The following is a 288,358-nucleotide window of genomic DNA, read 5'->3' on the forward strand; positions in this document are numbered from 1 at the left end:
GTGTTCCTCTCATCTCTTTTTCCAATCCCCCTAAGATAAACCCCCCCATGTGCACTAGTCTGTGTAAATACCTCATTGTCTGGCTTATTGCAGGACCAAATAACATTATACAGGACTTACATATATGTAGATACAAGAACTATGCAACAGTGTAACCATGTATACTGTATGTGCTTATATCCAAACTGGGCCTTTAGGAGAATTCTCCAGGTAAGAAGAAGCAGTACCATCAATGTCAAGAGATCAAAAATCATGAGTCAGACCAAGAGACCAATCAAGAAATTGGCCCAAAAATATCATGTTTTAGTCTGACTTTTGACTTTTTAACTCCTATCTACTGCTCTGCCAATTTGTGTGTGTGATAATTTCAGGTTTAAAGTTAGCGTGCACAAAAACATGCAAGCCTCTCACTTGCTGCTCAGAGGGAGACTCCTCACTGCTAAGAGAGGAGGTTTCCTATTATGGGTCTTGACCGAGGACGACAGGGTTGTCACCTCTAAGATAAAAAACCCTGGAACATCCAAGATGATCCTGAGCTCATAGAACTGAATGGCTGGCAGTATGTATTGAGCCCCCTTACAAATTTTCCCAGGACAGCTATCTTAAAGGGACAATCCAGGAAACATCTGGAGAGGGGGTGTCATGCTGTCTGGATAGCGGGGACCCCTGAGGTGTATTCAGGAGCTCCGATTACTCCTTTCTACTCCAGTCTCGCGTTGGGGATGTCATGAGGGTTGGCTTGAGTGAGGAGGCATTTAGTATATTGTGTGACATCAGCATGGCAGAATCATAATAATCCATGTGGGATATGCCATGTCAGGTACTGTTCGGATGGTTATAATATGCTAAGTAAGATGATAATACTTATGTTCATGTGTAATATGTGACATGGAAGTTATAGATGTATTTGAGATATCTGTGTCTCAAATTGTGCTGCCTGGGCAACACCCCAGATAGGATGGCCGCAGAACAATGGCCTGCATAATGGCCCATTAAGGCATTCCCAGGTGCAAGGGGCCCAGAGGGAGAAGCCAGCATCACCAATGAGTCACCAGAACCTGCTTACATGACTCTGGACTCCATTTTAGCTCCTGTAAGTTTCACAGGCCACATGGCCAAAAGACAGAGGGTGATGTCTTGCCCATGGGGGAAGTTACCCTGGTCCCCAAAAGTTTGTCTGGGAACAGCCATGTGGGCTGGGACAAAGGGGAAGTAATCCCCAGAGTACTGTCTGTGGAGGAGGCAGAAAGTACTGTTCAGCTTATGCCGGTGCAGGATTTAGCCATTGATATACCAGAAGTGGTATATGTATGTGTTTGTGTACTGGCTTCTGTGGGGATTCAGAAGTGCAGTTTGTGGCTGGTTGGGAAGCCGGGCCTCAGTGTCACCCACCAGTGTGGGGAGAATCTGCTCTCCTTTTGCAGCCTGCCCTGACCTTGGCATTATCAGTTGGCTACCCTGGGCACGGAAGGGTAACAGAGGGCAACCTTAGCCCAACTGGCGGGTTCGCCATTATATCCCCTCCATCTACCACTCCTAACACTGTGCTCTGCATCCCCCTGAGCCTCCCTCCTGCCCCCACATTCCCCTGCCCCACATTCTGTTCAACTCCTAAATCTGCCTCCTTGACCTTTCATCCCTCTGCTCCTCCTCATTTTCCACATCCACCTTTCACAGGGTTTCTGCTGCTCTTCACAGTCCCTGTATCCCATCTAGCCTCCTGAACCATAGAGAGGCAGCCATTTAGCCTGTGGGCATGGCTTCAGTCTCACTAAAAACAGGGAGAGGTGGCAGCCAACTTTTTAATGGCAGCATTACTTCCACTTGTAGATAGTGATCATTTCCTTACAGTCTATCTTCTTGGCTTCAGTCCCATTGACAGTAATAGAAGATGGTGGCTATTTTGAATAAGAGAAAATTCCTGAGTTGGCTCCTTTCATCATGTTAAAAAACACCCCAGAATCACTAGAGTTATGATAAAATCACAAGAGTTGGCAATATTGAAGAAGATAGATTTTTTTCCCCCATTGATGAACTCATATTTAAACACATTTTTGAAACGCAAGCCATTATCCCTTAGAAAGGGTTATTTAGTATATATTTATATTTTGATAATTAATTATAAATATATTTGAAATGTGCACAAATTTTACTGAATTGGCTGAGATTGTTTTCCCAACAGACCAAAAGAAATTAAGCTTTTTAAATAAAAAAATCTTGCTTTGAGTTAACTGCTGCCTTTTAGCCAGTTTTGAATAGTGTGCACACATGAATAGTACGTCAGTCTTTGAAGTACAGATCCTGCATAAATTCAGATGCTCTTAATTAATTAAAACCATTTTTTTCTCCTAATACATGGAAGATCCCATTCTGTGGTGAGGACTATGTCCCTGCAGTTTCCAGTTTAAAATGCCAGTAACTTTTGTTGTCACTCTTTTCAAAAAAGTGTGGTTAGATCTTGCCCTCCAATGGCTAAAATCTATTTTTTATTTATTTATTTGTTTTTTTTTACTTTCTTGACAGGGTTTTGTTCACACTTTCAAAAAACAACAATTATATGCATGAAAACAAAAGGTTAACTTTTTTAATGTACTCTTTAGACAAAATTTTTTATGCTTAGTCTCTTCCTAAATTATTGTAAATTATTGTTTGTATATATATTCTCTTTAGAAAGAGACCAAGCATAGTAAGTTTTGGCTTCCAGGATACATTTAAAAAGAATTATAACCTTTTGTTTTCATGCATTTAGAATAAGTTTCACAGTGTTAATTGTAATGGGCACTATAGGACCTCAGAATAAAAAGTGCTATCCCCATGTCAAATAAATAAATGACGGTACAATACTTCTGCAGTATCTTTCATCTGAGGATCTCAATGCATTACAAACCTTATTTAATTCTCTCACACACTCAATGAGCTAGATAAAATATTTATCTAATGTAATCTCCTGTAATTTAATTCTGCTCTCTCTCTATATGGTGGACATCAACAGGTAGGGTTGGATCAAGGAAATCCCAGGCCCTTTTTTACGTGCATAATTTTGTAATAATTTGGCATCAAGATTCCTGTAAAATTGTCCTGTGCAGTTACCAGTAAATATCTCTATAATTTTAAATGCAGCACACAATATCTAATGTAATATCTCTCCCTTGCTTTTCTTTTTCTCTCTCCTCCTGTTTTTCCTTCTTCCTTTTCATGTTTTTTTTTCTTTTATTATATATCTTGGTTTATCTTTTCCTTTGACTCTTTTCCTTCAGTCTAATACAGCTAATTGTGTGATTAGATTGTTCAGTTCATTTGTTCTTGAATACCATTCTTTCTTCAGTGCTCCTCAAAGAAGAAAGGCAGTGGAGTATAGCAGGTGTGAGTAGGGATGTAGTTGGTGAATCTGTAACCCAGTTCAAGGAAGTGTGACCCACACACCCTCACCTGCAATGGGAAATGAGTTTTGGAAGTCACTTCAGCCCTGAAGCATGAAGCAGCTCTCTTTTCTCCAAGGGTGAAAGGAGGATCCCTTGTTTGCTGTCTGAGTACCTGGGCTTTGAACAGTGACTGGGATTTCTCCCAGAAGGAGAGAAGTCTAATTGTGTTTATTTGGGAAGATTCAGGGAGAAAATGAAACAAGCAAAATGTGTCAATTTGATAGAGTATTTCCTTTTTAACTTGCACTCTAATAATTAACTACCACATTGCATTTCTTGCTACAGTTGGTTTGTAGGTCAGCAGATGCCATCTGTGACACAGTACTTTCAAAAGAAAACAATGAATTTTTCTTTTTATGTTAGTTTTTTAAATAATAATAATACTCTCTAGTACTTTGTAGTATATCCACAAATACAGCTTTTGAGATAGATTAAATGCTGAAACTTCACTTTGTTTAATAATTTTCTGCAGCCATTTATTGCTTTATACACTACAAAGCGATAGAAATTGTCACTTAAACAGTACTGGAAAGCCTAGAAAATAACCACCAGCCTCCTATAAAGTACTTAATAGGGATGTTACTATATCTTGCCATACAAACTTTATTGCTTTAAAAAAAAGGTAAATTACAAATGTAGTGGATGAAGAGGAATGCATTAGTTGTAACCTATTTGTATTTGATGCAGCATCTCTCATACTCCTAGACTAAAAAATCAGTGAAACTAGCTTGCCTATGAACAGTGTCACATGGTCAGAAAACTGGCTGAGTGCCATAAATAAAAGGTAATGGGAAAAAAGCAACATATTGGACTAGGACAAGTATCTAGTGGGGTATTGCAGGGGCTGTATTATTCAATATCTTCATAATGATCTGAAAAGAGGGGTAAACAGCAAATTTATAGAGGATACTAAATAGGAAAATGTGGGGAACACCAGTAAGGACAGAAGAATAATGTGGGAAATGAAGAGGTTAGAATTATGGGTAGAAAACCAAAAACATAGATTTAACTTGGCAAAATGAGGAAAAGTTATCCATAACAAAGATATTCAGTGAGAGGGAGAACCCTAGTAAGGAGTGATGTGGAAAACAATCTAGTAGTGATAGTAGAGGGCAAACTAGATGTGAGCTTGAAATACTATATTACTGGATATATCACTGGAATTTTGAACTGCATACACCATATAGAAGCATCATATCTTGGAATGGAAAGTAATAGAGTTCTGGTGAGACACATCAAAACTACTGAATTCGGTTCTGAACACCTCATGGTTGAAAAGATAGTGGGCCTTTGGAGGGAGTTCAGACAGGAGCTACAAAAATAATGAAGGGTCTGGAGGAAGTGACTTATAAGAGGATGGAGAACTATTTAAACATATATGGCTTTGCTAGGTGAGGATTAAGTGGGGGCCTGTAATGGGGTGAACCCCCATTGCCTGTTACAATTAGAAACAATTAGAGAGATGCTCCATCTGTGGGATGATTGACTGATTGCATCTCAGACAGAGTGGGTGGAGCTAACTGGTGAGTCATTAGACATCTGGGGCTTGTAAGGTGTCTGAGTGAGTTTAGTTGGGGAGAGAATGCAGACAGCAGGACTTTCCTGCAAGGAGAGAATTGTAAGAAATAAGCTATGCCCTTGTGAAGGAAGTCCTGAGAGAGGATGGCAAAGAAGGTGGGCGATTTTTAACATCGCTCTGTGGAGAGGCAGAAGGACCTTTTGCTTGCAGTTGATTATAACTTGTGATGTTGGACTTTTGATACTGTGGAAGGGGACAAGACTGGAGAAGCATCCTGGCTGGAGGATTAAGCCACAGAGCACAAAGGTAAAGGACAAGCTAGTGTGGCACAGCGTAAACAGTCAAAGGGGGCACTAGAGGCACAGATAAGTGCAACACTGACTTCTGGCACAAGGAGGCATTATGGCCATGAGTAGAGATGGCTACAGGGACACATGATGATAGTTTACCAATACTTGAATACCAAAAACCAGACTGTGAATAAAGAGATTTTTAAAGGTTTGTTTTAAAGCTAAGGACCAAAAATAATATTTTGGTCTTAGGAGATTGCTTACTCAGGGTATAAGATATGTGATATGAAGCCTTCTATTTCTAGGCCACCAGTTGAAATCTGTCCCAATAGGCATTGAGTTTGCAGTCCAAAGGCTGTCTGGTGACCTACTTGAAAAAATTGGTAATCTCAGTTCTATTCCTATGGACATGTGTCTTCATCACAAAATCTATCACTGCAGTTGGCACTCATTTATTGTATGTCTTAGCAGAGAAGCTAAAGCACAGTGACTGATTTATTCTCTCACCTCTAGTACCTGGGTAGTGCAGGGAACCTTGCACCACCACTGCATAAAACATGTCAGTCTCCTCAACCGTCAGTATTCTACCTGGCAGACAAGGTGGGTGAGGTAATATCTTTTATTTGACCAACTTTTATTGATGAGAGATTTCAGGAAGAGCTCTGTGTAGCTCAAAAGCTTTTCTCTCACCAACAGAAGTTGGTCCAATAAAAGATATGACCTCACTTACCTTGTCTCTCTAATATTCTGGGACTGACACAGCTACAACTCCACTGCATACAATAGTCTAATGTAATACATGGTGCAGATAGTAGTGAAAGAGAAAAGTTATGTTAAAAAAAGCTGTAACATTGGGCTAAATTTTGCAAACATAACATACATTAATGTCAATGAGACTAATTGTATGAAAATGGTTTGCAGAAATAAATTTACACTTAACACATCTACATACAGCACTGTGGACGTGAAGCATCAAAACCAGTTGGGTAAACTTTCTCATATCCCTCTTTAACATGAATGTCAGGATTCCGTGGGCCATCCCACACCCAAACCATCACTGGGATTTATCAAAGACTGTTGATGATTGAATACGTAGCTTCCCTTTGTACAGATTAATGCCATTGGGGTGAAATCCCACAAAGATGAGATGGCACCTTTTACCAAAATTGAACTTATTTTATTAAGTTATAATTGTATTTACTACATACCAAGAATATTTAAAAATATATATAATACATAATAAATACATCCAGGAAAAAGGAGAAAAAGGAAAAATTACAAATTCATGAACAAACAGTATTTAAATAGGATACCAAAGAGAGTATGTATGTCAACCTATAAACAGCAACTTCTCTATGCTTTCCAAATATTCACAAACATCATAAGTGAATTAAAATACTCTAGTGTGGCAGAGTGGTAAACACTCCCAATAGCAGCAATAAAAGCTGCAATTTAAGCTGCCTACTCTCTTGCAAAGGTAGAGTGCTCTCTGCACCCAGGCTATACCAGTGATGAAAACATGATAGACTGTAGTCAAAGAAACATTATAAATCAATTTTATTTGTAAAGGGGAAACAAAATATCTCATCTGCCAAATCTTGAAGATGCTTGCAGCTTTTCCTTCTGTTGCACACTAACATAAATTAAATCCATTAAAAAAATTGCAACTATATATTATTTTACTATGAAAGATAACCTAAAGTTTCACAGGAAACAGCTTTGAGGATAATTAAATACATCCAGTAGGAATAAGTTCATCTAGTGTAAAAAAAGATATATAGCCTTTTATCTATTTATTCAAAAGCCATATCCTATGGTTTTCAATTGAGGGCTATAACATACATGCTATTTCAAAGGAGAATTCTCCATTGAAGGTCAGGTTTTCTCAATCTTTGTTATATTTCTGCAGCCAGGAGAGAAGCAGGTAGACAGTTGCAGAGTGAGCTGATGGACACTCGGCTGTGGTGGTGGTGGCTTTATTGTGTTAGCTGTAAAACTGAAACTAACATGAAACTGAGGCTTTGCATTGGTGGGGAGGAGCTCAGATACTTAAAAGGACAAGACAGCACATTCCTTCACCCTACTTTAAAAAACTTTCCTACACATTATCATTCACATGGCTCACAATAAGCACTATATAAACCTAACTAAGAGTTGTGGGTGGACTACCCCAAACTCTTAAATTGCAGGGAATTATTCTGCCCTGAAATAGCAATTCACTAATTAAACAATTTATACATTCAAGTGCACAACTGGTTTTCACACTCTTGGGATAATGTGGTGATAGTGGTGTGGTAGTGTCCTGATCAACAGGAACAGTCATTGTTAAGGAATCAACTGGATCTGATATGGAATCTGGTACCTAAGTTTCTTCTACCAAGTAATCAAAATTAGGAGTTGTAATGGAAGGAGGTTCAATTGGAGAAACAGAAAGTCCTACTGGAACATCCCTGGACTCTAGTATTAGTTGAGGCTGCAACTGTTCCACATGTTTCCATAAAATACCATTGGACAGTTTCATCACAAATGAAAGAGGCCAGTGCATTTTACAAGTTCTCAGGATACCCATTTAATTCCATAACCATAGCTGCAAATCCACACTAAATCTCTGACTTGAAAAGAAAAGAATGATCACAAATCTCACTTTGTCAATCAGCTTGCATAGCTTGGGATTTGGCTATATCTGAGGCAATATCAGGATATAGCAGCTCCCAACAGGTATGCAAGGATCACTTCATGGAAAGAGTTGCAGAGAACTCCTGGGTAGCAGCAGGTAGTGTGTTCATGTAGACAAGCGAGAAATTGTCCATGTTCTGCTGATGACTCGGAATAGATTTGTTGGATTTTAAGGCACGCTTAAGTGTTTGTACAAAATGTTCTTTTAGTCCATTTATAGCAGGATGGTAAGGAGATGAGGATAGGTGCTGAATTCCATTTGAAGCTAGGAACCCCCTGAAATTCTTCAAAACAGAATTGAGGTCCATTGTCACTCACCACCAGTAACAGTAAACCAAACTGGTTAAACTGTCTGTGCTGGTATCTTATTCATCAAATTGAGCTAGAACACTTGGTCTGAAGTTTCTTGGGGCTGTTGAGAACTTGGGCATGACAGGTGTGACAGCCTATCAGCATTGTCATGCTGAGACCCTTTATAGAATTGAATAGTATCGGAATGAGCTGAAAGTAGCAATGCCCATCATTGCAAATGAGCAGCATCTAATGACAGAATTTCATGCTTCCATCCAAAAATTGAAAGTAATGGGTGAGAATCCATTAGCAAGTAAAATATCTACCATACAGATAGGTATGGAACTTTTGAATTCCAAAGAGAATGCTGAGAGCCTCTCATTCTATTTGGACATAGTTCTTCTCAAGAGTAGTAAGTGTTTGTGATACAAAGGCAACTGGCATTAGGAAAAACAAGGGAAATAGTTGCATCCAATCCATATGGTGAAGCATCACAAGCCAATTGCAATGGTAGTGATGCATCAAAGGGCGAAAGAACTTTGGCTTATGTCAACAGTTTCTTTGCTTCCTTAAATGCACACTCACACTCTTTAGTTTATTTCCACTTTTTCTTTGTTTGTAACTTTTCATATAAAGGTACTGTCACCAGATTAGGCAGTAATCTATCATATTGTTAAGCAGTCCTAAGAATGAACATAACTGTGTACCTTCTCTGGCAGTGGAGCTTGAAGGAACTGCCTTCTCTTTTCCTGGCAATTTCCTTAAGACCATGACATCAATTAAATTGCAATGTATTCAACTGAAGGTTTAAAAAATTCACATTTGACTCAACATGCCCTCAGTCCATGGTCTTCCAAACACTGCAAGACAGAGTCCATATTTCAAAAACGATCATCTTGATCCGTTCCTGTAACAAGGATTGTCATCTGAACTCTGTTCAGTCCTTTCAGAATCTCATACATGGCTTTTTGGAAAGAGCAGGTGCTGGTGTGATACAGAAAGGTAACCTGTTGTAAAAAAATAAGACTTTTTGTGTTGATCGTGGGAGATTTGTGAGATACTGGATCAATCTCCATTTGTAGGTATGCATTGAGCAAATCCAGTTTCCTGAAACACTGTCTACCACTAAGAATAGCAAACAAATCTTCAATACAAAGTAGTAGATACTAGACTGCACATAAAACTGGATTCAGTGCACTTTTAAATCCTCCCAAATTCCGACTGAACCAACTTTCTCGAAGGATGGTATGATGGTGAGCCCACTCACTGTGTGAAATGACTCTGATATTCACTAAACAATCCAAATCAGCTTCCACCAGAGGCTGCAGAGCAAAAGGCACCACTCTGGGCTTGCAATATTTCGGCAGACCATCAGACTTCAGAGTAAGCTTCATTGACACATTGCTCATCTGTCCAAGCTCTTGTTCAAAAACTTTGGAATGTCTGTCCAGTATTTCTTGAAGATTTTTTAGGAGCTTTTGTGATCATCCTGATCTCAGTGCAACTAGCTTCCCAAGCCAAGATCTACCAAATAATGGTGGATATTTCCCTACAATAACATACAAGGGTAAAACAGCTGATTGTCTGTCTAGCTGAACTTTCATCTGGTTTATCCATTTTGGGGCTAACTTTTCTCTAGTATAAGTCTTCAAACCATGGTAGTGGTTCCTTCTAGCAGAACTTGTGACCAACTCTGGTGATAGGTAGATGCAGAAATAAATGAAACAGCCACTCCAATATCAAGCTCTATTCTTGTAGGAACTCCTTCAATCAAGGTTGTTCTCTGTCTCCAGCTTTCAATAACATGTGTAGTACTAGGTCTTGGTCAGTATCACTAGAGCTTGTCTTTTTCCACATTATGAATTCCTGACTTCGATCCTTTCTAAAGTTCAGTCTCCATAGGTGTCTTATTTTGGATGTACCATTATTCTGTGGTGCTGGTCATTGAATTGTTTGACATGTCATGGCAATGTGTTCTTACTTCTGGCACTTTCTGCAAATAACTTGGCATGCCCAGCAATTCTTCTCAGCATGCGTAGTTTGTACACAACAGCCATATGGCAATTCTTTATTTTCCTGAGGTCTTCTGTCTCACCAATGCAGGAGGTGAATTTCTCAATTCACACTAACTCCCAGAGAAACCTTCTCTGCAGTCTCCATTGCAACTGCCACGTCAACAGCCTTTATGAATGTAAGTGCTTATACAGTCAATAACTTCTTCCGGACCTGGTCATTGTGTAATCCAGAGTCTAAGTGGTCACACAGGGCATCACTTAATGTTTGTCCAAACTGACAATTCTCTAACAATTTGCTTAAAGCAGCAATAAACTGTGGTACCAACTCTCCACTTCCCTGATGTCTCTGATGGAACCATTAACATTCTACTATCATTGGTGGGGCAGGAGAAATATGTTCCTGCATTGCTGCAGTAATTGTGGCATACATGTCTCCAGTTGTGCCTGGAACTGCCAATAGATCACACAGCAGTCTATATGCCTTTAGACCCATTATTGTCAGCGAGGTTGAAACTCATTGTCCATCTGGAATGGTGCTACAAGTTATAAATTGCTCAAAACATTTGAGGTACACTGCCTAGGTTTCATGGTTGTTGTCAAATTCACCAACGTTGCCCAAAAAGGTGCCATTTCTTTGCTCTCCTGATGAATATCATGCTGCCTGGATGCCTTCTGTTCCACAGGGAAATTCTTTGTTGTTGTTGTTATTGCACAATCTGTGTTCAATCATCCTCTGCTGGCTGTGTGCTTATATGCTCCTTCGGCTGTAACTTAGGCTTTCTCTGCTGGCTACAGAGCCTCTATGCCTGCCTGCTTGCATGTGGTCAACAAGATGGCTGCTTGTTTCCATTTCACTTCTTTGTTTTCAGAAGCTCCAGGCAGCAGTCTATTCCTTTGGTCTATCTTTATTCACTTACTTCCCACTCTCTAACCAGTTGGTTCATGCTGTTCCAGCAGCAAAAACAGCAGTCTGTCACCCTGAGCCTTTAGGTGGACTTTTCTCTCCTTTTTATACTATTATTTGCTTACTTTTTCTTGTTCGGGCAATGGGAGCACTGGACATTCATGGGATAGAAATCTTGTATTGCCAATGTTATATTTCTGGAGCCAGCAGAGAAGGAGACAGACAGACAGATGCAGAGGGAGCTGATGGACACATAGTGGTGGCTTTATTATTCTAGCTGTAAAAGTGAAATCAAAACAAAGATGAGGCTTTGCATTGGGGACGGGGAAGAGCTCAAATATTTAAAAGGACAGGACATCACATTTTAATCAAGCAAATTCCCACGGCCATTAACTAACCCAGCAATTAGCTTAGTGTAACAAAAAGTGTATATTGTAACTTAATGTACAAAGCATAATTGATTAGGTATATCATTTTCTTTAGGTACAAAACCTCCCTCTTCTTCTGATCTGAATAGCATGGTTCAGGACAGGAAAGATCAGGGTTTTCTCATCAGTATGAACAAAGTCTTTCTAGTATGAAATGCAATCTCTGCTTGTAGAGTCAGATAAAGTCAATACAATTTTTCTTCCACCATCCCACTTACATGTTAAGATATTGTAACTATTCTTAATGTACAACAGTCTATGCCATATTTAATCATAAAGGATTAAAAAGCTAAAACTGAATAATTCACATGGGTCTTGGAATTTCCTTGCTCGTAGGAATGTGCAGTGTGGATGAGCCCATGCTTGATTTTCTGGAATTTCCACTAAATGCTCAAAAAATAAAATTGCTTTTCAAAAGACTGTACTTTATTTTAAAATTATTTCTTATTCTAAGTGCTTTACTGAAATTCATTCCTGTCTCCTGGTCATTTTAAGTTGTTCATATGGGGTGATATTGATTCATGTTTCTTTTTCAGGGAAGTCATTGGGGCTTGGAGGCTGTCACTGCTTGCCAGATGGATTTAAAATATCTCTTTTACTAGTAGTTTTTTCTCAGAGGATGATGGCACTAAACATATAGGGCCAGATGCCCTGCTGAGGTAAATTGGCATAGCTCCATTGCCTTCAAAGGAGCAACACTGACTTACACCAACTGAGGATTTGCTTATCTGCCTCTCAAAGACTGACAGGTTGGTCTGAATGGCTGATACCAACAGGAAAAATAAATGCCTTTTCCCATTATACTTTTGATTCAGATGTCAGAGCATTCCCCTATGTGTCTCCTGTGTTTTGGAGCTAACTCTTGTAATCTCTTAAATAAATAATATTTATTTTATTTTATAAATAAATAAAAAATGAAGATCTGAATTCTGTTAATTGTTGCTTTAAAAAACAACCCATTAAGAGCAGATGCAAAAGGTATCTTGAGACATATTCATGGAAGATTAAATAAAATTTTTAAGACCATTAATGCTCTGGAGAGATAAATGGGATAAAATACATTTAATCAGAAAGGGTGAAAATGGTGTGTATAATGGTTTGAACTGTTCAGATTTTTTATGGTACAGATATAACTACGGCCAACTTAAGTAAATGTTTTAAATTGGAAAATTCAGAACAATTTAAAATCCACTTTAAGCTTACTGTGCAATCATTTCTCAATGAGGACAAATGTCTCTGATGACAAGATATCTGGTTTAGGAATAGCAAAGTTATAAGTACTGAAAAAGCACAGATGGTGATATGTACAGTATATGTAAGCAGGGTCTGAATGAGCTCTTCCTTGACATCTAGGGATGAACTGGGGAAAAGACTTTAGGAGCACACCATCTTTGCATAGACATACCTACCTTGCTTAGGTATTCAGCAGATGGAGCTGCTTTGCCAAAGTGATCAATTTTGGCTGGTTTGAGGTTACAAACACTTCAGTATTCAATGCAGGGGTAATGAAATGTTATCCTTATTGTATGAGTAATGGGCAGCGGAACTGTATGTAGCATGCCCTGATTGAGAAGGTCACCCTAAACTAAATCTTACTTGCTAAGCAGAGTGTAGGAATGCCAAATCCCAGTGAAATGAGAGATGAGGACAGGTGTTCCTATGAGGTGCTATGAACACTGCCTTAAGTGCTTTAAACATCATTTGAGTTGATTAGGCTCTCTTAAGAGTCTTTGTTTCTGTTCAGTGCTTACTAGAGTTGACATTATTGATGAACAGGTCTAGAGGCTTAGCCTCAGATCTGCAGTGGGGACAGTGTTACAGTGAAAGACAATGCAGAGACTGCACTAACAGTGTGGTTCCCCACTAGCTGCTTAAATCACTGCAAACAGGTTTAAGTAGTGGAACCTCAGAATGTGGCATTGCACAAGTGGTAGTAAATAGAAGCAGCAGTAATGATAATAGTGGCAGAAAAAACAATGGCAACAAAGTTAACAACAGCAGCCATGAGCCAGGATAGCGGCAGCCAGAGGCATTCCTCAGTGCCCTCCCTTTGGGGGGGAGGTGAACTCCTGTGAATGCATCTCTGAACTCTTGGTTTTCACTAATCAAGGGCTGCCAACTGTGAGTGGGGTGCGGGAGAGGGGAGTGATGTGTTAAAGGAACATTAGTTCATCAGACTTTCACACTGTCGGGTGGGAAACTGAGGCAAAGGACACTGCCCAATGGACTGTGGGGTGGGTGTTTGCTTATGGTCACATGCTTTTGAATCATGGTGGTGGTGGTTGCCCAAATTAATGCTGCATTCCCTTTTAATAAAAGTGTTCTTTTGTTATACACAGACTCATTGCTTGTGAATGGGAAGCATTGCCTCTTAGAGGTGCTTGAGGTGGTGTTTAATTTTCCCAGATTACTTGGGGATTGTGCTGGTTCTGTTTTGTATTGTTAAGTGGAATCCCTAGATATTGAATCTGGCCCTTATTGCTGCAGACTTCACCTGGCGGAAGGGTTACAGGTGACTTTCCATGACATTGTTAACAATATTCTGAGTTGAAGATATATTAGAAATCTTGTGAGAAATAAAAGCTTTGTAGAGTTCTATACCAGAGACTTCATCTGGAAAAACACCAACACCTCTGAATCTTTTGAGGTTCACCTATAACTATTGTACATGTAGACACTCTTAGGACATGATCCAAAGTCCACTAAAGCTAATGGAAGGAGTCCCCCTGACTTCAAAATATGCTTTGGATCAGGCCCTTAATACCTGGTCTGGGTTGCTGAACAGAAATGATTTTGGTCCTCATGTTGAATTTATTATTTAGAAAGATAAAGCAAGAAAAAAGAATCCCTACCTATGAATTCTTCCTTCAGAAAAGAATTGTCTCCTCCTAACCCATTTAGAGTAGTTGATACCTAAAAGCAAAGAAATCTTGTAGTAGTAGATTCTAATGATTTTTTCCTGTGAATAACTTGCATCTCTTCATTTGTTTGTTTGTTATTTGTTTTTGTTGGAAGTATAAGCCATGCTGTAGCTTTGCTTAGAACCTGTGATGCTGTTCAAGACCAGGCTCCTAATCACTTCAGCACCTGAAGTCATCTTAGGTAGGAATGTGATTCACCTTTTCAGTACAACCCAGTAAACAATTATTTAGAATCCAACAGTGTTTAACGCCTCTACAAACACTTCAGTGTAATTCCCTCTATCCTTACTGGAAGACTTTATATATGGTGTCACAAACTTTGTCATAGTCACCAACTATCTCCTGTTGGCACTAGCTATGTCTATCTTCTTGTCTAGCTGCCTAACTTCCCTGGACACTTATCCTGTACCTCTTTGTTTAAAGTAAAGATTTTGGATTGCAGAGTTTGAAATAATGGTACTCTGAGTCTGTTTCCCTTCAGAGACCTACAGAGCAATTTTTTTCATCATGATTCTGTTAGGGAACATTTCTCTGGTTTAGGTATACTTAGAGTGGTCCTTCAAAATAGACCTAGGTGTTGTATAATAAAATTATAATAGCATTTATTCTCAGCCATCTACACAAAAAAGGTTTAAATCAGATAATAGAGAAACAAATCTGCAAAAATAAACTGATTATACACTTAGTACACTGCATACTTGAAATTTGGATCTACACGTAGAAAAAGGATGTTGGTAGTAATAAAGATAAGGAATAGATATTGTCCTTACCACTCTAGGAATAAAAATATCCATATAATAGCTAATTATTTCAGTTACATTTAAAACAGTTTGGGAATATTTTCTGAATCCTCCCTGCAGCTATACTTGTGCTGTGATCTGTCATATACTAGTGGTGGATTAAAACTAAATGGGGCCCAGATCCAGCTCAACCAAAATGCTCCCCAAAATAAATGAAAGTGCTCATAGCACTCCTGGCTATTACCTGGCTATTGGTAACACCTCCTAGCTGGTCTCCACGGCACATCAAACTAAAGTCTTGTGCTGGGCTCCCACCCATAAACATTGGAGGTAATTGGGTCCCTTCCCAGCCTAGAGTCAGGATCCATAAATCCATGGATTTTGCATTATTCCTCTCTTGTATTATGATGATAATTAACAGGAACATAATCTAAGCATATAATGCAAATAATGCCATTAACATAACTGTATTATTAAGGGGACTGTTCCTTCGAAAAAGGTTTGCAGGAGCAGTTCCTAAATAACTTTCTGCCATAAGTATTATTAGCTTTAGGGACTGCAAATTTTAAAACCAATATGAAATTTAAAAAAAAGGTGACTAAGCGATAGAGACAATAACAATGTAAATAGCTCGGTAATTTAAATAGTTGGTTTATAAATAAAACAGAGTCAATATATATGTCTGCTGGTCTCTAAAGAAATTAGACCAGTAAATTAATGTGTCTCACAATAAGAAACATATTTTGTGCATTTAAAATAAGTCTCAAAGATGCATGATAAAGTACATTTAATTACTGTAGAGTGTTACATGCAGCAGCTTTATATATTATATCTCCCAAATCAATAACAAAAGGAGAAGTGTTTTGCAGGTACTGATTCTGTACTTATGCAAATATAAGTTGAACTTAAAAACTTCTACTTTGCCCTCAATTTCTCTTTCCTAGACACTTTATTTGATATACATCTTAAAATTCACAAGCATGAACAGTGCCTTAAATGAAATATATGTTTGCTGGTGGTGGTAGCTTTTTAATAATAACTTCAGAGAAAAAAAATCATAAAAATGCTTTTCTTTGGCTTTGTAAGTAACTTAACTATTTATGAAAGCAGATAGAATTTTATTAAAGAGCTTTTGCAAGTAGGATTCATGGGATTTTTTTTTAAGAGGCAACCAAAGAAATTACTCTCAGTAGGCTAAAACCAGAATCTGGGCACATCCTACATCCTTGGAGCAGAGCTTTCCATCTGTTGCAACATGTGGGTATGAACTTGTTGGTGTAAAATAAACAACAAAAGCCCAACAATGGATATGTGGAGAACATCTTTGTACATTTATAAATAGGATTTAAAAGAATTTGGATCTGCTTGTATACTGCATTCTTTCAGATGTGTCCTTTGATAAACTAACCTAATAAACTACCTTAGGAAACTAAGACCAGTGGCCCAAATTTACCTTTTGAAGGCTCTGCATGTAAAATATCTGCCATGTCTAAGGTAATCATAATTGTCTTGGTCTAATGCACTTCTTTTCAGGATCTCCACACTGAGTGATCTGGTTGTTTTGTTCTTGGCATCAAATAATCAGATCAAATATGATCATGTTTTAACATGTCTTTATCTGCATTTTTTTTTTGTTTCTCCAGTATGAATTTTTCCGACTTTCTAGTAGTACAGTACATGCTTCTTGGTCATTTCTTTACCCTCAATAGAAGTGATAATCACCCTATGTACAAGGAATAGTGTCATCTGAAGAATAATCAATATTCTATTTCAAAATCCAGGAACCCTAGAGCTAAACTTTTAGCCATTATTAATACAAATATGGACAGCACACATCCCTGAAAGTATGTCTGTTTTGTTTTGCGCTGATAGAATTTGGCCCAAGTACAGAGGATGATGGATAGTCTCAAGAAGTGGAAGCTGTGAAGCATCAGAAATAGTTGCTAATTTGCATTCACTTTCATTCTCCTGGGTTCCTAAGGAAATTATCACAGTGGAATTGGGTAGGTTTTTTGAGGGGAGACTTAAGTGACATGCTGACCTTTCCCTTTAATAGATCTGCTTACCAATATACCAGCATTCACAGTTTTTTAAGACTTGCGCAACTCCATTATGGATAGGTATTTTGTTCTGGAAACAACCATTGTTTTATACTTTGTGTCTCTCCCAACCTATAACTGGCACTGTAGGTTTACTCAAAAGTATCAGAAATAGACATCAGCTCAAGACAGCTTCAAAGACATTTCATGAATATAAACATAAAATATTTCAAAAGCTATTTTACCTTTTTTGTCATGGTTAGCACAACTGCAAAGCATAATTTTAATAGGTGCTATGTAGATGTCAGCTATTATCTGCCAAAGAATCCAAAGTGCTCAGCAAAATTTACAATGAATAGGTAGCTGCTCCTGAGGTAGAAGTCATCATCAGCCTCTAAACAGCACATGGTAATACTACGTAACAGCTCAGGACAGAATGTAGAGTGTATCTCATCCAGTTGTAGATATGGAGAAATTTTAGGGATGCAGAATGAAATTACCTATTTTAAATTGACACCAGACCTAGTCCCACTCTTGTGGAAAGTGCTTTATGATTTTTAATGACCACAAGCATTCAGGAAAAATCTCTACTTTATATCTCATGCAAAGGCAGCATCACCTGTAGCATCACTTGCAACATACTACAGTAATAATTCAATACTGACCCAAAAGGAAAAGAGGGTATTTTCTGAATTATTAACAATACTTTCTGCAGCACCTGGGTTTTCCTATGAGATCTCCCATCCAAGCCCTTAACAGGCCCAACTCAGCTTAATTTACAAGAAATGTCATGATCACAGTCCAAGGCAACATGTTTGCAGCTTGGAGACAGCTGTGGGTTAAAGTACAATTGACCTTCAAAACTCACAGCATACACAGAGTTCTACTGAAATTAAGCACAAGGCTAATTTATGAATGGGATGACTGATCATTAGAATGTTAGTGAATAAAAGGCGCCCATTCATTATTTTTTTACTTCCAAGTATTAATAAACAGCTCCCGTGATAATTAACTGAATTTCTACATTTATAGAAAAGTGGCACTTCATAAATATCAAATTGTGCTATTACCACACATTTGCTGGTTTGGCATGAATATATAAATTTGGTAATTACCAGTAGAACTCTTTGTTACAATGTGAAAAGCAGATAAATACGGAAGGGGAATGTCATGTAATCAATAAAATTCTAGGAACAAAACAAAATACTCTCTCCTGGATGGTTCCTTTCAAGAATTCTGCCCATGGTAAACAGGGCTGTGTAATTCAAGGAAGCCCACCCCAATCAACAAAGGTGATTTTTCACTTAATATGAGAATCATTTAAATGACAAATAATTAAACCTGTTTTCAGTCAGTTTGGTAAATCTTGGGCAGGACTAGATTAAGGCACAGATTTAAGATCCTTGAATCATATGGTTACATCATAATCTCAGGTTTCATTTAAAAAAAAAATTAGGGGATGTCAACACTTAAAACGCTACAGCGGCACAGCTGCAACTGCTCTTCAATGGGAGGGACTCTCCCGATGGCGTAGGTAATCCACCTCCCCCAGAGGCAGAACCTAGGTCTACAGAAGAATTTGTCCATTGACCTAGCACTATCTACACAGGCACTTAGGTCAGTTTAACTACGCTGCTCAGGGCTCTGCATTTTTCATACCTCTGACCAACGTAGTTAAACCATTCTAGTTTTCTAGTGTAGAGCACGCTTAAATACATTCCTAGCCCTCATGGTCGCAAAGAAACCATGAACTGACCATAACCAAAGCTTGGGTTTGCAGATAGCCTGAAACAATAGTTTTCAGAGATGTGAATTACCTCATTCATGTCAAGAAGGTGTTAACTCTAAAACCCACTGTGCTGGGTGGGGGGAGAGGGTCCTGCCAATACCAAAGGACTGTGTGTGGCAAAAGGGGAAGAGGGCAATGGGGCCCTGCCCGCACACTCAAATGCAAACATGCCAGCTAGAGGGCTAAGTACCGGGGGATCCCTGCTGTTCCTGAGGGAAAGGCAGCACTACTGCCACCTTAGTAGGACTATGAAAAATGAACTAACTATGATTCTCATGCAGAATAATGTAGGAATTGTCCTGCCTGTGGACTTTGAAACTGGAAAAACAGCAGAGAACTGGACTAGGTGGAAGGAGTTAATGAAACAGATCATGGCAGGACCTCAAACAGATAAGTGGTTGGCGGGCCAGAAAGTTACTCGTTTTCTAATATGTGTCAGGCAAAAAGGCAGGGATATCTGCTAAAGCATGGGTCTCTAGTGGCAAGGTCACTAAAGCAGGTATCAAAAATCCAAAAAGGCTGTTTGAGCTATTTGAGTCCTATTGTTTCCCAAAGACAAACACCTCCAAATAGAGAAACATTTTCTGACAGAGAAATCAGGGACCAATTGAAACAATTGATGAGAGGGTAACCCAGCTACAGTTCATAATAAAAGACTGTGCTGTCACAGATGGGGCTGGTGTGCTGAAGTATAGTATGTTAAAGGGATCAAATCTAAAAGAAATGCAAGAAAAATGACTAATGGAGGACAATCTAATGGTAGAAAAAGCCATTAGGATAGCCAGAACACATGAGATACCCAAAGAGGAAATTATAGTTGTCACTGACACCATTCACAACATGCATGTGATAAAACAGAGAGGTATGACCAACGATCAGCCGTGCACACGACAAAGTAATACAGGGTCACCAGCTTTATGCATCATTAAAAGAGAAATGTGTAGCAAGAGCAGAGACCAAGCAGGTTTGCAACAGATGTGGATTGCATCATGCAAAGGAAGAGGAATGTTCAGCCCTAAGGAAGATATGTGCCACAAACAAACTATTTTGCACGAGCATATTGCAGAAGGAAACAGAACAGTACAGGACATACAATGCATGCAAGTGGAGAACACTTCCAAGGAGAGGAATTTCACAAAAAGGACACAGCATTCTTTGTGGCTATGATATAGAATTAGGAATTTCCCTCCTTAAAACAGACTATAGGAAAAATCTAGCGCACACTATGACACTAACATCACATGTGTCACTGATGGAAGCAGGAGATGGAGGGCATCCACTCTGAATAGTGGGAAAATGCAGTCTTCAGTGTTGGTACAAAGAAAAATGTCAATCAGCAAAACTAGTATTGGGACAGATAGCTTTAAAACTTGATAAAAAAAATCTGATGGAAGTAGAATCTGTAAAAGAACATATCACAGCAGAGGAAATTAAGAAATGATTTTCTGATGTGTTTGAAGGCATGGGATGTCTTCCAGGATATTGCAAAATCAAGCTAGCTACAAGTGCAATCCCAATAGTGCATGCGTTGTGATGACTGCCCTTAACTGTAAATCCAAAGTGGAGCAGGAAATGCAGCATATGAAATAATTGAAAAGGTGGAGGAGCCATTGGAACAGGTTAGCTTGATGGTTGCAGCACAAAAGAAAAACACTGATGCAATATAGATATGCGCAGACCCTCAAGACTTAAACAAGCAACAATGTCAGAACACTGCAGCCTATCCACCTTCGATGACATCAGTCACAAGTGATCTGTGGCAAGTGTATTCAGTGTACTAGATGCTCAATCTGGATTCTGGCAGATCAGATTAGAAGAAGACAACAGCCAGTTAATCACTTTCCACACTCCATTTAGAAGTTGACACTTCAAAATAATGCCTTTTGGTACGTCATCTGCACAAGAGATATTCCAGAAAAAGATCCATGAAATATTGACAGGAGTCAAAGTCTTCATTGGGCCAGTGTTTTCCGGCAATGAAAACAGAGAAATTTTGGATTTTCAAAGCTGTATATTTTTAAAGTTTTGGAAAAATGTCAATCTAGATTTCTATGTAATGAACACATCAGCAAAACTAGTATTGAGACAGATAGCTTTATGCATAATATTAATACAAAAAAAATACATGTATCAACAAACATGAGCAATATGTAATCCTTACACCACGAAAATGCTGGGCACTGAGGGCTAGAGTCAGCTGTGTGCAGGGGAGGTGAGCAGGGGAGAACTGCTGTGGACACTGCTAAGAGCAGGTGCAAGTACCAGCTGCTCTGCTGCATGGCAAGGGATCCCCACCCCCACTGCCAAGTGCCCTGCCTGCTCCGGGGAAGCTATGCAGTGGTTTTGCCAGGCCCAGGCCTGTGTGAAGAGGGGAGAAGTTGGCAGCGAGTCTCAACAGCAGCCAGCCCCTAGTATCTGTCCTGCATACTGGGGATGAGTCAGCTGCATCCGAGCAGAAATCTGGGGAGCACATGATCCCCCATGTGCCCTGCCCACTCTCTGCACTGTGATTCTGGAAATGAAGAGTCATTTCAGAAAAAAACCACGGTAATGGTGGCAATTTCCAGAAAACACTGGTCCTACTCATCATTTATGACATACTAATGCATGACAGCACTGGACAGGAGAACAACCACCACCTAATAGCATTATTTAAAAGATGCAGAGAGTGCAACCTAAAACTGAATCACAGCATAATGCAAATCACTGAAGAGAAAGTGAATGACTTTGGTCACATCGTAGAAAAAGGAGACATCAGACCCAACCCAAATAAAGCGAAAGTAATAAAGCAGTTAAATGCACCAACCTCCCCCAAGGAACTGGAAACCAATTGTGACCTACCTATCAAGATTTATATTAAGATTTGCAGAAATGACCATGCTTCTATGAGAACTGGGGAAAACACACAGCAAGTGGTACTGGGATAGCAAACTGAACAAGACCTTCCAAAACATGAAGAACGCCATCAGCCTCAAATGTTACAAGGAAAACAAAGAAATAACACTACAAGTAAATGCTTCGCAAACAACAGCTGGAGCAGTATTGTTGCAGGAAGGTACTCCAATGGTGTACAGATCGAGATCACTGACACCAGTGCAGCAAAACTGTGCTCAGATAGAAAAAGAATTATTTGCCGTTATTACTGGATGTCAGCAATTTCATTAATACATAAATGGCTGCACAGTAACAGTTGAAACAGATCACAGACTCCTGGAGAACATTCTTGACAAGACTTGTCTTCTGCACCACCAATACTTCAGCACATGATCTTAAAGCTACAAACTGAAAGTGGAATGCAAGCCAGGAAAAGAAATTCATGTAGCAGATCTTCTCTCACCCAATTTCATAGAAGGACAAGATGCAAAAGAGGAGGAAGACTTGGAGAAAAAGATGCACATGATACTACAGCACTTACCAGCGCCCACAAATAGTGAAACAGACAGTGATGATGCAATCAATGAACCTTTTGAAAGAAACAATAAGGTCAGAGTGGCCTGCACAAAACTAGCAAGTTCCCTTTACTATTAGAAACTTTTGAAATGAAAAAGCAGAGTTGAATATGGAGAAGGTGCCGAAAATGGGAGTAAATAGTAATTCCAAAGAAAATGCATCCAGTTTCTCAGAAAGATTAATGAGGGACAACTCTATATATGACTTTGCAAGAGATGGGCAAGAGACACACTTTACTGGCTCAACATGAATGCACAAATAGAAGAAATGGTCAAACTATTGCATCTGTGCACTGTACCAGAGGCTGAACTGCAAGGAGCCTCTGGCAATTCATGATACACCTAGCAGAGCCTGGCAGCAATTGGCAGTTGATCTATTTAAACACAGAGGAAATCATTATCTGCTGATGGCTGATTAATACAGTCATTTTTTCAGTCACTCAAATAAGGGACACACTAGACAGCACCATAGTGAATCACGCCAAGGCAATACTTGCCAGACATGGTATTTGCAGTGAGCTCATTTCAGGTAATGAACCACAATATGTATCTGAGAAATTTCAAAGATTTGCAAAGGATTGGGGTTTCAGACATATCACTGGCAGTCCATATTACCCACAGTCCAATGGACTAGCCAAAAAATGTGTACATATAGCCAAACAGATACTTACCAAGGTATATGAAGGCAGCCAAGACCCTTATCTTGGTTTACTGAACTCCAGAAACACACCCCTGGAATCAGCAGGTCCACCCACACAGATGTTAATGAGCAGAAGACTTAAATCAGTAACACATGCGAAAGAGTCTCTTCTAATATCCAGATTTGTAAATTACAACACAATAAAACAGAGCGGGATGGATAGAAGACAGCAGTCCGACTATGATAAAAATGCCGGAACATGAAAACTCTCACAAGAAACTCCAGCATAAGGAGGCAAAGCTCACGTGGTCAGTGCCACCCTAGCACAGTAATTGAACCAGTGAAAACAACCCAGAATATAGGTAATAGAGACAGAGCATGGACTGTGATTTCACCTAAATACCTGACACCTGAGGCCTGCTCCTCTTAGGTCATGTTTTCCTCATCAGGTGTGCTTGCACTGGGATGCTGAAATGGCAAGTGAAGAGAACACTAACTGTGATATAAACAAACCCTTAGGATCACCAGCTAGGCAGAGAGAAGTAACAGCACAGTTACAACCAAAACAAGTACAATCACCTGATGACATTATTATTGTGCCCAAAAATACAATAAACAACACTCATTCCAGACATGGGAGAAGATTTAAAGCCAAAGAGATTTAGAGCCAACGACTATGAAATGTCCTAATGCTGTTATTAAGCAGGAACATTTGTAATGTTCATCTCCAAACTTCTTTTGTTGATGGCGGGATGTACTGTATCCTGCACAGTTGGATAACTTGTGCACTGTTCCTTTAGGAGAGGCACAGGCAGTGACTTTGATATATTGGCTCTGTGTGCGTGCTGTGGTGGGCTGCTGAGAGCAGAGCATACATTTGAAAGCCTCGCAAATAAAATCCAGTTTAGTTTACCCTGTCCTGTGTAGCACCTGTGAGCAGTCAACACAAAGACAGTACAGTTCCTATCACCTGTTTTCATTGGGAGAGTGGATGAGTAATTGGGGGAGGTGCGCTAGCCCGCCCCCTGTAGTTTGAGTTCTAGATGGCTGCTCTAAGCCATAGAGACTGCTAGAAGTCCTCTGGGACTCCTTATAGACACTGCCTAGGGCATCAGTCCAAGATACACTAAGTGATAGAGGTATAGCATTGGGCAATGTGATGGTCAGAGTGGTGCTACATAGGCAGTCACTCTAGCCATGTCTCTCATGCCGTTGCTGGGCTGAGGACTGAGATTCCTGATAAACTCATAGCAGATAATGGCTCACAATTCACAAGTGACTCCTTTCATCAATTCTTTTCAATATATTTAGTTCAAACACATTACATCAAGCCTTTACTACGTGCAGTCAAATAAATTAGTACAAAATTCAGTACAAATAACAAAGAACTAGATTTAGAGAGAGAGAGAGTGAAAGAGATGGCAGATTTAAAGGATTTACCCATTGTTAGAACATTGCAACACTTTAAAATGCTTTAATTCAATAGGATCACCAAATTAGAAAGCACAGACTCACAGACACAATATTAAACACCATTGTGTCAATCTCTAACAAATTTCTTGAGCCAAAGACAATCAACCCTGAAATAGTTACAAAAGAGCTATGCGTGAAGAAAACAACTCAGAAGAAATACTATGATAAGAATGCCAAACAGACAGGTACCCTATTATAAATGGGAGAGAATATAAGATTGTAAACAGAAAGTTGCTGGCAACTTGCCAAGTTAACAGCTATACCAGCCGCCCCAAGGTCGTGTGTCCTCTCCACTTCTGAAGGTCCATCCAACAGAGGAACTGAAGACATCTAAACAAAACCTAGGAGGACATAGCCTCTCTCCTTGAGAATATCCAGAATTCTTCTTACAGAAGTAATACATCTTCAACCAGTCACTGACAATGAAAAACACCAGGAGCACAAACACAGACTCCAGATTTCTAAATCTACCTCAATAACCAAGCTGTCCACTGCAGAAGGTAGATTTGAGAACAAGAAGTGGCTGTGTGATCAGGAATCCATTAAAGTTCAGCTAGGGTGGTTACTTACAGATATCAGATAAGAGAGAGAAAAATCCCTTAAAGACATTAATTCAATCTATCTTGACCTTCACGTAAGATTCAACAGCCGCTAGAGTCAGCGGATGCTGAGCCCCATCATGCAACACAGGCCATTTAATATCTGATAAGATTCAACAAGGACAAGTGCAGAGTCCTGCACTTAGGATGGAAAAATCTCATGCATTGCTACAGATTGGGGACTGACCGGCTAGGCAGCAGTTCTACAGAAAAGGACCTGGGGGTTACAGTGGATAAGAAGCTGGATCTGAGTCAACAGTGTGCCCTTATTGCCAAGAAGGCTAACAGCATATTGGGCTGTATTAGTAGGAACATTGCCAGCAGATTAAGGAAAGTGATTATTCCCCGCTATTCAGCACTGGTGAGGCCACACTTGGAGTATTGTGTCCAGTTTTGGGCCCCCCACTACAAAAAGGATGTGGACAAATTGAAGAGAATCCAGTAGAGGGCAACAAAAATGATTAGGGGCTGGAGCACATGACTTACGAGGAGATGCTGAGGGAAGTAGGCTTGTTTAGTTAGCAGATGAGAAGAATGAGGGGGGATTTGATAGCAGCCTTTAACTGAAAGGGGGTTCCAGGGAGGATGGAGTTAAGCTGTTCTCAATGGTAGTAGATGACAGAACTAGGAGTAATGGTCTCAAGTTGCAGTGGGGGAGGTCTAGGTTGAATATTAGAAAAAACTTTTTCACTAGGAGGGTGGTGAAGCACTGGAATGGGTTACCTAGAGAGGTGGTGGAATCTCCATCTTTAGAGGTTCTTAAGGTGCAGCTTGACAAAGCCCTGGCTGGAATGATTTAGTTGGATTTGGTCCTGGTTTGAGCTGGGGGGTTGTACTAGATTCCTTCCAACCCTAATTTTCTATGATACTATGATCTCCTTCATTTTGTGTAGATGTGGATGGGAGTGATCAGCTCCCTGTGTGTAACTGTCCTCAAAGAGCTTCTTCCCTGGGTCCTTACGAGGTTTAAAAATATATACTTAATATATACAAAATTCATGTCATATATATACCAGCAAAGTTCAGTTACATATGTAAAGATCAAACACTCTACCAGTCATTTTGTATTGTTCAGTACCTGAAGAAAACTTGCTATACATCCTAATAAAAGGATGACATGGTTCTGGATAGCTATGGAAAGGAAATTAATTTCCCTGTGGAAATTAGTATTACTAATTAAATGCCTAATCTTGCACTGTTGAATGATAGAAGCGTAGGACCATAAGGGATCTCAGTAGGTCATTTAATCCAATCCCCTGCACTCAAATCAGGACTACGTAATAACTAGACCACTCCTGACAGGTGTTTGTGTAAACTGTTTTTAAAAACCTCCAATGACAGAGAGTCCACAACTGCCCTAGGCAATTTGTTCCAGTGTGTAACTACCCCGACAGTTAGGAAGTTTTTCCTAATGTCCAGCCTAAACCTCCCTTGCTGCAATTTAAGCCCATTGCTTCTTGTCCTATCTTCAGAGGTTAACAAGAACAATTCTTATCCCTCCTCTTTGTAACAACCTTTTATGTACTTGAACATTGTTATTGTGTCCCCCTTCAGTTTTCTCTTCTCCAGACTAAACAAACCCAATTTTTTCATAGGTCATATTTTCTGGACCTTTAATAATTTTTGTTGCTCTCCTCTGGATTTTTTCCAGTTTGTTCACACCTTTCCTGAAATATGGCACCCAGAACTGGACACAATATGCCAGCTGAGGCCTTATCTGTGTGGAGTAGAAGAATGACTTCTTGTGTCTTCTTACAATACTCTTGATCAAACATATCAGAATGATGTTCGCTTTTTTAGCAACAGTGTTACACTGTTGACTCATATTTAGCTTGTGATCCACTATGACCCCCAGATCCCTTTTCACGGTACTGCTTCCTAGGCATTTTGTATGTGTGCAACTGATTGTTCCTTCCTAAGTGGAGTACTTTGCCTTTGCCCTTATTGAATTTCATCCTATTTACTTCAGACCATTTCTCCAGTTTGTCCAGATCATTTTGATCCTATCCTCCAAAGCAATTGCAACCCTTCCCAGCTTGGTATTTCTGCAAACTTTATACATGTGCTCTCTCTGCCATTATCTAAGTCAATGGAGCTTTACCATCGATTCTGATGGGTCAAGGCTCAAGTTCAATATCACTGCAAAAAGATTATTATGTATTTACACCCCTTTCTAGCCCTCAAACAATTCATAGCAGAAACCATCAAGTGCAGTTTGGTCTTCTAAGAATTTGTGACACTGAGAGTTCAGCAAAGAGCTCTTCCACTATGTTAGACAACTGGATTCTCTATCTTCTATATTACAGATGGGCAGAGGTGATTTAGAGGCTTGGAAAAGAATTATGATGGGGAGAGGGTGAAAGTTAATCTATTTGCTTTTGGATACTCCACTTGTCCCTCCTCTCACCATTCAGTTCCAAAAAAAAAAAAAGACTGAAAAGGGTATTGAGACTTAAGAAACTGCTTTTTCTACTTCTTCACTACACACACAAATCAGACAACACTGTACTACACTTAGTCACCCTCTTCTTAATATTTACCTACATGCAGCAATTTACCACAGGCCAGGATGACAGGAAGATTGTCTTCCCCACAGCAAGTTGATTCATGGATCAGCCAGCCATAGTCACTCAACTATGTGGCTGCCACCACCCTGCTTCCCATGGCTCTATGTAGTTCTCAAAACTAAGACAACTCCAGCAAGGAAGTGTGTTAGGCCCAAAAAGGCCTAGGTGAGGACCTTTCAAACCTCTTTGACCTGACCTCACTGACAAAAGAACCCTTCAAAGAGGTGAACCGTTTCATGTGGCAGCACTTTCTCATGTCAGTCAAAGATTTCTTTTTTTTAAACAGCAACTCTGCTTCCTTTCCCCATAAAATTGTTCATGCTCTCTACAAAGAACACCTTCAGGTAGCATCTTCCAGTGTCTCAGACATACTTTTCAATTCATATTTCCATATTTTAATTTAAAAAAAACCAGGAGAAAACTAAACGAGGTATGCTTTTATTCAGTTTCTTTTTTTTATTTGCATTTTAAAAACTCAGATCTTTCAGACAGCTGGGCACTACATGTGCGCTTGTCTTCTGAACATGTTTTAAGATCACGTAACTTAATTTTTCCAGTGATGATCTGTTAGGCCTGTTGGCCTCAATTTTTAAATCAGTCTTCCAATTTTCAAATTATGGCCACTACAGCATTATGATTATCCATGACATGGTATGATACCTATCAGATAAATATTTTTGCTGCTGAAGTAACCACTCAACTGCAAATTATGTGGGTACATAACCCTGATGCACATTTTAGTCAAGAAGTAAACAAGACAGTTACAGGGCTTAGAAGCAGCCATAAAAACCTATTAAAATGGCCTAAAATAGATTTTTCTATACAGAGAATTGCCATAGCTTTAAAATCTGTTTTCTTTGCTCACTCCATGGCTAGGTGTATATTGTGGATTCCATGGGGAAGTTAGGAATTTTTCCTTCCAGTGATATAAAGATCCTGATTTTAGCTCTGCAAAAGAGTGAGTTATCAGATTTTTAAGCTGTGACATTTTTATATATAGAAAAGTGTCACTGGTGTTTGACTGAATCACAGCTGGGAAATATGGAGAGAGAAAGAAAATATTTCTCTGGCAGGTAGATTAAAAAAATGGTTGTCTGAATTTGTTCAAGGGTTTTTGAATATCAGATTTAATCCCAAGGGAGCCGGATTAATGGTCAAAGAGCAGGTGAAGTAGTCAGAGTGCATGATAAATTCCTTAATCACATGGTTCCATAGTTTTTTCTCAGGCCCCACATTTTATCATATGGCTGTCAGTACCACATATGTGTGATGTATATGTGTGAAGCATGTGCATAAATACTACTATACATGACACCTATATTTAAGATTACACAACCATGTCCATTTTAATGGATCATTTTCATCTGCTTGTAATTTTGTCATTCTTTTAATTTTTGTGCTGAAATTAGCCAAATTTGTTCTTAGCTCAAGATAAATGTTTTTGGTGAAAGTTTTTGGGGGAAATGAGTCAGGCATTTTGAAGAATAAAGAGAATGAAAAGTATTTCCCATTATAAGAAAGAAAAAGATTACTTTTATGAACAGTTCTAGTGATGCAATTGTAAAAACTTGAAATGTGAAATTTTGGAGAGAGAGAGTCCCTACTAATCAGATGCGTCTTTCAGTGATCTGTTGGAAATTGGCTGTGATTTGTCAAAGATATAAGGGTTTTTGCAAGCTCACTGGATTTAGTAATGTGAACTTTTCTCAGTCTGCAAATGTTTTATTGATTCTGTGTGCATGTCTTTATCTATGATTACTGAAGCTGAATGGAGAAGGAGACAGGACTTCTTCCATATAGCAGGAGAGGCAGCATCTGGAAAGAATCAGGGTGGTACAGGAGTCTTGCCTTTTTCCATATAAGACAGGAAAGTGAATGTAAAATGAAGTCCTGTTGCAGGGGTAATCAATAGGCGATCCACAGGCCAAATCTGGGCTGCCAGTCGCCTTTTAATGGACCTCAAAATCTTTTTATTTACTTATTATTATCATTACTGTTATTTTTTATATTATTTTCTCTGGAGTCTGGACCTTGATTATATTTGGCCAAGTAATTTGGACCTTGACAAAAAATAATTGACTACCCCTGTATGACTGCATTGATTGTATGTATTGAGCTGCACCAGAACATTCTGCTGCTGTCTAACAAATAGTTGGAACATAGTGAACTTCACAGTTTCTTCTTTATTCTTTTTTTTTTAAATTGCAGAATTAAGCATTCAGAAGTCAGAAAAAGAGTAAGTTAAGGGTCCTATGGAACCTTAACTCTGCATTAACCTTGTGACTATGAATTATGCTATTATCTTTAATTACATCTTTGCATACTATTTTTTCCACAAGAATCCTGGCAACCATAAAGAGGACATTGTGATGATTTAGGCAGCCAAACATTCTTTCATAATAGGAAAATATAAAAAGACTTTGTACCTGCTGGTGATCTTGGAGATACACCCTTGATTGTGCAGATCACAGTCAAAATACAGCGCACAGATGATAGTCTATGGCTAAAAAGCATTACTATCTGCAGCCAGTGTTTTCAAAGGGGACATTAGTTTTTCCATTGCATGTGTAGGGCCATGGAAAAATGGGGTCATGTTTTTGGACTGGTGCTTATTTGTGTAGAGTACTGTGATAACTGTGTATTTAAACCAGTGTTAAACTGAGTGTTTTGTTAAAAAGAGAAAGTTAAAAACAAAGCGATGGTTCCAACTTGGATCTTTGGGCAGAGCTGTTTGTTGTAGCTCTTGGCTGGTAACGCAGCCGCACTACTCTGGGAAGGCAGAGAGGGTGGGGGAAGGAATGTTGTAAAGAACAAGAGTATTTACACTAGCCTTCACACACTTAAGCACCTCAATCACTTAACTTGAATTAAAACAGTCTAGTGAAGACAAGTCCAATTAGAGTAAGAGTCCTCCTGACTTCTGATAGTTTTGTTAATTAATTTTAACTCAGGCGCTGAATAATGCCTTAGATAGTCTATTACTTTATGCTGTTCTCCACTTACAAAGAGTCTGTCAGGTTGTTGCCTTTTTTTTTTCTCCTTAGACGATTTTCTTATTGTAGTTCTTTTTCTCAGTGGTATCCCATGCTGTAATTTTGATTCTCTGCTCCCAGAATCTCAGTTAATTCACTGCCTCTTTTATTTTGAAATGCATAAGTCTCAGGATTATTATGAAAAATATTTTGGTGAATAATTGTATACGGTTATTGACCAAATAATCAGTAATGTAGAATTTGTGGCACCTTTGTTCCTTATTATAGCAAATAATTAACCAGGACAATGAAAAACTAAAAGTACATACTTATAAGTGATGGCTTTTTGTGGTCCTAAGAATTTTTTTTCTGTTAAAAGAAAAACTGTGTTACGTGTTTTCCAAGTAATATACAAAATGTCAGATCTGAGTAATTTCATCCTATCCTTTATGGGCACATCACAAATTAACCTGTAGAGTAAGGATAGTGACTTGCTGAGTTACTTCGGATATCACAACGGACTAGGACAGGGGTGGCCAACCATGCGGCTCTTTGGGGCTCTCTGCTCTGAAATTGACAAGCAGCAGCAGAAGGGAAAGTGAAATTGACAAGCTGCCTCCAAAATTGACCAATCAGTGCCAATTGTCTGCAGAGGATAAGACTGGAGGGGAAAGTGAAATTTACGAGCTGTCGCCAACATTGAGGGATCAGGGGGAATTGTCGGGGAAGGGTAAGGAAAATGTGGCTCTTTGCATTATCAATAGCTATTTTTTGTCTCTTAGTCTCTGACTGGTTGGCCACCCCTGGACTAGGACTTTTGGCAAGGCATAGACTCATAGACTCTAAGGTCAGAAGGAACCAATATGATCATCTAGTCTGACCTCCTGAACAACGCAAGCCACAGAACCTCACCCATCCACTCCTGTAATAGACCGCTGACTTATAACTGAGTTATTGAAGTCCTCAAATCATGGCTTAAAGACTTTAAGGTATAGAGAATCCACCAGCAAGTGAGCACTTCCTTGTCTCTACTGGAAATATCTCGTCTGATGCATCCAAGGACCGCATTAGCTTTTTTCATGGCCACATCACATAGGCGGCTCATAGTCATCCTCTGATCAACGAATACATCCAGGTCCTTCTCCTCCTCTGTCACTTCCAACTGACGCATCTCCAGTTTATAGCGAAATTCTTGTTATTAGTCCCTAAACGCATGACCTTTCACTTTGCACTCTTAAATTTCATCCTATTTCTATTTCTATTACTCTGGTTTACAAGGTCATCCAGATCTTACTGTATGATATCCTGATCGTTCTCTGTATCGGCAATACCTCCCAACTTTGTGTCATCTGCAAACTTTATTAGCACATTCCCACTTTTTGTGCCAAGGTCAGTAATAAAAAGGTTAAATAAGATCGGTCCTAAGGCTGATCCCTGAGGAACTCCACTAGTAACCTCCCTCCAGCCTGGCAATTCACCTTTCAGTATGACCTGTTGTAATCTCCCCTTTAACCAGTTCCTTATCCACCTTTCAATTTTCATCTTAATTTCCATCTTTTCCAATTTAACTAATAGTTCACCATGTGGAACCGTATTAAATGCCTTACTGAAATCTAAGTAAATTAGATCCCCTCTATTCCCTTTGTCTAAAAAGTCTGTTATCTTCTCAAAAAAGATCAGGTTGGTCTGGCATGATCTACCTTTTGCAAAGCCATGTTGTATTTTATCCCAATTACCATTAACCTCGATGTCCTTAACTACTTTCTCTTTCAAAATTTTTCCCAAGATCTTGAATACTACTGAGGTCAAACTAACAGGCTTGTTACCTGGATCACTTTTCTTCTCTTTCTTAAAAATAGGAACTATGTTAGCAATTCTCCAGTCATACAGTACATACCTTGAGTTTAGAGATTAATTAAAAAACCTTGCTCATGGGCTTGCAATTCCATGTGCTAGTTCCTTTAATATTCTTGGATGGAGAATACAGCCCTCCCCGATTTAGTCCGATTAAGCTGTTCGAGTCTGGCTTCTATCTTGGATGTGTTAATTTCTACCTCCATATCCTCATTCCCATTAGCCACCCTACCACTATCCCCAAGCTCATCATTAGTCTCATTAAAAACAGAGGCAAAGTTCTTGTTTAGATATTAGACCATGCCTAGATTATCCTTAACCTCCACCCTGTCCTCAGCGCTTAGTGGTCCCACTTCTTCTTTCTTTGTTTTCTTCCTATTTATATGGCAATAGAACCTTTTATTATTGGTTTTAATTCCCTTTGCAAGGCCCAACTCTACTTGCTTTTGGCCTTTTTCACTTTATCTTTACATGTTCTTACCTGCAAGAGGTAGCTTTCCTTGCTGATCCCTCCCATCTTCCACTCCTTGTAGGCCTTCTGCTTTCTCTTAATCACCTATCTGAGATGCTTATGTCATGCTGTCTGAATGAGGGGGGCCCCTGAGGTGTATTCAGGAGTGCCGATTACTCCTTCCTACACCACTCTTGCATTGGGGGTGTGATGCTAGTTAGATTGGGGGGAGCTCTGATTACTCCTACCTATACCGCTCTCGCGTTGGGGGTATGACACTGGTTGGATTGGGGACGAGGGAGGGCACTTGTCATATTGGTTAACATCAGTGTGTCAAAATCATAATAATTCCTGCGAGATATGCCATGTCAGGTACTGTTAGAAAGGTCATAATGTGCTAAGTCAGATGACAATACTTTTGTTCACGCGTTCTATCTGTAATGGAAGTTATGGACATATTTGATGTCCCTGTATTTCAAATTGTGCTGGCTGTGATACAGCCCAGACAGAGAGGTGGCAGGACAATAGCCTGCTTAATGGTCCATCCAAACCTTTACAGAAGCAAAGGGCCCAGGAAGACACTCAAGGCATACCTGAAGAGTCACCAGGATTGGCCCATGTGACTCTGGATTCCATTTTAGCTCCTGTAAGTTTCCACAGACCGCATGGCCAGAGACAGAGGGTATATAAGATCAAAGGACAGAAACCATTTTGCCTTTGTTCCTGTTCAGTTACTGACATATACCTGCCTGTGGATCGATTCACTTGCAACTGAACCGAAGGACTAAGACCCATCCAGGTGTTGGATGTATACCAGAGGAACTGTACGAGCCTGCAACTCCACAATTCTCCTAGAAACCTGATGTATATGGACTTTTGATCATTTGTATGTTTCTTATTTGCTTTGACCCTCTGACATTTCTCTTATGGTTTCTTTCTTTCTTTTTACAATAAACCGTTAGTTTTAGTTGATAAAGGATTGGCTGGCAGCGTGGTGTTTTAGGTAAGATCCAAACTTATATTGAACTGGTACTGTGGCTGACCCTTTGGGGTCAGAGGGAACCTTTTTAGTAAAGAGCATAGAGTTTAAATAACTGGTCTGTTTACCGGACCCAGTGCTGATTTGAGAGCCAGGAGCTGAAATGCAGTAAAGGGAGCTGTGTGCATTTGTATACTGGCTTCTGTGGGGATGCAGAAGTGCAGTTTGTGGCTGGTTGGGAAGTGTGGCTTCAGTGCCACCAGCAGTGCTGGGAAAATCTGGTCTACGTTTGCAGCCTGCCTTGACTTTGGCATTTTCAGGGGGTGATCCTGGGCATGGGTTGGGTCACAGCTTACTCATCCAGCTTGGTCTACAACTCTTGCCTATGACTTTTTTCCCCTTCCTTGGGATGCAGGCTTCAGATAGTTCCTGCAACTTTGACTTGAAGTAATTCCAAGCCTCCTCCACCTTTAGATCCATGAGTTCTTCAGTCCAGTCTACTTCCCCAACTAATTTCCTTAATTTTTTAAAGTTAGCCCTTTTGAAGTCAAAGACCCTAGTCACAGATCAATTTTTGTTTATCCTTCCATTTAGTTGGAACTGAATTAGCTCATGGTCACTTGAACCAAGGTTGACCCCTACAACCAGTTCTTCTATGAGGTCTTCACTACTCACCAATACAAAATCTAAAATGGCATTCCCTCTTGTTGATTCAGTAACTATTTGGTGAAGGTATCCATCAGCTATCACAATCAGGAAAATCTGGGCCCTATTATATTACTACTAGCACTTGTCCTCCAGTCTATATCTGAGAAGTTAGACTTCCATAATCACACAGTTTGCACTAGTATTTACTTCATTAAAAGCAATAAAGAGGTGTCTATCCATGTCCAAATCAGATTCTGGTGTTCTGTGGCAGACTCCAAGCACTATCCCAGGGGAAGCTCTAGTAGTTTTCTTCCCCAATGTGATGTTCACCCAGATAGATTCTGTCTTATCAATTCCATCACTTCTAATTCCTTTACAGTCTACGTCATCATTGTTATACAATGCTACTCCACCACCTTTGCCTTTATATCTGTCTTTCCTAAACAGCACATACCCTTCAATACTTGTACACCATTCATGATTACTGTGATGCTGGCTGAATTAGGGGGACCATTTATGATGTTATTTAACATCAATATTTCAAAATTGCAATATTCATATGAGGTATGCCATATCAGGTACTGTTAGAAAGGCTATAATTTGCTAAATAAGATGATAGTGTTTATGTTCATGTGTTATATGTGTATTGAAAGTTATGGATATGTTTGATATATCTTTATTTCAATTTGTGCTGTTTCTGGGTGACACCCCAGACAGGATGGCTGCAGCACTAGCCTGCTTAAGGAAACTCACAGGTACAATGTGCCCAGCGGGAGAAGCCAGGGCTACATCTTATGAGTCATCAGGACTTACTTATGTGACCCTGGACTTCATCTTATTCCTGTAAATTTCCACAAGCAGCATGGAAAAGGCCAAGGGACATAAAAGGCAGCTGCACCACATCCATTTTGTCTTCAGTACTCAGTCTCCAGTCTTCACCTACCTACCTACCTCTGGATCAACTACTCATCTACAACTGGAGCTGTAAAACAAGGAACTGAGACCCATCCAGGTACTGGATGTACACCAGAGGGACTATAGGAGGCTGCAAACTCCACAATTTTACTAGAAACCTGATATATATGGACTTTCCAATCAATTGTATGTGTCTGATTGCTTTAATCATTTAACATTTATCTTATAGTTTGTTTCTTTCCTTTTATAATAAACTTTTCCTTTTATAATAAACAGAACATTACTAAAGGATTGGCTAGCAGCGTGGTATTTTGGGTAAGATCCAAACTTATATTGATCTGGTACTGTGGCTGACCCTTTGGGGTCAGGTAAAACCTTTTTGGTAAAGAGCATAAAGTTTTATATAGCTTATCTCTTTACTGGACCTAGTGGCTGATTGGGAGCCAGAGACTGAAATCCAGTAAAGGGGGCTGTGTATATTTTTGTTTTAGCTTCTTGATAACCACTGTGGGGAATCAGAAGCATTGTTTGTGACTGGTTGGGAAGTCTGACTTCAGTGTTACCCACCAGTGTTGGGAGAATCTGCTTTCCTTTTGCAGCTTGCTCTGACCTTGGCATTTTCAGGTGGCTACCCTAGGCACGGGTCACAACTACTATTCCCAGAAACCAAAGAGCCCAAAGTCACTAGTCACTTTTGAAAATCTTTGCTCCGATTCCTATCTATCTTATCTGTCTTATCAATGTTCTTATATGATGGCATCACTGAAGAATGTGAGAATTTCCCACACTTGTGGTCTGGGAGCCTGCTTCTGATCTTTTTTATGCCAGTTTAAATGAGACCGTCCACTGAAGTTGATGGAGTCACACTAGTGTCCAATTGTGAAACTGATCTAAGAAAGCACAGAAGCAGATACCCAGAATACAAGAGAGTATTGACATTATAGAATCACCAGCAGTACAAGACTTCCCAAAGGGAGTCCACACTAGTTGTCAAACTGAAGATGGTGCAGAGATACACTTCACCATTTAAAGGATGAATCAATTACCTTGGGGAAATGCACTTCCCCAGAGTATCTGGACGAAACCACAGTGCTTCTGGGATCCATTATTTGTATGGAGCGCCTTAGGAAGGACTGGGTCTTTAAAAGCCACATTAGGGTCTGTTGAGTAAAAACAGAACATTCTTTAATTCTTGTCTCATTCTTTAGTTCTTTTTTTTAATAGGGAACAAAGTTTATCTTTGTAAAGTAACCCATGAGACAAGAGTGGAGTGCAGAGTTTGAATCAAGATCTGAACATTCCCAAAGTGTGAGGACATTTGTTCAGACCGTCAGACAGATAGAGCTGGCTAAGAAATTCACATACCTACCTCAACTTCCGCAAAAATCAGGTGTTCAGGGGCTGCAATAAAGTGAGTTCATCTTCTCAGTCAGATTCTGAGTAGACAGATGACACTGTCACAAATGGCCATAACAACTGAGAGTCTTATTAGAAATGCTCAGGACTGAATAGACATGAAGACTGAACTATCCTCTCACCCCAGGTTTGAGGCATATTTGTTGGGACATTACTGTTGATCTCCATGATAAACTTGTGCTGTGAATAGAGGTCTTCAGTTTCCAGCACTATCAAATTTTCCATGAAAACTATGTTCATTTTATTAAGAAAAATTCCTTGATTGTTTCAAGCCCTTATTAATTAGTATGAATTATACATAAGTATTTCTCTATTTTGTTAGTAAGTCCCTCTGAAGTATGCTATGGACTTAGTATCACGCTGGGTAGATTGGGGGGAGAGCATTTGTTATATTGTTTGACATCAATATGTCAAAATCATATTAATTCATGTGGGATATGACATGTCAGGTACTGTTAGAAAGGTTATAATGTGCTAAGTAAAATGATGATGTTTATGTTCAGGTGTGATATGTCAAATGGAAGTTATAGATATATTTGATGTATCTGTATTTCAAATGGTGCTGTCTGGGTAACGACTCAGATAGGATGGCTGCAGAACAATAGCCTGCTTAATGGCCCATTAAGACATTCTCAGGTGCAAGGGGCCCAGAGGGAGAAACCAGAGGTGTACCTGATGAGGCACCAGGACTTGCCCATGTGACTCTGAACTCCATTTTGGTTCCTGTAAAATTCCACAAGCAGCATGCCTGATAAGGCACCAGGACTGGCCCATGTGGCTTTGGATTTCATTTTAGTTCCTGTAAAACTCTACAAACCGCATGGCCAGGGGGTATATAAGGCAGAGGCCTTGGGAATCCATTTTGTCTTCAGTCACCAGTCTTTCAGTCAGGACTCAACTTCAAACACCTATCTACCTCTGAATCAAGTCATCTGGAACTGAAGCTGTGAGCAAAGGACTGAGGCACATCCAATTACTGGATGTATATCAGAGGAACTATGCAAGCCTGCAACTCCACAATTCTTCTAGAAACCTGATGTATATGGACTTTTAATCATTTGTATGTATCTGATTGCTTGAATCCTTTAACATTTCTCTTATGGTTTCTTTCTTTCTTTTTACAATAAACCGTTAGTTTTAGTTACCAAAAGATTGGCTGGCAGCGTGGTATTTTGGGTAAGATCCAAACTTATATTGAACTGGTGCTGTGGTTGACCCCTTGGGGTCAGAGGGAACCTTTTTAGTAAAGAGCATAGAGTTTAAATAACTGGTCTCTTTACTGGACCCAGTGCTGATTTGGGAGCCAGAGGCTGAAATGCAGTAAAGGGGCATGTGGTATTTTTGTACTGGCGTCTTGATAACCGGTTTGGGGGAATCAGAAGCACAGTCTGAAGCTGGTTGGGAAGTCTGACTTCAGTGTCACCCACCAGTGCTGGGAGAATCTGCTCCCCATTTGCAGCCTGTCCTGATCGTGGCATTATCAGGTGGCTACCCTGGGCACGGGACGGGTCACGCTTAGTTTTAGAAATGTTTAGTAAAAGGGTTTCTCTACAAGCCATTTACAGAACTTGTTAGTGTTACTGCAGCATCTGCTTGCAGTGTTATATGCATATATGTAAGTTTGTTGTCCCATCCATATTCATGAGATAGGTTATTTATATTTGAAATAAACAATAAGAGACCAAAGACTCTGTCTGCTGGACTTCAACAAAACTAGGCTGAAAAGAAGAGTTAGTGCCTCTAGTAATAATATTTTGCTGGCAATTTGACAGCTTTGACCTAAGCCAAGTGACAGCTTTAGGTTATACATAGTACACTGACAACCTATTACATAAACAATCACGGATGCCTGTCAGAAGCTTTCTTGGAATCTAGAAATATATCCCTGGCCAATGTTTATGGTAGTGGAAATGTGTTCAGTAATTTCGAGCAAGGCAGTGAGTGGTGAGGCTGAAAGCCAGGACTGATGGAGAGTTATTTGATAACAAAAAGTTGTTAGTGGGCAGGTTTATCCATATGCTTTTATACCCCTGGCAGTGACTCAACATTATGACATAGCATGGACAATTCTCAGTCTGCCTCTCAGGGGAAAAACAAGATAATTTTAATCCCAGGCGGCAAAAACACACTACCTTTTTTCTTTGGAATCTAAACATTTACAAGCATGATGTAAAGAAATAATAGGACAAGTTCTCAATCCTCAAGCTCAGGCATGCAGTTGCTTTTCCTACTGTCCCTGTCACTGATAGCTTCAGAGACCAGCACAGGTAAGTTTCTCTGAAACACCATGTAGGATTTAAATAGAAAGGTACATACCAAGGAGGCTACATTTGAACAAAAATTTCCAAATATTTTTAAATGCAAATCAGATTTAGCAAGTAAGATATTTGGTGGAACATGTATTTGCGATCCCTTAAAATGGCTGTAGCAACAGCAGCAATTGTGAAGGAGAGTAACATTAGTGAATTATTTTTAGCTTCTTTTAAAGCAATTTACTAAGGTGAAAGAAGAAGGTGGATTCAGCACACCATGACTAGCTATCTCTCCATATGCTAACAGCAAATACTCCCCAAACCAGTTTCGTTACTCTTTATTGTCAACTATAGTTTTTATAGAACACAGCAATATACTCCCTAAAGATTTATTTGAGAACTGGTGCCACACATTCTCCACCAACTGTATTGGCTGCCTATTGCTTAGCAAGAGCAATTTAAGGCATCAGTATTTATGGACTTCAATAACCACTGTGGTTGCAATAGTTGAGGACTCAGATCAACAGCACATTGGTGGCTCATGAATAGAGCTCTTGCATGCCATGTGGGGACCTTCATTAAATTCCCAAAGAGTGTTGTTTGCTTTACTAGCACCTTGAAGAGTACAGTGAGGATTCCTTTGCTTGAAAGAAGTGAAATGGAACTTTAACAATGGGGCATGCTTCATTGCGGGTGGGAGCACACACCACAAATCAGAAAGATGTTAAACTTCCAATCCCCTAACCAGTAATCAGACATGTTATGTGTAAAGATACTACCACTGGTGCGCTTGTTTTTTCCCATAGAATTTCCAAAAGAAGTGAGGCGGAAAGGCAGAGTGAGGGGAAACCTAGGGAAGGGGTCAGCAGTTTCTTTTAGTGGCCCTTTGAAAACTGCCTGAGCTTTCTTGTCTTTGAAAGAGGTCAAAGGGGAGTGCAAAAGCTGAGCTGTCGCTCAAAGAGGATGACAGGCACTACGAGTCAGACAGAAGGGAAACATGGGAACTCCTGAGCTGAAGTCAGACGTGTTATCCATTGCACCACTGACCATTGTGGGCATATGATTTCCCTGGGACTACAGTATCTGCTAAATGAGGTGGACCAGTAAAATGAGGAAAGACCTCCTCTCTCTAATACCCGGTTTACATTCTGTAGGACAGAATGCAATAAGAAAGGCAGGGTGGGCAAAGACAAGGAAAGTGAAAGACACTGGGGATTTTCAACGTGGGAGGAAAACGTGATAACCGTTACACTACAGAAACATGCCGATTGCGGTCTCTTGGTAGCCTGCAGGGGAGGCCCCTTTGGCTGTCACGACGGCCGCGGCAGACACCAGAAACAGGCCAAAGGACCTGACTAAGGCTGGTTGAAGCCGTTGGCGGGAGCTCACGGTCCGGTTCCAATATGGAAAAACCAAACAGGCAGAGCATAGATGGTTCAGTGGTAGAATTCTCTCCAGCCACATAGAAGACCTGTGTTCAATTCCCAGAGGTTGCAATGGTGCTTCTGTTTGGAGCTACGGCTGTTGTGTTTGAGTGCGACGGGCTCATAAACTGCTCCCTGGCCTTTGAGTGCCACCATGTGCTTTAGTTGCTGAGGCCATGAGTTGAGGTAGGGCTCTGGGCTCTGGTGCTGCTGCTGCTCTTTGGCCATTTCTTCCTTTTTGAGCTGCAGTGGCGAGGGCCAGGCGCAGCTCGCCTCCAGGCGCGCTCTTCTGGGTGGAGTATTAAGCCCCTTCCCGCTCTTAATCCGGGGCCGCAGGATATGCCAGCACGGGCTGGGAACACTCTGGCCACCAGGTCAACCCGCGTACGCTCAGGAGCCTGCTTTGCTGTGAGTAAGGAGTCCGAATTGTGGTTCTCTGGCCCTTTGGCGCAGTCCCATCCCCGCGTCTTGTTTGCTCCCCAGCAGGGCATCTTGCTCCTGCCTTGACCTTGAGATCCCCCAGCAGGGCTCGGCTAAAGGCTTGCCCTTTCGAGTGGGATGGCTGCGGATCAGAAGTCCGCCCGAGTGGGATGGTCTCGCTTTCGTCCTCGGGGGTCTCTGTGACGGGAGGCTCGCCTCCACAGGCTCTGCTGCCGTCCCCTTCAGCGGCCCTTTGAAAAGGGCCCTGAGCTTGCTTCTCTTTCAAGGAGGTCAAAGGGATGCTGAAAAGCAAAGATGCCACTCCAAGAGCACGGCCAGAGGCCACGAGCCAGACAGGAGTCGAACCTGCACTCTCCTGATCCGTAGTCAGACGCGTTATCCGTTGCGCCACTGGCCCTGGCGGCTGCGGGCTTTCCCTTGCACGGTTATGTCTCTGAAATGAGGCCACCCGGTAAGATTAGGAGACACCTGCTGTCTCAGCCCAGCTTTGCATTCTCCGGAAGAGCAGGAGAGAATGCAAGAAGAAAGGCAGCGGCAGAGAAAGATGAGGAAAACACCTCGTCACGGCCGGCCAGGGAGCGAGCGCTCGTGCCCCTTCTCCAAGCCTGCCTTCCTCATCCGCGTGGGAACCGAGAGCGGAAGCCCTGCTGTTTCTGCCCGGCTTCGATCCGGGGACCTTTCGCGTGTCAGGCGAACGTGATAACCGCTACACTACAGAAACAGGCCCCTGGCCCCCTGCTGGGCTGCCTGCAGAGGCGGCCCCTTTGGCTCTCACGAAGGCCGCAGCAGGCCCTGGAAACAGGCCAAAGGACCTGGCTGGCGCTGGCCGAAGCCCTTGGCGGAAAGCTCACAGTCCGCTTCCCGGGAGGCCAGGGGCAGGCGGGAAGGGCGTTGGTGGTTCAGTGGTAGAATTCTCGCCTGCCACGCGGGAGGCCTGGGTTCGATTCCCAGCCAACGCAACGCTGCTCCTTTTTGGGGCTACGGCCGTGTGACCCCTCCGTGCCCAGGGCAGCCACCTGAAAACGCCAAGGTGCGGGCAGGCTGTAAACGGAGAGCAGATTCTCCCAGCGCTGCTGGGTGGCACTGAAGCCGGACTTCCCAACCAGCCGCAAACTGCGCTCCTGGATCCCCACAGAAGCCAGTATACAAATGCAGCACACAGCCCCCTTTACTGCATTTCAGCTCCTGGCTCCCAGATCAGCACTGGGTCCGGTAAAGAGACCAGTTATTTAAACCCGATGCTCTTTACTAAAACGCTTCCCTCTGACGCCAAGGGGTCAGCCGCAGCACCACTTCAGTATACGTTTGGATCTTACCTAAAACACCACGCTGCCCGCCAATCCTTTAGCAACTAAAACTAACCGTCTATTGAAAAAAGAAAGAAAGAAACCATAAGAGAAATGTCAAAGGGTCAAAGCAAATCAGATACGTACAAATGATCGAAAGTCCATATGCATCAGGTTTCCAGGAGAATTGTGGAGCTGCAGGCTCGTACAGTTCCTCCGCTACACAGCCGACACCTGGATGGGTCTTAGTCCTTCGGTTCAGTCGCAAGTGAATCGAGCCACAGGCAGGTATATGTCAGTAACTGAACAGGAACAAAGGCAAAATGGTTTCTGTCCTTTCATCTTATATACCCTCTGTCTCTGGCCATGCGGCCTGTGGAAACTTACAGGGGCGAAAATGGAGTCCAGAGTCACATGGGCCAATCCTGGTGACTCCTCAGGTATGCCTTGGGTGTCTTCCTGGGCCCTTTGCTTCTGTAAAGGTTTGGACGGGCCATTAAGCGGGCTATTGTCCTGCCGCCTCTCCGTCTGGGCTGTATCCCAGCCAGCACAATTGGAAAGACAGGGACATCAAATATGTCCATAACTTCCATTACAGATAGACCACGTGAACAAAAGTATTGTCCTCTGACTTAGCACATTATGACCTTTCTAACAGTACCTGACCTGGCATATCTCGCAGGAATTATTATGATTTCGACACACTGATGGTAACCAATATGCCGAGTGCCCCCAATCCAACCAGCGTCACACCCCCAACGCGAGAGCGGTGCAGGAAGGAGTAATCAGAATACACCCGAATACACCTCAGGAGCCGCCCCCCCCCCCCATTCAGACAGCATGACAGGTTGTCGTGTTGTTTGAGTGCGATGGGCTCGCAAGCCGCTCCCCGGCCTCTGGGCGCCACCATGTGCTTTACCTGCTGAGGCCATGAGTTGAGGTAGGGCTCTGGGCTCTGGTGCTGCTGCTGCTCTTTGGCCATTTCTTCCTTTTTGAGCTGCAGTGGCGAGGGCCAGGCGCAGCTCGCCTCCAGGCGCGCTCTTCTGGGTGGAGTATTAAGCCCCTTCCCGCTCTTAATCCGGGGCCGCAGGATATGCCAGCACGGGCTGGGAACACTCTGGCCACCAGGTCAACCCGCGTACGCTCAGGAGCCTGCTTTGCTGTGAGTAAGGAGTCCGAATTGTGGTTCTCTGGCCCTTTGGCGCAGTCCCATCCCCGCGTCTTGTTTGCTCCCCAGCAGGGCTGAACGGGCCTCCTTGGAGCTCCTGCCTTGACCTTGAGATCCGGTGCGGCGGGGATCGTGAGCAAGAGGAAGGAACGTCGTTCTGCCCTTCCACCCCTTCGGCTAAAGGCTTGCCCTTTCGACGGCGTGGTGCGACGGTAGCGCATCTGGCTGCGGATCAGAAGTCCGCCCGAGTGGGATGGTCTCGCTTTCGTCCTCGGGGGTCTCTGTGACGGGAGGCTCGCCTCCACAGGCTCTGCTGCCGTCCCCTTCAGCGGCCCTTTGAAAAGGGCCCTGAGCTTGCTTCTCTTTCAAGGAGGTCAAAGGGATGCTGAAAAGCAAAGATGCCACTCCAAGAGCACGGCCAGAGGCCACGAGCCAGACAGGAGTCGAACCTGCACTCTCCTGATCCGTAGTCAGACGCGTTATCCGTTGCGCCACTGGCCCTGGCGGCTGCGGGCTTTCCCTTGCACGGTTATGTCTCTGAAATGAGGCCACCCGGTAAGATTAGGAGACACCTGCTGTCTCAGCCCAGCTTTGCATTCTCCGGAAGAGCAGGAGAGAATGCAAGAAGAAAGGCAGCGGCAGAGAAAGATGAGGAAAACACCTCGTCACGGCCGGCCAGGGAGCGAGCGCTCGTGCCCCTTCTCCAAGCCTGCCTTCCTCATCCGCGTGGGAACCGAGAGCGGAAGCCCTGCTGTTTCTGCCCGGCTTCGATCCGGGGACCTTTCGCGTGTCAGGCGAACGTGATAACCGCTACACTACAGAAACAGGCCCCTGGCGGCCCCTTTGGCTCTCACGAAGGCCGCAGCAGGCCCTGGAAACAGGCCAAAGGACCTGGCTGGCGCTGGCCGAAGCCCTTGGCGGAAAGCTCACAGTCCGCTTCCCGGGAGGCCAGGGGCAGGCGGGAAGGGCGTTGGTGGTTCAGTGGTAGAATTCTCGCCTGCCACGCGGGAGGCCTGGGTTCGATTCCCAGCCAACGCAACGCTGCTCCTTTTTGGGGCTACGGCCGTGTGACCCCTCCGTGCCCAGGGCAGCCACCTGAAAACGCCAAGGTGCGGGCAGGCTGTAAACGGAGAGCAGATTCTCCCAGCGCTGCTGGGTGGCACTGAAGCCGGACTTCCCAACCAGCCGCAAACTGCGCTCCTGGATCCCCACAGAAGCCAGTATACAAATGCAGCACACAGCCCCCTTTACTGCATTTCAGCTCCTGGCTCCCAGATCAGCACTGGGTCCGGTAAAGAGACCAGTTATTTAAACCCGATGCTCTTTACTAAAACGCTTCCCTCTGACGCCAAGGGGTCAGCCGCAGCACCACTTCAGTATACGTTTGGATCTTACCTAAAACACCACGCTGCCCGCCAATCCTTTAGCAACTAAAACTAACCGTCTATTGAAAAAAGAAAGAAAGAAACCATAAGAGAAATGTCAAAGGGTCAAAGCAAATCAGATACGTACAAATGATCGAAAGTCCATATGCATCAGGTTTCCAGGAGAATTGTGGAGCTGCAGGCTCGTACAGTTCCTCCGCTACACAGCCGACACCTGGATGGGTCTTAGTCCTTCGGTTCAGTCGCAAGTGAATCGAGCCACAGGCAGGTATATGTCAGTAACTGAACAGGAACAAAGGCAAAATGGTTTCTGTCCTTTCATCTTATATACCCTCTGTCTCTGGCCATGCGGCCTGTGGAAACTTACAGGGGCGAAAATGGAGTCCAGAGTCACATGGGCCAATCCTGGTGACTCCTCAGGTATGCCTTGGGTGTCTTCCTGGGCCCTTTGCTTCTGTAAAGGTTTGGACGGGCCATTAAGCGGGCTATTGTCCTGCCGCCTCTCCGTCTGGGCTGTATCCCAGCCAGCACAATTGGAAAGACAGGGACATCAAATATGTCCATAACTTCCATTACAGATAGACCACGTGAACAAAAGTATTGTCCTCTGACTTAGCACATTATGACCTTTCTAACAGTACCTGACCTGGCATATCTCGCAGGAATTATTATGATTTCGACACACTGATGGTAACCAATATGCCGAGTGCCCCCAATCCAACCAGCGTCACACCCCCAACGCGAGAGCGGTGCAGGAAGGAGTAATCAGAATACACCCGAATACACCTCAGGAGCCGCCCCCCCCCCCCCCCATTCAGACAGCATGACAGGTTGTCGTGTTGTTTGAGTGCGATGGGCTCGCAAGCCGCTCCCCGGCCTCTGGGCGCCACCATGTGCTTTACCTGCTGAGGCCATGAGTTGAGGTAGGGCTCTGGGCTCTGGTGCTGCTGCTGCTCTTTGGCCATTTCTTCCTTTTTGAGCTGCAGTGGCGAGGGCCAGGCGCAGCTCGCCTCCAGGCGCGCTCTTCTGGGTGGAGTATTAAGCCCCTTCCCGCTCTTAATCCGGGGCCGCAGGATATGCCAGCACGGGCTGGGAACACTCTGGCCACCAGGTCAACCCGCGTACGCTCAGGAGCCTGCTTTGCTGTGAGTAAGGAGTCCGAATTGTGGTTCTCTGGCCCTTTGGCGCAGTCCCATCCCCGCGTCTTGTTTGCTCCCCAGCAGGGCTGAACGGGCCTCCTTGGAGCTCCTGCCTTGACCTTGAGATCCGGTGCGGCGGGGATCGTGAGCAAGAGGAAGGAACGTCGTTCTGCCCTTCCACCCCTTCGGCTAAAGGCTTGCCCTTTCGACGGCGTCTTGCGTGGTGCGACGGTAGCGCATCTGGCTGCGGATCAGAAGTCCGCCCGAGTGGGATGGTCTCGCTTTCGTCCTCGGGGGTCTCTGTGACGGGAGGCTCGCCTCCACAGGCTCTGCTGCCGTCCCCTTCAGCGGCCCTTTGAAAAGGGCCCTGAGCTTGCTTCTCTTTCAAGGAGGTCAAAGGGATGCTGAAAAGCAAAGATGCCACTCCAAGAGCACGGCCAGAGGCCACGAGCCAGACAGGAGTCGAACCTGCACTCTCCTGATCCGTAGTCAGACGCGTTATCCGTTGCGCCACTGGCCCTGGCGGCTGCGGGCTTTCCCTTGCACGGTTATGTCTCTGAAATGAGGCCACCCGGTAAGATTAGGAGACACCTGCTGTCTCAGCCCAGCTTTGCATTCTCCGGAAGAGCAGGAGAGAATGCAAGAAGAAAGGCAGCGGCAGAGAAAGATGAGGAAAACACCTCGTCACGGCCGGCCAGGGAGCGAGCGCTCGTGCCCCTTCTCCAAGCCTGCCTTCCTCATCCGCGTGGGAACCGAGAGCGGAAGCCCTGCTGTTTCTGCCCGGCTTCGATCCGGGGACCTTTCGCGTGTCAGGCGAACGTGATAACCGCTACACTACAGAAACAGGCCCCTGGCGGCCCCTTTGGCTCTCACGAAGGCCGCAGCAGGCCCTGGAAACAGGCCAAAGGACCTGGCTGGCGCTGGCCGAAGCCCTTGGCGGAAAGCTCACAGTCCGCTTCCCGGGAGGCCAGGGGCAGGCGGGAAGGGCGTTGGTGGTTCAGTGGTAGAATTCTCGCCTGCCACGCGGGAGGCCTGGGTTCGATTCCCAGCCAACGCAACGCTGCTCCTTTTTGGGGCTACGGCCGTGTGACCCCTCCGTGCCCAGGGCAGCCACCTGAAAACGCCAAGGTGCGGGCAGGCTGTAAACGGAGAGCAGATTCTCCCAGCGCTGCTGGGTGGCACTGAAGCCGGACTTCCCAACCAGCCGCAAACTGCGCTCCTGGATCCCCACAGAAGCCAGTCTACAAATGCAGCACACAGCCCCCTTTACTGCATTTCAGCTCCTGGCTCCCAGATCAGCACTGGGTCCGGTAAAGAGACCAGTTATTTAAACCCGATGCTCTTTACTAAAACGCTTCCCTCTGACGCCAAGGGGTCAGCCGCAGCACCACTTCAGTATACGTTTGGATCTTACCTAAAACACCACGCTGCCCGCCAATCCTTTAGCAACTAAAACTAACCGTCTATTGAAAAAAGAAAGAAAGAAACCATAAGAGAAATGTCAAAGGGTCAAAGCAAATCAGATACGTACAAATGATCGAAAGTCCATATGCATCAGGTTTCCAGGAGAATTGTGGAGCTGCAGGCTCGTACAGTTCCTCCGCTACACAGCCGACACCTGGATGGGTCTTAGTCCTTCGGTTCAGTCGCAAGTGAATCGAGCCACAGGCAGGTATATGTCAGTAACTGAACAGGAACAAAGGCAAAATGGTTTCTGTCCTTTCATCTTATATACCCTCTGTCTCTGGCCATGCGGCCTGTGGAAACTTACAGGGGCGAAAATGGAGTCCAGAGTCACATGGGCCAATCCTGGTGACTCCTCAGGTATGCCTTGGGTGTCTTCCTGGGCCCTTTGCTTCTGTAAAGGTTTGGACGGGCCATTAAGCGGGCTATTGTCCTGCCGCCTCTCCGTCTGGGCTGTATCCCAGCCAGCACAATTGGAAAGACAGGGACATCAAATATGTCCATAACTTCCATTACAGATAGACCACGTGAACAAAAGTATTGTCCTCTGACTTAGCACATTATGACCTTTCTAACAGTACCTGACCTGGCATATCTCGCAGGAATTATTATGATTTCGACACACTGATGGTAACCAATATGCCGAGTGCCCCCAATCCAACCAGCGTCACACCCCCAACGCGAGAGCGGTGCAGGAAGGAGTAATCAGAATACACCCGAATACACCTCAGGAGCCGCCCCCCGCCCCATTCAGACAGCATGACAGGTTGTCGTGTTGTTTGAGTGCGATGGGCTCGCAAGCCGCTCCCCGGCCTCTGGGCGCCACCATGTGCTTTACCTGCTGAGGCCATGAGTTGAGGTAGGGCTCTGGGCTCTGGTGCTGCTGCTGCTCTTTGGCCATTTCTTCCTTTTTGAGCTGCAGTGGCGAGGGCCAGGCGCAGCTCGCCTCCAGGCGCGCTCTTCTGGGTGGAGTATTAAGCCCCTTCCCGCTCTTAATCCGGGGCCGCAGGATATGCCAGCACGGGCTGGGAACACTCTGGCCACCAGGTCAACCCGCGTACGCTCAGGAGCCTGCTTTGCTGTGAGTAAGGAGTCCGAATTGTGGTTCTCTGGCCCTTTGGCGCAGTCCCATCCCCGCGTCTTGTTTGCTCCCCAGCAGGGCTGAACGGGCCTCCTTGGAGCTCCTGCCTTGACCTTGAGATCCGGTGCGGCGGGGATCGTGAGCAAGAGGAAGGAACGTCGTTCTGCCCTTCCACCCCTTCGGCTAAAGGCTTGCCCTTTCGACGGCGTCTTGCGACGGTAGCGCATCTGGCTGCGGATCAGAAGTCCGCCCGAGTGGGATGGTCTCGCTAGTGGGATTCGCTTTCGTCCTCGGGGGTCTCTGTGACGGGAGGCTCGCCTCCACAGGCTCTGCTGCCGTCCCCTTCAGCGGCCCTTTGAAAAGGGCCCTGAGCTTGCTTCTCTTTCAAGGAGGTCAAAGGGATGCTGAAAAGCAAAGATGCCACTCCAAGAGCACGGCCAGAGGCCACGAGCCAGACAGGAGTCGAACCTGCACTCTCCTGATCCGTAGTCAGACGCGTTATCCGTTGCGCCACTGGCCCTGGCGGCTGCGGGCTTTCCCTTGCACGGTTATGTCTCTGAAATGAGGCCACCCGGTAAGATTAGGAGACACCTGCTGTCTCAGCCCAGCTTTGCATTCTCCGGAAGAGCAGGAGAGAATGCAAGAAGAAAGGCAGCGGCAGAGAAAGATGAGGAAAACACCTCGTCACGGCCGGCCAGGGAGCGAGCGCTCGTGCCCCTTCTCCAAGCCTGCCTTCCTCATCCGCGTGGGAACCGAGAGCGGAAGCCCTGCTGTTTCTGCCCGGCTTCGATCCGGGGACCTTTCGCGTGTCAGGCGAACGTGATAACCGCTACACTACAGAAACAGGCCCCTGGCGGCCCCTTTGGCTCTCACGAAGGCCGCAGCAGGCCCTGGAAACAGGCCAAAGGACCTGGCTGGCGCTGGCCGAAGCCCTTGGCGGAAAGCTCACAGTCCGCTTCCCGGGAGGCCAGGGGCAGGCGGGAAGGGCGTTGGTGGTTCAGTGGTAGAATTCTCGCCTGCCACGCGGGAGGCCTGGGTTCGATTCCCAGCCAACGCAACGCTGCTCCTTTTTGGGGCTACGGCCGTGTGACCCCTCCGTGCCCAGGGCAGCCACCTGAAAACGCCAAGGTGCGGGCAGGCTGTAAACGGAGAGCAGATTCTCCCAGCGCTGCTGGGTGGCACTGAAGCCGGACTTCCCAACCAGCCGCAAACTGCGCTCCTGGATCCCCACAGAAGCCAGTATACAAATGCAGCACACAGCCCCTTTACTGCATTTCAGCTCCTGGCTCCCAGATCAGCACTGGGTCCGGTAAAGAGACCAGTTATTTAAACCCGATGCTCTTTACTAAAACGCTTCCCTCTGACGCCAAGGGGTCAGCCGCAGCACCACTTCAGTATACGTTTGGATCTTACCTAAAACACCACGCTGCCCGCCAATCCTTTAGCAACTAAAACTAACCGTCTATTGAAAAAAGAAAGAAAGAAACCATAAGAGAAATGTCAAAGGGTCAAAGCAAATCAGATACGTACAAATGATCGAAAGTCCATATGCATCAGGTTTCCAGGAGAATTGTGGAGCTGCAGGCTCGTACAGTTCCTCCGCTACACAGCCGACACCTGGATGGGTCTTAGTCCTTCGGTTCAGTCGCAAGTGAATCGAGCCACAGGCAGGTATATGTCAGTAACTGAACAGGAACAAAGGCAAAATGGTTTCTGTCCTTTCATCTTATATACCCTCTGTCTCTGGCCATGCGGCCTGTGGAAACTTACAGGGGCGAAAATGGAGTCCAGAGTCACATGGGCCAATCCTGGTGACTCCTCAGGTATGCCTTGGGTGTCTTCCTGGGCCCTTTGCTTCTGTAAAGGTTTGGACGGGCCATTAAGCGGGCTATTGTCCTGCCGCCTCTCCGTCTGGGCTGTATCCCAGCCAGCACAATTGGAAAGACAGGGACATCAAATATGTCCATAACTTCCATTACAGATAGACCACGTGAACAAAAGTATTGTCCTCTGACTTAGCACATTATGACCTTTCTAACAGTACCTGACCTGGCATATCTCGCAGGAATTATTATGATTTCGACACACTGATGGTAACCAATATGCCGAGTGCCCCCAATCCAACCAGCGTCACACCCCCAACGCGAGAGCGGTGCAGGAAGGAGTAATCAGAATACACCCGAATACACCTCAGGAGCCGCCCCCCCCCCCCATTCAGACAGCATGACAGGTTGTCGTGTTGTTTGAGTGCGATGGGCTCGCAAGCCGCTCCCCGGCCTCTGGGCGCCACCATGTGCTTTACCTGCTGAGGCCATGAGTTGAGGTAGGGCTCTGGGCTCTGGTGCTGCTGCTGCTCTTTGGCCATTTCTTCCTTTTTGAGCTGCAGTGGCGAGGGCCAGGCGCAGCTCGCCTCCAGGCGCGCTCTTCTGGGTGGAGTATTAAGCCCCTTCCCGCTCTTAATCCGGGGCCGCAGGATATGCCAGCACGGGCTGGGAACACTCTGGCCACCAGGTCAACCCGCGTACGCTCAGGAGCCTGCTTTGCTGTGAGTAAGGAGTCCGAATTGTGGTTCTCTGGCCCTTTGGCGCAGTCCCATCCCCGCGTCTTGTTTGCTCCCCAGCAGGGCTGAACGGGCCTCCTTGGAGCTCCTGCCTTGACCTTGAGATCCGGTGCGGCGGGGATCGTGAGCAAGAGGAAGGAACGTCGTTCTGCCCTTCCACCCCTTCGGCTAAAGGCTTGCCCTTTCGACGGCGTCTTGCGTGCGGTAGCGCATCTGGCTGCGGATCAGAAGTCCGCCCGAGTGGGATGGTCTCGCTTTCGTCCTCGGGGGTCTCTGTGACGGGAGGCTCGCCTCCACAGGCTCTGCTGCCGTCCCCTTCAGCGGCCCTTTGAAAAGGGCCCTGAGCTTGCTTCTCTTTCAAGGAGGTCAAAGGGATGCTGAAAAGCAAAGATGCCACTCCAAGAGCACGGCCAGAGGCCACGAGCCAGACAGGAGTCGAACCTGCACTCTCCTGATCCGTAGTCAGACGCGTTATCCGTTGCGCCACTGGCCCTGGCGGCTGCGGGCTTTCCCTTGCACGGTTATGTCTCTGAAATGAGGCCACCCGGTAAGATTAGGAGACACCTGCTGTCTCAGCCCAGCTTTGCATTCTCCGGAAGAGCAGGAGAGAATGCAAGAAGAAAGGCAGCGGCAGAGAAAGATGAGGAAAACACCTCGTCACGGCCGGCCAGGGAGCGAGCGCTCGTGCCCCTTCTCCAAGCTGCCTTCCTCATCCGCGTGGGAACCGAGAGCGGAAGCCCTGCTGTTTCTGCCCGGCTTCGATCCGGGGACCTTTCGCGTGTCAGGCGAACGTGATAACCGCTACACTACAGAAACAGGCCCCTGGCGGCCCCTTTGGCTCTCACGAAGGCCGCAGCAGGCCCTGGAAACAGGCCAAAGGACCTGGCTGGCGCTGGCCGAAGCCCTTGGCGGAAAGCTCACAGTCCGCTTCCCGGGAGGCCAGGGGCAGGCGGGAAGGGCGTTGGTGGTTCAGTGGTAGAATTCTCGCCTGCCACGCGGGAGGCCTGGGTTCGATTCCCAGCCAACGCAACGCTGCTCCTTTTTGGGGCTACGGCCGTGTGACCCCTCCGTGCCCAGGGCAGCCACCTGAAAACGCCAAGGTGCGGGCAGGCTGTAAACGGAGAGCAGATTCTCCCAGCGCTGCTGGGTGGCACTGAAGCCGGACTTCCCAACCAGCCGCAAACTGCGCTCCTGGATCCCACAGAAGCCAGTCTACAAATGCAGCACACAGCCCCCTTTACTGCATTTCAGCTCCTGGCTCCCAGATCAGCACTGGGTCCGGTAAAGAGACCAGTTATTTAAACCCGATGCTCTTTACTAAAACGCTTCCCTCTGACGCCAAGGGGTCAGCCGCAGCACCACTTCAGTATACGTTTGGATCTTACCTAAAACACCACGCTGCCCGCCAATCCTTTAGCAACTAAAACTAACCGTCTATTGAAAAAAGAAAGAAAGAAACCATAAGAGAAATGTCAAAGGGTCAAAGCAAATCAGATACGTACAAATGATCGAAAGTCCATATGCATCAGGTTTCCAGGAGAATTGTGGAGCTGCAGGCTCGTACAGTTCCTCCGCTACACAGCCGACACCTGGATGGGTCTTAGTCCTTCGGTTCAGTCGCAAGTGAATCGAGCCACAGGCAGGTATATGTCAGTAACTGAACAGGAACAAAGGCAAAATGGTTTCTGTCCTTTCATCTTATATACCCTCTGTCTCTGGCCATGCGGCCTGTGGAAACTTACAGGGGCGAAAATGGAGTCCAGAGTCACATGGGCCAATCCTGGTGACTCCTCAGGTATGCCTTGGGTGTCTTCCTGGGCCCTTTGCTTCTGTAAAGGTTTGGACGGGCCATTAAGCGGGCTATTGTCCTGCCGCCTCTCCGTCTGGGCTGTATCCCAGCCAGCACAATTGGAAAGACAGGGACATCAAATATGTCCATAACTTCCATTACAGATAGACCACGTGAACAAAAGTATTGTCCTCTGACTTAGCACATTATGACCTTTCTAACAGTACCTGACCTGGCATATCTCGCAGGAATTATTATGATTTCGACACACTGATGGTAACCAATATGCCGAGTGCCCCCAATCCAACCAGCGTCACACCCCCAACGCGAGAGCGGTGCAGGAAGGAGTAATCAGAATACACCCGAATACACCTCAGGAGCCGCCCCCCGCCCCATTCAGACAGCATGACAGGTTGTCGTGTTGTTTGAGTGCGATGGGCTCGCAAGCCGCTCCCCGGCCTCTGGGCGCCACCATGTGCTTTACCTGCTGAGGCCATGAGTTGAGGTAGGGCTCTGGGCTCTGGTGCTGCTGCTGCTCTTTGGCCATTTCTTCCTTTTTGAGCTGCAGTGGCGAGGGCCAGGCGCAGCTCGCCTCCAGGCGCGCTCTTCTGGGTGGAGTATTAAGCCCCTTCCCGCTCTTAATCCGGGGCCGCAGGATATGCCAGCACGGGCTGGGAACACTCTGGCCACCAGGTCAACCCGCGTACGCTCAGGAGCCTGCTTTGCTGTGAGTAAGGAGTCCGAATTGTGGTTCTCTGGCCCTTTGGCGCAGTCCCATCCCCGCGTCTTGTTTGCTCCCCAGCAGGGCTGAACGGGCCTCCTTGGAGCTCCTGCCTTGACCTTGAGATCCGGTGCGGCGGGGATCGTGAGCAAGAGGAAGGAACGTCGTTCTGCCCTTCCACCCCTTCGGCTAAAGGCTTGCCCTTTCGACGGCGTCTTGCGACGGTAGCGCATCTGGCTGCGGATCAGAAGTCCGCCCGAGTGGGATGGTCTCGCTTTCGTCCTCGGGGGTCTCTGTGACGGGAGGCTCGCCTCCACAGGCTCTGCTGCCGTCCCCTTCAGCGGCCCTTTGAAAAGGGCCCTGAGCTTGCTTCTCTTTCAAGGAGGTCAAAGGGATGCTGAAAAGCAAAGATGCCACTCCAAGAGCACGGCCAGAGGCCACGAGCCAGACAGGAGTCGAACCTGCACTCTCCTGATCCGTAGTCAGACGCGTTATCCGTTGCGCCACTGGCCCTGGCGGCTGCGGGCTTTCCCTTGCACGGTTATGTCTCTGAAATGAGGCCACCCGGTAAGATTAGGAGACACCTGCTGTCTCAGCCCAGCTTTGCATTCTCCGGAAGAGCAGGAGAGAATGCAAGAAGAAAGGCAGCGGCAGAGAAAGATGAGGAAAACACCTCGTCACGGCCGGCCAGGGAGCGAGCGCTCGTGCCCCTTCTCCAAGCCTGCCTTCCTCATCCGCGTGGGAACCGAGAGCGGAAGCCCTGCTGTTTCTGCCCGGCTTCGATCCGGGGACCTTTCGCGTGTCAGGCGAACGTGATAACCGCTACACTACAGAAACAGGCCCCTGGCGGCCCCTTTGGCTCTCACGAAGGCCGCAGCAGGCCCTGGAAACAGGCCAAAGGACCTGGCTGGCGCTGGCCGAAGCCCTTGGCGGAAAGCTCACAGTCCGCTTCCCGGGAGGCCAGGGGCAGGCGGGAAGGGCGTTGGTGGTTCAGTGGTAGAATTCTCGCCTGCCACGCGGGAGGCCTGGGTTCGATTCCCAGCCAACGCAACGCTGCTCCTTTTTGGGGCTACGGCCGTGTGACCCCTCCGTGCCCAGGGCAGCCACCTGAAAACGCCAAGGTGCGGGCAGGCTGTAAACGGAGAGCAGATTCTCCCAGCGCTGCTGGGTGGCACTGAAGCGGACTTCCCAACCAGCCGCAAACTGCGCTCCTGGATCCCCACAGAAGCCAGTCTACAAATGCAGCACACAGCCCCCTTTACTGCATTTCAGCTCCTGGCTCCCAGATCAGCACTGGGTCCGGTAAAGAGACCAGTTATTTAAACCCGATGCTCTTTACTAAAACGCTTCCCTCTGACGCCAAGGGGTCAGCCGCAGCACCACTTCAGTATACGTTTGGATCTTACCTAAAACACCACGCTGCCCGCCAATCCTTTAGCAACTAAAACTAACCGTCTATTGAAAAAAGAAAGAAAGAAACCATAAGAGAAATGTCAAAGGGTCAAAGCAAATCAGATACGTACAAATGATCGAAAGTCCATATGCATCAGGTTTCCAGGAGAATTGTGGAGCTGCAGGCTCGTACAGTTCCTCCGCTACACAGCCGACACCTGGATGGGTCTTAGTCCTTCGGTTCAGTCGCAAGTGAATCGAGCCACAGGCAGGTATATGTCAGTAACTGAACAGGAACAAAGGCAAAATGGTTTCTGTCCTTTCATCTTATATACCCTCTGTCTCTGGCCATGCGGCCTGTGGAAACTTACAGGGGCGAAAATGGAGTCCAGAGTCACATGGGCCAATCCTGGTGACTCCTCAGGTATGCCTTGGGTGTCTTCCTGGGCCCTTTGCTTCTGTAAAGGTTTGGACGGGCCATTAAGCGGGCTATTGTCCTGCCGCCTCTCCGTCTGGGCTGTATCCCAGCCAGCACAATTGGAAAGACAGGGACATCAAATATGTCCATAACTTCCATTAGCGATGGGCTCGCAAGCCGCTCCCCGGCCTCTGGGCGCCACCATGTGCTTTACCTGCTGAGGCCATGAGTTGAGGTAGGGCTCTGGGCTCTGGTGCTGCTGCTGCTCTTTGGCCATTTCTTCCTTTTTGAGCTGCAGTGGCGAGGGCCAGGCGCAAGGCGCGCTCTTCTGGGTGGAGTATTAAGCCCCTTCCCGCTCTTAACACTTCTTGAATTTTTGATCATGAAGAAGCCAGACTTCTTAATCTGGTAACACCTTTTTTTGATCCTACAGTGGCCATGATGCTAACCTTATCAAATTTGATCCAGAGGGAGCATTGTTTACTGTCGTCAAAATCAGTTACAGCTTTTGGACGTTACCATTGTCCTTCATTTCCCAGTACCGATTTGCATTTCATTTCAAAGGGGTCCAACACTCCTTGAATTTTTGATCTCACGGATACAAAAATTCTCTTGCCTTATTTCATGCTCAAATGACACGGGTATTCTCACCATTTTCTAAATCGTTTTTTTTTTTCCAGTACATAGATGACCTCTTTTTAGTTACTGGTATTAGGAAGGTGTAGCTGGAAAGGCTTGAAGAACTCCTTCAGATTGTAAAGAATTAGGCTTGAAGTGTAATCCTGCCAAGGCACTGTTAATGACTACTCGTGTCTCTTTGTTGGATCTCACTTTGAGAAAATGTGGTTGGACCCTAATGCCACAGAAAGTGGACATGATAGAAAAGGTGCCCATACTACAGGACTCAACAGCTTTAAGATCCTTTTTGGGTTTAACTGCCTATCACAGAGATGTCATTCCCAGTTTTGCTTCAATTGCAGGTCCCTTGTACCAACTGTTGAAGAAGAATTTTCAATGGGAATGGACAGAGCAACACATGAAAGCAGTATCCCAGTTGAAACAGGCCATTGTCAAGGCTCCTGTATTGATCACTCCAAATCCAGAGATTCCTTATCATCTGGAGGTGATGGTGAATGTTAGTGCATTAGGGGCTGTGGCTTCACAAGAGAGTCATGGAAAAATCAGACTTGTGGCTTATGCCTCATGTTTGATATCACCAATTGAGCTTAAATACGACAATTGTGAAAAGTACTTGTTGGCAAGTAGCTAGGCCATTTAACATTTTTCTTTTTTGATTGGCCTCAGCCCAATCATATTACATTCATCGCACACACTCATTCAGTTCTTGTTGTCCAATAGGGTAAAAGATGGGTAAGTCTCAAATGCTCGCTTAGCCCACTGGGCATTGCTGTTGCAAGGGAAAGATATTGCAGTGAAACCTGTTAGGACACCATCTCTGTTAGCAGCTGCTTAACTGTACAAAGGGGAACCACATGTGTGTCCAGATACTGATCAACTGGATCAAAGGGCGGAGGCGAGGAGAAAGCTTTATCTACCCTTGATACAGGAAAGAGATTTCTTCAAGGGGTACCATTTCTTTGTATACGGCTCAAGTTACTACCATGAAGGGAAACTTTATACTGGGTTCGGAATCTATGCAGTTCCACCAGGAGAAAAAGGAGAACTTTGGGAGAAAGCATATCTATGCACCTCACATTTGGCCCAATATGCTGAATTAGCAGCAGTGGTTTGTGTATTGTGTGCAGTTCTCCATCGCCACTGCAAATCAAAACATCTGTCTGTTTTCAGACTCAGCATGGGTATGCAATTCTCTTATAGAGTTTCTATCATGCTGGGAAACTTATGGATTCACATTTTTAGACAGGTCACCTATTAAGTATGCACCACTGTTAAAATACATCCATTGGCTAGCAGCAAAACTCACTACTCCAGGAAGGCCAATTACAATGAAAAGATAAGGACCCATTGTAAATTAGAACTCTATGCTATGGAAAACGGGAAGGCCGACAAATTGGCCCGAGAAGAAGCCCGATCAGGAAAATCCTGGAGTGAAAAAGACCAAGAGTATTCTTCTTCCAAGAGTACTATCTCTAGTCTAGTCTGCCCAATTGCCACAACTAGGGTTGAAAAGACTAACATACCTGAATTAAGAGAGATGCAGAAATTAGATAAAGACATAGCAAGAGTAACCCAAGAGCTTTCCAAAGCAGAAGGAGAGTGGTCACTCACCGATCCCTTATACAGAAGATATGGACAGTATTTGCAGGTAGTGGACCAAGTTCTGATGTATAAAGGAGGTCCTTTCCCTGTGTGGGTAGTTCCAGCTTAGCTACGGAGGAAAATGATGTATATGGTTCATGACATTCCAACAGGAGGACATCAGGAAGTAGACAAAACTGTCCAACATCTTGAATCTGTGGGATGGTGACCACTTCTTAGGATGGATGTGCAACACTACTGTGACAACCTTTTGACATGTCCTCAAGCCAATCCTACTCCATCCAAAAGAAATGTTCCATTAAAATCTCAGGTATATGAAGGCCCATGGATGGCTTTGCAGATTGACTTCATAGGTCTTTTGCCAAGGACCCAGAGAGGTAACCAATATCTGTTGGTGGTTGTCAATCCTTTTTCAAAGTGGGTAGAGGCATTTCCTCTAAAAGCAAATACTGCAAAAGCCACATCCTGGGTCCTGGTAGAACAAGTCTTCTCTCGATGGGGGATCCCTGCAAAGGTGGAATCAGATCAGGGCTCATACTTCACCAGACAGTTCTTTAAGGACTGCCTTAAATTGATAGGAGTTCCACTACACATCCCATATAGACCACAGTCATCTGGGATGGTGGAACAAACCAGTTGGACTATAAAGATAATGTTGAAGAAAATGGTTGATGCCAATGGGTGTAACTGGGACACCTTCGTGCCTCTAATTCTAATGGCACTGAGGGCAACACCTGCTGCATCTACTGATAAAACATCCTTTGAGGTGATGACAGGCCGAAATATGTGATTACCAGAACATTTGATCTGGCACACCAGTGGCACTCAACTGGAGGGAATACAAATGGATACATACGTGCAAAATCTGCGAAACCATTTGAATCAGGTCCACATGCAAGTAGCTGTTAAATTGGGAAAGTCCAGATGAAAGGCAAAGGCCTACTTCTACAAAAACCAGAGAGAAAATACTTGGGAGGTTGGCGATCAAGTAATGCTGTTAACTTACAAAACACCAGAGCATGGGCTGTGTAACTGATGGATTGGACCCTTCCGAATCATCAATAAACTCAGTTCAGCAGTATATAAAATTGGGGTAACAGGAGGCAAGCGTAAAAGAAAAAAAATTTACTACACTAATCAGTTAAAGCTGTATCGATCATCCAGGTCTCAAGAGCAGCTTCTTCCTCAGGAGCTAGGTGTACAGCATTCGGTGGAATCATTGCCACTAAAGCCCAGCAGATTAAAACCATGAAATGAGCATTGATATTCCTGATTTACTACACCCTTATTGTCGCTTTAAGGTGAGACTGAGCCAAAATCAAGAAGTTGGGCCTAAAATATTGCAAAAGATACAACAAATTGCTCAAGACCATGAAACACAGCAAAATATACATGCTCAATTGATTGGACATTTGACGCAAAATGCACCTAAGGAAGAAGTAGAACAGACCCTTACGATCAATCCAGGACACGAGACTACCTTAGAATTGCACACCAAACAATTGGAAAATGTTCCTATGGACTCATTTGTTTACTTTGTAAACGTTTTAAGTGCTAATGCAGTGGTAAACATTGTTTGGAGTTGGAAGGGAGAGACAGGACTCTCTCACATCAAACCCACACCCTCACCTGATTTAAAGTTCGAAGGATCTGAGGTAATTTTGGGTTGGAAATATACACGGAAACAGGAAAAATTGATAGTGACTATACAGAAAGAAAACAAATTATCTGCATGGACTAATGGGACAGCACTAACCATACATGACATTTCCCCATGCATGTCTGGTAAATATAGAGAAGGCATTTGTACAGCAACTCATGCCCTCAAATTTCCTGATAATTGTGTTTGGTGGAAGTACATCAATCTAATAGTTCAATCATCACATTTAAATGATCTCTTTGATATTGTGGATTTAGGCTCTAATCCAGACCTTGTCCACAGCCTTATTCAACAAGTTAAGGGAATTAGAGGGGAAGATATCACCTTTGAATATAAATTAGTCAGAGTAGTCGCATTACCATCCAGTGGCTGGAAAAAGATCTTGCCCCTGGATGGTGATTCAAAGGGAGAGGATGTAAAACTTATACCTCCTCACCAACAAATTCAACTTTCCTCATACGTGTTTGTCATTAGGAATAATGAGACAGATGGGATCTGTGACACCTCAACCCAACTGAAACAGTTGTTCTTTTTCCAAAAATTGTATGATGGCACAGTCCTTGTATGTCTCATTCACTATCTCTTTACCAGTGTTTGACCCAGATAGGGATGTGTACAAGCAATTGGCAACTGTCCAGTCCATAGGTCACCTGGAAGACGGTATCTACGGAGAACGTGTCAATGTGTCTCCCTTGGTGGTCTATTACACTCCAACTCAGACCTGGAAAGCTCCACAGACGGAAAAAGGGCCTCGGTACATCTGTAGATGTAATGTGTTTGAGACAGATACTGTTGTGTGTGGATTATAGGGAGTCTTACAAAACAAATGGTCATTGTCATGCATGGTGAGGCTGACTAAGTGGAGGACTCCAATGCAGAGAGTGTCCTATGCTGGAAATGCCCAATTTTGCATGGTAACCAATCAAAAGAGGTACCACTATAGTCCCTTGGAGTGTCAGGTCACAGACCCAAATTTTTGTTTTACTCCAAAACAATCTACTGAATAGGAAATTAAGTTATTTCCTCTATTCCCACCCTTGAGAACATCACTGTCATCCTATCCTACCCATCCTATCATGATTTAACTATCCAAAGTACACTGACATTCCTTGTCTACATTCCCCCTAGGGTTACCATTGAAAGCATTATTGTCTCATAAAGAGACCCATCTCATACAAATTACTAATGATATGGACAAGGCCAAACAGGCTATTTCCGGATTAATGGATGAAGATCAAGAATCTTCAGCAAAACCCTGGATAGAAATCAGATTACAGGGATGGATTATTGTCCAGGGAATTGCCATAGGAATTATTTTCATTCTGCTAGGAAGCATGCAGTGTAAAATTAACAAGTATAAGCCAAGACCCAGATGAGTACCAGGTAATGATGTTGGTGAATATGTATCCATGGTACCCATGACTGCAAGGTACCAGGACATGGAGGACCATCATTATGATACCTTTCCTCCACCACAAGCTGCAGAAGGTGGTGATGAAACAATCCCCACAGGTGATTAACCATCTATGTCCATACTTATGTGATGGGGTTCATTTGCAACCACAACATCAAAGAGGGGATTGTAGTTTATGGGACTAGCCTGCTTGCTTGAACATATATACTTTTCTTTATAAATCTAAGTATTTGGTTTTTTATAATAGGGTCATAGATTCATGTTAAAGTATTATAGCTGTAACACAAGATACTTAAAGGCCACATACTGTATGAAGAGCTAAGGCTGTTAGCATGCATATGTTCGGGACCTTTGGCCCAGATAAATAATGATGACTTAAAGGATAAGGTACATATGTGGTTATAACTTTCACCCTAGATAAGACAGGAGGCATCAAAACAAGTGGGGGATGCTTCAGTTTATGCCCCAAGTAAACTTCACAGGTACACCACAAAAAACACAGAAATGGCCAGAAATAACAAAGGTGAGATGAGCAAAATGTCTGGAAAGAATACGGATATGTCATTAATACGCACAAACCTGCCAACATATAGAATAAGTGTACCCTAATAATTTGTGGATGAAGAAGCCAAGTTTGGACTTAAAAGGAGGACCCATATTGTTTGGGGTATAAGAGGTACTTATGCTTGTGCCCTGCGGTGCTTCATCAGTGGTTGGGGTTTGTGCTTTCTTCTAATAAGAATAGAACTAATAGAATATTTACCATAGAATAGATATCTTTCCTTTGTTAACATCCTTTGTTCTTAGCTGATACTTAGTACTTATTTGTAGTATTAATTTTAGCCTTATAGCCCTTAGATCTCCAGCACTGTCTAGCTCTCCACCTCTCACTCGAGAACTGAGGATCCTGGACACCTGTCTGCCAGGTCACCAAGGAAGAGTGTGAGTATATTAATCCAAAGCATACAGCATATATATATATAACAAGCTTCTTTAGGACAAGACCGTAATTTTAATCATTATCCATTTGATTATTCATTTGTCTATCATTCTATGCTATCTCTATAAAAGTCTATAAAACTATACATATTCGGCTATCTGTGTGAGCATTCCTGTTGTGGACCCCGAGAGTTCCTTGTTGAACTCTGTGTAGCCTGATTATGGGACTAGAACCTCATTATCTTCTGATCAGATCCATTGGTGAGTCTATAACCCACTCAATTACTAAACACCCCAAATCAGTCAATATTGGGCTGCGGGAGAGGCCACTTTGGCTGCCACAAAGATTGCAGCAGGCCCTGGAAAAAGGCCAAAGGACCTGGCTGGTGTTGGCTGAAGCCATTGGCAGAAAGCACACAGTCTGGTTCCAGTCATGGAGAACCTGAGCGGGAAGGGCATTGGTGGTTCAGTGGTAGAACTCTCACTTCCTGTGTGGCAGCCCCTCCCCTCCCCACATACACTCCCCCTCACACACACAGAGGCCCTCCATTTGCCGCTAGGGCTGTTGTGTTGTTTGAGTACGGTGGGCTTGCAAGCTGCTCCCTCGCCACTGTATGCTATACTTGCTGAAGGCATGAGTTGAGGGAACCACTGGGAAGGGCTGCTGCTGCTCTTTGCCCCTTTCTTCTTTTTTGAGAAGCAGTGGAGAGGGCCAGATGTAGGTTGCTGAGAGGCGTGCTCTTTTGGCTGGAGTATTAAGCCCTTTCCCACTCTTTATCAAGGGCCACAGGATACGCCAGCATGGGGTGGGAAAACTCTGGCCACCAGGTCAACCTGCCTAAGCTCAAGAGTCTGCTTTGCCATGAATAAGAAGCCCAAAGGGTTGCTACTCTGGCCCATTGGCACGGTTCCCATCCCTGCAGCTTGGTTGCTCCCCAGCAGGGATGAAAGGGCCTCCTTCAAGCTCCTGGCTTGACGGTGAGATGTGGTTGGGTGGGGATCGTTAGCCTTCGCTCTCCCAAGAGGAAGGAAAGTCATTTTGCCCTTCCACCCCTTTAGCCAAAGGCTTGCCCTTTTGACAGCATATTCTGTGGTGCAACGATAGTGCATCTGACTCTAGCTCTGAAGTCCATGACTTTTAAAGACGTCGGAATCCAATTCTCTTGCTTTCTGCCTTGGGTGTCTCGTTGACAGTAGGTTCACCTCTAAAGGCTATGCTGCAGTCTCATTTAGTGGCCCTTTGAAAAGTGCCCTGAGCTCAAAGGAGGCCCTTTCAGCCCTGTTGGGGAGCAAACAAGATGCGGGGATGGGAACTGCGCCAAAGGGCCAGAGAATTCGGACTCCTTACACACAACAAAGCAGGCTCCTGAGCTTACGCGGGTTTACCTGGTGACTGCCTCTTCTCTGATCACTAGGCAAGTTCCTGGTTTGTGACACACTGATATCGATATATTTAATTCAGTGGAGTTACCCCTGGGATGATTTCTGGCTCCCTATAACTTTAAATAATAATAATTAATAATACTTAGGTCTTATATAGTGGTTTTTGACAGTAACCTTTTTGTAATGTATTTATATTCAGAACTCAACTTCATATTTATATTGACTGCTTCCTTTTTGCATTTCTCTTATCCTGGGCAATGAAAACAATAAGTTAGTTTCACTTTTGTTTACAATGTTTCACTTCCAGGATCCCAGAGTTGCAGTGCGTGGGTTACAAACACTACAAGGGAATCATTTAAAAACATTTTTAAAAATCATTGAAACATTTTTTGGTTTAGATTCTGTAAAGGCTTGCTTTTTAGGAAATGTAAATGTTGTGACAAATTTAACTTGACAGCATGCCCACATATGAGTTGACTTTGAAAAGAGAATAATATAAAACACTTTTTAAAACAATTTTTGGTATATGTCCTGCTGGTTGTACAGCTATGTAGGCTTTTTCTTCTCTTTCCTAATACAGCTTTTCTGTGATTGTGCAGGGAAGTACTTGTTAGCCTATAATTCTGATAGCAGTGTAGTCTGCTGTAACAAATGATTGTGATGTTATTAATTCAGGATAATGTTGCAAAATGAGGGAAACAAAGAGAATGTTTAGTGGGGGCACATCTTAAAAATGCCCAGGTTAGTATGACATGTCAAATGTGGGACTTGATTGCACATATAAAAAGAAATTCTAAAAAAATGTGTGATTCTAGAGAAAGTTACTTTGCCGATGGCATAATAAGCACTAAGGGCCTGATCCAAAGCCCACTGAAGTCAATAGAAGGACTTCCATTGATTCTAATGGGAGTACTGAACTAGGTACTAATAGTCTAGGGCAACTTGAAATCCAGCCATATGAGGCATAAATCAGTCCACCAAATCAATGCAAATCAATGGGAACTTATTTTTCCAAGGATGTACCCGTACTGCATAATCTTCCACTTCTGATAGTCCAGAAGGAGGAGCTATGTCATGACATAATATAAATTTGCTAACATGGAATGTTTCATAAAAATTATAGATGGAAAAGACCATCTAGTGTTCCCTACAGTATATTCAATGAAAACAAATCAAGAGAAAACACATCTTTTGACAACTAAAATAATAAGACGTGTTAATTCAAATACCTGAAATCAAACTGGGTATATGTTCTGTAAATCTGATGTGTTGGAAATTTTCCCTCAGTGGGCAAGTTCCCCTTTGGCTTAGAATATTCACATGGACAATTAAAACTTCCATGCTTGGAATTCTTTTTAGGTGGCTTAAGATAGTTTTGGTTTCCTGTTTAAAATAATGGTGTTTACTCTGATCTGTTGCATAATTAGGGAGTGATTAGTGAGTTCCTCCAGCTCCTTCTCTTTGATTAATTTGGGCAAATGGACCTGATTGTCATAAATTGTGCTTTTAATTATATCTATTCTTATTGGCCTTCAGACCAATGCTGTTTTGATGCATAGGGCCACGAGGGCTTGAACATTTGAGGTGAGGATAGGGACAAAAAAGGAAATAAGTTATTTTGCTCCATATTTTAAATCATGCAACAATACATTAACTTCAAATAAATTAGGAACTATGCTCATGATCACTTCCATATAATTGTAGGGACAGTGGCACCAGATCATAGTCTTTCCTTTGTTCTGTGATGCAAATCAGTGCATGTATACTACTTTGGCAGGCACTATATAACAACCATAGACAAACCATTTAAAATTGTCTTTAGCTGATCAGACATACAGAGCCGTTTTTCTGCCATGTCCTGACCCTAATTATGAAATGTAGGAATGAGAGATGAAAACAAAGTATCACATTTATATAATATGAGAATCTATATATTATGATAGTCAGCACTAATCATATCTTTATTGCATCCAAGTTCAAAATAAATACTGATTACAAAATAGGCAATATTTACGCTCTTCTTTTCGCAGTGAACAGAGCTTTGGATGAATTAGAATATAAATTGTATTGTGAGTTAGTATCTTTTTTGTTTAAGGAGTCAGGGTTTCCTTAGAAACAGGAAACAAGTAGTCTAGCAGCAGACATTTATGAGGACGAATATGTACACCATCAATTAACACCTTCTTTTTTTCACAAGTTCAGTTATATTTACAACACTGCTATGCATCAGTGAAAGCAGACAGTTTTGTATGTACATCAAGGCTGTGAGAGATGCATTCTCTGTGATACCAGACAAACAAGGATTCACACCATATGTCTAGTTCAAGAGTTTTACTGATTTAGAGCAAATCCATAGTAATTTCCCACTGGGCTGGGCTAGAGTAAATATGGTCAATGACCAGAAATAACAAAGGGAAAATTGGGCAAAATTTGCCTCTAAGTTAGATAACCTCAAGCCCACAATAGTTTTCAAAGCTGTTTTTCTGGCTTGGTTGGCTGCTTGCACCTGAATTCTATGGTGCTTATTTAAGCAGGTTTTAGTAAATCCTGCCAAATGTTTCCAATTCCAAGTGGCAGATTATCTACTTGAATTCTAATATCTGATGCCCAAAAGATTTCATAGCTTGAACATGTTTAAAATTCACCACCAGCAACAAGAAAGCAAAAGCTCAAAGTCTAACAACATCATGTCTACACAAGGCCTTGTATTAGGGATGTGCCTTTGACCATCCCTTTGAAAATCCACCAAAATTTGGCCAGATTAGAAGCTTTAAAAAAATTGCACATGCTCAGTAGAGACTTCCTAAATCTTCACATCTTAATTCCCCAAAGATTCCATCCACACTGAGCATGCTCTCTCCAGTCCAGGGCTGCGGGGTCTGAGCAGAATTTACTCTGTAACTGCAGTTTCTAGCTGCTTTGGGCTGTGCCAGATCTGTGTCCAGCCACCAGAAATGACAGCAGGGAGCCTGTCTTTTTGTGCTTTCAGTGTTCCCTTGCTGATGCCCAGGCACTGTGGAGGAGAAAGCTGATTCATTCAAATGTAGAGGGGACAAGAGCCAGACCTGAGGGGGAGGGAACAGATTGAGACAAAGAGCCTGGTGGGGGAAGATGATGAGTTGGGGAGACTGGGACTGGTTGGAAAAGGAAACAAGGAATGGGACCCACATGTGGGGAGACTAGGATTGGCTGGGTAAGGATACCAGAACTGGAAGCCAGAGATTGAAATATGGGAGTGGCTGGGTCTGGGATACTGCGGGAGACTAAAATGAGGAATAGACTGGGATTAGCTGGACAAAGGAACCAGTAGGATGGGAAGAAGAAAGTTGCGGGGAGGGGAAAGGAGACAGAGCTGACAAGGAGCCAGGAAGAGGGAGGAGAAATGGGATTGGCAAGGCAAAGATTGGGACATAGAGGTTGGAGGGACCGGGGGAGATCTTTGCAGGCATAAAGATCTGCCTATGCTAGTCCTATTTCGGGAACAGGTCCTTATATACTTTTATTTTTTATATGACAATTTTTCAGTAGCTCTGGAAAAGTTAAATATTCTCTACTTTCCACGTGTATCAAAAATAACACTTTCTATGCTGTCCTCCATTTTGAGATCATCTAGACTAAACCAATAAGTACTTTCACACTGGAGGGGATCAGTGCCAGTCAAAATGTACGTTGTCTTTATTTGGTGATGCAGGGCTTCTGCCCTGTTTGATTTTCTTTTTAATTTGGTTTTTACTTTAAACTTGCCACTGAGCTATTGAAATTGTCACATAAAAACAGAAGCTAATAAGGGCCTGATCCTGAAATAAAATCTGCATGGGAGGATGCTTACGCATGCAAATATCCCTTTGAAGGATTGGGTCCTCTGTTTATAATACAGTTTCAGTCCAGCTAAAAAATAATTCAGAGATGTAAAGAATCTGTTTATTGACTGGAATCATAGTTGCTCACATTCTGAACATTTCTAATACGTTGGGAGGGTTTATTGTTGATATGCACACATAAATTCCAGTACATTTATCTGTACTCTAGCTTCCATATTTGTTTGGATATATACTATAGTATCAAGACAAAGAGAAATGTAAGTGATATCATAAAGCCTTGAACAGCTTTTAAACATTTTGGAGAATGAAAATTTAAGGATTTGTTGATACACGACACTACACATTTCAACAGGTGGCACACCTGGGTAGAGCAGTAATGCAACATATGTGATTCTTCATCTGGTTTATTCCACTCCTATGAGTATAATTGATGAGCGTTTAGTGTTGCATTTAAATGGCTTCAAATTGTAAAAGGACTGGCTTTCTTATTTTTAAAAGTAATAGAGATACTGGATAGTGTTTGAATATCTGAAAAAATGGAAAGTACTATGGATGAAACACTGGCTCTAATGAAGATTTGCCATGAAGGGAATGATACAGTAAATAAGCAAAACCTAGATCAAATAATAAAATAATCTTTCATTGTAAAATAACAATGTATGAGCCACATTCTTGGCATACTCTTGCAGGCAAACAAGGAATGCAGGACATAGGAGCAATCAAAGTCTTGGTGCTACTACTTCCTGAGCACACGTGGCGAGGGAGTGTTAATTCTGCCAGCATTTCTGCATATGTTTTAAATAGGCAGGGAAGAGGTGAATCTTGTGCCAAGAGAAAACAATCAGTTAAAGGGTGCATTAATTGTTGCTTCTCTATATGCTGCCCCAGCAGATTAGGTGTCATTCCATCTGTCAATGTTCTCTGCAAGTTGAATGTCTGTGGGAACTGTCAGAGTAGTTGATGTTTTTTCTTAAAAAGCTCTTTCTTACAGTAGTAAAAGAGTTCAACAAAAATTTTTAAAAATATTAAAATACCTTAGCCAAATCTTTTATTAACAATGTAAAATTGTGAGTTAAAACTACTGAACGAGTAAAACAAAATTCAGCATGAAATATTTCACATCAGTTTTTACATTTCAAAAGTCTTGTCTGTAGAATGACCCATCCAACATTCTTTAGGCTTTAATTAAGAGCAGGGAGAGAGCTAGGGTTTTGGCTCAGGATAAATATTCCTGACTTGAGCAGAAGATGTTGCTTTAATGGTCTGGACAGTATCCAGGAAGTATGCAAAGGCTAGCAGGCAACTCTGACAGCTACTATATCTGATAGGAAAGAGTATTCTGGCCAATTAAAGAACTGGGACAGAAATAATGGTTTGTCACTGAATGTGTAACTGAGGCCAATTGGTTCAGATTAACCAATGGATGATCCTTTGTAAGTGAATTTAAAGGTCACAATGAGCAGCCTTTAATGGGTAATAGATAAAAATGTTAAATTAATATGGAGGCAAAAGATTTTCAAATGCTAGACAGAGAGATAAAAATTAGCTTGGCAAATCATACAAAATCACATATAGTGCCTAAGCAAATTGCTCTGATGGCAGAATGTCATAACTAATAAGTATGTGGATAAAGATATGAATTTCTAGCCATTGTGAGAAGCAGGACAGATGATAAAGTGCACACAGGCAAATTGTTCTCCTGAAGGGTTTTATTATTAACTAACGATTGGAAGCATATAGGCATATGGCCGACTCACCACTGTGTACCAGGGAATTTGGGGCTTTGTTAGGTGGTTCTGACTTCCACCTCCTACAGTAAAACAACTGTTAGTGCAGTTAATGATTTACCAGTGGCGACATTGAATGACCCACAAAGAGATTATTTCAGAATGGGTGGTTATAATTTAGATGAGCCAATCAAGTTTCCATGAGGGAATACCAGTTTATGGATCCCTCAAGGTGTTTTCTCTTCATTTCTTTCTTTGGGCAGAGAAATGGTTTGCTTTTTTCATGAATGGTACACAGCTACTAAGTCCATGATCCTTGAAGTCCTCCTGGAAACAGAGGGCTATTTATGTGGAGGCCTTGTGGCTCTGTGTTGGCTCAGGGAGCCCTGACTCTGTGTTGACTCTTCTTGGCAGTGCTGATCCACTGACACAGTGTTGTCCAGGTCTCTCTGGCTGGAATCCAAAAAGTCTGGCTAGTTGTTTGAAGCATATCCAAACCTCACCTCACCTACTGTTATTGACACTTTCTTCCTAATGTAACATGGCTTTTAGTTCACCCACACCACTCACGTAGAGGTTCTGGATCCTTTCTTTACTGATTTGTTGCTTGGGTGTGTATGCTGTGGGCGGCCAGTTTGGTAGTCTGTTCCCACCCACTGGCAGCAGTTGCTCCTGAGGGTTGCAATGCTATGGCAACTTAATTCAAATGACTTTTTATGCTATTACTTGAGATAAGGTTCATAATGGATTTGCATATAAGCAGGGCTTAAATTCAGCTGGAGCTGTCTGGAGCAGAGCTCTGATAAATATTGCCAAACTTGTGGGGCATTAGCTCCAAACCCCCATGACTCCTGCAGGGCTGAAGACCCGAGCCCCAGCATCTTCCCCACAAGGCTAAAGCCCCAAGCTCCATTGCCCCTCCCCGCCTCTGGGGCTAAAGTCCCAAGATCTTCCTCCCCGCAGGACAGAAGCCCCAAGCTTCCTCCCCCGTCCCCCGCAGCCCAGCGGCTGGAGCCCTGAGCTACCCCTGCTGGGCCCTGGAGTTTTATGGGATGTTGGGAGGGTGGGGAGCCTTTGGGAAATACTCTATGAGAATTTAAACCCTGCATATAATAATAATTAATAATAATAATAAGCCCTGCAATAAATGCCCATAGCAGATGTTGTTTCTTTCTCTTTACACAACATACATATTACAGGTGTGGTGGTCAAATAATTACATGTAACATGCAAGGTCTAGCTATATACATACGTGCTGCTCTGGCAGGATTCTGATGGGTTTTGAAACATTAAGGACTGAGCCTCCATTTTGTACATTTAAGAAAAATAGTTCTATTTTTATTTAAATTTCTCTCCACTAATCTAGATCCACAACTGGATTGCAGTAAATTGTAGAAAATAAATTTTGGAAAAGAACAGTATAACCAAGAACACATTTAACCTTTTTGCATATAGAAATGAAGGACAAGTTTCAGACTCTTGCAGCCAAAGACATCATTAAAAGATACGGCTACACTGACTTGATAGAGTTTAATGGAGACACTCACATTGTGGCCTTAATGTACTGTTCGCCTGTGCCTAAGAGCTGCCAAAAATCAACATCAATGGGGAAAATACCCTCTTGGAGGTGTCCTGTTGATGTTGGAATAAACTGGTTTGCCTACAGATTTTAGCCTCATTTTCTTTCTTGTAACCAATGTGTAAACAAAGAGAGCATTTTAATTCTGGAAGCAGACTTTTCTTATCTGTTAATTCATAATTCTCCATTGTTGTTTGCAGTGTTGTTGTAACTGTGCTGGTTCCAGGATGTTAGAGAGACAAGGTAGGTGAGGTAATATCTTTTATTGGACCAACTTCGGTCTCTTTCACCAACAAAAGTTGGTCCAATAAAATATATTATCTCACCTTGCTTGTCTGTCTGATTTATAATCCCACTTTTTACACTTTGGGGAGTGTATTTGGAACTCATTGGGTAGGCATAGTTAGGGCAGAAAATGGAAGGGTAATGTCTTGATTTTCCAAAGAAAGATGAGCCACCATTTTAGGAACAAATTCTAGGGAAGCACTGTAATTATGGGGTCTGCTCATTACACCGAATCACTAAGGTGCCATTAGCATGCCAAATGTACTGCAACTCTGAGACAGGCACTCTAGGTGTTTTAGCAGCTAGGCCTTATAGGCACTAGCCCTGGTGAGTCGCAGTAGCCACTCAGACACATGGCTAGGTGAAAGGGTATTTTACTGGGGCTGGCAGGTGAGGAATAGGTTGTAAATACCTTAGGTACAGAGCCTTTAACAGTTACAGTTCAAAGTGAGCAACAGTGGTTCTTGTTTGGGCCCCTGGGTCAGTTCAATTGAGAGTCAGAGCTCTTCAGGCCTAGTGTCTGAGTTGCCATTCCCAGTCCAGTCTCTACTCAAGCAAATAGGTGCTAGAGGTTTCCAAGCCAGACTCAGTTAGTGTCTCTTATTGGTGCTCCTCTACACTGGCTCCCTGCCCAACTGCTCTTGTTCCTCCATAAGTCCCACACAGTCCTGCATCCAGCTGTGATGTCCAGCAACCACAGCCTGTTCCACATTTAGTTCTGTGTACGGGTCCTGGGGCTTCTCTCCAGCTCTCTCTTCCCATGTAGATGCCGCTTCAGCTTCCCTACACTCCTGGCTTGTCATGCAGCCACTCTTCCTAAAAAGAACTCTGCCACTTGCTGGTTCAGGGCCTTTCCACTTACCTGGCCAGGGGCAAGGGAAGATCAGTGGGGGTGATGGGAATTTAGTTCCCTGCTTTGCAGAGCCATCACAGTACTGTAACTTTGCTTTAACAAACGTAGAAAGGATTTTTTCTACATACAGCCTCAAGCTCACGCACCATTCTGGTAAAAGGAATTACAATGAGAAATGCACTGTAACACTGAATGTAAATAATAAGTGGTTTCCTGCAGGGGGTTAAAGGGAGGCTTAATAAGGCCTTCGAGAGCCAGGTTAAGGTTCAGCGTGGTGAATGGGATTCCTTATTATGAGTTCCTGGGTAACATTTTCAAAAGTGTCTAAGGGTACATCTACACTGCACTTACAAACCTGCAGGTGGCCCCTGCCAGCTGACTCAGGCTCCCGGGGCTTGGACTAAAGAGCTGTTTTAATTGTGGGGCAGACGTTCAGGCTGTAGGACTCTGTGAGGTCAGAGGGTCCCAGAACTCAAGCTGGAAAGTCTACACCACAATTTATCGGCCCCTTAGCCTGAGCCCCGCAAATCTGAGTCAGCTGGCACAGGCCAGCCGTGGGTGTCTAACTGCAGTACAGACATACCCTAAATCCCACCTTCAAAGATCCGTAGGTGGCTCTCTGCCTCTTTGAGCATGTAAGTCTGCCATTTAGGTGCCACTAACACTTCCAAAGTCACTTCTCAGCTGCTCCCTAGCCTTGTAGGTGCCTAAATTCCTGCTGGTCGGCATTCACTAAGGTGCCTAAGACCTGATACTGCCTCACTGATGATTAACTTCTCAGAGCCCTACCACAAACTGAAGCCCTGAATGCCCCAGAGTGGGATTCTCAAACAAGGTCTGCCTTGCCAGTGGGTCTTGATTCTGGAAGTGTGCTCTGAGCATGTCTAAGACTTGGTAACTATCAGCCGACTGCAGCAGGAGAGCCAAATGCAGTCCACCGATAGGTAGGGTTCCCACCTCTGAGGGCCAAAAAACCAGGATATCCAGGATTATCCTGAGCCCATAAAACTGGATAGCTGATAGTGCGTACTAGATTCCTAGGACAGCTTCCTCAAAAAAGGGATGCTCCTAGGAAAACCTGGCCAGATGACAACACTACTGATGGGGGGAAGGAGGAGGAGGGCTTGGGGGAGCAGTACAGCACCTGCACAAACAACAGCTGGGTGCACATGGAAACATAGGGCAAGCGTGAAACAGATATCAAGACTAAGCAGGAGAAAGAGAGGGGTTTTGGCTGCTAGGGCATGGGCTACCTATGCAGCTGACCTGGTTTAGGTGCCTAACTCCAAGAGAGGGTTGACAGATGAGGATCCTGAGCAGATGGAGGTGACTATCTTTGGCCCATCAACCAGGTGCACCTGGTCAAGCACAGAACTGAGTCTAGGGGCAGGCAAGCAGGGGAGTTGCCCTGGTGCTGCTGGACTTCCACCCCCCTCCCCCCCGCTCTGATTGGCCAGCAGTTTTTGCTCTGCTCTGATTTGATTTCCCCCCTCTCCCAGCCACAGGGAGGGGGTGGGGACACAACGTCTTTCATCTTAGCTAGCAAAATGGCCACTCCTGGTCAGCCGCTTAGGTACCTAAGTCCCTCTCCTATCCCCATTCCTTTCCTTTTCATTTTATTCCTTTGCAAGCTTTGGTGGCTCCCCACTCAGTTTTCTGGCTTCTGAAAATTCCTTCCTTAGGCAGCTAACTCCCCTCATGCATTGTATGAAGAACCTGGGCACCTGGCTTGGGGCTGAAAATTAAACTGGGCATCAGGCTCCCTAGGGGTTAAGCATTTCAACACTGAACGGAGCAACACCTATGTACTTCTAAGGATCTAGGCCTAAGTGCATAAGTCCCTTTTGAAAATGGGGAAAATTTCCCCTAAGTTTCTTTGTTGCTGCTCAGAGGGGTTTGTGTGAGTGATAGGTATATGAAAATACATAAAAATATATGTATTTAACCACTGCAGTTTTACACAGAGCAATCGTTCTGTTTACAAATGATATTGCTGATTTGAATGCTGGGTGCACCACACTTAAGGCATCTTGTCTTAAATGTATGGATTTTACAAAATTTTATCTGCATTAGCAATCACAGAAATCTTTCATGGGACACAAAAACAGGAAAATAAAGCCCAATCAAAAAAATTGATACTTGTTTAAGGAGAAATATATAAAAGGGGAATAATATTAAAAAAAACAAGTAGCACCTTCTCGACCCAGCTGTCCTTATAAGTTGGTGCCTTGTTGTTTTTTCCCTTTCCTGAACTGTCATTGTATCACTGCTTCTGTAAGCTACTCAGTCTGATTAAAATCAATGTGGTGAAACTAGCCACCTCATTACACTCACTTAGACTGAATTCTGATAGCCAGCACTTACTGTTCTTAATAACTGCCACTTAGGATTTGTGAACCTTTATTGGCACCTTGGTATTTTTTTTTGTCTTACTTTGAAATTTACATGTCTTCAGAACAACTAAAATTCACAAGAACAAACTAATTAATGGATTCCAGTTTTGACAGCTACAAGAAGACAGATGAGAAAGTAACATGCTTCTGGCAGCGTGTTATCAATTGGGAGGCAACAGTGCATTCCCTCTATGTGGTACAGTGATCTGGAACAGACACTGACAGATGACACAGCTCTTGACAGTGAAGCCTGTACAAGCTGACAGCGCCGCTTGCAGTCAGTCAAGTCCACATTTTGCACTGGAACTGAACCAACTTGATTTGCAGAATATGCTTTTCTTGATCTGCTTTCTGAATGTACAGTAGGTGGGAGGAAATATTTTCAGGTATTTACACTGAGCAATGGATCCCAGAATCTACTGTACAACACTAAAATAAATAAATACAAACAAATATGAGTAATAAGGAATTAAATGAATTAAAAAAAAATTCAAGAGCCTAAGAGTGCTTTGCTTTCTTTTTTTAACTTTGTGTTTTGGGGGGAATAAAAAAAGTTCCTGTTTTCATAATACGCTGTCATTTTGTTAATTCATAAGGCAGATCTATAACCTGAGGGTGAAATTCAGTCCCAGTGCAGAGGGCCTGACAACTTCTCCAGCTGCACTTAATCCTTATACTGAAGGCATAAGTGGGGCAGACATTCGTATGGGACCTTTTCCTCGGGGTGAATTACACCCTTAAAGCAAACTTGCCCTCACAGATCTGCATGGTGGATCTTCTCTCCAGTACTTTGCTCCTTCCAATTGCACATACACAGAACTCATAAGGAGAGAGGCTACTTCTAAAGAGAAAAAAACAATGAAGTCAACATCCACCTTATTGATTAGAGAGAATTTTGTGCTAATGAGGAAACAACCTAGATCAGGAAAGACTGAGAGTTCTATTAAGGGAGAATTCAAAAGTTTTATAGGTCTGGTGACACAATACTATGATATGCTATGACACCTCCTTTTTTTCATGTACAGAAGATCATCCACACTAAAACAAACTGATTACCAAGTGAGGGAACAATGAAGAAGGAATATAAAAAAAAGCTGAAGGATTCTGAATGATCAGACAGTTGCTCCATGCACTTATGAAAGTGTTTATGTTTGCCCAAGTTTTGGGAGATGGTAATTCCAATGTGCAGTTTAAATTTATTCTATGTACTGCTATACCCCGTATGTTCACCTACACATAATCGCCCATACACCATTAAGGCATGGCTGAATGTTAGCACTGCAGACATAATCAGCATGCTCGGGGTGTGATTTTTTTTTTTGAGGTGTGATTTTTTTTCTTTTACCCCAAATAAAATAGCAACAAGTAGTTTCTGGGATAAAATGGATTTTATTTACCTTTATCCTTCAGAGTAGGCCCTGATCCCTCAAGCGCTTAAGCACATGAGCAATTCCATTAGCTTCAGTGGGACTACTCATGTGGTTAATATTATGCACATGCTTAATTATTTTGCTGGATCAGGGCCTAAGTGCAAAAGGCTTCTTCATCTTGATTCCTTTCTGCTTAAGCCACCTCTTAGTGCCATTCTTTCATGTGGATTTGCATTCAGTGTATCTGCATGCAGTACTGTTATGTAACATACCGTATGTTTTAAACACACAATATGTTTTCCTCTGTTTAAAGTCTGAAAAGAGGGAAAAGTTCATAGACAATTATACCTGTAGAAAACCAACTGTTTTTTTCAAATATATTCTTATTTTTCTTAAAGTAGAACTATAATAATTATGCATGTCTCTATTGTAAATGATGGGATTATAGCTTGTTTTTCCCCCTTCAGATAGTGGTGCCTTCATTTGTGGTTGCACTTTCAGATAGCATATAAATAAGAGATCTTCTGAAAGACTGCAGAAAAAAGTTGTTTAATATTTTAATAGGGCTTCCCATTAATCTAACTAGAACACTATATTCAATTTTCCAATTAGCCCTTGGATGCCACAAAATATTCCCCTCTCCTAGAAACTACTCGTATAGCTTTTTCAAGTGGAATTTATCACTGGGAAAACAAAAAAGGATTTGAAAATTATTATTTGTATTATGGTATTGCTCAGGTAGTATTATCCCCATTTTACAGTGAGGAAAGCGAGGCAGAGGGAACTGATTGCCTAATGAACCAACAATGCATTTGGAACTACAGTTTAGAATAAGGCAGCAGCAGCATCACCCTGCCAATTTTCCTGAGACCTGACCTGGAAGACTGAACTCTCATACCCATTTGATCCTTTACCTCTCTGCTGAGGCAATCAATATAGGTCACAACAGTCACATGGACCAGCTTTCCAGGCAGAGACTGGACCATGACATACAGTTCATTTAATGTAATGTAATGTAATGTACCAACCAGTCAACAGATTTCAAGTCACTGCCAAACTGAGCTAGATTTGAACTGGTGACCTAGAGATAAAAGGCTCTATTTTAGCATTGAATTAGTAATGCTATATTTATGTTTGACCAGACACATTCATTCTAAGTTATTGTTTTCAGTTGCTTATTGAACTTTAAATGTCTGATTTTAGTTTAACAATAAACTAGTTTGAAACTAGCTGAACATAGAAAAAAAGCAATTTTTACCTTTTTTCCCCCCCACTGACAGGAACATAGGATTTACTGTGCTGAATCAGATCCTTGAACATCTATCCTGCACCTGGGTGTTATCTAAAGGAGATAACAGATAGAAAACACAGGTTATGCATGTATGACTGGGTTGTTCTTTTTCTCTAAAGTCATATTAATGAAAAACCCTTTTGAATATACAAATAGAAAATCACTGTGGAGTGCAGCAATGACATTCTTAATTTGTAGGTGTTGACAAAATCTGAAGATGGGGTCGTTTAAAATAGTGCAATTGGTTTATAAGTTTAACAAAAATGTCTATGGCTATGTACAATCATTCTTTAGGAACTGGAAAGGAGGCTTTATAAGGAAATGCCCAGGTGTTTTTGGCTTTTTTCAGGACGGTATCCTGGAACTGGTTATAGAAATGGCTCTGTACGATAAATTCCTCATTTTTATTCCCACACATGTGGAATTCAACATCTAATTGACTATAATTTAAAATGAATCTTTCAGGAAGAATTCAATGAGAAGTTGGAATGTTCAGAGTCTTACTCAGAAAATTTCAATATAGTCATGTAGTGATTTTTTAAAAAGAGAAGTTTGTTTCTCTATTGACCGTGAGAGTCACATAACTACACACACAAAATAGAGCAAGATCACTAAGCAAGCAATTTGTGAACTGTGCATATGTAGGTAAGAGCTGCATCCAAATTCAAACTAGAGCCAAATGAAATATTTATGAGAATGAGTACACAGATATTTACACAGAGACATGGATATAGACAAATTCAGATATCTGGGAGTTTTTTCTATGATCAGAATCTTCCTGGATTTCTCACTTTAGATATATTTTAAATGGTTTATATTTATATTCATGGTTTTATACTGATGTTCTTGCTGGTTTAGATAGATTTTAAAATATCATCTTGAAATTTCACATAGCCTGATAAAGTCAAATTGCAAATTCACCCCAATAAAATGACACATTGTATAACATTGTAAAAGGCTACAGAGCATAGTTTATTAACTTCTTTAACTTCATAATTGTGGGCACAGTGTTATTTTCTTTGATTCTTAGAAGCAGGTTCTCTTAAAGACACCCCCACCATTCCTGTTAGAATCATAAAATATATTTAATAATTATTTATAACCTAGTTACCAAGAGAATTTCAATGAGATGAAGACACCTTGTGCCAAATTCTCTGGTGGTGTTTTAAAGGGGTGCAGCTCTAGTGATTTCAATTGAGCTGTGCCAATTTATAAAATCAGAGAATTTGGCCTCTTTTCTCTTTGAGCATCCAGATTACAGAGATTAACCAAATCTATACTACAAATTTTAGCATGGAAAGGAGAAAAGGAGAGTGAAAACAGTGAAAGGAAAGTCAGCATTAACCCCCTTTAACACTGTACCCTTACTTTTTAAAAAAAGTAATGTTTTTTTAATTGGTTTTTTTTTCAGTAGTAAACAAAGAAACCAAGCACATTACAGAACACGGCCAGTATACAAGAAAAATAAATATAGATATATTTCTACATATTTTTAAAGGAAAGAGAGCATTTAAATTAAGATTAGATGTTCTAAAAGACATGCTGTGGTTCAAACGGATTCAATTCAGGAAAGACCTAAGGCCTTTGTTATATAGGAGGTCAAACTAGAAGATGATCACAATAGTCCCTTCAAGCCTTATCATCTATGAATCTATTAATTCTTCTTTGAGTGGTTCAGATATGTATTACACTTAGGTGCATGCATGCCCAGCACACCAAAGCCAGAGAATTTGCCTGGTATTACCTGTAGAGGCAGTGCTGATGCCCTTTCATTCAGAGCTCCTCCCATGGCTGTATAAATGGTGGGGCCACCCCACACCCACCACTGATTCTCGCTGCCCATGGTTAGAATCAGAGTGTTCAGTATGATTCTACCTCACACTTGCCTTCACACTTTGTGTATAATTATAGTTAGTAGTACCTGTTAGTCATAATAGTTAGTAGGTAGTTTAGTTTCTGGTGGTGGGATGCCATCACTGGGTTTAAATATTCTCTTTCATGTGGGGTAGATATCACTAATAGCAACCTAGACCATTTTTATTTTGACTGGGAGAAGAGCATGTTAGAGAAAGGTGCTCCATCTTTAAGTTCTTTAAAAAGGCTTGTAGAGACTTAAGATTAAAGCAGCACCTTCACATCCTGCTTCAGCACTAGGGACCACTGTGGAGCTTCAGGGCCCTCAAAGGGTTCCTGAGTCAGTACAGACTAGGACTCCTTGCCCGAACTAGGGTTCCTTGCCCAGAAGGAAAAGAGATCACTCTCCTTCATCAGGTCTCCCAATAAAACCCCACGAAATGAAGCAGGGCCATTCCAAAGCTTGGGGGAATTTGTCTTTTCCCTTGAGGGGAAATACTGACCAGCAATGTCTTTGGGTACGTGAGATAGACCTGGGTCATCTTCCCACTTTCTGGTAACAACTCCGGCAGTACCTTGGAGGCATCTGGTGAGTTCATTACTGACAACCGAGACTGTGGCACCATCGGTTTCCACTCCGACTGCATATCAGGTAGCAGTGGATTTGCTCTGTCTATCAGTCTCTGACTTGCCGCTTATTCAGGCAGGGGCTTCTTCCTCAGTGTCCTCAGCTCCCCTAGTGGCATGCTTATCATTGTAGCTGGCACCACTGTCCACACCACAGTTTACGCAGGATGCAGGTATGCAGTCAACTGCCTGCTCAGGGCTGAGGGGGTCACTAATGCAGATGGAACCTTTGGTAGTGAAGCCAGTTATGATGCAGTCAGCGTCTGTGGGGCCGATGCCTGATTTTTTTTCAGCACTGATGCTTGTTCCAGGATCGAGTATGAGTTCAATGTTGATATCAGTATTCAAAGGGCCAGAGACTGTTCCTTTGTTGGTACTGATGAAACTGTTGGCTTGGACCATGGAAGATGCAGGGCAGCTAGTGCATCAGGAGCGGCTCCCCTGCCACCATCAGAGTACTTGGAGGGTTCTTCACAAATGAGCTCCGATGTATCTCCTTCACCTGGCCCCTCTCATTATCAGTCTCAAAGCTTGCCAAGGCACAGCGGCAGTCATAGTCAGGACCAGGACTGTTCCCACACTAAGGACAAGGGCTCTTGACCTAGGTCCTTCCAGCCAGTGATGCCATATCATTACCAACAGTGGCCTCCTTGGAATCCTTGGGAAGTCCCTCATTTGACTAAATCCAGATTTCTGCTTTCCTGTTTCTCCAGTAGTCTCTCTGTGAGAACCAGCAGATTTGCAGCTACAAGCAATGGGTGCTTCCTCTGTGTTAAGAGTATCCTGAGCCCTTGGGCCTGTTGAAGGTGATACCACAAAAAATTCCTTTGGTTCAACCTCCACTGTTCTCCTCCTCCACAGACAATGCTGTGGTGTCAGATTCCTCCTATACGGTACCAGAGGATTTCAAATCATATCCAGACCTTCTAAGACACATGCCTCAGCCTTGGGGATCCAGGGCAAATTTGTTCAGAAGAGCATTTGTAAGTTAGTGGATATCCTTCAACTGTCACCTCCCAGGAGAGTTTCTTTCTCTAAAAACAAGGCAATATTAGAGCTGGCTAAATCTCTATGGAATTTGACCTCGATAATGCCCTCGACAAAATGCATAGACAAAAGACACTATGTGCCTATGCAGAATTTCAAATGCTTTTTCTCTCATCCACCTCTCAATTCCCTGCTTGTCAAGACAGCAGATTGTAAAGTGAGTCAGGGAAAATATAAATCTACACCTAAGGACAAAGAGTTGAAAAGGCTACATCTGATGGGGAGGAAAGACTCCAACTCTCCTTTGTAGATGCACATTGCCAACAAGCAAGCACTATTGGCTAAATATGGCTCTAACTGAAATGGGACACTACGTCCAAATTTGTGGAATCCAGAATTTTCCAGGGAGCAGGAAATTGATTGCATGCCTGCATACCAGGGAGGAGTTCAAGGTTTTTGTTCAGTGGTTGTTGTTTAGTGGCCAAGACATCATTGCAGCCAGCCATGAATATAGAAAATGCTTCGTCCAGGCTTATGATCTAAGCCATTATGATGAGAAGGCTCTTATGGTATAGTTCCTGAGATCCAGCAGAGCATAGAAGACTTGCCATTTGAGGTTGCCTCTTGTTTGCTGAGAAAAATGACAAGACATTGCATTCCTTTATTAACTCCTGAGCCACCCTGTGCTCCTTGGGGATTTATGTCCAGGCCACAAGGAGATATCACTTTGGGAGCCAACAACAACAGCAGCAGAAATATTGCTCTCAGAGATATTTCCATCTGTCCCCCTACCCCATAAGGCAACAAGATTTCCACAGAAAGGCACAAATCACAGAGAAGAAGACCATCTGGGTCTATTTTAGCCATGCAGCCTGCCCTCTGCCATCTTCAATTAGACAGCCTTTTTTACTTGAGTTTTAAGAACAAGCACTCTAGTTGGGTACATGACATCCCCATCCCTTCTATTTTGGGACAGGCTGTCCTTGTCACCAGCCAACACTGCCAATATGCGATTCTTCCCTATGGCCTAACTTCGGCTCCACGTGCCTGTACCAAAGCATGATGGTGAGTGGCCTTTTCCAAAAAGAGAGGGGTTCATGTCTTCCCATAATTGGATGATTGGCTGGTGATGGGCATGTCCAGGGAACAGGTCCTCAGTCATGTCTGATTCACCTTGCACCTTTTTGATCTGCTTCGTCTGATCCTAAAGAAAGGAAAATCAACTCTGATTCCAACTAAAAAAATCAAATTCATTGAGGCCATACTAGTCTCTACAAAGTTGAGGACCTTTCTCCCATATGAACAATTCTTGACAATTTAATGCTTTTGTCTGGTTCTCCAATCACATCTTTTGACCAAGGTCTGTGTATGCCTGAGGTTAGTGGGCTATATGACCACATTCTCTTATGTGGTACAGCATGCGAGGTTGCGTCTTCACGTTCTTCAGTTGCGGTTGTGGTGGTCCATCACCCAAGTTGACAATCATTAGACACCCTTATCCAAGTGCCCCCAGAGATACGAAACTCACTACAATAGTGGACAGAGCACAGCTACATGTGTCACAGGAAGGGGAGGGGCTTTTTATCCCTCCACCAATCAGAGCATTAATCACAGATGCCTTCACAATAGGTTGGAAACCGCATTTGGAATTGTTAAAGATTCAGAATTTGTGGATAGAGCAGGAGGCCTCTTCTCATATCTACGTACTGGAACTTTGAGCAATATACAATGCCTGTTGGGCCTTTCAGAATCTGCTCCAGGAAGCCACATACTCATGGACAATTTATTGTGTGAACAAACAGGGAGGATCCAGCTTCACCCAGCTTTGTGAGGAAGCAGTAAAGTTCTGGTACTTTTGCATTGAGGTAAACATCATACCCATGTTGGCTCACTTTCCAGGCTTTCATAACCAGCTGGCCAACCAACTCAGCAGGACTTTCTTGGACAATCACAAGTGGTGCCTAAAGAACAGTGTCCATTTTCAGAGAATGGGGCATCCCTTCAGTCAACCTATGTGCAAAGGACAACAGGAAATGTCAGTTCTGTTCCTGGCAGGGCTCAGCCCAGGATCTCTAACCAATGCCTTCCATCTGAATTGGGGAGAAGACCTGATATATGCCTTCCCTTCTATCCTTCTGATCCATCACATTGTCCTCAAGCTCAAATTGGACCATACCAAGCTGATTCTGACGGCACCAGTTTGGCCAAGGCAGTATTGGTTTTCCAACCTCCTCACCCTATCAGCTTGACCTCCCAATCTCTCTCTGTTCTTCCGAACCTAATAACTCAACATCACAGCCAGGCTGTTTATTCATCATTGGACAGTCTGCACTTACTTCATGGATTTTGCATAGCTAGATGAGGAGAAGAGGCAATGCTCGGAAGCAGTTAGTTTTTTATACTACTAAGCAAAATTTCCCTAAGTGCAGATGTTTTTCGATTTGGACAATGTTGAAGCAAATTCGACCCAGGTGAGCTTGGATTCAAGACACTGTGGACTATTTGTTTCAGTTAAAATCTTCAGGCCTACTCTTAGCTCTCTGAAGGTTCACTTGGCCACAGTCTCAGTTTTTTATCTTCCCAGCCAAGGAAAGTTGGTTATCTCAAATTGCTTTCTGAAGGGTATTGTCTGTCTTTTTCCACCAGTGAAGGAAATGGTGCTGTCACAGGATCTTAATATGGTGTTGGTGGCATTCAGTGGTCTGACTTTTGAATCAATATCAACATTTTCGTGTTCTCTTTTCTCCCAGAAAACAGGCTTCTTGGTAACTGTAACACCTACAAGATGAGTCAACAAATTGCAAGCCTTAATTGCAGAGCCTTCATATACTCAGTTTATCAAAGACCAGATGTCATTGAGACCACACTGGAAATTTTTGTTTAAGGTGATGTCTCATTTTCACCTTACATAGGTTATTTACTTACCTATATTTTTCCCCAAGCTACACTCAAGTGTGGAGGAGCAGTATCTATGTATATTAGATGTAAGACTATGCTTAGTGTTCTATTTAGAAAGGATTTAACCCTTTTGGTCTTTACCTTGGCTCTTTTTGTCTCCTATGCTGATTGGATGAAGGTCAGCCAGTCTTTACACAGACCATTTCCAGGTGGATACTTCCTGTATTACCATTGTTTATGAAGAATCTCAGATGATTTCTCCACACTCGTTATGGGTTCATTCAACAAGGGGCCAAGCGGAACTGATTGCATTTCTTAGTGATGTCTCATTATTTTGACATTTGCAGGGCTGTGACATGGTCTTCTGCTTATTTTCACTGGGCATTCTGCTATCACTATGGCATCAAGATTGGATGCAGACTTTGGGAAGGCATTTCTGTAATTGCTGTTTAGATAAACTCCAAGCCCCACCTCCTACAGAAATTGATTGTGAGTCCCCTGAGTGGAGTACGTCTGCAACCACTTGATGAAAAAAAGACAGTTTCGTTCCTATATTGTAACTGTTGTTCTTTGAGATGTGGTGCAGACATGTATTCCATGACTTACACTCTCTCCCCTCTGCAATGAGTTTTGGTGTGAAGGAACTGAGAAGGGTCAGGGAGGTACAGCCCTTATATAGCCGGGGAAGCAGCTATGAGGGAAAGGGCATGAGTTCCTTTACATGTACTGCTAGGCAAAATTCTCTGGCTTTGCTGTGCTGGGAGCACCCACACGAGTGGAATGCTGTCTGCAACCACATTTTGAAGAAAAATAGTTAGGATACAGGTAAATCACATTCTTTTTCATTTTTTCCACTTTTTTAGCCCCACTGGATATGCTGCATTATAGCAATGAAGTTACAGATACATTTGGGGTCTGGGATTTCAGAGACTGGGTCCTTTTATGGAGCCCAGTCATCTAAGAAGACAGGGGTATGTAGTTCTCTATCAGTCTTGGCTAGAGAAAGTTGAGAAGAATAGTTTGTTACAATAGTGAGAAAACTTCCAAAGTTGTCATGAGAGCCAAAGGGTTCAGAAGTACTTCATATATATTAATTGTATGTCTGAATGCATTTATATTATGGTTTTAATTTTCTCTATACACATTGATTTTAAGTATTTTTAAACACATCTATGTATTAAAGTTATACATCAGTAAGTATAACTTAGAGGGGCCAGGAGTGGGTGTAATTTACCCTAATTCAGATTCCCTGATGAATTTATCTGATTATGTGTTGTAGGTAGAAATATTTACTATAGTCAAACTGCATTAAGAAACATGTAAAAGCAGCTTTTCAATAAAGATGGAAGGACATGTCTCTTATACATAGCACTCTATTTTCTTATGCAGAAGGGTAAATGGCAAAGTTTCCTTCTCAGCATTTAAGATCTGCAACAAGACAAAGAGGTGCTAAAAATACAAAATCCACTTGAACCCCTACAAAGGAATGAGGTGGAATATTACATGTTGTGGTGTCTAGGCTGTATGTTGATCCTCTGCAGAGAGATTAATTTTACTCTAGAAGAGAATTCAGTACTAATGAAGAAATCAAGAAACTCATTTTCTTTAAAATGTCTATCATTCAAAGTAATATATTTTAGACCACTTGTGAGAGGATATATCTTGTGGTTATAGCACTGGATTGACACTCCAGAGATCCAGGTTAAATTTTTGTCTGTCACAGTGACTTTGGGCAAGTGATATATGTCTCTGTATTTCAGTTTCCAGTCTTTAAAAATGGGTTAATATTTCCTTTCTCACACCTTTTGTCTATCTTGTCTAGTTACATTGTAAACTCTGTTAGAAAGTCTTTTACTATGTGCATATACACCACCTAGAATAATGAGGCCCTAATCTCACTTGGAGATTAGGCACTATTGTAATACTAGTAAATAATAATATAGCAGGCTCCGGCTATACCCGTTCTCATGCCTTTTAGGAGCACTATGGTATGTTCATTCTAAAATATATAAGAGAGGTCTGTTTCAAGAAGTTTTCCACAATTTGCTTAAATACAGATCTTTATTTATTGTACTTTATAATATGCACAGTGTTGGAACTGCTATCTGTAATCTCTTTGTTGATTTTGATTCTCCTGAAAAGAATTTTTCTTATAATGAAAAATGACCAATAGGGCTTTCATTCAAGAAAATATGTGAGGCATTTAAAGTTTGGTATACGTAGGAGTAATATCCTTTTGAACTGCTGGTGTTTAGAACAAATTGCATTTAACTCTTTCCTTGCTGATTCAGACATTAATACTTTTGAATTAAATGTGATAGATATAACAGGTCAAATTACAGATGCAGCAGTGTAGCTGCACTGAGGGAAAAAGGTGCCTATGCAACCCTCTGGTGCTCCCATGATGAGGCAGCCATTATAGAGCTGCCTGCTTTCCCAGTGTGTAGGGGATGGGACAATAATAATGCCAGCAGTACTCAGTGTCCCAGAAGAGACATGGCTGGATGGAACAAGAACCTCTTCTCTACACAATAGCTTGTGCTGTTGGGATCACATAGTACCCAACTTTTCCAAAGGCAGAGCAAGGACAGCTTGTGAGCACTCTCCTCTGTGAACCTGGGAGGCCTTTGCAGACATAGGGGGTCAGCTCCTCAACTGCTATGTATCAGTGTAGCTCCATTGATGCCACCTCAGGATCTAGCTCAATGTCTGTAGTAACTCTCATAACACACCAGTTCCCCATCCTTTCCAGCACAGTCCTAACTTTAAGAGCTCAACCGGAGTCCTAAATCTAAACATTTTAGAAGGAATGGGATACTGGACAATTAAAGAAGATAAATAGGGAGACTCTATGCCATCTTTACACCTTCTTGATTCTGGCTGCTCTGTGGGCCAACGTGCTCCCCAGTGTAATTTAGAGCCATCTCAGGGAAAGTTCTAATTTATGACAGCCATGCATTCTGCTTATAGTCTGCAGCCCAGGATAGCCAGAGCACTATGAATATTAGCCCACATTCTCCCTGCCCTGGTCCACTATGTCCTGCCTCTGCTTCACCCCTTGCATGCCCCTACACTGGGGGCTGCATAAAAGGATTTCATAGGACTATCTATGTCAACCCTAATCATCCCTGTGTTTGAGGAGTTCCCCAGAGCTCACTGCAGCCGCTTTACACTGCTAGAGTGATGCCAACTGGCAACAGTAGGGACCAGAATCTGGCCCATTGTCAGCAAGAGTCCAGGCCAGGCTACTCGACTAAGGGATTTACCATGAAGGAGTCACACAAAGTTTTTCACATATAGGGACTCTTTACAATAGAATTCAGTACTTTGTTCCAAAAATAGGGGTATCTTAGTATTTATTTATTAAAACCACATTTCAAATATTTTTACATCCAAAATCATGAATCCCTTCCTGGATCTCAGCAAGGATGAGTACTGTAGGCTGGTCCGGAGACCTTCAGATTCTCATGAGGGCAGATTTCCCATTTCCGATCAGATCCCCAAGAACAAAACACTTATGGCTTCCTTAAATGAAGAGGAGGTAGGTTTTTTAAATTGTCAATGTGAGTCAATCTCCTCCTGTTTTCCCAGATCCTGTGTGTAAACCTCACCAAACAGGTCATTTGTAGAGCATGAGGGTCTATAAAACTTAGAGTTAATCAATACACTCACTGTATTCAGTACTCTGAGTGCTTTCTGGAGAAACTAAATGTGTTGCTACAGGAGAACCAGAGTGTTCAAGAAAAGGCTATACTGAAAAAAATAAGCTTTATTTTAAAATGTGAGTATCAGACAAATAGCTGGAAGCACAGTAAGTTGTTAAGTGATAGACCAATTTGAGCTTTATAAATTCTCTAGCACCATTGCAAACTCTGACCTTCCTCCATTTAAGATCAAACAGACTACAACAGCAAATACATTGCTCTGGAGAGTAGAAAAATAAAAGGAAGCTACTCATTTTATAGTTTCAGAGAGAGCTGCTTTCTAAATCAAGATCAGATTATTGACCTAAAAATTGACTCACCTTAACATTTATGTCACAGCATGCAGTAGCTCATGTTTTAAGGCCTCAACCAGTTCCTGCAGCACACAATATATGTGTGTGTGTGTGTGTGTGTATATATATATATATATATATATATATATAATAAAAACAAACTCAGAACTTGCTGTGGCATGCATTGCAAATATACTAATGTATGTGTCCTATATTATAATAGGAGTATCAAAAGGTCTTAGGTGGCCTAGTGGTTAGCTCACTGGTCTTTCAGTTTGTAAATCCAGAGCGGTGGGTAGGGGGACTTGGCCCCTCCCTCTCTAGCAGGTCCCAGCCCAGGACCCTGTGTAGTTCAATCCCTAAATAAGGGCAATGGATCTCCCTCCCAGCAGAGCATGAGGGCCGTTCTTCAGGGCTACTTCCTACTAGTCTCTTCAGTTTGGGGTGTGACCTCACCAGTCCAGTTGCCCCAAATACTGGGACTTATTTACTGCCTCCTTTTGGCGGGGGAGCCCTTACTCCTGTAAGCAAGGTCTGAGTGGCACTCCCCCTGCTCAGCAGCTGAAAGGGGGGGGGCACTTTATTTGCATGGGCTTTGTATTTGCATGAGTACAATTAAGTAATCAGCATGATCACACTGTATCTGCATAAGCACACGTAGGTGCTGAGCATGATGGGAAATGGTCAGTATACCTAGTATTAGGACACAATTCCCTTTTGTGTTAACTGCAGGGGTAATGAAATGTTGTCTTCTGATTGTCTGAACAAATGGCAGCAGAACTGTGTTTAGACTGTTCTGATAAAAAAATCAGTCTCATCTAACAGAACTCAACAAGGGTGGTGTACGGATGCTCAAGCATTGTCACAGCAGGCAGGGAAGAATTGAGAAATCTTCTGCTGAGACTGTACTAGTTTTGGCAAAGGGCTACTCTCAAGCATGGGTTGACCATCTTCTTCCACCATTAAAAGGTAGAATTAATTATTTCTTTTGGAGTCTTTTGTTTTGTTAAAAGCAGGGACATTGCTCATGTGTCAGTAGAAAGTTGTTTTTTCCATAAGCTGAAATCACAAAAGGAACAGGGAAACCTTAAGTGACAACCAGCAGAGAGGACCCAGTAGAGCCTCCAGTGGGAGGGAGCTAGCAGCAGGGACTTGGCAAGGCCTGGAGATGGTGGGAGTCAGTAGCGGAAGGGGCTCTAGGCAGCAGGAAATAGCAGCAGAGGGGACTGGTCACGCCTACATGCAGCAGGCGCCTGCAGAAGGGGAATAGCTGAGCCCCCAACCGAGAGGTGGACACTGCAACTATGACAGTCGGTACAGGGAAAAGCAAGAAGGGAGAGGTGAAGGACACGCCCCATGTACTATGGGGTGGGTTTGGCTCATTGAGTTCATGAATTCTGTTTGCATTGTTTCCCAAATCTAATGCTGTTACTTCCTTCCTGTTATTAAAAGGTTTACTTTCTACCCTCAGACTCTGTGCTTCCAAGAGGGGAAGTATTGCCTTTTGGGGCACACAGGGGATAGTGTGTGATTTCCCAGGTGACTGGGTGGGGGCTCGAGCCGGTTTGGTGCTTGCTGCTGCTGACTGCTTCTGGCAGAGGAGTTACATTTGCCTCAAGTGGCTGCACTGGCTGGCAAGCAGACAGAGAGCTCCAGCTTCCTCATTGGTCAGCCCCCCACTGAGCCTGGCTCCCTTCTTTTCTCCCCCTCCTCCCTAGACCTGGCATTGGCTGCGGATATGGTGGGGCGGGGCTAAATTCTCTTTATCACTTTGGGAAAAGATTGCATGTTAGATATTGTGATTTAGTTTGTAAAAACTAAAGGTGAAATGTAACATCTTGACCATATGACATATACTGTTTTGAACACACCTTGAGTGAAGTTCTGACCCCACTGGACCCAATGTGTTGTGCAAGCTGGCAATAAGGTTTCCTGTGAAATCTGTTACACTGGGCAACATTCTGCCTGTGTCTACAGGTTCTAGATGTGTCACTTTCTGGAAATACATCTAACATCTATAAGACACTGAAAAGATAATAGGCCATATTTTGCCATCAGTTTTTGAAAAACTTTCCCAGTGAAATCAATGGAATGGAGAATGCTGCTTAAAAATTAATGATAAATATAGCACATTTCACCTAAAATGAAATGTATGTCAGACTTGTTTAATAGTTTGTACTATATCATATTACAGATCCCAAACAACCATCTTTAAATGGGATAAAAGATTTTTGGATATCAGTATATGATAAAAATTACATGCTGGATATCATTACAGCTTCATTAAAATGCAGCTTGAAAGAGTTTGAATTAAATTCTTTAAAACTGGCAGTTCTGATCTGGCAGTTTTGGGGTACTTTGCAAATCTAGTTTTAATTAACTGATTTCACTACAAATATTATAACTGCAAGTAAAACACGTTTGCAAAAAGCTGTTGTCTTTAGAATTTTAAATCTACTGCTAAAGCCTTGCCAGAACTTTCGATAAATAAAAAGTTGCATCTTCTTATATGCTATGAGTGTTAGTTGGAATTTTCTTGTCATAGTTAAGCATAATAGCAGAAGCTGATCTAAAACAACTCCTTACAATGCATCTTACTGGTACATTGATAAGGCACTTTCACTACTACTTCTGGCCTGATTTACTCTTTTCACTAAGTTTGCATAGTACTGCTACGTTTATCTGTTGGGGAAACAAAGACCAATGATAAATAATGCAGGAAGTGTTCTAATTATAAGGAAAAAATACTGACAGAATTTTAAATATTATTTTTACCAATGGACTGTAGTCATGTTAAAGTGAGGAGACGTAATTGTTTGATTACTTAAATTATGTAGTCTAAGCAGAACATAGTGAGCTGGATGAATAACATGCAGGTTCTCTGAATAAATAAATATTGTACCATGACTAAAACTCCAGAGGTTAATGGCAGATAGAAACAATGATTATTTTATTTAAAATGTATTACAAATACCTGGCTTTTAGTATCAACCAAACAGAATGATATGTAACAAACTGCTATACAAATTAGTTTAAATAGCTACATATTTAAAGCTGGAAAACTGAATTCAGTCATGGAAAATGAGTTTGATGGTCTCATCCTAGTCATTTAAAGTTCTTTGCTGGTAGATGTAAGAAATCACAGGCCTTGAATCGGGGCCCGTGGGTCCCCAGGCTATGCCCGCCATCCAGCAGCTCATCTGAGTAACCAGGGAAGGGTCCAGTGAACGGTCAGCTCACTGAGGGCCCACCCCCAAAGCTCTCTACTTGGGGAAAAATCTAACCCCTTCACTGGCTGTGGGACTCTATATAAACCAGGAAGTAACAACAGGAAGTCGTCTGAGCAATAAAAGGAATCTTTGGGTGGTGGCTACTATGAACCCCTCCTACTTACCTGACTCCTGAGTCTTGCACTCCTGTCTGCTCCCAGTTCCTGCTTCCCTGCTTGCTCCTGATTCCTGTCCTCCTGTTCTCAGACTCCCATCTACTCCCAGTTCCTGCTATCCTGCCCTTCTCCACGTCTCAGCTCCTCTGCCTTACCTCTGATATGGTCTCTGGCTCTGACCCTTGGCTTGGCACCTAGCTCTGTCTCTGGTCTGACTTTCAGCTTGGTACCTGATGCTGTCTTCGGTTTTGACCCTTGGCTCTTACCACTGGGCCCAATTCTGGCTCTGACCAGTAGGCCTGACTGCCCATGCCCTGGTCATCACAGTAGCACTCACCTACACACTATGGCAGAACTGTCTATGTTTGCCAAGGAGAATCCTAGGAATGGAGCAGATTGACAGTGCATAGTATGCCAGTGAAGTTGTGCACTGGCAAAACTTGTGAGTAATCCAGTCCTGGAGGGGATGTTAACTGCATATTTGGATCCCAAAGCACTAGTTCTAAACTTCAGCTGAATGGAAATCACAGATGGTGAGACCATCGTGCATTTCTCCCACTTCAGCAGAATGTCTGACTCTCAGTGGATAAACACACAGTTGCTTCAGTACAGTGTGAACTTAGAATATGTACTGTACAAAATACAAGCAGCAACTTTCAGTGGAGAGAAGCTTAGCATGGCTTCTATTAGAATGGCTAGGAAGAAGCTCTCTCTTGGTTCACTTGTCTTCGAACAATTCTGGTACTTCTTGGTGTCCAAATTGTGGTAATCTCTAGGATGTACAGCCATGGATGAAGTACTCTCCTAATTGATTAAGTCATCTCTAATGTCTGCCCTCGAGGTGACAAGCAACATTTATAGTTGCATCAGGCAAGTACTAAGTAACTATGGGGTAAGCTCATCACAAGGATGTTCAAAATTCATACCATGAACTGAACACTAGTGTCCAGGGTCTGTCCCTGAAGGCATTTAAACAGACACAATAGAAACAATTATTATTTTATTTAAAATGTATTACAAATACCTGGCTTTTAGTATCTACCAAACAGAATGGTATGTAACAAACTGCTATACAAATTAGTTTAAATAGCTACATTTTTAAAGCTGGAAAACTGAATTCAGTCATGGAAAATGAGTTTGATGGTCTCATCCTAGTCATTTAAAGTTCTTTGCTGGTAGATGTAAGAAATCACAGGCCTTGAATCGGGGCAGTAGCTCTCCTATTTGATCTAAAGTAGATTCTCTGTAAGATGTTCATAGTTGCAACATGTCCATCTTGTTTCAGGACACTAGAAAGTGAGACTACCACAGGATGCGGGAAATGTGCACAGCACAGCACTTGGTCAGCCAGGTCTATTTGTCCCTTAGTTCTATAAACACAAAAATACATATCTGCCAAACTTGAGCTGTTAATAGGATTTCTTCATCTCATGTTGGCCCTGACAAGCCAAAGAATTAAATGAAAAATCATCTCTGTAGTCTTGGTGCTGATATAGATTTGAAAAGACAGCAGAATTTTTTAAAAAATGAACAAGGTTTAACTTGAATGGTCTTAACTGTGTGGGAAATAGTGATGAAAAAGCTAAAAGCTAACCTTTTAAAGTTAAGTGATTTACACAGCTGGGCCCAGTTTTCAAATAGAGACAACAAAAATATACAATCTCTTTGGATGTTTTAATTGACAATTATCTGTGGATACGTAAATCTGATGCACAATTTGGGCCTGCTATTAAGGCACCTAAAGTGCGCTCTGAGTATTTTCATTGTCTCTTGATAATTAATAGATTTTTACATTTTTAGAAATATCCTTTTTGGATTACAAGTAACACCTATTCTTTAGCACTTCTTTACTGAGTCTGATTCTCACATACGCTAAGGGCTCTTTACACTATGGCAGTGTAAGTAATTTATGCTCACTTTAAGGCCCCTTTATACTGCCAGATTGGTGTAGCGGGACCATAGTACAAATGAGAATCAGGACTACATTGTTTTATTTCTGCATGAACATCAGGGTACCAAGATTTTTTGGTCAGTTTGAGATTGTTGCTGCTTTTGCCTCTTTTACTCAACTGTATATAACACTGTTAAATTCAAAGTGAAGCAATGTAAGAAATGGTTACTAACCTGTTCTGTAACTGTTGTTCTTAGAGATGTGTTGCACATGTCCATTCCACTGTAGGTGTGTGCGCACCCAGTGCACAGTTGTCAGATATTTTTCCCTCAGCAGTACCTGTAGGGGCAGCGTGAGCATCCTTTGCTGCCTCGCACCACTGTGCGCCCCTGACTCCCCCTCAGTTCCTTCTTCTGGAATAGACTCCGATATAGAGTGGAAGGAGGGTGGGCTGTGAAATGGACATGTGCAACACATCTCAAAGAGCAATAGTTACAGAACAGGTTAGTAACCATTTCTTCTTCTTCAAATGATTGCACATGTCCATTCCTCTGTAGGTGACTCACAAGCAGTTTAAACTGGAGGCAGGCTCATGGTCTATTTGAATAAGGATTGGAGGCCCACATGACCAAATCTGGCATCATCTCTGGATAGCTGAGAGATGGCATAGTGGAAGGCAAAGATATGGACTCATGATCAAGTTGCTGCCTGCCCTACTAACATCCAAGATGGGCAGGTGAATCAGAAAGGGCGTAGAAGCCGCATGAGATCTGGTTGCATGCGCTAATATCCTACTTGGAGGTGTTACTTTAGTCAGCTGGTAAAACAAACATATACAGACATTGATGAAGATATTATTTGGGAGGACACATAACTGCTCTTCATTCTGTCTGCAATCACAATGAACAGCTGTGAGATTGACCTAAACAGCTCAGTCTGATCCAGGTAAAAAACCAAAGCCCTTCTAATATCCAGAGGGTGGAGCTTTTCCTCATCTTTATGTGTATGAGGCTCTGGAAAGAAAGTCAGTAAGTAAATTGTTTGATTTTAATATGAACATTGGAAACCACTTTCACAAGTAATTTTGGGTGAGGGTGAAGGTAAACTTTGTCCTTATAGAAAACTGTAGGGAAGTTCTGTGCCAAAGCCTGTAACTTCCCCACTCTGCTAGTTGAGGTAATGGCTACCAAAAAGGCTACCTTCATTGAAAGGTGTAGCAACAAACAGGATACCAGTGGCTCAAGAGTGGACCTATCAGCTTTCTTAGCACTAGATTCAAGTCTTATGGAGAAATAGTCTCCTTCATCTGTGGGTAAAACCTGTCCAACCCCTTTAAAAATCCAATAGATACTGGAGTGGAAAACAGAAAGTGGTTATCCACTGAAGGGTGGAAATTGGTTCCTGGTGAATCCTGATGGAACTAATGGCCAACCCCTATTGTTTCAGAATTAATACATAGTCCAAAACATGATGGCTAGGAGCCTGGGCCAGGGAAATACCTTTCTGACGAGACCAGATGGAGAATCTTTTCCATTTTGCCAGGTAAATGCTCCTAATAGAAGGCTTTTTTTTATTTAGAAATATTTCCTGCACGTCCCTCGAACAACCCCTTTCCAAAAGGGTTAACCATGAACCACCCAGGCTATCAGCTAGAGGTTGGAGTAGAGGGAGGTGCCCATGCTCCTGGGAGATCACATTTGAATCCAGGGGGAGAGATATTGGAGGTTTGACCAATAGGGCCATCAATGCTGAAAATCAGTGTTGTTGAGACCATGCTGGGGCTATAAGTATAAGATGAGCCTCTAGTTAGGAGAGGAATCAGAGGGAGGGCATACAGTAGGTTCTTCAAACAGAGAAGGAAGGCATCTATCAATGAACCCAGCCTGTGACCCACTTAGGAAAAAAACTAATGGCATTTTCTGTTGACTCTTGTTGCAAACAGATCCACCTGGGGAGTCCCCCAGGGCTGTCAGATGGATCTGGCCACATTCAGACAAAGAGACTGCTCGTGGTGGTCGATGCATGACCTGATCTGCTAGGATAATCTGCACCCCTAGAAGTAATGCAGCTCTCAGGTGAATGGAGTTGGTTATGCAGAAACCGAACAGGAGAATTGTCTCTTGGCATATTCAAGAGGATGTGGCTCATCCCTGTCTGTACACATAGAACATCGCTACTGTGTTATCCATGATATGGAAGGAAGGCCAGACAAGCTTGATGGATAGCTTGCAATTCCGTGATGATTATATGTGTTTTCAAATCCTGAGCAGACCAAATCTGTAGGAATTCTGTAATTCCAATGCATCTGTAATTAAATAAGTTCTGGCTGTGGGAAAGCAAAGGGGATCCCCATGAAAACATTCACAAGGTCTGTCCATAAGTCCAGGGAGGACAAAACTTGCATTGATACTTGAACCACCATATCTAGATGGTGATAGCTCCGGGAATACACTGAAGCTACCCATCCTTGAAGTTTTCTGAGGTGCAGTCTGGCATGCTGCACTACATATGTGCATGCTGACACGTCCCCTGGTAGTCTGAGACAGTTGCACACTGTGGTGACCTTTTGGTACAGAGCAATGAAATCTCAGTTGTGGCAAAAAGGCCTTGGTCTTTGTGAAGTCTAGAACCTTTCTGATGAATTCTATTTTCTGCACAGGCATCAAAATTGATTTGTCCATGCTGATTAGAAGTCCTAGAGTACTGAAGGTTTACTGGCCAGATAAAGGCCATAGTGGACCATATTTGAGACCTGGAACAGCCCCTGACCAACCAGTTGTCCAGGTAAGGGAAAGCGTGGACTCCTGATTTTCTCAGCAATGCTGCTATCACTGCCATGCATTTTGTAAATATGCAAAGTGCTGCTGACAGCCCAAATAGTAGCATTGTGAATTGGTAATGGGACCCATTTACTACAAACCTGAGGAACTCTGACTCTGATGGATCACCATATGAAAATAGGTGTCTTCTAAGTCGAGGGCAGCATACCAGTCCCCTGGGTCCAGAGAAGGAATAATGGAAGCTAGAGTTACCATCCAAAATTTTACTTTTTTCAGGAATTTGTTTAACTCGCTTAGATCTAAAATGGGTCTGAGATTCTCTTTCGCTTTTGGGATGAGACAGTAGCAGAAATAAAACCCTTTCACCTTAGACACCAGAGAACTTCTTCTATGCCCCCACATGAAGGAGAGATTGAACTTCCTGCAACAGAACTACCTTGTGAGAGTGATCCTTGAAGAGAGATGGGGAACCAGCATGAGAATGGGAAATAGAAACAAACTGAAGGGGGTACCCCAGTTCTACTGTGCTTAAGACCCACTAATCCAAAGTGATGTGGACCAAGCACTTAGAAAATGGGATAAAGTTGGCAAATAAAAGGGAAGGAGAAGTTGGTACTTTCAGGACTGATAGTCCGTCCTTGAACAACATATCAAAATGTTTGCTTAGACACACTAGCTTGTCTGGCTGAACGGGTAGCTACAGATAAGGAGGGTGCAGGGTGATGGTTGTCGCTCCTGTAATCTCTGCTTTTTTTCTTGGATAGGTCTTGGGAATGAGGAATAAACCCTGGATACTATTGTGACTGTTGCAATCAATACAGTTTCCTCTTTGTCTCCAGCGTATAGATCCCCAAAGATTTAAGCACCACCCTGGAATCTTTAAGACTATGAAGTCTATTGTCCATCTTCTCTGAAAACAGTGATGGACCCTCAAATGGGAGGTCCTGGATGGTCTGTTGGACCTCAGCAGGGACACCGGATGACTGCAGCCAGGAAACCTGCTGCATAGTAATGGCCAATGGCATGGCACGGGCTGCAGAGACAGTCACATGTAAACTGGCCTGGCAAGCTGTTCCAGCCACTAGTCTGTCATCTCATACGACTGCAGCAAATTCCTGCCTCAACTCATCTGATAGCCTTGAATTTAAAAACATTATCTCATGAGGTAAAGTTGTACCAACCCAGCAGAGTCTGCTAGTTTGCAATTGTAAGTAGTAATCCTCCTGTGGAATAAAGCTTCCTTCCAAATAAGTCCAGCTTTGTTGATTCTTTCCCCTTTGGTGTAGATGTCTGGTGACCCTGTCTCTCTCTCTCTCTCGTTAACCATGGAGACCACCAAGGAGCCCCCGAGAGGGATGAGTATATAAGTGCTCAAATCCCTGAGAGGGATGTAGTACCTCTGTTTTACTGTCTTTGTGGTAGGCGGAATGGAAAACAGGGTCTGCCACAATACCTTGATGGACTCAAGGATAGCCTCATTGATTGGGAGACCGACTCTGCAGGGTCCCGCTGAGGCTAATATATCCACCAGCCTATGTAACTTCTCACAGACCTGTTTCACTTGAATATCAAGCACCACAGCCATCCTTTTCAACCACTTCTCACAAGCCTTATAGTCACGGGGTGGGGGAGAAGTACTCTTCACTATCACCCTGTTATCTGGTGAGGAGGAAGAGGAAGCCAAAGTCTGTTGAGAAGTAGCTTCCTCTAATTCCTTGATGGGTGGACCTCTTGGGTGAACTTCCTCGGAACTAGTATTGGTCTTGGTCCCCAGAGCAGGCGTCTGCTGACTCTGGCTTGGATGCTTCTGATCCCTATCCCAAGAGGCAGATTGTGAGGGTTTTGGAGATGACCTGCATGCTGGTGGGAATCCCTAATCCAGAAAGGCCACTGGTATGATACTGGGATCTAATCATGCCGATCACTCTAGTCTTTGTGCAACTGCCAATTTGTGGCTCCAGTGGGTACCAGGATGGTGGGTGAGCCCGAAAGGGGGACTGCTGAATGTGTCTAGGCTAAGACACATAAGCCTATCTCAGAATCTGACAAGGAGTCTGCTTCTTCTGACCGTGGGGGGAGCTGAACCCATCGGTACCATGGAGAGATGCTGAGATCCTGGAGATGGGGGTACCAGGGAAATCAGGGCTGGTTTCCCCCAGATGGTACCAGGTCTCACAGGCACTGGGCCTGAAGGCACTGTCGTTACCTCATTGTGTATCAGAGCCGGAATATTAGGCATTGATACAGTAGACGCCAGTACCAGGCATGAAGCACCCTGAATGGCTGGGGGAACCAGTACCAAAAGGTTTAGAAGTTCTCATGCCGCCTCATACTACTCCAGCATAAACGGTACTGGGATCAAGTTCTACACCAGGGGTTGGACATTTAACACTGCTGCAGTCCCTTCAGGGATCGGTCTCAATGGTCCCAGGTGAGGCCCTAGATCAATGTCCCTCCCTTGATCCAAGACCTGTCTCAAGGAGTGCTTCCTCTTTGAGTGCACTCCAGTGCCCTTGTCTCTATTGGATCTTGGTGCCAAAGATTTTGAAGCTTCTGGTACCTAGTCTCTGGAGGACTTGTTGTGCCTTTGCAGCATCACTGGGGACACAGAATAGCCTCTTGGCTCTGTTAAAACAGGAGGAGCACTCCTAACCAACTCAGATGTACTTGAAGCTCTGTCTGAACAAGAAGGCTCTGGAGGTGGATGAAGAGTCACTTCCATGAAAAGAAATTTGAGCCTGGCTGCTCTGTCTTTTTTAGAACAGGGCTTAAACCCCCTACAGATGTGACACCTGTCAGTCACATGAGATTTACCCCAGGCATTTGAGAAAGCTGGGGTAGGGGTCACTCACAGGCATAGACTTAGTGCAAAAGTGGCAAGACTTGAAACCCAAAGACCTATGCATGATCCCAATACTGGCACCAGAGAAGTCACAACCTTAAAAACTAACCAATCTTATTTATTACACTACTCTAAAAGAGACAAAACAACAAACGGGTAATATATACAAAGACAATTAGGTAAAGGCTTGCAAAGGCAAGAATCCATGCTCCAATAATTGTCAGACACGGTAAGAAGGAACTGAGGGGAGTCACGGGTGACTCCACACTTTATACCTGTGCACCATGGCACGAGGCAGCAGAGGGCGCTCACGCTGCCCCAATGGAAACCACTGAAGGAAAACCCAACAACTGTGCGCTAGGTGTGCACACACCTAGAATGTATGGACATGTGCAATCACTCAAAGAAGAAATTTCTTAACGTGAGAAAAATATCCCCCTTTCTGTTGATTATTTCTTTGCAGCTAAGATATGCTTACAACGTGCAATTTAATTCTGTTTAATCAATCTTTGTTACAATTAAGGTATTTGTTACATTTAAGATATTTTCAGACACATACATACACAAACAATTTCACAGTGAAAAGGAAACATGTTCCTACATAGTATGATATCCATAGTACATGTGCATACATTGAACCAGCTCAAGTTTATTGAAACTTTTTAAACTATGCATGACGGAATGGATGTAAAAGGATAACAGTAACTGCTGCTTGCCTAGAGCTATGCATTTGGCCATGCACTGACATCATGCCTATTGCCATGCACTATAGAAGATTAAAGCAGGGTATAATTGTTGCTTGCTCATACGACTAAACTCCAAAATTATATCAAATAGCACTTAATTATACATATAAATACCATTACAGAAGAGAACTCACACTTGAACAACTCATTGTAAGCAAGGGTATTTAATAATTATACTTCTGCTGTAGGTGCAAACAGATAAGTACTGCTGTTAATTAGTCTGGAGTTTTATGCTTGTGATATCAGAAGTAGATCTGACACAAATTTGTTTGGAGTTTGAATATGTAGTTTTACTATAGCTTCATCTAGTCCATGCCCTCTGATTACCCAGAACATTGGCTGGCAGTTTGAGAAACACATTTGGTAGCTAGCCAAGTTTAAAGGTCTATTGGAGGTAAAACAATGCCCACCCTTTTACAAGAGGATCATTGTTGCTTAACAAAAAAAGCTCTCTGGCTTATTTGAATGTCAACAATTCAGAAAAGTTGATGTTTGGAGCCATCAAATAAAATGTTTTTGTGAAACAGTTTATTATTTCAGTGGTAATTATTTGAATCATTCATGGTAAAGGATGTTTGCTAATGAGAGCTTGGCTGCTGTAAATTCCAGGGAGACTGAATGCTCTTTATGCTGACAAAAAGGCCCAAATCACTGGAGAGCAACTGACTGGACAAATCATTCATCTATGCAAATGCCAGCTGAAATGGTCAGATGCATTTATTACCCTGCTCATTATAGTAAACAAGGCAGGAATCGTGACTGGCAGTTATCAACTTGCCCTGAAGTATGATTTGTTCTCCTACCACTATTTAAATGAGAGGAAAAAAGGCATGCCACCAGGGACTTTGTCAGTTTATAAAAGAGTAAATGTCACATAGCCCAGTGCTTAAAGACTTTTGATTGACAAATGTTTTATTTGACATATCAAACAATGATGGTTTTCATATCTAATAGTCCATATTTGTTAGCAAAAACTTAACCCTTTGAAGAATGACAACTGACTTCTCACAGTGCCCCAAAACTGGAATCCAGATAAAATGTTAGAGTCAAGTAAAATTAAATAACTCTGCACCTAATGTGTAAACAACTAAAAATACTCTGCAGCTGGTACAGGAATGACTCAATGTTTTATCACAACACATATACACTACTGTAAAAAGTTGTTCTTAACAGAGGCACCAAATAAACTGTTGACCTACTTTAGTAAGTATACTGCTGTTTAATGCCAGAAAAGCTAACTAGCATAAGTCATGGTATAATGTAAAACAGCTGATTTTTTTTCTTAAGAAAAAAGAAGTATAAAAGCAGTATTTGTTCAATAGTATATAGTTAGATGATGAATAAACGATCAATAATTTGCTCTCCTAACCAATAGCTTCAATAGTTAAATTCAAAGGGGTCTTGAGTGTTCTAAACAGGCCCTATTCTGTTTTCAAACTGCATAAGAAAGTCTACTGATACCACTGGGAATTTGTATGCATTTACCAACGGCAGTATGGACCAATGTGTGTGTAGGAAATTTATGTTTCTTCAGTGACTACTTATACATGTTACTGTAAAAAAAAAAAAATAATGAATGGAACAATAGAAGTCTAGCAGTATACAAATCACTAAACAAAAGAGGTCATGAACTGTCAGTATTAGAATCATTTGTTGATTACTACATGTTGTGCACTCAAGCCTCTGCAGTGAGAGGATCACATAGTAATAGCAGTGCATGAGCCAACACACTACATGCTATTGTGTTTGTGATTTGTCATTATTGCATTTTGGCCCTTTTATTACATGAGTGGTTTGAAGACAATTTTTATGCTTCTAAGACCTCATTTCAAAGTTTCCAAACTGGTATGTCCCCTCTTATTACATGGGGATGAAATTTTTCTTCGGCTGTCTGTCGTACTTTACGACTGTGCAGGAGGGAAATTTAGCGCTTGTTAGCTCGGCGATGAGCAGTGAATCCAGCATTTGAAATAAAGCCTCTGTGACAGTTTGAGCAGGAGAAATTGGAAAGCTGCTTGATATTATGCTGTTGAAGATGGTGCTGTTGATACACTGCCTCTCTGTGCTCATCGACTGCCTGGATAGAATCATACACTACAGATCTCCATTTACGTCTATCTCTGGCAACTTCTTCCCAGTTCTCTATGTTAATATTTGCTTTCTTCAAGTTCCTTTTCAAAATGTCCTTGTAGAGCAGCTTTTGCCCTCCTCTATCGCATTTCCCTACCTTGAGTTCACCATAGAGGAGAATCTTTTGGGAGCCGACGATCCGGCATGCGGACAACATGACTTGTCTATCTCAGCTACACAGCTGCTATAAGTGCCTCAGCACTGGGCATGCCAGCTCTTCTCAATACCTCAGTGTTTAGAACTCTATCTTGCCATTTAATTCTTAGAAGCTGCCACAGATATCTCAGTTGCAGGCTTGTAAACTTTTTGATGTGTCACCTGTATAGGATTATTGTTTCTATAGAATACAGAAGTTCATTCAGCACCACAGCACAACAGACCTTCATCTTAGTTGCTGCAGTGATGCTGTGCTGATACCAGAGATGTTTCAATAGTCTTCCAAGTGCTTTGGATGCTGACTGAATGTAATATGCAACTTCTGTAATGGGGTGTTACCACTAGCAGCTGTGCTTCCTAAATATATAAAGGTTTTGACACATTCAAGGGTTTCCCCATTGACAAGAACTTCAGGTATGGCATCACTGCCTACATTTTGTCTATTGGATGATTGGTAAAGAAGTTTCGTTTTACTGGTATTTATCTTTAATCTGAATTGTTTTGCTGCTGACACAAAGCAAGTGGTTATCTCTTGGATGTCTCTGAATGAATAAGCTGACACGTAATCTAGCCTTGAATAGCTTTCCGTCGGTTCTAGTGCAAATATAGATTCCCAAACTAAGGTTTTCTGACATTGTAGTGAGGATGCCAGCTAAGAACATAGTAAAAAGTGTGGGAGCAAGGACACAGGCTTGTCTCACATCATGACATATATCAAATGAGTCAGTAATATTTCCTGCCAGAGAGACTCTACCAGTCATTTCATCATGAAATTATCGTATTATTTGAACAAATTGTTCTGGACAGACGTATAGTTTAAGCAGCCTCCATAGGGTTTTTCTATCCACTATGAAGAAGGCCTTGGAAAAATTGACAAATACTACAATGAGGTTTTGATGTTGTTCAAAGGCCTTGTTTTGTAATTACCTCATGGAGAAAATCATGTCATCATTGGTAGATCTTTTCACATGAAAACTGCATTGACTTTCAGGAAGAACAACCTGTTATTAAATGAGGATGAAATAACATGTAACTAAATGATGTTCAGCAAATCATTTAGGTATGTTATGTTCACCCCTAGTATATGGAACAATGATCATGTGGCAGAATATTCTGTACCTTTGTATTGCCGTTCAGGAAACTGGTGCTCACTTCCATGCTGAGGGTGTGGAAAAGTCTGCATGCTACATCCCGAAGAAGAAAGGAGTTTTATCTGATGGTGACCCCTTTTGTCAATTCAGAAGTGGTATGACAGACTCCAAAGAGAGACTCTGCAAGTGATATACATGCCCAAAGTCAAACAGGATGACTGTGGCAGAACCAGGAATTAACACTCAGATCTTCTGATTCCCAGTTACAGGCTCAGTCCACTAGAGCATGCTAGGACCATTCTGTCCTCTACTTACAAAGAATTTGCTCCATACTGATAATGGCTCATCATAGCATCTAGTTGTTACTATTTATCTATTATGGGACCAACTTCTGTTGGTGAGAGAAAAAAGCTTTTGCACTTACAGAGAGCTCTTCCTTAGGCCTGTGAAATGCATTGAGAGGATATGTCTACACTACTATTAAAAACCCTTGGCTTGCCTGTGCACACTGGTTTGGGCTCCTGGGGATTGAGCTCGGTGGGCTGTTTAATTGTGGTTAGACATTCAGGCTTGAGCTAGTGCCTGGGCTCTAGGAGCCTGCAAGGTGAGAGGGTCCCAGAGCTCTGGTTGCAGCCCCAGCCTGAATGTCTACCCTGCAGTTAAACAGCCCCTTAGTTGCAAGCCCAAATCAGCTAGCATGGGCTAGCTGCAGGTGTCTAATTGCAGTGTAGACATACCCAAAGTGTGATGGCTAAACACAAGGTGGAAGAGATTGTTTAGCGTAAGTAATTAACACATATTTCAAGGGATCATTCAAGGTGAAGTGGCCCATTAACAATCCTCCAGTCAGAGGGAAGAAAAGAAAAAAATATTTATCTATGATAGTAAAGTACTGGAACAAGTTACATCTGTCAGGGATGATCTAAGTATACTTGGTCCTGCCTCAGTGGAGGGACAGGGGATGGACTAGATGATCTCTTGAGATCCCTTCCAGCCCTACATTTCTATGGTTCTATGCAATTATCATTTGCAAGCCCCTGACTATTACCATAACATAAAAGTTTTTTGTTTTGGTTTGGTTTTTTTGTTTGTTTGTTTTTTTACCATGTTAGCTATCATCAGTTTGGAATATAGGATTTGCTATACTAGGCTGAACCAGTGTTCCATCAAATCTAGTATTGTCTTTTCAGAGATTGCTAGTCCTGATGCTTCAGAGGACAACTCTAGTAACTCACTTGGCCGGTCAAGCAGTGCTGCATTGTACGTGGAAGGAAAAATTCCCTCCTGAACACTGCAGCAATCAGCACACATGCTGAAGCATGACATCTGATTATACCTATCTTAGTATACAGAACTACAAATGTTGTCATTGGTCATAAAAAAACCCAGCTGCAGTATTTGTCTTTCTAACCTCCTGAAGTAGTGAATTTCAGAGGCTGACTACTATCAGTATGAAAAAATATTTCCTTGCATTGGTTTTTAATGTAGCTCCCATTTACTTCTAGTGACTTCTTGTTGTGCTATGGGATCCCTTGATCTCTTATCATCATCTCTTGTTCATTAGTGTACATAGAATATCCCTTTAACTTATCAACAATCCCATTTACATTTACAGGAGTTCTTTCATCCCCTTCATTATTCCCCTGTTGCCATCTTCCTGTACTCCTTTTTCCTCAATCTTTCAAAACCAGGCAGAGTTTAAATGTTTCCATCTGTTCATCTTGCTGGATGCCCTCAACCTGCTTCAGACCTGCCACATCATTCTAGAGCTGCAGTTTCTACAAGTCTTGAGGTGCTATCACAGGTTGCTGATTTAATAGAGTGAGAAAGGCAGAGAAATGGTGGTTAGTAGCAGAGGTAGGACAAAGCAACAGTCCCTTTTAAAAACTATAAATCATATTCTTGGCATCAAGGGTTTTAAAAGGGAAAGGAAAAGTACTAATGAGCCTGCTCTTCAGTGACATTGCTGGCCTCTACTGTCTTCTCTGGAAAAAAAGTTAAAGGAGCTGGTTATTATAGTACAAGAAAGTTTCAGAATATATTTTCAGGAATGTGAAGTAATCAACATTTTCTCAAGCAGTTAGTATGTCCATTAAATGACAATGCCACCTTCAAGACTAACTATGTGCCCTGAAAAAGTGATAAGCAACAAGTCAGGGACAGAACAGCCACCCTTAAAAGGATTATAATATGGGCTGGGTGGGGAAACCTCAAATACAGACCAGTGATGAATACCTTTTAACAATGAGTTTTGCAGCTAACAGCAGACAGTAAAGAATCAGTGCTTCTGTTGGTTAAGTGGAATATCTTGGTGGCCATTTTATGAAGGAGCAAACCCCTGAGTTCAGATACAGGTAGGCAAGCAATTTTTTTTGGATCCTGAGTCACTTCTGCTTGTGCAGGGACTGCAGAAGCTATTGCATCTCTAGGCTGCAGTCATTCCTAAGTATGTCCTCCTAATTAAAAGAAAATGTCTTTGTTTAGGAAACACTACTATAGAACAACCCCTTGAGGCACCAAAAAACCATTCTTTCAGTCTTTTGGTAAATTAATGGTTAAAAACCTAAAAACTAGACCTCTAAAAATAAATTGTAATAATCTTAGACTGGAAAATTCTTTGGCTTGGTTCCTTATTTTGTGTATGAAAATAAATAATCATAGCAACAGTACCTGACTGGTGCGTCTCAGATAGTAACATGTTTAGCAAGATGGGGAAAATAACAGGCAGAACAAACTTGACTATGCTCTTGCTTACCCAAATTTTACACTGCTGTAATTCCCGTCACTTCAAAGGAGTTACTTCTGATTTAGATGGGTATTAGTGAGATCAAAATCAGTTCCAATATTTTCTCTGTGTGTTGGGGAACCAAGTTCTGACACTATCAGGAATATGAGTAACCATTTATAATATTAACCAATATGACAAATTTGCAATGATTCTTGCCAGATATACCATATCAGGTACCATTGGAAAGGTTATAATTTGCTAAGCATGATAATATTGTTTATGTATATGTGTCATCTTTGTATTATAAGTTATGGATATGTGTGTTATAGCTGTATGCAAAAATTTGTGTTGTGCTATTGGGTTACACCCCACCAGGTAGATTAGTGTCAGTACTGATGACTCACCAAAGGCAATCCAGTGAAAGAACCCAGGGGCTACACTTTGAGTCATCAGAACATTTAGGAACATCCACGCCACGTGCTGTGTGGCTGTGTTTGGGACAAGCCACATGGCAAAGGGATTTAAAAGGCAGCTGCACCAACTCCATGTTGTCTTCATTCCAGCTTCCTACCTACCTCTGGATCAACTACTCTACAACTGAAGAAGCTCTGAAAAAAAGGACTGAGACCCATCCGGGTACTGAATGTACTCCAGAGGAACTGTATAAGCCTGCAAACTCCAATACTGCTGAGAATCTGATATATATGGACTTCAAAGTCATTTGTATCTATCTGATTGCTTTGACCGTTTAACATCTCTCTCCTTGTTTGTTTCTTTCCTTTTATAGTAAACTTTAGTTTTAGTTACGGTTAGCTGGCAGCATGGTATTTTGGGTAAGATCCAAACTTATATTGATATGGTAATGGGGCTGACCCTTTGAGAATCAGAACATTTTGGAAAAGGGAATAGAGTTTTAAATAACTTATCTCTTTACTGGACCTAGTGGCTGATTGGAAGCCAAAGACTGAAATGCAATAAAGGGGGCTATGTATTTCTTGTTGTAGCTTCTTTATAACCAGTGTGGGAAATCAGGAGAATCCTTTTGTGATTGGTCGTGGACTCTAACTTTAGTATTATCCACTTGTTCTAGGAGAATCTGCTTTCCTTTTGCAGCCTACCCTGACTTCGGCTTTTTCAGGTGGGCTACCCTAGGCATGGACGGGTCACACAAGTAAAATGTTATAGTCATAATTATGTGAAATCCATGACAAAAGTGTTGAATAGCCTATAACTCATGGTTTAGGACTTGTTACTTTGAGCACAGGATATGAAATCACAGGATATGCAGATTCATAGGTGCATAACTCTATCATAGTTAATTCATTCTGAACACATCAGTATTTTTAAAGTTTCACAAGAATGGTACTTTTATTGATATGACACAAGCACCATCCACTAAACTATAAATCCCCCTTCCAAAATGATGATGTATTCTAAGATTAGATGGAAATACAATATTCAGATGTATAACCAAAGTAGAAAGTTCCAGTATAATTAATAGTGCTAGATTCTAACAACAAGATACACCACAGTTCTTTAAAATGGTATGGTTTCTTGGCATTTATAGTCAAGTTGCTCAAATGTACATGCCTAAGTTGCACCCATACATGCTACACAGGTATGTACAAGAAGTAACTGTCCATTGTTATTCAATGTACATATGAAGCCTTGTAACAAAATAATTTCTAAACACAGAATATTGATGATACACAACAGTGAGCCAGATCCTTGGATGTGTGGTGCCCTCTGCACCACACCATTGGTAAGTATACTTAGGGAGCAAAAGCTTATTAAATAGCTCAGGGAGGCTTATCCTGCCACAGGTATGATACTGCATGGCACACATCTGATGTAAGCACCTATACACCATATGCTTTTAATGCTGTTGCCAAAGCAGCAAAGTGGGCATGGGCCCAAAAAGGGATCATAAGGTCGCAAAAAGTAAGAATGTGCGTGCAAAGTTTCAACTAACTCTTTGGCACTTTTTGGCAATTACAAGCACATGTAATTTAGAGCGGTGCCTGCTCTAATACACAGTACATGATAATGGAAACCAGAATCAGGGCAGCACAGATCGGAGTATCATGACAGTTTTTCAAATCACCCTTAAAGTATATCCTTGGATATACCCCTGTATTTTTGCCCTATAGATCCTGCAAACTGGGTCTCTGCTCTACAGGACTACTTGAATGACATTGTCAATTGAATGAACTGAAACTATTTTATCCTCAACTGGAAAGGCCAAACTCATGCTGTTAGATAGAGCTTATCTCCTTTGTGTTCCTGCTTGTTAAAGAGATTTGTTCAGAGGAAACAAGTCATGTTATTGGGTTGTTAGATACCTATGGAGCGGTAGGATTTCCATGATTGTCTCTGACATCATAGGTAATCACCATTTTGCTGTGGCTGGACATACAGTGTGGAACTTGATCATCTCCCTGAAATATCCCTCATTTTATCCCTGCCTTTTTAAAAATCTAAACAAACCAAACAAAAAACCCTCATGAATTTTTTTGGCCTCTGGAAAAGTTCTTATGGCATATATATCTACAACATTGACTTGTCTGCTGAAATATAAATAGAAAAATAGCAGTAGCCCAAGGGCTAGGGAATTTGCTGCTTATTTTTGCAATCACTCCTCTGGTTTCTATGCTATAACACACCTATCTTTTCACTACTACTAAACTGTCATATTGATTTTTTTTTAGCTTCACTCAAATTTTATTTGAATAATATATTAACAAACTCTGCAGTATGTTTGGGGTTATTGTGTATGTGGATTGTGTTGTGCTGGGAGAGTTGTGTGGATTTGTGTGGGTGGCGAATGAGGGATCTGTGCTGCAGTAAGGAACTCTATGTGTTTTGTACATACTTATTGTGGTGTTGTGTGGGTGGCTGTATTGCAGTTGTGTCTGGGGGGCTGTGCTGGGAGATTTGTGCAGTTGCCTGTTGGGCCAGGCAATCCACCCTTATACAGTCTTCCTCATACAACTAATGAAATGATGGCATGCATATTAGCTGTTTAGTAAGGGTTGTGATTGAGTTACTTTAGATATCACAATAGTCTAAAAGGCTTGGCATCCCATAGATATATGCCTTACTTTATTATACGGGTGTAATTTTGTAAAATCAAAATGGTTGAGAATTTAAAAATGGGATGGTAACAGACTGGGAAACCCAGTGATGATCCAACCTGGTGATATTCTGAACAAAAAGAGCCCTCAACCATGGTTGTAGCTATTTCCATCACTTCACACTGATTCTACAGCTATAATTGGCTCCAGTTTGACGCACAGTGACAATCCTGGAATCTTATTATATAGATATCCAAATACTTGCTTGACGATTCACAGTGCTTGTCTATATGAAGTTAGCTTGCCACGCGCTAACTGACCACATTCCTGGGGCTCCACACTAAATGTTCCCTAGTACACTTTGATCTACCCCATTTTGAAATGGGAGCAGATCAAACTTTTAGTCCACACTGACATTTAGTGCACCGCAGCTAGTGTGAGGTAGATTTACTCTCCAGCTTGCCATGAACTGTTTGTATAGACAGGCCTACAGAAGCCAGACCAATACATGGTCACTGCCCCAATGAGTTTATAATCTCAATTTTATGTGACAGAATGAGTAAGGGTGACAAGCAATGTGGAGGTGGTAGGAAAGACTAGCATCCAGCAATACAATCAGACACTCAGTTTAGGCACGTGCCCATTTTGGTAGTTCTGTTGATTTCTTTATTTTTAAAATTAAAATACAAAATAAAAGATAATATGAATATTACTGATGGCAAAATATAAAATAATTGAGTTTTTATAGGAGAGTAGCAGCTTGACAGACCAGAGTAGCAAGAGAATTCCATGCAAAAGGAGTGGCATGAAAAAAATCAGACACATCTCTGGAGAAATAGATGAATAGAGATGAATACTTCTGTTTCTCCACCTGCAGATTGTCATAGAAAACCAATGACTTTTTAGACCCATATCATTAACAACACTTACAGATATGCTTAACTTCACTCTGTGAGTAGTCCCATTGATTTAGTATATTATCTCTCTACCCCCCCCCCCAAAAGAAAATAAGCCTAATTTCAGATAATAAACCTAATTTAACCTGGACATGTTGGTGCAAGAGGCAGTGAGATGCTAGGTTGATATCCCTCTTTACAACCTGTCACATATTTGAACACTTATATCCCCTCTCAGCCTTCTCTTCTGTAAATATGCTCTTTCTTTCAACTTTTCCTCCTAAATTATGTTTTCTAAACCTCTTTTAATTTTTATTGCTCTTCTCTGGATTCTCTCCAATTTGTCCACATTCTTCTTAAAGCATGGATCCTAAAAGTGGACATAGTACTCCAAATGAGGCCTCACCAGTGCCTAGCCGAGTGGGACAATTACTTTACATAGGACACTCCTATTAATACATCCCAGAATGACATTTGCCTTTTTCACAATTGCATCACCTTGTTGACTCATATTCAATTTCTGATCCACTATATCCCCAGATCCCTTTCTTCAGTACTATTGCCTAGGTAGTTATTTTCCCATTTTGTATTTGTACGTTTGATTTTTCCTTCCTAAGTTCAATACATGTCTTCATTGAATTTCATTGTATTGATTTCAGCCTAATTCTCCAATTTAATCAAGACCATTTTGAGTTGTAATCCTGTCCTCCAAAGTGCATGCAAACTCCCTCTGAGTTCACTGTTATTCATTCCTTTCCATTGTGGTAGTTTACTGTTGGGCATTTAATGTTTGTACCTTTGCTGTTGTGCCTAATAATATTTATGTATTTACAACATATACATAAATCCTGTTTCATTGAACAGGGTGGTAAAAAATGGCAACATAGGGCAGTGGCTGTCAACCTTTCTAGACTACTGTACCCCTTTCAGCAGTTTGATTTTTCTTGCATACCCCCAAGTTTCACCTCATTTAAAAACGACTTGTTTACAAAATAAGACCTACAAATACAATAGTGTCATAACACACTATTACGGAAAACTTGTTTACTTTTTACCATATAATTATAAAATAAATCAATTGGAATATAAATATTGTACTTACATTTCAGTGTATAGTAAAGCAGTATAAACAAGTAATTGTTTGTATGAAACTTTAGTTTGTACTGACTTCACCAGTGCTTTTTATGTAGCCTGTTGTAAAACTAGGCAAATATCTGGATGAGTTGATGTATCCCCCGGAAGACCTATACGTACCCCCAGGGGTACGTGTTCCCCTGGTTAAGAACCACTGAAATAGGCCACGCCTTTTTGAAGAAACTTTAGATAAGGCAACTCTGCCCTGTCCCCAGAAACCCTGTACTTCTCTTTCTTCTGGGCCTCACACAAGTCTCACTGCTTCACAAGCAGTTTTCTCTTTCTACTCCAGTCCCTGAATTTTATATCAACTGATTTTATGTAGACTACAGAACAGTCATCTGATGATGAAGAAAGGAAATTTTGGTTTTCTACTATCATTGGTTGAATCTGAGACAGAAAGCTGGACATGACAGTTCCGTAACCCATTAGCAATCTCCTGATCCAGCCAATACTCTTTTAAAAAAAATACTAGTTATGCATCTTAATTTTAAAATCATACCTATAGATTGACAACCACCATGGATACTGGTTCTATACCTGAATGACTTGCATCTTTCAATCTTTTATTCAGAAACTGGTGTTTGAACAAGTCCACATATTACAGAAATCATAGATATCAATGGAAATATCTTTGTTGCTTAACAGATTATTCAAGAACTACAGTGAGTTACTGTGATTCTTACAGTCCATGCTCTTTTCTGCCACTACCTTTAGAGTTCTTTTTTTCTTCAGGCTATTAAAGACGAAGGACCCAGTTCAGAAGCGAATCTAAGGTGATGTAATTAATACTTTCTTCCAGCATGTAACTAACATCAATTTAGACTCTTACTCCCTTAGATTTATCTCTGATTTGGCCCAAATATTCTGACATTCTCTAAAGGCAATTTAACTTTGAACACAACTACCAGGCTTTCTTCTGTCCAAACAGAGAAACAAGAAAAGCAGTAGGCTAAGAGTCAGTGGCAATACATATACCAAATTCAATTCAGTTGCAGCATCTGCAAAAGATTAAAGAGATGGTAAATATTTTGTTTTTTCTGTCAAGAGTTTAACTTGTTTTGCAAGATAGCATAATTTGGCACAACATAATATCTATATGATATGACAGTATAATAAATATAAAGTGATATGTTATGCAAATAGAACCCAAATTTTGTATAGTGTTTATATGTAGTAAATCTCCTGGTATATTGGCAACTGAAATTCAAGGATGCTTTTAATACATTTCAAAACCCTTTGGTACAATCTTTATCTTTTTACATAAGTATGGTATTGAAAACTGTTTCAAAATGTAAGTACTAATGTTTTCTCATCATGAGATCCTGGTTTCATTCGTTAGCCAGACAATAAAAATATCAAATTAAATTATGCCAAAAATAATTTTAAAATATAAGTTTAGGGTTTCATTTTTACTCCCAAGTTATATGCACAATCTTATTTCAACCTCAGATATATGTCCTCTCTCTCTGTTAGTTCCTTGTAGTTGTATTTGGGAGTTCTATAATTGACTTCAGTGGGAGCTTGGCTCTGCTCTGCAGCCCACCAGACTATTTCAAATCCTGTGTGTGCAATGTCCCCTCCCTCTATTTATGGTCATGTAGTCAACTTCATACGAAGTACAGCTTTGCTGGACAATGCAGGGGAAGCTGGGCTGTGTCTCTGCCCTCTCCACACCCAACCTTCTTTGGACAGTCTAACAAAACTATCTGCCCTAGACTGCCCCACTCCTTATGAGCGACCTGTACAGGGGATGAAAAGATCAGGGGAAAGGCTCCTCTCTTGTGCATCAATTCACATGGGGCTAGGCACAAACTAGATCTTAATATGTAGATGCTTTTTTAAGTAAGAGAAAAAACATCGCTATCCCCAATAACCTCAAAACTTCATCAAGGAGAAATCAATTCCTCATTATAGGTTCTGTGGAATCACTAGTAGTAAATTAATAAGCTGCCAAACTGTAAAGATAAGAACCCCATAAGGGGTTCTTGATATCTCTTCTCTAGTATGTTCATTCTGCCACATCAGAGGGAAGCACAAAGTTAACTAATAAAACTTATTCTTAGAATTATGAAAGTTTTGATGACAGTTAATTGTAGTTTCCCTAGTCTGAAAAAAAAAGAAAAACAAAACTTGTCACTCATGTTGGCTCGTTTCCCCATAAGACTAAGAGGAGGACTTTTGCCAAATGGAAAAAGATACCAGTAGGGAAATAAATATTTTTAAAGCTCCCAAGAAGGTATTACAAATACTACAATAACCACACCCCAAAAAAGTACAATGCAATGCCCTGTTCCTGCAATTTGTTACATCAATGGGCTCTCTGCTAAAGAACCGGTCTGCCCATACACAATAAATTTCAGGATTGGGATTTATAAAAATCCTTAGTGTTCTTTTATGGAGATATTCCAATTTATCTGGTAAAATAATAACACATTAAAATACATTGGCCATTCTTTTTTTCATTGTAACCTTTATTTGGAGAAACCACTCTATTATGTTAAGAGACAGACAATTCATGCTACATTTATGTACAACTGCACCTTTGTTCTTTTTATCTGCCTTGTATTAGATATAGGCTTGAATACCTTACATCTCCAGACTCGGCAATTGTCCCTAGAGAGCTAGTGGAACTCTTCTGTTAACATAATTTTGAACCTTAGGAAAAACTTTCCACTATCTTGCATGTGAAATGGGTCTAAAATGTGATTTAATAAGAATTCTCCACTCACACTGATGGTAGTGTTTTATGCCCACTTTGCACAGATGTAAATAACTATAAAAACTGCAAGGCATAAAAAAATCAGACCCCTTATCTTTGCACAATTTTTGCCAGAAATTTACAGAGCTGCTGGGATACTTGAAATGCGCAGTGAACATAACATATAAAAGGAGGTATGAAGATTCAGCACTTATTAGGAACACGTGAGGATGTTGTTGGCAATGATTTACTTCTAAGCATTTTTAACAGTATTCTAGAGCCACACGTGTAAGGACCTGGGAACTGGAACCCAGGTCTGCAGAGCCTTGGGCAGTTGATAACTGTGCCACTGGGGGACTACACACAGGCACAGTGCCGATGGGGGTATACACAGAGGCACAGCCAGGAAGCACCGCCCAAGAGACCCAGAGTGACAGTACCCTACAGCCCTCTGATTGGCCAAGTGCCCCTACTTAGGCCCAGGAAGTTGTATGGGCAACAACTCAGAGTTCAGTCTACTGCAACACCAGACTTCGCCTCATATCCTGATCTTTGGTCTCTGACTCCAGCCTGACTTTGACTTGATTCTTGCCTTCCGATTCTAACCTGGTATTATCTTTGATCTCCGACCCTGGCCTGACTCTGACTCTTGTTTATGGATCTGGCCTTGCGATTCCTCCAGCACCTGGCTGCCGACTCCTGTCCTCGATGGGCACATATCAGCCCATCTGCGACTGCTAGGCCAGACTGTTTACATGCCATGGTCCCTTAGAACACTGCTGCAAACTAAATTGAAAACAGCTTACTCAATTTATTTAGATTTTTAAAAAATCTTCAAAATGGCTGTAGCAAGGACCTAAATGTGGTTCTGTGAGTTTGTTGTAGAGTTCTTATAAAAAATTTAAAAAAACATTCAAAGTGTGCCAAAACAGTACTCAACATATCTGGAAAAAAGAGGGGGACATATGTGGCCTTCCACCATTCTTCTTTGACCTCCACATGAAAGCTGGAGCAACCTAAGGAAGGCAGACCATGGAGGAAAGTAGTATGATCTGGAGGAATGATCAGAAATTAGACAGTAAGAAGATCTTGGCCCTGTGCAAGTTGCTTCACCTTCTCAGAGTCTCAGTAGATGTTGTGGGTATTAAGTAGTTAATTCCTATACAGAGCTTTGAATATATTGTGTTTGAAATACGCTCTCCTGTATTTAAAGGAACAGAATGGTAGATTAACAGGCAGGTAATTAATAGATTTAATACTGAACAAATTTTCATTAAGGGTGTCTCTCGCCCTATCCTCCCAACCTTTAATCTTCAGGTTGTTTTTACCTATTCAAAAATCACCCTCTAGCTTCCTCAAAAAGTTATCCAATGGTCCTTTTTATGATTGACAGGATGCAATGCTGTCCCATAGGTGGAGTATGCATAGGTGTGACAGAGGCAGAATGTATATCTATAAGTTTGCTGGGGAACTGTTGGAAAGATGGCACAGATAGTTCATAGTAGGGGGTCTCAACCTTCCACTTTTCTCAGACCCTCTTTCTCCAACCGCTATGGAATAACCTTATACTTTCCTTTTTGCAACCCCCAAACCAATCACTTTCTTTTCCCTTGCCCCAAAATCCTTTCATATTTTAAAAATACATTAAATAAAATGAATGTGCTATTGAAAATGTCATGAATTACACATTTCCTAGAATTATATATGGCAACTATTTATATTCAGGTTTCCTTAAGTAGAAAGCCTTATGGTCTGGGCCTTATATGTGTATAAATTGAACCGTTTTGTTCATAATGTGCAGATGTTCCAGCAAGTGCTAATAGATGGCTGCTCGTTTCTTGCTAGGTCCCACTAAATGGCGTTTGCTCCAAATGTTTTCAGTTTTTACATGTTACCAATCCAGAGCATGGTAATAGATATTGGCTCAGAAATCATTTTTAGAGCATAAATGCTCTACTTTCACTTCATAAACTATACTCTATTATAATTTCTTAAACCCCAATCCTGTAAACTGCTGTGCCTGCACAGACCCCAGGAAAGTCAGTGCTGTACCTTCCCCTCTGAAAAGGATTTCAGGGGTCTCAAAATTTGCCTCACAAAAATCCAGATTTACCTAGGAATTAACTAAAGATCAATCTCAGCAAGATTAAAATTATGTTGATTAGTTTGTGTAAAAAATGAGAGAGCAGAATTTCACTGGGCCTCTCATAGTGTCACTTCAGCGGGCTCATGGAGGTCATAGTCTAGATAGACACTGATCAGAGCAGACATTACACAGAAGTTGCAGGCAGCCATAGCTGCTTACCATTAGCACATTAAACTCTCTTTATTAAGAGAAACTCTGTTTCTCTTATGCTAATGCAATGACTGTGGTGTGTGTGCTTTTGTAATATCTGTATTGAACTACTATAGTATACTGTAGGCTACAAAAGTAGGTTGATTAGGTACTACAGCAGAATGTGGCAACTTGAAAGGACAGGACAAAGTAAAAGGAGAGTCTGGGTTCAAATAGGCAAGTGCTGTGAATGCAGGTTCTTGACACAATGTGTTCAAATGTTGGTTTTATATTTTAATAAGGGATTTGGACCCAGCTGTCTCACAAAGGTTTTGGCTCCCAGCATATCATTTCAACATCTAAACTGCAAGGGGATGGGGTGGACGGATGGGTTTCTCCATGCAGGAGGGCATTTTGTATTTTTGCTATTGCAACCCCCACATTATAGAATATCTTTGTGTTCCACCTAGATATGCAGAACCACGGCAGTAGCTCCTTTTAATTCAGATTTAAAAATTTTACATGGTGCTTTATCCTTTTAATGTGTACAAGCTCCATAAAGTGCTGCTGCACATGCAGACAAGCAATAAATAAAAATTAATAAAAACTTGCTTTCTAAATTATTAGGTTTCTTTTGATCACTTGTTCAAAACAGAAGAAGTTATCTGTCTTACCTCTAACTAGGGATGTAAAATGTTAACCAGTAAGTATTAGCCATGGCAGAGGCGGCCGTGCTGCTGCTGCCCGCGAAGGCCGAGGCCCTGGTGCAGGTGCTATGGAGTGCCCTGCTGCGGAACACCAGGGACCGCGGGTCTGAAACGGGGGGGGGGGTCCCCCAAAGAACTGGGCAGGGGGTGCTACCCGGGGCTGAGTGGAGGGGAGGGTTGTGCGGGACACAAGAGTATATCAGTTGAACAGTTACCCGATATAATTAACAGTTTAAACTGTTACCTTTTTAAACGAAATTTACATGCCCATTGTGCAACCACTTGCCTGCTCCCAGGAGCTTCTAGCTCACCCCGGGGTAGAGAAACCCATGAACTCGCGACCCCGCGCCAACGGCAAATAACGGCCGGAGCGGGTCGCTGAGTGCTCCGAGGAGTGGGGACAAAACCCTCCCCGCCCCCAGCTCAGCCAGAGGCCTAGAGCCGTTGGAAAACCAAGCGAGCAACCGCCCTACCCGTCAAAATATTTAGAGTCTGCCCGCCCACAGCCTGAGCGGCCTTACGTCACCACCTGAGTAACCCGATCAGCCAATCAGCGAGTAGCCCGGCCCTACAGGCCTGACGCAGCCTGCCCCCCGGGGCCAATAGGAGAACTAGGTTAGGAGCCCTCCCCCCCTTTCGCATGGCCTGGCGCGGGGCCGGGGCTGTTCCTCCTCGGTCGGCTTCCGTCCACAGTATCACAGTCACGATAGCGCCCGTGGGACGGTCGGACCAGTCCCTATCTCTACCTGCAGCGGCAACTGAGCAGGACTCATCGTGAGAGCGGGTGGGGAGTGCCCGGCCTGAGAGCCGCGCGTCGTTATGCGCTGCTCTCCTCTCCCCCCCCCAAACAACAGCAACGTGCCGACCCAGCGCGCTAGCCACGCTCCGCGGACTGCCTCCGCCCCCCTTCCTCACGCACGCGCAGAACGTAGAATCCGCATTTCGTGGCCCCGCCCCCCCTTCTCTCCCTTCTCCCGTCCTCGCTCCTCCTCACGCTGCCACGGACCCTGGTCACTCAAGGCCCGCGCTGGCTTCTTCCCGCTTGGAGCCCCGCCTTCATCCGCCCTGGGGCGGGGCTGCGCCCCTCCCCCCTCCTCGGGCGGTGGTTGTTGACTAGAGACTCGCGTGGCTGGGGTCAGCGCGCGGCGCAGGCCAGACGGCTCCGCCGCCCTGCGGACGGGTACGGTGACTTCTATTTTCGGGCAGGGGCTGAGGGCTCGGGCGCGGCCCCCTCGGCTGCCGTCCCCGGGTGTGTGTCGGGGGCCCTCCCCTCCCTGTGCCCAGAGTAGGTGGGGCCAGGGCGGATCCCGTGGTCAGTGCCACGCTTGGCCCCTGTCAGCCTCACCCACCCTACTCTGCCCCCCGGAACCCTCCGCCCCGGCCCGGCCCTGACCCGCCCCGAGCGGCCCCCTGGCAGCATGTCACCGTCCCACGGCTGCCTGCGATGGACCCGCCCTGGCCCTGCGCTTTGCCAGCGATGAGCCCCGTGTGCCGTGTCTTCAGCCTGGCTGTGCCCCCTGCCGCGGGACAGGCCCTGCCACGCAGACCTCTGCCCGAGGTTCAGCAGTGAGGACTCCGTCACGCCGCCTGCAGCCCACGGCCAGGGCTGTCTTAGCTGCCATCGAAAGCCCACCTGCCCCTCCTAGTGCCGAACTACTACCCTGCCGGCCCGTCTTCTTCTAGCTGCCACACCCCCGCTCCTTCCTGCTGCCAAACCCACCTGCCCCTTTCTCCCCCCCCCCCCCCCGCTTCTTCCTGCTGCCAGACCCACCTGATCCTTCCAGTACTGAACCACTACCTTCTCCAGGATCCTTCCAGCTGCCAATCCCTCCTGCCCTTCCCAGTGTTGATCACAAACCCACCCAAGTTCCTTTTAGCCGATACACCCATCTGCATCTAACAGTGCTGAATACCTACCTACCCAACCCACTTGCATCTCCCAGTGCAGAGCACCTACCTGTCCACCCACCCTCTTTCCACCAAATCCATCTGCACCTACCATTGCCGAACCCCTACCTATACCAATGACAAGTGCTCATCTCAGATACCCTATCTTTTCCTCATGGAAAGCTAATCCTTCCATTAGCAATACAATGCATAATCAAACCTAATGCGCTTTTTTCTTCTGATGTGATGCATCAACAGGCATACTTTTAATGAAAGTAAACCACCTTTCTGTAACAGACTTCTACGAGGATTAACATATGGTAAAATGCACATTGTGCTACTAGCGTTCCAGTGAATGGTAGAATTCCATAGATTTTCACATAGGACAGCCATGGACAGCTGCAATGTGGTTAACCTGATTGCTCAGTTTGACTTTTTTTTTTTTTTTTTAAATAAATATTACATTGATGTCCAGGGGCCCCAGCTGGACACACATTGTTCAGGGATACAAATGGGCAATGAGAGACAGCTCCAAAGAGCTTGCAAGCTAAAATGGGACAAGTTGCAGCAAGAGGGTATGGAACACAACAGAGGGCGGAGAGATTAGGCAGAAGATAAGTCTGACAGTAATATAGATACAAAATGGTACATATTCTTAGCAACACGTAGAACTTGGAAGCGTCACACTTTTTTATAAGTATTAATTGCTGTAAAATTACTGTATATTTTAAAGTATTTGCTTCTTGTTAATATAATGAATATCAAAAAGGATTTATCCAGTGTAGGTGGTTAGCTGACAACAGAGGTTTTTAAAAATAGCTGAGTCACTTTTATATATTTGTATACTTCACTTTATGTGAGTTTTATTATTTCTTATTTAAAGCTCTGTAGGTCTGTGTGTTGCTGAATGGACAATTCCAAGGAACAGGTGTCTGCCCGTGAGAGCTAACAGTCTAGGAACAATGCAAATACAATACTACTCCACAGCAGGTAAATATATCGAAACATGAATTCACAAACTAACTACTAAGGAAAAGCAATACAACAGCTGGAAGAAAAGGTGAGGACATAATTGTGCTTGGGTTACTAGTTAAAAGAAGCATTGAATCAGATGTGTGGTAAGATTTTTTTTGTGTGTGAAAGAGTGGGAGTTTTGTTTTGCAGTGATTGGGAGGATATTCAAAAATGATGGGTGTTAGTGTATAGGTGTTTAGGTCTTGTTGAGGATAGAATAAAAAATGTTTATCCTAGTGTAGACAGGGCAAGTTGTATTTTAACACATTAAGTGGTTGAGATAAGCATTAGGAGACAGGTATGGGTTCACCTTGACCAGATAACACATGTTAAAATACGACTTGTCCTATCTGTACTTGAGTGTTAAAACATATTTAATATCAGCTCTCACCTTAATGGGAGGAGAGAGTCAAATAATGCAGAGGTTTGAAAAGAGGGTTGTGATAGAAAATATATGTCAAACTATTTAGCACACTACAAAAACCAAAACACTTCTGAATAGTTGTTCTTGGTTGTGTTATGTTTAGTATTTTAAATAGTTAAGATTGTCATAATATTGAATGTTAAAATAGTTTTCAAAATGTGTGAAACAGCTGTCTTTTTGTGCCAGAACACAGTATATGAAACTACACAAATGTTGTCTGAATTTGGAGTGTTTAGTATGAATCTGTTATATACAGTTTTTTTCAATGTTATGTTTAGATGTTCCTGGAATCTATATAATTAACGGAAGGTGATGTTAACCTGTAGTAGGAGTATTCCATTTGGACTCATAATGAAGGGATTTAGTGTACCCTCTGTGCATTCACGTGTAATGATAATTAACAGATTTCCGCTTTGCTATCTTTTATCTAAGGTGTACGTATTAAGTTCCATTAATCTTTCTTCTTAGGTCATGCCCTCCATTCCTTTTGTCAACTATATATTCCTTGTAATTTATCAGTGTTGGTGGGGGGTTTTATAGCAAGCAGAACAAAACCCTTTATAGTACTCCCAAGTGTGGTATTAGCCAGGCTGGCGTAAAGAGGAATTATTACTTCTCTGGCCCTAAAAAAATTGTATTTTTCCCCCATGTATACATATTAGTATATATAGCATTCACTTTTCTTGTGATAGCATCACACTGCAAGCTCATGTCTAGGAAATACGCTGTAGGGAACAATCCTGCCCTGGTATGGGAATGAAGTAGATGATCTCATATCTTTTTAGACTCTAATTTCTGTGATTTGTTGTATGCTGTCACTCCAGATCTTTTACTTTACTGCTCTCAAAGCAACAATATTCTATTTTTTTCTTTTGCATAGTGTTCTGGTGGGGCAGTGACTCATGTTGCCCTCATATGACCTATTTTCTCCTTGTACAACAAAAATGATTTAAAGGACTGGGAAAATGACTTTGAAAGATTAAGTGAATTAAATACGGTAGGTAAATTTGTCACTGACATGAGAGGTTGAGCAGAGGCTGGAAAATGACTGTGTATATGTAAACTCCAAAGAAGGGGCTGAAATACACCAAAGGAATATAATTAGAAATAATACTCTTGCCTGGTCTGAAGACTGGATGAAAATTATTATTGTGCAGCAGTGACTTATTTTCTCTTGAATGCTCTGTTTTAACCTGTGTGGGTTTCATACTTCCTCTGTAGAGTTTCTGGAGAACATCTATTCTGTCTGACAAAGGGAAACAATACATTCCAGACTGAAATGGTCGTTCCCAGCAGAAAGACAGAGAATTCTGATCTTACCATCTCATTTATACAGAATGATTTTATAGTAACAAGTGTAATTGTTCAAATTACTTAATATTAACAAACATTTAGAAAATAAAGGATATTGCATATAAATTTTATTTCATATACTGTTTGACTAGTAAAGATTAGAAGAACTAGTAAAATCAATAGATTGTAACATACTGTTACCCCCATTAACCTGAGTGGTTAACCAAAAATTTGGGGTCTTGCAAGTTGTTCCAGTTCGGAGAAATGGGTGATGGAGTCAAGTATTTCTTTAATGCAAATCTGTTTATTTACAAAGGATGTGCAAAGACCTTGTTTTCCTCAGTATGGTAGGAATCAAACAGGAGAAAATTTCCTTGCTTACAGTTCTAAGCCTCTTTCAGCCAGCACTGAACCCAAAAAGCTTTCTTTCTAGGCTTTTTTAAGGGTCAGTGCTTTTGCAGGCTGTGTTCTTGGCTTTCTGCTCCTTTTCTGAGTTCTCTGGTGGTGGTTTTCTGTGAAAGAGAGACAGAAGATCTTCACAAAACAATAGCCAGCAAAACCCTTCAGTGCATACATACTTTGCCTGTGCCTTTGTTTTGGGTGTACCTGTGTTTTGGGTGGAGGCTGCTATTGCTTCAGTTATCTTGTTCCATAAAGGTGCTTAATGGGTGCTTACCACTATCTTAAATGAAGGGCAGTGGTTATGCTTAACCTATAGCAATATTTTGCGATAATACAGCATCTCTCATTTGAGGATTTCAAAATACTTTATAAGGGGACTTGACTCTCAAGCATCTGTTCTAATCAAGGAGTCTCAGCTCTGTTTCTTGCTCTAACCGAATTATGCTTTATATCCACAGAAGCAAAGAGCCTCCCCAGCTAACAGAATCTTTCCCTTCAGGTTCTATTCCAAAATTAAAAAATGCTTATTTCACTAATGTTTTCAGGGTTACCCTAGGCAACCTACTAGAAGGACTTAATAGGGTACATGTCCTATATCTGTTATATTTGTACTTCCTGTCTGCCTTTATCTAATTTCAGTCTCCTCTTGTCTGTACTTCATTTCTTTAAACTTACTAAATTTTGTATTTTTCTATATCCTTTAGTGTTTACAGTGTCTTTCTAATCTAGTATTATAGGAGAGGGCTACAAAATTGGTTCTAAGTAGGCAAAAACAAGGGCAGTGGGACAAAGTAAAAGCTGACATAGGAAGAGAGGGATTTGCACAGTTCCTTAAAGATGGAAATAAAACTTACTGTGGAGAGCAAGAGGAAGCCAATTGTAGGAACTGAAGAGAAGAGTGTTATCAAAGCAGTGGAAGGGGAAGATTTATTTTAGGAGCAGTATTTGGTACAAGCTGGGCTCAGACTAGAGGAGATGCTGGGAGGCCAAATATGAGGAGACTGTTCTCCTTGAAATGACAGATGACATGTGTGAGCAAGGATTTGAAATGGAGAAAAAGTTTAAGGAAAAAACAGACAGGATTTGGTGACCGCCTGAATGCAGGGTGAGGAAAGGAGATACAAGTCTAATATGAAATTGAGATTGCAAATCTGGATGATGTGAAGGATGGTGAAAGAATTTTGGAGAAAGGAGGGAGAAGGGATCGTTTAGGAGATATGCGGAGTTTGCATTTTGGTTATTTTCAGTTGATGGGGCGGGGGAGAGAGAGATCCAGGGTTAGATATGCAAAGGATAGCAAAAGGTTTCAGACTGAAAAGAGGAGAGGAAAGATTAGGGATCTAAGAATCATTGTAGATATATGGTAGTTGAAGATCTGAGAGTGGGTGTGGTTATTTAGTGTTAATTTTTAAAAGAACGTTTTTAATTCTTTAAGAACTATAGGATACATAAGTGATCTGCATACTTCTCATTGAAGTATTTTCCTTTTTTGGAAGTCTGCCCCTGCTATTTATGGTACTACCATTCTCCCAAGCTCCACTGCAGTCCATTTAACTGTCTCCACAGAAAAAATGCAAAGTGAAATTTAGCAAAAACTTCAGGTCATGCATTTAGGGACTAATAAGAACTTTTGCTATAAGCTGCAGACACATCAGCTGGAAGTGACAGAGGAAGAGAAGGACCTTGGCGTATTGGTTGATCACAATATGACTATGAGCCACCAATGTGATGTGGCCGTGAAGAAAGCAAATGCGGTCCTAGGATGCATCAGATGAGGTATTTCCAGTAGAGATAGGAAGGTGTTACCATTTACAAGGCGCTGGTAAGACCTCATCTGGGATACCGTGTGCAGTTCTTGTCTCCGATGTTTAAGAAAGATTAATTCAAACTGGAACAGAGAAAGGCTACTGGGATGATCTGAGGAATGAAAAACCTGCCTTATGAGATGAGACTCAAAGAGCTTGGCTTGTTTAGCCTAACCAAAAGAGGGCTGAGGGGAGATATGATTGCTCTCTATAAATACATCAGAGGGATAAATACCAGGGAGGGAGAGGAATTATTTAAGTTCAGCACCAACGTGAACACAACAACAAATGGATATAAACTGGCCATCAGGAAGACTAGACTTGAAATTAGACGAAGGTTTCTAACCATCAGGGGAGTGAAGTTCTGGAACAGCCTTTGAAGAGGAGCAGTGGGGGTAAGAAACCTAGCTGGCTTCAAGACTGAGCTTAATAAGTTTATGAAAGGGATGGCAATTGGCAATTGACTTATCTTAGATTACTAGTGGTAAATGTGCCCAATGGCCTCTGAAGGGATGTTAGACAGGGTGAGTTCTGAGTTACTACAGAGAATTCTTTCTGGATGTCTGGCTGGTGAGTCTTGCCCACGCGCTCAGGGTTGAACTGATTGCCATATTTGGGGTCGGGAAGGAATTTTCCCCCAAGGCAGATTGGTATAGGCCCTGGGGATTTTTTGCCTTCCTCTGTAGCATGGAACACTGATCACTTGCTGGTGGATTCTCTGTACCTTGAAGTCTTTAAATCATTATTTGAGGACTTCAACAACTCAGTCTTAGGTTAGGGGTCTATTACAGAAGTGGGTGGGTGATGTTTTGTGGCCTGCATTGTGAAGGAGGTCAGACTAGATTATCATAATGGTCCCTTCTGACCTTATAGTCTGAGAGTCTATGAGCCTAAACCTGTGTGAAATTTGGTCAAGTTTTAGAGAAAAAACAGGAATTTATTCCAAGCCCATTTTAGAATACATCCTTACCTATGGAGTCATTATTAGATACCTCCAAAAATATTATATTCAGGTCCTTTTACTGTACTGCTTATATCTCCTTTTAAAATGTAAAATATGCAGCTGATTTTTGATAGGGGAATGAAAGTTGTGCAACATGCTATTTTTGGCCAAGTTTTAGGAAGACATATAACCAAGCGTCTACCAGAATACTTAGTGTTACAAATACATTGACAACTATGTTTTTGCAGCTGGTTTGTGACAGGTTAGCCCCTCCCCCCCACCAAAAAAAAAAAAAAAGATTGAGTTATGTCCATTCTGCAGTTTTTCTGTGGCTGAACTATTTTCATGTCCACACACACCATGCTACTTAATTTTGTTTGTATAAATTAATTCTGGGAAAATCTTGACAGCTTTTCCGTACCATTGAGTGTCCGGAGAGCACACACGCTGAGCAGCACGGCTCCACCAACATGTGTGGTGAATTCATTCTTGGATCTGCTACTACACAGAGAGCAGGGAGGAAATAGGACAAGTCAAATTTTTTTTCTGGACGTTTTTCTAAGAGAGATGCTCTAGGAATTATTTTAGGGAAGTTCTGTGGCCTATGTTATACAGGAGATCAATCTAAATTATCACAATGGTCCCTGCTGGCCTTTGAATCTATGAATCTGTGAAATCAGTTACACAGCTATGATTACAAAACAGTTTTGAAAAAGAAATAAAACTTTTTATAAATGTGCATGTGAGTGATCCATTGATCAGCCTGAAATGCAAGTCCTCATGCATATATTATGAATTGCTAGTGTAATAGTGTTTCCTATTACAGTTAAATTACATATGAAACGTTATCAAGAATTAGTAATTATAAAGTACTTTAACAAAACATTCTGTTTGATAAATGGGAATTATTACCAGTGAATACATTTAAGTATTCCTTAAAAAGAAAATATCTAGGTACAAAAACTGAGATAATAAATACATATAAAAACCCAACAGTCTGTTGAAAGGAGTTGATGTTGTGATGAAATACCATTTTTTTAAATAATTGGTAAGGATCTTTGTTTACTATTGGCATTGCAAATACTTACATTTTACTGTTAAATTACAGAACCCCAAGTAAATTATGTGAACAGTAAAGTACGTTGTCGCTTAGCAACCTAAACTAGTTTGGTGAAGCAAAGATTGTTTTTAAAATTCTAGTACACTTGTTTATTTTTGTACTTATTTTATATATTTTCTGTTTTAGACAATAAAATATCATTTCACTAAAGCGAAACGGAAGTCATTATCTTTCATGTGAGGTGTTATTGACTGGCACCTCAAAGAGCAACTGCACTTTGAGAGGCACACAGTAAGAGATACTGACTTTTGTTCAAGGGCTTGGACATGGGGGATGTGATGTGACTGCAGCTTCCCTCTCCAAACAGTGCCGCATGACTGATGAGGGGGATTGTGAACACACAGAAAACCAGCTGATCTGGAATCTATAAGGCACATCCACAGTTTGTAACGTGAACATTGCTGCATTGTGCTAGAGCACGAGTACCAGAAAATTAAGCTAGCTATACCTAAAAATGAAACTGATGTACGTATTTTAATTGTTCAAGTTGTATAAAATGCAAAAAGTAAAGAGCATAACTGGTGAAAATTACATTTGTTTTAGATATATTTAAAAATTAGTCTAAGGTATTTTAGGTAAAGGATTTTCTAATGTATCTTGAAACCTTTTAAGATAACAGACAGAACTGCAGTTCTAGAAGTTTAAAAAAGATCTTTAACTTGTGATTAATTAGCATACTTGAAATAGAAGTGAATGATAAAAATAATGATGGAACACCAATATGCAGTTTTATGGAACTATTTTAAACCAAAACAATATTATGATTAAAGCCAGGAAAAACACTTTAGGCCTAATCTAAAACCCACTAAGTTAGTGCAGAAACCAAGGAATGGACCTTTTTTCGTTGATTCCTAGGCCAGAAAGAACCGTTGTGATCATCTAGTCTGCCTTCCTATATAACAATTCACAGAACTTCTACAAGTTAATTCCTAGAGCATATGTTTTAGAAAAATAACTGATCTTGATTTGAAAATTGCTGGTGATGGCAAATCCACCATGACCTTTAGTAAATTGATCCAATGGTTAATTACTCGCACTGTTAAAATTTTACACCTTATTTCCAATCTGAATTTGTCTAGCTTCATCTTCAAGCCTTTGGATTGTGTTGCACCTTTTCCTGTTAGTTTGAAACATCTATTAGTAAGTATTTTTTCCTCATGTAGGTGAATAACTTTATACTTGCTTTCACTTTACTAAGGGTATATCTATCCTGCAATCTGAGCTGTGATTGCAGCATGTGTAAACGTATCGGAGCTAGCTTTTATCTAGCTAGTGCAAGTATCGATAGCAGTGAAGCAACAAGTGCACGGACTTCAATGACTGCTAAATACCTGAATAAATATCCAGGGTTCCGGTCAGGCTTGTACAGTTTGCGCTGAAGCCTGTGCTGTAGCTGTTTCTCTTCTATTGGTACTTGCTCTATCTTGATTAAAGCTAGCTTTATGTCTACATGTGCTTCAATCACACCTCTGGTTGCAGTTTAGACATTCCCTAAGTCTTTTGAAAGCTTTTAAATGGTTGTTTCTGGTTGGGCCTTCTGTCATTGTACTGTTTTTTTGGGGGGGGCAACCTGCACCCCACAGTGGTGAAACCATGGTGGGATAAGGACTGAGCATTTGTCATCCAAGTTTGTTCACCAAAAAAAGCGTCAAACAGCTACTGACTGGCACCTCAAAGAGAAATTGCACTCTGAGAGGCAAACACAGTAGGAGATACTGACTTTTGTTGAAGGGCTTGGACATGCGGGATGTGGCTTGACTGCAGCTTCCTTCTTCATGAGGGATGAGGTGGATTGTGAACACACAGAAAACCAACTGATCTGGAATCTAGAAGGAGTGTTGACAGTTTGTAATGTGAACATTGCTGCATTGTGCTAGAGTATGGGAACCAGAAAATCAAACTAGCTCCAAACAATGATGCATGACTGTCCAACTAATAAAATTATCTTTGCTTATACTTAATAAAAAATAGGACTGTCCAATAGAAAAATTGATTTTTAAAGATGTCAAATGTGCATTTTGCAGATAAATAATAGGTCTTTAAACTTTAATCTGCAAAGTGACAATTGCATTTCCAGTGTTTTGGTACATAACATACAGTGCCTAACATATTAGGCACTACAACTAATATAAATAATAATAGGTGTACAAAGACACTTTTAAAATATGCAAAAAATAGGTTTTTGGAGTATGCACTTAGAATATAAAACACCTGAAATATTTCATGCCAGTGTTTAGAACTAGTGTGTTGTTATCCATTATGTTAAATGATTTTTCAAATAATTTATAGGCACTGGTTCATAGGCTCCTGAATCCCCAAACTGTGGTTTTCCTAGGAGAAGTGAATAGAGCTGGAATGGCAATCTGGAAACTGCTGGGGAAATTGGGTATGGCATAGGCTCCTACAGAGAGTGGTATTCCACTCACAGCTGAATCTTTTTCTTTTTCTTGTGGCTTTAAAACTAGAACAAAATATCTGATTGCGGGGGAAACGACAATTTGTTAGGAGTAACACACAAAACATTGTCGTTAGAGTCAAATTTTGGAATTTGCACCTGAGTTCTAATGATTTTAAAAACAAATCTGCATTTTTATGAAGTTTCCTTATCAGAGGCATGTTGTAAAGTGCTTCGCTTTCTCTTGGGTTGCTGCATTACAGAGGTGAGGCTTGTGGAGGAATGAGGGATGCAGATCTGATGATCTAGTCTAGCAATTATTTCCCTTTTTTAAAAATAAGGCATTTTAGATCAGGAGAAGCAGAGAAGAATCCAAAAGAAAAGTTTGTTTCTATGTAATCCTAGTCTTTGGTTAAATCTTTAAACCACCTCAGTTGAAAAAGAGAGAACAGCAGCTTGCTGCTTTTTTCCTCTCTCTCTTCCAAAGGTCAGGGTCATGGAGCATCTTGGGAAACGTGTTTTTGTTTGGCTTTGGCTTTCCTACAGAGTTCAGGGCTGAGCCAAGACAACAACTTATGTGTTCCTTACTGTTTTAGTTGCCAAGTGTAGTTCAAGTTGTGATACCTCAGGCTAGTATAGAAACTGAATTTAAGGACAGAAACTAAACAAAAAAAAAATTGTGGGAGGAAGAAGAGAGAAAAAAGAGTGAACCGTTCGTCAACACACATTTTCTCACTGCCAAATATAGGAGCAGAGGCTGCAACCTGCCCTTATCTTTCAAAACGTGCATTGTCAGTTGCTAATAGTATTCAGACAAAAAGGGGACTCTGTGGATGCTACACATATATGCATGAGTGGTGGGGTTTTGAGTGGTTTTGTTTGTTGGCTTTTGAGGTAGGGGAGAAGTGAGTTACTCCAAAAAATTCCAGAGAATTTATACCAAAGGATATGAAAATCAACCCTCAGAGATTTTTTCCATTCAGTGAAAAATTAGATATATTTTAAGGTTGTGTTTTAGAAATGACTGATAAAGTATTGTTCCAACTGTGACCTATTTCAAATGGTAAGTATGTAGTTGGCCTGCTAGACCAGCAGAGGTATTAGGTTAATGATTTGTTAGTGTTTGGTCTGAAGAAGAAGTGCAGCCACTGTCTGCCACAGATATTAATACAGTACATGCCCTCTGATAAAGTAATCAGCAGCCCCAGTAACACTTCATCTATTTTAGGAGATGCTTAGTCATCCTTGCTCCAGACTCCAGCAGATTTTAGGCACTGCTCCCCTCTCTTTGCCAGTGAAGTCAGTGAACGACAGCTAAAAAAGATTTCAAGGGAGCAACTAAGTTAGTTCTATTTTTATCAAGGTGGAGAGATTAATTTTGGTATGTCTTGCTACATGATAAACCGTAAGGAAGTATTTTCTTAGTCTCTGAATTCTATTAGTAACAATCAGAAGACTTTGATTATGTTGGTGTATCTAACAGTTTTTGCCTTATAGTTGTTTTGTGCCTGCTAAATATGTAGTGTGGTTTGTAAAATAATATTTCTTTGTAGGAAATTTAATATGGACATGCCCATTTCCTTAAAGTCAGATTAAAAAATGCATATTTTAAAACAAATTTCTTTACCTGTGTTGATATCATACCTTAGGTTAGTAAACTGAAGAATTTTTAAAAGCTAACTTTTCTACCAGTTTTATTAATTGTTTTTTTTTTTTTTTTTTTTTTGCGTGCCACTCAGTCTGGACAATGAAACCATACTCCACTTATTTAATTATTCTCAGATTCTAGTCATCTTAACTTTATGGTTCTTGTGTTCTACCTAGTGCTTTATTGTTTGGATTGCTGTGGAATAATATTTGTTCAATAAACAAAACTATTTTCCACTGCAATAAGTTTTAAAAAAATAATGGAAACATTTGTCTTCATCTCATGCTCTGTTGTTAAAGCTTACTTTTCTAGAATATATGTTTTGGATGTTATTTGATCAGAAAGTAATCCAGAATAAGCATACAGTTTACATAAAGTATGATTGTTGAAGTGTGGTTATTTGTTTGACAGATTGAACTATTGCCCACACACTCTAGGGCACTGCACCTTTACCTTTCCATGGGCTCACGGTGTAACTCAGTTAATTTAGGCACCCCCACCCTTTCCCACTTCTTAGGGCTCCAGGCGAAAGGCACCTACTATTACCCAGTTCCTAGGGCTCAGAGCGTAACCGTCTGCCAATTTGCCAGGCCTTTTTCCAGTGACCTCCTTAACCTTTATTTATTAACAGTTACCAAAACAGAATATACATGCTAAGCATACGATGCTTGCCATTCCCAATAAGGCAGACAAACTTTTCCTGGTGGCCAGTCAGGATCAGGTCATCTGGGGCTCCAGCTTCTGCACATGTGATTGGCAAGGTGTTGATGCCTGGAAGCTCTGATCTTGGGCTGTGTCCTGGAGTTAAGTTCCAAAGAACTTCCTCTGTGGCCCCAGTTTATATAGCTAAACTTGGATCCTGCTTAACTATTTAACCAATCATTTTAAACTAAAGTACTACCTATCCTAACCCATTATGACACAATTCTTTAATCAATCATAGCCCACTACCTTAGTTGATTTAAATCTTGCAAAATTAGTTATGAAACAATCAAAGAATCAAACAGAAACCATACAGATAAACAATAGGGAAGTAGGGACCATAAAGGCAAAACAATAAAGAAGTATAGATTTCACAATCACAACTGTTAAGTGATTCCTTGTCAGACAGATGCTGTCAAACAAAGTTTTCTTTAAACATCTTAAGATCTGTGTATTTATCTGGTGATGATGGGTACTATTAGGACAGGAATGCCTTCTTAACAGTCCGATATTGTTTTGATGCCTTTAGATTGAATGTGCGGATGTAAGACTCTGCTTCTTAGCTCATGGCTGTTGCTGTCCTATTGTGACTGCTGCTTACTTCAGAAAAAGGCCTTAGACCTTACACTGTTGGTATTATGCTTGTTTTTTGTCAGATCTAGTCAGAAGAAATAGTTTTCATAGGTGCAATGTCCAGGTTTAGCACATTTTGAATCGAATCCAATGAATATATGAACCAAAATGTCTTCTTTTTTCAGATGTAAAACACCATGTATATAGACTTCTGCTTCTGACACCATCACGGAACCTGGAATACTTATCTTGTCTCATGGCTGTATAGAAGACAACCAGCTGATAATATTAATGGACTCCATGGAACATCCTTTTGCATGACTTTTATATCAGAGATGAGTGCTCTCATGGACAACCTGAAAGGGTAGTGCCGAAGGTTTTACATTAAAAAGAAAAATGTTGTTACTACTGCAGGCTGGTGATCTAACATGGAAAATAGTTAATTTAGTTTTTGGCTCAATTTAACTTCCAGAAAACTGCCTTTTTTTTTTTTTATTCAATGGTCCCATAGAAACCACTTGATTTTAGACTTTTAATGATAGTGTTGTCTTTAAGATGACAAATTAGAATGAGTAAAAGCAAATTAATTTCCTTCTGGAAAAATTTTCTGGGTTGACCATGTTTAATCATTCTGTTTTATTCAGCTATTTTTTTTGAAAATCCCCCAAAGAGTTAATGCACCTTATATAGGACTCCTGACCTTTTGCAGCTTCATAATTCATATCTAGATGTCACCAGTGTTTCCCATGTTAACAGTTCTCAGCATGTTTTACTATATCTGCCTTCGGCGCCGAGCCAGGACTGCTACACGGGGAGAAATGATGAACAGCCGGAGAGCTATTGAATCAAACAGCCGAGCCTTACCTATCAACGTTGAAGTAGTCCAGTATGCCAAAGAAGTGTTGGATTTCAGTTCTCATTATGGTAGTGAAAACAGCATGTCCTATACCATGTGGAATTTGGCAGGAATTCCAAATGTGTACCCCAGTTCTGGTGACTTTACTCAGACTGCTGTGTTTCGAACTTATGGAACTTGGTGGGATCAGTGTCCTAGTGCCCAGTTGCCATTCAAGAGGACGCCACCTAACTTCTATAGCCAGGACTACGTAGAGCTTGCTTTTGAGGAGCCAGTTTATCCCACAGCAGTGCATGTTCTGGAAACATATCACCCTGGGGCTGTAATTAGGATTTTGGCTTGTTCTGCAAATCCATATTCCCAAAATACACCAGCTGATGTAAGGTAAACTTTTACTGAGTATCTCTCTCTAACTTACTAAATAAGACAACCACAAAAGAACTTACGTTGGATTTCAGTTTTTACTCTCAATGTTTGAGTATTTTATATCAGACCCACAGATACGTTGTTTACTTCAGTATATGTTTAAAGCAGTTTTAGATGTGTTTTGGTTTCCACCATTGTTTTAATATCAGTATTATCGTTACAGATAATTTATTCATATCATTTAGGATCAAAACTCATTCAGGTTTAATTTGTGTAATAATAGTTCTTGTACCAAGCCACATCTACAAATCTAGATGGAACTTTTGATAAACAATAGTTACTGTGCATTTACAGTTACTTATTAATGAAATGACAGAGGTTCTCTGGAATTTTTACTTTCCCCCAAGTAGTGAGAGCAAATTGTTTTATGTAGTGTTTCATTTCAAGGTGAAGGCTTTTGGATTTATTGTGTTGTAAGGCAGAATGTGCCTAATAATCACAATTTATTTTTAAATTTTGAATGTAATCCTTAATTGCCAAAGCAACCTAAACTAAATTTGAATATAAACAAAATAAAAATTTGCCCATGAGGTGAATCTTTGTGTTATGTTTTACCTTGGAGTAAATATTTAGGTAAGAGTAATATGTTCCTGAAAAATAGCTTATAATGGAAATACAGGAATAAATATGTCCAACTACAGTATATTAGCACTAGCCAGTTCCTCCAACATTTTCATATCTTACAATATAAAAAACTTGCATAGATTTGTACGTTTCCTTATATTTAAGATCTTGAACTAATTAAATAAGTGGAAACTGCATGACTCTAAGTGAGGGCAGCATTTGGTCCTTAATTTGTATTTTATAGCACTTATTCGGTTTTTTAACGTTCTCAGTACCTTTTTGGTGTAATCATGTTGTATTCAGGGAGACCTTTGTGGTCAAAATAATACCTGTGAGCTATGGACATTAAATAAGGCCTAGTGACTGTTTTAACTTCCAAGGTATTGAGTTCAAACTCTGTGAACTGATAATCTTGTTATGCATTTCTGGTAACTGTTATGCATCAGTGTTGTTATAGATGTTTATTCCTTACCATTCAGTATGGCTCAGTAGATAAGGCCTTTCGATTGGGAGTTGGGAAACTTGGGTTCTATTCCTGGCCATTTCACTAGTCTGTTTATGATCTTGATTAAATCACTTAATTGCTATGCCTGCTGTTTCCCCATCTGTAAAATGGGGGTGATACATAGCTCCTTTGTGAAGCATTTTGATATATAAGGATGAAAAGTGCTATATAAAAGCTGAGTGGTGGGGGTGGTAATATTATACAGAAAGAATGAAAAGGAAGAAATGCTATCCAAAGAGTTTCACGTGCAAGCTCGAAAAAGAACAGATCAGCCATATAATGATGTAGGGCTAGATTTTCTCAAGTGTCAAGAACCATTTGGCACAAGGGTGAGAGTGGACCACCGAGTAGTCAGTTGTACTTTCCAAATTTTAAAACTGTAGCTTCTTCAGCACTGGCATAAGTTAGAGCAGCCTAGTGGAGCACAGCTATGCCAATGATCATAGCTTGATTGGGAGATGGTTGGCACAGAAGTCAGCTCAACTGGCTTTGACTCCTCCTGAGGTAATTTTCAGATGGTCCATTATGACCAGATTCTATCACCTTTGAGCCACATGGGATTGCAGTAAAGAATCTGGCCTCCAACCATCTCTAAAAGCAGCCACGTTAGAAAAATATTAGCTATTTACAAGTCTTGGAAAAATCCACCCTCTGTCGTGAATAGAGTAGGAAGCTTTCCTGAGCAAGTGGCATCAGCTTCTGTAGAACTGAAACTTCTATTCTGGAAACAAATCTAAACCTCTAATACCTTGGTGATTGAAAAGATAACTTTCCAAATCTGACCCCAATGTAAACTGATGCAGTCTGTTATTTCTAAATGTTCAGACAGATAGTTTCAGTGTCTCTGCTGCTACTTACAGCTTTGTCGAACACAGCAGAGTGAAAACTAACTGAAATCTTGTCACTATGAGGAACGTTGTGGGCAACAACGAAACTTATATTCTGCTTTCTGGATCTTTTCAAAGCTATGTGCAATAGTAGAATCGGCACCATAGCCCTTGATGGGGGAGGTTGACACAGAAATAGAGGATAGGTAGGATGGGATAGATTACCTGGGGAGGTAATTTGTCTCTATTTTTGGGTTCACTCCCCAGTGAATAGGTACAGTGCATGATTATGCAGTTGTGCATAGTTTTTTAAAAACTGAAGAAATAGAATAAAATTTACCTGATTCTTGTCAGATTCTCTGCTCCACTCAGAGTTTTCAATTAGAAGAAGTAAAGTAGAGAGAGAGATTAAAGGGGAGCAATAAAAGAAACAAAAAAGTAAAGCACACACTTTAGGGGAACATAGAAATGGTGTTAAGGGCTAGAATGGAGGAGAGAGATAAGAGGAAGAAAGCACTGAAAATAACATGGGGGCAAAGCTATATAATGATCACTATAGGAAAGAGAAAAAGTGGAGTCGGGTCAGGACCGGAAAGAAGGTTTAACAAAAACAACAGAGGTACTATAGTAAGTTCATTTTAAAATACACTAAATATAAAGCAGTAAATTACAGTTCAGTGCAGTACATAGCAAATAATACACAAATACTTTACTCCTCTAAATTGCGGACTTTGGGGAGGCATAGTAGTCCTTGGGCTAGTAGGTTTTTCTATCCCTGTCTACTTAAGTGATTTATTTAAGCAGTACATTTTTTAGGCTAATTGGTACCCATCCTTCCTAATTAAGACCTTTTTTATGGGTGCATAAACTATAAAAAGGGCGCGTGTGTCATCATCATGTGTTCAGCTGTCAGTTTATTTTGTGTTGTTATATCAGTGTGTTGATGCAGTTGGTTACAGTTTGTTTTTAATTTTCCCCATTATTGAATAAATACTTGTATACTTGAAAAGTAAGAAATTTGAGTTAAAAAAACAGCAATAGGCCAAACAGTTAAAATTTAATTCACTAGCGTCCTAACCATGAAATGAAAACACTCAAAGCATCGTAACATGAAAACCATTTGCAGGTAGGTACACTGAAAAATCAACTTTCAGTCTTTTTTGAATTTGGGATCCAAATTAGAAACCATTCATGGTCTATTAATTGGTGTTAAAATATTTTCAGTTGTCTGACTACGTATTGCTGATATTTACAAAAATACGTTTTTCTTTATTTCTCTTTATCTACTCATGTGTCACTCCCCAAAATTGTTTTACGAATTTGTTTGGTAATATTGTGCTATAATAATCATTTCTAGGAGAGTAATGAAAACACTGAAAGGAAATGATGCTGAGTGTGTTTATTGATACAATAAACTAATGGTATTTTATGACAACATCTAAACTTTGAATCCATTTAATTCCTTTGCTCATAAGAAATAATATGCCTTTTAAATTTTAAGGCCCTTTTTAAAAATTCTCTCTTGAAAGCCTGTTCCTTGATCAGATTGATCTTGGCTGAATAAGCTAGTTACTCAGGAACGTTGACATAAAAGGAATGAAAGTTGCCTATTAAACTAAAGGAAGCTATAAAAGGAGAAAAAAATAGTGAAAATAATTTATTCAGGCAGCAAAAAGATTTAAGATAGGTACCACTTTCTTCTTGAGTGTATGGCATATTCAGCAGTTACCTCAGTTTGGTGAATTAGGATGACCGAGGAACGATTTTCTTCTCCTGTTGTTTTTTTCTGAAAAAATGTGTAGATGTGATCGCCAAAAAAAAAAAAATTCTTCCAGTTTGCTCTGAGACAAACCAATCCAGTTCTCTTTACTCCAGCGGTGTCAGAATTAAAATATTGGACTAATCATTTATTTTTATTGTAAATCATAATGAAATGTGGTTGTTTAAAAAGGCAGAATTGATTATCGATTGTGCCTAGTTACTTCATTAACTATAGATTATTAGACAAATGTAAAAGTTTATAAAGTTGAAAGATTGTTCACTGAGGTAGAAGAATAAGGGCTTGATTCTGCAAATGCTTGCTACCAAGTGCAGTGCTTGGTTTCAGTGAGACTTACTCACTTATACACTACAATCAATAGCAAAGTATTGGCAGGATTGGGACCTTACGTTTTGGTGTGTGTTGTATATGATTTTTCTTCCCAAGATTTACATAAAATGTATTTTGTCTTGTGTGGGGTACCCATGGCTCTTTGTCTACTATCATTGGATCAGTTTCCCTGAAACTGAAAGGAGATGATGTATACTTGGTAATGCACTTTGAGATCTATGGGTAAAAAGCTGTGTACAAGAATTAAATATTATTTCTGCCTGAAATCCCCTTGTTGGAAGTAAACAAAAGATCCCTCTTATTTTTTTATCAAGCTGCTTTTGACTCCTCTTTTTGGCATGTTTGAGATACTGCAGTCACATTGAGAACCTAGTCTTTTTTGCCTCCGTGCAAAGCAGATGAATGTTCCTCAGGACTTTGTGGCCCAGTTTTTTTCAGGCAGGAATCTCTTGGATTTTGGCTTCCTCTGGCAGCAGCTTTGGTAATTAAGAGGGTCAGTCCTTCTTTAGGATATGAGAGGAACTAGAGAATGTCCCTGTTTTAGAATTCCTTACAACTAACAGCAGCAGAAGGAAGGGGGCTGGGCACTAAGATCACAGAAATGTGGGGGCTAGAAGGGACCTCAGAGGTCATCTAGTCCAGTCTCCTGCACTGAGGCAAGACCAAGTATACTTAGACCATCCCTCACAAGTGTTTATCTAAGCTGCTCTTGAAAACCTGCCATGATGGGGATTCCACAATCTCTCTTGGAAGCCCATTCCAGAGCTTAACTATCCTTATAGTCAGAAAGCTTTTCCTAATATTTAACCTAAATCTCCATTACTTCAGATTAAGCTTATTATTTCTTGTCCTATCTTTGGTGGACATGGAAAATAATTGATCACTGACTTTTTTATAATACACCTTAACATATTTGAAGACTGTTATCAGATCCCCCCTCAGTCTTCTTTTCTTTAATCTTTCCTCAAAGTTTTCTAAACCTTTTATCATTTTTATTACTCTCCTCTGGACTCTCCAATTTGTCCACACACAGAACAGTACACAGTATTCCAGTTTAGGCCTCACCAATGCCAAGAAGAGAGGGGAGAATTACCTCCTGTGTCATACATGCGACATTCTTGTTATATCCCAGAATTATATTATATTTTTATAACTGCATGACTAAGTCTTCAATTTGTCAAGGTAGTTTTGAATTCTAATTCTGTCCTCCAGCTCCTCCCAGCTTGGTGTCATCTGCAGATTTTTATGAGCATACTCTTCATTATCCAAGGCATTAATGAAAATATCGAAAAGAAGACAGATCGCTGTGGAACCCCACTATATACTTCCTCTGATTCTGACAGTGAACCATTGATAACTACTCTTTGAGTATGGTCTTTCAATCAGTTGTACACCCACTTTATAGTAATTTTATCTAGACCACATTTCCCTAGTTTCCTTATAAAAATGTCATGTGGGAGTGTGTCAAAAGCCTTACTAAAATCAAGATACATCATATCTAGAGCTTCTGCAGTATCCACTAGGCCAGTAACAGATCAAAGAGATCTGTATTGTATCTCCATTTCTGAGCAGTCTCACTGAAAATGGTTGTCAGGCATGATTTGGGGTCTCCTACACAAGCAAATGTTTTTTTAGATGTACACAGCCAGTTTGTCACCTACTTTCTTTTAAATGAGACTAAACATGATGCAAGACCTAAAGAACAGGTCAGGCCGATATTACCAGATTTGCCGATCACCTTGGGGTAAGCTCATTTATTAGGGTTACTTTCCTGGGGGATGGGGCAGTGTAATTCTATCAATGTACTGCTTGTGTCACTTGTGTTTTCTTATGGCGCTTTATTTGTCCCTTCTGCAAGTCCACTCCCAATGGAGCTATCCTGCAGGACCTAAGTTTCCCAGGGCTGGGTTCCTCCAGCCCAGACTCAGATAAACACCCACATGTACACACACACATTCACAGATTAAGAGCGTGTCTGAGCAGACTGGATCAAACAGCACTTTCAATCTGACACCCATATATGCCCCTGGACTCAATAGGTTGGGTCAAACAGCACTTTCCAGCTGCCACCCTTATATGCCTTTGGACTCCACAGGCTGGGTCAAACAGCACTTCCAAGCTGCCACCCTTATATGCCACACATTCAGCACATCCCTATCTCCCACTTTCGCGTTACAATTATTGTAGCAGTAACCCCTTTGGTGAGCAAACCCCCCAGGATTTTTGGGCATTACAGGGATCTTTGGCTTAGGTAAGAGAAGCGTTGCTGCAGAGCAAATTAGGGAAGCTGAAAACATGTAAGAGTAGACAAAGTTTGGAGAGATTCTGGCAACCAGTTTGATTATAAAAGTTATTTTATTGCCAGGTATATAAAATTTATGATACTAATAGTGATTCAAGAAGAGAAAAACAACCAAACATTTACAATATTACACAATTTCATTTGGGGTATTGGGGAGATCTAGCCCAAGTTTTTGATTACAAAAGTCAGGTTTAGAAAATTATACCTGGCGTGAGAGAGATCAAATTAGGTCTTGGGGGGGAAAGTGGGCTTAATCAAATTGAGAGAGAGAGAGTTGGGTTCTCACCACTCAGTGCAGCTTGAACCGGTCTAAGGTTCCCAGGTACACAGGCTGTTCAGCTTAGGGTCCGGAGTGCTTGAGACAAGCAGAGCCCCCAACAAGATTAGTCAGAAAAAGGTGACGTCCCAGTGGAACTGATGCAGCTTTTGGATCCAAGCATCAGAACAGAGTTTTGAACTTGGGTAGGGGTTTTGTAGGGAAGAAACAATGGTTCCACGGAGAACACTAGGTTTGTTTATGGGTAAATAATGACTCAATAGGAACTGATCATTCCTGGCTATTGGCAATGTTACTTGGAGGGAGCTCACAGTGCAGTCAGGCAGATTCAGTATTTTGGATATCAATAAAGGATCTATGACTAGAATTGGTCTAACAACTGCTGAGCTGGGTGTGTGCAGGTGTGGGTTCATTAACATCAGGAGCAGAGATCCCCCACCATGCAGTGCTTCCCTGCTTCTCTGGTCCGAGAGTTCAGTGCAGTCCGTGCCTTGGAATCTCTGTTTCTTCTTTCTGTATGCTAATGGAGATGCCTCCTTGTTGCATCTTCGATGCAAATGAGGCTAGGGGAGTTACCCTTAATCCCGTCACCCTTGTCCAGAGGGATTTAGGTGTGTCTCCCTTTGCCTTTTCATTGCTTTTTGTAAGTCTTTCTTCTGATCAGTTCTGGTTCAAGCAGAGGCGGGGGGGGGAGTCCTTCATGAATCAGACATGCTGGGTACTGTGCCCTGGTTTCCTAAGAACACAGAGCTGACAGATAACACTGAGGGGAAGTAATGCTCAAGGTGGAGGTCCCACCCAACTGTTGTTGATGTAGGATTTTTTTGCCTGAAGCATAGAAGGGAGGGTGAAAATCTCTTCAATTTGGTCTCTCTTCTGTTTTCTCTTTTGATAAGTTTTCGCAGATGTCAACCAAGGCTTCTCTTTCAAGGAACAATGTTGTTAAACATCCAGCCCTAAATCTTCATGTTATTCTATTATTTAATTAATCTTTTGAACTCTAACAAGGAGCCCCATGCCATACTCTTAGACAAAATAGTTTGTCTCAGTTCCTCATAGGAAAAAAATTCTTCCTTTCTCTGACCTGTGGAGCTCCCTAGGTGTCCAGTTCAAACGAGCCTCTTATCCAAGTAATTGTCCATCTTTCACAAGCATTTGCCATCTCAGACTTGGACCTATCCAAATCCAATGATAAGGGTGGCCTTTTTGTCCAGAAAAGGGGGATGAGCTGATGGACCTAATTTTCTCTTCCCTACACTTTCCCCCAGTTCCCTGTTGGCCAGAGCCCTTCTAAGATGCAAAGATGAAAGATTGTTTCTTTTGACTTATACCAGAGTCTCTGGAGAAGACTGTGCACTCTGAATGGCCAAATCCAGAGCAAAAAAGATAATCAGGAGAACTGCTCAAAAGTGCTATACAAAGTGCAGCTAGGCCAAATGAGTAAATTTTTCCACCTATTCACTTTTAACAGTCTTCCTTCAGTTTCTACTGGACCACTCTCTCCACTGGAAATTTCTAAACCCAAGGCCTCTAAGGATTTTGTCGACCAAAAAATTATCAGTTTGTTCAAGAGAAGCTTTGTATCTTCCTCCATATGAACATCCATGCTCTGAGTAGTTGCCACTCATGTGGTTCTGTAGCCAACTTTGTGCTTCATGCAAGACTAAGTCCTGCAGTTGGCTAGAGAGAGTTTCTCATCCAGGTTCTGCTGCTGCTATACTATTGCCCGTTGCAGCAAATTGCTGCTTACACCTTTGGGCCCAGACACTGTTTCTGGGCAGTCTGATTCAAGCTCCTTTTGATAGGAACATGCTTTTCAGGGAGTCATTTGAAAAGGCCCTAAACAACTCTTCAGATTTGAACATGATCACACCTAACCAATCCTCAGCCTGGAACTCGAGCAAATTTCAAGTCCTTCCATCACAACTACATCTTCCAGCAATTCCAGAATCCTGCATGCTTTCATCTCTTCCACTCTACTAGACCCAGAAAATACTTGCCAAACACTTATCAGAAGGGCTGGACAGTTTCTCTTTGGACGATGAAACCCTACTGGCTTAGAAGCCCATCCTCTTGGAGGAAGATTGAAGAACTTCTTATCCTCCTAGATGACAACAGGTCTTTAAAATATAAACAAATGTAAATATTTTTCATCCTCTGTGAGAGAGCTATTTTCCCCTAAAAGACTGTTGGAGATATTCCTTGCTGCTTGCTGCTACCCATCATTATTATAGTGACAGAGCAGCATGTGCCATATGGGAGAGTGGTGAAATTTGGTATCTTACCCCTGTCTTGTCCTAGTGTGTACCCACTGCTTTGTCAGAACCTACCATGTGCTTTTTTAATAACTGGTTTCCCCTTTTGGGGCTTTCTGGGCTCTGGTACATTTTTCATTTATTTATTATGAGTTCTGGAGAATGAGAAAACGTAGCAAAACTTTTTCAGTTATTCTTATTCTTATTCTTATTAAATAATGAATGAGGATTTTTTTCCCCATGCTTTCTTGCCTGGACAGTTGTGCGTTTTTTAGTTATTTTTACATCTTAGTCTTTAGGGCTCTCACATTGCACTGAGATCTACCCAGCCCCAGGTAGGCTCTCCAAGGACTCGGGTCTACCCAAGGAGAGCTGAGTGTGAGATCGAGCCTTTATCTCCTTAACTGGCACTATATGTGTAGATACTCAAAATGGCTATAATAGTTCAAATGTACTGGTAGGGCAACTTAGACCTCCCCAACTATCTTCCCCCGCCAAAAAACAAAAACAACAATTCCACATAATAAGGATCTCCTTTATTGCAACCATATTCAATTGAAGGAAGCTGGTACTAGACTGGAGAAACAAGTATCCATTTGTAGAAGAGACTGTTGTAGCTGAGGAAAATAGTTTTGCCTATTTTTTTTCCTCCCAGTAACTGTGCTCTAGAGAGCCCACTAATTTCTCCAATCAGTCTCTTAAAACATTCCAGTACTTTGTGTTTTGTTGCTGTCAAACTGGAGCATTGTGTTTTTACTTAAAAGAGAGCTGTCAACTAAGGAAATCACTTTTAACTTACTCCTGTTATAGTAGCAGCTTTGATTACTAAATCTGAAACGTTAAAAAAAATTCCATTTTTCAATTTTTTCTTGCAGTTGAGTTTCACTTTCTAGTTCCATGGACTACATCCCACTTCAGTTACTGCTCTTGGAGGTCACACTATTTCTCAACCAGTCTGACAGTGTATAACAGTGAAGGTGCTGCTACTTCACAGTTGGTTGTTGCTGTGCAATTATTTCTCGTTTAGTGAATTAGTTCATTATGCATTTCTTCTTCATGTTAAGATCCAGAGATCTGTTTGCAGCTTGTGAGCAGAATCAGACCTCTAGATCACTGGCAGCAGGGGCATGCCCTGTCATTTGAAGTTCTCTCCATTTTTTTTCCTGCCTCCCCAGTGTCTGGCAGCTCAGCCAGGCCTCCCGAATACAAAGCTTTCCTGAGGGAAATTCCAAAATGTTATTTCAAATTGTTAGAGCAGCAGTTTGTGTGTCTAATTCCCAGCGGTGTCCGAGGGCTGCATTTGAGGGGAGTAAGTGACTGCTGTGCTCGAGACGTGCTGGAATGCAAGTACTGGTAGTGCATTAAAGAGGCCATTCCCACTCCCAAAAAAGTGCTAGAACGTGTCTGGAGCATAACAGTAGAACTCGAACACTGCCCTTCCCCTAAGCAGGAAAGGAGGCAGACAGGACTGGAAAAGAACAATTGTTCCCAGTCTCTGTTGCAGGTTGCCATGCCTCTCCACTACTCCACCTCATGCTCCCTGCACATGACTATGGAGTGATAGGGTGGGCAGCCCAGGTGCTGAAGAACTGTTAGGCAGTAAAGGACCTCTCAGTCCACCATTTCTTTCTTTCCTTCTTTCCTTCCATCCATCCTGGCCTCCATTTCATAAGTCCCGAAGGTTTCTCTGTGCACTAGTCAAAATTTAACCTGGTATCACTTTGGAAATGTGGCTGTTTTTTCCCTAGTGTTCAGGGACTTGGCATTTCTAATGAGGGGAAGATTTTTTTCTGAAAATATTGGCCTCCTCACTATACAGGCTCTTCACATGTAGACATCACATCAGCCTCCTCCTTTGGGCACAAAAACCTGCAGATGGCAGCAGGCCAGCAAAAATAAATAAATAAATATATGAATTGTCATCTGATACCCAAAGTGCCTCTGCATGTTTTCACAAACAGTGCTAAAATGGGTGAACGGTATTGCCAATATGGTTCCTCTCAATTTAAAAATTATATGGGGGTAAGAGTGGTTTTCAAATCTGTTTCAGACAAGTGTATGGGGTTTGGTCCCTGGGATCAGAAGCTCAGACAAATCAGTTCTTAGCTATCTTAGCGATACAGTGGGAAACTACAGAGAGCTGAGGCAGAAGAATTGAATGAATAATCCTAACTCCTGCCAGACCCTATAGACAGGGATTCAGGTCATATGGCAAATTGAAGCAGTCCATGAAGTACAACAGGAGAAAATGCCTCTTTGCAAGTGGTAGCTAGAATAAGTGCAAGGTTAGTAGTTGCTCCTATTGCCTCAGAGCTATCTACATCTCCCAACTAACTCCACCTGGAATTAGTCCCTTAGTTGGTGCCAGACTTTCAATCTGGCAGTAAAATGACTACATGGAGCTTTGCTCAAATGAAGTCACTGTCCTGAGGTTGGGAATCTTGTAAAGCTCTGCAAGAATTTCAGGAACAGCTGTGGTCCATTCCATTTCTCAGCAACCCATGGAAAGATCATAACATTAATGGAATAATTTATCATTAACTTCAGATTGGAGCATGGCAACCCTCTCCCTATTCTATTTCTAGTTGAAGAGAATCAGGGACAAGCAGAGCAGGGCCCTGTCTGAAACATCTGAATAAGTTCCTAAAAGAGGCTTGTCTTCAAAGCATTCTCATTTGACCATCTTCAGATAATTGTTTTGTGGATGGATGGTAGTCTTGTTGCTTTTCTCAGTTTTGATCATTACCATTTGTTCTTACATGTGCTCCCAGGATGTCATTCCAAGATCATGGAAACAATAATTTTATCTTTAGGGCAGAAGGAAATTCACTTACCTATTCCTGCACAATTTTTCTGATCAGAGTTCTGTACAGAGAGAAAGCAGAAACAAACATACATAGTGATGTGATTCTTGGAGTGTCTTGGACTGAGGACAAATACAGCTGCATGGCCTTAGGGAAGTCAAACATAAGCCTGGGCTGAGGGTGAATACTATCAAGTAAGTACAAGGTCTCATATTAGAAGAATGTTAACAGAAGAAGATTCCGACTAAAAAAGTGGTGTCGCAGAAACAAAAATTCAATTCTTATCGGAACCCATTGGGGATTTTGATCTCGTATATAGCCATGCTGCCATCCAGAGTTCATATACCTATCCAGTCATTGAGTATCCTGTCTGCATCTCACTCTATCTCATCCATTGGGAGAGATGGAACTCAAGTTGTATGTTTTATGGTCCCACAACTGGTGAATAGAAAAAATCAGATACATTTATATTTTTGAAAGGATCTTCCCAATTCAGTTCAAGAAAACAATCTTCCAAATTCAGAAAGAGACAGGCCAGTATCCACCAGCTGGACACAATGATTCATTGAGGTATCAGAGCACTGTTCTTTCCATAGATAACAGACTTGTTCTGGTCAGATAGTCAAAGTGATTATAGGGTTTTCATAATAACTGGGAAGAACATGATCAGCTCTACTCCAAAGAGAATTCTGCTGTCCAGGGCAGAGAAAAGTTTCTTCTCTGTCTCTCTCTCTCTCTCTGTGCTTTGACTTCCAACTGGGAGATGAACACCCACATTTATATAGCAGAAATCAGATTAGCAGAGTGGGTCTTACACTCAGCAATATATCACTCGTAAGCATTGATATATTGTATAGTCAATTGCTTGACCACACTTTGGTTCATTATGAAATATATTGAAGAGGCCAAATAACCAATGTCAGTCAGGTTTATTGCTCTAAGTTGATAATATAGTACAGGAAAATGTTTCTGTATGATACCATTCTCCTGAAAAGTGTCTTGTGAAATGTTACATTCACCTTACACAGAAGGTATGCTCCCAAAGGCACACATTTCAGCTGGTGTTAATTATATGATGATTTTACAAGTTACACTTTTCCCTACACATCACTAAAATCCAACCCATCAGTTTGTCCCAGTTCCTACCTGTTTGGTCTCTTCCTTATCTTTGTTTTGGATACTAGCAATCCAGGTGCTGGTCTATGAAATTACTGCCCTACCTTGTGCTAAGAGATGTAGAATGAAAGTATCTTGATTTTTGACAAGTTTCCTATCTGATTATGCCAAATACATACTTCAGCAAATACAAAGTGTTATGGGATACTTAGCATAAGTGAACAGGATTATGGTATAGACCAATTTAGGCTTTATCACTGTTATAATGTTGCTTAATGTTTATGCTTAATGCTTACTAATGTGTATATTGTATCGATAATACATACTATTCATATAATATGTTAGCCAGCATACATTGGCCAACTCGTCAGCTTGGTGGGCTGGTGGTCAGTGTAGTTGCATATGTAAAGAATAGATAAAGTGCCCTGCAGCCTCGCTATGTGTCAGGGCCTGGGATTTGAGGTGATGAATGCAAATGTCTTGTAAAGCTAGGCAAGGCACTGCTCTGTGTGTTCCCATTGCTCCCAAAGACAATACGTAAGATATAAGTGAGAGAGCAGCATGCTGTTTATGCCTTTCTGGTTGAAGAGGCTATGGATCTCAGGCTTGTTTAACTAAAACCTTGTCTACACTAGAGAGCTTACAGCGGCACAGCTGTACCAATGCAGCTGCACTGCTGTAAGATCTCTCGTGTAGCCACTCTATGCCATCAGAGAGAGCTCTCTCATCAACATAATTAAACCACCTCCTAACAAGTAGCACTACTTATGTCTTCTGCCGACATACCGCTGTCAACACTGGCACTTCTATTGGTGTAACTTATGTCATGCAGGGGTGTGTTTTTTCACCCCCCTAAAGTTATACTGGCAAAAAGTGGTAGTGTAGACATAGCCGTGGTATTGAGTCTTCGGATGTGTCTATGCCACAGAGGAGGTCTGCTATTGAAAGAGCAATCCTTCATCCAGAAGCAGACAAATTTAAAATAAATACTTGGATAAAGTGATTATTGTTCTCATGAACCCCAAAAGAGAAGTCTATAAATAGAATTTATTCTATTGGCTGATGCAAAGTTCAGTTTTATTGTGGGAATATGAGTGTTCAAGCAAAAAGGTCAAGTCTCTGTAGTATAATAATCTCAGCCATGTCCAAGAAAAGAAAAAATTTTGTACAAATCCCACCATTAAATGTTTCCTTAGGGCATCAACCTTATTCCCACCTTGCAAGGTCATGGAGCATGATCTTGGAACCTCATTCTGCTCATTATACCACTGCCGATATTGAACCCCTGCAGGAGGCATTGTTATACTTCCTATTAGGGTGACCAGATAGCAGGTGTGAAAAATCGGGATGGGGGATGAGCCCCTAAATATTGGGGCTGTCCCTGTAAAATCAGGACGTCTGGTCACCCTACTTCCTATCCATTAGAGTAGGCCTCTCAATAGCTATTATCTCCAGTCAGATAAGGTTTTTTTAAATTTATTTGAAGTTGAGAGCTTTCTCTGATTAGACCTGGCATTGTACTTTTAATTCAGACAGGTAGTCTTTGCTACTGTCATAGCATTCATTCCTTAACTTAATTCAAGAAATATTCCTCCTTTGGTTAAGCATCAAACTCCAGTCCTTAAGAGCACTGACTATCTTAGAGCAGAGTCTTCTGTATTGAGATCTGCTACATGGTCATTAGTTCACGAAATTCTGAATGTTGGTTTTCCAGTCTTAGACAATGCCATTTCTTTTCTTTTGGCGAATATCTTCTCCAAACTGTAGTGTCCAGGGGAAGATAGAGGATATAGTTATGTGTAATTATAATATTCCAGGGAGCAATTCAGACCAGTGAGGGGCTGTGTCACCCCTGTCCTGCATCCTGAGGTGCCTCACAATGTTTTGCTGCTGTGGCTTCCAACCTGGGCTCCTCTCAAATAGCCAGACAGCATGCAGGTTACACCCAGGGTGTCTGTGTATAGTCATTGCCCTGGTCCAGCAGCTCTGACCCCAGCAGCCTGTCTGCAAACACCACCCACACACTGGCTTTCAGCAGCCTTGGTTACTACTTGCAGGGTGATACCAATACTCTCCCAGTCCAAGATTTTCCCCCCAAAATGTGTTTCCCCCAGCTCTCTCCTGGACAGTCCAGATATATTAGGTCCGTTGCCCCTCAATATACAACAGTTTGATACCAGAAATGGAGTTACCCACACAGTTCACGACACTGGGTTAGTTTTGATTAAAGAATAAAACAAGTTTATTTAACTACAAAGAGAGATTTAGGTGAGTACAGGTATAAGGCATTATAGTCAGAAATGGTTACAAGAGAAATAAAAATAAAACACTTTCTAAACAAACTAGACTTGGTTCAAGGTGAAGTTCTTACCACTGGTTCCCAGTAATATTTCTGACCAAATTCTTAGGCCAGGATCTGCTACCGAAGTCCAAAGGCTGTTTCTTTTGTTGTTTTAGGTGAAAAAGAGAGAGATGGGTAGGGAAAGAGAACTTGGGCTGCTTTTGCCCCTCACTGTTATAGTTCAGTCACCCTTGGAAATGCATTTCCCTGAGGGTTTCTTCTAGTTAAAGTTCATTGAAACTGTAAAGGAGGCAACATGGTGTCTGGTGGTGAGAGGTAGCAAGCTGTTCTCACCTCTGTTTTCTGAAATGCAGATTTTCCTTGTCTCCTGTCTTAGCCTTCTTGCTGTCTGACCCTGTTTACAACTTTTATATACATTGAGATGAACAACACACATTTCTTTGTTTAGGACAGATCTGTTAACAAGTTTGCCCTATGCAGGCTGTGTGATTTTGAACATGTGATAACATCATCTTTGGGTGATGTCCCTGTGGGTGCTCCACTTCAGGTGTCGGTGCGTCCCGGCACCATCAATTGGAGATTTGTGCAACAGTGCCTGTATGGGTCCCGCATGCACAGAGGGTGTCTTGTGGCACTGTTGGCACCGTAACCGTTGCTCACATGGCCCGACCCCCTCAGTTCCTTCTCAACCATCCCTGGCCTGAGATGGAGCTCTGCAGCACTCCTTTCCTCTTAAGATAAAAGATAAGAATTAGTGAGTTAGACATAGGTTAGTTATAGTTTTTAGTCATAGGACGTGTTAGTTAAGATAGATAAGTTACATAGTTTAAAAAAAAAATCTTTTCTTTCGCTGTCACCTTCCCTAAAATTACGAAATGCCAGGATCACCTGGATTTAAGAGATGTGAATCCTGCAGAGAAGCAATCCCGATTTCGGACAGACATGCTTTCTGTGTAAGGTGCTTAAGAGAGGGCCATAGCCCGGCCAAGTGTACGCACTGCTCTAAGCTTAAGGCGCGAGCTCATCGAGATAGAGATCTCCGCCTCAAACTTATTCTCATGGAGAAGTCTCTACTGCCTACCTCCAAATCGGAGACCGGCGAAAGGGACAACACTACAGCTCAAATTTCCAATGTGAAAAGGAAGAGAGCCACAACCTCGCCTATTAGAGATGCGCCAAATTTAAGCTGGACTCCAGCCATGTCTTTACCTCCCGTATCATTGACTTCAAGGGAGAGTTCAACTACGGTGGCTACTTCTGCTGGCACCGTCTGGACCAAGACCACATTGGCATCAAGCCGAAAATTGCACCAGCTACAGCACCATCAACACCAGCCAAATAGGTGCCGAAAGCTGCACCGGTACGCCTGCCACCACCCTCGGCACCACCCTCAGTGCCGTCACCATCATCAGCACCAACAAGGGAGAAAATAAAATCCACGGTACCGACAACCATGCTGATAGAGCAGCCAGCCTCGGTGCCACTGGCACCAGCAAGATATTCTCAGCACCATACACAGGAAGACGCACCTCCTTCTCATTCCCCTCTCTATAGCACCAACAGATCGCCTTATATGCAGGCATCACAATAATCTATCACCTATCCCCACTCCACTATCTAATGATTATGAAGAAGGCTCACATGAAGGAGTCTTCTCTCCATATCAGTCTTCCCTGGACAGGAGAGAATCTATGGCCTGACTGAAATCACTGACTATGAGAGAATGGATTGAACAGATGAAAATTCTCTCTGAGATCTTCCCATTCACATGGCACATGGGATCTGGGCACATCCCATAGAATTCAACAACACATGCCTTCTACATAGGCCACAGACTTAGAAAAGTCTGTTCCACCATCACCTAACCAGGACGAGGTCCTGTAGGAATCATATGATGGGATGCAGGAGAATTCCCCACCCACAACTCATCCTTGTTGCCGGACGAAGCAGTAATGCTTCCTCCACTGACTACGGCAGACGATTTCAAACAATTTCAAGAACTATTCAGATGTGTAGCATCATCTCAAGACATACTTTTACAGGAGGTTGAAGAGACCCAGCATAAATTACTCCAAATATTACATACATCAGTCAGCACTAAGATAGCTCTACCAATCAACAATGCCATAATGCAACCTGACGATACCATCTGGCAAACAGCCTGTAAGAGGGTTGACAGGAAAACATATTCCGTCAAAGAGTATGGAGTTTTTATTCACCCACCCTCCTCCCAACTCCCTGGTGGTGGATGCAGTGCATCACCGAAGCAAACAATCCCAGCCTAAATACAATCCAGGCGATAAAGATAGTAAACATTTGGACCTATTTGGACACAACCTTGCAATTTACAGTGGCCAACTATAGTGCCTTACAGGCCAAATGTGAGCATGATAACAATGGGAAAATTAATGAACTAAAAACAGTACTTACCTGAAGAGAAGCAGAAATCCTTAGTAGATGAGGGACAGCTGATTGCACAAATGACTCTGCAAGCAGCTCTGGACGTAACCGATACGGCAGCTTGCACAACAGCCACGGCTGTTGCTGTGCGCCGTGCCTCTTGGCTCCAATCGTCTGGCATCCCGAGAGATCTACAAATAAAAGTTGAAGACTTACCTTTCAATAAGGACAAGTTATTCTCAAAAAAGAGAGATGAGACGTTACATTGCATGAAAGACTCCAGAATGACCCTCAGAACCTTGGGCATATATACACCATCTTTCAAACGCAGAAGGTATCAACCCTACCAACGGAGATACTTCTCCAATCTCCAACAAAGGCCTTACAATAATTACAGGCAAAACAACAGCCACAGAGGAGAAGGCAAACGTCACTCCGTCTCTTCTCAATCAACTCAGCCCAAGCAATCGTTTGAGGGATCGGTTGAGAGTCTGAGACACACCTTGCATGCAGAAACACTGACCATTTTTGGACACTAATTGTGCCCCTTTTTCACCAGGTGGGAAGCAATCACCACAGACAGATGGGCCCTAGAAATCATCCATATGGGCTACTCCATCCCCTTCACATTCACTCCACCCACCCTCCCCGTCCCTCTTCATGGACCCCACCCACAAGCAACTCCTGCTGCAGGAAGTCCTCCACTTACTGCAGCTGGGAGCAATAGAGAAGGTTCTGCTTCAGTACAGGAGCTGGGGATTTTATTCCCAATATTTCCTTACACAGAAGAAGAATGGGGGGTGGAGACCAATTCTAGTTCTCAGGTCGCTCAACAGGTACATTCGGTTCAAAATGGTCACTTTAGCAATGATCATCCCTTCATTAGAGTGAGGAAATTGGTTCTCAGCCCTCAACATAAAGGACGCTTACTTTCATATTACCATACACCCATCTCATCAATGGTTCCTTCGGTTTACAGCCAGTACGGAACATTACCAATGTGCGGTTTTACCTTTTGGCCTATCCACCGTACCACGAGTCTTCTCCAAAGTACTCTCAATGGTCACAGCTTATTATGCTTAGGCATAATAATCTTTCCTTACCTGGACGACTGCCTTCTCCGAAGCCCAACATACATGGAGGCAGAATACAATACACAGAGAACTATACATATTTTCCAAGAAATAGACCTACAGATAAACTTTCAGAAATCAATCACGGTACCAACGCAAACCCTAAAATGTATAGGAGCACAACTCGCCTCAACCACGGCAACAGCAATTCTACCAGCTCAAAGATTTCAGTCAATACTGAACCTTATCCAAGAGGTAAAAACCAGTCCTTATATTACAGCCCGCACGTGCCTTCAACTATTGGGCCATATGGCAGCCACCACCTTCGTGGTAAAACACGCCAGACTGCACATGAGAGGCCTCCAAGGATGGCTGCATTCAGTCTTCACTCTGAGCAGGCACAGAATGAACAAACAACTAACAGTACCTCCGATAATCAAGGACTCCCTGGACTGATGGATGAATCCAAACAACTTACGCAGTGGCATACCATTTCAAAAGCGAATACCATCAATCACAATTACTACAGACGCCTCATAAATAGGCTGGGGCACACATATGGAAGGCCTCTCTGTCCAGGGTCAGTGGACTTGGTCAGAAGCATGGTTACATATCAATCTACTCGAACTGAGAGAGCAGTATGCAATTCCTGCTACAAATAAAACACAAATCAGTCCAAATCATGCAGACAATGTGGCATGCATGTTTTACATAAACAGGCAAGGCGGTGCCCGCTCTCACTCACTCTGTTCCGAGGCCATAAAACTTTGGAATTGGTGTGTAAACCAGGGTATAGACGTATCCACTTCATACCTCCCAGGATGCATGAACACAACGGCAGTCATGCTGAGCAGGAGATTCGGGCTGGAGCAAGAATGGGAAATCAGCGATACAGTCCTACGCTACATTTTTCAAAGATGGGGCACACCATCAATAGACATATTTGCGACAAAAAGGAATTGCAAGTGCAGTCAGTGTTGCTCCAGAGCAGGTCATGGTTACCAATCTCCAGAAGACGCCTTCCTAATTGAATGGAAAGGGGCACTACTATATGCATTCCTACCATTCCCCTTGCTAGCACGGGTAATAAACAAGATACAACAGGACCGTTCCTTAATCATTCTCCTAGCTCCAGCATGGCCCAGACAACCGTGGTACCCATACCTAACAAAAATGTCCATCCGCACCCCAATGAGACTTCCGATGGAGAGAGACTTCTTATCACAGAACGATGGCAGGACTACTCACCCCAATCTGGGCATGCTCCATCTGACAGCCTGGAGACTCCTTGGTTCCAACCAATAGAAAGAATGTGCTCGAGTCAGGTCTGGAATGTACTGCTTAACAGCAGGAAACCATCCACTCACAAGGCATATCTGCAAAAATGAAAGAGATTTACAATATGGTGCCACACCAAAACCATACCTGCGATATCTGCACCCATATCACTGGTACTTGATTACTTATTAGAATTAAAGATGGCAGGATTATCACGGAACTCCATCTGAACACCTGGCAGACATTAGCACATTTCATCAAAGCGGGCAAGCCTCACCTATTTTCTCACACTTGATCATAAAATGCTTCTTGACAGGACTCCAAAATTTATACCCAAAAATATGTGAGCCTTCACCTGCCTGGGACCTAAGCATGGTATTAGGGACACTCTCACATGCCCCTTTCGAGCCCCTGACCACCTGTTCTCTCCTCCATCTTTCGATGAAAGTGGCATTCCTAGTTGCCATTACCTTGGCGAGAAAAGTAGGCGAGTTAGGGGCATTTATGGCGCACCCACACATGCTATTTTTCACAAGAACAGTGTCACTTATGAAACCACATTCAAAATTCTTACTGAAGATATCATCCTCTTTCCATATGAACCAGGCCATATACCTACCAATATTTTATCCCAAGTCACAAAAAAATCAATCAGAGGCTAATTGGCACACATTGGACATGCGCAGAGCACTATTATTCTACCTTCACAGAACTAAGCAGTTTCGTAAATCAACTAGACTATTAGTTTCCACAACAGAACGCTCAAAAGGTAACACGATATCCACTCAGACTGTCTAGATGGATATCAGGATTTATTCACCTATGTTACGAACAGTCAGGGTCAAAACCTCCATTCCACGTTAAAACTCACTCTACTAGAGCAATGGCGATCTCTGCTGCCTTCCTCAACAATGTCCCTGTATCCAAAATATGTAGGGCAGCTATATGGGTTTCCGAGCACAAGTTTATAAACCACTACACTATTATGAATAACGCTAATATGGACACTCAACTAGGATCCACAGTACTATCTTCAGTTACTGAAACTGCTCCAAAATCCCCCCGCCAATAGCGGGACACTGCTCTATAGTCTCCTGAAGTGGAGAATGCACAGGGACATCACTCGAAGAAGAGAAAGTTACTCACCTCAGCAGTAACCGAGGTTCTTTGAGATGTGTCCCCCTGTGAGTGCTTCACTACCCCACCTCTTCCCATCTACTTCGAAGTATCTATACTCTCCACGGTAGAGAAGGAACTGAGGGGGTCGGGTTGTACGAGCGACGGTTAGGGCGCCAACAGCGCCACAAGACACCCTCCGTGCATGCGCGGCCCATACAGGCCCTCCTGCGCAAATCTCCAAGTAACAGCGCTAGGACGCATCAAAACCTTAAGTGGAGCCACCCACAGGGGTATACACCTCGAAGAACCTTGGTTACTGCACGAGGTGAGTAACATTCTCATACAGGTGGCTTTTATAACTTTACACATAATGTTGATACATATATTTCACCATGATATTATTGACCAGCAAGTTATTAGTTTTCAAATGGTACCTTACAAGGCATATTTTGTACAAAGATCATTACAGTGGTGTGTATGGTGTGAATACAGGGCTGAATGCGGTCACAATAATCTACTGTGTTTTAGATGTCCATATTTAAAGGATGCTGCTGCTTCCCATCCTTGAGACACACTGCTATGAAAATCCTATTGTAACAGATCTATGGACTTGACCATGAAGGAGAATAGAAGAATTTATCCATGTTTATCTGAACATTTTCTTTCTTAAAGTAATGAAGAGTATAGGTCCAGCCTACTTTGGAGACAAATGGATCATTCAGAATAGAGATGGAAATTGGCATCCAACAATTTGGGTTTGTTGTCAGAATTGTTGTTTGATAGATTTTGCCATGCTCTGCAATAGTAGAAATTGTATGTTTAACAGAATCTGTAATTTAAGAAAGTAGATTTGAAATAGCCTGGCTGAAGTAGTAATGTCAACAGAAGGGAAGGCCATGAGGTGGGGCATTCCCCTACTGCAGTGACTGACAGGTGTGGTTCTGCCCCCAAGCTGAAAGCAGGCTGAAGGACCATTGTAACAGATTTGTTTATTACTTGAAGAAAGGAAATTATCTGATTAAGCATGGATACATGTTCCTGTTCTGGATTTTAATTTAAGTGAAATTTCCAGGCCTTATTTGCACTGAGTAATTTTTTTAGTGGAAATGTTTTTACATTATATTTTCTGTTTAGCAGGACAAGTTAATAATCCAGTATTGGGATGAGTAAACATTTTTTTTTGGTCTAAATTTCAGGAGTAGTTATCAGCATACACTTGTTATGGATTCAGAGTTCTGATAGCTTCTATCAGAAAGGGAGCTCAGTTACTGCAGAGTCCATGTCAGGTTTCTGAGACCAGCGTGACAAATGATAGCCAAGCTGTGTGAGATCTTTGATACCAGGACGATAGTCAGAGGTGGGAGGGAGCTGCAACTGGTGGAAGTTCTTTGGGTTTGTGTATAGGGTGCTGAGAATGCTGCGTAGACAATGCCATAGGAAACAGCAGCAGTAGCTGTTGTAGGTTTCCTTCACTGCCGTCAACATACTGGATCAAAGTAGCAGAAGGAGCTTGAGTGGTGGGCAGCAGCAATTGTGACTGGAGCACCTGCAAAACCCCTCCCTGTGGCCTGGAGTATGCAGAATACATTTAAAGAGCAGACTTCTCCATCCATTCCCAGGCCTGTCTACAACGCTGGGGAGTACTGGAGGGTTCGCAGGAATGGGGCTTCTCCTCATTCTCTAGACTACTCCATGTGCAGTTTGCTGCTTGTGTCACTGCCATTCAGTGAAGGAAGTGCATGAGAGTAAAGATGTGTGTATGGGCATTCTTGAATGTCTTGGAACTCCTGCCACTGGGCCCATGTCCTAGCAAGAGAGGATAAAAACATTCAAAAAATGCTTGTTGCAAAAAGAAAAAAAGTCAAGAAATTTACAAATTATCGAAGATGATGAAGTTTGGCTTTTTAAATTATTTTCCATAACCTTGCACTAGTATGGCATTTCACAATGAATGATTTCTTAGAAGAAAAATTCTTGCTTATCTGTACAGAAAGTCAACAAAATAGAAGTTAGACACTTTAAAAATTGCCATTAACTGGATTATTAACCGCTTCTATTTTAATGACTTTGTGCTATAAGCTTTAATGTATATAGTTTTTTCTTAAAAGTGCTTGTGGGGAGAGGAAATGAGAGAGCAGTTTTGACTAAATATTTCTGACCATCTGTTCTCTACTTAGTATATTTGTAGAAATACATGATGTTTACTATACAGGCTTAATTCTCCTTTTTGCCACACTTGCATGAATTCTGATATGTAAAAGGATTTGTATGTTGGTGTTAGTAAAAAAGCACATATGCATGCTCACGAGCACACATCCTGTTCTATCAATCAGTAGTGCAAAGGAAGTACAATAAATATATAATCTTAATATGTGATGACCTTTTAGTTTTTTTTCTTTTTCTGATATTTATTGAAGACTGGAAAAATAAAGCAATCTTAACTGGTCTCTCAACCATGTACCTAACTTACTAAATACTTGTACTTTTGCTAGAGTAGCACATTGTGCGTAAGTTCAGAATTTACATGAGTAACACATCTTTCTGTATTATTCACTGTATTATATGTGCAATTTTTCTTTTGTAGATGGGAAATCCTTTGGTCAGAAGCACCTACCAAGGTGAATTCTCCACAGGCTCGCCAGTTCACACCTTGTATTAAACAGATTGACTTTCCCACAAATCTAATTCGATTGGAAGTAAATAGTTCCCTTCAGGACTATTACACTGAATTAGATGCAGTAGTACTACATGGTGTGAAAGACAGACCTGTACTTTCACTTAAGACTTCAATGATAGATATGAATGATTTGGATGACGAGGAGGATGAAGAAAAGAATGGCTGTGAAATGGACAGTCTTAATAAACAATTCAGTGTTGCAGCCCTCAGGGAATGGACGACTAATGGGTATTTTGATAAACTGCCTTATGAGGTAAGGAAAAAAAGTTTATTATACTAAAATGGAATTGTCTTAACCAGTCAGAGGGCAGAAATGCTTTCTAGTTACTGATCCAAAGCTATCGTTTTTCCCCCACTGGTTATGCATTTCCTTGCACTTTGGTTGTGGGTATCTGATTTACATAATCATTGTATAGTTATTTCTCAATAGTCATACAATAAATGACTCTGTATATTTTTGCTGATTGTTATTAGCTAATCAATGTGCGGGCATTTGTATAATGACTGTACAGTTATTTCTCAGTAACCATTTGTGAGCAGGTACATTTCACCTTGGCTACTACAATCCTGCAGTTCTGGCTCTTGCATTCAGAATTTTTCAGTTGTTTTCCAGTAACATGCACATTGCTGTGGCTTTTCATTCGAAAAATAAAAATTCCTAACTTTACATAAAAGAGAAGGAAAAATACAAAAATCAAACTACTGAAATAGAAATTATTTTTAAAATAATTTAAAACTTTCATCTTTCCTGTTGTCCCTGTCCTTGTAGGGCTTCAGAACTCTTGTCCCTAAAATAATTGCCATACAACATATTTGTATTTATTGTTTGTATTGGGGGAAAAATCTCAGCATCTTCCACCCAATTCATTGTTGAAACACGATACAAAATACACTACAGCAGTGATCTCCAACCTTTTTTATATTATTTTGAAAAATTAAAGTGGTTGCAATCAGATTCACTGCCCTGTTCTAGTGTCTTTGCAGATCCACTCCTCTGCAACACAGAAGGAGCAGAAACCATTTTTAAATTCCATGGGAAGGATACACTCAGCATGGGGGAGTCACCAATAGACTTAGGGTCAGCATATAGAGCTCCTTTCCCTTCCTCCTTGAAGTCCCCAATGCAGAGGATATATTGGGGAACCGTAACTGGTACTGGTTCTCAGCTTTCCTTTTTCTCACCTCTCTTTGAATGCACTGGATTATTGTGTGAGGAAAAGGAGCCATCCTTTGCTAGGCATTCCCTGGGCTCAGGCAAGCTTTCCTTGGAGCTCCCAGAGCCTAGCATGGAAGAAGGCAAAAGAGCAGGCAGTTACTCTCCTTCCCCTACAGTGCAACAGCAGCTACTGAGAGTGCTGCTAGCTGGCATTGGAGCTGCTCTTGGGCTAAAGGGAAAATGCTGGGAGGTGGTGATTTCTTTCACCATCTCCCCAAGTGATGGAATTGATTCAATCATTTTGCATTTTAAAATTGCGTGGCATGGCTCAGGGAACAAATTTCAACTCCGAATCAATTACGGAGATTTTCTTCTTAACACAGTCATCCCTGAGGGCCACAGTTTAGAGCCTCAAGGGCCAAGCTGGGCCACCAGTTCATTATATAGTTATTCTGGGAAGAATCTTGTTGACGGGAAGGAGTGGGGAGGGAGGAAAGATATAAGGGGGAGGATGTGAGAGGAAAGTAGTGGAGATGGGGGGGTGGGGGGGGGGGGAGGGACGAGAATAAGAAGGAGGGGCCAAAAGGGTTGAACTTACCAAAAAAAAATAGTTTTCCTTTCAGCTCATTTTGGTTTTTGTAGTTTTTCTTTTCATTTAAAGTTTTTAGTATTAAAATACAACATTCAGTGTCAAGAGAGTCCTTCATAATAATTCTGATATTCAAACTTAGGGCCATTCCTCACTGTTTCTTTATTCTAATCAGCCCAGTATTCAGTCTGAGTTAATGGGGAAATATCTGTATGCTGGGCTAAAAGAACAGTAAGTGTGTTCAGGTTATTTCAATATGTATATAATAATTTAGTTTTATATAAGTGTTGTTACAACTAATATCTCAAATGCACAAAACCTAGTCAAAACTCTTTAATGTCTTTGACATTTTATTGTTTTGAGTATACCCTGGGACAGTGATTCTCATCCCAGAGGTACACATACCCCTGGGGGGTACACAGAGGTCTTCCCCAAGCTACATCAATTTATCTAGATTTGTCTAGTTTTACAATAGGCAACATAAAAAACACTAGTAAAGTCTGTATAAACTAAAATTTGGTATAGACAATGACCTATTTATACTGCTCTATATATTATACACTGAAATGTAAGTACAATATTTATATTCCAATTGATTAATTTTATAATTATGTGATAAAAATTAGAGTAAGCAATTTTCAATAATAGTGTTCTATGACACTTTTATATTTTTGTGTCTGATTTTGTAAACAAGTAATTTTTAAGTGAGGTGAAACGGCTGGGTACGCAAAACAAATCACACTCCTGAAAGGGATACAGTAGTTTGGAAAGGTTAAGAGCTGTCTGGCCCAGAAAATGTTGTCAGGTGTTACTGTCTTTATTAGTTTTTTCATCATTTAAAGAAAATACTTCTTAAACTAGGAAAAACATGTTTAAAAATAGGTTTGTTTTAAAAAGGATGAGCAAATTGATTTGCAGTATGCTAGTTTGTTAGACTAACAAAAGGCTTGTTTTGGTGGTCTCATTCTTATCTAGACCATTAAAAGTATTAGTGAGGAAATGTTTTGGGTCCATTTCTGTTGTGCCTGTGAACTCCTGTCTCCTATATGTGTGTCTTGTGTAACCATTTTTCTCTCCTTTCAGTGTACTGCTTCCATTTTTTATCCATTTTTAATACGTTGGGTTTCATGAATGCATTTGTATGGTCTATCAGGTATAAGGACGTTTTATGTTTGTGTGTATCTGGCCCCTGCTACCAGTCAAACAGAACACCCCAGCTTACTAGTTCCACCTCAGATCATATCTCTCTGCTTAACACACAGCACTTAGATATGCATATAATAAAATCAAGTATAAGTTTATTTAACAGAGCACAGAGATTCAAGTAGTAGCACATAGAAGTATTGGAAACAAATGGTTACATATAAAATAAAATCATAACATGCATTCTAGAGTCTAGACTTAATTAACAAGATACTCTCATGCCTTGTAGAGTATTATACACCCAGAATTCATGCAGCACTTTATAGTCAGATTGGCTGTAACCCTCTTTCAAGACAGTTCATTTGCCTCCTACATGAAGGATCCCATGTGTTCCCTTGCGCCCCAAGATATATGAGAACATTCCTTTGTCTTTATTCATAAACAGGATCTCTCCCCTCCTGTTTGTTTCCTCCTGCAAATTTCCTCTCTTGCAGATTTCTCAATTTCTCATCCCACTTAGGGTGACCAGATGTCCCGATATTAGGGGCTTTCTTATATACATGTCCCCATTTTTCATTGCTATCTGGTCTCTCTAAGTCCACCTCGCTCTATAATCAGATAGACATATATTGTGAGACATACAGTACGCACGACCAGATGGAGATAGGTGTCTGTTACCTCATGCCTGAAAGGAACAATTCTGAGGTATTTCGCCCCGTGGTGACCTGCCTTAACTCCAAGACCTTGAGAGCATAATTTTTAGTATAGATACATAATTTTTTAAATATTATCCACATTTCGCAATGGTTATGACCACCAGTGGGCTACTGGCTCTCAGTAGAAACCTCACATGCCACCCTTTGATGGACTGTTATGCAGATATATAACTTAGGGGATCCCTTTAAAATCCTATGCACACCCTGTGCCCTCTGCCAGTTAGCATCAAGGAGTCCTTGTGACATAAGAGAATCCTTTTTCCTTTTATGGCTCTAGATTATTTGATTCCTGTCTCTGACAGGAAGATCCTTTTAGAACAGTGTGTTCTGTTCTTTGACTCTAGGAAAGACCCTGAAAATTTTGCAGTATGCATCCAGGCACATAGGTGATGGAAGTTGCTTGCCCAGTAAGAATGAAAGCCCACTCCATACATTTACTTAGCATCATTGAATGTATATGCATTTGCTGATAGAACTTGTAGTCACATTATTCTTAGGTCTGTGTGTTCACTCTTAAGGAGCCATTTGCTATAAGGATAAGGAGCTGGAATATAGAGTCTCCTCTTCATGTCTTTTTCATCAGTGCTTTTAGTATACACTTTTTTCCTAATAGCTTGTCCACACTTCCTTTTTCCCATCTTGGGTGCTTGCTGAAGTACTGCTGTAGCAGACCTAGTCACAGAAATAGAAAATTATATTTCCATTTACCTGATAATTTCTTTCCATGGCAACAGAGATTCCCACCCAGAGGAACTTTGTTCTGGATAAGGAGCTAGTGTAGGCTAACACATGCTTTCTTTCAGATTGGAAGGAATCGAACTTGGAGGAGATTCCTAGAAAACGCAAAAATTGTAAGATTTGATTGGTCCCCACACCTACTTCTCTGGCTTAGGAACAGAAGAACTTAGTCTGTGGAGACTTGACTCTGTATTGGCAAGGAAATTATTGGTTAAGTGAAGTTGTAATTTGCTTTTGCTCATATTAAAATGCTATTGCTGAACAAAGTTACTATAGATAAGTACAATATATTAATTGGTACAAATATTGTTAAAGATATATTCCATGTATTGAAGAGCTAAAGATTAGTGTAACGGGAAATCAGTTCTCACCTTTATGAACCAGTGGATTCTCATCAGCTCCAGGGAGTTCAGTATATACACACTAATGTGATTTGGCCCTCCGGCTAAGCCTTAGATCCCATAGCTCCAAATGTCATCAAGCCTGGTGGGCCAGGATGACATGACCACCACCAAAAAAGGTGGGGAGGGTGAAAGGGCACCAAAGAGAATGTAGGAATACATATAAAAAGGGTGTATTGGTAGTTTATCATGATCTGCACCCGAACTTTTAGTCCTGTTTCCCCATAAGTTTTCTTATCTCTCTGGTAGCTCCACAGTTTCCTTGCGAAGCAGGCCGCCTCCTGATGCCAAACTGTTACATGGAACTGAACTGTCACATGGAAGGAGAAAAGAAAAATCCAACCAGCTGACTCCAATTAACCAATCCTCCCAGAGGCTGCTGGGAGTGGGAGGGACCTGAGGTTTTATATAAGCCTAACCTAGCTCATTACAAGGGGGAGAGAGAAGAGTCAACTAGAACGGAGACTGGGAGGCTGAAGGAATACCAAGGGGAAAACAGTTCCAGAAAGAGACAGAAGGAGAGACTATCACCTTGGGGAAGAGGTGCTGAGTTTGGGGGGAGTTGAGGGCTGCCTCCCTAGAAAACTGTGGACTGGCCTGAGAAATTATTGGGAAATGGGACTAAAGACTGGGTGTAGATGATGATCATAAAATGGGTGTATAGTTTTTAAGTATATAAATTTAAGAATATAAACAAAAAACTGATAGGCCCCTTTTTTCAACATTCCTACTTTCTCTCAGGTGTCCTTTCCTCCCCTCCCCCCATCTTTTCTGGGGTGGTCGCATCATCCTGGTTTACCAAGCTTTGTGACATTTATAACTGTGGAATTTGGGACTTAGTCAGAGGTCCAAGTCATGTTAGTGATTGTCTGATGAACTCCCTGGGGTTGTTGAGAATCTATTGGTTCACAATCTTATAAATGCCCTCCTACCTTAATGGACGAAGGGAAGCATTCTACATTCTATAATCTTTATTTTTTTTTATATATATATATATATATATATATATATATATATTGAGCTCATCGCAAGCAAGTTGCTGCAATGTGAGAACATAGAATCATAGAATATTAGAGTTGGAAGGGACCTCAGAGGTCATCTAGTCCAATCCCCTGCTCAAAGCAGGATTAACCTCAGCTATATCATCCCAGCCAGGGCTTTGTCAAGCCTCAGCTTAAAAACCTCTAAAGATGGAGATTCCACCACCTCCCTAGGTAACCCATTCCAATGCTTCACCACCCTCCTAGTGAAAAACTTTTTCCTAATGTCCAACGTAGACCTCCCCAACTGCAACTTGAGACCGTTGCTCCTTGTTCTGTCATCTGCCACCACCGAGAACAGCCTAGCCCCATCCTCCCTGGAACCCCCTTTCAGGTAGTTAAAGGCTGCTATCAAATCCCCCCTCATTCTTCTCTTTTGCAAACTAAACAAGCCCAGTTTCTTTAGCCTCTCCTCATAAGTCCTGTGCTCCAGCCCCCTAATCATTTTTGTTGCCCTCCACTGGACTCTCTCCAACTTGTCTGCATCCTTTTTGTAGTGGGGGGCCCAAAACTGGACACAATACTCTAAATGGGATATGATGACAAAATGGAGACGTAGGATTGATGCATATATTGGATTATTATTTTTACTGTGTATAAAGAATTCCTTTTTCCTTTTTTCTTTTTGAGTTTGTTCACTGATAATTATTTACAGCTGTGAATGGAGACCTCCAAACTGGTGCTTTGAATGCAAGTCCAATATTTGGATGTTCATGTTGTTCTAGCATATGTTGATTAGCATCCTCTTTAAAAGCAGGGGAATCTGTACTCATCCTGGAAAAGAGAAAATATATATATCCAATTTGTTGGGTTTTTTTCTGTCATATCCTAAGAAAACAACTCTGTTTTCTGTATTCTGTTTCCTTTCTATTGAAATCACAAGTAGGTTTTAAAAGCCCTTCTGTGATGTTTTTCCTATTTTGTTGTTAACTGACTGATTTAGAAGAAGAAATATGAAATACAAAATGGCAGCTGCCATAATTCTTCATCAATGCATAGTAACAGCAGTTTGAAGGAATCTCCACATATTGTGAGATTAGTTTTCAAAAGCAGATATTCAGTTCAGCTGCATTCTGGGAGTTGTCCTGAAAACAGCATGATACAGCACAGCACATCACATATTCATTATAGTATCAAATTATACTTTATGCTAGGATACACACACACAAAAGCAGGTTTCTGACAGACACCAGACTCTACACTACCAATGATTAATGGTTATTAGCCTGTTCACTTAGAACCTTTTATCTTTGTTTAATCAAAAGCGAATAAAAAGTACTTACATTTCAATGTCATAATCTTAGCGACATTTCATTATACTTTTTTCATTTTAGATACTACAAAGTAGTGTGATTTTAGTAAATAAAGTATATTTGGTGGGATTAACTTTTCTGATTAAGAGACTGATGTGGTAAGAGATTCCATCTCAGGTGGTATAGCATTACAGTGTTGTAGGTTATGAAATGCTTTTTTTAAATAGTTAGTTTAAAGGGACATTGGCAAGGTTTTCATAGTCTTACCATTGGTATAAGTAATTTTTTCCATTTAGCCAAACTGATATTCATCATCTCCAGTTTCATTGCAGCTGAAATTAATGTTACTTTATCAGAAATTATTATGTCAGCATAATTCTGGAAATAGGTTTTGCTGACTTGTGTTCTCTTTGCTGGTCAGTTTGCCTGTTCAACAGAGAACAATATAACTCACTAAAGATCTTAGGCTATGTCTACACTTTCCTCAGCGATTCGGTTACAGTCTACCAGAGTTACGCAAAGTACGCAAAAAACTTGCGTAACTCCTGTCGACTTCTGTGCTTCTCTTCTGCGCGCCGTCTTCACTGCACTGCGCCAACGGGAACTGCAATCCCGTCGACAGCGCTACGCCACTTGAGAAGGTGTTCTTAGTATTTCGACTTCTGGATCAACTGAGCGGGTCTTCATTGACCGCTCAGTTGATCCAGATAAGTCGATCTGACGGTGGTGACTTTGGCGCCATCAGTGTAGACATAGCCTTAGATGAACAGATATTTTACTCAAGTCGGAAATAAAAGCTCTGAGGGAGTAGTGGGTATTCAGAAAATAAATATTTATGGTGGATTTGAAAAAATGGAATAGCTGAAAGCTTACAAGCAACTCTGTAATTTTAGTGAAAACATATATATTAGAGGTCTAATAGAACCACACAAAGAACTTTGTTAAACAACTTTAGCTCTAAGTGCATTTCTTAACAATGTAGAAATCAAGGGACTCTAGTTAAGCCAATACCATGCTATCTAAATTCCCATAAAGTATATCTTAACGCCTAAAAGCACTAACTCCTCAGCCTGGCAACATACTTCCTTTCTATTGCAACATATAACTGACCACAGTTCCTCACAGTCACATTGAAATGCACCTGAACTCCAACCTCAGCTAGTTTAAAATTACCCTATAAGCGTATACTGGTGACGTCTCTTGTTTGTACATGAAAAAACATTAAGGCTGAAGTTAGGGTTGTGTAGTTGTAAGAAACTGAACACGTGCACAAATTGTACTGTTTGTATGTTAGAAAGGAAAAGAAATGTGTGAAGCTAAGGAATCAGAGTGAGTTTTAGGGTTTATGATCTCTGAATCTAGAGCTAGGTGGGAACCAGATGTTTCATTTTGCAGGAAATTTTTGACTTAGAAATTTCTGCCATTCTGAAACAGAACACACACACAAATTGAATTTTTCTGTTAAATGAAATTCGGGGAGAATTTTGGGTTCATAGAAATGTTTTGTTTTTCACAAAATTGAAATGTTTCGTTCCTGTTTTGATTTGATTTTATATTCCATAACATTTTAAAAATTGAAATAAAAATCAAAACATGCAGTTCAGTAAAGGTTAAATGGAGCAATTTTTGTTTTTAAACAAATTTTAAACAATTTTTTGTCAGAACTGACACATTGCTTCTAACTGTTTCACTTTCAACAAATCTGCATTTACTGACCAAAAAACATTCTGCTGGAAAATTTTCCAACCATCTCTAAATCATTTGCTTTTAGGTGTTTGTGCATATTAATGTTGTCTTAACTGGAGATTTCTTTAACTGTTAGTGAATGTACTGATCAAGTGCATTTTCTATCAGTCTTTAAGCTAACAAAGTTTTGGTGTGGCAGTTTTCTTGGGTTTTTTTTCTTTTTAAATGACTGTTTATCCATATTTATATTTATTCATGTTTACAAGTAGGACAGGGTAAAGGAAAAGAGGGTAATTGAAATAGGGTATTATAAGGTGGGTGGTAGAGCTGGGGAGTATTTTGGAGTCTTGGCTGTTCGCTAGCTAAAGAATGCTGGTGTTCAGAGTTACACCTGGCACAGAGAAGGGATGAACCCCAAGCACAAAGCAAGAGAGTGATTAGTCTAGGAAAAAAGAGTTGAAAAGTGGGAATTGTACACTTAGGCCCTGTCTACACTTACCTCCGAGATTCGGCGGCAGTCGACCGGAGTTACGCAAGCTACGCAGAAAACTTGCATAACTCCCGTCGACTTCTGTGGTTCTCTTCTGCGTGCCATCTTCACTGCACTGCACCGCACCAATGGGAGCTGCGTTCCCATCGACACAACACTATGCTACTTGTGGAGGTGGTCTTGATATGTTGATTTCTGGATCGACTGAGCGGGTCTTCACTGACCGCTCAGTCGATCCAGAGAAATCGATCTGACGGCAGCGAATTTGCCGCCGTCAGTGTAGATTTAGCCTCTGTCAGATTTACCTAATTGGACTGCAGCCAGAACTATGGGGTCTGGAAGGCGTAGGGCTGAGGCTGAAGCATAGCTGAATCTTATAGCGGGAAACAGAGGATAAATCAGAGGTGGTTCAGGGAATGGAGAGACTGGAGCAGAGTCTAACTGTCTGTTGTAAATTGCTACTGGCTGAAAAAGAAATGGAGGGAAGAAGAGAGAGGTTGTCAGTTCAGTGTCTGATGAACTCTAAGAGCAGACTGTGAAGGAAACTGTAAACACAGGCTATGTCTACACTGACGTCAGATCGACTTATCTGGATCAATCCAGAAGTCGACGTACTAAAACCACCTCCTCAAGTGGCGTAACAGTGCAGTGAAGACAGCGTGAAGAAGAGAAGCACAGAAGTTGACGGGAGTTACGCAAGTTCTTTGCGTACTTTGAGTAACTCCCGTCGACTGCTGCCGAATCACCGAGGTAAGTGTAGACCAAGCCACAGTGTTTACATTTATATTACTGTTTAAATTAGCTTGGGTAAGAAACTTATTACTAGTTAGAAAGCCTCTGCTTCTTTCATATACTGTGCTGCTTTTCCTCTGTTGCTTAATGTTATCTAACTGATAAGGTGATGGATTCTCATTTAATTGTTAATCTATGATTTATTTGAGACACTACTTTAAATAAAAAGATTTACCTTTCTTTGTAATTAGAGTATATTTTCTTATTGCTCTGCAAGTTACCTTTCACATTTTGAATTCTGTGATCTGTTTTTTGTGTTTTTAATATAGCTCATTCAGTTGATTTTGAGTCACCTTACTGTACCAGACCTGTGTAGACTAGCACAGACTTGTAAGCTACTATATCAGCATTGCTGTGATCCTCTACAATACATTCACCTCAGTTTACAACCTTATTGGGCAAGGATAAATGACACATCTCTGGAATACCTACTGTCTCGCTGCACACTCGTCCAGTGGCTGAATTTATCTTGGACAGGAAACAGGGGAGCCATCTCTGTTTCTGGATTTAGCAGGTCAGTGCTCAAAGTACTGAGGTATTTCAGCAGTCTCTGATTGCAGAGCTGCTGTTCAGTAATTTTGTCACTAAACGTTTAAAAGCCTTTAGACCTCACACTTGTATCAAAAGGCAGGCATGCAACTTCTTTGCATTTTACCATGAATGGCAGGATTTTTTGATATAGGGAAACATTCACTTCAATACATCCTCCAGTTAAAACAATAAGAGATTGCACACAACAACAGAAATAAGTTTAATGTAATAGATTAGAAATATTTAACATATCTGTGCATGCCAAATGATAGATGCAGAAAAGTTTCTCTTAATAAGAACTCATGCTAACTTTCTTCTGTGATATTGAAAAACTCCTTTTGTAATTATGCTATAGAAAATCTCTTTCACTAGTAATACATTCAGAATTGTCCTTTTATATAGATTAAGCCTTTAAACGTAGATATTTTGGAATTGCTGTGATATTGAACTGATTATATTTCCCACTGTATACTGTGTGAAAGAGAACTGTAAAAAAAAGAGCTCCTGTAAGTTACTAAAGCACAAACTCAGATATATTACTGAAGATGTGCTTTCAGTGAATTGATAGGTTTAGTTTAAACACCAGTGACTAGCACATGGGACAGAGCTAGTAAGTGATGTATCAGATTATATTTTCAGATCATTCATTAGACCAGGATCCAACAAACTGATTTATGTTAGGGTTGAATCCCTAATCCTATGATGAGTCCCACTGAAGTAAATGAGTCTCTGTGTGGGCAAAGTAATCCACCCACGTGAAGTAGCTTGCAGGAGAGGGGCCCTTAGTAATCACTGGAGTGTTATGTAAAGCTGCAGTGATTTGTAGTCAGCATTTCCCAAACAAATGGTAAATATTCATAATTTGATTATGAATAATCTCTGAATAAGGATGGCTTATTTACGTTCATAACTGAACAAAATTTATTTATAACAATTTTAAGAGAAAAAAGTGTTCTCTCAGACCTTGGAGACAATTACTAAATGATCTGTATTTTTAGGAGTCATGCAGAAAAGGTGCATGCAGCCAGTTGGATTTTTGGGAAGTTTTTTTGCCCAAGGCTTCTTAGTCATGCAGCTATACCATACCCTCAAGAATCAAGACTAGTGAGCTGCTTTTTTTTTTTTTTTTTTTTTTTAAATATACCATTTACACAGGATTTTCACTCGAATCTTGTATGGACTTTAATATGATCCAGTTTTTTAAAAATATTTTACTGTGGGAGCACATATTTTGAACTCTGTGTGTTTTCATCTCTTTTGTTTTGTAGAGATGTATTTTTCTGTTTTTATAAATAATTTTAAGAAGACAAAGTTTTCCGTTTCAACACTGGGCATTGACCTGTTTCTGTCATTTTCTGACCCCAAGAAACGGAAGACTGCCTCCCATTTGGTCATTGCTAAATGCATTTGAGTATGTTTTAAGGGAGCGTAGCTATTAGAGGGACTTTCATTTCTCTTAGGCATTAGTGTGAATTCCTTTTGTAATATGGCCACTTCCTGGGTAGTGATGGTCCTCCATCAATGGAGGAATTCTATCCAGTGGCCTTTTATCATGCCACACTTAGTTTCACATGTTTCCATTATTAGAATGTTTTGACCTTCCTCTGACAACAGCTTTTGGGCACAAGGTGCTGAGATTCTGGTCCTGGGATTCTCCAGATAACTGCCCAGATATGTCTGATCTGGTCTGGGTTTTGGACATTGCTAGACAAAACTCCATTTCCAGATAGTGGAGACCTGGGCCCATCTGGGAATCCTACTTTGAACATAGTTTTTGTTTTAAATTATTATTCAGAATTTGAATATAGCTAGAGAAGTTAATAGCTGGTTAAGAAGGGTGGATTTCTAGCTGAGATGAAACAAGTGCTGATTGGTGGAGTTACTTGAGTAAGCAAAGGAAGAGAAGCAATCAAGTGACCAGATTGTAAACGCCTTTTGCAGAAAAGATCAAAGATCTCCCTATGTAACTGTGATGTCCATTTCCTCTTAATGGACATAGGCCCTTAAATTTATTAGTATAAAATCTTCTCTTGTTGTCTACTGCTTTATTTTCTGCAGATCACTTAGATGGTTTCACTCTGTCCTCCTCTTTACTTAACTACCTCTGAAGTTTTGATATCCCCTGCAATTTTGATCATGGCTGAATTTATACCAAAAAAATAAAATCTGACAAAGTAAGATCCATGTAGTGTATAAAGATGTGCCTGGGTGTTTGTGTTTTAATTGGTGAAAAATGCCTCTTGATTTCTGAGAGACTTGGACAGGATTACAATTAATTTGAAATGTCAGTTTCAATACTGCCGTATATGTCACCATTGGAACAGAAGCAGCTGCATAAGTAACCATGAAGTGCTTACTGGTCCACAAGTCAGTTGGGGATCCACTCATATGAAAGCGGATAGAACGCAGCCTACAAAATTTTAACAGGAATTGTAAAGTTTCAAATGGTCAGTTACAGTACTTTAAAGGGCATAGTTACATTGAAGTTTAACAGTGGGTGAAATTCTGGACCCATTTTAGCCAGTGGCAAAACTCCCATTGACTTCAGTGAGCCCAGGATTTCATCTTATGTTATTTAAGTCAGCAGTGTCCCTCTAAAATAACTATATATAGATGATTTTAAGAAACGTTCTTTGTTTACCTGTTTAACTGATCAAAATATAAATATTCTTGGTAATAATTATTTTAAAATGTAAGGGTTTCAAAAAAAAATGGAATAGTTTACGAAATCTGCTAAAGCAAACATTGTAGTGTCAAGAGACAATAGAATGCTTCAGGCATGTGAACATCCTAAGGCAAAACTCATGGTTATTTAACTTATTGATAATGTCCATGTAGGCTAAAGAAGAATATCACAACTGTTTCACTTCAGAGTATTACAGAAAATAGCTAAACTCCTATAATTTGGGTTGAAATAAAGTGGGGAGGGGAACTGAAATGAAAAAAGGAGAGACAGAAGGTATTAAAAAGTGAGGTGACTATTTGAATAATCTTAGATGTATCTATGTGAAAATGACAAGTGTGGCATGTAAGGAGAAAGAGCCTATGAGAAGTCTTATAACATAAACAAAATTATTATTCAGTTGGTGTTAGAGATGTGGTAGATTAATTCACACCACTGGAATGTCGGTGTAGATGGACATGACCTGCTCAGGAAAGTGAGGCAAGGGATCCAGTGATTCTGTGTAATTTATCAAGACTGTACAAATGCTCTGTGGTGAAAGAGAAAAATACCTCTGGATTAAAGGGACACTTTCAGCTAAAAATTACATTTTGAAAACAGGTTTTTATCTTTATACACTAGATTATTTAAAGTGAAACAGTAAAAATATCTAATTTACATGTCGCCCTCTATGCTCTTTGTTTACTTTTTGAGTGTTTGTCTTTTACAATGAAAATAATTGAATTAAGTTATACTTTCAGTTTTTAGTGTGCAATGTTTGGATTTCATGCACTGCAAAAAAAAAAAAACAAAACACAAAAAATTGCTGACAGGAACAGGTATAGTAACAGAAATTGCTTTTAACTTGCTTTTTGAAACTGTCTAGATTTCATAATGTCTATATTTCATAATGTAATTAAAGTCCCTTTCTTTTCCCAGATATCTGTTGTAAAGCTAGCATAGCAAAACACAGAACTGCCTGTGTTCTTGAATTCTAGGGTTTGTTTCAGAGAGTAGAGCAGACATTTAAGGCTGAGGCTAGCTATTTTAGAGCTGATATTAATAGCCTGGAAATAGTACATAATTTAGCTTAATTGTGGAGGGGGAAAGTGGAGTTTGTTTTTTAAGGAAAAACACAATCCAATGAACTTTTTTCATCTTAATCCTTTTTAAAATCTTCATGACACATTATATTTATGTAAATACTTCAGATTATGTAAAAGCTTTTTGACACTAGAAAATTTAGGATTTAATTAAAATATGTGAATGGAAACTTTATTCTTAACAATCAGGTCAGAGGGACAAGAGTACCAAGGTTCTGCTGTGCCTAGTAGGAAATGGTGTTATAAAGCTCTGTAAGCCAAGAGAGGAAGAGTAATGTGTGAAGTCATTGGTGATTAGAAAGAAGCTGAGTGGCTGGAATCTACTGTCATTGGATATTACATAAAGGAGAGTAATGAAGCTGCAAAGGGAAGTTGAGGGAAGGGAGTTGTTGTCTTGCTTAAAAGATAGAACTCTTTTGCAAGGTATGTAGGGCATCTCCACGTAAAGAAGAGTGGACTGAGAATCCAGCAAGGGACACCAGAATGGTATGTTTCTCCCTAGGGTGCAAATATAAAATGTAAATGCAAGTTTGGATGGGATTATGTGGTCATCTGCCATGTCTCCACTCATGATGATACACACTGGAACCAGTGACGTGGCATCACATGGAACAACACAAATTATAGAAAACTTCAGGGATCTTGAAAGGTTGCTGAAGAAGAGGAAAGTCCAAGTGGTCTTCTTATAGATTCTTCTGTCCCATTAGCCAGAGAAGACAGAAAAAATGGAGGTGAAATGACTGGTATGAAGCTGAAGGATTTAGGTTTTGTGGAATATTGGGCCACATTCCAGTGGGAGAGACTGCTGTATGAATAGTACGACCTACATCTCTCAGGTAGGGGCATAGTCTTCTTGGTTGGAGACTAGCTAGAGCAATCTGGAGAGTGTCAACTAACAACACAAAGGGAGGGTTCGAAGGGGACAAATGCAGTAAAAATTCAAACTCAGTGTTTTGTGAACACGTTGAAGTGATATGACAAGGAATGTGAAAGGGAACATTTTTTAAAGCCCTTATAAACCATTGCTGTGAGTCTGGGTAATAACTAAGAGGAGTTGGAATTTCTCATTTATGGAAACAAATCTGATACAAATGGTATTACTGAAACCTGGTGGTACAGTTCTTATATTGAAATATTAACATCACTGTAATAACCTGTTTAGGAAGGAGAGAGGGGATGAGAGGGGAAGGTAGGAGGGTGGCACACTACATTAAAGTCACCATTATCTGTTTTTGAGTTATAAGTAACTTAGAACCAAAGATTCTTGAGTGCATAGGGATCAATATTCTAACTAACAAAGCCCAGGAAAGAAAATTTGGGGGAGATCTGTTATAGACCACCAAATCAAACCGGAGAGCAAGAAGAGTTTGGAAAGAGGCAATGTGTAGTTATGAGGGACTTCAGTTTGGGAGACGTGGAAGAGTTTTCATGCTGCCAGTAGTAAAACATCATTAGTGTTTCTAAAATGTATAGATGATGATTTTCTAACACAAGATATTGCACCCAACATGAAACAAACTCTATTTTGAATCTCATAACAGATAAAGATGGATTAATCATTGGACTGGAAGTTGGTGGCTGCCTAGGGACCAAGGATCATGACCTGGTTACATTCAATAGGAGAAAACAGAGGACAGTTGCAACCATATATATACTTGGTGCCTCCAAAGCTCCTAAAAATGAGGAAAATTATGAGCAAAATTGATTGGGAGGGCAAATATCAAAAGAAAAATTTAAATGAAAATTTGAAGTTCTTTAAGAAGAGTTTATTAGATGGCCAAATTGCCAGGATTCCATAACCAAGAAAGCCCATCCTGGTCCAGTGGCAGAGACAGCAATTAGAAATATGAAAGCAATATCTAGTAAATGGAAGAAAGGGGAAATAGATAGTAATCAATATAAATTAGAAGTTAAGTGTAGATATTTTATAAAGGAAGCTAAAGACATGCAGGAAAAAACTTAGCCCTGCCAGCCATGGGACAATAAAAAGGCATTTTTAAGTATATTAGAAACAAAAGAAATCTTACTGCTGGTGTTATTTTTTATATATTTATTTATTTTATTTGTATTACTATAGAACCTAGGAGTCCTAGTCATGGGCCAGGACCCCATTGTGTTAGGTACTATACAAACACAGAACCAAAAGAAAACACCCCAGGTAGCTTACAAGGTAAGTATAAGACAAGAAACACACATATGTATATACCGACGGGGGAGTAAACAATGAGTAAGTATTAGTCAGCACGAGAAACAGTGGTCTCTGCACACTAGCAGCCTAACCATTTTCAAGATTTAGTAGGCATCACAGCAAAGGAGAGTTTTGAGGATGGATTTGAAGGTGGATAATGTGACTTTGCAGATGTTTATGGGGAGCATCTCCTAGTTATGTGGGGTAGTATAGGAGAAAGCATGAAGGTTTTTGTTTGAAAAAATTAACAGATGGGCAATAGAGGCTGGCATCGTGGACTGATCAGAGGCGAGCATTGAGAGTTCTGTAGTGAATGAAAGGTAAAGGTGGTTATCATCATCTAACTGTGAAGCATCTTCAAAGTGAATGCAAGTTGATTCTATAGAGAAGGGGAAGCCATTGGAAAGATATAAAAAAGAGGGTAACGTGTTCTAAGCGATGGGCCAGGAAAATAATCTTTGTAGCAGCATTGTAAATGGATATGAGCAGGGTGAGATTGCAGTGGTATAGACCCATTGTTACATGGAGATGGTAAAAGGGTTAATAATGGAGAAAAGGCAGAAGTGACATGCTCAAATAAATCATTCTCTTCAGTATTTGGAAAGTAGGATGAGGTTCTCATATCATATGAGGATGATTAAGTATTTTTCAATACATTAGTAAACAAGGAAAATGTGAAACATCATTTACTTGGGATAAACAGTTTTAAATCAGGCCAGGGCAACTTGCTTCCACCAATCCTAAAAAAGTTGGCTGTGTAAGTGTGAGAGAGGGATCAGCTTTATGAACTTGCCTTGGTACCAGTTAGATTTTAAAGTTGAAATCTAACAAACTAGATTTGCTAATTGTATAAGTGTTATAGCCAATATAAGAGTGCAGTCTAAGAGGATAACCCCTTTTTAGTGAATCCAGGGAGTGTTAGCTTACTAATTTAACTCTAGGTTCTTTTCAGGTCATTTTTCACCTTGAACAGTATTCTTCAGATCAGGACATTTGGCTATTCTTAACCAGTCAACAATTTATTAATTTACCAAGAACCACACTGGTATACAATCAGCAGTTCACCAGTCAAGTGTAGATGCAACCAATGTTCTAGGTATATTCTGAGCACACCCAAGACAGTCCTGCAAGTAATTGTTATAGACTAGGATTGAGGCTCAGCAGGAACAATGCAGATCACTACTGGCACGCTTAAGAGTGTAGTGGTCTCTGCTATTTGAATAGTTTAAATTTGTCCCTTTCCTATCAAAGGAATTGCTTAAAATTGATTTTTCTCTTAGGCCAATTTGCTTGGACTTATAAAGGAGAGAATTAGTTAGTTCTAAAGTATGGTTACTTGAGGTCTCACTAAAATGTAAATTCATGACAACATGACAAAAACATGACAACCTTCAGTTTTTTATATTAAAGACAGAAGGAGAAATGCAGTCTTTTAAATGACATCTCACCACTTTGCTTTATCTTGTTAACCCTGCAATGAAGAAAGAGTCCTCTCCACATGGCTTGCTTGGTCATCAGTTGCGCTTCTGGATTCTGTGGTTTCTTCTTAAATTCAGTCAGCTCAGGTCCTACATGGATGGTGACCTTCATTTTGTAGACCTTGATTCCGGGAGACAACCCTCCAATATCTGTTGGACACTTGTAAGCTGAATGCTCAAATTTCTGCTCTGTTTCTCTGTTGCTTCCATCAATATCCAGTAGATGGCATTGGTGTGAAACAAATTTGTTCAATCATATTCTTATCGGAGGGTGTTTGTTTCATTTCATGGATTGTATTTCAGCACTAGTCCACATTAATTGCAATTTCCCCCTTTTAAAGCAATTTGTTTTAATTCGAAGTTTTGCCCTAGTCAGGTATCCATCTCTCTTAATGTTCTCTTTCCTTCTTGTACCATGACTCATGCCACTTCTACAGGGCAACACTCGTTCAGAAAGAAAACAAAGAAAATCCCCTATCTTCTAAACCCTAGTGGACATAGTCCATACATTCTTTGATTGTATTAAACATTTCACATCATTTAGGTCCCACAACAGAAGACGTTATCCACATAGAGAGAGATCTGACTGACAAGGCAAACAAATGGACAGTTTGGGGTCAAGTCAAGGTGGTTTGGATTTCTTGGGGTAACAAGCAGTTAGTCCTATCTGACCTTCAATTTTCTGGGTTTCACCACGAGTTTTCTAGTTGGTTTAATTCACAGTTTTCCCCACCCATCTCATGATCTACTCAAAGTGCGCAATGGGCCACTTTGCCTAGGAAAGCAGGGTATTACCCTGTTTAGCAACCTTTTGAGATTTTTTTTCAGCTATATTGGGTGGGAGAAAGAGACTTTATCCATATATAAATTAAGAGAGATTCTTGCCTACATGCTTAAGGATATTTTCATTTATACTCTCCCTCACTGGGGAGTGGGACTCAGAACCTTAGCTGATCTGTGGGTCCTTAGACAAAGTGTCTCAAATGATATGAATCATTTTCTCAGTGTCTTTATTTCTTAGGTGTAGTTCAATAGTAGGTGTGTCTTATTTGGTGATCAACAGAGGTGGATAATTGTTCTAAGTTTTGAGGGCCAGAAAAAATTAATAGTTTTTAACCATTCAAGACATATCTGTTCTCTGTACCCTTACAGGTGATACAATCTCTGGCCTACTGATCTTAATTTTTAATAAACCTTGGAATATCATGGCAATTTCAGGGACTAGAAGAGTTCTAATGTTTTTCCAGTGCTCAAAAATGACAAGCAGGATGACCTGGGTAACTATAAGCTGGTTAGCCTCAAATCAGTCCTGGGAAAAATAGTGGAAAAGCTGATACAATATTCAATTGATAAAGAATTACAGGATAGGAATATAATTAATACAGTCAACATGGTTTTATGGAAAATAGGTCTTGTCAAACCTGGTTTCATTCTTTGAAGACACTACAAGTTTGGTTGATAAAGATAACTCCATAGATGTAATGTATTGAAAGGTTTGCATGGCATTTGACTTAGTACTGCATGGCATTCTGATTAAACAATTAACACTATACAATATCAATAAAACACAAACTAAATGGATTAAGAACTGGCTAATGGCAGATCTCAAAGCGTAGTTGTCAGTTGGGAGTCATCATCAAATGAGTGTGTCTCCAGTGGAGTTCTGCAGGGATTGTTACTCAAACTGATGCTATTCAACATTGTCATCAATAATCGGGAAGTAAATATAAAATCACTTATGATAAAAGTTGTGGATGACAAAGACTGGTGGAGTGGTAAATAATGAAGACAGTAATTTGGATCGCTTGGATCGCAGTCATATAGAGCAATTTGAATTGCTTGGTAAACTGGATTTATTCAAACACACTGTATTTTAATACAGGCAAATGCAAAGTTAGCATCTAGGTACAAGGGATGCAGGTAATACCTTCAGAATAGGGACTGTGTCCTGAAAGCAGTGATTCCAAAAAGGGTTTAATAGTCATAGTGAACAAACATCTTAACAGGAGCTCCCAGTGCAAAGCTTTGGCAAAGAAGGCTAATGTGATCCCTGGATGCATAAATGGGAATATGGAGTAGAAGTAGGAAGTTGTGTGTTACTTCTGTATATGGCATTGGTGAGACTGATACTGGAATACTGCATACAGATCTGGTGTCCACATTTTTAAAAAAGATGTTGAACAATTGGAGAGAGAGAGAGAGAGAGAGAGAGAGAGAAGGTGCAGAAAAGAATCACAGATGATTTAAGAGCTGAAGAAAATGTTTTACAGTGAAAGACATAAAGAGCTCAATCTATTTAGCTTATCAGAAAGAAGACTCAGAGGTGACTTGATTACTGTGTATAAGTACCTTAATGGGGAGAAAATAATGGGTACTAAAGAATTCTTTAATTTAGTGGAAAAGGGCATAACAAGAACCAGTGACGGGAAGCTGACACCAGACAAATTCAAACTGGAAATTAAACACAGTTTTTTAACCATGAGGATTAAACTGAAATAAATTACAAAAGGAATTAGTGGATTCTCCATCTTTTGATGTCTTCAAGACTGGATGCCTTTCTAGAAGAAATGCTCAGTCATACCAAGGTTATTGGGCTCAATACAGAGGTAACTGGGTGAAAATAAATAGTCTGTAATATATAGAAGGTCAGATGACATAATCCAGTGGTCCTTTTGGCCTTAAAGTCTATGACATGGTCCTAGAAAAAGCCTGCTAGCTATTCTTATTTTTCAGTCATCACAGTGTTGAATTCACTAGGTGGCTGTTTCTCATTGCAACTATAGTGAATGTGAAAACTGCAAATGGGTAACTGGTGTTTATCAAACTCTTATTTTACACAACAGAGGCTCACAGAGAGGCACTGAGGTTGCTCAAAAAACAATTGAAGAGGTTTAGAAAGGGACCTGACCAGGGTTCCATCCTAAGCAGCACATTTGTACAGCTACACACCTTGTAGACAAGCACCTCCCACAGTACTGGGGCTCCTCTTTCCTTTTAGGGAGCCGTGGTATTTCCAGTCTGAGAGGAAGGTGCCTCAGTCTCCTTCTTAATCTACCTACTTCTTGTGCTAACTGGTTGGGGGAAGGGAAATCGACTCTAGGGTTCTCCCCTTTTGTCTTGCACGCTAACAGAAAAAGTGAGGAAGAAGGGGGTATGGGATAGGGAGAAGGAGAAAGTGAGGGACAGTGAAAGGGAAGAGGAGAGAACGTGATAATGTGAAGTTTGGAATGAATGAGGAGGTGAAATGAATCATTGGAAAGAGAGGACTTAGGGACTTGATCATTCAGACACTGTGTGAAAGAAACCAGGAAGTTCAAGTATCCCATTGTTTAGTATGCTTGGGGCACATCTCCCTGGATCCTGCTTCTCTTAAGTGTCCAGCTTCTTCTGTGCCCTAGAAAGATTTAGCAAAATAAATAAATCCTGCTTGGGCCAACACTTGTTCAGCTGCAGCAGTATGAGCCCTGCTGTAGACAAGGCTCTGTAACTTAAAGCATTTTTTCATTATATCAATTAAACATGATCAAGAGCCTTTTTAATTGGTTGAAATGCCTGAAGCTACGGCAGCTTTAATTGCAGTAGGGTTTTCATGGTCCAGCTGAATTGGTGGTACCACCAATGGAAAAAAAATTCTAAAGTACTCTTGAGTAAATAAATTTCCAAAGCAGGCATCTGCCCCCTACCTACAGGGACTCCATCATTCCAGGAAGCACTGGGGTGGACTGAGCTAGTCTCTTCTTTTGAAGAAACTGTTGAAACTGAGAGAATATTAAAATATATATGATTTTTATGCAATGTCAAACTTGCAAGCCTCATGATTGATTTATATGATGAAGGTTTTCTTTGCAATGAAAAGGAACTATGATCTTACTGCTTTTTTTAAAGAATGCTTAGATTCGGTGGAACAGAGCTTGTAAAGTTCGCAGACCTCCGACAGAAGTTGTAATGCATACAGAGACCCTCACAATTTCTAGATGTTTGAATATTCAGTCTCTGATAGCTTAAACCTTTTCACTCCAACCTAGTCCTGTGGATTAGATCTTCTTGAGGATTAATTTATTGTAAAACAAGCTTTAAGTTTTTATGTTGCTCGTTTTGACTTATTTGTGGATAGAACAAAAGAAATAGAACATTTTTTCTAACAGTGATGAAACCCTAGTTTTTCTTCAGATCCCCTAGTTTTCAAATGGTTTGCCCAATTAACCTCAAACTTTAATGCACACACATTTTTCTCATGGGTAGAGACTAATTATGAGAAATTTCAGGCAGAAAGTTGCAGGCCACTGTCAAAATCAGATTTGCAGTGGTCATTTAAAATTGTGTCAAAACAGGATCACTGTTATATTTGGTTGCATTTGAGGTCAAGGGTAACTGATAAATCCTAAGAAGAGAACATAGTTCAGCTTGGACTTCCCAAACTGAGTTTGCAGGGCATGTAGTAAGAAAACAAATGTTTGTAATTTAAACAAACGAACACACCTTTTTTCCAAACCCTTTTTCTAGTAGATTGTGCTTTTAGGGTTGCTTTAGTAAAATTAATTTAGACACTTTGCATCTGCTCATCTTACCTTTCTAAATGTAGACCTTATTGTATGACTTCATTGGAGAACACTAAAAGTATCCAGGATACGCAACGTTGTTGAGTGAATGCTGATGGAGGAAGCATAACTTTCAGAATATCCTTAGTTCTGAGTGCTTGATCTCTACCTTGACATGGAATTAATACATGATTATTTTAGGATTTTTTTCATTTAATAGATTTAGAATCATAGAATCATAGAATATTAGAGTTGGAAGGGACCTCAGGAGGTCATCTAGTCCAACCCCCTGATCAAAGCAGGACTAACCTCAGCTATATCATCCCAGCCAGGGCTTTGTCAAGCCTCACCTTAAAAACCTCTAAAGATGGAGATTCTACCACCTCGCTAGGTAACCCATTCCAGTGCTTCACCACCCTCCTAGTGAAAAACTTTTTCCTAATGTCCAACGTAGACCTCCCCAACTGCAACTTGAGACTGTTGCTCCTTGTTCTGTCATCTGCCACCACCGAGAACAGCCTAGCCCCATCCTCCCTGGAACCCCCTTTCAGGTAGTTAAAGGCTGCTATCAAATCCCCCCTCATTCTTCTCTTTTGCAGACTAAACAAGCCCAGTTTCCTTAGCCTCTCCTCATAAGTCCTGTGCTCCAGCCCCCTAATCATTTTTGTTGCCCTCCGCTGGACTCTCTCCAACTTGTCTACATCCTTTTTGTAGGGGGCCCAAAACTGGACACAATACTCTAAATGCGGCCTCACCAATGCCAAATAGAAGGAAATAATCACTTCCCGCAACCTGCTGGCAATGCTCCTCCTAATACAGCCCAATATGCTATTAGCCTTCTTGGCAACCAGGGCACACTGCTGACTCATATCCAGCTTTTTATCCATTGTTACCCCCAGGTCCTTTTCTGCAGAACTGCTGCCTAGCTCGTCGGTCCCCAGTCTATAGCTGTGCATGGGATTCTTCCTTCCTAGGTGGAGGACTCTGCACTTTTCTTTGTTTGACCTCATTAGATTTCTTTTGGCCCAATCCTCCAGTTTGTTTAGGTCCTCCTGTATCCTATCCCTACCTTGCAGGGTATCTACCACTCCCCCCATCTTAGTGTCATCTGCAAACTTGCTGAGGGTGCAATCTTCACCATCTTCCAGATCATTAATGAAGATGTTGAACAAAACCGGCCCCAGGACCGACCCGTGGGGCACTCTGCTTGTGACCGGTTGCCAGCTAGACATGAAGCCATTGATCACTACTCGTTGAGCCCTATGCTCTAGCCAGTTCTCTATCCATTTTATAGTCCATTCATCCAACCCATACTTCTTTAACTTGCTGATAAGTATACTGTGAGAGAGAGTTTAGCTTTGCTAAAGTCAAGGTGTATCACATCCACCGCCTTCCCTACATCCACAGAGCCAGTCACCTCATCATAGAAAGCAATCAGGCATGACTTTCCCTTGGTGAATCCATGTTGACTGTTCCTGATCACCTTCCTCTCTTCCTCTTCCTCTCTTCCAAGTGCCTTAAAATTTCCACAGGTCTGTTACAATCAACTTATTTTAACCTAACCATGGATATTGTTAGTTTGCAGATTAATTTAACAGTAGGTAAGTGATGCAGTTGTATATTTTCCTTGTCAAAAAAATATTCTTCAACAGTATCTACTTATTTTTGACAGTATTCCAAAATTTCCACAGAAAACTGTATTTTCCTCCCCTTTTAATTCACATGATACTTGCTTTTTACAGGTTCCTGAAAGTTTGTGGCTCTGAACTAGTGCGCCTTGAGTTGGCTTGTGGCCATTTCCTCAATGAGACTTGCTTGGAGGTCATTGCTGAGATGTGTCCAAACCTTCAGGAATTAAATCTCTCCTCCTGTGATAAGCTACCACCTCAGGCTTTCAACCACATTTCCAAAGTGTGCAGTCTTAAGCGTCTCATCCTTTATCGAACAAAAGTAGAGGTAGGAACAATTATTTTTAACCTTTACAAGAAGTATTTTAATTCCTGCTTGTAAATGCTTTAACTAACAGTTAATAAATTAGAATCATATGAATAATGCAGACAAAAAGTGATGTATTTTGATATTTTGTATTTATCGAGATAGTTTCTGGATTTTTAAAAAATAGTAGAACTTTATTTTTCTGATCAATTTATAATCCACATACAAGTTTGATGTTTTTTCCTGACCTTTCAGAAAAAATTAAAGTGCCCTAATGAAGTCTTAGTAATAACTCCCTACTGTTACATAATATACTGCAGCGCATTTACTATTACATTTCAAAATATCAGGCCATTAATTATAAACTGCAATTGACAAAATAAATGAGCAAATCACATTTTGTGATGTACCAAACTTATTTAGTAATTAATTTGCTAATTATTAAAAATATCTAGAATGTAACTAATTAGTAAAGTTCTACTGTATTTTTTTTTTTTTTTTTTTTTTTTTGGTGAAAAGTTCCATCGGGTGCATCCATTTGGTGCATCTGACGAAGAGGGTTGCAGCCCACGAAAGCTTATGGCCGCAGAAATTTGTTAGTCTTTAAGGTGCTATTGGACTCTCGTTGTTTTTGCTGTGTTTTTTTTTTTTTTTTTTAATTGTCAGTATTTTAGGTATTGGACCTGAAATATTTTCAAGTAAAGTATAAACATCCCTATTGTAGTTGAGTAGTTCTATAAAGTAACCCAGTGCAGTACCAGAACTGCTTTATTCATGTTATTTCCCATAACAAAGGTAGTGTCATATTTTTAAGGCCTATATAACTGTCTTTTATTTGTTTTTATATTTGTGATTCTCTAAGTCAGAACTCATTTTCTAGACTGCTGCTGAGGCTTTGCGGCTGTGCCCCACTTCTTATTCATAGCGCATTATAAGGTTATAATCTAGACTTTTAGCAATACCCCTTTAACCAAGGTGACCTTAACCCAAGAGACCAAACAGCTAAGTATGCACAGCATTCCAAGTTGCTCTACAGTTTGAATTTGAGCATTCTAATGAACAAATGAGAAAGAAAGAAAGTTTAGTGGGGAAGGAATTTGAACACACATGTCATATGTTCCAACTTGATCAAATTCATCCTTGGCATTAGATAGTGCAACTCTGACTGAAGTCAGTAGGAGTTGTACCAGTTTACGGCAGGACTACATTTGGCCCTAAGTGTTAACTTGACATATATTGAACTGCTTTTGTTCAAACTTGATTTTCTTCTCTCTTCAGTGAGAACTATAAAGCAAGCCAGGCTTGAAGTTCCTAGTTTCAGTTGTTTTTGAAATATTGCATTTGCATAACTCAATTTGAGTAGAGGTGATAAGCAAAGGGTCACAGAAATTGAGAAGAGGAGGGGAATGAGCTAGGTAAGGGGGGAGTATTATTTTGGCTGTGCTGTTTGCATCCAGCCAGAAGTACAAGTTTCTCACCTTTAAACTAGATCAAATACAGCTAGGCTTGGAAGGATTCAATTTTTATTGGTAAATGTTGGTAAACATTGATTTCACTATAGACACAAACTAATGAAAAATATTTATATTGATGATAATCAAAATTTATAGATAGGCAAAGTAAGAAAAATGCTGCTTGAAATTTATTAGAGCTGAGTTTAAGGATATTTAATTTGTATGTTTTTATTTACATGATGATGCTAATTTGGGTTTTAATGTTTAAAAAGATTTAACTTTTTGAATCTCAGTGTCTATTGTCATTAAATAATTGTCTGACACTCCCTGTTGCCTGGCATCCCCTATGATTTCTCAAACTGAAAATTTGCATTAATACACATAAAAATGCTTAAAATCCATAATTTTGTGCAACTGTAAAAATTAAAATAGATAAAATAGAAAAATAAAGCTTAAGAGTAAACATTAATATTATCCTTCAAAAATATTTTTTTAAAAGTAAAAATTGAATTCTACCAAGCCGAAATACAGCATATCTGTCTTGCATGTGCATCCCAGTGTTAGTGTCAACTGCAAAGTCCCTGCATGAATTATTAGTTCTTCTTTGAGTGCCTGCTCATGTCCATTCCACTATAGGTGTGTGCACACCTCCATGCACTGCTGCCGGAACTTTTTTCCCCTTAGGCAGATTCCATAGGGCCGGCTCCAGCGCCCCCTGGAGTCCCGCGCACATGCCGTGGTATATGAGGCGCTGCCAGCCCTATGCCCCCTCAGTTCCTTCTTTCTGCTCGTGACAGTTACTAGAACTGCCTGTTGCTTGCACTGCAAGCGCTTAATTCCCCGTGTTTTGAACTTTAAGTAATGATTTTATGTCTTAATTAGTTAGTTAGCTTAATAACTGTTGTTAGTGGTAGTTAGAAACCTTGAGGTAGTCTAGCTGAGACTTTACCAGGAGCGGGTATGCTCCGGTCTCATGGCTTCAAGCCATGTGCTTCCAGAGGGAAGGCTTTCCCGCCAAGTGACCTCCACTGCTTGAAGCGCAGGGGGCGAAACCCTTGTAAGGAGATGAACGGATCTGCAAGGCTTTTGGACCTCCAGGAAATCCACCTGAAAGCCTCACTCATGGAGCCCCCGACCGGCTCTGAACGAACCCGCTGCAGTACCAGCATGCCACCGGTGCAGAGGGCACCGTCGGCGCCGACCCGACTTGGCACCGTGAAAAGACGGAATCAGTGCTCGGAGCATGGATACTCCCCTGCACCGTCTAAGTAGGCAGGTGGAGCACCGATCCATACTGAGGTCGGATCACGGACACCCGCTGCCTGAGCCAGTGTCTCCAGCCAGGGAGCCTTCCCTGACTCTTGGGAGTGGGGGAATCCCTCGGCACCTACCAGCACCGTTGAACTCGGAAGCCGTCAGGCGGCAAGAGCCTTGTGGGCCTTGCAGACGCCACCGCTGCCCATATCTCCACGAGAGAGAAGGGGCTGGCATTACGGGGGAAGCCCATGTTGGGACCCCCTGAATGGCTCAGGAGACCCCGGTACGGGGAGGAAGATCTCCTGCAGACCAGTTTCCTAAGCTAGAGCAGAAACGCTCCCATAGAAATTATCTCAGGTAGCGGTCGCTGGACCGACCTGCATCAAGGTGGAGAGCAAAGTCGCCCGCCCGACACTGGTCTCAACGCCCCGGCACTAGGTGAGGTCCATCCATCCCTCCGCTCCAGCAGCGGAGAGTTCGCCCTCAATGATGCGGCACTGATCCCGGTCACCGGAGACAGTCTCAGTACTGAGGAATTCACTGGGCAGAGCTGAACCCGGATGCTGGAGACAGCCTTGGCATCAAGGATCTGCCCTGCAATGAGGCTGCACCAGACTCGGTGGCCAGAGACAGACTCGGCACTGAGGAGTTCGCCTTGCACCAAGGCCGGGCAGAACCTGGTTGCTGGAGTTTGACTCGGCGCCAAGATGCATGCAGAGCGCAAGGTCCTCGGTACCAGGATGATGCTTAGGTCAGCCCACCTTGCCAAAGCGTTGTCCGTACACCTGCTCCGGCCGCAACACCCACGTCGAACCTGGTAGTTGAGGTCGTCGACGTCAAAGGGATGCTCTCTGGAGTAATGGTACTGCACAGTGAGAGCCTTTGGGGCAGCCCCACCATGGCCTTTTGACAGTGCCTCAGTGTCCTTTTGGGGATGATGTAGCTGGGGGAGCCACCACCAACGAAAGGTGCCAGAGCTCCAGGCGCAGATAGCCCCAGATGGCCTCAGAGGCAATGGTCACCCCAATGGCTGTATGGAGGCCTATGGGGTTTCCTTGGGGGGGACGGGACCACGGTCCGTCAACCCCTCAGGGATGCAGTCAGTGCCTCGGATACAGGAAAAGGGCCATTATTTGCCCTCGGACAATGACTTGGCCCCACAGACCTGCAGAACCGCCCCCCCACCCACCGATTGAAGCATGCTCCTGAGCCCTGGTTGATTCTAGGGCACACTGGGAACTGTTCAAGAGGTGGCCCCCACTTGGGGCTGGAGGCGAGGGAGCTAAAGGAGCATCAGGCAATCTCTTTAATGTGCTAGCGGTGGGCCCTCACAGTGTGGGTAACCCTCCCGGTCTACAAAGGGACGCTCAAGATAGTGAGGGCCTTGTGGCAAACCTCCTCCTCCATAGCCCGATACCTAAATGAGCCAAGAAGAGTATTACACCCCAGCCAAGGGGTTTGAATACTTGTTCACCACCCTGCCCCAAGTCCCTGGTGGTGGTTGCCGCCAACCACAGGGATAGGCAGGGCAGCTGGGCTCTACTCCAGATAACAAGGGTGATTGCAAGCCAGACTTGTTTGGAGAAAAATTTTTATTCAGTAGCACTACCAGCAAGTAGAAGGTGAGCCCCTGGGGGGCTCAATGAGCTGCTTTGCTGAGGCTCTGCCTGGTAGCAGGCGCTGAACTTGTATACCATTGCACAAGAGGGTACACGGGAACTAGAGCAGCACTCCAGGCATCCTCAGGTGCTGCTCATTCAGCCCCCCGCCATTGGCATGCTCAGAGGTTAGTGGCTACAATCCCAGGCTGTCCCAAAGGTCCAGCAGCCCATCTGGGGCCCTCCTTTGGATGAGTCAGCCTTGTCTTCAGATCAGATGGATGCAAACCTGCATCATCCGAAGGACTTCAAGTCCACGCTCTGTTCCCTGGGCCGCTACATGCCACAGACCTTTAGGTGTCAGGCAGGTCCCCAGGGACAGCAGCAGGAGAGCTGTCAGCCATGGTCATCTTATGACCTATGGGCAATGAGACAGAGTCAAGGGGTCTAGGAGACACCATCTGCCCCGAGTGACTCCTTAGGCCCTCAGTAAGGGTCATCTCAGCGATAGGGCAATCGGAAAAGGTCCTTTCTGCTGGGGCACGCAAGGGCAGCGCCCTAGCCTCTACCCTCCTTCCGTTTCGTGTGGGCCAGGATACCTCCGGGCCACTGGGTCCTTGATATAGTTCGGCGGGCTAGGCCCCCTGGTCATCTCCACCCCCTTCTTCCCCCACTGCCCCACGACACCTCCCCCTTCCTCCCTCTCAGTGGCAATTCCACATCCAAGAGGTTAAGGCCGCCTCAGCCCGGAGCAGAGCGAAAGGTCCCTCAGGGCATGGCGGAAGAGATCCTACTCTAGGTACTTCCTCGCCCCCGAGAAAAGGGGATTTAAGGACTGTGTCAGACCTATGTCGTTTCACAAATACCACAAAAGACTCAAGTCTCCAATGGTCTCCCCAGCTACAGTACTGGATACAGGTGTCTGGTATCCCGCCCTGGATGTCAGGGACACATATCTTCAACGCTTCCTTCACCTCGTAGTGGTTGGCTCCCTCTAATGCTTTACAGCTTTACCCTGTGGCCTGTTCTCAGCCCCGAGGGTGTTTACCGAAGGCCTGACAGTGGTAGCTCTGCACGTGAGGCAAAAGGGGGTGCAAGATTTGCCCATACCTGAATAATTGGATAATCAGAGGCAGGTCCAGGTCCCAAGTCCAGAGCAGGGTGAACCAGTCAGGCGCCACTTGCGGCTGGTGGGTCCTGCCAGTAAACAAACAATAGCTCACATTGACTCAGGTGCAGCCTATGGAATGCATCGGCGTGACCGGTTGCTTCCCAGGCCAGGCCTCCTTGCCCCAACCGCACTGTGTGGACGACTTCTCGGGATGTGTGAAGGGGCGTTCCATTCATGGAACAAGCACCTCCATTTACCCTGATATCGGACGTCTCGGGCAGAGGCCGAAGTGCCATATCAGCGCTGACCTCAGCTCACAAGGCATCTGGCCAAGGAGGAGAGAAGTCGGCACACCAATGTAAAAATCTGCAAAATGCTCACAGGGCTTGAGGAATGTCCCTTTGCTTTATCGAGGGCAGGGCGGTACAGGTGCTGACAGTCAGTACAGCGACCATGTACTACATCGACAGGTAGAGGGAGCCCATTCGTCAACCTTATGAAGGGAACCTATCGGTCCTTAGGACCTGGTGGTGATCACCTCCTGGGGGTGAGGAACAATGAGGCGGACCGCATCCAGGGGTCGCTCTTCCTCACCACAAGGAGTCGCTGTGCCCACTAAGGGCGTCTACAACCATCTGGAGGGGGGCTTTCCCCAAGGAGAATCTGTCTGTATTGGACTGCAGCACGAGGTGTCTGCAGTGCTGCTCTCTCCGTGGTAAAGGGGCGGGGGTGATCGTCAACGCCATCCGTCTGTAGCGGTCAGAGAGCTTCATATTCACTTTCCCGCCTTTCCCCTCCTGCATACAGTCCTCCTAAAGATGAGGAGAGGTTAAACAGATGCCATCTTGATTGTTCCAGGACAGGGTATCTGCAGAGCAGCTGCTAGGCTGGTGGCACATACCTTCACGTCCCACCACACCTCTGTCCAATGGGCGCAGGAAGTCGCGGGCTTCGGCAGAGCTGTGCTGCAGGCAGCTCACCGCTAACTCCAGCCCACCTTCAAGGTACTGCTTTTTAGTCACCTATAGTGGAATGGACATGTGCAAGCACTCGAAGAAGAAAATAAGGTTACTTACCAGTAACTGATGTTCTTCGAGATGTGTTGCTCATGTCCATTCCACAACCCACCCGCTGTCCCTGCCGCCAGAGTTAGTGGAAGGGCGTAGGGCTGGCAGCACCTCATATACCGTGGTATGTGTGCGGAACTCCAGGGGGTGCTGGACCCGGCCCTACGGGATCTGCTAAGGGGAAAAAAGTTGTGGTAGCTGTGCACGGACGCGTGCACACACCTATAGTGGAATGGACATGAGCAACACATCTCTAAGGACATCAGTTACTGATAAGTAACCATGTTTTTTTCACTAAGGTGATGTTGGAGTTATTGAGGTTTATAATGTTCAGTGACTTTAATAGTCACTTTAATTGAAGACATCTCTTCTAACATAGCTCACGATTTCATAGCCACTATTCCCATAATTTCTGTCTCAACTCATTTAGCTGGTCACATTCTTGACTGGTGTTTTTATTGGGAGTGGAAGTGGAACAACTGAAAATTTTACCCATGTCATGGGCCAGTTGAGGTGTTGTGCAGTTTCAGGTTGCAGTGCACCTCTCCATTTGGGGTAAGGAAATTGTTTTCGATGGTCCACTCTTGGAGGTTACTGAAACCTGAGTGTTTCCAAATGGCTGTGAGGGAGATATTTTCCCAGCAAACTCAATCTATTGATGGCTTACTTGGACATTATAATGATCTTTTGTCCTCAACTATTGATTAAATACCCCTTAAACATTGTCATGCTCTAAACTTTGTCCCTACCCCATTCCCTTGTTTAAAGTATCCATGAAGAGATATGGCTTGGGATGTCTACAAAATACTGACAACATCCAGTTCTACAGATCTTTCATCTGACCCATCCAATGTTTTCAAATGTTCTACCTAGTGTATTCAGTGGAGATTGGAACATAGATGAGGGCTCAGTGGCTTAAATTCCATCTGGATAAAATGAGAGATGTTAGTAAATTGGGAGAAACAATTAGAAGATATGGCAAGGGTTATATCTGTCACTTTAAAGGAAGGTATGTTCTCACCATTTATTACTAGAGTCTGTGAGAAATGTTGGATCCCTACCTGTTGTTAGATGATCATTTAAGTCTCATGTATGTCTGAAGAGAAGATATTAATACCTAGCTCTTACATAGCGCTTTTCATCCATAGATCTCAGTGCTTTAAATCCCCATTTAACATATGGGGAAACAGAGGCATAGAGGTACATTGACTTGCTTCTTGATCACTCAAGAGGCCAATGCAGAACTGAGAATAGAACCCAGGTCTTCTGAATCCCAGTTCAGTGCTCTGTCCACTAGGCTTCACTGTCTCTTTTGAGATTTCAATAATTTATTTTGAATCAGACCACTTGCATGCTACCATGATCCATGCCTGTGTTACAGTGAGATTAGATTACTGCAGTGCATTGTATGTGGGATTACACCAGAAATCAACTCAAGAAGTGAACCTAGTGCAGAATGCGGTTGCTCACTTGTTATGTAAAATTTCTCGCTGTGAACTCATGATCTGCACTGGCTGCCTGCTAGTTTCTGGGTGGAGTTTCAAGTGGTATTTTTTATTTATAAAGTTCTAATTGTCTTGAGACTGTCTGTCTGAGAGACCATCTCTCTCTCCAGGCTGGATTGCCACTTTTATGTGGATGTCTGAAAGCTGGAGTCTCTTTTATTTAGAAGAGATGGAGCTGCTACTGTTAGAGAGTTCTCCGTAAGAGGCCTTTAGCTTTGGAATTTATGTATCACTCTCATCTTCCATTCCAAAATAGCCCAAAGCTGTTGACCTTTGGGGCATACTTCAAAGGTCATTTTTTCTCACAGGCTTTTGGGAAGGAAGTGGTGATCTGGGGGCAGGGATCTGTTTGCCAAGAAGCTAATATTTTGGGCTGAGATGGATTTGTTCTTTTCCTGCTTTTAGGGAGGCTGATGGGTTTGCTTTTGTTTAGACTAATGTGGTTTGCATTCTTAACATTTAGCAAAATTCATTAAGTTTTGGATAGGTGCTCTTTAATGAATGATGAATAAGTGTAGATAATTAATTTTGTCAGGGGATGACAAAGCATGTCATAGTTTAAAACTGACATTTTGGTTAGATGCCAGAAAGGGGCATGCAATTAAAGTTGCATAAGGAGCCATCAGTTGTGTTTTGGAGGTCCAGCTAAATATTGTTACATTCCTGTTATCAGTCAACATCAGGTGGTACAGTAATCAATGCTTAGATACTTACTTGAAGTAGATCTTTTTTAATTTATGGAATGAGCTGTGTGTTTAAGTGGTCAATTACTTTCCTAGTTAGCTAATGTTTAAAATCTGAGATCAGTTGCTGCGGAATTTAAAAAGCTAAGGTATGATCTGAAAATAGCAGGAAATTGTATTGTTCCTGGCTACAGTTTTGTGAAACGTAATTCCAGATAAATTAAGATTACGTGTAGACTTGTCTGAACAAATATATGCTAAAATATCACTAGACTTGTTAAGATTAGTTTTCTTAACTGTCTTTTTCGGTATGACTGTATATGTAGATAGTTAAAAAGAAATTTAATTTAGAGGCAAACCTACCTATGTAGACTGTCCAATTTTGTGAGTAGTGTGTAGATGCTGGTCACAAACAATTTACATCATACAAGGTAAATTTTCTAATAAATAACATGAACTAATCAGACAGGAAACTTGTGAGTTGCTTATGGGATAGGAAGTCATTTATCAACTCAAATTTCTTAGCATGCAGGAAAAATACTTTAAGGAAAGGGGCAAAGAAAATGAGGATGAAGATGTAACACTGACACCCATGTGCAGAAAATACCCACTTATTAATCAAACTTCAGGAAACTTTTATGACTAGCACTTATCTGTCCAATAAAAATAAAAATGCTTCATAGTCTGGCAGAAGTACAGTGCTAAGTTTTTACAAAAATGGCCTCCTCTTAAACAAATCTTCCACTGTATTGACGATAAGTAAGTTTTCCGTCAGTATTTTTCCAGTTTGAATTGGTGTCTCATTATACTAGTTGCTGCACAAACACACAAAAAGTCATGGTTTCTGCTCTGAAGAGCTTATGGTTTAGTCTAAGATGCAACAAGTAAGATAGGGTATTATTTACATTCAAGATTTTCTGCAATTCTCCTACTGCTACCTTAGCAGTGGTGCAGCTGCACTGGTGCTAGGAATGGTTGAATGTTGGCATTTTTACCACTAAGTCATCTAGACTTGCTCTGAGATGATAACTATTGAGACTATGAGGCAGACAGGAAGATATCAGTAGTATGTTGCTCCTAGTTCATGTCAGGGAGCTTGATGATTGAGATAAGAATGATGATGTTACCAAAAGTCCTGCTTTACATCCATGTCACAAGAAAGAAAGTTATGAGCTAAACATTTCCATCGTCTGGCCTAACCCCTTTCAACTGCTCATTTCATCAGGAAGTCCCCCCTTACCTAGAGAGGGAAAGAAATAGATTCTGATGTCCGCTCTGGACCCCCTAAACCAGTGACTTAAGTAGCAGCACCCCTAGAAATGATAAAGAACTGCAGCAAAAAAACATAAAAAGATCCAGAATGCAGAGAGGACAAAGAGCTGTTCAAAGAGACTTGTTAAGGAAGAGTGGATATTTGTAAATCTAAATGTTAACTAAAACATCCAATGTTTTAATTGGAGACGGTCTTACCCCAAGCCTTAGCCAGCTTCCTGAGACCCTCCTTGGCTAGGAAAAGTATAGCAGATAATGGCGACTAAAATGGTTAATGGAGTGAGTGGAACCACATGATAAGATTGCAAAACCTGGAATCAGTTATTAGAACATGATAAAGAGAGAGAGAGAGGGAATTTGACTGAAGCATTCAATATTAGGAAGAGGTAATGAGAGATGATCTCTCCTTCCTTTACCTCACTATATACTGTGGGACAGTCAGTGAAATTAAAGAGCAGTAAAATTAGATCAAATAAAAGGAAATATCCTTTCATACATATAGACAACCTGAGTAATTTATTGTCAAAAATCAGCAAGATAAACACTGTGGCTGAATTTTTTTAATGTGGTGAGCATTAAATAGTATATGAATAAAACTTTTGGCTATGCAAGCAAAATTGAATAAAAATATTTCAGAATTCAAGTCATAAACTGATCTGCTACAATCAGAAAGGAATTTCTTCCCATATACGGCTTTGTGTAAGTGGCTAAGGACATAGTGCATAGTGAGAAGAGTGGTCATTTTCCTCTGAAGCATCAGGTATTTGCCCCTGCTGAAAGCAGACTACTGTATTAGAGAAATCAGTGGTATGGTACAGTATGACAGTTTCTATGTTACTCAGTGGAGAACTTGGACATATGCTTAAATAGTACAACATACTGAAGGATTCATTTTCCTTACTGTACTTAAGTTTATGGATTTTGCATGTAATTTCATGGTCATTTAGCTCTGCCTGGGAATAAATGCAGTGCAACTAGTTCTCTAGTGGTACCTTTCTTGGGTTGTCTTCTATGGCAGTTTTTTAAAAAAATTTCTTTGCCTTAAAATTAGAATATTTGTTGTACTCTGTTTGCTATTCTGTGTATTATTCAGTATTAAACATTTGTAATAATGTATTTGTAATTTGTAATAATGTAATAATGGTCATCATAATACTTAGTGAATAATTTGTTTGCAAAACTGTTGGTGGTAGTTCACAATTTGTACCTAATGTAATACTTTAAAGTGTAAAAGTACAATGTTTGGGAATAACATGTAATAAGATTAACAATATATTACACATTAATATATTACATGTATTAATATAAATCTCAAAATGATTCTTATTACAGTTACTTGTTGTTCTCAGTATTCATGATTTTCCTTGAATGGATAATGTCTCTTTGAATTCAGAAATAGTGAGAAAAGATTTTAAAAACAAAGTTTTTGTTTCTAAGGATATTTTTATCTGTTTCATTGTAGAGGAGAAATGGTTAATGTTAGGAGTCTTATTATTTGTTTCTCATTATTTGTATTTGACCATAGTTGCTATGCAAACATATTAGAAGACAAGGTTCATGTCCAGACAGTTCATCATCTATGGCCCTGGTCCTGATTCTGCCAATACTTACAAACATAAGTAGTCTTATTGACTGCTCATGGAATAAAGTTACTTGCGTGCAACACTGTTTGTAGTTTCAGGTCCAAAGTTTACGATGTGAAGCTCACATCAGCCTTGTGTACGTAGGCATTCTTATTCTTCACATTACAGTAGGGAAAGTACTGCACAGTGAGGTTCAGTGATTTTGCCCAAGGTCATACAGGAAGAAATTCGTAGTCCCGTGTCTTAACTACAAGACTATCGTTCTTCTCCATTAAATCAAAATATGATATTTCCAAGATGCCCTTTAAACATTGTAAATACTTTGTTCCTAAAGCCTGTTAAATTCTGAAAGTTCTTGAGACAATTTGTAACTTCACCCAAAGAAGCCTCACAGTCACATTTTAAAAAAGAAATTATATTCTGCTAATTTAAGACCAACATTATGCTTCTGGGATTTTTGTGCTGGTGGTCTTGGTATTTGCTGATACGTGTCTCTTTAATATTTATTCATTGAATACACATTCACAGCATAATTTCAGCACTTACTGGCATTGATGCATTTCAAGTGCACAATGAACAATGAAAGTATTATTGTGTGCAGTAATTTGACAATGTACATCATTATGATTTGAGCACGAACATTATCTTGATCTAGTCCTTATCTGGAAGTATTCTTTGCACATATATACTGTAGCCAAAATTATATTCTAGTTAGATACCAAATCCACAATTACAAATTAGAAAAAATTGTGACAGCATCTTTGTTGATTAAATATTTGTAGGATGTAATGTGAGAGTATGTATTTCATGTTACAAGATAGTCTAAACACATTCCTAGTTTGTGGTGAGACAACAGAAGTTTTCATTTTTACTGCAAAGACAGTTTTATAATAGTTGAAATTTATGAATTTGCTAAATTAAAATCACTATACAACACACACACAAACTTTTTTTGTTTTACGTTTAATATGATTGTAGTACTTATGAATGATGCTCAGTTGGCAGAAAGGTCAGGTGCAAGTTGGAAATTTCAGCAGCTTGAGTAGGGGCCAGTTGGGGCTTTTGCCACTGGGGTAAGGCATGAGAAACAGATAGTAAATATGTTTTCTCTTGTTTTTTCTTAAATGGTGAGTGGTGAAATAGTTAATATTGACATTAACATTTTTCTATTTACGTTTCAGAGTTAACCCGTTTACCTGGATGGGTCAATTAGTACCTCTTAGAGCTATTGTTTCAGGTTGTCTTCAGATTCAGTCAGACCTAAGTAAATGGCTTATGTTCCTATTTTTAAGGTTATCTTTACAGCCAAAAGGATTGTAAACAGACAAAAATTAATGAAAGCTGCAGCACAGTTTCATTGCAAGAGGTAGATTCCATGGCAAATAAACCAACCATGGAATCATGCCCTTGGCGTCACCCAAACAACCCTACTTAAGGCTGATGCAGCTGCACACTGTCACTGAGTCCAAAATCTGAAGAGGATGGAGATTACACAGGTGTATATAAAGTTATAATTTGACCATGAGAACAAAATCAAAACACTAATACCTGGATTATATGTAGAGATCACAACATCTATTGAAATAACTTAATTGTTACTTAGCATTTTCTGTGGTGCTAAATAATCACAAAGCACAACAGCACCTAGTACGTACTCCAAATATTAAGATTCAGATTATACCAATAGAGAGGAGGCACGTGTTTGGTTTTAGGGCCCTTTAAATCTATGCAGTGATAAGACTCTCTTCCATGTTCTGTGTCCTCCCAAATAATGTCCCTAGCTCATCTGTTCCTAAACCTGTGCCCAAAGTTTTAAGAAGGAAGGCCACATAACTAACTTCTACCCAAAATACAGCATTAATAACAAATGGCCCACTAGCCAAAGTCCACCATAGGAGGGAACTTATTTGAAATGGGTGATTGCTTCCATGTCACTTTTAACTAGGGATGCCACAAGCCCAACTTTAACCAGTGTCTCCCTACAGTTCTGTCTCAAACATTTTTCATTTAATCCTATGCACACTGATATGGTCCCAAAAGGATTCTCCAGGGGAAGGCAAACCTCCTTTCCCAACGCTAATTTAACCAATGTGCTGTAAAGGGCAAATTATGGCTACCATATTCAGCCTGAGTGAATGAGTTAAATTGTCCATAATGATCTCTAAGTCCAGAAACTAATAACAACACAGAACCTAAAGTACAACTTTGCATATGTTGGAACAGGGAAAGTCATCCTCTACAAACTCTGCAGTGTGTAGCACTTCAGAAAGTTAGTAAGAGAGTAAGAGTGGTTTTTGTGTGCACTGGCAGTGGGAGAGGCAATCTTCATCTGAGGAGGAAAGATGATCCAGTGGTGAGGGTGCCAGCTTAGGGCTTACGAGCACGGGGTTCTATTACCTGCTTTAGCACAGAGGTTCTGTGTGGACTGGGGCAGGTCACCTAGTCTTTCTGTGTTTCATTTCTCCATCTGTAAAATTGGGATAATATTAAATATTACATAATATTTAATTATATTTTAAAAATTTAAACAATAAAATTAAATATTTCATATTATATATTATAGATAATATATAAAAATTGGGATAATTGCCTACGTCATAGCAATGTTGTGAGGATAAATACATTGAAGACTGTGATTTACTTAAATACTGCTGTAATGGGGACACATATGTACCATAGATAGATGCATGGATACATACTTGGAACTTCTACTGCCCCCTTGATGGAAGTCCTTCTGGTTTGGTGGAAGGTCAATCAGTCACCAAGAGGCCAGTCTCCTTCCTTATAAAGCAACAATAAAAAGGAGTGGTTAAAGAGTGCAGTTAAGATGCATGGAGCAGCATTCACTGTCGTCAGTTGTTGGCTGCATGTGTGCATTCTCTGTGCATGCTGCATTGGCTCTGGACAGAGTGTCTGTACAGCAGACTCCGATCGAACTGCCCAATAAGACCACAGATTCTGTTCAGTAGCGAAGTTGCTCGGCCAGATTCATTGCCAACAAAGCGCAGTATTAGTACCCTGAATGTGCTACAAGTACACTTAATACATGTATGCCCGTGACAATGGACCAGCTCAGTGAACAGTCCCCCCTTGGCCAGACAGAGACACTCCCTCTGAGATCCCTCTTTTATAAACTGATACAAACAAGTTATGTATTGCCCCTGTGACATGGTTAGTTACCACCCTTTACCTTGTAACTGTTGGTTTGATCAATACAGCTCCATCCATCACCCTGTCATTATGACCTTATCTTTAAGAGGGGTCAATATGTCCTTGTATCATCTTTATGGTGTAAACATACTCCCCAATCTTGAATTAGGCCTGGTGTTCTGGCATGATCCTTCTGGAATGTGTTTATGCAAGTGTCCAGTGCCTAGACCTTCTTAGGAATGTTAGTGTTTTTGCAATATTAGCCATATTCTTGCCAAGTTCATGTTCCAGACGGTGAACCTGCAAGCAGGCTTGTTTTGTAACAGAGGAGAGCCTGACTCTTGCTAGCTCTGCTTTATATTAACAGGGTTTAACTATATTTGGGGCTTAGGCCTTACACTAGGCCTTTATACCAGGCCTCATGTCTCAGGCTTCCTCTTTCTACTACAGTCACAAGTCACAGCAAGGCAAGAATTATCATTTTGTAGAAGAAGCTCTGTGCAATATATGAATAACAAGTCAATCCCAAGAGAAGTGCTTTCCTATTTGGTACTTTAATACACTCATTGATATAGGCTTGTATCACTGAGTATTAAAACACCAAATAAATAGGGCATCTGTCTTGATGAAGTCTAAAGGTAGATCAGCAGTGCCATCCATAGTTGTGAATGTTTTACTTCCCACTGAAGTGAAGTTAACACAAAGATGTCACAATGTAAAAATGAGAACTTTTTAACAGAACAAAAAAACTGGATGGTGTCACAGTGGCAGATAACTTTTGTAGCATGTGTCTGAAGCATTTTTGCTATATGCAATATATATAGTTTTGATTTTTTCCCCCCTCAGACTAAAACCCCCTTTAAGTTAGATCAGAGAATGTAATGGCTTAAACGTAAAGCTGGCATGGTCACTGCTTAGTTCTTAGTTGGCATGTGATTCCCTGTGGTTCACTGCTTGCAATATGGCTATTGAAGCAACACACAGAAAAATAAAAACAGATTAAAATATTTTTCAAATTAATTCTTTCTAGTTCATGTGTTCCTCACTAAATAAGGTGCTGAAAAAGAGAGGGCAACACTAGTAGCTATGCAGCAATCTGGATCCAGGTTTACAGGAACCAGACCATAAGGTATCCAGTTTTCATCCTTGAATTCCTGTATTACTCAAGACCTACTTTTTCTGTCAGAATTACTCAAGCAGTCTATCCAGGAAATACATGCTACTGAAAATAGTTTATAAATTAATGCTTCTCTACTTTGTTAGACAGCCAAACGGTATGTAAATTTTCCTGAAATTCAAAAAACGCTCTGAATTTCTAGCTTGCTTTAAAAAAAAAAAAAAAAAAAAAAGCTATTGATTCTGGTATCGTTAAGGTTCTGTACATTTCCTTTATAAAACACTCCCATTCAATCTTTAAATAGCCTGGTTGGTTCTGAGTATTGTAATACATACAAGTATGTAACTTCAAATTGATCTTTGCATCCTACAATATCTTGGGCTCAGTGGGATAAATTAAGAACAGACTGGAAATCTTAATTTCCTTGCTAGAGTGGTTTTAAACTAGACCCTTATTTCAACTTTAATATCCTTTGTATGTCTTTTGTTAATGTATTGTATTCTTCTTTCAATCAGAATGGAATTTCCTTTTGAGAATATCATTAGTGCTTCCTAAATTGTTCTCTTAGATGCTTAGCTACAATGGTGATAGTTGCCTTAGAAATACCTATGGTATATAACAAAAGTGATATAATGTGATATAACTATACAGATTTACAGATAACTATACAGATAATAGATATACAGATAATAGATTTTATTTAAAATAAAAAAGGCATTTAACAGAAACTATACAGCATCTACTACTCTAATTTAGTAATTAAAAAATCTCAGACAAAAAGACATAATTCTTTCTAAATCATTTCTTAACATACAAGTTGTTTCACAAATTCTGCCAGCCCCCCTTCCGCCTCCTGATTTTGGCTGTCTGCACGTTACTACACAATGCCAAAGAGTGGGAAGATACTTAGTTCTGAATTACTAAAATTATTTAAATTAATAGATTCTGGATGGCTTCAGATAATCCCAACAAGATTAGTTTTTAAATTAATTGTCTAGATCCTTTTTGTCTAAGGGTTGACTATTTGCATGTTTAAAATCATAATAGATATAATTGTTTCTTCATGATAATCATAGCACCTTTTAACTTGAAGTAGAATTGTCTGCTGTCTGACCTGTTTTCCTGAACATTGACAGTTGCACTGTGATGAAATATGTTCTTAGCTAAATCTAGGAAATAAAGGTTCACTTGCCTTAGATAAAGCTCAATAAAAGCATCACTGATTATGACTGCCTATTTTCAAATTATTGTGTTTTGCTAGCTACTTTCCCCATAAATGCTTGTTTTAGTATTTCTGCAACTGAGATCCAAAACGGGAAGAAAGGAAATTCTTTTAAAAAATAATATTGTGGGATAGTGTTTGCAAAGGGTTATTGAAAACTCTCTATGTCCAGTCTTACTTATTGAAATTAGCTGTTCCAGATTTATATTGATTTAGTGTGGAAATATATACTTTTTTAAATGAAGCCAGCAGTTTGCTGCCATCAGAGATTGCTCATCTGAAAGCTGAACTTGACACAAAAAAGGAAAGCTGTTGCCATTCAACAAGATATTTCTAGATGTCTAAAAAAAGCTGAATCAGTGCTGTTAACAGTGTGATTTGCTTTGCTGGAATTGAAGAACTATTGCTTTTCTGCAGTAGTATGGTAGAAGTTACATACATTTGCAATAAGGAATAGATATTAGAATGCCTTATACGACAGTCAGGCAATTGCTTCTCTCTTGAACAGAATTTTCTCAGTTCCCTCCGTGTCACGGTCTTCACAGTGGAGGCATTCCCCGTCTCTATAGCAACTGGGGCAGATCACATCTTTGCTCTGAGCTTGGGTTTAGGACCGCCAGTCAGAAAGAACTCTCCAGTATTCTCTGCCTTGAAGCAGCACACATGGCAGACTCCAAGTCTTCCTTTGTAGCAGAGCTTTCACAGGATGCTTAACTAAATGTTTTAGTTTCTTCACTGGCTTTGAGGTTTATCTCCTCAAAACTGCTAAACTTGTTTAAAAAAACAAATCTTTTGGCTTTCTGAGTAGGGTCTGAAGGACAGTGCCTTTTTTCCTCATCCCTTTCAGAAATAGCAGACAGACATCAAAGCCAGTTCCCAGCCAGCACATGGGCAGGGTCTATGTTGAAACAATTGAGCAGGCTACAGGAAAGCCTGGCTCGTGCTACTGTGTGTATGAGGTCCATGCTGAGACAGTTGAGTAGCTTGCACAGAAGCTCCCTTCATTGATACCAGAATCAGTGGCATGCAATTGACGGTAAGTTGGTTTTGGGGGTTTTGTTTTGTTTTCTCCCCAATCTCACACCCCATAGGTATAGAAACCCTATCCTCAAATCTTGTAAAACCAACAAGGAAAGTTTCACTGGAGTCTCCTGAATCTTAGGAGAAATCTCAGGGAAAGATCTCCCATAGTGACCCAGAGAATGAAATTCCTGCTCACGGCCAGCACATAGGCATGGTACATGCTGAGATGGCTAACAAACATCCTTCCTCTCGCAAGTATTTTATCTGAAATATTTCAGATGTCATAAAAGGTGCCAGCTCTGGTGACCTTTCTTATGCCAGCGAGTTATTTGTCTTCAGTTGCTCCTGCTCGCTCCTTGTTCTCAGTGGTCAGTCCCTACTTAGCTCGGACCCAATAGCAGGGATCACCGTCTGTGGGAGAGGCACCTACCTCCTCTCCCTTTACAGTGGTCCCCACAAGAGGTCATCAAGTGGCTACTATTTTTCTTAGAAAAGCATGCAGGCTACATGTCTGCAGGCTGTCCTTTCAACTCTCCCTTGCACGGTCCCCTTCCCAATCCCCCCCCTCAGGGTTTGGCCCAGGTACTGGTGATGATAGTTGCTCACAATCAGCTCTTAGAGACAATACAAATTTTTAAAATCCCTCATGAGAATCTCCCTTCTACTCTAAAGAGGAGGAGAAATCTCTAAAGCTGGACTTTTGACACTCTTAAACCAAGCTTTCCAGAAATAAACATAAATGGGGGGAGGGGGTCTTACTTCACAAGTGCTTATGATTTTACAAAATAAAACACTAAAAACAAAACACAAACCTTTTCCCCACCTACAGAGTTGAAGAACTGCTGAATAATTCCTCAGCTGGTTAGTGACAGTGTGATTAAGGTGGAGTGGGAATTCTCTAGCAAGATTTAGTAATACCTAAGGACTAAAAGGTCTTAATTAATCTGCATAAGGTTAAGCCTGCTGCAGCCTCCTTAGTGGACGGCAGTATCATACCAGTTGAGGGAGGATTTCCAGCCAAACCTACATACAGGAGAATAAGATTTTTCATTCAGACTGAACCTGGATACAACAGTCCCAGCCCCGAGAATATTGGCTGCAGTCTCTATTATGCTCAACAGGGAGGCCATTGTGAGCATGCACGTGCACATCAAAACAAAAAAACAATAAATCAAACCTACCTTACGCTAGATTTCTCTAGCAGCTTTCTGAGGACTGATGTGTCATCTGACTCTGCTTTGCTGTACATTCAAAACTTCAGAAGATGAAGCTTCCTTTGAAGAAATTGGAATTGCAGATTGACATTTTATCTTTCTAAATATTTTGTTGGTAAGCCCTCTGGAGAGCATGGAGACAAACTAGTCATTGAGATTTTAGACATGGGAATAAGTCCCTCCCTCCTTCCATTGAGAGAATCATCTAACTACCTTATCTCAGCAGATGTTCCCTTTGAAGTTGCTGCTCCTCCAGGTTGCAATGTGGAGCTTACATGTTAAGAAGAGGCCATTGCTTCCTTTCCTGAGAGGTGGAAGACCAACTTTGGTATTTTCTGGAAAACTATCCAATTCCAAAAGATTCTCTTGATTTTGAATTTCCTACATCTGGGCAGATGCTCTCCTCCCTTTATGAGGGGCACTTCAGGGTGGCCCTGCAATTAGAAGTGAACCATTTCAGTGTTGGTTTATTTTAACTTTTTATCAACAAGCTCTTCCTAGCCTCAGAAGATGAAGTTCATCTCCTGCACACTGGAACCGTGGAACCAGTTCTGTGGACAGACAGATATTTTGGTAAGGGCACAAGAATCTTTATGGCACAAAGAAACAATGGCATGCAGCCCATTTTAGATTTCAAGTCTCTTAAGTCCATAAGCAAAGAGATTTTCTGGGTGGAAATACCTTATCTTTCCAAAAGATATGGGTATTATCTTCCAAAACCTTCAGAATATGAAAAAAACACCCACCTAGAGATTTATTAAAAATACGTTTGGGGAAAGTCGCCCAGAGATACTTTAGCTTCAGTTACAAGAAGCATTTTCAATAGGCGGTATTCCCTTTCTGGACTTGTAACTTCCGCATGGGTATTCATAAATGCTGTATCATCCCTTACTTAATGTGAAAATGATATATGTCTGCTTCTGTCTGACTACCTTCTCATCATGTTATGCAGAGCCAGCAGCCATCATCAAAAGTTTTCAGAAACATGGCTTTGAACAAACAAGTGGAAAAGCCAGTTACAGCCATCACAAATATCCAGTATCTCAATTTATTGTCCAAGAATATCTTTATTTGAGAAGAGAGACAGAAGGTAATGTACAATTTGCCATTAGCACATCTCTCCTAAGATAAAATCTGACTCCACTCCTGGACTGGTGGGTCTCGTGTGGATACCCATCACTAGTCTTGTTTCACTTCCAGCCAGCAATTGCAGCAAATCAATATATAAAGATCTTGATCTAGATCCCATACTAGCATCTCTTGGCGAATTCATTTTTAATGTTGTTTAAAAGCTACTTGATGTCTAGTCCAGAGAAACTGGTCATCAGACCAGATACCAGGCCATTTGACTCAGTGGCATGGAAGTGCGTGTGGGGTTTCGCATGTTCTCAGTGAAATTTCATTTACATATTCTATCAGACATGGTAGTTCTGTGAGCTAAACAGGCCTGCATACTCAAGGTCACCACAATCTTCTTTTTATAGTAGGGAGAGGTGTTTTTTTCCTTCTGGATGAATCCAAACATCCTAAGGAAGTAAAATGCATAAGTTAGATGTGAGTAGAGCTTTCAAGGGATTAAATTTTCATAAGAAGAGGCCTTCAAATCCTCAGTTACACAACTCCTCACACTGCTATGCACTCCATGATAACAGCAGTGATTTTGTGGGTGGAAAGATTACAAACAGCTTATCAGAAGGTCTGTAAGGCTACTACAGAGCCTTCCATCCTTGTTTTCTCAAACACTGTTTGAGTCAATATGCTCACTCCTGCTGATATAGTATTTGGTAGAAGGGTGTTATGGAACAAGCTGCCCCAGTAACCTTTAAATTCCTTTTCAATCCTGTGTGGATAGATTGAATTATCCATCCATCCCTGGATTTTGTTGTTCTCTATATCACACAGAGAAGACTGATAGGGAGGGGACTGAGGGAGGGAAAAATCCTCTCACCTGTGAATTTTCATTCTAGGACCCTCCATCTCAGGCAGCCCTTGGAGGATTGCATTATGTCCAAGGTTTTTGTTCTGGTTATTGTTCACTTACGTAGCTTAAAAAGGAGGAAGATGTTCCTCCAGGAACTCCCTAAATTTCATGTCAAGGTACTGCTTCAAATGGCTTGAGCTAAATATCACTTTTAAACTCTCATATATTTTTCAGCTTTGGAAGCTGTCATTCTGGATAGCACTTCCTGAGGGACAGTCCTAAACCCACGCTCAGAGTAATGACCCACGATAGCCCCTATTTTCCCTCCGCACCCCGCACCCCCCATTGTGAGGGGACAGGAAGTACCCTACTTTGAAGGAAGATATAATTTTAAGATTAAAAGTAATAAACTGGGATCTTGTCTGCATGCATATCTTAATGTCTATGAGCAAAAAAACTGCTGCTATGTTTATATAGAAGAATTATCCCTTCCCCTTCAAGTGAGGAAAATTGAAAGATTATTAGTGTTAAAAGATCATTTTTCCTTAAAAACAACCCTGGTACTTCCACATCAGGTCAATTGGGTTTAGTGTAGCAGGTATTTATGTGATTATTTTATCAAGAAGATCTAGTTTGTAGACCTTCTGGCTATGATATTGGCTCTATTGGTGTGCCTTACAGTAATGGCCTAATTGCTGTACAAACTCTACTAATCAAAATTTTTGTGATCTATAATATTGGCTCAAATACATAGACTTTAAGGCCAAAAGGGACCATCATCATCATCATCATCTAGTCTGCCCTTCACATTGCAGGCCACAGAACCTTACACACCCACTCCTGTAATAGACTTATAGCATCTGGCTGAGTTACTGAACTCCTCAGATAGTGATTTAAAGACTTCAAATTCCAGAGAATCCACCATTCATTCTAGTTTAAAACTGCAAGTGAAACCCATACTACAGAGGAAGGCAAAAAAAACCTCAAGCATCTCTGCCAATCTGATCTGGGGGAAATTCCTTCCCGAGCCCAAGTAGGTTGGTCAGTTGAACTCTCAGCATTTTGGCAAGACCCACCAGCCAGACACCTAGGAAAGAATTCTCTGTAGTAACTCAGAGACGTCCCCATTTAGTGTCCCATCTCTGGCCGTTGGGGATATTTGCTACTAGCAGTTGCAAATCAGCTACGTACCAGTGTAGGCAGCCTCATCATAGCATCCCCTCCATAAGCTTATCAGGCTCAGTCTTGAGACTGGTTAGATTTTTTTTGTCCCCGCTGCTCCCCTTGGAAGGCTGTTCCAGAACTTCACTCCTCTGGTGGTCAGAAACCGTCATCTATTTCAAGCCTAAACTTGTTGATGGCCAGTCTATATCTATTTGTTCTTCAGGCAGCATTGGCACTTAACTTAAATAAGAAGGGAAATGATTTTTATTCAGACTGTTAAAACACTGTTGTTTGTTTTAGCAAGGGGGTGTGGCCTTCCTCTGAGATGGATAGGAAGACGTGCCCTTGTGCCCTGGTGGGTGGAGCCAGGGCATCCAGGCCTGCCCTGCCAGAACAGTGGGGTGGGGCAGGAAGAGGAAGTATAAAGGGTGGGCCCTCTAGCTCAGTTGGGGGGAAGCTGTCAGAGAAGGCTGTCTCTCCCCCATTGCTAGAGCTGCCTGCCATTTGGGACGCCAAGGAGCTGCTGGAGCTGCCTGCCACCTGGGGTGCCAAGGAATTGCTGGGGCTGCCACTAGCCATTTACCCCGGGGAGACTGACAACCCCAAGCCCCAGGTATCCCCACCCAAGACCTGAGCTCTAGACCACTTGGTGCTCAACCCTTTATATGGGCCCTTAGACTGTGTTTGCTGCTCACCCCTGCCCTGCCCTTTCTGAGGGCCCGTGTTCATGGACTGCTTGGTGGCCATGCCCTGCCTGAAAGCCTAGGCACCAGAGAGAGCTAATTCCCTGATTTGAGCCCGCCTGCACAGGTGCAACAGTGCAGGAGTGTGGCCTCCCTCATGGACTAACTAAGGAGGGATAGCCCTGCACCCCTACACGTGGTGGAGAATGTGGGCAGCACCTGCCCCCCTGAAGCCAAGATGGACTGCACCCATTCTTAGCCCACCACCAGAAGAGGCCACCAAGGATTGAGACCAACTGGTGAGATGGTGGGCTGGGAATCAGCAGCGACAGCAAGCTGCCCACCTCTAGCAACAGCAACAACTATTCCAGAGACTGGGAGTGCAAGGCCACATTTGGGTCATACGACACCAGCCCCACACTTTGAACATGGCCATGCAGCTGATGAAGGATTTTCTGGTGGCCAGAGGCTCCTACCGTGGGATACTGTGCTCCAGCCTTTGGTCAACTGTGGGGCAAGCCTCGCCTCTCGACGATGGCCAGTTTGGTTGATTACAATGTCATCACCCCGGCTTTTATGGCCAGGTGTGTTTTGGTGAAACCTGTGCCCATCGGCCCTGTGCCACCAAGATCATGGTCCCTGTGAGCCTTGGAAAGCTATGCCTACAAGACCTATGGTAAGTCTACACTGACAGCAGCAAAGTCACCACTGTCAGATTGACCTTTTTGGATTGACTGAGCGGTCAGTGAAGACCTGTTCAGTCAATCCAGAAGTTGATGCAGTAAAACCACCCCCTCAAGTGGCGTAGCGCTCCGTCGACGGGAACACGGTTCCCGTCAGCACAGTGCAGTGAAGACGCCGTACAGAAGGGAAGCACAGAAGTCGACGGGAAATACACAAACTACTCTGCGTAGCTTGCGTAACTCCAGTCGACTGCCGCTGAATCACCCAGTAAGTATTGACCAGGGCCTAGTTGATTCCGGCTGTGCACCAGTGGCTGGTTCTGACCCACAGCCAGACCAAAGGTCATATTCCCCTCCACTGCTTCCACATACCCCATAGCCAATGTTACACTGACAGTGGCTGGACTGACCCAGACAATGCCTGTGGTTGTCGCCACAGAGTTGCTCTGTCCCATCATCCTTGACCAAGACTGGTCTGGGTTCCACTAGGTTCTACGAACCGTTGGCCTCTGAGGAACCCCCACCCAGATGGCTCTCAAGGGAGATCGCCCTGATGATATGGAGGTAGAAACAGGGGAGCCGGGCCTGGGTAACCTTGAGAGGGACCGTCCCGATGACATGGAGGTGGAGGTAGAGGAATCTGATCATGGCGATCAGCCAGCCCCACCAGCAGAACGGGTCCCCGTGGATGACAAGGCTCCTACCCTGCCAGAAGGAGAAGACGCCCAACTAGATGCGGCATGAACTTCTGCAAAGACCAAAAAGACGACCCCATGCTGAGTAACACATATGAGAAGTTGGCCTAAGTGGATGGCGTTGTGGTAGACCCATGGCAGGCCACATAGTAGCCACTATTCGAGCTTGTCCTTTGCTGCCATCAATAGGCTGTGCTGTGACTGGCCCATGATGGCCTGGCCACCTGGGCCTGGAAAAAACCCTAGCCCAAGTACTGGCCTGGTTTTTCTGGCCTGGCATCCACCCGGACATTAAACACTACTGTGTCTCATGCCCAGAGTGCCAGTTGTTGGCACTGGCAGGAGTACTGAAAGCCCCCGAGTCACCCTTCCACTGGTGGGCCACACCCATTGAGAGGGTAGCCAGAGATTTGGTAAGGCACCTTGCAAAGAGTGCCGCGGACTTTCGGTACATCCTCGTGGTGGTGGAGTATGCAACTTGATTCCACGAGGCTATCCCCTAAGGAATGCCACCTCCTGGACCATTGCAGCGGAACTTTTAAAGATCTTCGCCTGAGTAGGCTTGCCCCGTGAGATCCTCACAGACCAGGGGACAAATTTCATGTACCAACTTCTCTGAAATGTTTGCAGCCTCCTGGGGATAAAAAGGCTTCAGACATCCATATATCCTCACAAGATGGATGGAGCACTTCAACCGGATGCTAAAGAACATGCTCCAGAATTTCCCTCCCAGAGGAACTCAGCCACTGGGAGTTTCCTCATGCAGGAAACGTGGGAGCCAGACTCTATTTTGGGTTGGGGGTCCACTCCAGTACGTTCCAGTTACAGGAACACCTCGCCCAACCCGGGGCTCTTACGAGGGAGAATCTCTAAGTGGCACAAGCAAGAGGCTATAATCAGGGAACACATGATCGGACCTTCAAGCTAGAGGATCGAGTTCTCGTCCTGCTCCCCTCCAACAAGAATAAGCTGTTGGCCTGCTGGTAGGGTCCATACAAGGTAATCCACTGGACAGGCCCCATCAACTACGAGGTCCATCAGCTATACCGAAGGAAGAAGTGCTAGATGCATAACATTAATTTTTTGAAACCATGGCACAAATGGGAAGGAATTCTGATCACTCCATGACCCCAGAATCCTGAACTAGGTCCTCAGGTGCCCGTGGCAACCGAGTCTGAGACCCCCTGCTTGGGGATACCCTCTCGGGAGAACAACTGAAGCAGATCAGGTGTCTTATTGAGTGTTTCCCCAGGACTTTTACAGCTGGGCCCAGGCGAACCACCCAGATCCATCACACCATCTCCACCGATACTGGAAAGTCATTCAGGGGATGACCTGACTACTCTTGTGCCACATGTGGGAAGTGGTGGAACAAGAGGTCCAAGCCATGTTGGAACTCAGAGTCATCAAGTGATCCTCCAGTAAGTGGCGGAGCCCTATCGTGCTTGTCCCTAACCTAGACGGGACATGTCGGTTCTGTATCAACTTCCAGTATCAACACAATATCAAGATTTGACACGTACCCGATGCTGTGGGTAGACAAGTTTCTTGACCACCTGGGGGAGGCACCCTAGCTTTTAAAAAGGGGCACTGGCAGATCCCACTGGAGCCTTTTCGAAAGAAAAGACAGTCTTTTCCACTCCCAGTAGACTCTACTAGTTTACCTGGATGCCTTTCGGACTCCATGGAACCACTGCAGCCTTCTAGCGACTCATGGACAGCCTGCTGCAACCCCACACTGAGTATGCTGCAGCCTGTCTGGATGACATTGTGATTTACAGCCGGTGCTGGGAGGACTACTTGAACCAGGTGACAGCTGTCTTGAGGACCCCCCGGGAAGCAGGGCTGATGGTGAACCCCAAGAAGTGCCGCATCGGTTGGCAGGAGACCATCTACTTCTGCCACACCATTGGACATAGGAAGGTGCAGTCCCTAATGGAGAAAATACAGGCCATCCAAGACCATCCGACCACGAAAAAGCAGGTGAGACAATTTCTGGGACTGATTGGGTACTTTCACTGGTGTATCCCCAGGTTTGCCTCGATTGTCACCTCCCTGACGAAGCTGTTGACTAAGTACAGTGGTCCCCTGCATGTGAGGAAGCTTTTTGGGCTTTGAAGGACTGCCTGTGCCAACAGCCCTGACTTTACCTGTGGATTTGTGGTTCAAACTGACACCTCAGAGGTGGAACTCGGTGCCGTCCTCTCCCAGGCTTTTGATGGCGAGGAACACTGATCCTTTACCTTAGCCAAAAGCTGTTTCCCTGAGAGTGCAATTACTTCCTAGGAAGTAGTACTGGAGGGCCTCGACCACCCACTTAATTGCCAGCGTTCTCCATCTTGATGGTCGAGTAATTGCATTCTCATTTACCTTGCAACATCAGGCTGGTAAGGAGAATGCAAATGCAATTGGCTATCTTGGTTGGGCGTGGGAGGCCTGGCAAGCCCCAAAGCCAGGGCGCTGGACTTGATGGGGGAAGTGTAGTGAGGGGGCATGGCCTCCCTTTGAGATTGACGGAGACCTCAGCCCCTGGTGGGCGGAGCCAGGGCATCCATGCCTGCCCTTTCGGAAGCAGAGGGTTGGGGCAGGAAGTAAAAGTATAAAGGGCGGGCCCTCTAACTGTTGGGGGGAAGCTTTCGAAGGAAAAGGACATCTCTCGCCCGCTGCCGGAGCTGCCTTCCACCTGGGATGCCAAGGAGCTGCCTGCCACCTGGGACGCTGAGGAACTGCTGGGGCTGCCACTAGCCATTTATCCCGGGGAGACTGACAGCCCTGAACCTCAGGTCTCCCCACCAAAGACCTGATCTCTAGATTGCTTGGTGCTCAGCTCTTTACCTGGGTCCCTATACTACATTTGGTGCTCGCTCCTGCCTGTGAGCCTTGTGTTTGCTGCTCACCACTGCCCCACCCTGCCTGAGAGCCTGAGGCCATAGACTGCTTATTTGCCCTGACCCTGTCTGAGGGCCCAGGGCCATAGACTGCATAGTCTCCCAGCCCTGCCTGAGGACCTGGGCACCAGAGAGAGCCAAATCCCTGCTTTGAGCCTGCCTGCCCAGATTTGACAGTGCGGAGGCATGGTCTCACTCATGGACTGACAAGCAGGGACAACCCTGCATCCCTATGTTTGTCAATACATATTTAATTCAAATGTCTAAATAATCAGTTAAAATAAAACTCTGATGAAAGATTCAGGCTCTCCAGTCACTTCAATGAAGGGCTGAAAGACTTCACAATATGCATCAGTACGTCCTAGAGCAAGAGCGATAGGAAAGATCAGATCATCCCTGCTTATTGCTACGGTAAAAGGGTAACAAAAATAAAAAGTTTAAAAAGCAGCTTATAGGCTGTTTCCACTTCAGAAATATTTTTGTTTTTCAACTGATGTTTTCATGAACCAGCTGTAGACATCCTTTGTATAACTTTTGGCTTTGTGTTTTGTTCTGTGTCCATTCTACAGAACAGTGAAACTGCAAAATCTCTTACACATTCTTTTCCATCATCTGAGATCTCTAATTAGCGTTTTCATTATTGAAGTTTGTATGTGTTCTCTGTTCTATGGATGCACATCTCCCGTTAATATATGCCTCAAGTAGAAAAATCTGTCTTTATATACTCTGTCTTCAACTTTAATTATTGTCTAGAATCTACAAAACACTGAGCTTTTGAAATATCTATATTTTTTGTTGACTGAATGAAGAAAAGACCAAACTAATGGTAACATCAAAAATCAAGAAACAGACTAAACTAGTCATTAACAGTGTAGACATTGGAGAAGTAGACACCTTCTGCTACTTGGGTTCCACCATAACAGATAATAGCCACTATGAAGATGACATCAATAAGTGGTAGCTACTGATAGCAGGTTGTTAGCATGCCTGAATAAAAATGTTTGGAACCTTAAATCAGTGTCCATAATATCTTAAACCAGATTACATACAATGCTGATTGTATCCATATTATATTATGGTTGCAAAACACAGGTACTGAACCATCTGGAGCAAAAGCTGCAAACATTTGAAATGAGGTACCTATATTGTATCCTAGGTGAGACACGGCTAGATAGGCTAAAAAATTATGTAGAAGACTGAAGACTGTAAAAGACTGAAATTGCACTGTATGACTACAGTCATAATGTCTTTCCATAATGTCTTAGACATGGGGTAGAGACAGGCAAAATTCCTCCCGGGACATCTCAAGACAATATGTTAATGTTAAGTTTCATTAGAACATAACAAAAGAGAACATTAATAGGGAAAGACATTTTCCTTTACAGCTTCTAAAAGTTTAGTACAAAAAATAAATTAGACTGATTTTATATAAATTCTAATATACATACACAAATATTAGACTAGTTCTCCTTTAGCACTTCTACTTATTAACAAGTTGTTTTGTCTCAGCTGGTTTTATTTTCCTCAGTGAAGAACTATTATAAATACAGTAGATTTACAAATGTCATGTTATTAATATGTTGTGATATTTATTTCCATATATGAACTCTCATAGGTTTCAGAGATTACAGGATACAAATTATCGTATCTTTAAAAGGTGATTAAAATGTTTTAAATGTAGCTCACATTTATTTGTTGTTCTATTTATTGACAGGTGGCTGAAAATTTTGGTTTCTCTTGTCTTCTCTGTACGAGTATTATTTCAAAACTACAAAACAAAATAAGGCCTATACAGTGTGGTGAAATGGTTTTAGTTTTTTTTAATAGCACAAATTTTCAGGACAACAGGTAGCCTCACCTTGTCTTTTATGGAAATAAAATTGAATATTTAAGCATATAAACATTCTGTAAGGTGCATCTGGTTCTAATATAGTTTCAGATTCTTTTAGTTGTGTAGCAGTATTCTGAACAGAATGGCCATGTTAAAATGGCAGAAACATGACTGTAAAGTACACGTTATATTCATTTCAGTTTGCATGTTGCTAGTGACAGGTGCTCAATGGTTGTCAGTATCCTTGTCAGCAAAGAGAATCCTTTGACATTAAAGTTGCCAGCTCAATCCTGATGCTGTGTGACTCTATTGGCAGGTCCATCAGGCTGTAGCTGATCAGTGAATGTCAGAGCTGCTGCTGTTCTTCTGGGATGTCACCAGTCCCCTGTGTTTATGGTTTGGCCTTGCTTGTTGTTTGAATTTACCACACTTTCCAACAGCTCTCCTGTGGGAAATGAACTGATAGGTCATGGGAATATAGGTATCTTTGGGGCACGCAAAATCTCATCCAAAGTGACTTACACAAAGCCTTGTAATGATTACCTTGACTCTAAGCCAATCAATGGTTAGAGCACTTAGGGACTCATTAAGTGGCATTTGTGGTGTCTGTAACCTAGGTTTTGAGTTGTATTTCAGGGAAAGTGGTGACAGCCTTTAATGTCTAATTGACCTCTTCTCTTTGATTCACTTTCCATATTTGCCTCTGATGTGGTCCCTAATGGCAGCAAACAGCACTGCTCAGCATTCTGAACTTCTGTTCAGAGCTTCAGCACCTCAGCTTGGGTAGCTGTGTCATGGTAAGTACTTGAAGGTGTGTGTGAGAGAGGGATGGCTAATATCGAACTTACGTTTCTTTGTTTACAAAAGTATTAAAAGCCAGTTTACTATATTTTCTTATCTAATGTTAGCCTCTATTCTCATGGAAGGGCAAAAATGAATGTGTGTGTATTTAAAGGGTCACTGGCCAGTTTTGTAGGTCTAAAAATTAGCTCACCATTCTCCCACCCTCTTAACTGTTTGTAAAGTGTATGCAATTCTTTATATGTATAGTGCTTTTTTTGCTTCCAAAACTGTCTAATATCCATTTTTATTTAAAACAAATATTGATTCTTGGAAGCCCTGCACTCATGAACAACACAACAGTAATAAAACTTTGTGTATGCATAAAGAGTTAGATTTAATGGAGCTATTTTTAGTCACAGGCTTCCCAGGGCCATGGGGTGTGGGGGTTTTTTTGTTTTTTTTTTTTGTTACTTTTAAAAAAATAAAAAAAAATAGGAATTGCTGATGGTGAGGCCCTTCCTAAACTATGTTGCACCTGAATGCCAGAGGCAGGCATAGAGGGTGCCTTGTTTGTCAGCTCCCTGTGGCTATAGATACAACAGAATACTTAATAGGAGATTTGGTGGGCTTCTCCACCCACTCAGGAAACAAAAGACAACGGAAGAGATGGATAGACCTCGCCCAGTTGGCTCAGCAGAAATTGGAGGGAGCAGTACCAACTAGCTCTTCCAACATTCTAGACTTCCTAACGCTCCTTTGATAGTGGGTTATATTGCCCCACTATTCATACAATGGGTCACTTCTTCATTGCCCCCCCATAGCTTCCACAGTGGAGACTGGCAGTGCTTCCCTGAAGGCTAGATCCAGGTCCAGCCCTTGTTCAACCTTGAAAAGGGATGAGGCTTATTCTTCTGTCCATATGCAGATGTGTGTGCATGGTTTCTTTTATTAACTGTCATTAAACCGCCAATAGCTCTATTGTTATCCTTCCCATAATCCCTTTATATGAGCAGGACAGATAACTGTCAGTGAAACTTAATTACCCTTTGGAAGGGAAAAAACAGCTATTACAGAAATGCAAAAAGGAATATTGGGAAGAAAACCAGTTTTAGTTTTAGCTTTCCAGTGGTCTTTCTTCTTCAGTGAGTAAATTTAAAAACAAAAAAGTTTAAAAACTGATGGAATATTCACCTTGCCATTGTCTTATTTAAAAAAAAAGCAGAATGAGACCTGTCCAATGTGGCAATGAACTCCTTTCCAAATTCCTTAGAAATGAAAAACACTTAAGACAGATCAATAGATGTAGTGGCAAACAAAGCTGCTCGGGTGTAACTGGGGATGATGATATATAAGAAATGGTGCTTATTTTCTTCACAGATTGAAGACTATGACCTGATAGCGAGTATGATCGGAGCAAAGTGTAAAAAACTTCGTACTCTGGATTTGTGGAGGTGTAAAAACATTACTGAAAATGGAATAGCAGAACTGGCTTCAGGGTGTCAGCTCTTGGAGGAGCTTGATCTTGGCTGGTGCCCTACACTACAGAGCAGTACTGGCTGCTTCACAAGCCTTGCGCGTAAGCTCCCCAACTTGCAAAAGCTCTTTCTTACAGCCAACAGGTCTGTATGTGACACAGACATTGAAGAACTTGCTGCTAACTGTACTCATCTACGGCAGTTGGATATACTGGGTAAGGAAACACATGAATACTTTCGCTGTTATGTTTTTGTATGTTGTATCCTGGTAGGAAAAGAAGACTAGATTTTTGCATAAAATAAGACTTGGTTCCAGTTCTTAAATATTCTTTAAAAAATAAGTCCCAATACAATAAAATTAAAAATTACTCAGTTGCTGCAAGGTCCCATTTTAACTTAATCAGCCATATGGCTTGATTTAGTTTGGTAAGCAGTCTCATTAAGGTAATATTAATGTAATTTAATATTTCTAATAAATTGGTCTTTTTTATTAGTGTTTGTAACAGTTACAAATTCTTAATGCTTTTGTGGCTGAAAAAATCCTTGTGGTTACTGTTGCTAGTTTTTCTAAGCCTTTTTTTTCTTTTACGGTATTTGCATAGTGTGTCATAGATTATATTTCTAAAGTATGGGTCTTTTGATCAAATAAGCAGACTTTTCTTGCACAATACACATCAAGCAGAACAGAATAATATTCTCCATTGTTTTTGTCACTTTTACTAGACAATGTCTCTTTTAAAGTTGAGAAGTATGTTACAATGCAACTTAATTTTGTTTTCCACTGAGGCAGAAAGGAAAAAAGTAACTTTTTGTGGAGTATAAATTTCTAGTCATTTATAGCTCTTACGGCTGGCAATACCTTTTGCAATCTGAAGTAAAATATGCTTTAGACTCTTGAATGAGGATATTTGTGAAGGGAAAAGTATATTTACAAAACATTGCATTAATCCTGTTAGGCTGGAACATATGGTTTCATTTTTTTAAAATGGTGGAAGACTGCACTCATTCCCATGAACCAAGATTTCCTATAGGGACAAGTTCTTTTACACTTGATGGATATTTTCATGGCTTTAGTTGGAAAAGGAAGATAGATGCCTAAAAGGAACCAACTACATTAATTCAATATGAGTCATGAAAAGAACAAGTTTTAAAATTTATTCTGTAAGAGGCTGAGAACCCTCCACTTGAATAGTCTTCAGTGGGTCGTTATAGCTATCATTATCTCACAATGTCGGGCCGTACACGTGCAAGAAAATTTACAAGGTGGCTTCTAATTGTTAAACACCCCTACATAGCTCATACAGTAAATACCGTAGAACATGGTTTCACGCTGTTATGACCTAAAAAGCCAACATCCAACCAGCATTAGGAAGAAAGGAAAACAGATGAAAGCTTACTCCACCCAGAACAAATTGATCAAAACCTAAACATATGTGCTTGGTGGTGTGTTTTAAGTTAATCTGTTTTGCAGCTAGATTGAAGAAGGCATATTTCCTAATCATACAAAATAGATCTCCAAAAGGCTTACTGAATTAAGCATTTTATAAACATATACATTCTTTTGGCCACCCACTCTCATGCTTATCTATTATGATGGCATTATGTCTGCCCACAAATCGATCTGACCTTTTCACTAGAACAGAAAGGCTGAGCAATGAATAGCTTGGTTGTTTCCCCTGTATAATGTCCGCAGGCACTGCTTCCTCTTTGCCAGCAATGAAGGTTTGTTGCCACAATCTCTCTTAATATTTGAATTCACTTGTTGAAACTTATATGCTAAATATCTGAACAGTGAAAAGAAAGGCATTGAACTCCTGAACACTTACTACTGTTAACAGGTCAGATTTTATTATTGCATACATTATAGAAGACTTTTCATAATAAGACCACATGTGGAGTTAAACTATATTCTCCTATTAAATCCAGCCATTTATCTTGAAACTACTGTGGTTTCCTGTTCATGGCAGTTGTTATGGAGGCATCTTGCTAGGAGAGTCTTGGAGCCCAATTACCTAACCTGGTAGGGGATGCCTCAACACATTCCAAGTACATTGAATCAGTTGCTTCACTGCACCAGCTTACTGTGTCAAACCAGTGAACAACTGCCTTCTATTGTAGGCATTACTGAGAATCTGATTGTTTCCTCTGTCCAGCCCTCCCACTCCCAGCAGCAGCAGCAGCAAGGACCGTCAAATATCCAAATCATACAGCAAGAAGGCAGCTTAAAATCATGAGTCAGACCCCCCACCCCCCAAAAGTCATGGAATTTTCTTTAATGATCAGATGATTTTGGGATCTAATTTCTGAAATTTCCTTGCCCGCTCCCAACGTGTATGGCAATTGGTTTTACTCTGATATTGTTAAAGCCTATACATTCAGTAGGGAGAACTCCTCCTGTTCCGGTTACAGCATTTAACTCCAGGGTGGCTTCCTGGGCAGACAAAAATGAAGCCTCTTTTGAGAAGATTTTCTGGGCTGCAACCTGTTTGATTCATTCATTTACTAAGCATTATAAAATCAATATCCTGTCCAAATTGGATGCTGTTTTCAGTTGCTGGGTCCTGCAGTTTTGTTCCTTACCTCCATGGTCCCATGTGTCATGCAATTATGTGACCACGTAAATTGCTGCTGAACTGTGGATTATGTTTAAATAGGTGTATAACATGTGCTTTAGAAAATAAATTCCCATTTTAAAACAATATGAAGGCCCTGATCCTTGTCTGTGGTCTAGCAATTCACAGTGCAATTTGGGAGGGGATGGTGATGCAAAGGTAGGTGTTAGCCACCATTGTGCTTCCTCAGCAAGCTGTGTGCCGGAGCACACAGTATAACTTAAGAGCAGCACAAAGGGACCATGATAGGAGACAGTGATCACGGCACAGGAAAACCTCAGACATCCCCTTTTCCTCTCCAATTACAGGGGACTAACCATTACACTAGCTTTACACCACAGGATGATCCCCCTGTACAAGGCTGATCCTACTGTGACTGGTTATGTAAGCATTTAAGCTACGATGTACTTGTCTCAATGCAGCTAGAGGCTGGGCTGAAGCCTCTAGGCCTTTTAGTTATGAAGATAACCTCCAGAATCTGAATCATATGCTGAACAATTGTCATTGCTGGGGTGCAGTCCAGACCAGTGAGGGGTTGTGTTACCGCCTGTCCCCCAACCTTGAATGCCTCACAGTGCTTTGCCGTTGTAGCTCCCACTCTGGGCCACTCACAAACAGCCTACCAGCATGCAGGTCAAACCCACAGTGTGTATAGCTGCAGGCCTGTTCAGCAGCTCTGACCCCAGTAGTGTGTTCAGCAACACTCCAGTCATACTCTGGCTTCCACCAGCTTTGGTAACTACTTGCAGGGTCGCCCCAACACACTCCCAGTCCTAGATTTTCCCAAAAATGTGTGTTCTGCACTGTCCAACTCTTTCCTGGACAGTTCAGATATTAAAGGTCTGTCGCCCCTGTAAAGGGTCAATATTCAACAGTTCGCCTCTTGAACTGGAGTTACCAAACAGTTCAGCTGAAACACAACACTGGAGTAGTTTAGATTACAAATAAAACAAGTTTATTTAACTACAAAGATATAGGTTTTAAGTGAGTACAAGTATAGGATCAAAAATGATTACAAGAAAAATAAAGATAAAATGCTTCCTAGTAACTAAAACTTAAGCTAGACTTGGTTCAAAGTAAAAATCCTTACCACATGTTCAGAGCAATGTGCCTGACCAAATTCTTAGATCAGGATCTGCCCCTAAAGTCAAAAGGCTGGTTCCTCTGTCATCTTAGATGACCGAGAGAGAGAGAACTTGGGGTTTTCTGTCCCTTTCTTTTATAGTCCAGTTGACTTTGAAGTGGATTCTTCTGAAGGTTACCCCTCAAAGCAAAGTTTATTCAAACAGAAAGAAGGTGACATGGAGTCTGTTGTCAAAGGAGGCTCCATGTTCTTCTTTCTCACCTGTGTTTGCTGAAATGCAAATTTGCTTTGTCTCCTGCTTTGTCTGCTCTCTCTGTTTTGTTGAGGACCCTGTTTACTGCTTTTATGCAAATTGAGGTAAATACACATTTCTTCATTCAGGATACTTTCTCCTGGGCAGATCTGTGTGGTTTTGAACATGTGCTAAGATCATCATACGGGGGGATTTCATAACTTTACATACAATGCTACAACATACATTTCACCATGATATTATTAACCAATAAGTTATTAGTTTTCAGATGATACCTCACAAGGTATATTTTGTACAGAGATTCTTACAGTAGTGAATAGGGTGTGAATATAGGGGTATTTTCGGTCACAGCAATAGTGTTGTCTGCCCGAGTCTGCCCACAGACTGAAATGATAACTCTGAGAGATGTGAACTGCTCTCATTCATCTCACTGTTAACTCTGAAGTCAATTAACAGTTTGAATGTCAACATTGCTGATTATTTTAACAGAAGCCTCAAACTAGTGTGTTTATATTTCATTGTTGTATGTATTGTCAGATACTGAGACAGGATGCAGCATGGCAACTATTTACTACCAAAGGTTCCTGGCAAACCGTGCTCCCCAAAATTTACATCCACCTTTGCCCTGCACAAAAAGAGGTGATAAAGAAAAGCTGAATTATCCCTCTTTAGTGCCAAAATAATCAACTCCCTCCTAGTTACCAAAACTAGTTGCCAAAAGCCCCAACTGTCCCCTACCCAGCTGTCAAAATCTTCAGATTTCCCCTGGCAGCTTCAACATAGTTGATCACTTTAAATATAGAAATCTGCAACATATTTAAATTTGAGAGCAGTGTAGAGTAAATTGAATTGAATATAAAATAAATAACAAGGAATACTATTCTAATTGGACTGGACTGGGGAGTGAGGTGAGAGCGTTTGTCGGAGAAGTGCCAGATAATTCCAGGGTCTGTGCTACATGACTTAAATCTAACGTTGCATAGGACACAGGTCTCTTTGTATATTAACTGGTCTTTGTGCGCTCTCTAAAATTATTGCTAATGTATCCTTGCTGGTTTAGAGTCCAAAGCAGACTACAAACAGTTACAAAGGGATCTCACAAAACTGGGTGACTGCGCAACAAAATGGCAGATGAAATTCAGTGTCATTAAAGACAAAGTAGTGCACATTGGAAAACATAATCCCAACTATACATATAAAAAGATAGTCTAAATTAGCTGTTACCGCTCAATAAAGAGATCTTGGAGTCACTGTGGATCATTCTCTGAAAACATTGACTCAATGTGCAGCAGCAGTCAAAGAAGCTAACAATGTTGGGAGTCATTAGGAAAGGGATAGATAATAAAACAGAAAATATCATATTACCTCTTTATAAAGATATATTGGAATTGGAAAAGGTACAGAAAAGGGCAACTAAAATGATTAGGGGTATAGAAAAATTTCCATATAAGAAGAGATCAATAAGACTGGACTTTTCAGCTTGGAAGAGAGATGACTAAGGGGGGATATGATTGGGGTGGAGAAAGTAAATAAGGAAGTGTTATTAAGGCTATGTCTATACTGATGGCAGCAAGTCGCCGCCGTCAGATTGACTTATCTAGATCAACTAAGCAGTCAGTGAAGACTCACTCAGTTGATCCAGAAGTCAATGCTGTTAATCCACTCCCGCAAGTGGCGTAGCACTGCGTTGACGGGAATGCGGTTCCTGTCGGCGCAGTGCAGTGAAGATGGTGCGCAGAAGAGAAGCACAGCAGTCAACGGGAATTACACAAGTTTTCGGCGTAGTTTGCATAACTCCCATCGACTGCCACCAAATCGCCGGGGTAAGTGTAGACCAAGCCTTACTCCTTCTCATAACACAAAAACCAGGGGTCACCAAATGAAATTAATAGGCAGCAGGTTTAATACAAACAAAAGGAAGTATTTATTCACACAACACACAGTCAACCTATGGAACTCCTTGCCCCAGAGGATGTTATGAAGGCCAAGACTATAATGGGGTTCAAAAAAGAACTATATAAGTTCATGGAGGATAGGTCCATCAATAGCTATTAGCCAGGATAAGCAGGGATTGCTGTTTGCCATAGGCTGGGAATGGCCAACGGACTGGATCACTTGAAGATTACCTGTTCTGTTCATTCCCTCTGAAGCACCTGGCACTGGCCACTGTCGGAAGACAATATACTGGTCTGACCCAGTATGGCCAGTCTTATATTTTTGTATTAAATAGTTAGAGGCAGATGTTTTTCATTTAAGCTTTTAAAACATTTCATGGGAGTGTGTCGTAGTGTCCCCTGCCATAGAATTTTGGGCTTCAAGAATTTTCTTGAGTTGCCTCTTTGACAGCTACTGTGCATGGGTCTTCCCAACAGTTGGCAGGATTGGTGGATTGGATATATATATATTTTCCCATATATATGGGAATGCTGATTTACAACTGAGGAACAAAATTGTCCCACTGAACAATTATTGCTTTCAGGCACTCTACTGAGCCAATGCCAGATAATTCTGCCAGGGAACAAACTGAACAACAAAGTAAAATGACAGATTTTAAGACACCTGCTGTGCATTTGCACTGAGCAATGGGCAAATAATTGAAGTAACGAAACTCTAGTAAATAGAGATGGGCCCAAACTAAAATCCCAAACCCCTGCCCTCCCCCTACACCCACCACCCTCAAAATCTTGGACCCCCTGTATAGGTAAGTAACATAAGATAAACCTTCTATGAGGGAAAAAGGATAAAAGCTGTGTGCTCTAAATATCCTTTAAAAAAATATTTTTGGAGAAACATTCCTAATTGTACACTGCACAGGTAATGTTAAAAGCATAGAAGATGTCATATCTCTTCTCCCACAGTCATCTGTTGGTGGAGCTTATTCACTAAAGTGACTTTTTTAGCCATAAAAAATGTATGTAGGAAAGGTTTGCAGTTCTTTGAGAATCCTGATGTGTGTTAACAACCATATTCTCTATGACCCTAATCCACCTCCCACTGAAGTCAATAAATCCTATTGACTTCGGTTAGCATTAGACTGCTCTTAATAGTGTGCATTTGTTGCAGCATTATATGACAGTCAGTGAAGGGGTCCAGGGTGTAAGAACATGGGCTAGGCACGACCTTTTGCTACAAACTCATTGGAAGGTGGTGATGTCAGAGCACAGAATCCAGGCTCCCAGATTGTGGGGAAAAGCCATCTTGCTTTTGCAATTTAGGGTCAGATGCTGCAGTCAGTTACTCAGGTAGAGTTCCCATTGAAATCTTGGAGTTTTTCCTGAGCAAGAAGAAAGTTGTGGACTTTTTCTACAGAAGTTAAGCCATGGTAGTCCCACAGATTTTCTATGGTCAGAAGTGTGCAAAAACTTTTCATGAAAAGAACCCTTCATTTGAAATGTTGTCAAAATAAATGTAGTAAAATAAACTTTAAATGAGGGGTAAGGTGTAGATGATATCTTGCCACAACATATACGGACGGACATCTTTAACAAAGGTTCAGTTCACATTAACTTTTTAAAGTTTATCTTTTCTTTTTTGTTTTTAAACAGGGACAAGAATGGTAACCCCTGCATCTTTAAGAAAATTGCTGGAGTCTTGTAAAGATCTTTCTTTACTTGATGTGTCCTTCTGTTCACAAATTGATAATAGAGTTGTCCTAGAACTGAATGCCAGCTTTCCTAATGTGTTCATAAAAAAGAGTTTCACTCAGTGACTCACTACATATGCTGCTATGGAATTCATTTGACAGTGTTGTTTCCTGTGAATTTGTGATTATATTTTTCTTCAAAAAATTAAAATCTTCTATAAAATAGAGGGAAAGTGTTAACTATATTCACGAAATGAGTACATACTATGTATTTGGTGGGGAGCTCTTATAATCCTGTACTTAGTAGTTATTTTACCCTTTGTTAACTGGTGGCACTGCATGTTTGTTAAATAGCCACATATATGGCTTAAATTATGGAAGATGGAAAAAAAATATTCTCAATACCCTTTTAAAGAAAATTGTGTATAAAAAGATACATTAAAATCCAGGTGAAAGTCAAGTTTGAACATTTAGCAGTAGAGAAATGATGGGAGCTTTTTTGTTTTATAGGTTGTAGTCTCTTAATTTTGACCTGTAGCATAAGACCTTGTGATCTGGCCTGAAATGTGCTGTTTGTAAAATTGTTTAAGCTAGTGTAAGATCAGACTAGACTGAAAAGCCACTTTTTTCTCTCCTTTTGTTGATGGTGACTGGTATCTATTTTAAAACTCTGATGTGTTTGCTAAGAGTTTTTTCCCTTCAAATGGATGAAATGCAGCAATGTTTTACAGTCCAGCTTAAATGATACAACAGATAAATACAAAAACCCACAACATGAGTTTATAGCAGAAACTAAACAGAAAGAAAATTACCTGCCTCTTCCTGTACTGGATATAAAATTTGTGTCAGATACTTATTGTCATAACTGATAAGGCATAGAAAACCCAAAAGCAATTTTCATTTCAAATGTCTATTATGTCAAGGTGTGTTGACTTGTGGCACATCTGCCTTTCATGTGAAATACCATAAAAATATTACTCAGGATAATGTATTAGAAACACTTCCTTATATTGAATACATACCTACTATCAAGTTTAAAAACAAATATTTGGTGTTCAGTAAAATCATGATGAAAACGTTGGGTTTGTGAACCAAGGGCAATGTGATTTGGCTACATACTAATTTATTCTGAGATGTTTATTTTTTCTCCAAAGAGACAATATCTTTGGTAATCTAAACTCTCTTAGCTGCCGTTAAGTTTTTGGAGGAGAGAGATGCTGATGCTGATGAATGAATGGTTTTCTTCTACTTTTTGCACTTCTCTGAATGGGACATCCTCTCTTCCGTGATGGCACCAATGCTATTGTGGATTGGTATTTACAGCATGTACTCATTATTTGCATAACTCCCGCCTCTTGAGACACTACTAGTGAACACAGACCACCAAACAGGGTCTCTCATTTGGGATTAACTCCATTATTATCACCTTTATAGCAGATGCTGTCCAATGTTTCTTCTTCTCCACTGGAAAAGTAGGCAAAACTTTTTGCGTGGCAGAAGACCATCACTATATAGAAGATCATCAGCAAAGAAAACTGAAACTGATGCAGTAAATACCTGTCCACTGGAAGAGAAGTGCCTCAAAGCAGCAATGAACCAATGACCTCCATGGACCTAAATTAGTGTTTCTCAGCTCTTCATTCCAGTGCCAGTGTTTTATAAATCATTTCATGAAATAACTAAAGAACATTTCTCTGCTTTTATAAATCTCTATTCTGATTTAAAGTATACAGAATCTTGTAGAAAATTCCAAATCCAAAGAAAAGTGCACAGATGTCTGTCATTCACAACCACATGTCACCACATGATTTTCAACTAGGTGCCTCCATTCAGTTTGTCTTTCAGAATACTGGAGCTACTTAGACATGTTTCAATCTAGACATCTCTTCAACCTACAGATGTCTGCCCTAGAGTAGTTCTGTGCAAGATCTCATTTTATTTTGGACGTGCTCACTTCTTTCAACAGTTTTTTCTTTAAACTTATTTTAATGTAATGTATTTACAATGTATTTTATAATGTCCAATGTATAATGTAAACTTATTTTAATGTAATGTATTTACAGTGTATTCATTGTAAATGAGAATTAAACATTTATGTCCCAGTTACAGGTGAAAGCAGCTTCAGACCATGGGCGTTTACAGATGTTGTTTTTTTAAAATAAGTATTGTTTTTTGTTGTGAAATTTCACTCCTCAGGGTGCAAATGAATTTTTATCTTTATTTTTCTTTTAAAAAATGCTTCTTGGCTTATGTTTTTAATTGTAAATAGAATTGGATTTGTCTAATATAGATGAAGTGGTATATTTTATGCCTTCCAAAGCATTAAAGTAGGCAAATAATACAGTCTTACTTCTGCACATTGAAATCATTTAAAAGATACCGTGTAAAGGCTCAGGGGAGGGTGTCAGTCATTTTTGCTTCATTATGAAGTATAACGAAGGTCTGAATTGATTTTTGTTTTGTTTTTGTTGTTCAGACTAAAGGATCTCTTTCTACTTGTCCCTTATGTTTGAATTTCAGTTTTTGTCTGGAACACTCTGCAGTGACTGAGATCTTGTTGGATTATGTTGTCACACTTTCTGATGAAGTGAAACCTAATTAATGAAAGGGAAGTGATTTTTTTCAGACTGTTTAAAACTTTTGGTTTTGCTAACACGTATTTAATTTAAATAATTGAGGAAAAGGATGTCTTTGTTTACAGTTTGACACCCTGGCCCTTTAATTAATGGCTGAAGCACATTTTTAATACCTCCAAGAAGTCTTCCAGCAAAAAGAGGGCAGACCAGACTTGGCATTCCTGATATTTCTAAGGTAAAAAAGTGAAAAAACAGTTTCAGGCCTTCCTTATACATCATAAAGAAGCAAAAATAGGCTACAATCTCAATTTTAATTGATATTACCTCTTATTATCGATCATCTTATTCAAAGTTGTTCAGCAGATTTTTATTTTAGAATATTTCTGAAACATTGAAATTCGGTATACAATCTGAGAAAGGTTTTCATCCAGCTAGCAACTGAGAACAATCTAGGAATTGCTATTATATTGTCACACTTGCATCAAAATAGTTAACACTGTCAGCATTTCCACTGTAAAACATTTCAAAACATCTGGAGACTGGAATACACCTGGAATTCCTCTTTATCGACAAGTCAGGGTCAACCTGGTCAACATTTGTGCAGACTTTCCCATGTTGGTTTATCAGTATGCCTTGGGGCCTGTCTAAATGACAGCTACTCTAGAACAAATTAGGGTGTTAATTTAAAGATGAATAGCTATTCCAGAATGTATTTCTGACTCTGTTGCTGTGTTAAACATCCATGCAACCAAGTAACTATGCAAACTTCTGTAAAATGCTCAAAGTAAAGAAACCTGAAAACTTAGAAATTTTTCCTCTAATCTGTCAGTTTGACAGCCTTGATTTCTATAGCAAAGCCAGATACATGTGATTTTTAAGTTAACTGTGTCCCTACAATCAGAAACATTAACTGATCACTTCTGCAGGATTTTTAAATCTACTAAAGTAAGATAAAATGTGGCACTTGCTTCCGATACGTAAGGTTTGTAGTTTTGTACTATGTATTGGTATATGTATTCATTACTACTTTTTCCCAAACATTGAGAACTTTGCTTTCAGATATACTCCAGCTCCATATTATCATGCAAAAAAGTGTTCCTGTTTTAATGCACATGCAAATACTATATTAAATACATTAAACATTTTCATAATGAAGGTTGTTGGTTTTGGGACTTCACTAACTTTACCATTGAGTTGAATGTGTCGAAACCAACTGTGTACTTGTGTTTGTTGTCATGAGAGCATGTGCATCATATGTTCTTCTATAAGGTGGGAATCATTAAAGATAAACATCAACTCTGCCATACATTTTACAATTTTTAAGAGAAATGTTACAGCTATTTGACCTTTTCAAGGTTCTTAAATTAATTAAAACACACTCTTAAGAGTTCTTGAGTTATTTACTTTTTTCTTTAAATATGCATCTTTTCTGAAATGCTGCCATCTTGTTCTGCTGTGAATAATATAATAAAATTTAAGCTTTTAATTTGTATTGAAATAAGAATTCTCATAAATTACAAATATTGATCTTGTCACTAAGGGTGAAGAGAGAGTGTATTATTTTCCCCATCTTTCTTTGTGTCTAAATGTCCACCTATTTGCCAGAACAATTGATATTTCTCTTTATTGATGGAGTGTGGAGAGGGAGAACAGCTCCATAAAATCTTGCCTCATTGTTTTGTTTTGTTTTTTAATCAGCATCCTAAGGGCTTAACGATTTCAGTAATTACTTCTAAAACAGCCACAGTTAGCTGTTTGATCTCAGTAAAATGTAGTAATTGTGTTATCTTGTGGTCAGATCATGGAGAAGGACCATGGAAGACCAAATGGGAAGAAGTGTTGTAGTTCCACTTTGTGGGGAATGAGGAGGTTCTTACCATATTGCTCTACTGCCAAAGGGAGAACATATGGCCAGTAGTAGATCCGTTACTATGAGAATCTACTGGTCAAATACCCTTCATCCCATGAAGGAGCAAAATAGAAGCTGCGTTTGCTGCTGCTGCTGTCTTGAAGCTGCAGTAGTAGCTGCGTAGCGGGTCCACTAGTATTTGCAGCTTGTGGGAGAAGGATTCCATCCCTGTCACCATACAAAAATCTCTGCACAAAGCTCTATTCTGCAAGAAGGAACCTACTAGTCTGGAATGAACTGATCCTCACTTTCTTGTATACAGGTAGCTCTGCCCTTATTGGTAGTTTGTTTGCACTCTGTTCCCCTGCACCAGTCTGTCTCTGCCTTATGAGTGAAAGAGATCTCTGCTACTCTGTGGAGCATCATGGTGGTAACATCTTTTAAGGGTCACAGGCCTCTGGACATGGCATTGTCCCTTTCATGGCTAGCTTCTTTTGCTCTGGTTATTGCCTGAACTCATCCCTTACCCAAAGAAGGGTCTTTCTTCAGTTGTGACCACCTTCTCTTAGCAGGCAATCTGACCACAGTAAGCCCAGGACCATAAAAGGAGGGGAGACTGCACTCTGTGGGGCTGAGAACCTCCTTTTTCATCCCAGCTAAATCTATCAATCAGTCTGCTGATCTCTGCCTTCCAGAAGGCCTTGTGGGACATAAGTTTCTCTTCTCCCTTCAGCCCATCTTCTTCCTCGGGAGCCAGGAAAGAGGTTAAAGGGAATGGGTAAAGATACCCTGTGTATACTTTAGGAGACTTAAAGTACCCTTCACCCTTCCTCTTGTCAAGTATGTACAAGCAAAGGCCTGGGAATCCCCACTATTCTCCACCCATTGTGGTTCAAGCAGGTGGCCGTCTCCCACTGAGCATCAGAAAAGATGCATCTCAAAGACCAGAATGAGAACACTAGATCTGTAATCTAGAGAAATGTGCTGAACAGGACACAGAAGATGGCAATGACACCTGCCCTAAGAAAGTTGCAGTCTAAAAAGTCCCCAGAAATCAGACTCACTTGTTGAACCTACAAGAAGTTTCTGTTACAAGGATTTGGTTTTTGGTGGTTTTTTTTTTTTTTTTTTTTTTTTTGGTGGGAAGCAGCACTTTTTATTGGCATAGATTAGCATGAGTAGATACTTTCTGATAATATGCATAAAACAATTTGGTAACTGATTCCAATTTTCCCATATACTGCTCTGTAGTGTGCTAAAAATTACCATAATTATGTTGTTTGTGGGTCCTGGTGTCTCTATATAATATGAAACTTAGACCCAGGATTTAATATAGAAATCCTTATCTCTGTATATGAGGTTTTTTTAAACCTGTGTGTGCTTTGTATGTCTACCTGAAAAACCCACTACTGCTTCCTTGAGAATTTTGAAAAGTATAGGGTTTTGAGACAATTTTGGCATTTGAGACAATAATATATTTTTAATATTTGTTTCCCTGTAATTTTTACAAGAGGCATTTCTATAAATCAGAATAGCCATTGCTCGAGGTCAACTTTGCTTGCTGCCTCACCTCGTCTGAAATCAGTCATTTGTTACATTACAAACATTGGTTACAGTGGTGTATAGGCCGCCATTCTTCGCTGTAGTAGAGTCTTTTGGGAAGATGCTGTGGGTAGAGTTATTGACCAAAGAAAGGTCAGGGCTAATTAGGAGGGATATGTGAAGCAGCTGCCAGTCCACTTCCTCTTCCTTCAGTAGCTGTTATCCTCTATGCAACCCCTCTGCCTCCCCAGTTTTTCTTTCCGCTTAGTAAGACAGATTTTTGCACTGTGAGCATTGTTTTGAAGTGAACTGAGCTAAATTAAAAATAATAGCTTTATGATTGTGATTGCAAATCATTACCAACTGTCCACTGTCTAATTACCTATGTAAAATGTTTGATGGTCTCAGCCTGGTTCCTACAGGTCAGGTGCCAACATCACAAAACCACCATTACATAGGGCATTAGGGTGAGAGCCACAAAGGGATTTAAGTGTCTAACCCCCATTGATTTCAATGGGAGTTAGGAGTCTAAATACATGTGAGGATCTAGGCCTTCATGGCTCCTTTCATTGACATTTCTGATAGAGAGATCAAGGAATAAATGGGCATGAAGATTGAACTCACCCTTAACGGCGGCCCTTCCAGAACACAGCTGAGGCACAGCCAATTGCCTGGGGAATGTGGGAAAGTTTGCTGCCCATGTTTATCATGCTTTGTGAATAAAGAATTGCATCTTTGGGCTTTTCAAACCCGACCTGTGAACTGAGCACTAATTCACTTTAAAAAAAAAGTTTAAAATATTTGTGATTTAATATAATTTGTTGTTTTATTTTGCAGCATTAATATTTAAATAATGTTATAATACTGCTACTGTGTTACTTTTTAAGTAGACTAATTTATACAGAAAGTGGAAGAACAGCAACATGGAAAAGTCCTTAGATAGGTCAGTGTATTAATAGCTCTGCTAAAAGAATAAAGCTCTTTTATACACATTAGTGCCAGTAAGTAGCAGAGGTAAATGAAATACTTTTGTAATAAGAAGGGGAAGGAGAAGCAAGTAAGGTATAGAGAGAGAATTGCTTTTAAATGGAGTGTCTTTTTGTGTTTTCTTTGCACATGCTTTACACATTGCTGGCAGACTGCATGCGACGTTTCCACTTTTAAGATTCAGAAGTTCAAGAATGCTTTAAAAAAATACCTGTATGTTTTAGGTCTTGTATAACTTTTTTCAAATATCCCACTTCTTCCCCTGACCCCATACTCCACCCCCAAAAAAGCACGTCCAGACTGATACTTTTATTATTTTTCATCCCAGAGTGGTGACTTGTAACCAATTTATAAAATACTATTGGAAATATGTGAGTGATGTTCTGTGTTATCTCCAGTAAGTTTTAATGAGAGCTACCTAGCAAAAAGCTCCTGAATGCCCCCACAGAAAATAGACTCCTAAAAATTTACATTGGAAAGGCTGACAGAAACTTAAGATATGGCTGTTTGAAAAAACTGAGCAACACTTCAGGGATGTATTTTAAGGCCTCCATCCTGCTCTTAGTAACATCAGCATATGAGCCCAGTGTCCAATTACTGTGTAAGATTGGTGCTGATGCAACTGCAGTCAGTAATCCAAGAGACATAGGCATGTATTTCTGTACATTTCTAATACACGTACTTCTGTATATTTTTTTGCATCCTAAAATTGTTCTCCATGCCACTAATTCAACAGTGTTTACCTTCCTTCCGAGGACAAATTTCATCTAAGCGGGCTACTACTAGGATGACTAGCCCATCGACTAGGGCATATACATTCTGCCTTAAGCCTCTGTTTTTCATTTTGGGTTCTGCTTTTACTAGTAGGGGTTGTCATCTCAGCATCTTCTATATGTTTGGTTTTTAATTTCATTGAGGTTTGTGCATTTTTTGTAAGTATGAAATACTTGCCTACATTTAAAAAATTTTCTTCCCTAACCCTCCCCCGGTACAGTGTTCCCTTTCACTAATCATATGTTGGAGGTACTGTATTCGTTTATTATATTGTTTGGCTTTGAGTTTTGCGTCCTTTCTGCATTTACTAACACAAGAGTCTCTGTGTCTGATATGCAGTCAGCCAATAGCTCTGTGGTGCATATACTGTTGAATTTATCATCTTTATACACAGTTCAGGCCCAGTCTTCTGGCCTTTGTTCATGTGAGTAATCCTTGCTCATACCATTGATATGAGCACTTCTAGAGTGAGTAAGGTTTACTTTATATTTTTAATGGCTTCATTTCATCTGAGGAAGTCCTCTAATGCCTTCTATTACTAACTTGAAACTGGTTTGCTTTTGTCATCAAGAGAAATGAATTCCATATTTATGCACTGATTGTTTTTGTTTAGTAAATTAGGCCTATTTTATTCTGACATAATTTTGGACTGGTTAACATCTTAATACTATCTGATGTTGTACAATTGTATTTTATTAGTTTCAATTTCTTTATATTGCTAATATTTTCATCATTTTGATTGTCAGTATCTGTTAACATGACAGGAAAAATGTGTTAAAAAGAAGACATTTATTCTACCCGGGGTGTTTACCTTACTTTACAAAATTAATTTGTTTCCCTTTGATTATATATTGTGAAATGCCAAGTGTGTATAACATAATAAATAAATACAAAACAGAAAAATAATATGCCTACACTAATTAACTTTTGAACATTGGTTCAAAATAAGAGAAATAAAATATTAATTATTGTGATGTTCTGAAGAACAATTTGAACATATTCCTATCACTTTCATTTTTAAAAAAAACTTCAGTTATTCCAGACATTTTTAGATCCAAGTGTGACGTTTCCCTCTGCAATCTGGACTGGTGTATAGACATCACCCCAATCCCTCACTCCTGGGGCCTGTCTAGACTCTGCAAGCTCATGTGTTCATCAGTTTATCAAAGAAATTGATATGCACCAGCTCTGTCACTTTAAATGAAGTCTCTACACACACCCAAACCGCATGCACTGCTTTAGATAAAACAAACAAATAAGTTTATTGAGTACAGAAAGATTTTAAGTGATTATAAGACAGAAAAATGTCAGATTTAATCAAAAGTAAACAAAAGGCAAATTGAATTCTAAACTAAGCTTAACATTTTCACCAACCTTAAAGTCTTAGATGGTTCTCACTACAGGCTGGTTGGTCAGCCTCCAACCCAGACTATCCCATGTGGTCAATGCTTCAGTTGCTTGCTGTTGTTCGTAGCTAGGTTGCAAGAGAAAGAGAGAGCTAGCAGCCAGAATGTCCCCCCTTTTCAACATGTCCTTGTGCCCCCTCCTGGGGCCTGACCACCCCCCTTCAGGGTCAGGTGACCAACAGTATTCCTGCATGGTCTTCTCCACATCCTGAGTCAATGAGAATCCCCTTATCAGATGCTTAAGCTAGTCCATTGTTCCTGGAAGAGTTAGGTTATTTTATGCATGCCTTAGTGAGGCATCAACTACCTCTCTGTTTTTAGTGTTTGCCTAGATCTGCCTCAAATCATGTGAGATACATATTTAGGAATATTACATAGCAGAGCTCCATAACCATCCATATGACATTGCAAGAAACATACTACTATAACAATAATGTTCAGTATGTCATGAGCATTCCAGAAACACCTTACATGATATACTTTGCATTAAACAATACACAGTTACACTATAAGGGTAAACATGAATGATACACTATCACATCATAAGTGGGTGTATATGGGGTGCAGTGTGTCACACCAGGATTGCCTGAGAGCTAAACTGTCCTGTTGCTGAGAAAAAAAATATAAAATGAAATGTGGAGATGACAATTCTAAGTATTCTGAGGCTTCCTTTCAAGAAAAAATAATTAAGTTCTTACAAGGACAAAATGTAATAGCTGTTGCAGTTTGCATCTGCACTGTAAAAGTATCATTTGTGTTAATGAATTCCTAAATCCTTTAATTGAATTATGTAGAGAAAATATTTTTGGTGAAGAGTATTGTGGAAGTTCAAATAAGTGTGATTTTATATGAATTCTAATAGATTTAGTACAGTTCTTACAATTTGGGGGATTATGGAGAGAGAAGAGACTGGTTATCAAATAGTTACTCTTCGTCCAGCGTAGACCTTGGTGAATAATTAACTAGCAAAGAATAATGTATCCACCAGATTTTGCCTCTGTTCATTAATTTCCTAGAACGGATCGTAATTTTTTTGTATTCAAAATTATTTGCCAAATTGTTGATTTTATAGCTTTTTTGGAAGTAGTTCAATGCAACTACTCAATAATTAAAAATCGGTGTTTGGAAACTTAGGTTACATGGTATGTTTCTATTTCTTTAATGGATAAATGTAACTTAGAATCAGATATTAAGCTTTGGTTGTGAATTTGAATTTTTTTCAAAAATATGCTCCAATACAAATGAATTATATCAGTGTACATTTGTGCCAGTAAACGTATTTGCTAGAATATCTTTAGAAAGCAAACACACGGGGGATACAAGCATAGCCAAAGTAATTTTGTGTTTAAAAATATTCCTGGAAATGTTTTGCAGTATTTGCCCAGCTTTAATCCTCTATTATAAACTACAAAGATGTGGAACCCTGTTATGGTTGCACTTTCGAGAGTAGATGACTCAGTAGTGAAATTATTTCCCATTTATTGTTGTTACTGCAGTGTAAGTATAGACTCTAATCCTAAACGGAGTGCTAAGCAGCTCTTGAGTGCCCTCCACTCCTGTAGTCCTTGTCTTGCAACAAAACGTTGCCATGTTTGAACAAGATTGTAAACAATTGAGAGAAGGGTATATTTTTTTAATGGTGAGAATAATTAACCATTGGAACAGTTTACCAATGGTTATGGTGGACTCTCTATCACTAGCAAGTTTTAAAATCAAGACTGGATGTTTTTCTAAAAGATACGCTCTAGGAATTATTTTGAGGAACTTCTATGGCCTGACCTATACAGGAGGTCAGACTAGATGATCACAATTTGCCCTTCGAGCTTTGGAATCTATGAGTTAGAGGACACAATGCTGACCATGACTGTAGTCCAGGACAAATGGTGTTCATGATGTTAAGCACAGTTTTGTCCTGGTCTATACTAACTGTTAAGTATTGGCCAGCATCACGTTGTCTAACTCACAATCATGTTGAAACACAATAAAATGTTGTAGATTACCCATTAACTCTAGTGGAAATTGAGGATACTCACTACCTCTCAGGAAGTGCTTAGCACCTTTCAGGATCACCATCATCCTTAGAATTAAGGCCTTACCTATACAGGGCTTTATTGCCAAGAATTTCTCTGTTCCTGTTTTCTCCCCTGGTAAGAGCAACAGCAAGTGCGTTAGTGCAGATAAAATGCCAGTGATCACTAGTGTCTTAACCTTTGTGTCATACTTACTGTGAGCTGCATTAGATGACATGGTGCTTAAAATGCCAGCTGCTGCCTGGAGCCCTGTCTACACTAGCATTCCCACCAGAGGTGAATCACTGGTAGAAATTATGTGACATTCTTAGAAGAAGAAAATAAAACAGCACAGTGTAGACACAGCTACAGGATAGGGTGAGCATGCTAGAGCTGGTCACATTTTCGATCAAATGAAATTTCATTGAAATATACTGTTTCATCAAAGTTAAAATGTTTTGTGAAGATATTTCACTTTTGACACAATTACATCAGAGCGAGAGAGAGACTGAGCGGTCCTGGTGGTTAAGGCACTGGCCAAAGATATATGTTCAAGTCTCTGCTCTGCCTTATTCAGTGATCTAGGATTAAAAACTACTCTGAAGCAGAGCAGGGACTTGAAACTGGGTCTCCCAAATCCTAGGCCAGTGCAGGATGGATAGGGACACACAAAATGCGCACACAGTTTTGGTCAGAAAACATTTTGACACAAATCCATTTTCACTAAAACTTGAAAGGTTTTGCTTTTGTTCCAGTGCAGAACAAAAACCAGATTTGAAACCTCAAAAGTTGCCGCAGAACAGAATCGTTGTCCTCTAGTCAACTCTAGAACATGCCATCATTTCCCATCCCCTTCCAAACATAGATTACAGTGAGTTCCCACATGTACTCAGTCCGCCTGCTCCTGTTAATTGTTTAGGAAAGCATTGGTGTAAGAACTGTTAAATACTGAGTTTAGAGTTGTTTTCTTGTGTCTCTAAGGAAACTTCTTAAAACAACTTTTAATCTCTAACATAGCACAGAAGCGTTCAGCCTCACTTATGTGCTTCTGTCTCAGAACTTTGCCTCAGGCCAATGTCATTTCAAACATGCCAAAACAATCATCCAACACCCATCTTACTGCTGTTACTGTTTCTAATTATAAGGAAACATAAATACAACACGGAACTCTGCTTCTGCACATCTTACTTGAACAAAACACCTGGTGATTGTAATGAGTGTTTTGCTTGGGTAAGGATGTTGTTTGATAAGTTGGCTTTTTAATTGTTTTTAATGTCTGGTGGGTTGCAACGCCATTCCTTGAACACTTATTATAAAAGTGAAAATAATGGCAAATGTGTGTCTCAGTGCTGGGTCCCTTATATTCCGTCAGTCTAGAAGGATGGATGAATGAATTTGAAACAATTTTATTTTACCCTTGTACTTTCATATAAAATTGGTAACCTTATGTGAACTCATTTTATAAATAGAAAACAATACGTTTGATACATGTGTTGTAGATGTTGGTACACATAATATCAAACATGCCATTATAAACTATCTCAATGGTTCCGGAGGGGTAGCCGTGTTAGTCTGTATACAGCAAAAACAACGAGAGTTCTGTAGCACTTTAAAGACTTTGTTAGTCTTTAAAGTGCTATAGAACTCTTGTCATTTTTCTCTCAATGGTTGTCAACCATGGTCTGAGGCCCCCTTGAGGGTCACGAGCAGGTTTCAGAGGGGCTGCCAAGCAGAGCCAGCTTTAGACTCACTGGAGCCCAGGGCAGAAAGCCAAAGCCCCAACACATGGGGCTGAAGCCTAGGATCCTGAGCCCCGCCACCCAGGGCTGAAGCCTGAGCAGCTTAGCTTCACAGGGCCCCTGTGGTGTGAGGCCCCAGCCAATTGCCCTGCGTGCAACCCCAGTGCCAGCCCTGGCTTTTATATGCAGAAAAACAGTTGTGACACAGGTGAACCATGGAGTTTTTATAGCCGGGGGGGGGGGGTTCAGAAAGAAAAAGACTGAGAATCCCTGGAGTATCTGACTATTTTTGGTCTAATTATGTTTAATGCAAAATTATTTTTCCACAGTACACAAGGACTAGGCATGCAAAATGATTTAACATTTGAACACTGTGATATATGAAATGACCATGCAGTTTTGAGCTACAGAATTTCTGTTGGAGTAAACTAACAAAGGTGTTTGCCACATTTCAAGTACCACCTTATTTTTGTAATGAGGTTGTGACTCTCTCATCTGATGGTACACAGACACAATTATATTTACACTTCAGTTATATTTACACTTCAGCAGTTTTGCCTCACAGCAATGGCTCAACCATATTTATGCATCCTACCACACTGCCTAATGTGCTTTCACTGGTGCTTTCTGGAAAAAGGTAACCACCTAGTACCTCAGCTGAGGATTGAGTACGTGTCCTTCAGGCCCTCTGAACGATACCAGCAGTATATGCAGCAACGCATTCTGTGATGTCGCACCTTAAAGTGCTGGGATGAAGGATAAGCAACCAAACTAGGTACAAAGGCAAGCTCAGGAAGTCCTGTCTATGCTGCAAAAGAACCAGTCTGCTTGATCGTTTACTGGCAGAGAAGCATCCATGTGCCATCCTAAGCCTTTGACAAAATCAAAACATTTTTAGCTATCGTGTTTGCTAAGTGAATTTTAACCACATGATGTGTGGACTGAACTATTTAGAACCAGCCACGCCACTAACTGGTTAAAGGCTAAGGCCCTGATTCAAAGCCCACTGCAGTCAACGGACAATTCTTCTTGACTTCTGTGGACTTTGGGTGAGGCCCTAATTTAAAAGCTGTAGCGAGAACAAGCCCTTATTTAAATAAATTTGCCAGGTTCGTGTGTTCTTTAATATGGACAAGAGACGTGATTCAGTATTCTGGAAAAGACATTTTGCTTTTCTGACATTTGTATCCCATGGCAAACAATTTAATATATGATTTTGGTTGTTGCATTTTTAACATAGGAACCCTGTTACTAAAGAATGAAAAACACCTTTGACTAGATGCACAGAGGAACTTGGGCATCTAACTGCCACTGTAGCCACCTTAAATCTTAACATTTTGGCACCACTAAGATCCTGAAAACCCCTGATCAGTTGCTGCCTAACTCTAGATACCTAAAATCCTTAGGTGCCTGAGTTTCTCCAGTAAGCCCATGCAAAGCTCCCTCCATCTAGGCACCTGAGCACCTGTCTCACACTGAAGCCCCAGTCAGACCCTCAAGTAGGGGACTCCTTGTGTTGTGCAGGAGGTCAGACTAGATTATCATAATGAGCCCTTCTGACCTTAAAGTCTGAGTGTCTATCTCCCCACCTATAATCTTGTATGCAGGGCCTTATCCAGTAGGCATGCTCAGAACATGCCTAAACTCACACAAAACAGTGCGGGGGAGGAAGCAGCAGTGCACCTTATGTAATCTTCAGCCCAGTGGTTAGTGTACTCACCCAGAATGTAGAAGACTAGGGTTCGATCCACTCCAACCCTGCAGCCTGAGGTGGAGACAGGATTTTTGAACTTAGGTTTCCCATCTGGCTGGAGAGTCATTCTCTCTCTGTCTCAAACCATATTTAACTATTTATACATACTGGAATAGCTAAAACAAGAAGATGTGTGAGGGAATCTCCAATATATGCCAAACCCAGTGGCTGGGGTCCTCACCGGAGAGTTCAAATCCCTCTGCCACATCAGATAAAGGGAGGTAATTGACTCCAGGTATCCTGCATCCTGTGGATTGCTCTAACCACTGGACTGAAGTTTATAAAGAGAGTCCTCCCTCCAGCATTTCTTATTTAAAAAACAACTTTGGTGCCTAACTCTAGTAGAGGGTTCACAGCTGAGAATCCCAAACAGACACAGATGCTGCCATCCAACCCAGATTTAAGTGACTAATCCCCTGAGTGGGCAGGGTATAGGCCACACCCCTCTATTCAGCATTTCCTATTGGCTATTTTAGGCCACTCCCCACTCAGTTCACTAGCTTTTGTAGATCCCATTCTTAGGTACCTAACTCTCTCCATGCATCCTATCGGAGTTTAGGCATCAAATGTGGGACTGGGGATTCCACTGGGTGACAAGGCACTTAAACGTTAGGTGCTACAACACTCTGTGCAGTAATGTGTAAGTCCTTTTGTGAATCTACTCCCTTGTCTGCATTAGGAAATTAGGAAGTTGTTGGAAATTATTTTCAGTAACTGAGCCAGTATTGAAAATGGTTACATGCTAGTGTAGACCCTGACACAGTATAGGAAGTCTGAGATCTCCTTGACAATATAGGAAGCCGGTCCCTGGTATCAAAAAGGTTAAGAAACACTAGACTAGATTACACTATTTTCAACACACTTTCAGAAAGAGTGATTAGTGTAAGCAAGTCTGTCTTGCTTCACTAAACTGTACTGCAAATAGTTGTCTGCTCTGTGCTATCAGGTTTCAACACCTGTTCAAGGGGATCTATTGCTGAAAGCAGTTCCATTTCCTAGTATATAGAGGAGTAAATGTCAGAGAGTTCAACTGTAGTTACAGCCCTGTCAATCCCAGAGCTCTGTGTGGCTCGAAACCTTGTCCCTTCACCAACAGAAGTTCGTCTAATAAAAGATACTACTTCACTCACATTCTTTCTCTAGAGAGCTAAACTGTTGAATATGGCATTTTGAAAATAGGTAAAAGTAACATTTCACTGGGGAAAACTTTAGTACAGAAAACTTAAGATACAAATTCCGAGTTCAGACAAATATTAAAACAAACAAAACCATAATGAAATATAATTTCCCTCATGAAATGTTTGTCAACAAAGTTATCAGACCCACCTACTGAGATAACTGAGGGCTCAACATGTGCTGTTTGCAGTATTTGTGTATTTTTCTTTGCTATATATTTTATTAATTCTGATATGGTGGTATAATTATTGAGGGTGACTTGTAATTACCTAACCACCATACCTTCTATAAGGTGTACTGAAGTACCCTAAATAAAACATAGGCCAGTTTATTCGCTATGATTTACATACCCAAAATTATATGAATGATTTAGTAGTTAGAATTAGAGAATGGGAAATGGATGATTTGGAGGTTCTATTGTTGGCTCTGCTCCTGGCTTTGCTGCGTAACCTCAGGGCAAATTGCTAAATCTCTGCAACTCAGATTCGCTATCTGTGAAATGGGGAAATATTGATTATATCTGCCAGTTGTGTCATCAAGCTTAATTGTAAAATTCTCAGATTAAATATGCTACACCAGAACACAGCATAATAATAATTATTTCACTATCTTTATTAGCCAAGGCAAAGAAAAAGGATTTGAGATACCATAAATTTAGGCACCGATTAAATCTTCCGAGCTGCATTGCAGATATCTGATTGTTTGTTTCTTTGTTTTTCCCCCTTCTTCTTTTGAATAATTTAATCTCTAAAGGGGCTGACAGCAGCCTTCAAGTTAAACTTTATCCCCAGGCATTCTGCTATTCTCAAATAAACACAGGCCTTCACACCCCTGTCTCTCCCTCTTTCAAGATGGTAGATCCCCAGAAAAGGGGCATAGTCTGAGAATAATTAATAATCTGTCAAAGGAGTGAGTGGTTCTTCATATTCTGTCACCTGACAGTAAGAAGACAATCTATGTTGAAATAAAGAGTTCTTTTGAGTCTCCTCAGATATGTGGTCAATAGAGAGCTGACCAGCTACAAGCAGATTCTTTCAATCCAATCAAGAGTTCAAATACACACTCCCCTAGTCAGAGATATCATATGGATTTATTGCCACTGCCTTAAAGGCGTTTAGACCCATGCACCAATTAATAGATTACATTCATTCATATATGCAGTTTATCTGTGACAAATATTCTACCTTTTTTTTAAAATTTATTTTAACATCAAATCATCCAAGTGTACTTTAATGGAAGTTACTAATAAAAATTGAAAAAGCTATTTGATTTTACTTAAATGTTTCAGAACACAAATTGTGAGAGACTATGAAAATATGCCATTTCATCAGCACTAAGAAGGAAAATAGAACTCCCCTGTAACTTTCCTCAGGGCAGCATTGTCCTTTTATAGAATCTTTTTCCCCAGAAGCCTCTTTGGAGATGGTCCTTCAAATCAGGCAGAATCAAGCCACTCCAGCCCTAAAGTGACCATTTTGCAGCTGTTGGCTGCATCTCTCTCCTAAAGGAAAAGTACCTGTTATGTTTTCCCTTATTGCTGAAGAGATGGGCACATTCTTGCAGACCACAGCAGAGTGGAAACTGTTTATAGAAACAGTGACGCCGTATTTGTTGGTCAAGTAAATTGTAGTGCTGGACTACATGCGTTTTGTGATTGTAATAAAAAAGAGTCAGGGAAACACACTGTACATACAAAAAGTATTGTTGCTGTGTGGGCTAAGGTAATAAGATCCTGCTGATCCATCAGGATTGTTTGTTCCTCCTGTGTTAGAACATTCATTATAATGATACTTACAGATTCTGAGGATTTCTGAGCACTTTACAGACATTTAAGTCCTGTTTCAGTAAAGCACGTAAGCTGATGCTTTACTTTAAGAACATGCTTTAATATCATTGATTTAAGAACATGTGCTCCCCATCTATCCATCAGTAGCCACCTGTTCTCTCTTGTCTTAAACTTAGTTAAAGAAACTTAAATTTCTTTGAGCATGGACCATCTTTTAGTTACGTCTTTGTACAGTGCCAAGCACAGTGAGGTCCTGGTCCATGACTGGGGCTCCTAGGTGCTTCTTTAATATAAATAATAAGTTACACATGTTTAATAAGCACTTTGCCAAATTTGACTTTTAATCATTAAAGATCTAGTTCAACAAAGTACTTCAGCATGTGCTTAAGTGCTTTGCTGAACCCAAACCTAAAATCTCTGTAAGCGTTTACATTTGAAAAAGCTCATGACTTTCCTAAGATTAAACCCCTCTAACTGCTGGACCATACTTTGTTCTTATGTTGTTTAGTAAAGAACTTACTAACAATTCTGGTCTGGACTGGACAGCTGAAATCAGGCAAGTAGACAAAATTACTATGGATGGACCTATACATTACATAGATATGGATTAAACACTGACACTATTTGCCAAAATTGTAGGACAGGAAAGGCCATATCCAATTCCTCAGTCTCACTGTGGAAATCCAAGGGGAGAATATGTTATGAATCCTATAGTTCTTTTAGCGTCATAATGTTCCTGTAACTCTTTTTAGACTCTTTTCTTCTGCTTCAAAAGGGTGTATAATCATAGTAGTATCCTGTCTACTGAGAGCTGAGCTACATTAACGGAACACATTTTATTTAGAGCTTAGATGAACTTGAACTATAGTCCTTTGGTACAAATCAGTACTTTTTCTGTATTAGACAATGCTTATATGTATGTAATGCATACCCATAATTGGTATTGAGCTGATCAACTCTGATTATTTCCACCGAAATTTATTTAATATTTTAGTTCTTGTCCATTTGATTGAATTACTCTACTATCTAATCTTCTTTCATTTTCTCTCTCAAATACTTATTTTCTTTATTCTCTACATCTCAGTTAAGTAAAATAAACAGCTTACATAGTGTAACAAAAGCAGTAAAGATACGAAATCAATGGTATTAATGACAAAAATATCTGAATGTGAAACTGTAGAAAGGCTTAATAGCTATTGCAGATGCACCTTAGCTCATTGATAAATTGGTAACTCTAAGTTCAAAGTCACTTGCCATAAATACGAGCAAGAGATGAAATCTGCTGAAGGACATTTGTGTTTTAAGAGGGAGGCTTATTAAATTCTAGTAATGTTTGTGTTTCCTTTGTCTTGCAGAGCAGTTGGACAGAAGAGGACCACCCACCTCTCCCAGCACCAGGAGAGGTGGGATGGAATCAGGGTTGTATTGAATTCAATGGGAGTTTTGCCATTAACTTCAGTGGGGCAAGACTTTCACCCAACTCCTTCCATTGAACTTGGTAAATGGACTTCAGTAGGGACAGTGCTTTTGAAAATCCCACTCATAGAGTCAGAGAGGTTGAGCAAGTAGGACCTGGCTGGAGATAGGTGGCTTTCTTAAAAACCCAAACTTTCTTAAAAGCCCAGGTTGCCAGGAGATTCTGATACATTTGGTGAAGAGTTAAGACTTAAGACAGCAGCCTGGCTAAGACCCTGAAGACACAGCTGCTTACTTAAAATTCTGTGGTGCTCTATTTGTGAGTTATCAAAATTGTCTCATAATCCCTGTTGGAGAGCGTAGATTCTTGTCAATAAAATTAGACTTGCATTGCAATCCTGCATTTTTGTCTACTCATTTCATAGAATCATAGAAGATCAGGGTTGGAAGGGACCTCCGGGCATCATCTAGTCCAACCCCTGCTCAAAGCATTTCTCTCCAAACAAGGAAATAAACTATTTGGAACTGGTCTTTGACCCTTCTGGAGCCTTCAACCATGTAATTCCCTAATTTGAGAAGCACTTGGATCTACTGCAGTGATGCGTGTTATAGAAAAACTGTAAATAGAAAGAAATATAAAGGAGACTTTATTTGTGTTTCAAGTTTTTAGCCCTTTTCCTAGGACAGATCAATTTGATAATTAGGGTAAAAAGGACAAGCAGCTGGGTTACATTTCTGCTGCTGGGGTTAGAGAGTGCCAAAAGATTACACATATACCAACTCTGTATGAAAAATGAGTTGGGGGTTATCTCTAAGAATCCTCTCATTCCCGCCTTCCACAGTCCTTAAGACAGTTCTGGGCATGTGAGTGTTGCTATTTCTTGAGGGGAAGGATGTAGATGAGGGGGGAATTGTTTCATGGGGCCTGCCCAAATATGCTAAGCCTGGCTGTGAGTCTGCACCTTTCCTCCCTACCAGAAAATGGTCTCTCAGCTCCTTTTCAAGAAAATGAACTTCATTTTCGCAGGGTTTCTGGAGGGGAGAGATTTGGTAGCTTTGGCTTGCGCAAGGACCTGATGTAAATGGTCATGCAGTAAAGGGTGAAGCTGCAGAGAAGGAATTACTATCAGAAATGGCCCACATTACAGGAACCCCCTCGGTATAAATCTGCCTAGTATTGGTGCCTCTTGAAAGAAAATAAATCATTAGCATAAGCCTCAGAGCCAAAGAGGGGAGTCATAAATATCAGCATCTTGCAAGGAGAAAGCTGACTTCAGACTGCTCAGGCTTTGTGTGGATGAGGGGTCAGAGAAGCCCTGAGCTAGGTAAAGTAATGATCTTTTCTTGAACTGGGCAGTACCCACCTCAATAGGCTGCTGCCACCTTCCTTCAGGCTCGAGCCATGTTTTCTTCTGTCTCCCTCCTTGTGGAGGGCAGCCTTTGGCAAGGGCCGCTGTGTATATTACAGCCCAAAGCCCTGAATGAGGGGGTTAATTCTGTATGGGCCCCTCAAACGGAGCTCGGCCTGTGTTCCGGAAGAAGTCCCGATGGGCACGGGAGAGGGGGCGACACCCGTTCTGCCACCGCCGGGCTCCAGTACTTCAGCTCGGCAGAGATGCGCAGCAAGCGGGGCGGGGGGCCGAGGTGTGCCGCTGGGCGGCTCCGCAGCAGCGCCGGCGGCTGATCCGGTGCCAGCCCTAGGCTGCGGAGGGGCAGCTCGCGTCAGCGCGTTTCGAAGAGCAGCAGATGAAATGGGCGGGACGTGCCCGCTGGGGACAGACGGGTGGGAAGGGCAGGGCTGGTTTTGAAGCCCTCTCAGTGGCTGGGTAAGGAGAGCCCCTTTCTGCCAGGCGGCTCTGCCCTGGTCCCGGGCCCGATTGCCAGCGACCCAACGCCTTGCTGGCACGGACTCAACCCCGCTTGGTCCCGGCCTGTGCCGGGACAGCCCACGCTGGCTGGTGACTGGAGAGACTCTGGCTAAGGGCAGATGGCACCTGGCTGGGGGCGGAAGGGGAGCGACCCAGGCAAGCAGACTCGGGCATGCTTGTTTGTGTCCCCCCCCCCCCCCGCAGATGGAAGCTGCTGGCCCTGGGCATGTCCCCCCACAATTGCCCCGGCTGCTCGCAGCACACATCGATCACACACCGCCCCGGGAGCCGTCCCTCTGCCGCGGTGTAGCTCGCCCGTCCGGAGCGTTGCATTGTGACCCGTTTCCGCGAGGAGCTTCCTCTTCAGGCCGGTTCAAGCGAAGGAGCGAGTCCATATTTCCTGGGAGCTGGGTCTGAGTAGTGCTTTGTGGAAGCGTGTGTTGGGGGGGAGGGGTAATGTCAGCTCTTGTCTATCCCTCTAGCAGTGCAGGGAGCTTAAGGGCGAAAGAAAGAAAGAAAGGCAAGTCTGAAAGGCAAGGCAGAAATTAAAGCAATCAGAGGTGTTTTGTTACACGCAGCCTTCGCGCTGATTGTGTTTTACACGGAGGTAATTCGCGCTAGAATTAGACCGTGGAGAAAAATTTACAACCCTAACAACCTCAGTAACAAAAAGAGACAAAAAGTCGGCACGATTAGTGGCGAGCCCGCCTAACTTGGAGTCACCCTCCAGATCAGAAGAGGAAGTGAAACTCATTAGGGCTGGTGACTAGGCAGGAATCGCGCTGAATTGTTTTTCAGCTGCCTTGTGAAGGGAATTATTTGATTAGACTCCGGAGCAGGTTGCCGAATTGAAGGTTGCTGTGAAGGGAGATTGTCAGTGGCTGGGTGGCATGAATAGTTCCCCTCCCCAGCCCTGCTCCTGGCATGCGGAGGGGAAATCGCATCCACTCTCGGGACAGTCAGAGGCCTGCGAATAAGCGGATTGTTTTCTGATTTCCCACCGACCCCCAGCAAAGTTCCCAGCTAGGCGCGGGAGGAGAACAGGGGTTTTGTAAAACGATCTGGCCAGTTTCTTTCCCACAGAGACACAAACGGTAAGAGACGCCAGTGGCTCGGCGGATGGTTCAATCGACTGTATCTCAGCGGCTGCCCATGAAGAGTAGCGCCGTGTGCACCGAAAAGGCGCGACTACATGTATTAATGCGTTCTGTTCGGCAGCGAAGTTTTGTCGCTTTTGGACCAGACGAACTCCGAGACCTGAGCCGGGATCCAAAGCCCTGGTTAAGGGCCGTGGAAAAGCGATCAGCGCTGGAAGCAGGCTTTGGAGTCGGCCCCTAAGTAACCGCCCTGGCAGGCAAGCGAAGCCTGCCCCGCTGAGTGGCGTTATCAGACTCCGTGCAGTGAATATGTCCCCACTAAGTAGCTGCTCGGAGGTGAATCGAGATTTGCTTTTGGCTCCGACGATTTCAAATAAATATTTCCGTGGCTAAGCCGAGCCCCCTCCCCAGTGAGCACGTAGCTGAAACGTGAAGTTCTTGGCTTCTGCACCATGCCGTGCTGGCGCGGATCGGAGGGATTTAGCTTGTTCTGCCGCCCTCTCACCCCGCAGCGGCCCAGGCCACGCCACTTTTCTGAACACAGCGTTCTCTGGGAGCCAGGGAACCGCGCCAGTGGCTGGGCCGCCGCTGCTTATAAGCTTCCCCTAGGACCTGTAGCCGAGTGCGAGCCGTCAACCAGGCCAGCAGGAGGTGGGCGTGCTACAGCTGGCCCGACACCCAGCCCGGTCCCATGTGGATCAACGCGCTAGCCAGCCTACAACCAAACGCCAGGCGAAGAGCTAGAACCCTGCCCCGCACGCCCTCCAGTAAAGCGGGCCCGGGGCGAGTGGTGGTCGGTTCTTTGCGCCCCGCGCCTGTTTTTTAAATCCGCTTCAAAGCGAATCGGGAATGTCAAACTCTTCCCGCCTGAAATGGGGACTGTGTGGAGCGCAAAGGGCTTTGGGAACTGGGCCGGCTCGCCCTGCCTTGGCTGGGGTAAGGATTAGGGCAGCTCCATCACCTTTCAACGAGGGCCCCCACATGGATACACTTTACCTGCAACCCCCATTACCATGAGGAAAAAACTGAGGCTAAATTGTAGCTCCTGCCTGAGGATATTATAGAAACTTCTTTCCCTGTAGCTAGTGTCCAGATCTTGTCAGATTTGTAAATCTTGGAGATTTGTAACAGGGATTGGGGGGGGGGGCCGTGTTACAAGTTTGTACTGGGCCCGAAAAAATTATGCTTGGGCCCTGCTTCCAACTCCTGGTTTCAAATCCGTGTTTAAGCTTCCAGCCGCTAGCCTGGCTGCAGACATCAGCCAGCTGGGCTTGAACCGACTTTATCCAAAGGGACAGGGACCGATCCTCCCATTGGAGCCGGGGAGAAGAGGCCGAGGCAGAACAAGAGCGCACATTGCAGCTGTGGCCGCTGGGGGGAGCCCAAGATCCACATTCTGGTCTCCCTGCGGCTGGGAAAGAAAATCGCCCAGAACAGATGCGCTGGGCAGGGGGCTAAAGGGGTGGGGAGCTTTATTCTCTAATACACTGGCGGGGGGAGACTTTGTTACATAACAGAGACACCCGAGGGGGAAGGGCTCTGCGTTGTACAATGAACTCGCAGGGGAAGAATAAATCCGGGGCCACTCCGGCTACAGCAGACAAGAGTCTTCATGGCTGAGGGACAGGGACTGTCCCTTGAAAACGCCCCAGGCACCGCCCCTGCACCCCCCAAATGCTGCAGCGAGGCTCTCAAAGAAGGGGAAGGCAGACTCTCCTCCCCTCCCCCTCTGCTGGGAATGAACCCCCCTCCCCCAGGGCTGGCAGCCCGGCTGAGCCTTAAATCCCCCTAGGGGCCTCCCTCAGCCCGCACAGGGGCCGCTCCCTCCTTTTCCTGGGGATGCTCCTGCCAGCCGCTCAGTCCCCTGAAAGCAGCTTTGCAAGCTCCCGGGGGCTGGGAGGCGAACTCCCAAACCAGCAGGCCCACTGCGGCTGGGCTGGGTTCAGGGCGACTTCGCCTGGGACCAGAGGGAGCGAGAAAGGAGGATGGGGGGCGGGAGGCGCCGTTTCCTTTCAGTCCGGAGCAGGGCGGCCGCCCTCAGCCCAGACCTCTGGACTCCCCCGCTCCAGCCCCGGCCAAAGGCGGAGACGCGCAGGCCCCCAGCTCGCTGCACCAGCCGCAGGGGAGTCGCTCGCTTTCATCAGCGTCCCCTGCCGCGGGGTTGCGGGGTTAAGAAACCTCGGCAGCGGAGTGATTTGGCAAAAGGCGAGCTGGGGCTCTCGCCTTTGTGCGGCGTGCGGGAGCGCTGGGGTCCCGCTCCTGGCCCTCGGGAAACGGGGATGCGCCCAGCACAGGTCTTTAAAGCCCCCGCAGCCGGGTTCACACGTGAGAAGGCGCAGCAGGCCCGGCGGACTATGTATTTACCGGGGTAACCCGGCCCTGCCGCCTCCTGATCGGGGGGGTCGAAGCAGTCGCGGGACATTTTTTCTTTCGTATTTATTTACCAACCCAAAGCCAGGAGGGGAAACTCAAGACTAAAAGCGGGGTGTTTATTGTGGCGCAGTAGCCGCCCCGGCTCCGTTTCGGCACACGGCCAGGGAGGCGAGATGGTTTCCAAATTGCAGGCTTGGTAAAAACACGCTCATTTTTCAGCGCCTCGCAGATACACACCAACGGTAAAACCAACCAACCAACCAACCAACCAAACAAAAAGGGATATTGGATGAAGAGCCAAGATGGTCATTTAGATAACGAATTACTCCCCCCCCCCCCCCCGTTGTACTTGAGATGCTCAACTCTGAACCCGTCCATTCTTTAAAAAAAAAAAAAAAAGTGTTTAAGAAAAAAAGTCTCCAACGGGATTAAAGGTTTAATTACAATTCCCTGGCGAAGTAACGTGTGTGATGAACTGATCTTATCAGTTAATAGTAACGGTAATTTACAGCTTATGAAATGGCTTGCCAGAAAATGTACTCAAGGTAGCTTTTGTAAAAAGTAAACGCTGCCACCAGCCTGGTGCCAAAGCCCTGGGAAAAGGGAGCCTTCGTTGCTTTGCCCGGGCTGCGAAGAATTATTCATGCTAGTTTGACATCTAGCTTTTCAAATATAAAATGTGTGTGTGGTTGGGGGGGAAAAAAAACCAGGGGAAATGGAAGCTCTTTCAAGTTGGGGGAAACAGATCAAAGTGGCCGCCCACCAAGGCAGATGAGGTCCATTATACTTTTCGCCAGCACTATATTCAAGAGAAAAATAAAGTAATTGGAACATGCCTCAACAGTTCCCCACGAAATAAGAGTTTAAAGAAGTAATAGAACTAATCACTGTCTCCTCAAATCAAGTCGAAAACATTTCAATGCACTAATTAGAGTAATTAGAATAATAAGACTGCCTATATGTGGTAAGACAATGTGTACAAACAACTTTATTTAATGTATACTGGTAATCAGCGATGCGTGCGTGCTTGAAAGCTTAGCGCAATAAAACTCACCCCCGTCCGCCCAAACAATCAAATACAAATTAGTTTAATGATTGTGCCTGCTTGCATGTCTTAGGAAGCCACAGGCAGAGGGAAATAAATAGCACCATCCTTGTTTGTGTGTCTCCCCTACTGACCGAGGAGCTGATGCCTCCATGGACTTGGCAATGAATGACTTTAGACATGAATGAACCAAGGAGGGAAAGAGAATTAATGAATGAGTCAGGCAGCCTAAGACGAGCCCGAACTTTCCTAGGAGGCTCTTGCAAGTGAGGGGGAGAGAGAATCGCACAAACAGTTCTGCAGCGTGGACGCTGCCCGGGTTTCTCCCCTGAAACACCAGTGCCAGCATGTCCAGCCTCTTAGAAATAGCCAGGGAATCTCTACAGCAAGGCACTGGCCTAGCATCCTTTTAATCCGCTCGTGAGCGGCTTTTTTTATTGGTTTGAAATATCCTGGTTCCATTAATACGGACTGTGTGATCCCCTTCTCTTCCCAGTAACCTGTCTAAACGACTCACACGCACCTCCACCGCTGATCAGATCGCTCGCGACACCGGCGGGGCTAGGAGGCAGTTGCCTTTGTTGTAGTCTGCGATTCTAACGGTCAGTTATGTCCCCTGAAATCCTTGGGGGAACATAGCTGAGACGTTTAGACACGACAAATTGCATGCACACTATTGTATGCTAACTTCAGTTTGTATTCCACTATTTGCCAGAGTAGAATGGGGGTGTTGCAGGTGCAAATCTACCTGGCACCGTAAGGACATTTTCCTTTCTCCTTTACTTTCCCTGAAGAATAAGGTCCGCTTTAGATGGCAAAGCTGGATCCGGTTTCGGTCAGTCCTACATTTGAATTGTGGAGCGGGTCTATTTTAGCGTGTTTGCCATTTGTAAATTGATTTTTATATTTGATTTTCCTTTACACGTCTCGTGTGTGGGCTGCTGTTAGCAACTGTTGTTTGCATCCTGTTTAAAAGCTCTTTTGTCACCCTGCAGAAATTACCAGTAATATCCCATTGTGTATTTAACACTATTTTGTTCGCGGTTTAAAGTCAGCAGCTATGGCTGCTTCAAAGCTCCTAATAACTGCTATTACTTTTCCGCTCATTTGCTCGCTGTATTTTATTTTAAACAAAGAGTCAATATTTCCCCCAACGGGGATTTGAGGAGCTCTTGCTCCTTTTGACAGCACACTGCAGAACTATCTTCACCTGCATTCCTCTTAGTCCGCAGAATTCTACATGTTTGTCACTTTCAGAACTCGATTTAAGCCCCCCAAACTGAACTGAAGCTGGCGCTCCGGCTTCAGCTGCCTTGTGCAACAATATTGGCAGCCAAAACCCGTTGCTAGCGAGTGACTCCTGCAAATCTGTAGGCACAACATCTCGGATGGGTTTTACAAGGTGTGATGCAGGCTCAACTTTATGGGATGCGTATGGCATATCCAATCTCCAAGTGTTTGAAGAGCTGTATAAAACCTGGGCACAATCCGGAGTCGATAAGAAAAGGGTTAATAGACTTTTATGTTTATCTTGAGGCACTTTGGACTGTAGTTCACAACTATTTTATGAAAATCTATGCAAAACAATTTGGACTTTAGCAGCCATGGTAACTTTTTTAAGGAGAGGCAGGGGCTGGAAAGGAATTTGTGCTTTTCTTTTAATCTTACTGCTTTCGAAACTCAATTTCCCCCCTTCCCCCCCCAACCACCACCAATCTGCTCTTCTAAGTACAACTTGACTGAATGCTGCTGAGAAGTAATTTGATTGACGCTGTTTAATACATTTTGGACGTACTGCAGAGTCGATTGTATTGTATGGAGGCCATTGTGCAAATACTCTAATTTACAAGTTATGGAAGAGAACTTTGTAGGATTTTGCTTTTCCATTTACAGATTAAAAAAGCAACTGTATCAAGAAAAAGTTGTTTTCTTACAAAACAATGTAACCCAGCACCTCAGAGGGGTTGTCCCAAAATATCACTTTGATGAGCAGATGTTTTCTAGGGGACATAAAACTACCTCCAATGAATTCGCCTACGAATTAAAACAGGGCATTTAAAAATCCCCCTAAATAAAATTGTAGGCAACTTTTCCTCCTTTCTAAAATACAACCGCATAACAATGCTTTAAAGGAGCCAGCTATTTTAAAAGGGCGGGGGGAGATCCTCATTAAAAAGGGATGATGAGATTTGTTTATAAGCTACAGTTTATTTTCTTCATTTAAAATATTTTCGTGAACTTTCAGTTAGCCAGCTACACTCCCCTTAACCGCACATACTGTTCAGAGAGACGGCTACCAATGAGTACCTAAGACTCCCCCCTTCTTCCTGTGGGGGAAAAAAAATCTGTGACATCTGCCTCTTTTAGGGGTATTTATTTGGGTACTTTTTAGGCGCTAACTTTCCATATTTTACCCATACAGTTTCTTTGACTCTCAAGACGTGTTCTCCACAATGGGCAGCTGTATCTAGACTGGAATAGGCACGTTTTTCTTTACCACCAGAACAAAGAGCTATAAAAGCTCGGAAAGACGTGGGTGGAATAAACTTTAAGAAAGAGGTGGATTTCTGCTCCTCGGTTAATTGGTCTGTCTGTAGAGGATCTGGCCTTGATTTACAAATCACCCATTTTAATTATATCAAAAGCAAAATGCCATGGACAGGAAAGAAAGAGCGACACAGTCTGCGATTGGATTTTGTTGGGGGGGGGGGGGAGGTTCTTTGTTTTGGAGTTTACAGCTGTATAAAATACATTACAGGGCTGTTCATTCAAAGACAGTGAACTTTGTCATTGTTAAAGCCAATCTGGAGGAGAAAGAAGCGTGCTTACATAAATGCGTGTGTACATATCCAGATGTACATAGCTAGGCACCGCTTTGCTCGCACACGCATATGGCCTTGTCGCTGTAAACCCCATTTTCAGTCCGGGTCATTGACATATTCGCTTATCACACGAGGCAAACAAAACGTAAACATCGAATTGTGCAACTTACAACAATTATAAAAATTCGCCAGAGCAAACCAGCTTCCGATTTTCTTATCATAGCAAGAGAAGAAGGAGGGAATACAATCCCCTTTCTATAGTCTAGCATTTCTTCAGCTCTCTGTGGTATTGGGTTTGGGCCGCAAAAATTGTGCTGGTCTGCAGGATCCCCAACAATCGTAGTGTATCGCCTTGTTCTGTTTTAGTTTTAAAATAAAACTAAACGGAAGATCGGTTTGTTTTTCAAGTCTCTCTCTATAGCTCTCTTTCTGAGAAAGAAATTCATGAGCAAATGCTTCAGTAGCCTGTCTGTAACAGATCTATGGCAGCCCATCACGGTTTCTGTAGCCATTCCCTAAATATTGAACACTCTTCCTAGCTCCTTTTTTTCTGTACAACTACCGTAGTTCTTCCCTTCCAAATCCTTCTTCACTTAGTGCCTGGGATTGAGAATAGATTTTTAAAGCCCCCTTTCCCCGCAAAAGCCAGAAGATCGAGGAATGAAAGGCGAGCCAAGCCATTCCCCACGCAGAAGTGAAACTTACACCTCGGGGTCTGGGTTGCAACAAAATATTGGTCGTTGCTGCTCAGATAATATCTGCTGCTTCTCAGCTACTCGGTGCCTTAATAGAAACGGAAAGAGAAAAGGCCTTTATAATATAAAATCTAATTCTGCCCACAGGCTTCGGCCCCCTTTAAAGGGAGTGAGCAGATGAAATAGCATCTTGTTGTTGACATCTGATCTATAAAGCAGGGTCTCTAGCAGAAATAAGGTGATTCAACCCAGCTCTAAACCGCACATAGTGTGTAAGGTGCTGTATTCCCACTACCTCTAACCTGCAGAAAACTCTGCCGCCCTAATTGTTTTTTCTTTGTAATTTTTGTTTAATTTACCAATAGCAAAATAATGATCCACAGTTCCTATTTGGCATGATTGTTTCTGGAGGAGAGGGGGCAGAGGAGGTGTAAAAGCTAGCTTATTATGGCTGGTGGAGAAAAAGTCTTTGAAAAGCTGCTCAGCTCCTCCCAGTGCTACTCTACTCTGTGTTTAAAGAAATAGTCCAGCATCAAACTCCGTTTAACCTGGAGATTCTCAAACTAGAGGTGAAGAGGCTGGATTGGGAGGCAGGTATCCATCAAAGTCACATCTTGTCCAGCTGACACGTGATTGTTTCGAGTTAACAGGGCCCTGTAGTCAGAAACAAACATTTCCTCCAAGTCCACAGAAATGTCCTGCAGAGGGCAGATGCTGCTTGTTTTCTGCAGTCACTTCTGCAGAATATTGACCCAGGACTTTAAATCTATCCCCAGCTTAAACACTTTACCCATCAGCGGTCACCAAACACTTCTTTCTGACACCTCTCTCCCAGAATATTGATAAGATCATTTAGCCGAACCCGTGTGGGAGGAATGTAATGTTGTCTAGACTTAGAAAAGATGATAAAAGCCAATACATTAGAAACTATCATTAAAAGGGGGGGAGGGGATATTGTACTTCTTAAACCGAGCAAGCCCCAAAAGGATTTTAACACATGAGCACGTGTTGACACTGCTCAGTTTGATTTCGCCCACCAGCTAGGCTCCGAAAAAGGGGGCTTCTTTAACACTGAGCGCTTTCACTTGAAAGTGACCAATTTGTTACAAACCGCGCAGCTGTACACAACCGCCCCCCAGCCCGCCATTCCTAGCCGACTTGTTACTTTTTTATACCGCATGGTTCATTTATACTGGCTTCAGCGCCACTGAAACCAACGCAAACTCCGCTTTCGACATCGATACGAAATTCAGCTCGTTTCACCAAACCAGAGAGAAGGTGCGCCTGATAACACTGGGAGGTCTAGGAGCGTGCGAGCCACCTGAAGCCATTGGCCAGCCCTTTCCTTTAAATCTAGTTGTTTTTAACCAGGACTCCTTCTAATTAAGCTCCGCCTTTGTTTAAGAGTCAGATCTTAAATTAAGAGATGACTAGAGAGGAGTGAATATCCGTCAGCGGATTCGAAAGCAGAGCTCTTCATATAAGCATCAAAGGAAGGACACTCCTACCAACACAGGCTTCAAGGCTTAAAAATATACTGCTGCGGTTATATTTGGAAAGACAAAAGGGGAAACGGCACCGTGAGCTAAACTAAAAGCCCCTGGAAGTTATAAAGTGGGACCTGCCATAACACTTACTCCAAAATTCCATTCAGCACAAAGGAAGGGCGATGTTTTATACATAACTCAACTCAGGATAGGTACGAGGCTGTCCCTCCCCCCCTCCAAATTTTAAGAACTATGCAAATCAGTGCTATCTTTAAAAACGAAGTACAGGTATTTCAATAATTAGAACAAACTATGAAGGTATTGTGCATTTTTGTTTTATGTAGATAATAAAATATTACTTTAACATAAATATATAAGGATCTCTGCGTTTTTATTTTTCCCCACAAGCACATCCAAATGTACCAAAACAAAGAATTTTTTTTAGAGACGGAAACAAAATAATAATTAAAAAAAATTACATCCCATATAGATTTTGTTTACCTACTCATTTAAAGCTACAGAGAAACAGTTTCCAGAACCTGTTTGCTTTAAAAGAAATAAATATACATTGAGGCAGGCCACTTAAAAATGATATGAAAATATTTCCCTGGGTAGCATTTAAAAAAAAAAAAGAAACAAAGAAAAATAGACAAAGAAAACATTTAAACTATTTCTGCATTTCAAAGGACAAATATTAAACATATATACATAGTGGTAAGGTTTGCCTGGTAACTTTTTATTATTATTATTATTTTAAGTAAACCTATTCAGAGTTAGAGAATTTTTCACAAACATCCTCTGAACTCCGTTTTCTGACCTTACCCACATATTAATAAGTGTCTGAAAGTTCATTTCCTCCCTTTACCACCGGATCTGCCCTGATTTGAATCTCTTCACTACGAGCTAGTCCTCAACACTTTAAATAGCAAGTAGCTGAATACATCCAAGAAAAGCTCAGTGCCTGTATCATTATGACAATCGTTGGAAAAACAGAATAAAGGCAACTAAATATGCCTAATAGAGTTCGCCATTTGCTTACCAAGAAAATAAAAAAGAAAGACAACCAGATGTGACAGGCGCTTCAAGAGACAATGAGAAACATATTCTAAAGCCCTATCTACTGAATTCAATGTTGATCTGATAGTTCATCGAGAGAATGCTTCACATTTTTTCTCCATAATTGCCAAACACTCAACTAAGCAAACTTTTCAGATTATGAAAAAGCTTCCCCCCGTCTATTATAGCGCCCTTTTGTGCTGACTAGATAGTTCATTTGTGAATTTGTAGCTAGCACAAGTTTAAAGTCCCCCCCCTCCCCTCCCAATCTCATATACATATACTGTTTCAAGTTTTCTCTTCTGTGCTCCTCTCCTGAGCCTTTTGTTTTTTGTGGTTTTGGAAAGTTAACCGTTTCCCGTCAAGATAACGTCAAGAAATGCACTTTAAATCAATCAACGAAGGGAAGGAATTGAAAATGGCATTTTCCCAATTCATTTGGTTCCCCCCAGTGAAAGAGACAAGGCTGCCCAACTTAAATTAGTCCTTTCGTGCAATAAATTAAGCAACGAGTTGAGCAAAGGGCGTGGGATCCTATATCTGAGCAGAAAAATAAATATGGGAAGTAAAGCAAAAAAATAAATGCACTAGACATATGTAGACAGAACCGTGTGTTATGTGTGTTATATATATATATATATATATATACACACACACACACACACACATTATATATATATATATATATATATATATATATATATAAATGGAGGTTCTCCGGTTGTTTATATCTTTATGTTGAAACTGCTCAATAAAACAAAGTTTAGAGGCTGACATCAGCACATATATTCCAGTGCGATGTAATTAGGAATACTAAAAGCACACGGGGAACTTTATGTATGGCATGTCTGAAGCTAAATTTTCTCCCCTCCCCCGGAGTTCTCTTCAAAGTGCCACTTTCTTTCTGTTGGAAAACTCTGGAAAAATATTTAACATCCACAACATTTCCTCCGAGCTCTTTCACAACGGGCCTTGCTCGCTAAAATGAAGCAATCAGTCACTATTAATTTGTCTTTTACTGTCCGCAACCCCAAAACACTGCCTGAAAATGAAGTTTACTTTATTGGTTTTCATTAGTCTTCTCCAAATTGGACTCTTGCCTCTGAAGGCACGTATTAAGCGTTTGTGAGAGTCAGATCTCTTGAAAGTGGATTGTGGATTGTGTTTCTATACATTTGCTATGGTAAAAGGAGAAAATAAACATTACACATATTTAAGAAGACTTGTTTATAACAAAAGTTCACATATACACATAAAGAAAGCAAGAGCTATAACACAGTAACATTTTGTAGACAGGTCAATGGCTGCCTAAAGCCCACCGTGGGAAATGCAAGTCAGTTTCAAAATCAAGGTAGGGGGGAAAAATGTATTTGTTAATGTAAACTTCAATTTTCTTGCAGTGCAAATTCAAACGGTTAAATACTGTCTACATCAAAGGGGGTTTATTTTTATTCCTAATGGGGAGCCACATGACATAAACACAGCAGCATGTGCCTATACTGAGCATCCTCCCAAAATTAAAGCTGCCTTTGTGTCTAGCAGGGCTTAGAATCGATGCCATTCTTTTTTCGTAATGAATTTAGTTTTTGCAAAACCTTTCTCCCAGCGCCTGACATTGTGTGTGGATCTGTTTGTCTCGTGTCTGTTTATGTGTGATACTCACTCCACTCCATTGCATGGGCACTCGCCTGTAAAGATCAAAACACATCATTTCACCTGCTACCGTTTACAGGATAGTCCAGTGCAGTTTTTTTTGTTCTGTTTTCGAGATAGGAGAAAACTTTAAAAAAAAAAAAAAAAAAAAAAAAAAAAGAACAATCAAAAGTTGGAGGAGGAGGGGTGGGTCAACTCCCCCGCCACCCCCCATATGAGTTCACTGCACAGGCGTCTGCACCCCGTGGTGTGGTGGAGTGTCCCTACTTGCCCCATATACATCCTCGGCTCCTGGCAGAGTCCCTCCCGGGGGAGTCATGCGTTTCTCTTTCTGTCTCCTGTTACAAAACCACACTCTCACCACCTCTTTCTCCAGCTGGAGGCTGTCCGCCAGCGAGGTGATCTCCTGGGCAGAGGGCTTGGGGCACTTGAGGAAGTGGCTCTCCAGGGCGCCTTTGACGCTCACCTCGATGGAGGTGCGCTTTTTCCTCTTGCGCCCCTGGGCCGCGATCTTGTCTATGCTGGTGGGGCTGCCCGAGGACGAGTCCGCCTCCTCCAACCACTTGTTCAACAAAGGCTTCAGCTTGCACATGTTCTTGAAGCTCAGCTGCAGGGCCTCGAACCTGCAGATGGTGGTCTGCGAGAAGACGTTCCCGTACAGGGTGCCCAGGGCCAAGCCCACGTCCGCTTGGGTAAATCCCAGTTTGATCCGGCGCTGCTTGAACTGCTTGGCGAACTGCTCCAGGTCATCCGAGGTCGGCGTGTCCTCGTCCGAGTGGGGGTCGTGGTGGCCTCCGCCGCCGCCCGCCCCGGGGTGTTGCTGCTGCTGCTGCTGCTGGTGGGGAGGGTGCTGCTGGGGATGGCCCCCGGGGTGCTCCCCGCCGTGGTGCTGCTGCTGCTGCTGCTGCTCATCGTGGGCATCCCGCAGGCCGTGGTGGTGCAAGCCCGGCTGGCCGGAGCTCAGCATCCCGTTGACAGTGAAGCCCGGCGGCTGGGAGTAGAGCAGCCCCGCTTGCCCCCCGTTGGAGGAGGCCATGCTGGGCGGTAGGTGAGCCGAGCCGCCCGTCCTCCATGCCCCGGCGGCGGCGTGGTGGCCGCCGGCGTGGTGGACCAGGTGGGGCGGTCTCCCCTGCTGCTGCTGGTGCTGCTGGTGCTGCTGCAGCTCGTCCCCCCGGCCCCCGGACTGCACCACCGAGGGCTTGATGTCCTGCTGGCCCAGGGGGCTGGTGGACCAGGGAGAGTCCCCGCCGCCGCCGCCGCCTCCCCCGCCGTGGGACAGCGCCGTGATCCACTGGTGAGCGTGGCTGAGCGGGTGCCCGTTGCTCTGCAGCGTGTAGTCCGCCTGCACCAGCGTCTGTGCATCCCGGTAGCCGGCGCCCGGCTGCATGGTCCCCGGCGGCTCCGCATGCACCATGGAGGAGCTGGAGGTGAGCAGGCTGTAGTGGTTAGACGCTGTGGTCGCCATGACTCTCCGAGCCGGACTGATCGCGCTGGTTAAAGGAGCCGCGCATTTGACAGCTACTTTTTCGCCTCGGGCTCCTCTCTCCTCTCGCTCCCCCCCAAGTCCTCTTGGCAGAGCCCACTGCAAAGGCACGCGCCCCGGCTCCTCCCTCCCGCGGACACCCATTGGCTCCCACCGCTTTGATTTACGTGGAGACCTCTAGCAACCGGCTCCGGGGGAGGCGCCGATTGGCCCCAGCCGAGGCGCCCACACCCCGCCCCGCAACCGCTCGCTCTCTTTTTGTAACCAAACTCTAAGGGGGGAAAGGAGCTTCGCTGCTTGCAACCACATGGACTGGGGAGGCTGGGTGGGAGGGGGCATATGCGAGGAGAGCGGCGGGGGGGGATGATGATTCTTAGCGCACCCACCCTGCTAAACCCTCTGTACATAGCCGAAGAAGTATACTGCGCTCCGACCATACACAATGCAAGTCCTGGAGGAGATGCATGTTGTGCTCCTGTTGCTTGCATCATTGCAAACCCGGCTGGCTCGTTGCATGCTTTGAACGCTGTTTGCTTTTGTGCACGCACACGCTCCGCAGAGGAGACATGTGGAGCGCGAGCTGTTAAGTGGAATATCTTTAAAAACGGGCTGGATGGATTGCAAGGATGGCACTGGTACAAGAGTGAGATCACTTTACCACAATCATTTGTTCGCTTTGTAAGTCACACTAGAGCTTCATCAATGCTGCTTTGTGTGTTGACTTACGGTGATTTTTTCCCCTCCCCTTCCTCCCTGCGCCGACTCCTTAGGTTTTGGGGTTTTTTTTTTCTTTTAAATAATTGCAACTTTGTTAGCAATACTTGAAAAATTAAAGCGAGCCTGCCGATCTGTAGCTGGAAGTAGGGCGTTGTAAACATCCGAGCGGGTGAGCGAATGCGATTCCGCTATAGTCTTTGCACCCAGCAGTCCGGGGAAAACTCGCCGCTCCCGTGCCACAGTGTAAGAGGGTGATGATGAAATGGGTGCTGCTGTGCTCTGGGGAGAACAAGAGGCTCTCGCGATTCGCAAACCGTCCCAGCAGCAGGTGCTACTCGGGACAAAACACCCAGCCAAGAATGTCAGGGCTTAGTACCTTGCAAATCACAAAACCAAAGCAGTTCTGGCATTGTTAGGCTTCCCCGTGCACTGGGGCACAGGGGTGTTTCAGACCAGCTCCAGCAACTCCGTTTTCTGTGCGCTAACAAAAAGATAAACAAGTTGCTACCCGGACAGGAAAGAAGGACGTTGTGGAACTGGATTCGGATCTCTTAGGAATGAGCGGTACGCGGCTTAGCCACCATGGCAAAGAGTTCATTTCCCATTTCTAAGTGGGAGCGAAAGCTTTTTCTCGAAAAGAAACTACTGGGGGAAGAGGGGCTGCGTTGTAGACTCAAATCGAAATAGTACAATAGAGTGGACTGGAGAATTTATTACTGCCAACAAGAAGCAGCTTTCCTCTGAGAGTTGTTTATACATCACCATACTTAACATACAGCCTTTGAAAGGCTTTTTTGGCTGGATATATTCCTCTGTGGGAGTGAGTGGATGGGATGGGGGGGGGGGGATGGGCTGATGGACACAGAGACAACATACACTGGACGTTTAGAGCTAGGAAACAAGGGCCCACGCAGGAGTACCTTGTTCAGTTAGTTTAGCGGTATATTGAGAGATTGTTCAGCGAGGAGTCAACCTAGCCCATGTGAAAATCATTTAAGCTGCAAGGAAGGGGAGATTCTTCTTGAAATGTTTCCTGTCCTGTGGTGCGAAGAAGACAAGCAAAGAGCAATACTGCCTGCTCTGCAGGTATTTATGAAAAGTCAGTGTACACTTCCTGTCTCTGAATCGTTTCCACTAGAGAAATCATACTTTTGATCGTGTATTAAGTTCATCTTCATTTGGATGCTGAAATGCTGGTGTAGTTTCTCCAAATCAGGTATAGCCCACTGCGTTGATATAAAAAACAAGCAAAATCTACAATAAACTTCCACTAAAACAACCAGCAACGCCTGAACAGAATCACAGCATAGCATCCAGCTGGAGAAAAGCACAGTTCTTATGTACTATTTGGCGGAAATGCTTTTTCAAGGCTGAATTTGAAGTAGCTTTTTCTTCAGATATCTAATGAAAGTACTTCAGGACACAGCGTTACAGGCTACAGAATGGCTTATTTGCAGGATCAGTTTTTCATGTATCTGTGGTTGGTACAAGTGTTATTCTTAGAAAGTCAATGGGAAAGTCCCTTCTGCCATAACCCAAGGCAGGTGCATCTCACATATTTATGCCCAACTAATATGTCTATCTGGTGAAACTTACCTCTCAACTGGACAAAACATTGAGCAGGTATCAGGTACCATACATTAGAATGATTTGTTTGTGGTGAAGCAATCTGAAATCAGCTTGATCTAACTCAGAGTTCCCTGCGTTTCTCTCGTTCTCCCCCATCCTCCAGTTATGCACAGACAAAGAGCCAGGAACGATGTATACAATCGCTGTTCCGCGTGTTTAATACCCCTAATAAATCACTGGTAGGTATCAAAGACTCTTGGCAATCACACAATTGCAAAAGTATGAACATGGTGTAAAAACCCCTTTGCCCCTACCGCGCTCTACGTTCACAGCTGGAAGGAGCGAGGAGGGCGAGGGGTGACTTCAGAGGCGATAGAAACTCCGCCTCCCCGTCCCCATCATCATCATCATTATTGTTATCCTTGTCATTAATATTGTTTCTTAAGCATCCTTAACTCCCAGCTCCCCCTGTGGAGGAAACCACTGCCGCTCTTGATTGCCTGCTCCTCTGTGGTTCCTGTCTGTGACTGGTTCTGATTTCAGCTTTAGCCCCCAATTTGGGGCAGGTTTAGGTCCACGGAGCTCGGGATGTGAAAGAGACAGTCATGTGTCCCCTTTCTTTGGTAGCTGACCCTGCTGGATTAGAGGGCTCTGGAGCCTTTATTTCCTTTCTCTGCCCGTATAAAAGCAGGTTGAAGGTGATGCAGTGTCTTGGGCAGACACTGCAGTGTTTTGATTCAGCTCAGCCCTTTTCACTGTTCAAAGCAGCTGTTCAAATACTAGGGCTGCTTACTTTGACGTGAAGAGGATTTTCAAACAACCCTAAAAAGCTTTGAACTGACAGGCCTCCTTGATATCTCCTTCATTCCAATACAGCAACCCGAGAATATTCTCTAAAAAATACATATAGACTCCTCTTCAGTGGAGCTTTCTCCTATATGGGAGGCGAGCTGTTGCACACTCGCAAGGTACAGTGTATAAGGAACGGTGGTGGGTTCAAAGTACTGATCCTACTGGGAAGTTTAAAATCCAAGGCGAGCTACTGTATTTCCTCCGGATATAGTTTGTGGACTCTAGCCCTTTATTGTTAAATATCTTGGGTTGTTGAATCATCCTTTTACTTGCAAAATGTTGAGCTGTCTTAACACTGACACTCTTAGTAAATCCAAGCCTTGCAGAGAGACAGCTACATCTCCACGGTCAAAATACAAACACTGATCCTTTCTAACAAGATTTTATTCCTAACGACCCCTTTAGTGCTTAGGGTTTTAAGAGTGTTCTTTAAAATTCAGGTTTCTCTATTTAGAGGTGAAAGGCTTATTTTAAAGTCTGCACGCAGTGGCTCGAAATTGCAGCTAAAGAAAAAAAAATCTCTTGTATATTTCGATTTTTTCCTCATTTATAGCTAGTTTTAGGGTGAAATAATCAAGAAGAACAAATGCCCTGCACGATTTGCTAATCTACTTTTGGGGTGCAATTAATATAGATCCATGCAAATGAGCCTGGTGCTCCCTATAAAGGCCAACTTGGGAGATTTGTGCACATTGCTAGGACGCATTTAATGTATCTATTGTAAGATGCCACTGTTTTGATCTCTTGTTCCCTTTTTAACCTTTCTGTATGAACCATTCAATCCTGCACTTTCTGTAGCTCTTTCCAGTGTTGCTCGAAGGAGCCTGATCTCGTGGAAAGACTCAACCCATGAATGAAACTTCAACTTTAAGGGCCTTCAGAGGGACAAAACTGAGGCCGACGCTTCACAAGTGATTGCTTTAAAAAATCCAATCTACACAAAGAGGCAGCTGGCTCCTTTAATGAAAACTGCCTTAAAGCTGCAAGAACTGCAGCCTCAGGGATGTATTTATAAGATGACTCAAAAGCTACACTTTCAAGTTGCTTCTCCTCAGGGTAGGTATAACAAACATATTTAACTAAGATATCGTAACGAAATGGACAGAAATTGATAACTTTGATTGCACAGGATCACATTACCCACTGAAATTAAAACCCATAGTTTAAATTGATTTCTCCACCTAGCTGCATCAGACAAAAGAATATATTTTTCCTGCTAGAATATCGATTCTCTTCGAAGATAGAAAGTGTAGAATAATAATAATAATAAAAAAGTTTCTGAAAAGTTTGTATTAATGTTCATTTCCAACATTCCCTGCAACTCTATTCTTCTGGACATTTCATTTATATGTGACTATTCTATTTTATCTGCATCACTGTTTAAAGTAGTAGGATATAATGTTCTAAATTCAGTATTTGAAATTAAATTATTTGAATTCCCGGATATTAATCTTTTCCCTTCATCCTCCAGTTCTGAATCCTGTCATTAGAATGATCCACCCTTTGTAGTCCGCAAGTGAATATTTTATAGACAGATACCGCTATGAAGACTTCTAACACAACGTCAACCAGGCAGGCTTAGCTGTTGCAGGGATTACTTTGAGTAATTTATCAAAGGAACGCTACTAAATTTTGAGTAGTGAATATGAGGCCTTGAGGGGAAAAGAAGCAAAAAGGACAAATTCCATCAGTTTGTGAGATAAATTCTACTTGGAGTTAATACAGCTTGTTTATATTGAAATCTCAGAGCTAGAACAAGATGGGATGGTGGTGCAGAGTTTGCCTTCGTGCAATTTAGTTTTCAAAAGGCTTGCTGTTAAATGATCTCCCAACAATGCAGTTTAAAGGAGGTTTCTTTTGGCGTTAAAGCAGGTGGATTGGTAGTAGAAAGGAGGGGCTCAAACATCTTTGATGTATTAAAGTGTTTTCAACTGGGACCTTTCAAAAATGAAACCGTCTGGAGATTTACGGGAAGGGGGAGTTTAAAAGTCCCTAACCATGTTTCACTGACAAATAAAATAGTTCCTTTCTTCCCCCCTCCTCTCATGATTAAATATGATTAAGGAGAACATATACACTAGGAAGAGCCCAGTTATAACATCATTCTACTTAACTCAGGGAAATGATGTTTTCTTACATAAGTTGCATTTTCGGTATATTTTTAGGCAGATAAAAGAGGAACATAATTCTGAAATACATTATTAGGGTGATCTCTAATACCAAGTTAACTTTCACAGGGTGGTAAAGAAGCCAGAGTTGCCTACTGGTGGTGCATATGCTTACAATAAATAAGCCAGTCAGTCTTGAAAACCCGAGCATACCCTGCACTTCTAGACCTTAGCAGCTACAGGGGATGGCAAATAATGCATGTCACAACGCTTTAGCCATAATACAAAGTTGGGATGACGGAAGAAATGGTCGCTAACTGATGTTATCTGTGGGAGTATCTGGGGGATCTGGGGAGAGCAAGAATCACTGCCATAGAATCACCCCACTATTGACCCCTCAGTCCTTTCCAGGGAGTTTTACACAACCTACCGCCCAGTGTGAACGAGGAAAACGTGACGCTACAGAATTCACAGGCCCGATCCCATTACTGCTGGGGGCTAGCAGAAGAGCAACGAATAGACATCTTCCAATCTGGGCTCGGAACTTCTTTGACCTTGGAAGTCTAAAAATAAGAGCTCACAGATGTTCCGAGTGTGCCCGATCCTGCTGCAATTGGCATGAAAGCAGGATCGGGGCCGCTTGTTTCAGAAAGGAAACCTGCTTAGTATTTTCTTTTCCCCATCTAGTATTTTCTTTAGTCAAATAGATTAACTCTCCCCCCCCCCCCCCCGCCCTGAAATGCTTTTCGGTGCGTCCTGTGCCCTCCATGAGGCCAGGTGAAGAGCGACGACCCTCGCAAACGATGGGTGAATGCAACAACAGTTTGGCTTGACCTGTGCGCAGAGAGTTGCCTGAGAGTCACCGCTGCATGTGCAGCGCAAAGAACCGGGGCGTTCAGTTTCCTCCCTCGGGGGGAGGCAGCTAAACGGTTAGAAAGTTTCTTTGGCCGGGCTTCGAGGACGAGGAAGAAGAGTGAGGCAAACAAGGAGGCTGGGCCATTGTCCACAGAGGGTGCGTTTTTGTCAGGCCGTCGTTGGTTGCTATAGTGAGGAGGGGGGGGAAAAACCCACACAGAGCAGCATAGTTCGGCTCCCTCCGCTCTCCCAGCCCTCGTGAGCCGCGTTCACCACCCCCAACCAAAATAAAAGCGCCCCCCCATCCCAGTACCCTTCCTGGGCGCTGGCCTACTGCTCGACGGGTGGAGGAGAGGGCGCACTGGTAGGGGAGGTAGAAAGGGAGGTGCCCTGGTTCGACAGCTTGGGACCTGAGCAGGCGAACAGGCTGCGCTAGTATGGTACCTCCAAGCAAAGCAAAGCAAAGCACTGTTTCCCCTTTATTCACCCTACTGGTCTCTCCCGATGTAGTGAAAAGCAGAAATCATGGTCACTGAAACCTGTCGGGATTCAATGGCCTCTGACAGTGGACCACAAACGTGCAAGGGTGACGAATGCTAGACACCTAGAAAGGAACATTACACCTGATACAGCCCCTCTCCATTCGATCACAGCGGCTTCCCAGCCTGCAAATCATCAGCCTCATTGAGCCTGAAACAAGCTTCTTTTTGTTTAAATAATTGGGGGGGGGGGGGGAGAACTTTACTTCTTCGATGTAAATGACCTGCTCTTTAATGTTAAAAGAGACTCTTATTTTGCAGCAGTGGTGTTTTTTTTTTTGGTTGCCTTGCTATTGAACTTTGAAAACAGCGTGGAGAGGGAAGACAATAATGAAGGGTCTCCCAGGCTTACGATTTAGTTAAGTGTGTGCCTCAAGATGGCAAGAAGAAAGTTAGTTACTTAGTTCATTTGAGAGTTATCCACCTTCTGAGATGGTCACAGCAGTTTGTTCAAAGGACAGTTCTAACTGCTGAGAGGGAAATTTTCAGTTGTGTTGTTGTTTTTTTCCAGGACAAGTTATACTGCAGCTGAAGGAGCGAGGTCAGTATCTTTTCAAATCAATCTGTCTGCTATGTCCCCATATAGTCCCTGTAAAGAGAAAATCTCCAACTTTGTTCCTTCATCAGTTCTGCTGCATCATCTGAAGTCGAGACTTCTTTAGATTGCATGCACTTCTGCTCTCGACGAAGTGAAACTTTACAGTTATACAGAGAGTTATCTGAAATGAGACAAAAATAAAAGTTTTCTGTTCCAATCACACAGGAGAATTATGCTCTTCTTGTCCAATTGTTATTTTATTTATCTCGTTTTCGACTTTGTGGTTGACAAGTTTTATTGAGGGAAAAAAAAACTTTACAAGCCATCACAATGTATTATTCACATTTTAAAAAATGCTTGAAAGAAATCACGCTAATGAAGAGAACATTTGTAGTAATTTGGTGATAATTATCAGAACCACCAAATATTCGCAACGGCTTTCACATTACGTGTTGGGAGAGAAGCAAAACACATTATTTTAATAGTCTGATATGCAAACTATGGACCATTCAATTACATGGCTTAATAATGCATACATGATGTGATCTTGTTATTGGGATAGGAAGGTCTGCAATAATTCACTCCAAAGACCAAGTGTGCTCTTACATCCAGTAAAATCCATTGCCATGGATCAGGGGCCCCTGCCAAACTACAGTTAAGAGAATAAAAATTAATGACTGAGAATTTGAGCGTTAAATTAACATTAATTATATGACCTGCCTGCTGGAAAGATTAAATTTCTTACGCCCTAATTAGATAACGTCTCCTCATACATCAAACAATTTCCATTTCCAGATTTCAGTATTAAAATGCAGAATGGGGAGACCAGTGTTGTTTTCTCTTAGTCTATTTCAGCGGTCGCACGTAATATCTAACTAGTGGACCGACCTTCTCCTGGCGTTTGGGGTTTGCCAGGGTGAAAGCGAGTCCAGGGAATAAGTTTAGGTCAGTGTATTCTTCAAGTTGAATTTCTTTAATCAATTCCACTGAGCGTGTCTAACAAACTAGCTAGAGAAGTGGGGACCAAGGCGGCAGGCTGATGCTAGCAGCTCCCGGAGCCCCGCGGCTGTTCGGGGAGCGAAGCTGGGAGTTCAACTGTGGGCGAGACGCTCCGGTGTGTCAACAACCGAGTTTACATCGGCCTCTTTGGGCAGCCGAGCGCCTTCGTTTGCTCTACGAGCCTCCTCCCCCGCCCCCACTCTGCACATAGAGATTATAGCCCCGCGCCAGGGAACACGGAGGCTGCAGAGCGCTCAGTCGGCATCGGCCCGGGACGCACCACTTGTAGGGGTTAAAGTGGTTCTTTTCTTTAACGTGGCGCTTCAAAGAATAGGGCACCACAACCCCCTCCCCCCCAACGAGATTTCCCGCTTTTAGCAGCAGTTCATTTCAAAGCCCCCCCCCCGCCCTGTCTCCAGCGGCTGGCCGCGGTGCCTGCTCTCAAAGCCCGCACCTGCCGGGGCTGGGAGAAGGGGCTGGCTGGGGTTGCCAGTCCTGATCTGGGCCTCCCCTGCAAGAGTGCGGCGGCTGCTGCTGGGGCAGGGCCACACACCCGGCTCCGCCGGCTCGGGGCGGCCGTGTGTGGTTCGCCTTTGCCGGCGACTCGTGCTGCTTCAGGTGGGAAGAAGTACGGCGATGTCCCTGGGGCTAAAGGCGATGGCTCCTGTCCGCGCGTTTAACCCTGCGAGGGGCAGGAGCAGACTCAGCCTCCAGGTGGCCGCAGGGAAAGGCTGGGAAAGGCCCGCCCGGCCGGAGGAGAAAGTTTCCCCTGCGGGCTTTTCCTGCTGTCACGTTGCGGGCCTGCCCCGACCAGCCCCCGCCAGGGGACGGGCCCGGAGCTCGGTCGGCCCCCGCTGGAGCTGAGACGAGCCCGGAGCAGCCGGATCGCAGCAGGGCTGCGGGTTTGCCTCGGGGGCGCGGAGCAGGTTTTGCTCCTGGCCGGGGAGGCCGCGTGTGCGCGGGGCGGGGTGTGCGCGCGCCGGGAGCCGGGTGTGTGCGGGGGGAGGGGGCAGAGTGGGGTGTGTGCGGGGAGAGGGGCAGAGTATCCTTTGTGAGGGGCTTGAACAGAGTGGGGTGCTTGTGCGAGAGGGAGGGCTACGGAGTGGCGTGTGCGGGCGGGGGGAGAGGGGGGAGTGTTGTGTGTGTGTGAGTGTGAGGGGTGGAGTGCGGTTTGTGTGGGAGGAAGGGTACAGAGTGGGTTGTGTTTGCGGGGGGAGGGGCCAGTGTGTGCGTGCGTGCATGGGGGGGGGTGAGCAGAGTCTGGTGTGTGTGTGGAGGAAGGGGGCACTGTGGTGTGTGTGCAGGGTGGTTAAAATGTGGTGTGTGTGGAATGCAGGGACAGAGTGTTGTGTGTGTGTGTGTGTGTGTGTGTGGGGGGGGTGAACAGGCAGAGTATGGTTTGTTTGCGGGGCAGGGACAGTGTGTGTTCTCTGTGCAGGGGAAGGGGTTAGAGTGTGGTTTGTGTGTAGGGGTGGGGCAGATTGTTGTGTGTGCAGGGTGGAGGGGCAGATTGTGCTGTGTGTGCAGGAGGAGGGGGCAGAGTGTGGTTTGTGTGAGTGGTAGGGATACAGTGTGGTTTGTGTTTGCTGGGACAGGGTGCAGAATGTATTGTGTTGTGGAGGGAGGGGGCAAAGTGTCATGTGGGGTGTTGAGCAGAGTGTGGTGTGTGTGCGGGTGGGTGGAGTGTGTTGTGTGTGCAGAGAGAGGGGATAGATTGTGTTGTGTAAGCGGGGTTGGGGTTCAGAGTGTGTGTTGTGTGGGGGCAGAGTGTGGTGGATGTGGGGGAGGGGTACAGAGTGTGCTGCATGCTTGGGGAGAAGGCAGAATGCGGCATGTGTGCTGGGGAGGGGGCAGAGTGTGGTGTGTGTTTGGTGGGAGGAGGCAGAGTGTGGTGTGTGGGGAAGGGGTACAGAGTGTGCTGCATGCTCGGGGAGAAGGCAGAGTGTGGCATGTGTGCTGGGGAGGGGGCAGAATGTGGTGTGTGTTTGGTGGGAGGTGCAGAGTGTGGTGTGTGTGCGCGGGAGTAGGGTTCAGAGTGTGTTGTGTGGGGGCAGAGTGTGGTGTATGCGGGGGAGGAGTTAGGGTGTGGTGTGTGTGCGGTGGGAGGGGCAGAGTGTCTGTGTTTGTTGAGAGGGGGGCACCCAGTGTGGTGTGTGTGCGGGACCCAGAAAAGTGTTCCAAGGAGACGAATGAGCGCAGGACAGTCAGCGGCTGGTGAGTGAGTGTGGTGGGTGAGTTGTGCTGCAGGGGGGAGGGCCCTGGGGAGAATGTGCAGTGATTTGGTACACGGGGTGTGCAGCAGGAGGGGGTGTTAGTGTGGGTACAGCAGAGTGGGTGTTCAGTGGAGGGAGAGTGGAGAAGGGGTTCAGGGTGGGAGGTGCAGAGAGTGGATCTGCGGAGAGGAGGGGGCAGTGAGCCTAGGTGAATACAAGAGGATATTGGGGTGTTTGCAGGGGCCCTCTTGAGCTCCCACCCTGGCACAGAGCAGGTGTTTACTCCCTTGAATGCAAGGATGCAGGTGGGGGTTGCAGCAGGCCCAGGGCGCAGAGAAGAGGCAGACATGGGCAGACACTGGAGTGTGCAGGGGGTAGGAAAGTGGGGGAACGTGTGGCTGTGCAGGGGACACAGGATGACACCATTTATTGCTGATCAGGCTGCAGAGCTGTGGGAACGTGCATGCATTTCATGTCCGCCATAGCACCCGGGGTATGTTCTAGCATACACCACGAGATGGGTCCAGGGGAGATACTGCAGCAGCGTTGCTATTGGGAGGCACCACAGCCCAACACATGCGATGAGCAGCTGAAGCTGGGGTGATCAGGCTGGGGGAAGGCTGCTGCTGAAGGCTTGAGCATGCCCTGAGCCAGCATGATGGGTGTTAGGCTTCTTGTGCTCAAGACAGTGCGATGCAGGGGAAATGAGCTGCAGGATTTCCAGGCCAAACTTCTGCAGCACCCTTCTAAGTCAATCTATAAGGTATTTGCCTGCAGCTTTCCCTCCCCACACACTGACTTTTCTGTCGGTTTTGTTTCAGAGTTGCTTGGCAGTAGAGGCCAAAATGAAACTGGATTTTCCCCTCTGTTGGACCATCAATGCCTGCCTAACTTCTCCTTACATGCTCTTGGCCCCATGCTCTCCCTGTCAAGAAACAATCACTCCTAAATCTGCAGTACTGACATTGCCTATCTACTCACTTTGAATCCAAGCAGTGGGACAGTTACTCAAGCTGATACATAATGTCTTCCTTGGCTTTGCAATGTCAGGAATTGAAGGTTGCATTACACTTGCCTCTGCCTTGGGCTAATACTTGAGTTAACCATCGTTTCACTGATCAGATGTATAATGGAGGTGGGGGGCATCCCAGTGAGTTGGGAAAATTTTTCTCAGCATATATAATTGCAGTTCTGGTGCCTCTACAGAGGGGCTCAGTCGATCCTGACAGCACCTGCATATCCCAGATCAGATCTGCATCGATAAAGTTCCTGTTGAATTTTATGGCTAAATCCTCGCCCCAATAATCCTTACAAGAATTAGCTCCATTTGATTCAATGGGACTATTCCCGGGAGCAGGGATCACTCAAATGAATACAGATTGGTAGACTAGGCCCTTCATTGAATTTCCATTTATACAGGACCTTTAAAGCAAAAGTTGAGGGAAGCCATGAAATAAATATTATCAAAGCAATACTAGATCAGCTATAGAAGGAAACAAGAAAATGAGCACAACAGAACCACACCTCAATTTCATCCTGAACAGTAATCTCACAATTCAATATAAAGGTCATAGACAAAAAAGGAATTGTAACATTACATTATCTTTGGCCCTGTCACCTGATCATTGGCTTTTAGGTTCAGTTTAAATGGTACATCTGTGTTGTTGTTCTTTCCTAGACCTTCTGAATTTCTCTAAAACATTTACCTTTATTGTCTCTTTCTCACTCTCTGGACTGACTGATAACAAATTAGGTTTACTCCTATGTTAAATGACAGCCTCCCAAAGTCAAGAAGGTGGGACCCAACCTCCTCTGAGCAGACAGTGACTATATATACTATTTCACTGTGGGCTTTGTGCTCAACTCCATGAATTCCCATCTGCAACCTTCTAAGCATGAATCTGGTAGCGACTCCCCTTTCTGTGCCCAAAAGTTGATGGTTAATACATGAGACAATAATCTCTCAAGAGCCAATTACCCTCTCTCAGACATAGGACAAGATTCAAGAGGTCTATGAACTTCACTAGCATGTCCAATCAACCTCCCCCAATAACATCCACTCCCCAGCTTCTCCCCAGCAATAGTTAACAAACAACATTCCTTGTGAAAGGAGCAGGCACACAACCCCCCAACGAGAACATGGCAAACCGTGCAAAAAGTCAGATAAAACCAAATGAAAATCAATCTAATTTAATCTAGTTCATGAGTTGGGAGAGAAGTGCAATCATGCTGAGATTATTTCTCCTTGCAGATGCCCTTAATATGCTGATTTTCCTTCCTGTGAATATGGTGATACGCTCCAGTTTGATATGACTGTTGTGAGAGGTGGATAGATTTTTTTAGGCTGTTACAGTTTTAAATTAACCCAGCATGGCACACTCACTGAACTCCACCAAAACCCTAATCCTCGTTGGTGTTTGCAGAGCTACATAACTCTTTTATGAGTTATGTCTATGTGAGTTAAAACCCTGGCTCACGAGTCACTGCAAATGCAATGATAGATGACTGGACTTTTGCAGTTGTGCTTAACCTGCCAGGGGACCTGATTTCAGCTAGAACAGTAGGGTTTCCTTCACCTCTTCCCCACAGAGACCTTGAAACGTAATCAGTCTTCAAGTGAGACCTCTCAAATAATTCATGCACCATAATAATCATATAGTCCCATTAAAGTGACACAGAATAGTCAGTTATTCAAGGATAAATAATTGCACACCACAAGCAAGACATATACTAAAAACATTAAGATAAATAAAAAATTATAATAAAATTATATGCGTTTAGGAGTAAACCCTATTGATGGAGACAACAGTATCTAGATCGCCTGGCTGAAAGCATATGGATCACTGTACCTGAGCTAGGCAGCAGAAACCAATTTGACTCCCTTCTCTGCCTGCAATGCCCATCACATTGCATGAATCTGGCTGTGGGAGAATTTCCAGTTCTCCACTGCTCATACACACGATCAGTGTTTAATCAGTAGCCAGACTCACAACTGAGACTGTACTTCAGCATAAATTGGTTCAAGGTGCCTTGTTCCAACTGCCAGACACAGAGAATTGGATCCTTAGTTATTCTGTAACCTGAAGGTATACAAAATAGCTTCCTAACTGGGAATAAAATTATCATAAACACATTTATGCCTGTGCTGGAAGGACAAGGGCATAACACATATTCCATAATGTCAACGGACTAGTCCATGATGGACTGTCTCAGACAATGCTTTCCAATGTCATATATCACAAAAAGGTCAAAGATCATGTAATTCTTGTGCTAGACTCTTTGTCAATTTGTATTAGATCCCAAAGAATGGCAAGAGCAGCTGCAATATTTTGTGCCATGTGGCATGCATGTGAAGTGGAAAACATGCAAAACATCTATTTTTTGGTTTTAACATGTCTCTTAAGCTGTAGCACAGCTCACAGTAGCTTTTTAATGTTTGGCCCTTACACTCCAGCCTGTGCTGCTTTCCTCAACAAATATTCCCCCTCAGAGAATCTCTTTTTATTCAGTCAGAGTTGTTTTGGTCAGTTCTTTGGTTTTGGCCCTGCTTGTCCAGAACAGTTCACTAGGCTCTGCAGAGATGGATCTACAGACTTCTCAGATCCAGTCTGCCAGTGTATTGTAACAACCCTCTAGTGTTTACAGTGGGGTGGCTTATATAGAACTATATTTCTGGGATGTATTAGTGGGAGTGTTAATAATTTTGCTCTACTCCACGTTGATCAGACCTCAACTGGAGTACTGTGTCCAGTTCTGGGTGCCACATTTCAGGAAAGATGTGGACAAATTGGACAAAGTCCAGAGAAGAGCACCAAAAATGATTAAAGGTCTAGAAAACATGATCTATGAGGGGAGATTGAAAAAATTGGGTTTGTGTAGTCTGAAGAAGAGAAGACTGAAGGGGGACATGATAACATTTTTCAAGGTTGTTACAAGGAGGGAGGGAGAAAAATTGTTCTCCTTAACCTTCAAGGATAAAACAAGAAGCAATGGGCTTAAATTACAGCAAGGGCAGTTTAGGTGGGACATTTGGAAAAACTTTCCTAACTGTCAGGATAGTTAAGCACTGGAATAAATTGCTTAGGGAGGTTGTGAAATCTCCATCATTGGAAATTTTTAAGAGCATGTTAGACAAACACCTGTCAAGGATGGTCTAGTCTAGATAATACTTAGTCCTGCCATAAGTGCAGGGGACTGGACTAGATTACTTCTCAAGGTCCCTTCCAGTTCTATGATTCTTTTGTTTCCTTCTGGCTTGCTTTTCCTTACAGCTCCTATAAAACTAAACCAATGTTTCATATCATAAACATCCTAATAACCCCATCAACAGAGTATTAATAAATTATTACAGAAAAGCTCCATGTCCATCACAGTTAGTTTATGCCATGAAGCATGATGGCTTTAAATATATGCATATTTAAATATACATTCTTGGCTTTGGATGCTTAGTTCAATTGGCAGGCAAAGACTTCTCCTTCATTCAATTCTCATCTGAATATACCCATATTATTATAGGCAAGCTCGTAGCACTATCTATTATTAAAGTTGCCCGATACATCCCATTATAAGACCCTGTTTTCTGTTGCTTATACCTTTGTAAAACTTTAACTGTTTGGGCTGCAATTTTCCATGTCAGGTGTGTGCTTTAGTCTGAATGTGTTTTTGGAAGGTGTCATCCAAACACCTTTGTCTAAACCAGCTTGGCCATGTGTGAGAATGATGATAGAAAAAAGTGTATTGATTTACAATTTAATAATATTCTGGAGATCTTTTCTTTGAAAGGTTCTAGCACCTCCATGCTTTGTTGCAGAGAATTTAAATTTGGCAGGAAGGTGGCTTTTGTGTCAGAAGTGTGTCTTTTGTCCTTCTGATGAAAATTTGCCCAAAATTATGAGCCTTTGAAAAATCACAGTTTGCACATGCTCAGTAAAGACTTCTTACATTTTAGTAGCTAAAATATCCAAAAATTCCATGTACACTAAGCATGCTCCATCCTTCTCAGCTCCTAGTGCTGATCAAACTGCACATGTGCCATCCCCCAAAGCAATTGAGTATGCTTTATCCAGGGCAAAGCTACAGGGTTGAAGCAGGACTTTCTCTGTAATGGCTGCTGTGGATGAAGGTGAGGCCGGGTACTGTAACCGAGCAGGGATCCTGTGTCTCGTGTGCTCTCAGTGACCCCCCGTGCTGGTGCCCAGGCAGCATGAAGATGGGAACTGTCTGATGTGAATGCAGACAGGATAAACGCCAGTCCAGGGGGAGGGAAAGGAGTAGATTGGGGCAGGGAGCCTCTTAAGATTGGAATTGAAGTGGGAGGAGAGAGAAACTGTAACTTGGACTTTGAGTGGGGGGACTGGCACTAGTAAGGCAAGAAAAGTGGGAGCTGGGGATGGGTGGTGGTGGAGGGGAGTCTGGGATTAGCTGGGTAAAGAGACTCTGATTGGATTCCAGGGGGAGGGGACTGCTACTGGGAGCTCTGGAGGGAAACGAGTGGTGGTGAGAGACTGGTAACCAGTAGGGGAGTAAAGCACATTGGAAAACATAATCCCAACTATATACATAAAATGATGGGATCTAACTGAGCTGTTACCACTCAAGAAAGAGATCCAGGAGTCATCATGGATAGTTCTCTGAAAACTTCCGTTCAGTGTGCAGCAGCAGTCAAAAAAGCTAACAGAATGTTAGGAACCATTAGGAAAGGGATAGATAATAAGACAGTAAATATAATGCCACTTTATAAATTCATGGTATGCCCCCACCTTGAATACTGTGTGCAGTTCTGATCACCCCATCTCAAAAAAGATATATTAGAATTGGAAAAGGTACAGAGAAGGGCAACAAAAATGATTAAGTGTATGGAACAGCTTCCATATGAACAGAGATTAAAAAGACTGGGATTTCTCAGCTTGGAGAAGCAATGACTAAGGGAGGGGAGGGATATGATAAAGGTCTATAAAATCATGAATGGTGTGGAGAAAGTGAATAAAGAAATGTTATTAACTCCTTCATATAACACAAGAACCAGGGGTCACCCAAATTAATAGGCAGCAGGTTTACAGCCAACATAAGGAAGTACATCTTCACAAAATGCACAGTGAACCTGTGAACTTGTTGCCAGGGGATGTTGTGAAGGCCAAAACTATAACTGGGTTAAAAAAAAAATTATATAATTTCGTGGAAGATAGGTCCATTTGTGGCTATTAGCCAAGAGGGTCAGGGTGTCCCTCCCTTTTGCTGGTAGTTGACGACTGGGTGGGTCGTACACTCCATCCCAGAAGCTGGGAATGGACGACAGGGGATGGATCACTCAATAATTACCCTATTCTGTTCATTCCCTTTGAAACACCTGGCATTGGCCATTATCAGAAGACAGGATCCTGGGGTAGATGGACCATTGGTCTGACCCAGTATGGCTGTTCTTATGAGGAGCTGGGATGGGCAGGGAAGGCAACTGGCTGGACTAGGAGACTGGTACTAGGAACCAGTTTGGGGAAGTGGAGGAAGACAAACAGAACTGCTGAGGAGCTGGGGTGCACAAACAACCTTAATTCTGTCATTTTCTAACTTGAATGCTTGACTTTGCAACCTTAATTATGTTCTTTTAATGTAGTTTTTTGCGTAATATATCCCAAGTGGGACTGTGGATTATCTGGCGATCATTTATGTTGATGGGAGTGCAGCGTCACAACAATTAATATGGTTATAGTGGATCACAAATTGAATATGAGTCAACAATAAGATGCAGTTGCAAAAAAGGCTAATATCATTCTGGGATGTATTAATAGAAATGTTGTTTGTAAGACACAAGAGGTAGTTGTCCCTCTCTACTTGGCACTGGTGATTCCTCTGCTGGAGTACTGTGTCTCTGGGCGCCATGATTTAGGATAGATGTGGACAAATAGGAGAGAGTCAAGAGGAGAGAAACAAAAATGACAAAGAGTTTAGAAAACCTGACCTATGAGGAAAGGTTAAAAAACTGGGCATGTTTAGTCTTGAGAAAATAAGACTGAGGGGAAACCTGATAACAGTCTTGTATGTTAAGGGCTGTTATAAGGAGGACTGTGATCAATTATTATCCATGTCTATGAAGGTAAGACAAGAAGTCATGGACTTAATCTGCACCAAGGGAGATTTAGGTTAGATATTAGGTAAAATTTTGACTATAATGGTAGTTAAGCACTGGAATAGGCTTCCAAGGGAGCTTATGGAATCCCCATCATTGAAGGTTTTTAAGAACAGGTTGGACAAACACCTGTCAGGGATGGTCTAGGTCATTGGTTCTCAACCAAGGATATGTATACATCAACTCATCTAGGTATTTGCCTTGTTTTATAATAGACTACATAGAAAGCACCAGTGAAGTCAGTACAAACTAAAATTTCATCCAGACAATGACTTGTGTATACACTGAAATATAAGTACAATATTTATATTCCAATCGATTTATTTTATAATTATACGGTACAAGTGAGAAAATAAGCAATTTTTCAGTAGTAGTGTGCTCTGACACTTTTGTATTTTTATGTCTGATTTTGTAAGCAAGTAGTTTTTAAGGGAGATGAAACTTGGGGTACGCAAGAAAAATCAGACTCCTGAAAGGCTACAGAAGAATGGAAAGGTTGAGAAGCACTGGTTGACCTGGTTCCCCCTCAGTGCAGGAGCCTTGACTTGATGATCTTTTGAGGTCCCTTCCAGACCTACATTTCTATAACTGTATGATATTTGAAGAGACTGTTGGGAAGGGAAGCCAGCTGGAACCTGTTAAGTGGGAGAAAAGTGCTGTTCAACAGTAAAATGGATAATTTTTCCCCTCACTGTTTTTGCTTCTGGAGAAAAAGAAGTGGAAGGAAAGGTTAAAAATGGGCATATATAGAGAGGACAGCTCCTCATATGAAATAATTTCATACCTAACACCATGGTAAGCAAAAGGGACTTACAATCTAGGCCCTCATCTTTCAAACTGCTCCCTGTGGGTGGACCAGCTTTCACTGACTTCATTAGGACTCTGTAGGGGTTTGCCTGGGTAAAACTGCTTGTAGTTTCTGGGCCTTTGCATATAACAAGACACATCAGGCTGCAAAAACAAATAAACTTGGGGGGAGGGAGCGAGGCAAGGTAACAGTGAAACAAGTTATTTGCTATAAGTAGTGTTGGTGTCAGCATGCCAACTGCCAAGAAATTGTCAAGAAATCATATCATAAGCAGTCTAGCTTTCCATTGGAAATGAGTGCAAGCTAATCGCAGGGGTCCAGGACACTTTGATCTGAATTCCATTGTAAGAGTTACTAGGTCTCATTCAGGACTGGGCTTTAAGCACAAGCCAAAAAAAAAAAAAAAAAGGCAATTGTCAGAGGTTCATGTAGAATTGAAACTACTAAATGCTTCACAAATAATAAGGCCAGCACTGGACACTGTCTTGAACAGGGTTTGACTAAATCAGGGCCTAGTATAATCCCAATGCTGCCTTGGATTTGGAAACATTTTCAGAGAAACTTGAATAAAATAATTATACTTGATTTATCTTTAAAAAGAAAATACAAAAATACCATCTCCCATTCATATAACTTCAAACAAACAAACAACCTTGCTACAAAACCCACTTCACTCAGACTGACACATGACTGAGAGGGGAAAATGAAAAATAATTATAATTTTCAGACACATGGACTGTTTAAAATCTTAGTAAAGTCACTGAAGTGCAAGGAATGGAGGACTGGGCCCTTTACCTTAATTTCAGTTTGTTTTGTGTGATAATTAATTGTAGAAGGTGTAGGTGATGACACCCATAGATAAGGTTGCCTGACACTTTCCATTATAAGACCCTGTTTTCAGTTGCTTATACATTGTTGCCAATTTCCTTGATTTTTATCGTGACTCTAGTAATATAAAATGCTTTACTGTAAGACCCATCTGGAGACAAGTGCATATGTGAGAATTTCAGCTTTCATTTTAAAAATAAAATAAGTTTCTAGCCCTTGTGACTGCAGAGAAAAGCTTGAAAATGCATCCCATGTGCACCCAGCAAGCTAAAAAAAGACAAGGCAAATAAAAAGAACCCCAAGTTTATTATTATTTTTAAAAATAATAAACGATCATTCTTTTATTAAGGGTCTCTATCCTGACCTTACACAGACCACAGTGGGAGCAAGCCAGAAATAGTTTAGGGTTTTCACAGATCCAGTAGCTCCAATGCTTTGTGCAATGGGTGCAGAGGGACTGCAGCAGCCTTGTACCCCCTGGCTTGAGTGTGGATGTCACTTCCCCAAACTCATTGCACACGATGCCCAAAAATGCCAATTCTATGTGCGTGGATTGGATTTCATCCTAAAGAAATAGATTTTTCTTGTTTGTGTAATACTTTTAACTGAGGACTCGGCAAAGGCAGAATTGTTAGTTACAGGCTGAATATTCAATATTCTGCATTTACTGATTCCTAATGAGCCAGTGCAGCAGGCAAGAAAAATCAGCATGTTAGTCCACCCTCATTTTAGAAACATGCCACAAAAATTCATCCTTCCCACTCCACCCCCAAAATTCTCTCTACCATTTAAATCTATACAGAGAATGAACCACAAATTATCTGCCCTATCTCCCAATATACAAGGCATATGAGTGACTCTGCATAATCTATTAATCACTATAATGTATGCATTCCCAATATTTCCTATCCAGAAATAAATATGAATGACATATAAGAAAGGAAAATAATTTGTTGGCTGATTTTCTACAGACTATTCTGCCGTGCTTTGGGATATAGTCTGCACACCATGAAAGAAAGGTGGACTAGAACATGGAAGGCCCTGATCCTCAAAGATTGATGTCTGTGCTTAATATTAATCCCACTGTACTCACTAGAAGCAACATCTATGCTTAAAATTAAACCCATATGTAGGTCTTTGCTGGATTGGGATCTAATGTAATGTTATGTTGAGTCTGGCATTGACTTTGATTGGCTTTGTATCTCACAATAAATGCCCAAACCTTGAACTATTATATAACATCATATAAGGTTCAGCGTCCATTGAATTGCCATCTGAATCAGACTTGTGTTGCTTATTGGAGGAGTTCTTGTTCCTCTCCAGTAACTTCTCAGCACACTACATAGCATTAGAAACTATAAAAAAGCCAAATAGTAAGTTTCAGCATAAACCATAATATTGTGGCTATCTGTTTCCAATCCTCTCTGTCTCTCACTGTCTCTCTGTTTTATTTAAGTAAAACTTTCCTCTGTAAAAATAAAAATCAGTTCATTTTCAAAAATCAGTTCAGTTAAAAAATGCTTATGCAGGCAAAACATGTTTGCTATCTTTTACAGTGATGTTTTATGCATCCGTCAGGATGTGGATTGTATGTGTGAATCAAAAAAAGAAAAATGGAAGCGTTATGTTGACAGATATGGATGGGGTTTGGGTGAATGAGGATTTCATACCAAAATCTAATATGACCATAGGGTACACTGATCCTCTGCCAAAATTAAAAGAAAAAGACTGATTACAGGGTTGACAGCTGAGTTTGACTCAGATGCTTTATGGAATAAAGGAGTATTTTATTTGCTTCATCTTGCTTTCCCACAGTCTCAAATCAGTAATAAAATGGTTTAATGGAAAAGAGATGCCAAATGTAACTTCTCATTTTTAAACTATCTTTATATGAATCCACTTTTTAAAAAGAGAAAGTAAGAAATTGAAGGAAAATGTTTGTGTTCAACAAATAAAAAGCTCATAAAATGAGCTTTAAGATTTAACAGTATTGCCAGTTTATGTACATATATTTTTCCTCCAACAATTGCAAAATACACAAAAGATTACAAAATTGTATCATCATTTTTGTTTCCTTAATATATTATTTATGCATGTTCCTTTATGAAGATGTTCAGTGTCAGAAATCACATGTAGTATATATGATACAGGGGCTTCTGTGGTAGATATGCACTTTTATTCAATGACAGAATAAACAGAAGACTAAATGGAACCTACATATTACACTATGTATTGAGGAAAAGAAAGACAGAGTCCATCTAGTTCTGGCAGTGACGTTTGCCTGCCTTAATAAAATGGTTACATATTTTTTCCATTGACTACAAAGAGCTCTTAATCTGCTTGAGTTTGGCTTGACCTTGGTTTGGCTGCTTCTCTTTTTGAAAATTGTTTATATCTGTACTGGACAGAATTTGCGGAGAGGTTTAGCATGCCCAACTAGGACCAGATTTTCAAAAGCACTCTACCTCTGTGTACACACCTAGGGAAGTGGCTAGATTTTCAACAGAGCTCAGGGGCTGGGCACTGCACTGTTTTGAAAACGTGGTCTCTTCATTTAGGTGCCTAAATGGGAATTTCTCACTTTTGAAAATCTGACCCACTGTATGCAATGAAGAGATGTCACTTACAGGCTGTGGAACAAAGAAAGTGCAACAAAACAATGGAACAAAACTTGGAAAAGCCAAGTCGCACACTTTTCTGAAGAAAACATAAATGTTTTTCCACTGTGATTATGGCTTCCTCCACACACTAGTCCTAACTGAAAATTAAGGGTGATAGAGCTTGGGTAAAGGTGCCAGACAGACAGTTTCAGGCACTAAAGTTTCTCTAGGTCTGTTCCACGGCCCACTGAAGTCAATGGGAGTTTTTCCATTGACCTCAATGTTCTGTGGATCAGGCTTTTTATGGCTTCCTCCCATTGTTCTATCAATATGCTGGGGTCTTCAGTGACAGGAACAAATCTAGGGAAGAGAAAATAGGTCCAGACTTCGTGCTTAGTCAGTCCTTGGTCTCTCTCTTGGGATTGCCAATGAGTACCCGTTGTGATGCGGATGAAGGCCCAGTGCAGCACAGTGACAGACTGAGAACATCAAATCATTTCACAATCACTTTTTGTCACTACCAGACTGGGCTAGGTCACCACAACTGATCTAGAGGTGAAAGGCCCCATACACCCATTCTCTGAGCCCTCCAGCCCTTCTCCAGGCAGCATTATGGAAAACTGCAGATTGCTTGAAGGAAGCAAAAGTCTTAAAAACAAAAACAAACAAACAAACAAACAAAAAAGAACCTCTAGGGTTAAATTCTGGTCCCTATGAAGTCAGTGGGAGTTTTGCCATTGACTTGAATAGAGCAGGGGTTTCACCCATAGATTAAAAGAAAAGAGTGAAAACTTGTGACTGAAACCTTTGAAAAAACCTTTCAGTAATGCTTAGTATGTCCACAGCCGCCAGCTAGTATATCCATCTAGTTACAATACTTCTGTTCATATGTGAAATGATGAAAAAGTGCACTCCTAAGGATACTTGCAGACTCTACAATGCTGCACGGAAGCTTTTATTATATTGATTCAACTACTTTCCATAGGTTATGAAAAGTAATCTTTCTGTATCTCACTGAATTTGCATCTTGGGGGTGATTGATACTCTGTGTGGGATGAAGCTGACTTCTGTTCCCCACAACACAGGTGTGAGATGAATCCTAGTTTGAGGTAGGCTATTATTTACTGCCAACGTTATTTCATAAATTCAGTTTCACACTTCTAATTCAGAATCTTGTTCTTTGTATGAAGAGGGCTCTGTTATTAAGTCACACATTTCTCAAGAAAACTAAACCAAACTAGAAGACACTGGTAATAGATTGGTTTTATACTACTCCAAAAATATGTGATGTATTGTTTTATTATACATTAAACTGTGATTATGTGTAAAGATGTCTTCTGATCATGTCAATGGAAACTTTTTAAAGACAACATAATAGAGACTCAATTTAAATGTATACCCCAAATTAAAAAACATAGTAAGAGGACCAAAAAAGTGCCACCATGGCTAAATAACAAAGTAAAAGAAGCATTTAGAGGCAAAAAGCATCCTTTAAAAGTGGAAGTTAAATCCTATTGAGGAAAATAGAAGGGAGCATAAACTTTGGCAAGTGAAGTGTAAAAATATAATTAGGAAGGCCAAAAAAGAATTTGAAGAACAGCTAGTCAAAGACTCAAAAAGTAACAGCAAAATTTTTTTTAAGTACATCAGAAGCAGGAAGCTGACTAAACAACCAGTGGGGCCACTGGACGATTGAGATGCTAAAGGAGCACTCAAGGAACATAAGGCCATTGCGGAGAAACTAAATTAATTCTCTGCATCAGTCTTCACAGCTGAGGATGTGAGGGAGATTCCCAAACCTGAGCCATTCTTTTCAGGGGACAAATCTGAGGAACTGTCTCCGATTGTCGTTAGGGGGGGTTTTGGAACAAATTGATAAATTAAACAGTAATAAGTCACCAGGACCAGATCATATTCACCCAAGAGTTCTGAAGGAACTCAAATGTGAAATTGTAGAACTACTAACTGTGGTATGTAACTTATCATTTAAATCAGCTTCTGTACCAGATGACTGGAGGATAGTTAATGTGACACCAATTTTTTAAAAGGCTCCAGAGGCGATCCGGGCAATTACAGTTCGGTAAGCCTAACTTCAGTACCAGGCAAATTGGTTAAAACTGTAGTAAAGAATAGAATTATCGGACACAAAGATGAACATGATTTGTTGGGAAAGAGTCAACATGGTTATTGTAAAGGAAAATCATGCCTCACCAATCCACTAGAATTCTTTGAAGGGGTCAACAAGCATGTGGACAAGGGTGATCCAGTGGTTATAGTGTATTTAGATTTTCATAAAGTCTTGACAAGGTCCCTCACCAAAGGCTCTTAAGCAAAGTAAGCTATCATGGGATAAGAGAGAAGATCCTTTCGTGGATCAGGAACATGTTAAAAGATAGCAAATAAAGGGTAGGAATAAATGGGCAGTTTTCAGAATGGAAAGAGGCAAATAGTGGTGTCCCCTCAGGGATCTGTACTGGGACCTGTGCTGTTCAACATATTCATAAATGATCTGGAAAAAGGAGTAAATAATGAAGTGGCAAAATTTGCAGATGATACAAAACTACTCAAGATAGTAAAGTCCAAAGCAGACTGTGAAGAATTACAAAGGGATCTCACAAAACTGGACGACTGGGCAATAAAATGGCAGATGAAATTCTATGTTGATAAATGCAAAGTAATGCAGATTGGAAAACATAATCCCAACTATACACTGTACTATGAAAATTAAATGCTTGTACTGAGATCACCTGACTTGTTTTATAACAGAAGAAGTGCATGCTGACTGTTGGGTAGCTGCCTGATTTATACCTGTGATTTTCATGGCATACACACAGTGAAGTTAGATAAAACCACAAAATACTCTTGCTGGAAGATTGTAATGTATCACTACTTTATTTCTTAGAATTCAGACTAAACACATACAAGAATCCAAAATCAGAGAGAGAGACAAAGCAGGCTGTTCCCTAGAACAGAAAGGTGCAACTCACCCCACCTTACCTTAGGCTGTCTGCAGACTGACTTTGATCATGTGCTTCCTTACAGAGACTCCTAGCCTGCACTAAGGACATGATGCCCCCTTGCAAAGTAAAGAAAGAGTTTTTAATTGTAACCCAGTCTTCAATATACCACAATACCAAGTTTAGGAACACAGGAATTGCTTTTGGAAGTAGTGTTACAGGCATTTTAGAAGCAACGAGGTTAGGATATCCAGTCTTGCTCCTGTGTCTGACACTGTGCAACGGATGGTACAAATGGCCTGGCATATATTCTTTGTATCAGTATTTTTTGGCATTTTCTGTACCAATGTAAATAAACAAACTCACCCCACTAGCCTACTGCCTTCAGTGGCAAACTGCTTAAAAATAACTGACAATGTAATAGTGGATGGAGGCTTATCTTGACTTTTTTGTGGTTTGTTGTGTTTTGGCAGTGACCTCTGTCACAGATTCCTGCTTAGCAGAACTAAAGTACTTTTCAGTACCCCTTTGTTTATCAATGCAAATCCCCCATAATAGTAAAAATCACCTAAGGAAAAGCATTTATCAAGCCCAGGCTAGAGTGGCAGCATAAATATTTGGAGGGAAATTATTTCTCATTTTCACCAGTATTTTATCACTGCAAACTACTACAAGAAACTCCAGATTTTCTGCAGACCTGGAAAATTCAAACTGAAATAGCATCACACAACTCAAAGATTCACTGTCACTGTAAATATAATTAGAGAACTGGTTATCCAGTTAGAGGTCGTAAAGCTAAAGTTAATTGCTAACCTGTTTATCCTACTCTAGGGATAAAGCACATAAATACAGTTAGAATCAGCTTAAAACATAAGGCACTTTACTGGAAGTCTATCATAGGCCAAGGGGAAAATTTTCAAAAATGCCTACATGATTTAAGAGCTGAAGTGCCTACGTCACTTTTGAAAATGGAACTTAGGTGCTATAGAACAGTGGCTATCAACCTTTCCACACTACTGTACCCCTTTCAGGAGTGTGATTTGTCTTGCGTACCCCCAAGTTTCACTTCACTTAAAACTACTTGTTTATAAAATCAGACATAAAAATACAAAAATGTCACAGCACACTATTACTGAAAAATGGCTTACTTTCTCATTTTTTAACATATGATTATAAAATGAATCATTTGGAATATAAATATTGTACTTACATTTCAGTATATAGTACATAGAGCAGTATAAACAAGTCATTGTGTGTATAAAATTTTAGTTTGTACTGATGTCACTTGTGCTTTTTATGTAGCCTGTTGTAAAACTAGGCAAATATCTAGATGAGTTGATGTAATCCCTTGAAAGACCTCTGCATATGCTCAGGGGTACGCAAACCCCTGGTTGAGAACTGCTGCAACAGAAATGGACCTCTAGTCCCACAGTAGCAATATATGGGCCCAATCTCCAAACCCTTCCTTCCTATAATAGTTTTTATAGTTATGAGTAACTCCACTAAAATCTATGGGCAAGGGTTTGCAGGATCTTGCCTGATTGTCTATCTTTGTCTTAAAATGGCAGGCAGCTATAAAACCTTACTCACACGAGTAGTTTGATTTCTCTACCCTTTATTTGCCACATATTTTTCCAAAAAATATTTATTAGGTATCAAAATCACACATGCATGTAGAGCACACTCCACTTTCAGATGGAAGATTATTACCTGCTATAACTATTAAAATATTTCACAAATGTTTAGACTTTGATTTTCAAATCCACATAACTTAGTCAAATCAAAATGGATTTTCACTGGGACAGTGAAAGTCACTTTTCCTGCCCCAGGACTATCTTTTTGCCAAATTTCAACTTTCTGCCCTTTATTTTTTTCTGTGCTAGAGTGGTTCAAAAGAAAAGTCACAAGATTGATTGATTTTATAATGGGAAAAATGTAATTTTTTCCATATATTGAAAATGGAGGATTACTTTTCCTCAAATTTTCCAGAAACTCTTGTCATCTGCCAGAGACTCACTAACCCTGGAAAATGAAAATATATGAGTAACTGAAAAAGAGAATTTATAATGGAAACACTTGGGTAACCTATGACACTGAAGTAGAAAAGCACCTATGGACAAACTTAAATCCATCCTTATTTAGAACAGTGCATAAACATGTGCTTAACTTTAAGAATGTGCTGAAGTCCCATTGATTTCAATAGAACTTAAGCACATGCTTAGGGACTGTCCTGAATTGGGGGCATAGATGTAACTAACATTCCATTTATAATATGTTATCGTAAGGAACATCATTTTCTGTTCCTCAATAAAAATGTGCTTGATTGGCTTAGTCACATTATTTAATAAGAATTTGAATTACTGATTTTACAGGAAAATTTACAATCTAAACAGACAATGCATACAACTGCTACACTATTTTGATTTGAGTAAGTGATTTCTTTGCCCCCAACAACTATTTTTGGTCCAGGGGGAACTGAGATACGTCTGTTAATAGGTCAGAATTATAAGATGTATCACTTAGGTAGAGATTCTTTTTGTAGGGTATAACATTATCTAGTAGACTGAATATCAGAATAATGATAGGCTGTTTCATCATTTAATTTGGGGGAACATTCAGGATTTTCCCTTATATCAGCACAAATGGAGATTCAGACATATAGCTATGAACCGTACTGTAGGTGGAAGTGAAGACATAATGTGGTGGGATAGTGATGTTGAGCTTTAATTGTTTGATAATGCATAAAGTATTTCTTTAACCCAAGACCAGGTTAATCAGAGCCTTTCCCTGACAATTTCCTTGTTCTGATTCTCACGGATTTAATAGTGTTAGTGAGGGGATGGCCCAGGCGATATAGCTCACCGCTGTAAACTGCTTATATTTGTGTACATTTTTCTTTTTGAATGTCATGTCTTTAACAAGCTGTTTGCATTCATGTGATTTTTTCTCCCCTTAATGCTTGTCTGTCTATTGGCTTTGTTATTGGAGGGTGGACCTCTTGATTCCAACTGATGGCTTCACTCCTTTTATTTTGGCTGCTTCTTGGCAATGTTGTACCTTAAATGTTATCTTTACCTACACCCTCTTGCTAGCCCTGCGCATGCAGGCTGTCTCCAAATCTTGTCACTTCTTCCTCCAGAATGTTTTTAAGTCCTGTTCTTTGACCATGCCACTAAAACTCTTGTCATCTTCCATTTTGATAAATGCAACCTCCTCCTGTGGGGACAGCTTGGCAACTCCTCACCTCACCTCACCTAACGTCTATTGTTTTGGACACTTGGGAAGAAAGGCAAGACAAAGATGTGATCTAACCAGGACTCAACTATATTAACTATGTCTTTCTGGCAATAACTCATACAGTGCAGGTCTATTTGATGGAGGGTTGCTGTCAGCCCTTCACCCCAGCTCCTTGCTGAGACCAACTACCTGCTCCTTTTAGGAGGAATTAGGGACTACCAGATACTAGGAGCCCCATCCTTACTCCTCACCTTCTTTAGGAGATACCTGCCCCACTTTCAGTTCCGGAATATCAGAGAACTGGAGCCCTATGGAATTCATTCTTGCACTAGACATCTGCTGATGTAGTGTGTAATGGCATATGGACTGTAGGGACAGGGCTTATATGGCTCCCTCAGATGGAGAACAATGGGTTTGCATGGAGCTGCTGCCCCACTTCCCCAAACTACAAGGAAGCTTGCTGTCATGGGGCAGGGAAAGAAGGGTGAGGTAGGGAAACCCCTCTCCCCCTTAGAGGCAAGAGTCCTGTCTCCATGTGAGTCAATACAACATCCCCACTTTTGAGGTTGCAGGGATGCATTCTGAACAGTGCTGTTAAAATCCTTTTCCTCTCCTGTCATCCTGACCATGTCTCTTCCCTCTTACCCAGACCTTGAGTCTCTCCATTGGCTCCCCCTTCTCCACCCTATCGAACACAAGCTGCTTCTCCTTCCCTTTTAAGGCCCTTAACAACTCACCACACCTTACTTACATTCTATTATATCTCATTGTGTCATCCCTCCAGTCAGCAAATGAGATGTGGATGGTCAGGTCTAGTGGATGGAGCCATGGCAGTCACACCTAATGGTCAGAGCTGGTGGATTAGAACTGGAATCAGGAGTCCAGATGAGGACTGGAACAAAGCTGGAGCAGGACTGGGAACAAGTCCAGAGCAAGAGCATAGCTAGAACAGGACTGGGAACAAAGTTGGAACAAGAACAGTGCTGGAGTTGGCTAAGGCCTCTGGAATCTCTTATCGCAATCAAGCAGAGAAGAATTCCTGGCCTTGAAGTAACACTGAACAGACTAAATTGCTATTGCTCCTGTGAGGCTTCTATACCTGTTCTGACAGTCACCAGACCAGCTCCTGCCCTGTGGATTGGCTGGAGCCTAGCACAGACTTATCACTGTATGTGGTTTAATCAGTCTCTAGTTCAGGGATGACTCATCATCTTCCTCCTCATTTGCCAATGATGCCAGCCTCAGATGCCCATTTGTCCTCTCCTACAAATGCCTTCATGTAATCTTTTTTGCCTGTCTTCCTGCAGAGAACATCCTTTCTGAACTAGCCTGAGAACCACTACCCTCTCTTCCCCCAATCCCTCCTCAAAACCATTTCAATTGCAAGGCCTACAAGAAACTGCCAACTGATAATGGCAAGGCTAGTAAGGATGTCCAAATCAATCTTATTTAGATGTTTGTTTTTGTCTTTTTAATATATTTAAATTTTAAATAAATTTTAACTGACTCAAAGCCATCTAACTACACACACAGTGAATCTATCTAACTCTGTTCCTATCATTGTTACCCTTGTTCTCTCTTTTCCCATCCTTTCTGTTTATTACCTCCATTTGTTGCAACTTGTCTTAAATTAGACTGTAAGCTCTTCAAGACAAGGATTGTCTCTTAAAATACATTCGTACAGTGCTTAGCACTGTACAGGGCCCTGGTCCTGTTTGTCTAGTTGCTATTGTATCACAAATAATAAATAACAAAACTGGACAAAACACATACAGAGGGTCCATGTATCACGTTACAGACACTGCTGCAGCCATGGGGATAACGTAGTTTGTTTAAATGGGCTGTGCAGGTACCCTAGACTGATGAAGGACGTTGTCCCACCTACCATCCCTATGTAATTCTCTCTGCCTGTAATTCTCCTATGCACAGATTGCCTACTTGGGCAGTGTGCAGATATTTACAGTTGGCTCTATATTTTCAGTGCTTTTCATCATCATTTGCTAAATGTATTACAACACACTATTTGCTATAGTGAGCAGCTTTAAAACTTGCCTCACCTCCTCAACCAGGAATTTTGCAAATAAATCACTGTCTTTCAAACCTATTTGCAGGTTGCATCTGTCTAAAGTGTGTGCGCTTCAATAAGTGTGGCTGACAGAGAAATTAAAAAGAAAAATCATCTCCCAAACAGAAACTAGAAGAGGCATGCTGAGCTAAACACCACTGCATGTTATTACAATGAAAATATGCTTTGAGAAAGTGTGACTGAAAGCAAAGGGGACTTTTTTTTTTCTGGATTCATTGTTACAGATTCTCAGCTGCTGTAAATTGACATAGGTTCACCAAAGTCAATAGAACTATACTGATTTACAGCAGCTGAGAATCTGTCCTGTTGAATTTTAGCCATCAATCATTGGAGTGTGTTGTTTTTATAGGCAGCAACTGCTGTTTTACAGTAATATATCTTGATACTGTAGTTCAGTCACAATATACCAGGAGTAATAGGTAGGGAGGTCAAACTTTTTCTATTGACACTGTTTTTCAATGGAAAATAGGATTTTCGACTAAGTGATTTTTTAAAAAGGCTGTTTTCCTACCAAAATGTCAACTGTGTTGAATAACTGAAAATCCAAGAAGTTTTCCATTTTCACTGAAAAACTTTAGCCAATTGCAAGCAAAGAGACAAAATAAAAATTGATTTGGAAATGCTGCTGCAATGCCTTATGTGAGTTGTAGTTTGGGTGCCTCTTGTCCCTATTCTCCTCTTTGGCTAGGGTTCTCCAGCCGACTATATCTCCCATGATACACTGTGGCCAAGTACTGTCATGATACACCATGGTGGTTCAGCAAAACAGGAAACTGTGAAGCATCTTGGGAGATAAAATCAGCCAAAGAGCTCAGCCCATAGAGGAGAATAGGGGCATGAGGCACCTTACCTATAGCTCCCATAAGGTTCTGTGGTGGTATTTCCTAGTCATAGTTTTCAGTTTCAACTACAACTTTTTGGTTTTTAGCTGAAATTTTTCAGTTTTTGATTTTTTTTTGCTGAAAAGTTGAACTTCCCAAGAAAAACTTTGAGGAACATAATTGTGTTTTGTTTTGTTTCTTTCATCAACATTTTCTGTGGGAGGAAAGTTCATTTTCTAACCAGCTCTAGTAATCACATCAAAGTTTGTAGGATAGGCAGTTAGATCACTTTAATAGAAACTTTTAAGGACAAAACCCACTAGAACAATGTTTTCAGTTAATCTAAAGTGTAGATCCAAGAATTGACCTGAAACTAATTATAACTAAGGGGGAGATCGCCAATGCACAAATGGTTGTTAGGCACCTAAGTGTACCTTTGAAAAATCTCCCTCTCATTTCTTATGGTACATTTACCTTTTTCCAGACCCTGCCCTCTTTGGCTGCAGAAGGCCTTAAATACTGTGGAACTGGTATAGTTCTCTTATGTAGGGGTAAGAGGGACAGGACAGGAAAGAATCATCAGTGCCAGGCTAGAATTCAGGGGTATGTCATTGGCTGTTTCCAGGTTTTTAGAGGTCTGTGGCTTTATCCCATTCCCAGCACTGTAAAAGTATTGCTGTGTCATCTTTTCACAAAAGGAAAGATCCTCATCATAGCACATGGCCTAACAAAGCAGGCTGTGCTCCAAGGACCTGACTTTTGGAGATGCTAAGCATCCACAATGTCATTTGAAATCATTGTGGATGCTCAACACCTAGGAAAATCAGACCTTGAGTTCTTCGGGTGCCAGGAGTGAAGGAATCCTCCACCCCAGCCCCGAGAACTGCAGCACAATAGCTCGATAGCTGCTGCTAGCGTCTCAGAGGTGCAGTCAATCCCCTCCACTACTTCTGGTCTCATTGCCTCAGTGGATTTGGGCAATGACTAAATGTACTTGTAGATACACTGACTCTTCATTCCTCAATGATAGGCTGCAGGAGGCAGAGGAGAAGACCTGTGAATGGGAACAGTGGATCTATGAGTACCTTTATTCACTGGACAGCTGTCCTGAAGAAGTGATGTTTGCTGGAGGAATGAGGGGCATACTGTGGGGGGCCTGTTCTGCCCCACCTTCCCTCCCCCACCGGATAGCAAACTGTACCCATTTCCCTGCCTTTCATGCAGGCGCTGTGTTTGAGGAGGAATCTGGGTTTAACTGACTGTCAATATGATCCTGATTAGGTATCTTTAGAATGAATTCCATGCTTTGATACTTGGGTCAGTGATAAGGGGTTTTCAGCATAAACCTTTATCAAATGTGTTTCTTCTTACATATTGTTGTTATTATTATTATTACTATTGTTAGTTATTTGCATTACATAGCACCTAGGATATTTTGTTTAATTTCTTCATCTCTTTGGCAGTGGAATCACTCCCATGCTTGAAGTAACAATAGGATCCAAATGCTTTACAGTACAGTTCAATGGCTTTCACCATCCCCGCTATCCAGATTGTTCTAGCACCCCTGTCGTATGGCTGAATTTTTCTACAGTGTAAAGCAATTGATACAGACCAAAAGGACAGACTTGTTATTTCACTTAACAAAAAATACCCTGCTAGGCCATTCCATTTTTCATTCTAGTATCACAGATGATTTGATAGTCCACACTAGCAGTGTAAAGGGGTCTTAAAATGGGCATAAATTACATTTACATTCACTTTAAAGCCCCTTTGTACTGCCAGATGGGTGTAAAGCAGCTTTTGTGAAAATGAATCAGGTTCATTGATTTCAAAGGCTTAAGTTTAAAAGTGACTTAAGTTTGTAGTAACAGGACTTCTTTTAGTTCATTTTAGTATGTACAGTTTTATGATTAAATTGTGATCCTCAATAATGGTTGAAATATTAACTACATATCTAAGATGCATAGCGTTCACTCTGCTTTTCTGCTACATACAAAACACCACCATTGTGTGCATTTGAAGTCTGACTTAATTGTCCATCTATCACCTTGTTTTCAGTAATGTAAAAAGGACAATTCTTCATTATCAAAAACCCTTTTATGTTAAAGATAGCATTTTCAAATTTGAATAGAGCTTTATACCATTTAAATCTATATATCCTTTAGCTTTAAGTATATATTCAACAATAAAATCAATTTCAAACTTTCTTTATTTGATTTTAAATCACCCTTTCCCCCCCCCCCCAACCTAATCAGAAAAAAACTGAATTGTAATCATGTGTTGGTATATTCTTTTGCATAAAAAATGTTCCATGTTACCTCAGGGGGCCTTTCCCTGATAGGTCAGTAAGAAGAAGAAAATTAATTTTTATGCCATCTTGCCATTTGCCCTTTATGACTGGGCCATATTCCATTAGACAGTCACAAATAATGAAAAGGCTTTTGCTACTGAGCAATCTTCTTTGTTTGCACTGGTTTGCAAAAATTCAGGGGTTCATACTGGACTAGGCAATGTGGAAAAATATTACAGAGAATAACTAATGTGCAGTCATGTAACTCAGGATAATGAAAAAGTTATGATTAGTTTATATGATTCATTATTTTAAAGGTTGCTTCTATTTCATTATAATATCGTCCAGATTTTAAGGACAGCATTTGTTTTTAACTAAATACTTTAAAAAAGCAGAATAATGAGTTAAGTTCCTTCCCCATCTATTCAAATGCTTTAGAGCTGAAAACAATTTACCATCATCTATGTGCCTGAAACTGTATCCCTTACATAGGCAAAATTCCCCTTGGAATCACTGGGAGTATTGGGTGCACTAGAAATGCAGGATCATCACCTGAAAGCAAAATGACTATACTGGCAGTATAGTCAATTTGGTGTAATATTAACTTTACAATAGGCTACAGAAAATAAAAAAGAGCTCTTGTAAATAGAAGACATATGCTATATATGCTCAGACCTGTAGCATTTTCCCTACACACAAAGGTAAACAAAGATCTTTTATATAATCCACTCTCCTATAACTTTCTACGCAAGTGTATTGCAAATGAATTAGCTCATCACTGTGTAGGTTAACAAAGAATATTGTATTTATTTGAACAATCCATCCATAGCAATTCACGAGTTTTAAAACTTGCTTAGGAGCAATATGGTCTGATCCAAAGCCCATTGAAGTCAATAGGTATATTTGACTAAGAATTTTTTTAAATGATGACAGTTAAAAAGGATATTGTGTTTCTGATTTATTCGTATTGCCTTAAATGTTCCACTTTAGGAATACCGAAATAGCTTGTAACAATAAAACTTGCTTAAGGTTTTATTCTGAAATTATTGGTAAAACTATTAGAGATATTTGGTCAAGACAATTTTAAGTAATACATACTCCAAAAGTTAATTTACATTAATAATTACATTTCTAGACTAAATAGCTGACAAAAACGTACACACCTTTGGGGACCCAATCTTGCAGTCCTTGCTCAGGCAAAAGTTCCAATGAAATGCATTGATTGTGGCAAAGCTGAGGCTTTGAAAATTGGACCAGTATATAATTTTAAAAAAATCAATACAGCTAATACTATTATTACATTTTGTTACCAGAACAGCAAACTTTTTCCATCAGATCCTGAACAGGATCCTGATGTGAAAAGTGATTTTATCTGAAGTTCTTTCAAATGATTTTCTTCGTCTATGGCTACACAGGATTTTCTGAGGTTAGTTGGGAGTGCGTCCTGTAACTGATTTGTTGTCTCTCATTGCATTTTTATTGCCTTTCAAAACAAGCAGTGAAAAATGCTATGTTATGTAGATGCTTTGTTAAAGTCATTTATGTAAGTCACACTTATACTGCATGCCTCCAGCATTCCTCATTTTTATTTGTAGCAGTAGCAGCCGAAGTCCCTCAATATCTATCTATCTATCTATCTATCTACCTATCTATCTATCTCAAAAACTTAATTTTTTGAGGGGGGGGTCTCAGGATTGGAGGGGAGAGAGAGTGTGGGATTGTTGAAGTTAGAGAGGAAGGGCTGAATGGAAGAGAGGTAGAAATGGGAGATGTGAGAGAACAGTGAGAAACACAGTGGAGAGAGACTGAGTTTGCAATGGTAGGACAGGGGCAATACAGCAAACCAGAAAAACCAAAAGCAATGCAGCAAACCAGAAGAAATCCAGAGCTCAGGTTTCTGAACTGAGTAATGATGTCAGAAGGCTGTGATGATTCCACCCACCTGTTGCTCCTGCCCATGTGGAGGAGATGCTCCTGGGCACTTGCCTTAGGGGGTTCTGCGAAGTCTTGGGGTAGAAGCATAGAGGACTTCACTTAACTCCTGTACTTTCAGCTACAGCTGATACTGGCTGCTTTGGGGAAGAAGAACACAGAGTCTGAAGATTTCCAAAGTTTTGTGAGGTTCCACGTATGCAGTGTTTTTGTAGCTGTGTCAGTCCCAGGATATTAGAGAGACAAGGTGGGTGAGGTAATATCTTTTATTGGACCAAGTTCTGTTGGTGAGAGAGAGACAAGCTTTTGAACCACACAGAGCTCTTTTCGGGTCTGGGACAGTGCCTATCTGATAGAAGAAGTCTGTGTGGCTCGAAAGCTTGTCTCTCTCTCACCAGCATTAAAAGATATTACCTCACCCACCTTGTCTCTCTAACAGACTTCCCTGGCAGCTTTAGGTGCACAAATAAGGCACTCTGGAGTCCTTCACTAACAAAGAAATCAGTGTTTCCTGATTTCTAATTGGTCCTAGAGACATTACGGCAATAAAGTTTGAGAGAGTTTACACTAAAAACGTAGAGAATTTAATAGAGAATTATGTCTTTTCTGTTGTATTTTTAAACCAGCCTGTAGAATTGAAGAGATTATTATACTTTATATGGCATGGTATAGGTTGGTTTAACATTGTATTTAAAGGTTATCATTCTCTATTAAAATAAAGGGTGTTGAATTGAACCAAAATATTAAGCAGAATAAAACAGAGATCAGTGCCCGCAAGGAATTAGCAGGGACAAAGCTGCCGCTGGGAATGTAGCTGTGCTGAAATCTCAGTATTTGACTTTAATAATTGTGTCTAACATTAGCCTGAGGGCAAT

At 41.8% G+C, this 288,358-nt stretch overlaps 2 protein-coding genes, 2 long non-coding RNA genes and 18 other non-coding genes across 27 annotated transcripts; 8 read left to right on the forward strand and 14 right to left on the reverse strand.

Moving 5' to 3' along the window:
* Positions 1–41,438: 41,438 nt before the first annotated feature.
* Positions 41,439–41,511, reverse strand: TRNAR-ACG (transfer RNA arginine (anticodon ACG)). The gene has a single exon. It is a non-coding gene; the product is annotated as a tRNA-Arg (tRNA).
* A 251-nt stretch (positions 41,512–41,762) lies between these two features.
* Positions 41,763–41,835, reverse strand: TRNAV-GAC (transfer RNA valine (anticodon GAC)). The gene has a single exon. It is a non-coding gene; the product is annotated as a tRNA-Val (tRNA).
* Positions 41,836–42,002: 167 nt separating this feature from the next.
* On the forward strand, positions 42,003–42,073 carry TRNAG-GCC (transfer RNA glycine (anticodon GCC)). Its single transcript has one exon. It is a non-coding gene; the product is annotated as a tRNA-Gly (tRNA).
* A 1,923-nt stretch (positions 42,074–43,996) lies between these two features.
* On the reverse strand, positions 43,997–44,069 carry TRNAR-ACG (transfer RNA arginine (anticodon ACG)). Its single transcript has one exon. It is a non-coding gene; the product is annotated as a tRNA-Arg (tRNA).
* A 251-nt stretch (positions 44,070–44,320) lies between these two features.
* On the reverse strand, positions 44,321–44,393 carry TRNAV-GAC (transfer RNA valine (anticodon GAC)). Its single transcript has one exon. It is a non-coding gene; the product is annotated as a tRNA-Val (tRNA).
* A 142-nt stretch (positions 44,394–44,535) lies between these two features.
* Positions 44,536–44,606, forward strand: TRNAG-GCC (transfer RNA glycine (anticodon GCC)). Its single transcript has one exon. It is a non-coding gene; the product is annotated as a tRNA-Gly (tRNA).
* Positions 44,607–46,539: 1,933 nt separating this feature from the next.
* Positions 46,540–46,612, reverse strand: TRNAR-ACG (transfer RNA arginine (anticodon ACG)). The gene has a single exon. It is a non-coding gene; the product is annotated as a tRNA-Arg (tRNA).
* A 251-nt stretch (positions 46,613–46,863) lies between these two features.
* On the reverse strand, positions 46,864–46,936 carry TRNAV-GAC (transfer RNA valine (anticodon GAC)). The gene has a single exon. It is a non-coding gene; the product is annotated as a tRNA-Val (tRNA).
* Positions 46,937–47,078: 142 nt separating this feature from the next.
* TRNAG-GCC (transfer RNA glycine (anticodon GCC)) lies at positions 47,079–47,149 on the forward strand. The gene has a single exon. It is a non-coding gene; the product is annotated as a tRNA-Gly (tRNA).
* A 1,935-nt stretch (positions 47,150–49,084) lies between these two features.
* Positions 49,085–49,157, reverse strand: TRNAR-ACG (transfer RNA arginine (anticodon ACG)). The gene has a single exon. It is a non-coding gene; the product is annotated as a tRNA-Arg (tRNA).
* A 251-nt stretch (positions 49,158–49,408) lies between these two features.
* TRNAV-GAC (transfer RNA valine (anticodon GAC)) lies at positions 49,409–49,481 on the reverse strand. The gene has a single exon. It is a non-coding gene; the product is annotated as a tRNA-Val (tRNA).
* A 142-nt stretch (positions 49,482–49,623) lies between these two features.
* On the forward strand, positions 49,624–49,694 carry TRNAG-GCC (transfer RNA glycine (anticodon GCC)). Its single transcript has one exon. It is a non-coding gene; the product is annotated as a tRNA-Gly (tRNA).
* Positions 49,695–51,617: 1,923 nt separating this feature from the next.
* Positions 51,618–51,690, reverse strand: TRNAR-ACG (transfer RNA arginine (anticodon ACG)). The gene has a single exon. It is a non-coding gene; the product is annotated as a tRNA-Arg (tRNA).
* Positions 51,691–51,940: 250 nt separating this feature from the next.
* On the reverse strand, positions 51,941–52,013 carry TRNAV-GAC (transfer RNA valine (anticodon GAC)). Its single transcript has one exon. It is a non-coding gene; the product is annotated as a tRNA-Val (tRNA).
* A 142-nt stretch (positions 52,014–52,155) lies between these two features.
* Positions 52,156–52,226, forward strand: TRNAG-GCC (transfer RNA glycine (anticodon GCC)). Its single transcript has one exon. It is a non-coding gene; the product is annotated as a tRNA-Gly (tRNA).
* A 1,921-nt stretch (positions 52,227–54,147) lies between these two features.
* TRNAR-ACG (transfer RNA arginine (anticodon ACG)) lies at positions 54,148–54,220 on the reverse strand. Its single transcript has one exon. It is a non-coding gene; the product is annotated as a tRNA-Arg (tRNA).
* Positions 54,221–54,471: 251 nt separating this feature from the next.
* TRNAV-GAC (transfer RNA valine (anticodon GAC)) lies at positions 54,472–54,544 on the reverse strand. Its single transcript has one exon. It is a non-coding gene; the product is annotated as a tRNA-Val (tRNA).
* A 142-nt stretch (positions 54,545–54,686) lies between these two features.
* On the forward strand, positions 54,687–54,757 carry TRNAG-GCC (transfer RNA glycine (anticodon GCC)). The gene has a single exon. It is a non-coding gene; the product is annotated as a tRNA-Gly (tRNA).
* A 32,958-nt stretch (positions 54,758–87,715) lies between these two features.
* Positions 87,716–96,112, forward strand: LOC137141201 (uncharacterized). Its single transcript, XR_010916569.1, has 5 exons — positions 87,716–87,805; positions 93,559–93,654; positions 94,055–94,187; positions 94,772–94,896; positions 95,657–96,112. It is a non-coding gene; the product is annotated as an uncharacterized lncRNA (long non-coding RNA).
* Positions 96,113–116,005: 19,893 nt separating this feature from the next.
* FBXL4 (F-box and leucine rich repeat protein 4) lies at positions 116,006–226,453 on the forward strand. Of its 6 annotated transcripts, none has more exons than XM_067530060.1 (12): positions 116,469–116,552; positions 118,143–118,249; positions 119,578–119,694; positions 122,033–122,168; positions 125,340–125,400; positions 129,764–130,818; positions 154,377–154,722; positions 164,743–164,987; positions 178,716–178,929; positions 208,755–208,826; positions 210,190–210,502; positions 217,782–226,453. In XM_067530060.1, the coding sequence occupies exons 6-12, from the start codon at positions 130,307–130,309 to the stop codon at positions 217,943–217,945; spliced, it is 1,866 nt and encodes a 621-aa protein (XP_067386161.1). In that variant the 5' UTR covers positions 116,469–116,552; positions 118,143–118,249; positions 119,578–119,694; positions 122,033–122,168; positions 125,340–125,400; positions 129,764–130,306; the 3' UTR covers positions 217,946–226,453. The 6 variants fall into 6 exon arrangements, with proteins under 6 accessions (XP_067386165.1, XP_067386161.1, XP_067386163.1 ...); XM_067530062.1 differs by having other exon boundaries at positions 122,039–122,168; XM_067530061.1 differs by lacking the exon at positions 125,340–125,400.
* Positions 226,454–251,096: 24,643 nt separating this feature from the next.
* POU3F2 (POU class 3 homeobox 2) lies at positions 251,097–252,555 on the reverse strand. The gene has a single exon (XM_067530015.1). It carries the CDS (start codon positions 252,553–252,555, stop codon positions 251,149–251,151), a length of 1,407 nt encoding a protein of 468 aa, XP_067386116.1. The 3' UTR covers positions 251,097–251,148.
* A 5,960-nt stretch (positions 252,556–258,515) lies between these two features.
* LOC137141183 (uncharacterized) lies at positions 258,516–261,506 on the reverse strand. Its single transcript, XR_010916561.1, has 2 exons — positions 261,043–261,506; positions 258,516–259,770 (listed from the first exon to the last, which is right to left on the reverse strand). It is a non-coding gene; the product is annotated as an uncharacterized lncRNA (long non-coding RNA).
* Between the last annotated feature and the right edge of the window lie 26,852 nt (positions 261,507–288,358).

The sequence above is a fragment of the Emydura macquarii genome, unplaced genomic scaffold, assembly GCF_026122565.2.
Source record: "Emydura macquarii macquarii isolate MOO-44397 ecotype Brisbane River unplaced genomic scaffold, CSIRO-AGI_Emac_v2 contig_3019, whole genome shotgun sequence".
In the NCBI taxonomy this organism is placed as follows: Eukaryota; Metazoa; Chordata; order Testudines; family Chelidae; genus Emydura; species Emydura macquarii.

Bases quoted from the DNA above. Each gene is read 5' to 3' on its own strand.
- FBXL4 (XM_067530064.1), top strand. From the start codon at position 130,307: ATGTCACCAGTGTTTCCCATGTTAACAGTTCTCAGCATGTTTTACTAT. The intron at 154,723-164,742 runs GTAAGGAAAAAA...TTTTTAATATAG, and splicing joins TTGATAAACTGCCTTATGAG to CTCATTCAGTTGATTTTGAG. The intron at 210,503-217,781 runs GTAAGGAAACAC...GTTTTTAAACAG, and splicing joins ACGGCAGTTGGATATACTGG to GGACAAGAATGGTAACCCCT.
- POU3F2 (XM_067530015.1), bottom strand. From the start codon at position 252,555: ATGGGTGTCCGCGGGAGGGAGGAGCCGGGGCGCGTGCCTTTGCAGTGG.